A 288358-nucleotide genomic window follows, 5' to 3' on the forward strand; every position below is an offset into this window, starting at 1 on the left:
ACATTGAGTCATCTGGATTTTCGCTAGAAGAGGTTCCCTCTTTTCCTTCTTCCTCGGCAAGCAATCAGCGCAACACGGATCGTGAGTGATGTGCATGTGATTGACGTACTCGACGACGAAAAAATGCAAATTTTCGAATCGAATAAATCAATCTTAGCTGCAAGCAATCGAAATTCGCTCAATTTGCATTAGATGAAGCATGACCTCAAACCTCATGCATCGCTTCATTAGAATTCATTTTTCAAGGAAAAGAGGTGAACGTGCTGCTGTCTCAAGTGTTGCACTTCGCGTTTCTGTGAGCGCTTGGCACCTCCGATCGGTTGCGTCAGCTGCACACGATTTGAAATCGAGTACAGGCGGCTTGGAAAGAGAGGGCGGGGGTCGAAAGAGCAAACCGCTGCACTTCAGCGACGCATCGAACAGCTCCTCTGTGTTTGCACAAAATGAGTGACGGTTACTAGAAGTTCTAGTTTATCCGTTCGTTTGTTTGTTGATTGCTTACATGTTGCGCTCGCGGTTGCCATTTCCATCGCCGTTTTTCACTCATTCGAGGATTATTTTTTTTTGCTTTCTAGGTACGCTACACATTTTTTTTGCAGCGTTCGTGAGCTAACTCTTTCTACCACTTGCTTGCATCCCGAAATGTAATACACTGATTCTTTCTGTTCCAAAAAAAAAATCCGCTTAAAATTTCCTCTCCATCATGTGCGGCCTTTTCACATCCATCTGTATTTGTTCTATCTCTACCCGATCATTAGCTCAATATTTCTGTTCCACAAACGAATCTCAAATAAGTGTTTAATAGAACAAAGAATTAAACCTCTTATAAAAATTGATAAAATTTGATTCTAAAAAAAATTACGGGCAGGAGTTTTTAAAATACATAGAAATCAAACCAGTTACTGGACAGACGTAGCGGAAATTTACACCTAGAAAAATAATATTTCCAATTTGGCAACTTGCTGCTGCATTTCTTTTAATAGTGCTGAGCCGCCCAGAACAAGATTGAGAGTCGATAAAAATTCGAGCTTTTTAGATAAGTCTTTCATTTTTATTTAAAATTATACTATAGATACTATAGATGAACTATAGATGACTAGAAAAACTAGAACTATAGATGAAAGTTTGATCGAATGCTGTGATCACTCAGCCGAAAGACGCTATGCTTTCATGAAATATTATTCCAAAAAAGTATTATTCGCAACAGCTTATTTTAATACTTGATTGAGTGTTTTTCTAAGCAAACTCCTTAATCTAATAACATTTAATCTAAGAGGATCTCGTTTTGTTCCATTATCTTCGCCTTAGTTTTGAGCGATCCAAGCGAAGCGCTTAAAAGGAAGTGTACTCTGGATTTTGGAGTTCTTGTAGTAATTTTGCAGGACAGTTGCAATTAGCGAAAGCAACAGTTCTCCCGAGTAGAAGCGGATCAACAACTTCCAGCAATCATCTCCTTCCATCCTCAGAGACCTAAAACGAAGTTGATCCTCAAAATGTTCGGGGAGTGAATTTTGGGGCTGGTCAGTCGGGGGTCGTGAGAGAGCGCGTGTGCACGCGCCTGAAGCCCCGCCAACCACTCTGCTCGACATTTTATTTGCTTTCCATTCTGTACGGACCGACCCGAAAAAAATCCAAAGTCGATAGAGAACACAGGGCTAACTGGGCGGCAATGGCTATTTTTGGCGGCGGCGTGAAGTACCAGTTGAACAAGAATAACTTGAACACACATAGTGATCCCTGGACGGATCCCCGTCATCAAATAGGAAACGGTGGGGTGATGTGAGAGTGCCCGGTGAGTCATTCACTCAGCACTCGTCCCTCGGAATTTCAGACTCGCAGAGCGATAATAGTTTCGGTACATAAGGTGACCGAAACATATGTTGCGCTGACATGTTTATATACGCATCAAAACCGCTTGCAACTAGCCGACCACTAATGGATACGTTACGCCGCCAGCCGATCTTCGCACATAATCAAATCCAAACCATTGTACCAACACACGAAATCTATCGATAGGAAGTTCCGAGATCTTCGCTAGATCCCAACAAAGACAGTTCTTCCATGTAATATGAAAAAGTCGTTCCGAATAAGGCGAAAAAATGACAGCTGGAACTCACCTTTACTTTGTCTTTTCTGAATGAGTGAAAAGTTTAAATACTAGAATGGACTGATATCGAAACTACTGAAAAAGAATAAATTTACCAGTTGGGAAATATTTGCTAGTTCTTCCCACTAGGACCTATCTTGCCTGTTCTACGCTCTCATTGTTTCAAACCTCAATATTTCTTGGCTTCCATCGAAAAAAAATTCTTTTAATCGTTTAGTTCCAATGCTTACGAGTTTTTGGCCGTCGTAAATTTCATTCCTTAAATTGTATGCGTTCACAAATGGCAAGAAAGGAAAGAACTGTTTTTCGAAGTGCAGAACAAAGAGAGACACAAAAAAAACTCCAAGAGTTGCCTTCAAGGCTCCAAGAACTATACGATCGTGGGATAAAAGTGGGATTGAAAAGAAATATCTGAATAATGCTAAAAGACTTTTTTGAGTATGTATTCATATGTACCGTCCACAACGTTCCTTTTCGCTTTGAAATAAAGAAAAGCCATTTTTGTTCTCGCTAACTACTTTCCAACAGAGAATTTATAGTGAATTACACAGGTTGTTGCATTGCAATATTTTCACTTTTGAATACATATATGGAATAATTTTTTTATGGTTGTGTGAAATTAATTAGGAATAAAGATTCAGAGATGATTTTCTACCAGGATATTTTTATCTACGAATACAGTCTTAAAAGGGTTCTACACTGTTCGTACATACTTTGTCGATGCACCCCTCGCAATACTTGGATTTCAGAATTTCCTCCAGGTTGATTTCTCAATGATATCACTAAAAATGTATTTTTTCATTTTTGTCTTTCCCGAATATAAGGAGGAGTTTTTATGGTCAAGGAAGCAAAGAGTTCCATGTGTAAATCTCTTCTCTATTTTTTGCATTCGTAATTTTCTTCAGAATCCCTAGAACTGTAGAGAAAATAGGCAGTGATTAGATCTACATGCTGCTGTTCGTCCGTGTACTCGGGTCATCCTTGTCCTTTTACGTTTAATCAAAATCTTCTAATGATGTTGCTACGGCGCTATCCATTCGTTCTATCAGCACTTTCATGAGTAACGGCGCTATGTTCAATGGAACTGTGTCCGCCTATGGGAGGAGGCCACCCCGGTCCAGTTCGTTCCGCACCGATCGACCACCAGCACATCAAACACGCCGCCTGCTGTTAATGATCGTAAGATTCTCGTCGTGATAAGGTAGTTGCACAGACCCCCCATGGTGTCGTGCACCGACCGCTTCGACCGCGCATACCGCTGGGCGCGCGCGAGTTCCTGAAATGTTTTTTCGATGACGCCACTGTCGATGCAGATCGCTGATAGCTACACAGATACACAAGTTCGTATGGTGGACGAGTTTTCGGTTCGAGCTACGTGCTCGACGAGTACGTGGACAGAGATCGAACGCCAACGCACGGTTCATACTCTATTTATAATTATACCTTTCTGAAATTTATTCAAGTGTGGATTTAATAAACGAAAAACTAAGTTTAATGGATTTTATGCACGAAAAAAGCTAACCTAATTTCTCCAGTATTTAGGGAAAATTAATCCTCTCTTTCTCTTGTTTTCAGAGAGGAGCATGAATATGATTAGCTAAGAGAAAAATGGAACTCGTCAAAGTTTTCATATTCCCTTCTAGTTCCTGAATACGAACATTTGCATTTCTTTGCTTGTCACACCTTTTTAAAGAGGGGAAATCACCAGAAGTATTCCAAACTGGTTTTCGCAATTTACATTTGCCTTTGAAAAAATAATTGTAACTCAGGTAGTGGAAATAGAAAGGAAAAGAAAAAGGATATACGCTTACCTTCAGGGTAGTGTAGAGTTCGGCTGGGGAAATAATGTGTTGTCATCACTGTAATTACGCTCTTACGCTTGATTACTCCCTAATCCTCCACGTAACCTGATTATTTTTTTTAATTTCTGTGCCAAATTGTTATCCATATCCTTATGTAATCATTCTATGAACAGTTTAGGAGGACAGAAATCTATTCTGAGGCGGTTTTCGAGAGTCTCTTCCCTGATTGGTCAGTTGAAAAGCACGCGAAAAATTTCATATCCGCAACTACGGTGCTCGACGCGTAGCTTTCTTTCTCTTGCACTAAATGTGGTTTTCCGAGCAACGAAACCGTGGCCGCCGCTGCAGTCGCAGCCAAAGCAGTGGCCACAGCTGTCTGGCGTGGAGCCAGTGTAAATAATTGCGTCGCGAATCACACTTCAGAGCGATAATCGCATTCGCACAGAGACGTCGCTACCGTATCTAATCAGCTTATTACCATATCATACGAACGCTTATTTAGGCGCGTAATCGCGACGACTGACGACGAATTCGTTTACCGGACATGCTTTGTGAATACGGTGGCGCGGCGGTGATCAGTGCTCATCAGATTTTGCCCGCCGTAATTGCTTGGCAGTTTTTGAACACCTGTTTTTCTTACTGAACGGCTCTCGAATGAAATGAGGCTACAAAAATCTTCAAGTATTCCTGGAAACCCCCACTTCTTTGTAAGGAATTATCTAGACAACTGGCCTTTTCTAAAATAGTAGCCATAAGGAAAGGGGACAAAAACTCCTATTGAGTGGAAACAAGGATGTGTTCATGTTGTTAGTCAACAAAATCTATTCGATCATTTAAAAAAACTATGATTCCGAACTTGCACATGCGTTTGCCCTGAAAAATGCTCGCAAATAAAAATTTATCGTTTTGCACAGCAATTCATCTTTCCCCACAGCGATATTTAATTATTTACTCTCATATATCCAGAGATGAAGCGAAAAAGAAAAAGAACTACATTTTTTGAAACACATCAAAACGAATCAGAACAGGAATTTGTATAGAAGTGGAAATGTGTGATCATTCAAATCATACCTAAGACTTCACTCAAATTTACTCTAAATTTAATTTTCAAATATCAACTCATAGTTTTGTGAGAATTTCAAAATTATCATGGGCATTCAATCTAGCAGAAGGATTAAAAAAATGTTGTAAGGGCAGAAGTCAAAACTCAGTTTTCCTCTGATGAAATTTAAGTTCTAAAAAAATTTCAAACTCTAGCGACAACGCAGAAGACATTCCCCTGCTTGTCCTCGTGTTCGGCAAGTTCCGTACGTGTTTCTTAATGCGGCGCGAACACCCATTAAAAAGTGTTTTATGTGACTTTGCCGCCTAGGGTGGCCTATGCCATCACTTGATTTTCCCGTCGTGATCACTACCCTCAGCATTTTGTCGTGGCAATGACTTTCTCTTAACTTTTTTCTAGCTTCATTCCACTTCTTCTTCTAACTCAGCTCCTCAGCTGACTTTGAATGGGAGCGGAAGGTCGCAGTTTCCTCTCCCTCATCACCTCGCAGGCTGATGCTTGAAAGTACAAGTGCACTAATCAACGAGCATTAGTCGTTAGTCGCGTGTTGTACAGGGTGGGACTGCTCAAACCACATTTTTTTTATAGATTTAAAAAAAACAGAAACAGAAACATTTTTTGGACGATATATTTCAGCAAATCTCGAAAAAACATGTGGAAATTAGAAAAGTGGACAGAAAAAAATTCTTTTTTTAAATATTACTCCAGGCAAGGTGGCGATCATCATCTTGTAGACAATGCCCGAGTCTTAAACTGAAATTCTCACCGACACATCGCGGAGGCGCCGGCGTTGGTGAACCTCTTGATCTCTTTGTTACTCCACACTTTGAAGTTCTGTATTGTTGCTGGAGGAGTGTCAGAGATTTGTAATCGGATGTCGGATGTTCCTCTAAAAATCAAAAGACCAGATCGAAAACAGCTCGCCTGCTCACGAATACTTTGTTTCATTTTCACTTCGAATCCCGAAATCAAAATGTTCCTAATGAATGTGTGTAGCGGAAAGAAATGAATGACGGAGTGTTTTAAACGGTTCTAAAGATGTAGGCCAATTTTTTCTGGATTTTCTTAATACGCTGCAACAGCGAATCCTCTCTGATCGCCAATCCAACGCTACATGGTTATTAATTTCCAAATGTGTAGAATACGTAGGTCAAGTTAAGTCACTGCCTTCTATCCCATCATAGACGCCCTGCTATACAACTTCTTTTCAGTCGCTTAGGGTTTGCCTGTCTTACCCTTTTCCTTTTTTTGCATAAAAACATCGTGAAGGAGTGAATTATGCCCGAATTTTTCTTGATTTGCACTCAAAATCATCGGCAACAGGTTTAAGAAGAAGAATGCGGTGGTTACAATGCTCTCCAGGATTATTGCGATCCTTCTGTTTTATGCGAACAAAGTCGAAAACTCTGGAAATAGATGGAGAAGAATATGGGGTGCGTATAGATAAGGATATGTTGGTCTTCTGCTCCTGTTGTTCCTCCTTTCATTTTTTCCAACTTTTTTCCAATATTCTGCTTGTTGCTAAATCTTTTATTTTTCCTCCGCCGTGAACCTAGCACCATAGGTGCACTTCGTCAAACGAATATATAAATGAATAAGTAATACTGTTTGGTTTAGAATTTCTGGATAGATCAGATCTAATTCCATACATTCTCTTCCTCATTATCAAATTTTGTCAATTATTCGTGAACTTTGTCTATAAGAGAGCTATTCTGAAACTAGATGTTGTGGATAACTGATATAGCCTTACAGTACCTTCTAGAAGTTCCATGAATTGATATATAAACACAATTAAAAAAGACAGTTTCGTTTTTTCAGTTTTTAAAGATAATAATAATTGATTTGGAGCATTAGAGGATGGCAAGAAAAAGCTTGCAAACGGAAATATCAAATGTGACCGAATTTAGCTGCGAGAGTTTCGAGAAAATCGACTTTTTCCGAAGTAGATTTGATCTCTTGATTTGGAATATTTCCCTTCCTCTGAACTGTTTCGGGATGTCTAACTGACTTTTAACAAATTTAGCTACATATCTGTAAGTACAGTCGGCGCTACTGTACTTACAGTTGACTGCTAACGAATTACAAGAGTGTTTGCGTTTATTACAGGTGGATATAGAGAGGGAACAGATCAATGTCAGCAGTTCCCACACTTCTCTAATGCTACAAATCAATTATTATTATCTTTAAACAACCAAAAAAAAAACGAAAATGTCTTTTTTAGTTGTGGTTATATATGAATTCTTGGGATTTTTTGGTGGTCTGCTAGTCAATTTACAAAGCATTTTCCCTGAAAATCAGTCTCGACGATTGAAGAGGTCTTCTATAGTCTCAAAAGACTGCAAAACCGTGTTTGCTACGGAAAAGACATGATATTAGATTTGAATAAAAGCAAATTGTAAATAAACAAATAACTTTATTAGCGAAATTAGCGAATGAGTTTCAGATTCTGTTATTCATCAGAAAAGATCAAAAATACCCGTTGGATGTTTCAACAGTTAGTTCAGCTAAAATGAAGTGAAAAAGTCTCTAGCAATTTGTATTTTTCGCACTACTACGAGCTACAAGGCGATTCCAAATATTTTCCCGCTCAGGCCTCAGATATACTTTGTAGTATACTTATTAAAAAAAATCTGTCTGGTAACTGCCTGGATAAAGTCTAACGAGATTCAAAAAAGCAAAAATCATAATAAAAACAGAGAACTCATCCTGTTTTTATTTCATAGACAAAAATTTAACAAAATTAATTATATTTCGTTTATATTGGGTACTATTATTATTATTATTATATTTATATTAATTTGCCCTAAAAGTGTTGGAAACCCGAAGCAACGTACTTATAGCTTGACTACAGTACATTATGTATCAAAAAATCAACATTAATATGATTTCCTGACCTAGGATGTGCTCCAACTCGGTGTGTGAATGGGAAAATTCGGAAGTTTGTCACGTACATACCTATCTTGGTCAAATCAGTCGGTGCAGTTCAGTTCGGGAAAAAATCTCATCACTTCCGGTTTACAGTGGAAAACTCTTGAAACTTCAATCTTGTATAACCTAATCTGAAGAAATAAAAAACTAAAAACACTCATGTGAGCTTGTTTCCTTGAACGGCGGCCACAAACTGATTGAAACATGATTGAGGATGTGCGAGACTGAAAATGCACCTTTAGGATAAATTTGTAAACATCTAGTGCTCTGAAAACGTTAGATTGGCGGGAATGTCGGGGTTCTAGAGAAGTTTCTAGTTAAAAATATTGATCAATAATATTTTTTACTTCTGACGTTGAACGTTCACGCTATTTTTCACACGTAATTCCCACACATTTTTCGTTCGAAACCGAAACGTGCAACACACGACGAATTTGTGCCCCTTAAATATATCATCACCTGTGTCGGTCGCCGGGCGCCCTTTGAGGTGCGGACGTCACGGCGTGCGACTCTCATTCATTATCACCCGGAGGCTGTCCCCGATTTCGAAAACGGAAACCATCCACGAGTACAGTTCGACAGAACACGAATAAAAAAGTCTTCATTTACGGAATCGAGGTCTTAAATCTCTGAGAACATGATTGAGTGTCTAAAATTGGTTTTTTTTTTGTTTTTTGTTATATTGTCAGTCTATTTGTTGTTCTATGTGCATGATAATTCCAAGTTAAATTCCTTTGCTGAAAACACAGCTTTCATTAGAACGTTCATGTTAGATTCTATATTCAAAGCTATCTTTATTTGATTAGGACCTAAAAAGATGAAATAACCTTCCACAATCGACTATACAAAAAAAATTACACAGATCAGTAAAAAAAACCACATTTTCTAACGTTAGGTGAACGTTTGATGCCTGAAAACAATCCAGTAGGTAAATGGTGCATTCCAAAGGACTTTTTTCGCGTATTTTACGGTTTTGGTATATTTCTTTTGTGCATTTGCCATTTTCTGGGTATGGCTCAACTTTAGAAAAGCAGAGAGATGTGAAAATGAAAGTCCAGGATTCGTACGACTAAATTTCTGCATTCCTTGGAAGAGGGAATTTTTGTTTTTTTTTTAAACATACTAATTTAATTCAATGTTATTTGAATCAACTGGCCACGTAACGAACCTCATCAGACAAGGCTCATCGAGTTGACGATCATGTTTTCGATGTGCTTCACGACGAAACTCGATCGATTTCATCGTGATCGTTCATCACGGGCCGAGCGTGCACGCCATATGCTACCGTAGTACAGCGCGAGGGTGCAAATCGAAGCGGGCGCGTTCCCTGGGTCGGGAGGCGAACTTGTTTCTTTTTTCGAATTTTACTTGGAATAACTCCCGTCGAAAAGTGAGAACTTGCAAGTGGACATTAGCAGTTCAGTCCCTTTTGGGTGAAATGGTTGTTTCCACTCCTGATTCGGTGAGTTTACGGATCGGTCGCCATTCAACGCGAGTCTTCCCATCGCGGTGAGTTCGCGGCGATCACCTCAGCTATTCATGCTGGTATTGCGCCAGATCGCGTTCTCACACTTTCTCCTGTGTTCAAGTGTGTTCGTAAAGGGCGCAGTGCAGCGATCGGGCTTTTTTCGTTGTTTGCGGGAACGTTCTTGCGATGAACAGCATAAAGATGAAAAGATGAAATGGAAACTATTCTCCGGTATCATCACAACCAGGCAAAATAATCAGATATTCCACTTCTTCTTTTGATTGGAAACTAAACGAAAGGTTTCTAACAGAGCTGAAGATTAAAAAAATTGGAAAAAGATGCTGTTTGCGCTTGTATTTTTCCGCCATCTTGGTTTAGGATCTCCCCCGCCCTATATTTTCTATCGGGTCGTGATAATCGAAAAGAAGAAACACTCAGTCCCGCATCATTTAATTGCAGAGAAGTCCCTTTCCAATCGTCATCGTTGGAATAATTGAGTTATGGTTACAGTAGTCCTCATCGTTCGTCTAGTGCCATTCTCTCGTCTTCGTTAGCTGCTCGTTCGTTTCTTCGCTCATCCGAGGAAAAAATCGCCGCCTCGGGGATAGATTTGCATATAAGCCTCGGTAGGAGCTACCAGAGCCGCCGATGCTTCTCGTTTTTTGGAATATTGATCGTGGATCTCTGCGCTTTTTTTTCGCTGGTCATTCGGACGGCCATCGGGAAGCGCATAGCAAGAAAACAGCCGTCGAGCTGGCGGACCGCCACAGCCGGCCATTTTCCATTCGTGTGCTGAGATGACCGCTCCGCGACGCCCTTCACAACACCAACATATCCTAAAGTACACAAGTTACTCGGTTACTTTGTTGTTTTCCTCGCAACATTTGGTTCCAACATCTCCAGCAATTTTAATGGCATCGACTTTTGAGGTCATGCAACGAATATCTTCACATATCCATCGGGTTCCTACTAGTTGGAAAAATAGATTTTGGGTCGGGATGCGCTTATTTTCTGCTTCCTCCATGGATTTCCTCGTAACGTAGTAAAAAATCCTTTCCTCAACGTTACGCGAGTAGTTGGATTTTTCAATATTTTTGCAGGAACCATTGTAGGGTAGAAAAATCATATGCTAACTTGAGGGAAGGGACAAAAAATAGGTACTTTTGGCTCACGTAAGGTGGTTTAAACATAAATCTCCTTTTTTCTTTTTTCCCTAGTTTTGGTCAAATGATCAGACGTTAGGCTCTACGTTTCTTTTTGACGATAAGATCATCGAAAACACTTACTTGGCACTTATTCTGATTTTCTTAATTCCTCCACTCCAATCCCTGTCCTCTCTTTTGCGCCCTTCTTTCAAAAATATTTTCGAGCATGGAATGGACCTTCTAAAAACAACTACAGCTACTTGCTAAACCCATAATTCCACCATGTGAATTGGATGGTGATGCAAGCGGACACCATGCATTCATCTAGGCGTTGTCGACAATTACCGTAGTCGTAAGTGTGTGAGGATAAAGACGTGCCGACTAGGTCCGTTGAAACTTCATGATTCTCTCTCTAGTAATTAGCGGTCTATTACGTGCCACATTTACAGCTCCGGTTACAACTGCTGTGATTTTCAGCGATACAGACTCCGTTCTAAATGTCTTTCTGACCGCACCGGACTTCTTTCAACTAAACCAGTTCCTCAATTTCGCAGATCCAGCTCAAGACTTAGAAGGATAAGTGTGAGGAACGTGAATATGTGGTTAATGAGTAAATTGTATTTACTTCTATAAAGGCAAGAACGCGGACGATCGAAGGTTGCCGTGCTGCACCTGGTTCAGTAGCCAAGGTCGGCTATTCCGACCTATTATTTCTTCATTGCCTTTGCTGAAGCGTCATGCGTTCTTTCAATGCGTTCTTCTTTTGGGATTCCTATCGACATCTCTAGCGCCTTTCTTTTCTTTGTATTCACCCAAAAAAAATTTAAAAAAGAACTTATGAGATTTCTTCGGTATCACTCTACTCAACTACTTATCAGTGAATTAACTGAATTGAGTTGAACTGAGAAGTACCAGCCGGACTTCAGAAATTTCTACCATCCTTTTCTTCCAAAACATATCCTACTCTGATGTGAAAATTCCATGGATGATGCACAGTCAATCCCATCACCGTCTCGTTCACTGACTAACATTAAACCTCCCAGGTACATAAGTTGAAACCACAAAAAACAAAAAAGTTATAATAATTGATCTAAGCTACACTAAGGGAAGAGTATCGGTGTGTTCACAAGATACGGTACAAATTGAAACCACCGCCGAGGTATTTGTATTGTATTTGTATTTGTTATTATTATTGTTCTCATTATTACTTCATTCTTTCATGTTTTGCTTCTTTTAGAATTTCAATTACTTTGAAAGAGGGAAGCAGTATTAAACTCCCACGAAAACAACAAAATAGAGTGAAAGCTAAGTAAACAAAGGCGATGACAGCTTTTTGTAATATTTAACTATTCGGTCGTGTCATTTCTGTAATTTCCCTTAATTTTCTCTTCTGCCCACTGTGGATTCTATCCAACTCCCCTCACTCTAAACAATCTGCGGATTTTTTTCCGTCTTCTTCTACAATTTCGACAGAGACAAACGCAGTCGATTAAAAGGTAGGCGGATTTTTTTTCGTCAGGTGTCCAACATAACACCTCAGCGTATCTTTTGCGTTGTTCTCGCAACTCAGCACTCGTAGGTGGTCGTAAATTTTGCGTGCGTTATAGGTAGATTTATGAACTATAAATACGACATCGTAAGTCCTCGATGGGTGTGCCATAGGTCCAACGGAAACAATCGGTGCACAGTTGTACGGGTCAGTCTGGGTTACCAGGACAAATCGCAGTTTCACCTGCACAGGCACTGCATTTCCCTTTTCGTAGCTTCAGTTTTTTTTCATTCCTTGGAAGAAAACCATGTGTACTCGAAAACTATCGAAATGGAGGGGTGTTTCATTTTAGCAGAAAATCTATGTTTGTCAATCCAATCATGAGCAACAGCTTCTCTTTTCTCCAACTTGCTGGAAAGCAAGTTCTAGATCATTCTTTTTCTGCTCTTTTGAGTTGAGGCAAACTCCTGCAATGGTGCCGACAGCACATCTTCGATGAAAAACTAAGATAGAATCTTAACACTGAAAATCCCGCATTCGAACGGAATAACTGCAAGAAACACACGAAAATAAAATAGAATTTTCACCGGTTTCGCCGGAACCAGTCGGCTTTAATCCCTGTAATTTTCGCGTCAGAGTTTTATGTGAATTCGAGCACAAAACAGACATCCTTTCAAACATCGCTATTCGTCCTTCTGTTTGCTTTCTACTGTAATGGTTACTGGAAATCTCCAAATAAAGCAAATAAGGAGTTTATAGAAGAAATTCGCTGCTTATTGATGTGAAAGATGGGGCATATCGACATAAACATTACCGCTGCTTTACTCCTTATTTTTATAATTCCTTACTTCTTACTTCTTCTCATTACCGCTTCTGAATGACAAATTCCTTGTTATGGTTTTTTGTGAAGGTAGAAATTTCACACTTCAGAAACTATACCAGCTAAATTAAAGACCCCAACAATAGAACAATCAAACTTTTTCCGTAACGATAACATTTTTAATATATATTATATATTATTTCAATATTTATTACCTTAATACATATATATCATGCATTCAATATAATCTCTTTACATTTACATAAAAGTCTCAGAAAAAGCTTCCTACTTCTTTTAAAAGAAAATTAAATTGAAACAGAGGGGAAGATTTTTTATGTACACGTTAGTGAGTTGCTTCCCGCTCGATCGCTAATTTTTACTGATAGGTTCTTTCATTAAAAAAAAGTAGAAAAGTAGAAAAACGATGTCAATTCAGCACATGAGAAGGATAAATGTCAGGTAATTTCCTGAAATGTGCAATCTACTACAATTCCACTAATAATTAGATTACTAGGGTACAGTTCAAAATTTCAAATATTTCTGGTTAGGTCTTATTTCTTCTGTCCGTTTCTTCTTTTCGAACATTCTTCTTGGCGACTCTATTTCGGATTTTCGTGAAGATTCGCTCGTTAATTTTCCAAATCCATAATTTTTATCGGGTATTCTTAATGTAGCACAGATTTCGCGCTTTATTTCAGTCATTTCGTTGACGGAACCTCAGCGCAGAGGTTACTGTAACTGATGTGATTGTGCAGTTCGTCTGTAATCTACCTATCGATAACTGGACGTCACAGCTCATCTCATCTGTTTCGCTGATGGTTGTATAACAGCCGCTAATTGTTGAGGCGAGGTTGAGGGTTGAGGTTCGCGTCCACGCTCATTTTAGACCGCGCGACCTCTATCTTTGCTGACACGTCGGTTCATACACCCTGGAATCATATTCTTTTTTTTTCGAGGAAGTTCTCTTCCCTCTTTTCTTTCATTCCGTCTGTATTTTCACGCAGTCATACTCATTGAACCCTCTATAAGTTGACGGAGCTAATTTATCTTCAGCTTACTGATGCTCTAATTTCTTCTTGAGATTCATATACTAGCAACAAAACGGAATAGTAACTTGTGTAAAATACACTAAGCAAAACTCCTTTGTTGTAATTGTAAAGTATGATTGTAATTGTAAAGTAAACTGATTTGCTCAGTTTTTTTTTAAATTTTTTTCTCCTCCAAGTGCAACACTGTCAAGAATTTCAGGCAGATCGGAAAGCTTCTAGGTCTAACTCTATGGAGATTTGGGGCATGTGAACCCCTTCCAGAATGTTTGTGATGTTCTGGAAACTTCCCGCCGTCGGTGGCCAGACCCTTCCTAAAGTGCATGGTTCCAAAAACCAACCATATCCTTTTCGTCGACGGCAAAATTCAAAATCGCTTTGGTATACACGGATCATTAAGCAACGTAATCAGGTTGGAATTTGTCAACATCAGAGAGGAGGTTGATGACCTGACTCATGGAGGCACCGATCCATCCCACCTGACTACGGTATCCGCCGCCGCGACCACCAACATCGCAGGAACATCTCAAATGAGGCTCATTCAAGTGGTTAAGATGGAAATTCTCATGCGTGGTGTTCGTCAGGAAGCACAGAACCAGTCGATCAATCATCGCTCGTACCATTTGAGGCGCTTCGATGGGGCTTTAAGGTGATGAGGCGCCGAGCGAATCGTTACTTGCCTCCCATTAACCTTCATTTATTCGTCGCTAGGTGGCCAGAAGAGATGCTCAAGGACGGCAGCTTATGACATCTGGGAAACTTAGGCTTGCAAATCATGGACTGCTTTAGGATCTCCATGTAGGGCGTTCTGATCGTTCTGAAAAGTAAGCTCCGTGACGGATTGATTCCAAACTTGACACTGTACGCCGACGAGGCCTCGTGTATGCCGAATCTCGTAACTAGTAGAGAAATACTAGTAGAGAAAGTTCGCAAAATCTTAAGACAATGAGCGTTTTTTATTTCCAAGCTGACCGACCCTCTCGGCTTTTTTCCTCATTTTTCTGACAGAGGCAGCAAACTTCATCAATTACTCCGGCATAAAAAATTCTAGGAGTATTCTACGCCTAAACTCGAGCAAAACCAAAGGACTGGCAACGACTGGAGATTAATTCCAGTGGAATTTCCTGGGGTTTCACTGAGATACGACAGTGCCCAAACAGAACACAAAAATGAAACAGTTGAAATTTATGTGCACGTTGTGATGTATGTAAATAACTTAGAAACTGTTGAAAATTTGTAGAAGCTGAGACTCACGCTCAGTCAATCTCGTTCCGCTCGTGGCACCACACTGTCCGTTCATGTGCGTCGTGCTGTCCTATCTCTTGATCTACACTACCTCATTTCGCGCCATTTCGCATCTGGACTGACATTAATACCTTCGCATTTCGCGCAATTCATTACGCAACATCATATCATACGACGATATCTTGGCTGCTGTTGGCGTCATGCGGCGCCCGCCGCGCCGCCATTCGACCAGCCACGGAAACAGCTCCGAGATCACTCCGCCTAGGATTTCCGATATTGTGGTTTTCAGGAGCTGCATAGGGCTCGTTTGAATCTTACGCCTTTCAATGCCATTTCTACAATTAATTACTGCTATCCATCGTTTTTCCTGTATCTTTGCACTGGCACTTTCAGCTATGAAGACCTCTAAGAACATCTTGCAATCACGTCAGTAAACATTTCCTACTAATTCTTCGATGCATCATCGGAAGGTGGCGCTGAAGATGACTGACGCAATTTCTACCAATTATCACCGTGTTCCAGCGACAGGTAGCTGCAAGAAAATGCTTCCCTCACACTTTGCCTCCCTCGCGTGGTTTACGGTACGCAGAGGTGGATTATCTCAACATTGGATCACATTGGAAACTACATTGGATTTTTCAAGACCAACTTCTTGCTGCTATTTTGGAAGTCGTGGAAGTGGAAGCAATGAAGTCCAGAACCTTCCACCGAAGCTCTTATTCGTTACTGACGCCTTCTGATTCTATATCTGATATTACACCCAACTCAAATAAGAAAATTTTTCAGAGAGGATTATGATCGTTTCTGTTGAATCCTGAGTTGTCCTACTGTAACTGCCAATATGAGGATCGTAAAAGATTTTCTTAATTCAGCGCTACTTAACAATGAGTGATATTTATTTTCTATACTCCGTCCGGCACAGAAAAGGCGGTTATACCATTCCAACGAGGACCAATCAGTGTAAACAACCATCATGCATTGTTAAGCTGTTTCTTCTAGTTCCTATGACATTTTTTGAAGACACCTGTGTCATTTTTGAACACTTCCCTGATCGTTTTCGACCGCACCCTAAATTTCGTCTTCAGTCAGCGTCGAAGAGCAGAGCAGAAAAAAAAGAAAAGAAAGACAGGAACATAATGGTTATGTCGTTATCCTCTTTAGATCCTAGATTCATTGAAATTAGGAATTAAGTTAATCAGTTCAATTTTGCTGAAATTAGGAATTATCGTGTAGGAATGGCTTATTCAATGAACGAAGTAAAGGAATAGTGATCGTCATTTTTTCTTAAACAATTGGATCACATCCATAGTGAGGAGCGAAAAATATTCTGCGACCATTTGCTCCGTTTCCTTCCTCTGTTAGATAAACAAGTGGAGAGTCTTCAGTGTGTTGCAACACGTTACGGTAAGAGCACTATAAACGCGCGACCCGATGACTGTAACAAGTTCCGTGTTAACACCACTCAGCCTCCTCTTCCCGTTTATCTTCCCTTCATTAGGAATTTTGTTGGTGTGGTTGTTGAATTTGTTCGTAATATGTATTTAAAATCATATTGTAAATTAAAAGAACTTTGTTTTCACTAATTACCTCCGAGTCGAAATGCTGTCTATGGAGTGTAAAATTAGTTCACCTACAGATGTTCTTCAAGAACGAGGAACAGTAATTCACACAACACGGTCTCCCACAATGTTTGAGGAGTGGATGAGGCCTGATCCAAAATCGCGCATCGTACGAGGTTAACGCAATTATGTACGCGTTGGTATCTGCATCCTAAACAAACCACACTACATGCATTTTAGAGTTTTTGACTTGAAATTGAATGACCAACGTATTTTTTTCCCAACAACAATCCATAAACTCCCTTTTGATTTGCATTCTAATGCAAAGAATAAGGAGTTTTTATTTTTAGTTATTTTTTTTTAGTTTATTTCTGTCATGCGTAACAAGATTTACAGTTTAAAAGTGAGGAATTATGATAACATTGTAATAATAACAAAATTACAGTAACAATGAAATCACTACGAGTTCTTTGCTATAAATATCGCTATTAATCCTGACGTAACATTGCGATATCTGTTTTTCGGTTTTTTTTTTACTTTTTCCGTCACAGAGATTTTCATTTTAGAAGGAAAAAGGGCGATTTAAAGACAATTTGGTCTTTGGACGTCTTAATCGTTTTTTTTTACCTACAGAAACCTAGATGAACAGAAATATTCTTAAAAGGCTAGGCCAGCTGTATTCAGCTGGCACAATTGTCTACAGTCTGCTATCAGATCACAGCGATCGAATGTTTCTTGGATCACGCACATCGCCGATCTGTTAAGGTGTTGTTCTGCTCTCCTGGTGATCTGACTTCTGCTCGCATATCCGAAGGCGCCCCTTGGCGCGAACGCATTTTGTGTTTTCGGCGATTCCCACTCAGTTGCTTATCGCAGTCGCCAGCGACTGTTTCAACGTAGCTCGCCGCTATTTCTTGTCTTTATTTGCTCAGATAAGACGCTTTTTGAATCGTCCCACGGTGAGTTCTCGTCCGACTACTATACGACGATATATTTTCAGAACAACCACATACAATCAACGCAATCCCTACCCGAACAGCTTACGACGCCATACTTGTGATATGAGGTGCGTCCATTCACATACAGAGCTCATCTGAAGATTTCTCTCTCAGAAGATTCCACATAGAACTTAATTTCTGCGAGACCTTTTCTAATTTATCACGATGCAGTGGTAATTAAATCTCTGTTACTGTAATGAAGAATGTCACAACACAATTGTGGCTTATGTGCTACAAATATGGTGACAGTTATGCCATTTTTATACAGGGTTATATTTTTAGGGCCTTGATTTTGTTACTGCAAAAAAACAGCTACGATATGCTCTGCATATTCTGTCTGATATAAGATCTCCCATCATTAAAACTCGCCTGTAGACGACAGTACTTTGTTGTGTGATCCAAACCTTCGTAACTCCTCGAAATTCCCTGGATTCTGTTGCCTTCGTGAAATCAAATCGTTCAGTGAACATGTAATCTCCCTGCACTGGGGCACAACGTTTCCAGCATTTTAGGGCAAAGTGGCGGCCGATCCACCACGACCCAGGACCCAGGAGCGATGAGTATCTGCCTTTTCTGCTGCTTTCCAGATATGACACGCGAAAATCGGCCCAGATCGATTCATTCCACCTCTGACGGCCTTTGAAACGATTCAGTGCAACTGAAACGTTGCTGCGTTTCCTTGTTTGTAGTTAGGCAGTAGTTCTTACGAGCGCTTATCTCGCTTATGACGTGTACTTCACGGGCCACGTGATCTTCCTAAGTGATCTTTCTGATGTCGGCCTCCGTAGGCGCTTTCTCTCTATGGAAACTCTTCTAATCTTGATCATCTTGTTTACAATTTTTGGTCGAAATTAAAGGTTATGTCTGACAATTATTATTTGTTTAATTTTCTAGTCTTCGGAAGTTTTTCTTTTGTGAATTTTCCAACACTTAAATTCAACTTATTTGGGTCCAATTGCAATCAGTATCGTAGTCAGGATGTTAGGTATTTCTTGACCCATGGTTAATCTGGTCATACCCCTATCCTTGGGAGAAGCTACATATTCATAACTTGCTCCTGGCTTTTCTTCTTTTCTTTCTGGAGTGTTATTTTTGAACCAGGTAATTAATAGTTAAATAAATAACTAACGAAATTTGGAAAACAGAAATGCCAGATGCTTACCTTATGTTCCTCTCATTTTTCCGAAAAAAATCAATTTTTATAGCAGTCATAAACAATCTCTGGCTTTAATCTAGATCTCTCTCTCTGTCTCTTGCGCAAAAATGACTTCGAAAAGCAATGTTCTTTGGAAATCCATCTAAATATATAAATATATATATATAACATTGCACTTTCTATAAGGTAAAAGGAGTTGATCGCCATGAAATTTCCAACAAAGATATCAAAACCTACCCGTGTGCGCGTCGTTTCCAACAAATGTTCCGACGAGTTTTTTCGTTTGCACAACTACGGACCTGTTCTTTTGATTTTCTTTTTTGGATCTTATAGAGCTGCGCTTCTCATGGCTATGCCAGGCCGTTCACAAATTAAAGATCTCCTTTCCATTTTTTTCTTCCGAGAAAATAACGCTGTGAAACGCATTTTTTCCCGAACACTTTTAAGAACTACATTGCTTTTTTGATTCTTTTTTCTGCCTACTAATGAAGTACACGGATTCTCTAAGGCACATCTGTGGCGTAGCGATTCCTAGAATATAAGTGCTCTCGAGTTGATGGGCACCACTACCGCCGCCGTATCTCCTCTTGCGCTAAGGCTAAGATTATCGTAATGCAGAAAGCGGCTACCTCAAAAACTAATACCAGCCTCTTGACAGATTAGGAATAACGCTTGGATGTGCGGCACGCGTGTACCTGACGAGACTGAGTGCTAACGGTGCCATATTCCGAGGAATTGGAGCGGACCTTGGCAGTAGGAGTATCAAACCGTTGCTTAATTGGTATTGGTAAATAGAACTCGCGAAGTGAATTACTCACAAATAATTTCTTACATTTCTTTTTCTATGTCTAGGATAGCTGACCTACCTCCTCAAATCATTCCTCCATACTGTAGCTGCAATTGTTTTCCTATTCGCTAACTCCTTTCGTTTATGTTCTCCTTTGGCACAAGCATTTATTTCATGTATGCGTCTACAGCAAATCAAAGATTTTTACAAACTTATTAAGAAGCACGTTTATAAATGCATATAAATAGGAACATTTGAGACATATATTATTATTATTTTTATTTTTGTTTTCATTTTTTTATTATTTTTATTATTGAGTAATTAGTACTAATATATTCGTTTTCAAATAAGTCTCAAGGGCAACTAATGACTCTTAAAAAAAGTTCTCTCAAAAGTTAGTTAGGTTCAAATAAATAACCGAAAAGTTATGCTAAAATAAACAATACAATTTAAGTTCTTAAAGTTTTTTAAAGCTCGGAGTAGATTTTAAAATATTACCAAATTCTAAAACGGACACGTAAATTTTTTAAAACAAACTCTCATTTTTGTAAACATGAGAAAACAACTGTTTCCGTACAATTTGCTTCTCTTCTTTACCTACTGTTTCCTTAAAGGGAAATATTCAGGAAAAAAAAACTCAAGAGTGATTTTTGAATTAGTCAGCTCCTCCTCATTCTTCCGTAGTGTGTCGTTTTTCATCGCTTATTGCTTCTGCAGGCGTCTTATCATTCCGCTGAGATAAAGCTTGGTCTCCAGTCTGGGGCCATTGACTAGTTGTTCATCGATTATCGGTAAATTCGCCCAGAATCTAGGTAACTTCCATGTAAATATTTCTTGAGACATCGCAGTGGTGACACTGTTAATGAGCGCCTCCTATGTGCTCGAACACCTTATGCTGTAGAAGTTACATAACTCATATCTGCTATGTTTGTCTAGATTACCAGGTCCCGTGTCGAATCGTTGACGAAGGACGTCACGCAGTGACTTGACCTGACTACCGTATTTGCATCGTACAATGTTTGCCAGCTCCAGCTTCATCCACCTACGCTGCGTATCCTTAGACGAATAGTATTTCCAGAGAGCAGACGATTCCCGCCTCGTTCATTGTTCCGGTGTGCGATCGGCATCTGTGATGTTCGAATACTTGAAAATCACTTGTACCATGTGCTAAGGGGAAGCCGACGACCGACACCCTTTCTAGCGGGGGTTGGGTTACTGGAACGTTTGCTATGGAAGCTGGCCATAAACTTAGTCATCGAGTCTCTCCGAGGTTGGGAGGACAACGGTAGGAGAAAAAAGTGAAAGTTGAAGTCAAGAACTATCACGTGTTTTTCCTCACTGTGGGTTTTGCTCTATTTTTAATGAACTAGTCGTGTTGTAGATACTATAATAGCAGCGACCCACAGCTAGTGAAAAGAAAAACTGCAATAGCATGCAGCTAAAGCTAAGAAGCTGCATATCTGGTATGGTTAGGAAATTCTATAAAAACGCACTGGAAAAGCATAAAGAAATCAAAAAAGAAATGGTTAAAGCCTGTATGGATCAAGCAACATTCATAGTTTAAGGAAAGTAGCCATAAATGGGGAGACTGGTACTTTTTTTCCTCGTCCAGGTCACTTGTTTGAATAACCGATTAGTTCGAGGACTACTTGCCACCCTATGCATACTACTCTTGTTAATCTTCTCATGTTTCTTCTGAGAAGTTTACCATTCGGATTATTATAGTGACTGTCTGTAGAACAGTACTTTCACTCCGTAAATCTCCATAAAATACTCAGACACGCAGAATAGATCGGAAATAGCGGAGGAATTGGACCTAGCCAAGCTCATTTTGCACTTTTTAACGTCTAAATACCATAATTAGGAGCTAATCCTCATCCAGAACAACCAACTCAATTTTCTGTTTACCAACGGAAAGTAACGCTATTAATGCCCGTTCTCAGGTCATCACCGAGGTGTGAACACACTCCTTCCTGCTGTGCCCTCATTCTGTTCGTAATTAAACCTTGTTGACATTGACACCTCTACCTTGTACTCCCCAATCCCAGGCCACAAATTTCCGGTCATCTTAACACCGTAATCTGACATTTCAGCAAAAGTTGCAGGCCGATTTCGAATTGAACGACGAGGAAACTGTTGACTGACTTTCTCCATACGGGCCGGTTCTTCTGGATTCTCCATAATTCCAACGTACACTCGTTCATGATGTGATTGAGGCCCGTGTTCGTGACAGCGTTGCCAGATGTTTCATTCCGTTGGTCATCAGCGTTAGTGAGCGCGCTGCAACACGCGCTGAGCCGGAGAAACAGAAGAGAGACAAGGCGAGCGTGTGTCGTCCGGCACGAGCCGAGCGAGAGGCACACGAGAGGCGTGACAGTGGCGGAGGCGGTCCGCGGTCTACGGTAACCAGAACCCACATTTCGGCGGCAAAAACGCGCCGCACACCGGGTTCTTGCCGTCGTGAACGGGATTTTTTTCGCTTGCCGTTTCTCAGCCGACGAGGGAGGAGACGATGAGTGATATATCCTCGACCTAGATTCCAAACCTATATTTTTCTGTGCATTGTCGTTGTTCTCACTACCTCCCAGCAATTCTACACTGTGATTTTCTGTGCTTATAGTGCTGATCTTTCTCCAAGTGAACTGATTTGGAATAGAAATACGCGTGCCGCACTTTGGCGGTGCTTCGATTCTTAATCTCACCTCCCATCGCATGTCCGAAGTGTTCGTTTGATGCTAATCATCGAATTCTCTAAGAGAAATAACCTTCGCACTCGAAATATTTGAATAACTAGGTTTCTGGAGCGGATTTCAGAAAAAATTTGAATTGTGAGTTTTTTTTTCTAAGTGGGAAGAGCAACAAGCTTCAGATCTTTCATGTATTACACCACGAACACCTCAGCTGAAAAATACAACAATGACTAGCAAAGTGGACATTAAGGACAAGAATCCCTTTGCAAACTCTTCTTTTAAGTGTCACCCTCGTACTTAATTTTTATCAGCTAAGGAGAATATATGCTAAAAATAATTACATTTGGTTCAGTTTTAGACTGTTTAAAGCAAAATTCTACTTTGTTACTTCTACATACATACTTCCAGTGAAAATTAGTATTTTCCCAGTCCCGCGGTATTTTCAGGATCTTCAAGAAAAGTACTGTGGCCGTTCCAAAGTAGTTTTATAAAGGAATTATTTCGTGAATGAAAATTATTTGTTCTAGGGTGATAAGCAACGCTCATAGTCAAAAGTAGTTAAGAAAAATCTCTTGGTATTAGAATTACATATATAACTCACCAGAGGAATTTTTGGCTTTTCCTGTAGGTAATTTTATCTCTTATCAATTTTCAATTTTTCAATTCTCTCTTATCATAATACCAATTTGATCCTTTTCACTTTATCGAATTCCTTATTCTACTGCTTACTGGAACGAACTCGCCGCGAGTTTCGCTGTTCAAAAAGCTTATAGCTGTTCAAAAATATTTCTTACTAGTGCTGAGTTATTCTGACTAATGCAGGTTGACAACTTCTGAAACTAGCGCTATACATCGCTAGTTTGTACGCACTTTGGACAAACTGGTAACTATTTCAGGTCAAAATAGAAACACTAATCGAATACCAACGTGGAGATTCTTTTCGGCTGCACAGTGTTTTTTTTTCCATATCCCCTCATAAAATCCATGGCTTGTTCGCTTCTCACAAAAGCTGCCATATCGGAAAGGATTTCTGTCGCGTGTCTTCCTATGCGGTGATTTTCCCCGTTAATGCGCAATCACTGTGTACACTTTTATTGTTACTCGTAACAAAACTTGCAGCAGGTCGCATTGCGCCACCTTGTGGCGGCAACAAACGCATTAGTAGCGCGGTTTGGCCTTACAAGCGGCGCATCCTGGCGAATCCAAACTTCGTACGTCTTATCTACACCTGTATCTGTCGCCAATTAACTAATTCGCATATGTGACCGCCTTTTATCTGCCATTATTCGTACTGTGTGCTCCGTGTGCTTCGCTAATGCACTTTGGGGGCGTGTCCGCCAGCGGATACGGTAGATGTGGGCGCCGCACGCGATGGGCCAACCCCTTGCGGACGACACGCGCACAACACCCCCGCACACGCTCGAGACTAAGCTGTACTGGTCAGTAACAGCTTGTTCTACTTGTTATTACCATTGCTACGTTTTTTTGTACTGATCAATCAATCATAGTCTTTAAACTCGTCCGATGATCGACACATAACATACACACATGTTACTACGTTGGCAGCGTCTTATCTGTCCTACGTTGACGTCATGTCAATTACGTCGAGTGCGAACTTTGCGTCAGCCTCACTGCCGATCTCTTGCGCTCGTTGCGTTATTCACACTTCAGATTGCGATGTTTTCTTTCCAGGAAATTGTTTCTCTTCCATACCTTATGCAGAGCTTATTTACAAAATCGTCTTTCGAATTTTTTTCCGTTTTCATGGAAGAAGATGTCTCCCTTTTCTCCCTCAGCTGGATAGCAGTACCAACAGTGGATAGTAGATCATCTCTTTCTGATAGTTACTTCTATATGGTTTTCACGTTGTGCTTACCGCTTTCTCGGACCCCGAATCGGCTGGGTCAGGGTGCCGCGCGTTTGCGTATACTACGATGATGACGCTAAACGGATTATGCAATGCGTCCTACTGGTTTCTACGAATAAATCCCACGCATCGAATAGCGCCAATTTACGACCAAATTCAACGTTCATCTTATGAAAACCAATAATCTAGAAACGATTTCCAAAGAAAATAAGCTTTGGAAAACTATCGTACTCGTATTTTTTTAAATTGTGAATCCAAACAGAAAAAAGGAAAACGTTTCTCGAAAAAATTAGAACTATTCTCAAATTCTGCTTAGCATGATTTCTTTTCTACTTGCTAATTATTTTGAGCATTTCAGACTTTAACAGAAGTATATAAAAATGTTTTTTTGGTTGTTACAATTCATGTCGAACACGGAAAAAACATTCACAAAAACGTTCCGCGATCGAACACAGATGTTTTGAGAAGAACCTTGGGTCTTTAAGTTGTAAACGTTGATTCTTTTTATTTTTAAGAAATGTCATCCATGAACTCACCTCCCGAAAAAAAGAGATTCATGTGACTTCTCGTGCCATTGGCGATGCTTTAAAATCACAATGTCTGGACCCTTTAAGAAAACTGCTTTATCGTCAGTAAATAGATGTCGTCAAACTTTTATTTTTTAATTAAATCATTTAGAACACCTATGATCCGCGAAAAACAGCGATCGATGACAATAAATGAAGAACTACAATTTTTCATCTCACCATTGTAACTGAGAGATCACTCAAAGAGTAATTCTCGAAAAAGTTGCTAAAACTCCATTTCAACGTTCAGGATCGAAGATGATCAGAGTCACTGATGATCAGTGATCATCAGTGACTCTGATGTGAAGGTCTCTAGACTCTCTACTCACCTACACGCTTATTCCCACTTCTGTAGTGGTCCTCGTCGCATGTCTACCACGACTTTTGAGATTTCCACTGGTTTTCTTGGGAAAGACGAACACATCAGCGCTGGCTCGTTTCCAGCTTCTCTCGTTTTGTTTTCTCTTTTCCCGGTCATGCTCTTTTCAGTATTTTTTTCGGATGCGATCTATAGCCGCCGTGCTCTCGGCCCTGCTTCAACAAGACGTTCGCTCCCTGGTCTCGCACGTCTCTCGACAAGATAGCCTGCAGCAGCTAACGTACGGGTATGTGTACGTGTATGTGGAAGCGACATACACACGCACATATACACGCACAAAACTAGCTGCGGAACCGGTTCGAAGACGTTGTCGTTGGCGGTGTGTGTGCGTGTGTGTGGTGGTGGGCGGCGGCAGCGTCGATCTCGACGTACGGCGACGATGTTCACGAGACGACGGTGTGTAGCAGCACAGCGCAGATCGTTGTAATGCCCTTGGAAACGATACAAAATATGGGGTGCATTTGTGGTTGTAAAACCACATCACATCGAAAACTCGTGCTACGTACGCCGCTGTGTGGATGCGCCGCTCGTCGAGAGCTGATCGCTTAGTTCAAGATTTATCAACTTCGAATATGGGCTGTACTCGCTGTTTGAGTTTATCAGGTTATGAAGGTTTGTTTCTACTCTTTTGATCGAGATTCGGAAAACTGTTGCTGATTAGTGAAAGAAGGATTTTGTCCTGGAACACCAAGTGCAATGTTAAGAACAAATTCAGGATTTTACTTGTGGGTATGTCCGGAACGAGGTTTCGGAGGGCTGCTGCAGACTGCATTCGTGCCAAAACACACATCATATTTCTGTGATTGCTCACAATACCCGAAAATCCTCAACTGCGAGAACGAAAGAATGGTGAATACATACCTCCGCAAGCCTGAAGATGTCCTGTCGGCGGAAGTTAGACGTGCAGAATTCACTTTCGACTGTATTATTAATAAGCGCAAATATGATAGGTTCACTATGTTATTAGGAAGTGCGTGCTAAAAGAACTTAGCCAAGTGTACAACAAACCTATAATTTGACTTTGCGACTTTGAGAATCGACTTTTGAAATCCTTGCTAATCTATCATCACGCTTACCTCCGCTACTTTCGCTTACCGCACAATAAACTCCACTTTCTGTCGGAGTTGAGTTTGCGAAATGATTTCAATAATAACAAAGGAGATCAGTGAGATGTTTTTCTTGAAGAGTAACGTGAAACCTTTAGGGAAGTTTTAGCTGCACATTATGATTTTCATTAGAGTCAAAATCTTCAGTTCTCTAAAACCACTTGTACTAGTAGCTCTTTTTTCATCTTTTTTTGTGAAGGAAATGATAAGAGAATCTTTCTACGCTGCGAATTCGCAATAGTTCATCATTTGAGTAAGGTGTATAAACCGTCGGAGTCTACTTACTTTCATTCACAACACTACAGATAACTTTCCATTTTGGAAGGGAAATCAACGGATGCACCGAGGCGAATCGTCGCGCGGATTCACATGTGCGAGTATGATTCAATCTCGGGAGAAAATCGAAATTTACCTTCTTTTGAACGGGTTTATCCACCTCCCCCGCGCTGCCCGGTCCCTGACATCTCGGCCGCCAGCGTTCCGCGCATCCCCCTTCCAACAATTTCCAACTATGGGAAGTTTCGGACCAAATCACAATTTCTATGAAATCTGAAACGCGTGCAGTCCGCATATTTGCTTTCCCTATTTCTGACCCCTCGGTGTTTTTCATACGGTATCGCTCCTTTTTCATTCAAATGTCGTTACTAAAAACACTTCCGCTCTCGTTTCTCCACAAGGTTTTCAAAGCCCCGTAGCACTAGTAAATCCGACCTTCTTATCAGAACAGTCTTAGCATTCATTTTTAGGCAGCTTCTTGGGAACATATTTTAGAATTCGTCTTAATTTTGCAAGAAAAACTGGCCAATGGTTGTCTATTATGATCGCGCGATCGTCTCAACTTTAAACTCCCGACATGGACAATTTTTTCACAACGGGTGAAGGTTTCCTGTCGTCGGAGTTTTTCTCGATCATAACGCCTGCGGGTCGTCGTCCAGTTCTTTCGTCGTTTTCGTTCTCGACATCGTCGTTTATGCGCGAATCATCATCTTCTTAATCATCCTTGCTAAACACATGGAACCTATGTTAAGAAAGAAACCTGTAGAAGTATTACTGTGGGTTTTACTGATGTGTTCTGTCTTATTCTCACTGTTTCAAGGATTAACATACACTTTCTCTTAGTTGTTTTTTGACATGTATAAGGAGATATACAGTCACCCCTCCCCGCCGTTAGGCCATCATTTGTTGAGAACGCCACAGTAGTATCTCTCTAGAAATACTACTATCATTCCAAAAGAGTTTTATTTTTAGAGTTCACTTCGAGTTTTTTCTAAGTTATCCTCTTTTCGCCTTTAAACAATGTGGTTTTGTCTGGCGATCCTTGGTGTTTTTGGAATATATAAATATATTTACTGTGTACTGATAGAAAAATTGATCAATTTTTTTTGTTTGGGTAAGACTCTGACTAACCTAACTTATTCGGAAAGTTTTATAACATGTCTTCGTTGAGCATATGTTACTCTTCCTGCTTTTCCTCAATATTAGCCACAATTATTTCCTCGTACATATTTTCCATCGTTCACTATCTAGTCCTTATTTCTAATACTTTATTATACGAAAACAAATCCGAGAAAATCTAAGAAATAATGGCTGAAACGAATCAACAAAGTTGTGAGTGATTGTAGCACCAGGAAATGGCTTCTGCAAATCTTTGGCGCTGATCTTTACAATTTTCTCTCAGAAAAACCACAAAAGAGTTGTTATTATCCCGGACATGAACAACGTCCTAGCTTTTTAGATTAGGAACTTTCGCGTATTCGTCGCGTTCCAATATAAGCCGCAATATACTGGTAAAACTTTGTAAAAAAACTTTTCGTACTTTATTTCTCATCGTTATAAGGTGGGCGCTTTTTGGTTTGAAACAGATCTGTTTGCACTCCCATATATTGACAAACGGGAAAGTTTCACAGTAACTACAGTAGACTTAAATACCGTTTCCAAAAATTCTTTTACTCTACCGTTGCTGATTCGTCTTTCTTCAAACATAGGAAGAGATTCAAAGAGTAGACAAAATAAGGTTTCTTCCATAGGATTTCTAGCCTCATAAGGGGAAGCGCTTTCAGGAATCAGTCACTTTGACACGTAGACCTTTTTGTACTGGAAAAACCAGAATTAGACCTCGCCTGGATTTACAGTCGGATTCTGAGGAGAGGTTCGTAGTACTATTGGTCTGTTTGTTACTTTGTTCAGATTAAAAGAGTTACCCTACACATACCACCAGAATAAAAGCAGTTCTGATTTTAACCATGTTACCAGCGAATCTAACTAGAATTCCTTAATAATACAATTCGAATTCCAAAGATTTTCGTGCACCACAAATTCCCATTTGAACGGTGCAAGTTAATTCAACCTAAGATCCACACAAAATTATGTGAATGTTCTTAGTGTCGGTTTTGTCCCTAAGGACAGCACTTAAGACTCTGTGACCCCGGGGAATCGTTGTTATTCGACTGTGACACCCCTTAGCGGAAACGTCGACGATTTCTAACATCGTAGCGAGGGCTGAGTCGTGTCGAGAGCGTGTCTCGCAACGACGAATTAATGCAGTTCTTGATAGTTATGGGAATGGCAGAAGCTGCTGCTGCGGCGGTGGTGGCGGCGGCGGTGGCTGCGGGGTACGGCGCCCGGTCGGTCTCGCGTACGTATCCAGTCACCCGCAACGATCTCGTTTCACTCTCGACGAATGCCGCAGCTAGCTGTGACCTACCAGCGGGACTTGTTTCTTCGCTCCATCCAGCAGCAGACACCATAACGCTTTTTGACCATGATTGTCTTTGCCACGCGTACTACGAGTGCTAAGTCAGGTTCTCTCTCCGCCACTCATTATTCGTCATAGTCATCGCCGAGTATTTCTTGACAATTCTCTCTTATATTGTTTTGTTTTGGAACTTACTAAAAGCACCCGTCTTGATTTGTTACAGATTTTATTTTGCCTTTTTGCGGAATCTCTTTACAGACTTTAATAATGACAGTAACAATTCGACATTTTGGCAAGTATCTTACTTTTCAAGTCAAAAACTAAAACTTTTATGTACATTTTTAAACTTTTATATTCGTGATAAATATTGTCTCTAGAAAATAAATCATCTCATTATAACATAAAAACTTCTAAGATTTGATAGTGATTCCCTCTTATTTCTTTTACCGTTTATAGTTTAGGAACCTGAAAGTAAAATAAAATTCTTTTATAAATTCTCAAGAGGAAAAATGTTTAAATTGCCCTCTTGAGCTTCTTACACCTCGAGAAGTGCGTTCTCCGTTTGACCTTCACGTTCTAAATCGAAAGTCTTTTCTTTTTAAAGTAGATGAATAGGTAAGAATTAATATAGTTTTCTCTGAAATCTTCACTTTTTATTTCCATAAATCTCAACAACGACTGGAGACAACGGTTAAGAATTTTGTTGTTGATTTCAGTGAATGTGCATACAGTTGTTAAATGTGTGTACGCAAATTTAACGGCCTATAAAATTTCAGCCATCATCTCATGCTAGTAGTCGTAATTTCGTAGCCGAACTATCCGTCTCCAGCCGTGGTTGTTTAGTGATTTTTGCGAGTTCCCTTATCGGCCGTTATCAGTGACGAGGCACGAGTTCAAGCAACTAAATGCTTGTGTTTTGAAACTACTCGCCACACTTGGCAAAGCGCAAACGACGACGACGACGAGTTTGTATGCGTGTGTGTGTGTGTGTGTCGGCGCCTAAAACGACGACGATGATGAGGACGACGACGACGATTTACACAAACCGTCAAAGTTTCATCGCTGTTCCAATGTAATGTTCATTGTGTATGTTTGTATGATGTTCTACCGTATCAATGACATTACTGTCTGGGACTTGAGATTAATGACAGCTTGCTTGAGTGGTTCGATTCATATATCGAATCCACCAAGGTGAATGTGGTGTTCTTTTCGGAAAAGTACGACCGCACTCATTTTTGTGGACCTCTATTTGGTTACCACTGACCAAATCACCGAGGTTATATAGAACTCCAAAATCTTCCTAATCTTACCCTTAATCGTACCCAAAAAAAATCTTGGTAGCACCTAAGAAGAATTATCTACTAAATTAATTAACAACTACTAACTAGTAACTAATAACCACTTATTCTAAATTCTTATTTTCTTATAATTTGGAAGTTATCTAAGTCATTCCTTTACTGTACTGTTTCGTTCCACCTACGTGTTCCGTGCTCTTATCTATATGTTCTTCTGGAGTTGCCCGACCACTACAGGTTGGACCGAGAAAAAATCCTGCGAAGGAGCAAAAACTGTTTGAATCCCTTTTTTAGGTTTCACAGTCTGCTAAAAATTTTGTCAAATATCTGCTTTAGTTCAGTGAAGCCTTCTAATAGACCATGTTCTTACTGAATTTCAGAGTTTCGAAAATCTTATTGTTTCTGTCTTGTTTTTCTGGATTCTACTGTTTCAAAGTATTAGTCCTCTGCATCTCGTCAGGCCACAATTAAGTCGTATTTGTCTGGCATTCTCGCCAGTTGTTCCGAGTTTCTTTTTGCATAAGGTATGTTGCGCATTGCCGACTGTTCCTATCTTTACCTGGTTTTTGCCGGCATTCCACCACGACGGCACGGCTTCTGCATGCTGATTCTAGTCCCGACTTCACTGCGCTCTCCACACTTTCTCGCCGCTCACTGACTAACTGAGAGAGAAAGTCCTAATTGACCCGGTTCGGGTAGCGTGCGTTGTGCGTTCATCGCAGCATCTGCTGCAATACGCACCACGGTTCACTTTCTCGAGCGACATTTCTTCCCTGTCATACACACACGCTAATTAATCGATAAGGATCAATAACACCTTGAGGGGCAGTGAGAATAAGCGAAATTAATCAGCAGCAGCAGTGATTTCCGACCCGTAGAAGCGCATGAGCGGCACATGTGTGGTTATCTGGCTCTCTTCTCGTGGCTTAATTTATTGTCGAAATTTGATAAGCGTTTTCATCTCGGAGATGAGTCCACCTCGGCTATTTTTGCAGATCACTGGGATGAGTGCTATTATGGAGAGCAAACCGTTCAAGCCAGACGATTTTATCAAACAAGAACCGTATATTAAGGTGAATTTTGGTGATGATATTTGAAAAGAAAATCTTTTGAAAAATACTCCAATACAGGAAGAGTACGGTAGTGGTGGGGGAGACATACTGTCACAGCAGATCATGCATTGTCAGCCGAACACGCAGCAGACTCTCAGTTGGGACAATCTTCCGTTTGGATCGATGAAGGTATAGTTCCGAGATTTAAAAGATTAGAAATGGTGGAAGGAAAGAGAGAAGGAAAGGAATGAAATTCCTCTAAGTAATCGTTTTCTTTTTTGTGATTGATGTTTAATAACCCGATCTTCACCTGTCCATTATAGAAACATTGAAAACTTGAAAACGTACAAAAAAAAAGAAACCAAATTCGGCAGTTCATATAATTTTTGCTGTTATAAAACAAAATTTACAGCACTTCTAGGACAATTAACAAGACAAATACATCTATTTCGTCAATTTTTCAAATTTTGTTGTAAGTAGGTGCTCATCAGGGCGTTCAGTAGATGTATTGACGTACTGTACGTAAAGGAAGAAAAAACCTCTGCAAATAATCTTGAACTTAACATTCCTTCAAAAACCTTGCCTTTGCTCACCTCAGCTCTAATTTGAGTTTAAAAAATTGTCAAAGAGGGTGAGATGAAAGTGCGGATAAATTACAGGAATTGAAATGATCGATTAACGTATGATCACATGATGGATCATCTCAAAAAATTTTGCAATCACATCCGTTTCGAATTGAATAATGGTAGTACGTTCAATCGTTGCACGAAGAAACGTCTCACATATGCTTCCCGCCTTCAGCGCTCAAATTTCAAATTCTTTCCCAGTCGGAAATTTCCTCAAAAAAAAAGCGGACAATTTTTGAAGTTCCTCACAAATACGGATGCTGCTCAGTTACCTGAATTAATTAAGAGTTAGAAGATAAAATACAGAGAATACAATGAAATGAGTGAAAAATGAGATAAAATATTGATGTGATTGTATTCGTTTTTCCCGAAATTTTCCCATCAAAACAGAATACACTAATCGTATTTTAGTACCAGGTGTCGAAACAGAGTGCAACACCGTACACTGATGCGACAAATTGTAAGAAGTCGAGTAATCACATTAAACGACCGATGAACGCATTCATGGTGTGGTCACAGTTGGAGCGACGTAAAATCTGTGAACATCAACCAGATATGCATAATGCGGAGATCAGTAAGCAGGTGAGCATCTCCGATCAGCTCTTAGCTATTTTTTAAAATTCTGTCTGTATTTTACGTGGTTAACATGAATTACTATCCTCTAAATTCTGTACTTTACTGACTTCTGACTGTGACTTGACAATAAATATATTCCATAATATATTCCATAAATGTAATATTGAGGTCGACCTTGATGTCAGTGCTCTTCTGCAATGAAAACTTGTATGTATGCTATTTCATTGAGCACAATGTCCTTGCAACTTCATTTTGATACCCTCCAGAAGTCTCCAAAATAACCTTATCCTTCCTTTACAGCTTGGCTCACGTTGGAGACAGTTGACTGAGGAGGAGAAATCACCGTTCGTTGCCGAAGCCGAACGATTGCGCTTAATGCATATGCAGGTACTGTAATCTTTTGTTCATACTCAACTTACAACAACCAATCGCGGCAGGGCTGAATCCCAGTCCCATGATATCTCCATGAATCTTGTAGAAATGAAAATTGAACATGATTTTGGCATAGATAGAACCTATCCTACCAATTTTCTATGAATTTTAGAACACTGTCTAATAAAGAGCACTTTTTTTGAAGCTGCAGTGATCACTTCTTGAATGGAATCTATGTATTTTACATTTGCACCTTTATTTTGTACTGGAATGGAAAATTGTATTTTTCTGATCCACAGGTTTTTGTTCTTTTTTCAGTATTTTTCTACAATTAACCTGATTCAACATCACACCATTTGAGTTGAAAGCAATTTTATGTTCGGTTTTTGTAATTTTTGTTGTTAAATGTTGATACATAAAGGAATACAAAGTTAAATTTATATATACATATATTTTGTAAGTAAGAAAATCCTCTCATATTCATAGTGGACTAGTTTAATATCAGTAAATTCTTCAATAAGTGCGGAAAAACTCCAAAAATTCATTTTATTTGTTTTTAAGGAGTATCCAGACTACAAATACAAGCCTCGCAAGAAGCCGAAGAAGAATCCCGATGGCACACTACAGAATCCACCTCCCACCAACGGTCCAGCATCTCCAAGGAACAAACCACTAAAACGGTACGTCAGGGTTTCTATTCGCCTACCAACAGCACTCTTCATCCGACAAATACGTAACCGTCGAAGAATTATTCTTCAGATCGTTACCGCATGTTGCATCCATTGGAATGACCATATCCGACCAACAATATCCTTTGGGAAAATCGGTTAAAATTGATCATGATGGAGTACGAACGAACGCTGGAATGATGCCGTACATGACGATGATACAGGATGACATCAAAAGTCCGCAACACGTGAAGCAGGTCAGAATATCTGTTTCTTTTCCGACACGTTCCGCTGACCGTTGTCGGGGAACGTCTCAGTCATCGATCGTTCGTCGAGAGTCGGGCTTCATCCAGTTTCTCTGGTTTGCGCAACGGTGATCTTATCGACTAAGTGTTGGAGTGCATTGATCCTATGGATCCATTCTCTTCCACCTATATGTGTAGAGAATGGAGGTGTATGGAGGAAGAATATAGAAGAGCTGAGAGCAGTATAGAGGAGTAAGAATGAGAATATATAGAAAGCTCCTGATCATAGCTGGCATGAAAATATTTCCATTTTATCGGCACCATAGGTGAAATAACAACTGCTAACGGGGTATTTCTAGTCTTTTCTCCCTGCATAAAAATTCTACAATATTTTCCATCATTCTAGGAGACTCGGCTATTCCATCCCTCCTTCCCCTCACCATCTGATTTCGGTCAAGCACCTTTAACTCCGGAATCCGGCTTCTACGAGGATTATTACGGTTCAGGAGGTCCCTACGCTAACCCTACCACAGCAAGCCCACCGAATCAACTGCTGATGCCTGTGCACAGATTGGTATGAACACTGACCTATTTCTAAATCACAGTAAGACGAACAATTTTTAAGAAAAACCTTTTCAGCCAACAATGGAATCTGGAATGATGGCACAATTTCCCGGACCACAGCACTCTACACCTCAACAACAACAACAACAGCCTTTTTTCGTGCAAACATCACCTAGTGTACATAATCCTCAAGAACAGGTGAATTTTCAATCAAATTAGCATTCTCAAACAAGTTAAATGACCAGAAATTAAGGACGTCTGGGCCCCTGGAGACTTTCGATTTCCACCCCTCCCCCCACTGAGAGAGAATTTAATTTTTTTCTATTTTTCTTGAGAATAAAAAAATCCGATCCGTCTATTAGTGGGTAAAAAAGAATACCGCAAACCAAAGTTTACTTGATAGAGAAAAAACTAGTATCTCTTGTTTCTTGAACAAGGCTTATTCAAGATTTCCTAATTCCTGGAAATATGAATGTATTCGGATTGACACTGCAGTACCTACCACAGTACGTCCACATCTTTCGTCCTCTGCTGTCTAATTTGGAAATTATGACGTCCGAAGAACTACTAAAGTAAACGTATAACTGGTACTATTTGTGTCACTAGTAGTGTTCTACTTCTTTGTTAGTTAATGCTGTGTTCTATTTGATCTTCCCACAAATCTGCACTGTTTCCCAGAAGTTATGTTCAGTTGAGTTATTTCATATTTTGGAGCCTCATACCTACAGAACGCATGACTGCACCGGTGCTCATCCCTGAGCTGACAGTTACACGTGCGTTGAGTAATAATTAGCACCATCCCTGACATGTTGCTTAATCTGCCATGTCGCATCTAACGATTACCAAATTATTATTGGGTGAATGTTAATGTTTTGAACTGTGACCTCTTAAATCCTCGCAAATAACTCCATGTTTATGGAGGGATCAAATCAACAACACCTTTTGGGGGAAAATTCTAAACTTGGCCGGTTGCGCCGTCTCACACCCAAATTCAGATAAATTCCCTCATGCACCTGACAATTCATTTTCGTAACTTCATTTCAGAAATATTTTTTTGGGCTAAAAACGTGAAAAGTGTGACCAATCCTCATCAGGTCATCTTTGCATGGAAATACCGTTGCTCAAATTTCTAGTGTCCCGAACTTGCAACGCTAATGTTTTTATTTGTGCTTTTGTTGTAGAAGCGATAATTAAAATTATCCTAAGACCTTAAAAATTCTAGTCGGATCCAGACAGTGAAAAGAATCAATCATATCATAAGTGAAAAGAACCTTGCTTTCAAGATGATTTTTGACTCCACCGTGGTTATACTCTGCCTACATCAAGTTTGCTTTGACCGGCATTTCAAGTTTCTCAACTGGAAAAAATTCGAGAATAGTTACGTCCACAGTTTCAGGACGACATGCGCTCATTATCGTCAGGATCGTCCGGTTATGGATCAGTGCAAGCGGAATGCGAGCAACCAACCTTCCCAGCTCCTGCTCCACAACCACCCGTTTCCGTATCCTCGCAGTCCGCACAGTTCGCTGCTACCGAAGCCGAACTCTTACCGTCCATCTACGATTTCAACTTCACCGCGGCTGTGAATGCTTCGAACGGATGGAGTGAGATGTGGCAGAACCATCTGGCGAACGGTCACGCGTTCGATCACATCCCAATTTAGGTCCACAGTGATTGTCAGTTTAGAAATCATCACAGTGATATGTTGTCAAACTTTGACCACCTTTTCTGTACAAAGAGCCATACATCTCGTGTTTTTTCTTTCTGTGGTTACGTTGTCGATTTTTGTGTATTCATCTATTCATCCGGTCCAACTCACGCACTCGTTTTTTGGAGCAAGAGTAACCAGAACGAGCAGTAGACAACTCAGTATTCACCCTCATTTATCGGTATTATCGTCCACCCTAGTTGGAATAGTGACATCCTCACGTATCTATGCCATTGCGATTGTTTAGCGTTACAGCAGTATTCCAGTGTAGTAGTAGCCAACCCTCGTTCACTTTCAGGTCGGCATAATGTCCAGTCTTTGTTTTTCCACCCCAAACGATCACATCATCGCCACTTTCCGTGAAAAGAACCTCATTACGATAGATTCACACTATTCGGAGTCAAGCTTTATTTCTTTTTTTTTAAACTTTTGTTTGTTCCATCCAATTGTTTTGTGCGTCTTCGTTCGATGGTTTTGTGTGTCACTCCTTAAGTTACCATCAATCATATTAATAATTACGATATCAATAGAGAAAAATTCCGATTTTTGACTAACAATTAGGAGCTTTTTTGATTCCAAGGGAATTTTTCAGCTCCGTTTATTTGGATCGTGAAATCATATCTGGAATTCATACTGATTGTGTTGAAATAATTATAGATTATAAACAGATAAATGTTTTGTTTATAATAAATAAGAATAATCTACCCTTCGGACGCAGTAAAATAACACACGTGAACGTGTATCAAATAGGCCACAGAAATGAGTTGCTGACTAAAGAAGTCAAAATTGAACAAGAGAGAGGGCCTCCATAGAGGTTAAATTGAAAGATGGATAGTTTTGCCTCAACCTAGAGGAGACTTAAGTAATACTGTCGTCAAAAAAGAGAACAATTCATGATTTTTTTCCTCTGAATATGCATCATATGTGGATATGTGGTAGATTTGTTCATGACATAATAGTATCTCCATAATATCAAACATTTATTCAGCAGTCTTTATTCACTAGAGGCATAGTTAACTTAATTTTGTTCGGAAATAAAAAAATATCTGAATGAAGAAAGAGAGTGAAAGAAACTTCTCGATTATTGGAATTGTTATGCATGAATGCAACAAATCTGGACATATTTAAGGAAGGAAAAACCAGGTCTCACGAACGTTTTTCTGAGCTTTTTATGAAGTGTAAAAAATATTTTTGATAGACTCAGTGCGACAACAAGTCTTGCAAATACATGTAGCATCACTTCAAAAAGGAATGGCTTCCCGTGATGTGTCGTCTCTTTAACGAATTTGATTTTCGCGAATTCATCACTTACCAAGTCACCCGACCTTTATCATTAGTCTTGATGACATCGAGGCCAGATATACACCATAACTCTTTTTATCGAGTACGAGTAGGGAGTGTTCAATTTTATGGTGTACTGTGTGATGGCATCGCCGCCTGTATTATTTCCCCATATGTTTATGTGCTTCACAAAAGAAACTGGTTAGTCTACGGCTCATCAATGTGTGGATAACCTTGTACCACCAACTCAAGTCCTCTGTTCCACAAAAAACGTATGATAAAGGTCTCTAGAGAATTTATAGGCGTAAGAAAGTCCGGATTTAAGAGATACCCATTTCGCCTCTACCGTTAGACGTAGGACAAAAGTGGAAGCAAAAACATGAAAAGAAAAGTGAGAAGAAGTCAATCCAGAAGCTCTCCAGTGAGGAGAAGTGGCTGTGGAATAATGGCTATGCGGAAGAGATAACTTTATTTAGCTTAATACAGCTTTATATATAACTAGTGTAAGATGCAGCGATCCTCCTATGTGCGTTTCCTTGTATTCATACATAGTTGGCGCCGAACTTGTTCAACCGAGCGAGCGCGACGCATTCGCTGCAACTTTCGATCTCCTCTGTTTCAACCATCCTATCTCAGTCGAAGGTACAGCACGGTCACCTCTTAAACATTAACAACATTAAATTTGTGCTTGAACACTAGACTTCATTAATTTTTTACACATGGATGTAGAAGTTAACCGTTGCTTCGATCCAGCATCTTTTTTTGAAAACATTTCTACTTTCACATACAAACAATCTACTTGGAAAAAAATCAATTGGATAGGGTTTCAAATGGACTGCAACAAATTCAGGATGGCGACCTAGATGATATTTTTTGGTTGCACCCAACTACTGTTCACAGTATCGAATAATCGGTACCGGTAGCGCACGCGAAATATCCACGGGCCAAGGAATGAGCTGCGAGGATCCGGACTAAAACGACTCCGCTAACTGTCGGACAGTATCTACCAGAAAGGATCCTTATATTTATACTATATATACTAACAGTTTTCTGACAAACGTCACATTCTGGCATTTTGTTGTGGTTTTGAAATTTGAGTATGATTGTCACGAAGAGGGTACTATCCTTACAGCCAGACTGTAGGGAATTGTGCCAATTTTGTTACGGTTGAAGGATGGAGGAATTGAACTTGAAGCACGACTTTCCAGTACAAGCACTTTCCACACTGGAGATGTACCACCACCCAACCCAACCTTCTCCTACCCGTGATGCAAATCAATCAAAAAATTTTAATACCGGAAACGCACACCGCGACTATGGAGACGAGAGCTCAACCTTCGCGGCGATGGCGTCCCGCAGCGAATTCTACGTGATTACGGTCAACTCGAGAGACATCTGCGCGACCGCGACGATGAACTGGAATCGGCGGCAGCCGTGAAACACAATGATGGTAGGGAAGTAAACTTTTTGCATGCCTGAGAAGTATGTGTCATAGATGTGGTGTTTCCTAAAGCATTTGATGTTCAGTGCCTAGGAACAGATCAGCTCCAATGCGTTGCAGCTCCAATGCGAAAACTGGGTCTGAGGAATAACCCGTGTTTTAAGCTGACGATTAGAAATTCCTGGAAACTATTGAACAAGAGATATCTACATGCAAATTCAATTTACTTACTTACACTAAGGATTAGCTGTGGGGTCTAACCAATATCCTGAAGAACATCGATGAACAGGTGACTGCGACAGTTAGAAATCGGCTCAAATCCACGTAATGCGACTATTTTATCGACAAACAGAGTTCTAATCAAATGGACACAACGATTTCTAGCAGCTTGCACACAACGATTTCTAGCTGCTGCTTGTTTCCTTCATCCTAGGGATTTGCAATGAAATGACTATTTCAGTTATGAGACACTGAAAAACCGCATCACTAAATGTCCACCACGCTGGAATGTCCATGTCAATAAACGTGTATTCAGACGCTAATTCTTTAGAGTTGAAAGCCCGGGAAATTCGTGAGTTCCACCCAAATTTTTAGGGATTCTCGCAAAACAAAACAAGGAGATTCTCCACGTGAAGGCGACTCTTTCTTCGCCTTCACACAGAACTACGGAGGGTTTTCAGTCTTTTTTTTTTTTGGAATCCTTCCGTCTTTAAGCATCTTTCCAATCTATGTTTCGTACATGTTTACTTATCTTTATTGCAAACATTATTATTTGCTATTTAAACATTATTATGCTACATCTTTCACCTAGATCGTTCATGTTAGAAATCAAAATCGTCGTCGCTGCTGACTCCACGCGTTCGCTTGCTATCTTCAGCGAGAATCGAGTTCCACGCACCTCATTGATCAAAATGAAGTATGCCGTCGTCGTTTCGGTAAACTTTGTAATAGAATTTGAACTCCCGCCGTTCTCGCCGTGTCGGCGGCTCGGTTTTTGGCGGCCGATACGATCGACTATCCACCGGTGTTTTTTCAAGATGGCACGCGACAAGTAACATTTTAGAGAAAAACTGGGGAACGACACGCGGAAGGGGAAGAAACGTTACACGAACCTCAAGAACGCACTATTTTATCATGGTTCCAAATTGAAATATGTGCCTGTATGAAAAGACAGGGAAATAAAGCTCACTAAAAAAAGTAAAAGGTAAATGATGCTTCATATGATCAGACTTTACAGGTAAGGCCAGAGATTCATGATATATGTGTAGAGGTAGCAATGACTTTTCAAAAAAAAAAAGAATTTTGGACGAAAAAAACGATAAATTCATGCTGTTACATTGGGTTAAGATGCAGGATTTTAAAAAAATGTGTAAAACAACTTGGCAAAAAAAAAACTTGGCGAAATTGTTGTTTTAATCGCTAGGTCAAGACATTGATTATTTAAAAACAACTTTCCACGTGAATCTTGTATCGCATAAACGACAATTTCTTGCTCACATTGCGAGGCAAAAAGAACAACTTGAATTTATTTGGAAAGTTTAAGAAGCTTTGGTGTTTTTGAAAATGGAGCCAATATTGGATTGGTATTCGACTCGTAAGAAAGAAGAGCGGTGATTTCTTGTAACTGGTATCGACGGACGACTAGCAATTGATTAAGTAAATTCTAACATTTTTCCTTTATTTTTTCACGTGACTAGCATCTTTTTTGCACGGCTTTAAATAAATAAATAAATAAATAAATAAATAACTGTCATGTTTGTGTTGGTTTTTCAGAACACAGTCTTAATCAGCTTGAATATAATAAATTATCTATATTGGTAAAGAAACGGAAAAATATAATTTGACGGACATCAACGGATGCGATGTGTTTACCTGCATAATTATATCACACAGAATATCTAGCTGTTTTAGCATTAGAAGAAGAATAGTTGGTTCTTGTTTATGTAAAGGGTAATTTTATTTAAGTCCAAAAATTTCGACGGAGTTGAAGCATTAGTCCATGGTAATTTTGAGCGTCCGAGCCCTACTATCATGTACTTCCATGGAACTCGAACTCTGCGAAACATAGAATATAGGAATTTTTGCAAGGGATACTTACTGTATGGTCAGAAATTGCAAATCAATAACGGCTTTTTGCAGATTATGGTAAGCAGAATGCAAGGTGTGTATCCTACGACGTATCCTGTATATCCTCATACCTGATAACTTTTCTCATTTTGCAGGTTTTCTTGATCATCTGAGAATAAAAAGGATAAAATCGTTGGCGTATCAATCCACTCCGGATGCGCCAACGCGTTTTACTGGAATTCGTAATCGTTGAGGTTTTGGAACGCGTTTTGGCCTATACAATGACTTGCGGGGGCCAGCCGATCATCAAGTCAGTGTTTTTATCCTCCCAGACAAGTCTCGTACCAATTTATCGACCCCGCAGGGATGAAAGGCTTGGTGAGCACTAGGGCGGATTCGAACCCTCGACCGTGTGGCTACAACGGACCCCTAACCGACTGCGCCACACCCCTCTTCTTAGACGGCTAATGTTCTTGCAACTAAAATATTACTTCAGATTTACTTCTTATTTTACGCTGTCCTTTTTTATAGTCTTCTTCTCGTCGGAGTCGAAATTTCGAATCAAACAACGACCTGTGAAAACCTCTATGGATGTATAGGGACATCCACGATTTCAAAAAGAAATCCAAAACTTCTAGAAAAAGAAACCAGAAAAACCATCCTATTGTTATGACTGGTACTAGTATGTAGTAGGTAAGGTAATCAACAGCGGTTTCACGATGCATCTTTTCTTCCCCATCCACGTTAGAAAAATACTGAGATGTCGTGGACGCTTTCCAAACACGTCGTGAAGAAGATTTAGTCATTTTTGCACTAACTGAAGAGTGGTTGGTTTTTATTTATGGAGAAGTTTCACAAGGTACATACTTCGCTTTGACTGGTGATCGGAGATATCCTCAAATTTAGACATCCCACCCAAATCCAGAATATTTTAATATTAACTTTTTCTTACTTTCTTAACTGTTAACTTCTTACTTTCTTAACTGCTAACTTTAACGGAGGAAAAAATCAACACAAAGTAGCATTGCCGAATTTAATTTGAATTCTAAAAAAAAAGTCCTAAAGGACACCCATTCCAAACTAAGCAATTATGTAGAATGAAATTCATTTTGGTTCAAGTGGTGAACCCACCTGAACGAATACAATGTGAAAAAGATTGCAACTGAAGTCTAAGAATGACCTCCCTTACTTTCCCATACTACAAAATAAAGTGGACGAGGGGAATTTTTCAAACAATTCGCCAAATATATTAAACACCATTTCTTTCTCTCAATTTCCTCTTCTGCTCCTGAAGGGTTTGGATTTGAGAAAGTAAGTTCTCGGCTTGAATTAAATTAATTATCAACCATTAATAGTACTCCCATAGCAAAGAACTTCTCTTGCTCTTTGATCTACTAGGCAGTGTGTGTAGCGGGAGTTTCTTCGCACTCGTGTATTTCGCGCTACGTCAACTGTGCCAAATGATTTCCACAAGGTCGGTCGCAGGTGCGCGCGCGCGGATTTTGAAATAGGTGACGTGCGACGGAATCGTGTTGACATGTTGTTATTTAGATGACAATTGACACCGTAATTGCGTCTGAAGATCCATATCAGACGAAGAAAAAAACCTGTTCTAAGAAAATGTCAATTCTCGGGTTTGGAAGCGTGAATTAATTGTGGATCCCATTTCGATGGCAAGTTTTTGCGGTTAAAAAAACATTAATTGGGATCTTACCTTTAAATGATGGTGGAACTACCTTTCAACTCGTGGTTTCATTTAACCCAAGGTTTGAACCTGTCCTATTTGCAGGTTGCTAAGCTACAATTGTCCTCACCTCATTCCCTATTCGGTAGCTGACTAGGTCACCATTTAGGACGACACAGAGGTCGTACTAGCTGCGCACTTCACATGGTACTCTATCGTGGAAGCGTAAGTCCAGATCATGTGGAAAAAAATTGTTAGTAGTTACTTCAACGACTCCTTTCAGAGAGAGGTAATCTCCATACATGTCGGTCAGGCTGGCGTTCAAATGGGGAACGCATGTTGGGAACTGTATTGTCTGGAACATGCAATTCAACCTGGTAAGTGAGAACCATCAGTTTTTTCATAGGATTAGAAGATAGATTTCGTAGAATTTTTCATAGAATTCATAGAATTTCATAGAATTTCACATAGAATTTCCACACTTTTTCTTTCTTTCACGCAGAACTCCTATTTATTCTTATAGCGTTTTTGCTGATATTTTTACTGGATTTAACTCTCTTTTCAAATATTTCATTTCGGAAATAAAAGTTGGAAATGGTTTGTATTCACAAGGAAATATCGTAGAAAATACAACTTAGAAAATCAAGCAGTAATGTTGAGCTAGTAGATTAAAATAGAACGAAATAATGGTGTTTAATAACTGGTTTTTTCCCTTAAGATGGAAGAATGATCGACTTCAATGATGACGATCAAGATGCTTTCAATACGTTTTTTGCTGAAACAATAGGCGGAAAACACGTACCCCGGTGTCTACTCATTGACCTCGAGCCAACTGTCGTGGGTAAGTTCTTAGCATCCGACATTTAAGAGCACCCCACATTTGCGGTCAAGAGAACATGCTCCATCTTCAGGGAACACATCAATTAGAACAGAACTTCACTTATCATAATAATTGTGGGAATAAACCGTCTAGTCCTCCAAATGGGGGATAAAAAATGTGTGTATGTGTGTCACACTTTTTTTTATAAAGTGTGTGTCTGTCGTTAGTCACTCCGCTTGCGCCGCCACCACTTTCACTTCAATTCAGAATCGTTTGAGGTTTACGAATGTGTAACTGGCCTATCCGATATCAACAAGTTTTTTTTTCTCAGAGTTTTCCCTGAGCTTTCTAAATGAAGATGAGAAAATGTAATTTGGCGTACATGGAAAAGAAAATAATTTCATTTCTTAAAGGCATCACCCCACGAATCTGAGGTGGTACGGATTTCAGGTGAAGTGTTCATATACGGGATAGTAGATTATGGAGAGGGGTGTGATTCCGTCCATTCCTTCCTAACGGCCGTAAAAAACGGCTCGGAAGATGCGGCGCTGCACAGGGCTGGCGCGCTCCAATCGAACTCCTTGTGGAAAATAGTGCTCCAGAACACTCGAAGCCGTATCTTCCAGGCCGTTTTCAACGGGAATTAGGAAGAAATGACCGGGATCACCCTCCTCCCAATAATCTACGTCCCCGTATACGAATACTCCACCGGAAAACCGTACCACTCCAGATTCGTGGGGTGATGCCTTTAAATTTACTTTTTGATCAAAAATGAATTCATTTGATTGTTTTGACACAACTTTCGCAGCCGAGCTATTTTCCATGTGATTGCGACCCATATCATAGAATAAATGTTATTGTTATTGACTTATCCAGAATAAGCGTTGGAAGTCATTCTGTATGTAAGCTGAGGGCGGTTAAGGCGAAACAATAGCGATTACATAGAGTAGCGTTTCCAACACACAGACAGCTCTAACAGTGCAAAAAAAGTGAAGAGAGAATTATCTATCTTTACCCGTATTAGCAACAATGCGTTGCGTAACTAATAAATAGTAAAATATTACAGCATGACCGTCATGTCATTTCAGACAAAAACAAAACTGGTGTGTGTTCTTATCTGGAAAAAAAAGTTTTAAAATAGGTTCCGTAAAATGCTGGAAGCGATTATGAGTTCCTGAGCTTACGATTAGAAGAAAGTTCGCGCAAGATTCATATTCGAATTCGTATTCGCTACAAACTTAAAGGCAGCACAACACAAAGCTGACGTTGGTGTGATCTCTTCTCGAAAAGATAGGGTTAGAGTTGTAGATCACGAATGTGAGCGCTATACTCTCAATACTCCTAATCTTCGTGAAAAACGAAGATGAGAGGGAATTGAGCGTAAAACGGCATAAGCGATCGAATTTGCCTACGATGTGTTAAGAATGTGTCGCTTATGCGAGCGCAACCGTATCCTTGGGAGCCAGTGGGCGTTCTCTCCCCGGCAGATGCAGCGCGTACGCTTGCGCGCGCAGACGTGGCACGTAACCTGATGCGTCGTGGGGAAATTCGATCGCCGGCACCGTTTTTCAGGGCATTTGGGAGGAATGGAGCGTGAGTCGCACCTATACTCCTGATCCTCACCTTCAACCCTATCATTTCGTGAATAGATCGCATCGTAGATCATCAGTTCAATTCTGTGTTATGCTGTATTCAAATTAACACTCAATTATGTGAATTATGAACAACGCCAAGCGTTGAGGCGTAAAATGTACTTAATTATGTAGGACTGAGCTCATCTTCAATAATGAAAGCATATTCTTCAGATGAAGTGCGTACTGGCACGTATCGTGACTTGTTCCATCCAGAACAGCTACTTTCTGGAAAAGAAGACGCTGCGAATTGTTACGCTAGAGGTCGATACACGATCGGAAGGGAAATGATCGATGTAAGATGTTGATAGGAAAGATAGGAGAATCTCGCAGAATCTTGATTTCTCATTTTAGTGGTAAAATCCCTATGATTGCTTCCAATTTATAGGTTGTGATGGATCGTGTGCGACGCCTCACGGAAAACTGCAAAGGATTACAAGGTATAGTAATATCTAGCCATGCCTCCATTATTGGGACTAGATTCATCCTGCGATAGGCCACAAATAGACGCCTCAGGACTAAGGGAAATTCCAAATAGAAGGGAAATTGCTTCTATGCTCTTCTGTGCCTCGTAATCGTTTGTTCAAAGACGATGACCATAGTAAAAATGAGATGAAAAAAATGAAAGAACAGAATGAATGTTGTGTACCAATTGACGCTGTGCAACTGACTCCGTTATGGATTCGATTTATTATTTTATTCTAATATTTTATTTTATTTTCATTTGAAAGGGGGAGTAGTGGAATTGGTAAGAGATTACGCTGCCTGCACGATTGATCGGAGGTTCGAATCTGCCCTAGTGCTCACCAAGACTTTCATCTCTCCGAGGTCCATAAATTGGTACCAGACTTTTCCTGGAGGATAAAAATACATCCCTATGATGAAAATACATCCCTAGGATAAAAATACATCTCTATACAGTGACTTGCGGATAACCTCCGCAAGTAACTGCATAGGGATGCATAGGGCAGTTACCTTCTCGTGAACCTCAAACGATTCTGCATTGAATTCAACGTAGTCCCAAACCGAGTGATCAACGTCAGACAATCTGTGCTTTATCCTTCACTTTCATTTGATTGATCATTCCATTTGAGTACAACGAGTAGAATAACTTTCTGATCTTAATGCCAGTTTTCTGTTGTACTATTGCGGTACTGTTGCGTAAGCGGTTGCGCTCGAAGCGGCGCGCTAGCGGCAGAACCGGGGTGAGAACATCACGTACTGCAGCAATGAACGGTGGTAGCAGGGGTCTTCACTCAATCCTAACCGGCACATCCACCATTTCGAGCGCACGCATTAACGCAACTGCACTGGGCTTCATGCCGTTGTCACTCTACTATATGTACTCTTCTTAAATAGGGATATAATAATGATTTCGAGGATTGCTCCGGTTCACATGATGATACTAACCGAGGTTTTTCTTGTCTAAATACAATATGAAATCACTATATTGCATCTTTATATTCACTAGAATGAAAACAGGATCCACAATCACATATATGCTGTCATGAGATTTCACTATCAGTTTCATGACCTGTAAATGCCGGATTACGGAAGAATGCGGTTCTGGAGCACAAAAGTAATTAACGTGAACCGCTCTAACACAGTAGTTCTACTGCTTTAGTGCTGTACTGCCAATACTGTGCTTGTAGACTTGCCAGTGTGGTACCAGTTTAGCGTTATTTTTTATTTAGTTTATTTAGAGCGGTTTCGAACCATCGATCCTGCAGTCACAGTCGCACCTCTTACTGACTGCGCTAGACCAGCCTAACAAGCTATTAATTATTCACTATATAATTAATCTGTCTAAAGTTTCATGTCCTACATGAACAACACATAAAAAGTTAGGATTTTTGCTGGAAATAAACTAACAATTTGACATCCAACTGACAGTAGTCAAATCCTCTTCTAGGGTTCCTCGTGTTTCACTCCTTCGGCGGTGGGACTGGATCCGGCTTCTTATCCCTACTTATGGAGCGTCTGTCCACTGAATATGGGAAAAAACCAAAATTGGAATTTGCAATTTATCCAGCACCGCAGGCGAGTTTGCACCTAGAATCATGTAAGACGGACATCCTTATATGCAGTGTCGAATGTGCTACCGGGTGAGAGCGGTGCGTCTTCGATTAGGCAGAAGAAAGAGAACTGAGAGTACGTCAGTCAAAAAGAGGAAAAGCGTGCGTTTTCGCTGACGCGTCGCGGTCACCCAGTTGAACGCATTCCACTCCAAATAAAGATCGTAGAGAGCTTCGAAGTAATTATTCTCACTCCGCGATCATGGTCTAAAACAACGATGAACAGCTTTTTCAGGTGTCGACATCGATGGTAGAGCCGTATAATTCAATTCTTATGACCCATACTACACTTGAGCATTCCGACTGCTCATTTATGGCCGACAATGAAGCGATCTACGATATTTGCCGACGAAATTTGGATCTGGCAAGGTTGCTATCCTTTCTTTGCACCCACTGCCCTTTCTTTCGAAATAATCGTTCTCAAAATTCTTTTAAAAAGAAAACATAAGACAAAACCCTACATTTCCAACTCCTCTTCCTCCAAATTACGAGCTATGAGAATACAATTATTACGAGCTACCTTTTTTTAGCTCAATTAAATGTGAAATACAAGTATTGCAGTTCAATAGCTATATTTCACAGGCCAACATATACAAACCTAAACCGCCTCGTCGCTCAAATAATCTCCTCGATCACAGCATCTCTACGTTTTGATGGGGCATTGAACGTAGACTTGACGGAATTTCAAACCAACCTTGTGAGAGACAATAATTTTTGCAAATTGCAATACAATTTTCAATTACCCCTCTCAATTTTCCAACTACAGGTACCATATCCCCGAATACACTTTCCGCTCGTCACATACGCACCACTCGTCTCACCCGAGCGTGCTTACCACGAACAAAATACGGTAGCTGATATGACGAATACGTGTTTTGAGCCCGGAAGTCAAATGGTGAAATGTGATCCAAGAAGAGGAAAATATATGGTGAACTCGAGGGAATTTTATTTATTTTATTAGTAAACAAAACTATTTTGTATGCATCTTGATTAACTTTAACTTTAGGCGGTTTGTCTATTGTACCGAGGCGATGTTGTTCCAAAGGACATAAACTCTGCTATTTCTTCTGTGAAAACGAAGAGGACTGTCCAGTTTGTCGAATGGTACGTTGTAGCTTCCTTGCTACAGTAGATGAGTGCTTATATCTGTTCTTTCGTTCCTGTACTGAGTTTTCTCGCAGAGTTTAATCTGCCATAGAGTGAGTTTTTCCTAGGAATTCATGACTTTAGTAAGTTTTAGCGCCATGACAAATTAGAAGATCCCCCTCCCCGGACCATAGGAGGTATGAAGTTATTTTAAATGGTAGCGCATCATTAAATCTTCAATGTTTGAATCTCTCGTGTGCAATGAAGACTTCGGAGCGTAGGTTACGAACATGAACGTGGCCATGCTCAATTTTCTCTAATCGTCCTCGGAAATGGCGTAGAAACCTAGCAGTTATGAGATATGTTAGAACGAGCCACTATTGTGCACGCTCTGGTCTCCTCAGCAGCATTCCTAATTTCTACTTTTTTTTATTTCCTATTCCTTGATTTTATTCGCTGAATAGGCTGATGTGATGACCTCATTGATTCTCGTCCGCTCGCTGGTGAACGCGGTGCGTGTATCAAGGTATCTTAACGTACCTTGTAAAAATTAGAGAAGCACGCCATTTTTTGGGGGGATTAAGGAGAATTGACCTCATCTACGCCCGCACTCGTTATCTACACCCTGAACTCTGCACTGTCCAGGAGAGATACAAGCATCGGAAATTTCATGATACGCTGCCTGTAATCTGTTTACAGTAACTGCCTAGCATTGTGCTGAAACATTGCTTCTAAAGCACAGCAGATTACATTTATTTCTGGAACATGTTTGAATCATGTTCCAGAAATAAATGTTTGTTCTAAGAGTCGAAAATCTTTGAGATACATCAAACATTCACTTATTACTCGCCCTATTATTATTATTAATCGTTCCTCCTCGAAACATTGTAGTTTTTTTTCTTCCCGGCTGTAACCTTTACTAATTCCTTTCTTCTTTTTACTTTCAGGAGTCCAACTGGTTTCAAAGTAGGTATCAATTACCAACCTCCCACTGTTGTGCCTGGAGGCGACCTTGGAAAGCAGACTCGCTCAGTGTGCATGATCAGGTAGAATAACATTGTCGATTCTCACCTTAAGAAATATATTCTATTTTACAGTAATACGTCCGCAATCGCTGAAGCATGGGCTCGACTGGACCATAAATTTGATCTCATGTACGCTAAACGTGCTTTCGTTCACTGGTACGTCGGCGAAGGTTGGTTAGAAGATTGGTTTTTTACAAAAGAAGTAGCGGCTACAACGAAAACGGAACGTTTTCACACCCGAGCGGTTCTCAGTAGCATTTCTTACATGATGATTTCCAATCTTCAACAGCACACTCTGAATATATTAGGCTGGTGCATAAGATCCCCGATTTCCTTCCATACCGCTGAATTTTTGAATCCATGCCATCAAATTCCTTTTTGTAAATATTTCAAGAACTAATCGGCCTGGATATCAAATGTATGCAGCGTTCCCGTCTCTCACTCGACGCCAACACTAGGAAGCGTTGTCCTTTCCCTCCCCCCTCAAAAACGGCGGCTGGGAGTAGTCATCGAGTAAAGAAACATGCGGCGACCATTCATCAACTTAATTCATTTCAACGAAAATGAGACCAATCGGTATCTAGAGATCTTAACATCGAAGATTTTATGATGTGATGTGTTTTATCGCGTTCAGACTAGCCTTGCGAAACACTGGAGCCTTACTTTTTTTATTAGACCGAGTCACTGCACTTCTTTGCATGTTGCATTCCCTTAACGGCATTTACGTTAGTTACCATGTCGTTTGAAGAAAGAACGACTCCCTTGAATACCAGGTGGGGGATTCATAAAGGAGCGGTAGAAGGAATAGACCATAGCTTCTCTCTGTAGTCTCTTCTCCTGCTCATTTGGTCGGGTAAATAGGAACCTTCCAGCTCTCACAACGCAAAGGCCGCTAATGTTCCTGCTTGTTCTAGGAGTACCTTCAAGAACTCGTCCACTTTGTGGAAACGTTGAAACCTTCCTAATTACTTTTATGAAAGCGACCCATGAGGGTTTCCAGAACTATGTCATCAAATTTTTCAAACCAATCAATTTTCTACTTTTTCCTCAAAAATTGAAATGCTTCTGGTTGCTGGACTAGAAATAGTTCAGGGATGGAGGAAGGAGAGTTTTCCGAAGCTCGTGAGGATATGGCCGCACTGGAAAGGGACTATGAGGAGATAGGAGCTGACGAATATCCTGACGACGACGAAACCTACACTGCATCGCGCGCAAGCAGCGGGAGGCGTTACTAAAGGATTCGTAAAAAGGCAGCATCATGCATAAATATACAACTGTATCCTCATATGTTTATTATATTTGTCTTTGCCACCAATATCCATCAGTGGCATCTCCTCTCTTTACCTGTAAGTTTTCCTGTAACTAAAATAAACATTCTCCAGAAGTTTTAATGGTTTAAAATGTAAATATACCTGTTTTACTACTTAAAAAATGATTCTCTTGTTATTTTCGGAAAATATTTCTGTTCACTTCCTACAACATTCTTGCTCCATTGCCGTTTAACTTTAACTCACATAAGCGAGATGTTGGGTTCACAGTCGCCACCGTTCAATATCGCTACCGCGGCGGGCACGGGAGTGGTGCTCCGAAGGGCTTATCGGCACAGCGGAACTGAGCCATCGGCCGACGGGTGGGTCAAGGAGGATGCGACGGGAAAGAGGACCGCACCGGTCTGGCTTGACCATAGTCGCATCGCGTCGCACTCATCACCTCGCTAGAACGACCTAGGTGGCGACTGCTCGTTTATCGTAGTGTACTTACCGAAAAAGCGTGTGCTGCTCTTTGCTTTCTGTTGCTAAAGACGTCATTATTTTTACCCGGGGATGATTCGAAGAATTGGTTGTTTTATTCGAAGCAGGAATCTTGATGAACCGTACCTTGCCTCCTAACATCCACTTCAAAAGTTGCATGATTTTGAATAAGCATTTCAAACCATGAGTGATTTTTTTCTGGTAATGCGCTCCGTCGGCGCATTTACGTCAGTGCACATTTATATAGAGGTGAACGCTTGAACCTCATCGCATTTCCTATCGGTTTTGCTCAAACGACCACCAGTTACACTATTATGACAACTACTTTGACAATTTCAAATTTCGTATGCGTTAATCCCTTCAATGGTTCAGTCTCTCCGCCTCAACGATGGAGGAAAAAAAACGATTTTTGATCATTGTTATTGTTACATCATTGTTGTCATTCAACTGTGATTCATCTTCTTTAAATTCTTGGTAGTTCAGTCTCTCTTCCAGCTTTCGTAATCAAAAGAATGATGCTGAGTTTAGAGGTTCCTGAATTTTAATTTTAAAAAAACCAATTCGAACGTCTGATATTTGTAGTCGGGTGAAAACAGTATGAATCACGAGTGCAGTTGCGGTACATTCTCGTACGCGCTCTAAAAGGCGCGGTGAAGGCAGCACTTGGAACCGAGGTAGTACCGTCGCCAACTCCATCGATGGATGGTGCCAGGAAGGGTTTCAACACACTCCTAGCCGCTACGCTCCAAAGAAGCGCCTCGAGAGAAGCAGTGTCCGCAATTGCGTACGTGCTTCATGTCGTTTTGACCCTACTATAAACTGATATTGATATTATTCAGAAGTATATGATCTCATATGCTGATTAGTTTGCATTTCGAAGCCCCAACATCACAGATGAGCTGCTTCAATAATAGTACATATTGACAAAAACCAATTCTTTGTCCCTAGTTAGCCACCAAAGTACTCCAAAGGCTCCTGTTACTTTATTTAAAACTAATTTAATTTATTTCCTCCTGCTTCAACTTCGTTTTAATCATTTCATGAGATTTAAAACTACGAACTAGCTAATTTTACCCAACTTGCAAAGAAAAAATACTACTTACTAACTTAACACGGTGCTTCCATAACAGAAATGTGCGAACTCTCAGAGATGGTGAAGAAGGCGATGTTGTTGTCGTTATCGATGCGCTTAGGATCCATTGTAGAATATATTGAAGTCATTAATTAGGACAAATAAACTCATCTGCGAATAATCAGAAATTGTTAAAGTTTGTGGCGACTTGGGATTTTTTAGTTTGTGAAAAATCTGCACAGATTGATGCGCATCGCGCATCATAAATTAGGAGTTCGCAAGAATTTGCGATGTTCGGTTCCTTCCACAAGTGAATCTATAATGTTTGGGATGTAGTTTTCACAAATTCCAGTGGAAATGCAAAACACCCTTCTATATCCACGAATGGAAGATATCAATTTGTCCGACGACGCAATTCTTGACAACTGAATGAATATGTATGACATAATGAAGGAACACAGGTTATTCATTGCCCCTACAAGCGTAAAAAGTTGTCTTATCAGCTAATCACACTATTAAACCATTATACGCACATCCTTCTATGAGATTAAAGGCATCACTCCACGAATCTGAGGTGGTACGGATTTCAGGTGGAGTATTCGTATACGGGATAGTAAATCATGGAGAGGGGGGTTATTCTGTCCATTTCTTCCTAATTGTCAAGGCTGGCGCGCTCCTGTCGAACTCCCTGTAGAAAATAGCGCGCGAGAACGCTCGAAGCCGCATCTTCCGAGCCGTTTTTTTACGGCAATTAGGAAGAAATGGACGGAATCACCCTCCTCTCCCTAATCTACTATCCCTTATAAGAATCAGAATACTTCACCTGAAATCTGTACCACCTCAGATTCGTGGGGTGATGCCTTTAAGAGGATGTGCACTGTCGGGGTCCAGCCCTTTGCGTCTGAGACCTTAGATTCCTGGATCTGTAAGAGATGTTTTGTGTTTTTGCCATCCCTCTCAAAACTTATGCACATTCTGGAACCTACATACTACTTGTTGGGATTTAAAAACCTTCCACGTGCGGTCTTTGATGTATTTCGTCTCTCATCGCCAGAAAAGCTCCTCAGACAGGTCTAGATTACATACCTCAAAGTGCAAAATATCTTCTGATCACGGATCAAACGTAACGATTCGCTTGAAAAAATACATACTCGCTCAGGACCAGGAATCCGATTACTGCACGCATAACAATATTAATCTGGTCGAGTATTACCATAACATCTGATATCATTCGTGCTGCCAAAACTTCCCAAACTTCATCCACAGGTTCTCTTCCAAGGTAATGCAAAGATTTTGAAGTTTTCTCGCGACAGTATTGTGAACACGTTCTTGTTCTAAAAGGTGCGACATGGTCATTGTGGTGACAAAGACTTTAATCATGAATCCACAATTCGTTTAAATCAAAAGTGCTATATATGTACTTCAAGTGCACATCGACACTCACTTAAGGTGTTTTAGCAGCGCACGTACGCATTTTATAACCCGGTCACATCTTTCTTTGAAAAAAGAATCTCTGAATCTCTATAATACGATATTTGTTATCTGTACTGACTGCATTAAAAAAAAAGAATTGGAAAAGAAGGAAAAAAAGAACTTTGACTATCTTCTCTACATAAACGTCATAAAAAAATGACCTTTCCAGAAAAGATCTATCTGATCTTTTTCTAATTCTTAATGAACAACGCAGCACTCTTTCGTTCTAAAATTCAACGAGCAGATGACATACTAAAATTATCGGCCTTCGTGTGGCTTCTGTATTGTATAGTGATGGCCTGACGCGGCTTATCCGCATCTTCCTCGAGGTTGGTCATCTTTTAACTTATTTGGGCCCATCCTGCTGAACTTTCCACTACAGGCCGCAGAGAATCTATTCAATTGTCGCCGTTGTATATTCTGCAGAACTTTACGTCATGCTGAACTGCCTGTGGATGCCAAGTTTCTTCAAGTTTTCCTTCAACACTTCTGCCGAGAGCTTTTTTTAACGTCCCAACTAGAGGCGCAATCCGATGGTCTCCTTATAATGTGACCAAGAAAGCAAACACGGTTTTCTGCAACTATTTTAGAGGGCCGACCAATGTTAATGTTTTACTCGCGTCATTCGCAGCTACACCGCTTCTTCTTTTAAGTAAAGTTCTTTGGTACGCCAAATCACTAGCCACAAGTAGCCAAGCATCCGTCTAAACAACTTCTTTTCCATGTTATCAAACTTCTACATCATCGCCGGCAGTGCTGTCCAAGTCTCCGACCCGACCATCACGATAGGGCGAAATGCGGATAGGTAGACTCGCAGCTTGACTTTGTGGGCGATGCGGGTCGACCACAGGCATTTCGTTAGGGAGTGGAATGCAGAAGTGAAATCAACGCATCTTTGCAGAATACCTCTATCATAGCTGCTATCCTTTTTCAGCATACAGCCCATATATCCCTCGTTGATCTCGAGAACCACATCTGCTTGCAATTATCAGGGGAAGTCGCAGCCCTTAGGCTGCAGCCAATTTCGATACAAAGTCGACGATATGTTGCAACTTCACGCTGCTTGAAGCAAACACATACTGCATCGTTGCCGTACTTGAGTTCGACGAAGAGACGTCCAAAAGTTGCAAGAACCACATCAACGGGACATTTGCTCTACTGTTCCTCGCATGATGTCATCGATGGCGAAGTTGAACAGCAGCGGTCTTGCTACTGCTCCTTGACTTACTCCAGTTACCACAAACTACTATTTAAAACGGTTTTCTACAGCCAGCTGGTGCTCAACCGCAGCAGTTTTCCTCTTCATGTCGTTTCTTATGGTTGCAAATTTTCTTCTAGCTCCATCGACTCCACTTCGCGATGTTTGATATGCCGATCCAGGATGATCCACTTTAAGGTTTTATACCTTGCATGCAGCAAAGATATTCCTCGGTAGTTCCTGATTTCCGTGACGGATGTTTCCGTGATGGAGGGGATATCTGAAAGCGTGTGCCCATGAATCCGATATCCTTCCGTCAGTCCAAATTGAACGGATGATATTTTTAATCTCACGAATCCTAGACGTGGGAAGAGGTTCCAGCGTTTCTGCGCTAATCCCATAGTCTCCGCCAGATTCCCCGTTCTCCATTTTTGCATACAGACCAGAAACTCCTATTCGGTCGGTGCTTCCTCGCTGACCGCAGTGTATGTTTGCTGTAGTACGTGCTCGAGGTGAGGGTGGCGCTTGTCGGTTCAGCAAGATGTTGAAATGTTTCCTCCACACTCAGTTGGAAGTTTTGAGGACAGGTGAACATCTCTTCATTTTGCGGCTATACTGTCTTAGTAGAGCATAGTGTCTCTTCATGTTCTTGTTCTCCCACGCCCTTTCAAACTCCTTCGCCCTTGACGACCACTCGTTATCGCGGTTTTGTTGAAGTTGACGACGCAAGTTTCTACTCAGATGCTTTTCCTGTCTCAGAACGCTAGTATTTCGACACATAAAGAATTGTACGCTAATCTAGTCTTCGCAGATCCGAAGCAAACTTCTTCAGCGGCACTGGGAGCTTTTCCATTGCAGCGTCTTGAATAGAGTTTGGGAATCCGCAACGCTAAGCTTCTTACTTGTCCGTATTCCAACATGAATAGACACACGTTACCGGAATTTCGTTCTTTATTCTTCCTCATTCAGACCTACCATATCGATTTTTGATTGAGTAGGAAGGAACTGCTCGGTTTCTCTTGTGGAACCATATTCTGAGGCTACGAGAGCGTTTTCTTTGCAGCATCCCGAGAACAGCTGGTGAGAGAATCGGCGTTCTTAAGCTTGTTCCTGGTCCGTACTCCAGTATTTATTGACACCCTTTGGCGGAATTTTTCCTGCATTTCTCGTCTTGCCATGTTGATATTCAGTTGAGATTGAACTCCTCAGACTTCTCTTCTGGAATCCTAACTTCAGGATTAGAAGAACGGCGCGGTGTTCTGAATCGAATGCGACGTCCCACTATCCAATAGGGTAATGCCCCTCGTCAAAACGTAATTGAGCTGTAGTTTAAGAGTTGTCATTTTCCGTTGACGCTGCTCTTCTGGCGTTAGAGAGGTTGTCTCTTGCCACGTAAGCTGATGGCATCGATGAATCCTCTTATACATGGATGCAATGATGCAATTTGTATGTTGACAAAGATTTACCTTAAAAAGGCGAAGATTTACAAAGACGACTACCGCTGACGTGTGCTTCGCGGGATAATACCATTTTCCAGGCACATCGGACTGTTGAGACCCATCTTTGCATTCGTATCAATTCCGACGTCTGGCTGGGTATCTTGTATATGAAAGTGCTGGGTTTATCGTAAAAAAAAAACCTCTTTGTGATAGTCTTTGGCGCTCTCCGCGGGTTTGTGAGCACCTACGGGGGTTTGTGTCATCTGCCATCCTGCAGAACACACAAACAAAGGCGCTCTTCGACGACTATGAACAACCATATTCCCTCTAGGCAGCTGACCTATGAAAGTATGGACTCCTGCAATGTACTAGACGACAATATCTTTGCAATGTTTGGGAAACTTGCATCAACACGTCTCCTCCTATGCTTAATTGCGTTTATTAAAAACACAACGAACAGGTAACAATTAACAATCAACAATCAGATTTGTATCACTACCATTACTATATTACTATATTAGTATTATTACTATTTACTGATTATATTACTATTCACTCAATAAATTTGCAATGGTTTAGTTGGGACTTCACGGATCTCCCTCATTACCAGTTATTCCATGATTATTGCATGGTATATCATTATTGTCTAACAAAAACTCAAAATAAGAAAATGGAAAGCAACTCATGCGACAAGCTGCATAGTTGACAGGTTGACCTCTGTATTATTTCTCATTGTTCTGTTTGTAGCAAATGGTAAAATGTGAGATTTTACTGAAAATTCCCACCATGCGCTCTCAAATAATAGGATTACACGCCAGTAAATTTCGCGTTCACCATACATCTGCAGTTTTTGTTAACGCTCTTTACCGCACTTTCGAAATGCCGTTACTAATTTCTTTTTTTCTCAAATCCTTCTTCTTCTTCTTCTTGTTTTAATCCGTGATTACTTAGTCAACCTACGTTAAAGGCATCACCCCAAGAATCTGACATGGATTTTCGTTGGAGTACACCCACATCGGGTCGTAGATTATGAATTCAGGGATGGTCCCGCTCACCTCAGTGTAAACGGACAACCCCGGAACGCTGTTTCCTACGAAGTCCTCTTTCCGTCGAAAACCATTCGAATAAATGAATCGCAGGCTTTGGCGGGTGCAACGGTTGCACACTGCAACAGAAGCCATCGTAAGAAACAGCGTTCTGGGGTCGTCCGTTTACTGTGATACAGGGAAAGGTTAATAGAATCAGCCTCTTCCCCAACGACCCCGTATAGGCATTATCAGCCTGAAACCCGTACCACTCCAGATTCGTGGGGTGGTGCCTTTTAACAAACTCCTATGCAATCTCTCAGCATCTAATTTCCATCTAATTTTGAAGGTACTACCTCACGAGGATATCTTTTGTACCCAAAACTTTGTAAAGTATTTTTTCAAATGTACGTCTCCTCCAGACTATCTTAATATTATCAGCTGCCACTAGTGTTCACAGGATTGACAACCTCACTGCCAGTAAGGGATTATCGATCAAAAGCTCTGATGAGATGGTCGATAATCATCCGTTGATCACTTGAGGTTACCGTTATGGTGCAATATCGCGTAGGCGGTTACGTAGAAAGCGGCGCAGTTCTTAACAGGTCGCTAGTTCTCAACTCGTTTTAAGAATCTGTAAAGGGTAAAGGTGTGATGGGATTGTATTCGTTGGAAATGATGAGAAAACTAGAAAATACAGTTCATATTCACAATCAGCGACATTTCCATCTCCTACACTTACCATCTGCTATAGTCATCGCCAAAAGTGTTGCGTAACTCTGACGCGTCACGTCTACAACAAATGCGGGTACTGTTACCCTGTCCTTCTGCACTCTCGAGCAATCGAGTGTTAATACTCGATGGTGGCGATAAGCTTAGCGGAGCTCTTTTCCATGTTCTTTGATAGTTTTCGTTCTTTTCCTCATTTTAAAGGCAGAGCATTACGAAATTGACGTACTGCGGAAACCACAGGGAAACCGTAGAGTTGGAATTGTAGATTACGGAAATCAACGTGGCTCCGCTCAACCTCTCCTTATCGTCGTAGAAAACGGCGTGGGAACAACGCTTGTTCCTACACGTTACGTTAAAACGCATGACCTAGTACACACTCCGGTTCCCTCAGCAGCCTATTCATTAGTTTTCCTTAATAGGCTGATGTGGGGGCATCATCTATCTTCGACCCCTCTCTTGTGAATATACGAAAGTGGTGGGTTGCAACTGATTTCGTAGGAGGGAACGCTCCACGCCGTTTCTACGATTAGGAGGGGTTGAGCAGAACCACGCTGGTTTCAGTAATCTACATCTCAAAGTCTAGGGTTCCTCTGAGGTTTCCGCACCACGTCTACTTCATCATAGGTTCACTTTAAAGACATCACCCACGAATCTGGGGTTTTCATGTAGGTTATGTCTATACGAGGTCGTAGATTATGGGGAGGAGAGTGACCCCGTCAATTTATTCCTAACTGCCGCAAAAAAACGGCCCTGAAGATGCGGCTTCGAGCGTTCCGCGGCGCTATTTTCTACGAGTTCGATTGGAGCGCTCCAGCCTTGTGCACGTGAGGCATCTTGCGGAATGCCTAGCATAACACACCTCAAAACCCGTACCACCCCAAATTCGTGGGGTGATGCCTTTAACTGCGCAGGACTATGACAGTTTATTAGTCGTAATCGACACCATCCCTTTATCGATAATCGTGTCATCGTTTTGGAGGTACAGATACTGAAATGGAGTACATATCTCATCACTATTGTGTAAGGCTGACACAATATATCGGGGACTCTTGTTCTAAGCATGGGATCCTCTATTTGACACCAACAGCAAGTACTAAACTATGAACAGAGAAATATCCTAAGACTCCTCCTTGGCCAAGTTCATTTTGTTCGAGTTCCAGAACATTTGAAACAAAAAAACGGAACGTTACTTCAATTGTTTCGTAATGATTTCCGTATAAGATGATGTAAGAAAGCTCATACGAACAACACTGAATACTTTAATAAGAGTATAATTATGTTGTGGTTGCTTGATAAATTCAAGTTTTTCGAATGATCGCAAACATTTTCAGATGGACGACGACCTCGTTGATGTTCTCATAGTGCTTGGCGTTTTAGCGATCGGAGTGATAGGACTTCTAATCTTACTGGCAATGGTAGAAACATCAACATCTACACACTCTCTTTGGCTATACATTCACAGTCACCCCCGAATGCGTTCAGCCGCGCTGGCGCGACGCTTGCACGGCGAATGTGGGCGCTAGTGTTCACAGAAACCTTCAACTTTCCTACAACAAAACTGCACCATCGACCGGTGAGTTCGTCAGAGAAGCAGTGCTGGTCTCCTTTGCAGACGCGCCGCGTCAACCCGGTTGAACACGTCCGATGACGGCTGCGCTTCCACATCAAGGAAGAAAAACAAAATATTATATATGTATATGCAAATAAAAAGAAAGTCGGATGGAGCACCAACAAATCTGTTCCAGCACGCAAAACGATTTAAAGAGCTCCTCCGTTGTTGTCGAAAGGATGATGAAGTGCAGATTAAAGCTAAAAGAACTACTATAAAGGTAAGTTCCCAATAGAAACCAGAAAATGAAGAAAGGGAGAACTATGAGTGAAGGTCGTTGGTCAAGCTATTTCCTTTGGAAGTACGCAACCACAGTAGCAAAAATATCCAAGATTGTTCAGCATCTGGATAATGGAAAAAAGAACATTTTATTGTCGTTACTATTACATTGCTCGTTGCCATCACATGGCTTGAGAAGATAGAAAATATTAAACTAGAAAATAAATGGAAGAAAAGTAACAAACCACTCACTGTCTTCCAATAAATTTTTTGGAACAGCAATGACGAGCGGAACAGCCACCGTGAGCAGGTATAGTCCGGTCAAAAGGATAACAAGCACGGCGCATTTGCGTACGCCCTCGAAACGGCGTGGTGGAGGAAGCAGTTAGAACAGAGCCATCGCAACCTATAGTCGGGTCAAAACGACATGAAACACGGACATTTGCGCAAGCGACTGCGCTCAAAGCGGAGCGGTGGAGCGTAGCGGTTGGGATCGTGTAAGGATCCACGCTACCGCCACACGCCTCTGCAGTTTGCCATGCTCCCACCTCGATTCCAACCGACCAACTATACAGCTGACCCAACTATACAGCTATCGGTGGTGCCAGCAAGGGTTCCAGTACGCTCCTAACCACAACGCTCCACAGCACCGCCTCGAGAGGAGCCATGTACACAATTGTACCGTGATTTATGTCGTTTTGACTCTAATGATGATTTGAATTATTTGAATGATGGCAGCAAGAGGCTCTTCGATTCTAACCGCTGTGCTCCACGCGCCGCTTCAAGCGCAGCCTCTCTCGAAACTGCAAGAACCTTCGTGTTATTTTGATCCAAGTAAACCTGCCCACGGTAGCTCTGCTTATTATGTATGCAATAAGACATTTGAGCATACGCTCTGGGCACGTACGAGCTACATAATTTGCAAATTTACATGGCGGAAGCAACCCAGATATTGCAAAAGTTGTTGTTGTCCAGCACATTGTCAAAGACCAACTCAAATAGGTCAAAGACCTAGAGGGAGAATGAATCTTTGGTAACATTTAACTGTTTTTTTACGCTGAACTGCCGGACATTGTAGCCCTGAGGTACGATGGTCACTCGGTATCGACAGGCAAGTCACGCGGGGGGCAGAAAAGGTTGGGCACAGCTGTATTCAAGAACGACGCGCCTCGGCGAAGATGTGGGGAACAGCGTAAGCCAATAATACCACCACGCCGATCAAGTCAAATGAGTCAAAAGACAAGCGCCAACGAGCGTCAACCAATCACATAGTTGCTCATCGGGCTCATCCAGTAGATTACCTGGCAGTGACTTCCTTTTCTACATGTGCAACGTCATGAAGCATACTACAAGGGCACTCCGAACAGTTTTGAAGGTGAAAGAAGAATTAAAAATCACTTTTTACATCATACTAGTATAGGTCCCTCTTTGCATAGATAATCAGCTTCAAAGATGACAGTTGTCTTTTAGCATTTCTTAAAAACAAATTCAGGTTGTTCGCAAAGTCAATACTATAGGAGTTGAAGAAGGTAGAAGCGTTGCGTCAAAAACTCCAGTAAGCAGGTAAATTTAAATGACACCTTGAAAAAAGAGAATATAGAGCCAGACACCTTTGGTGCTGGTTCTAGTCTTACTTAGAACTTAAAAGAAAAAAGGTAAGGTCTCACCTCGATTCACACCGCATCGGGCGCAGTCGCACCATGTCTCCTGTCGGTCTGACCCAACTATAGGGATAAAGTATCACATTAGGTGTTAGAACTTTGTTGCACTGCATATTGACAGAACGGCTGCATCAATGTGTTTCTGTTCTATTTCTGTATTTCTGTATTTTGTAATATTTCTGTGCAGAATTGGGCAAACTGGAAACTGTAGTAAGGCCATAACGACATGAAGCACGATGCCGTTGCGTACGCGGCTGCGCTCTCACGTTACCTTTAAAGTCCCACGAATCTGAGGTTATACGGATTTTAGGTGGAGTATTCTTATACGAGATAGTAGATTATGGAGAGGTAGGTGATTCCATCCATTTCTTCCTGATTGGCGCAAAAAACGGCTCGGAAGATACGGCTTCGAGTGTTCCGGCGCGCTATTTTCTACGAGTTCGATTGGAGCGCGCCAGCCTTGTGCACGCGCCTCATCTTCCGGTCCGTTTTTTTACGGCAATTATGAAGAAATGGTCCCCCTCCACAACGGTTTACCGCCTCATAGTGGCGTGGAGGTGACAATGGGCGTCGAACTGCGATGCACAGCGGAGGTTCGTCCTCCGGCAGGGTCTCCCAAGCTGAGAAGGAGTTCGACACATCCGACATTCCGACTTCTCGGAATCGGAAGCCTAGCTAAGAATAAACCACTGCTAAGATTCACCACCGTCTTGGCAAAATGTCGCAAGGTGGTTCCCTGATCCATATAGGTTGGGCGACGACCTGTGGTGAAAGCTAAGCTCGCCGTGGCATGGCTGCTTAGTTTGGGGAAAAGTCTCTTTGCCACTCCAGCATATTCACTGCCTCAGTACCCTGCACACTGGGCCCTGCCGTCTCAGACGTCGGACGGTATGGCGACCGGTGAGAGGCGATCAAATCTCAGGTTGCTCAGGACGTCATTGATTCTGGAACAAGGACTACTACTCGCCATGGAGACTGTCTCAGAGTGTGTACTTATAACGCGAGAACAGTTTCCACAGACACTGACCTGGATGCCCTTCTCGGAGCTGCAGAGCGTATCAAATTTCACGTGATTGCTCTGCAGGAGACCAAGTGCAGAAGGAGCGACGTACGACAGATGAATGACGGTACACTCGTCATTCGTGGAGAGAAGGTTCCATCGCGAAATGTAGGCGGTGTTGGTTTTGTTGTGCACCCATCTGTCGTCCATCTCGTCGATTCTCACGAGATCCTGTCACCTCGTCTGGCCATTCTTCGCCTCCGCCCTCTGCGCCAAAAATCCATCAGTATCATCAACTGCTATTCACCAACATCAGCAGCTGATGATTCCGAATTGGACGCGTTTTACGAGGAGCTGGAGGAAGTAGTCCGCAACGAGAAGTCCTTCTACAAATTCGTTGTCGGGGACTTCAACGCAAAACTAGGAAAGGCCACAGAAGAGGAATACAGGATTGGAAGATTTGGACTAGGGGACCGGAATGAAAATGGCAATCGTCTCGCCGGGCTGTTGTCCGCCGCTCGCCTCTTTCATGGGAACTCTCTTTTCATGAAAAAAGATCATCGTCGGTGGACATGGGAATCGCCCAATGGCGCGAATCGTGCGGAGATCGACCACATACTCACCAACCGGAGGTGGTGTCTACTTGACGTCTCAGTAGTACCATCCTTTTGTAGTGGTTCTTCCTTCGTCCTCCGTCACCATCCTTCCTTCGTGCGAAAATACGACTCAGCCACACGATGGAAAAGAACATCTGCTATCGGCAACGAAGGAGAAAAGAAGTCGTCTACGACGATTGCGTACTCGAGGACTCCTTGTCCCAAGGTGACTGGCACATCGAGGAGGACCCAAACGTGGACTACGAGATGCTGCTCAGAGGATTACGAGCCTACGCTGAACGTGCCTCGAAGCCGCGCACGACAAACTTGGATCGAATTTCGAAGACCACCAAGGAATTGTTGGAAGGAAGAAGGGCTTTGAGGCTTGATCCGAATGCATCGCACATTGAGCGGTTAGTAGCAAACACTAGCTGCAGAAAAGCGTTGCAGGAGGATCTTTTGAAGTACAGGCAGAAGAAGATTCTAGAAGCAGCACAAAGAAGAACGAGTCTAAAGAAGTGCCGCAGGGATCTCCGCGAATATAATATTCCGCTAGCAACCTTGCTGAGCGAAGACGGGACTCGCACGTCTTCCCGTCGTGAGATGGAAATCATTACGGAGAGGTCCTACTCGAACCTTTTCCGTTCATCAGCTCCTGTGTCAAGCCCAATCATCCCCACTGGCGAAGCTCCACTACGGATTCTCCCTTCGGAAGTACGAGTCGCTATCAAGAGCATGAAGCCTGGCACAGCCCCCGGACCTGATTTTATATCAGCAGACTTTCTTCGAGCTGGCGGCCATCCGCTTCATGTAATCTTAGCAGCGCACATGACATCCTATCTTCAGAAAGAAAGGATCCCAGACCAGTGGAAGACCTCGCGAACCGTTCTTATCCATAAGAAAGGTGACCGAGAGGACCTTCGGAACTACCGTCCGATATGCTTGCTGAGCGTGTTGTACAAAATATTTACCAAGATCATCCTCACACGCATATCTAGGACGCTGGATGAAGCCCAGCCTCAAGAACAAGCTGGATTCCGCCAGAGGTTCAGCTGCTTGGACCACATCCAGACCGTGTCGAGGGTCATAGAGGTTTGCCGGGAATACCGCCTGCCCCTTGTTCTAACCTTCGTCGACTATGAGAAAGCCTTTGACAGCGTAGAAACGAATGCAATGCTGTCAGCGCTGGTCGACCAAGATGTGGACGCGTCGTATGTGAGGACATTAGCCAATTGCTACGAACGATACACGACTAGGATACAGCTTTTCCACCGCCCTCTCACCATACCCATTGGAAAGGGGGTACGACAAGGCGATACTATATCGCCGAAGCTGTTCACGGCTGCATTGCAATGGATAATGAAATCACTATCCTGGGAAGAAAGGGGCATACGTGTTGATGGAAGATTTCTCTCGAACCTTCGTTTCACGGACGACATCGTTCTCTTTTCGAGCAGTACCAATGAAGCAGAAACGATGCTCAACGAATTGAACGAAGCAGGGAAGAGAATAGGACTACGAATAAACAGAAAGAAGACACAGTTCATGAAGAACGCCCACTGCGAGGACGGAGGAGTACAACTTGAAGGCTCCCAAATCGTGGAAACTCCGTCATACGTATATCTCGGACGTTCTATGAACATGGAAAACGACTTGAAGGAAGAACTGAATAGAAGAATGAGAGCAGCATGGGCAGCATTCGCAGCCGTCAGGGAAGCTACGGACCAACTGACGGACCAAGATCTTCGTGCCCATCTGTTCGACTCGACAGTCCTTCCAGCGCTCTGTTACGCAGCGGAGACGTGGACAGACACCGCGGCCACGTCTAGGAAGCTACTTACTACCCACAGAGCCCTTGAGAGATGTCTCCTGAAGTTTAAACGGCGCACACAACACCTTGCCGGTCTTCGTAGCTCCGACTTAAGAGGAATGTCCCGTCTTCGCGACCCAGCGGAATATGTATCGAAAGCAAAACATAGATGGGCCGGTCACATCATGAGAAGAATCGACGATAGATGGACTAAAGGAACGCTAGAGTGGATCCCAAGGGACGCTAAACGCCCCCGAGGGAGACCGCCAACGAGATGGGGTGACGTGTTCGCTGCACGGATGGACCAGCTGAGAGCTCAGCTGGATACGGCTCAAGGACCTCGTCAACGTCGCTCACGAAGCTTGAGAACATCTTGGATGACAATGGCGAGGGAACGAAACAAGTGGAAGAGATGCTGGGGCCCGCACATACAGTGAAGACGGGCCATCTAAGTATTTAAGTAAGTATCTAAGTAAGTATGAAGAAATGGACGGAATCAACCCCTCTCCATAATCTACTATCCCGTATACGAATACTCCACTTGAAATCCGTACCGCCTTTTAAGGCATCACACCACGAATCTGAGGTGGTACGGATTTCAGGTGGAGTATTCGTATATGGCCTAGTAGATTATGGGGAGTAGAGTGATTCCGTCCATTTCTTCCTAATTGCCGTAAAAAACGGACCGGAAGATATGGGTTCGGACGTTCTGGCGCAATTTTTTCTACAGGGAGTTCGACTGGAGCGCGCCCGCCTTGTGCGGCGCCGCGTCTTCTGGGCTCTTCTTTACGGCAATTGGGAAGAAATGGACGGAATCACCCTCCTCTCCATATTCTATTATCCCTTATAAGAATACTCCACCTGAAATCTGCACCACCTCATATTCGTGGGGTGATGCCTTTAAAGGTACCGTGAGAAAGCAGCCGCGTACGCAACGGCATCGTGCTTCATGGCGTTATGGCCTTACTACAATTGCCAGTTTTCCCAATTTTGCACACGAATATTTTAAGCCAAAAGACACAAAAATAACGAAGATACACGAAACTAATCAATGAGAGGATAGCGTTATGAAATTATACCCCACGGCGAGTAAAATCTCGTTTGGTTTTTGTGTTGCCGTTTCCAAACACATTCCAAAAAGTGATCTTCCAAATGCACATTTTAGCCGGTCCTTTTCACAGCTCACTCGAAATGAGACCATGCACCTTCAGTCCATTTTTCTGTTTGTGAACACCGGAAAGGAAATCAACGAAATATTGCTGATGCTTCACAATTTTGTGAACGTACCCAAGATTGCCGAGGCTGTTATATCCCGGCCAACAGTTGCTGTGAATTGTGGTACCGGGCAACACGTGTCACGTATCCTATAATAATACTATCCAGAGTGGGAGAATCGGATGTCGAGACAATTTCCAAAAAAAACCTCCTTGGAATTGTTAATAATGCCTCCAACGAGCCAGTTTCCACGTGCTAGACGACCTCAATCGTATTTTCGCTTAACATCGAGTTGCGATAGGCGCGGAAATTCCCACATAAATTAAAATTAAAATTAAATTAAAACTAAAATTTAAGTAATAATAAAAGTTCGGAGTTTTCAGTCTTCCTTCAAGATTTTCACTAATTTATCTAGGCAAAAAGGGGTTCTGGGCACTCCAAGACTGCGCCAATCGAACCGCACTTAGAGCTCAAAAATCATTCTTAGCAGCGAAATGCGAGCTGCGAAGAAGGGACAATCTTAGAACTCGCGAAGCGCGAATGTAACCTTTAGAGACTTCTGGCGTCACATATGTTGTTGTGGACTTTCAAAGTACATAGTTTTCATTACGAAACATATCATATTTGGTGGGCTTTATGTGGATTTCTTTATTCTTTTCAATTAGTACGACCTACTTGCGTATGCCACGTTCAAGTTTGCTCTTTCATTCCTTTACCAGTTGGTGTGAACAGTTCCAAGAGTTGGATTTAGTTTCATGTTGTGTTTGTATTTATAGGGAGATAAAGCAGCGGTACAGCGCGCGGATTGCTGTTCGTTCTTTGCGCGCGTGCGAATTCCATACGCTTGTTCGAAGAAGCCCTCTCTCAGAAAATCTAAATCTGTCTTCCTTTTTCTCTTAGTAGCTTGAGCCTACAGAGCATATAGTCGTGTCAAAACGACATGAAGTGTATTTGCGTACGCGCTCGAAATGGTGCAATGGAGGCAGCAGTTGGAATCGAGGTGGGACCATCTCAAACCGCCGCGATGGGTGATGCCAGCAAAGGTCCCAGTACGCTCCTAACCACTATGCTCCAGCGCACCGCCTCGAGAGGAGCCATGTACACAATTGCACCGTACTTTATGTCGTTTTGACCTTAACATAGATCTTCTAAGACTAATGGTTTTAGAGCCCCGACTGGGTTAGCTACTCACACCCAGTCATGGACTTTTGGCAGATGAACCATTGCTTTCTCAAATAGGAAAGCCATACGGCAGTTTAAAGCGAATTTTCTGCCCTAAGAGCGATTTTTGTGATCTAAATGCATTTCGATTAGAGCAATTCTGGAGTCCCACCAACTTTTTTTCGTCATTTTTCTGTAGTTTTAACTTGTTTTTCGTAATTATCCATAGTTGTTCAGATAATGGCCAATTTTGCTATAAATTTGCCACCACTGCAAGATTTTTCTTTCTTTTTCTTGGTGGGATAAATTAGATAGAATGTTGTTTGATAAATTCGATGATTACCTCTCGGATAGAGGATTCCTGTGGAAAACACGAAAGTGCACCAACGGTCACTTCGGTGGTCGGTGTCTCGACAGCTCGGCGGTGACGATCTAGATGTTCGGGTTAAATTCGAAGGCAATCATAGAGAGTGTCGACAATCCGAAAATACACGAAAAGTTGGATATTTGAAGGACTTTTTTCAGACACCTACGGAATTTTCGAAAGAAGCTACTTCTGGGATCGCTACTATCCGCTGACGATATAGGAAGAATTAGAAGACCGAGCACGACACTGTGATGACAGCAATCACACGATGGGATCAGTGGTTTCGTGACGTAATCGTGGAATCATTCCTTGAAAACAGAATGATGCGTAAGATTGGAGGGCCTAACGTGATCTTGCATGTGTACAAGGTGCACATTTTTAAGCGAAAATACAATCGAGGTCGATCAGTGCACGATATCCAACCAGTTGGAGGAATTATCAACGATATCAAGGAAATTTCAGAGGAAAAAATAGCTCGACACACGATTCCCCTACTCTGAATAGCATTAGTGCATATCACGTGTTGTTCGGTACTACAATTCACACCACCTGTTGGCCAGGATGTAAGAACCTCGGCATTATTGGATATGTTCAAAAAACAGTGAACCATCGGCAAAATTTCGTTGACTCCTTTTCCGTTGCTCACATCAGAAGAAAGAGATTGAAGGTGCATGCTCCCATATCGAGCGAGTAAAGAAAAGGGGACCGGACTAAATGGACAACTGTATTTCTGTTATTTTTATGTCTTTTGGTTTAAAATATTCGTACAAAATTGTGTGAAGTTGCAAAACCTAAAAAAATTCAGACTGTCCCTCCCAGGATAGCGCTTACAGTAAGGTCGAAACGACCTACATAAAAGCTGGTGCAGCTGCGCAAGCGGCTGTGTTCGAGGAAACATTGCGGAGTTGAAGTGGGACCATCGCTAGCTCCACGCGTACTGCGAAGATGAGTGGAGCGGGTGAAGCCACCTCGATCGGAACCGCTAGTCGAAGATTCAAAATTTGAAGGGAAGCCGTGCAAATCAGAAGAAAAGCGGAGCTTGCAGCTATCTTCGAATCATGTTTTACAGAACATTTGAAACTTTAGATCCGAAGCATCTAGTCATCTTCTGAAAATTCAAAAGTATATGAATATCTAAGTATTTACAACTGCAACACTACGTTAAAAATGTTTGTAGGGTGTTCTCCTCGCCATTGCCCGAACAAGGACATATTCCAAGTCCCTCTTCTACTAAAGAACTTTTTTTCATAGTACCAAAGTCGCCAACTTACAAGGTAGGTTGCTCCGAATCTCATCACAGAACTTCTCTCAGAACTTATCTTTGTACTCCAAGCGTTACAGGCAGAGATGGCTTACAGTGTGGCTTCAGCATACACCAGCAGCACTAAAAGTTCGTACCTCCCAAGTCAAATCGCTCCGATAGGAAAACGCCGCTGTTCAACATGAGATTTCTTTGAAAAAGACATATTTGATGTAAATTAGTGCATTTGTTACTATTTAACAATGGTATAGTGTCAAAGGTTTGGACGATCACCTCCTTCTCCCCTATTTCTAATCTCAATCTCGGTCTGTTCCCTTTATTGTGCCTTTATAATTTGACTTAACGGTCAATTTCTTTGCTCGCTATTTACCGTGCTCAATTTGCAGATTATCTGTCTTGATCATAAAAGTAATGACCAAAAAAGCGTATATCAGCACGAAGGAGAGAAATATATTTGAAGTAAATTTAGGCGTTATTTATTTCCATATAATAACAGTACAGTTGAAAATCAAAATCGTGCTTTCATAAATCCAGAAGACGGAACACAAGAAGCCGATATGTCAGTTCAGTGTTTTTATCCTCTCAGACAAGTCTAGAACCAATTTATCGACCCTGTAGGGATAAAAGGCTCGGTGGGCACTAGGGCGCACTCGAACCCCGATCGATACTGTTGGTAACGGAACCTCTTGCCGACTTCGCTACACTCGTTACACCTTTAAAAATTGGCAACTAGTGACTTCTAATTGATTCAACCGCTAACACAGCAAATCAGGTCGTTTCAATCCAACTGTACTAGAAAGAGCATCAATCGTGTAAATATTATACAGAGAATAAATTGGAACACAATTTTAAGATCGTAAACGTCCACAAGACTGTTTCTTTTTCGTAGGAACATTTGCATAAGATGCTTCTCTGATTTCTGAGCTCTGCTTCCATATCTTCATACAACAATACTTTCGTCAGTCTTTTTTTTTCTACGACCGAATCTCCTGGAATATTTGCGTGTATGATTTCTAATCGTGATTTTTACGTGGAAGCGTACTTACTTTTTCTAGAAAACTTCTGTCCATAAAGTGACTTGCTTAATTTAATAATGGGTGGGCGGGGGTTATGCCTAAAACGTTTCTCCGCATCTTCGTCGGGGTTTTTCGCTGTATCGATCATTGTCCATCTACTCAGCTCGGAACTTCACCTTTCAGCCATTCAAAATCCTGCAGTTTGAATCTGGTAGTAGTCCAGCCTAACGAAACGACTGTTTGAGGTCAAAGACTATATTTCTCTTCACATTCTAAACCCATCTGATTGAAGGCTTGAGGACTGAACCGAACGACACCACCTTTTCTCTCAGGACATCACCCCACAAATCTAGGTTAGTGCGAGTTTCGGGTGGGTTATGCCTATACGGAGTCGTAGATTATGGGGAGGAAAATGATTCCATCCATTTCTACCTAATTGCCGTAAAAAACGGCCCGGAAGATGCGGGGCGTCATTTTCTACGAGTTCGATTGGAGCGCGCCAGCCTTGTGCACGCGCCGTATCTTCCGGGCCATTTTTTACGGCAATTAGGTAGAAATGGACAGAATCACCCTCATAATCTACGACTCCGTGTAGGCATAACCCATCTGAAACCAGCAACCCCAGATTTGTGGGGTGATCCCTTTTACATGCGTGAAAGTTCCGTAACAGAATGGTGTTCACAATGCTCCCAATGTGTACATTCGAGTGTCAGATTACATTCAGTAGAAGCACAGTCACCAGTTACAAAAAACATTAAGACTTGCATGCGCGGCTTCTCTATGCCTCAAGATCACTGCTTCCTGTGGTCGATTTTAAATACACATATATTAAGGGATGCGAAATGTTAGAGAATGTCTTCCGGACCGCTTTCTACGGCAATTAGGGAGAAATTCACGGAATCACCCTCCTTCTCATAATCTACGACTCCGCATAAATCATCTGAAGAAGAAAGACATTGAAATTAGGATTAATACGAGGGGCCGTGAGTGCGAAGACAAAAGAAAGAGCGTAAATTATAAAATGCGTTCTGAACAAATCCTTGCGATCTTCCTTTGAAGTGAGTTGGTTAAGAAAATTTTGCCAAAAAATGAAAAATATTGAGTATGACAGAAGGAATCAAAACGAGTGAATATCTGGTATCCACAATCAGTTGTCAGTTTGAGGACAAACCATCAAATAGCGAGTTAAATATAGCACATTATCATGATATATAATAACGCGCTTAGTCTGTCACGTGTGTGTATGTCTGCTTGTGTGTATGTATGTATATATGTGTGTGTCTGTCTGGGTGTGAAATGAAATCCAAAAAGCAAAAAGGGGGTGCGACGGGTCCACTGGCGTCGAATTGGCGCGCCGCCCTCGTAGAGCGGTAAATGGGGAAGATAAGGGTACAACGGCGTCGGATTGGTGCGCCGGGGTTACAGACTTGTAAGATGGGGCGCGACGGATCCAATGGCGTCGAATTGGTGCGCCAACGCCAGAAAGCTATAAAGAGGAGTCCGACGGCGTCAAATTGGTGCCGCTAAGCCAGAGAGCTATAAAATGGGGTGCGACGGATCCCTCTGGGTCGAAATTGTGCGCCGGCGTAAGACAGTTATAAGAAGGGGTGCGTCGGGTACAACGTCGTGGAATTGTTCCGGCATAATGCAGTATTATCGCGCAGTAGCTTCGTGTGGATGTCGCAATTGGCAAGTGGGACGTTGCGATTGCGCGCACGGTGCTTTTCACCTCTATGACTCCTTCGTGCGTCTTTCTCCTTGCACGTTTGCCTCAAGTTGCTGAAATTTGAATGATCTCCAAATGTGGGGTGACGCGTTAGGAAATAAAACTATGAGATGTTATGCCTAATTTTTTACAAAAAAGAAGAAAGTATTATTAGAAAGGCACCAATCTAACTTCACAGAAAATGTGGCTACTGTTAATTTTTTATTGATCAGTTGGAAAGCGACCGAAGCGAACCCCACAGAAAATCTGAAGTCCGGCTTTAGCCGGACGTTCAGACTGGTGAATAATATTATAGAAGTTGTTAAGATAATGAAATAGAAAACAATGTGTTTTAATTGCACGTGACTAAATAAAAATCTTGATCTTTTAAGAATTTAACATGCTGTTATGACCATCAAATCTAAGTATTACAAATTTCTGTGTTGTTGTTTTATTTACAAGAAATAAAACTGGCCAGAGGTAACTTCGCATTGAGTAGTAAAAGGCCGTGAAAGACAAGCTTCATTTCTTTCATTGCTCGATTGTTGCTTCGCAACTCCTTCATTACAACCAATAAAGTGTATTGCGTACTCTACCGAAAAACACTTTGCGCATCATCAGTAATTGAAGGCGCAATGTAATGAGTTGCTGTTTTTATTGCAGCGATCAGTGATCAATCCCCGACAAAGGACATTTCTCATCCGACAGTGACGAATTTATTACTATTACTTGAAAAAGCGATTCCGATGTTGTTACTGAGCGAAAAAAAAGACATTTACAGATGCAATTAGGGATACAATTAGCACAAAGTAGGCTCCACCAGTTTCTGAATATGGAGGCTCAAATTAATGTTCATGCAATAAAACTGATTTGTAGAGAAGGATTTCTTCTATATTTCTACAAAGTTTTGTGCTTCTAGCTTTTCCAGTTCTTTTTTTTTTTGAAACTTAGTTGAGAAAAATTCTAAATTTTGCCTCAAATCTTCGAGTTTTTCTCAACTAGCTTTTGAAAGAACCATAACACCTACAGACACCACAATTTGCAGTCAAGGGTTTTCCTTGATGCTCTATCAAAATACGGCATCGAATTTTTCAACCGCGCTACCGTATTTCTGCAACGGAAAAAAAGTGCGAAATCTCAGATTTTCGGCGACGCGTCAAAATATGTATGACATCAGACAAACACTGTTAACTTTCCAACAACTCAGCTCGTAGTTATACAAGATGAAGCGTATTTGAAGTATGTTGCAGAGGAGAATTTTGCAATCACCTCATTATTACTTTCCTCCAGGTACTTTTCGTTCTCTCAAAAGAAAATTGAGAAAAAGTTGACAGGAATGCTGAATTTCTTAACTTTTTCTCAACTAGCTTCCAAAAAAGCCAGAGAGTCGCTGTAAACGATGTTTTGACCATTTTATGGCGCAAATCTTCCTTTACAAAAAGCAGCCACCGCTGCCTTCCTCCGCCTCTTCTGTAGTCCTTTATTCACATTTATTTCAAGCTACTAAAGTCCGACCAGCCCAGAAGTAATTTCCAATCAGGACCTGGTTCTAATCGCTAAAATGACCTCTAAATAACACATGTATGCGCATTCCTGCGCGATCAATCTATTCATTATCTGTAATCAATGTCAATGGGTAAAATTGTGTGTATGAAGTAGAAAAAAGTGAAAAATTTTTAGAATTTTTTAGAATAGCTTTTAGAATGCTGTCTCAGTAATAGTAGTTGTAATAATATTAGTTGTTTTTCCATTTTGAAAAAATGGAAAAAATCTCCGGCGGGGTCAAACTCTCAACCGTTCTTTTCCTTTTTTGTCGAGGAGTAAAATTGAGAGGAAATAGTAAGAAGTGGTGTGAAAATGGCTTTACAATTCTTTTGTGTTGTTATTTTATTTACAAGAAATAAAACTAGCCAGAGGTAACTTCGCATTGAGTAGTAAAAGGCATTGAAAGACAAGCTTCATTTCTTTCATTGCTCGATTATTGCTTCGCAACTCCTTCATTACAATCAATAAAATGTATTGTTAAACTAAACTACAATGTTTTCTCTGTCGTTTTCACTCGCAGCACCCTGTATTAATATCCATTATACTCTTCTTAGTCTTCAATAACATTTGCCATATTATATAATTTTTGAATTATTATTAAGCGTCTAATTTGTTTCTTTAATTCTGCTTATTTTAACTAACTTTTCATTGCTATGAGCGGTTATATTAGAAAGAACGATATGAGGGGATTGGCCTTCTGGAGGTCTTCTATTAGGGATCGCTTTCAGGAGGTTTTTTTTCCCAACTACACGCTTGACCCTGGTTGGAACCGAGGTTGGACCACCGCGAACTACAGCAATGAACGGTGGTAGAAGGGATCTCACTCGATCCTAACCGCTACGCCCCACCGCACCGCTTCGAGCGCAACCGCTTGCACAACTCAACTTCATGTCGTTTTGACTCTACTATACTTGTAAGGAAGCAGAAGAGAAAACTGCTGTGGATTTTTACTGTCAGATCAACGGAGGACTACAAGCTTAACTTCAAAGGTGATATGAAGCGGAATAAAAACCGCTCATTATAGAACAAAATATCACAGAGGAGATTTGTATAATTCTGAGAAAACTGGCAGTGCAAAATAAGTAAGAAGACAAAATCAAAAGATTTCTAGAAGTGAAGTGATCACTGAAATGTGAAACCATCAAGATGAGACAACAGTAATCCATCAGTTCCTAGCAAGGAAAACCAAATCCATCACGTAATGTGCTTTCTAGCAAAATTTGTGAGGATACTAAGCGATGGGAAACCAACAGCAAATGTCTGTGCGAACCATTTGATGGAGCAAAAAGTACTGAAATTATTGTCATGAAAAAGCCATCCCAGCTCCTATCACTTGGGAAAATTACCTGAACTTCAAGTTCCTGGATAAATAGAAGGCGTATAGTCCTTCTCCTACGTGAGCAATGAGGGCAAAAAGATTCGTTATCACTGTGATCCAATGGTAACTAGTTCCAATATGGGCCACGATTGGCCCAATGATAGGTAGGAAACCATTAAGAGCCAATGGTGAATAATAAGCCAACTGCAACAAAGAAAATATAGTTCTTTTCATCAGATTACCGAGTCTTTACCACATCCTGCAGAGTTCCGAAGTTGTCTAAGCTTTGTTACATCTGCGGATGGTTCAAGTAGCGCAGTAACATTTCTCATACAGCTTCACGGTAATTGCTTTTGAGTCTGTGTCGACCTAAGCGCCAAATTTCACAACAGAACAAAAGGCTGTCGCCTGTATCGAAATAGTGCAGTTGACGCTATAAAACGATGAACACAAGTTTTTCTCGCGCTGTTCAAACATTAAAAACAGCACTGACGGATTATTAATATTAGTACAAACCCGATGTTGAGCACGAAGAACCTCCTTAAGACCTACGGCAGCTCAAAACGACGCTTGAATCGTTTACGTTCATGACCACAGTTCTTTCTTTTTCGGGCTTCAGAATTTCGGTTTTTAACAAAACGAGGAAAGAAGAAACAGATGCCGACAAATTGCGAACTGCTGCTAAAGAACTTATCTGATCCAACTTTACGAATGTGTTGGAGCCGTTGCGTAAACAAACCGTAAATGACGGATGGGTGCATTCGTCATGTTCAACTGACGAATGCACCTCTCCGTTATTTACGGTCAAATCTCATTAGTAACAGCTTACGAACACAAAATAGGGCAGCAGCACGCTTCAACCGGTAGCCTGTTAATATCGCCGAAATGGAAATACTGGGACTCTTGAAGTGCTTAGTGGGTCTGTTTTACTATTGAATGCTTTAAAAACCTTCATTCTTAATTGTGGAACAAGTCTTCATTCATTGCTTTAACGGGAACCATTCAACGGAAGTTTTTAGGCGACAATCATTGGGAATAAAACGCTGCATTCCCTCCAGAACCCATGAAGCTACGATTTCTGAGCGAATCCACAAAATTCCCTAATCAGATTCAACGAAATACTTACGAAATTGATCCCGAGCGCTGGCAGTATGATTATCCACCAGAACAACGGTGGCGAACGAAAATAGTCAGGCATCGTTGTAAAATCCACTTCTACAAATAATGTTGTACTCGCAACAATCTCTGCTATATAGCTCACGTGCATTGACTACAAACACTGAGAATTGGTAGGAATAACAAGAATGAGAGTAGAAGTGAATGCAATGTACTGCATACGAAGACTAAAACTTGAGACACGAATACTTGTACCATATCATAAGTAAAAGATAAAGTTTCTGGCGTTAATCAATCCGCTTGGGATGCGCCCCCACGTTCACTTCAATTTAGAATTCGTTTGAGGTTTACGAACGTGAAACTGGTCTATGCAATGACTTGCGGTGGCTAGCCGATGTGTCAAGTCAGTGTTTTTATCCTCCCAGACAAGTCTGGTACCAATTTATCGACCCTGGAGGGGTGAGAGGCTTGGTGGGCACTAGGCCGGATTCGAACCTGCGATCGATCGTGCAGGAAGCGGAGCCTCTAACCGCTACACTACACCCGCCCATATCATAGTTGAAAGTAATGAGTACAGAACTTGCATTGTGGGAATTTGAACAAGCAACATCACACATGTGTGAAAAAATAACATTGAGGTTACTGTTTGTTTAAGGTTTCTGGACATGTTGCAAGGGCATTCGGGGACAAAAGATGGGAAGAAAATTGGTCCATTGTTCTTAATAAAATGTTGTTTCATACAAACGAGGTTGAATACAATAGCAATGTAATCGATACGCAAAGTTGTAGATCACGAGCTCAGTTATTAGACTATTTTTCCAGATATTTTAATGCAGTCTTCGCAGTAATTTTACTTGAAGTATTGGCGAATAACTAACCTATCATATGTGATTCCATTATATTTGTACACACTACCATGCAACAATCGCTCAAACCTCTATTCGACCATACGAGAGATACAAATAGAAAAATAAAGAAAGAAAAGTAGCGAAAAACCTGGATGCAATGTTAAAGGCAGCATAAAACGAATCTGTGATGGTACGGATTTCACGTGGAGCATTCGTATACGAGATAGTAGATTGTGGAGAGGTGGGTGATTCCGTCCATTTCTTCCTAATTGCCGTAAAAAAAACGGCACGGAAGATGTGGCGCGTGCACAAGGCTGGCGCGGTCCATCCGAACTCCTTGTAGAAGATAGCGCGCCAGAACGCTGGAAGCCGTATCGTCCGGGCCGTTTTTTACGGCAATTAGGAAGAAATGGACCACCCTTCTCTCCATAATCTGCGATCCCGTATACGAATACTCCACCTGAAATCCGTACCACCTCAGATTCGTGTGGTGATGCCTTTAAACATAGAGTAAAATCTAAGTCTAAATGAATCTGAACCTTCACCCAGTACCTCAACATTTGACCAGTTCTATCCCCTAACAGTTATTTCCTATGTTCCTAATGGATTTCTTCTGTTTTGTAAATTTACAAAAGCGTAAAACAAAACAGCGAGCCAACAAAACGAACGTGACTTGCAGAGCTGTGAGTTAGTAGAACTCCAATTTTCAAATTAGTTCATCCACCACACTAAGAGTATGCGTTAATTCATTAAGCCATTAATACATCACTCACATAAATGATATTAAGCATAATTTTATCACTGCATCGACCAAGTGTGAACACGTAACTAACTCTTATAAAGCCAGCAAGAACACCGTTGCATGCAAATTATCGGCAATGTTATTTACTTCTTCAGTATGAGAGAAAACTGCAAGGTAACTTTCTATGCATTTCAAAAGAACAACATCCAATTTTCCACAGCAAATAAAACTAAAAATCTATGCAGTGAGTTGGATACAGAATCTGTGGGAGAGGCAAGCGCAATATAAAATCTTATTTCGGTTAGATGACATATTAGCCGAAAAAGATCTCTGAACTGTTTAAGAGGACTTAGAGCTTCCGTTTCCACTTTCGGAGATTTGGTCTCCAAAATCTTAGCAATACCATCCCAGGACCCGAAATATGTAGAAGAAAAAAGTTCCTCAAATGTGTCATCATCATCCTTGAGTTTGTCACCATCAACAAAACGAAAACGAAAAGATGCTTACTCACCATGGTTATTTCTTCCAAAAATGTTAGGCAGTAGAGGAATATCTCGCGGTTCTCAACCGTAGCTTCACATGATCACATCTCAACCAAAGCAAAGCTTTATCAATCGAAGTATGCATCAATCTTCACCAGTCAACAAAAATTTGACAACGAGAAACAACTTCACTCACAACTGTCGTATAAAATGTTGGAGTTCTGAAGTTGACAAGATCATTACGAGTGGCTTCATCGGATTTTCAAACAATTCTTCGTCATGAGGATATCGAGATGTTTGAAAAGAAAGGGTAATCGATCGAGCTCTAGTACGAATTTCTGGTGCTATATGAAAGACGTTGTCGAAGATGTACCTGATCCAGAAGCAACCTCTCAAACATTTGTGCATGGATCTGCTTCAATTCGCCTCCAGTTTGATGTCAACCGCTATGCTTATCATCTTCAAAGCTCCTGCCCTTGTTACCTATTACATTTTACCAGAATTGTCACGTCAATGCAACTATTTTCCAATTATTTCTCATTTCCACATTCCTACTTTTCTTTTCATGTTCTGAAGCCTCTATTTCATGTGCGGATGAGCATCTTGTGTGGCACATAAAACGAAAATGCAACAAAATGTTACAGATTTAAGTAAGCTTTCAAACTGTTGCAAGAGTTGTGCACGTTAGGAGTCACTCACTGGTTGGGGGATTTAGAACGTGCCAATACGTTTTATTCGTAATATAAATATCCAACAAACGAAGATTTTGCAAGTTAACAAACTAAGATAAATATGTGATGTTATGCAGTGGTCCCATAAAAATTCTAAAAAAAAACAACTCTACACCGAAATTTCATGCAAAATTCAGCATCGCAGTTCAACCAAAATGTATACTAGATCTTCGAAACCGCATACAAATCAAACTTGTAATACTGCCCGTCAACAACGAGATTAGCACATGGGGATTTAACAGACTCACACAATTTGATCTTCTTTAAAACAATGAAGGTAGCTAAACAGCTCCGATTTGTAAGAAGATGTGTGAAAGACAAGAAAATCCTTTCTACATTACGAAAAGCAGAGCAAATTCTTTTCCCCATCAAGTGAATTTTCTCACTGCTGCTGATTCTGTTGGTAGCCAGCTCTATTGAACCCTCGCCCACGATGGTTCGCGTTACCGTTACCATATCCGCCACGGTAATTGTTGTAGCCTCGGTTGAAGTTGTTTACGTAACGGCCATCACCTGGTCCTAATAACACCAAAGCTAAGAAGTCCAGTTTAGAGAAATGAAAGAGAGAAAAAAGCTACAACATACTTCCATAACCACGTCCGCCACGCCCACGCTGGCCAAACCCACGGCGATAGTTCAAGGAACGTACGGCTGAATGACCAAATGTCTCTTGATTTGTTTCTCTTTCCTTCTTCCAGTCCGGACGTCCGCTCTTCCCCTCAGCCTTCTCCAGAGCTTCGCAACTAATACGGTCAAAGAAGGAACTTTTCTTATCATAGTAAGTGTCCTCAGGAGTCTTTTCACCCTGTTCTTCTTCACTTTTTTCACCGTCAACCTAAAGGTTAAAAGTGGAGAAATGAAAGACATTCATAGCCGTGACTAAAGATACCTTGAGTTTGTCCTTGAACATATCAGAGAATTGCTCCTGGAATTGCTCATTGGCCTTCTCGAAGTCATAATCCCCATCAAACTTCAGCTTTTCACGGGGGCGAGGCACCCCTACACTTTGATTGTTGCGAGGACGCTGTCCACCGTAGTTATTATATCCACCACGTAGATATCCGTTGTTGTACTGACGGTTTCCTGAGCCAACTGGCTGTCCTAAAATGAGATGGGTGTTGCAAGGAAAAATTGAAGAAATCTAACCTAAGTATAAAGCGATTGCAAAACCACTGCTTCTATTAACTATTTCAACCAAACCAAAACAAGTGAAAAAGAAAAAAACTGATGAGAAACTGAAGAGGCCACGGAAAACATCTCTTCCATTCCATCTCAATTTCTCGCTTGTTATAACATATCATGGCAAACTATACTTTCCCACTTTATGACCGAGCAACACGGCACAGTATATTCGACATGACGGCACGTGAAACTCTAGTATATCTTGGTGAATTCCCTTTTGTAATCAACGCATAGCCCTCCTAAGTATACTAGAATGCAGTGTCAAATTCAGAGTTGACATTGTAGTCTTTTTTAAAAGATAAGTCCGAAGGATCACTATCCTTTAAAAGCTTCGAAGCCTCCTTTGTAGTTCATTAGGGAACAAATCTCATGGCGCCTCTCAAGCTCTTCAATGAAAATCTCATTCAATTAAACTAGCACAACAAATAATATTGCCGACATTGGAGTAGGAGAAGTGGCGTAGATAGGTAGCATTTAGTTTTCAGCGCATTATACGAAACCATTACAGTGGAATGAAGTTAAATTGAGAATCGCTGAGTGAAAAGAAAAGCACACGAAGCTATTCTAATTGTAAGCACTAGACACTTTATTAAACTAAAAAAATTCTTCCGCAACCCACGAAGTTAGTTTCACGAAAAGATTCATATGTACCTGTAGAAAAATCAAAAACTTCAACATCAGTAGAAGTTAATACTAGCACAAAACAATCCACTTTGGCCCCTCTTTACTGAACGCATGATTAGTAGTACGAACCGCACTATCCACCCCAGCTACTATTCAGCACAAAAGGATATGACGTGCTCTGCGAATTGAACTAAAATTTAAAAATGCGTCATTGATGGAACCACTACAATTTTTATTGCATCAATCAAGGACAGCTACAAATTCTTATGGGAGTCCCCACAAACAATAATAAATGTTAAAAAATGAGCGAAATAAAGTCGAAATACCATTGGTAAATTTTAGTTCTTACAAAACTGAATTCCCATAGTCCTTATTAGCGTAATAACGTTTTGAAAGTAAAGATATTCCAATTTGTCTATCGTCTTCAGCCCCGACTAGGAATTGCTTAACATTCTTTCTACAAACGACAACATCTCTATTACGTTCCATTATCGGATAGATAGAAGGTGCAAGCATTCGCATGCTTCTGTTTCTCATGACGAAACACTGGCGATGTGATCGTTTCCACTCTTAAGATGTTTTATTCTCGTCTTTTCCTGCAACCCCGGATAAGTTCAAGAAATATCGTGAAAACAATCTCCAAAAGTAAAAATACCCGTAAATACCATGAACATAAAAACTATACAGGAAAGCTCGATCGTTCTCGATCTCAAAGTTCATCAGGCTTCAACTAAAAAACCAGCGTCCAAGAATAACCTTAATGACTCTTATACGGTAAGCTATTTGAACATGTTTTTCGACCAGAACTGCTGCACCAACAATCGAAAATGTGATGAGCATGAAAACAAAACTTAATTAATGATATAACATTTCCCAAATAAATTATGCAGCATCAAAACTGTTCAACAAGGAAATTGCTATAGTTGAGTTGCAACTGTACATCTATCTGCCCATCGAGCTCAGTACAGATGCACCACTGCAAACTGCAATGTGCAACTTCATGTTATAAGAACTAGAAGAAGAACGACATTCTATCTTCGAACTAAAGCACACCTCATGGCCAAAGAAGGAAACACGGCTGAAACACACCTGGTGGAGCAAAATTTCCACGATTCCCGCGACCTCCCGAGCTGCGACCAGCACCAGGAGCTCGATTGCCCTGAGCCAAATTTGGACTTCCTCGATGATGGGGTGTATCAGAGCGTGATGAACCGGCAGAAGCTTGCTGTTCATTTGCTGTTGCAGAACCCGTACGTGCAGAAACAGAAATTATTGCCGGATCATAGGGCAGCCCTCCAGCCAAAGTAGCGACCTGAAAAACTTCTCTGTTTTTAACTTCAACTTCTCTGAAAAGAGAGAAAGGAACGACTATAACCTAAAATATACTACTCACTTTTGGTGTCTCGCAAACAATGAGGTCCTTAATGTCGTTCGCCTTGAAAATAATGTACTCGTAAACATCATCGCGAGCCTCAACAGGATTTGGAGTAGGACGATCTTCAGTACCAAACGAGCGCACTGAAGCACAAGAAGTTGTTGAAGGTAGAAATTAAAAAAAAAAGATGGGTCTGCCCAATTCCTACCTTTTGCTAAGGCAATAGTGGAGTCGTTCGTGTCAACAGTGTATAAGATACCCTCATAGCGGATATCGAGCTTCGAAATGAGGCTAATTTTACTCCCAATGTAGGGAGTCTGATTAGACATATTGAGACTTGGTCAAACACCCTGAAGAAGCAAAATGATAATGACAAAAGAAAACTGGGACACCCGTAAAGGAACGGTCTCAACGTCTTTAACAACACTAAACACCCCAATGGGAAATACAAACTAGCGGAAAGCGCCACCGGCGACGTACACACCACTATCGGCAAGTGCAAAGACCCCAAATAGGGAAGTTTAGAGAAAGTACGAACATCTTCGATGTTTTCATGCGTCCACTTGCAGCCGCTGCGCGCGAAATTGCAGCCGTGTTATAGGAGTGCGGTCCTAAAGCGAAAGTCAACCAATCGGGGCGCGGAATCCTCCCGCGAAGAGCGGTGCAAGTTCGCGCTGTGTTGTTGTTCTGAGTTTAAATTGCTAGATGAGGAAACTAAGAACAGACCGTGAGAGGAGTTAGCTGCAAGATGTAGTGAGAGTCATGTTGTCCACAAAATAAAGTCAAAGACTTCTGACTTAGGCGGGAAAACACTGGGATATCGAAAGTTCCAGAAGTTGAGGATGTGTGCTACTGTTCTTAGCATAGTGTGCCCAGTCCATATGTCATGTTGTGTGATTCGTTGTATGTCGTTACACCCATGGCGCTAGTACCACATGTTTCGCTCTTACCTGTTACCCATGCATAGATTTCTTACTAGATGATCAAAGAGACTAATTTCAAGAGGAAGAGGATTTTATAAACAAGTGAGCATTATTTTTGAAGTCTTCTAATCCCACGGGAACTGGGAATTATCCATAAATTCGCTTGTCGGTGTTGATCACATCACTCATTTTGATCCATTAATGCAAGCTGTGAAATTTTATCTAACCTCTTTCATCAAAAAATGTGGTTGAAAGTGAGATAGCCAAACTTCCACTGATAAAAATCCTTCAACTTACTGATTACTGATTGTTGTCCAGTTCCCACAGACCTTGGGCGCAGATGTAAAGTTTGCGCTGGAAAAGACTACTGATGCAATAAACAATGATTTTATCCTTTCCAACGCTTCTTCGGTATTTTCGCTGGTTTTTTCGTGATCCATTGGCCGCGTCAATGGACGACTGAAAACTCGTCCCTCCGCCGTCTTTTTCGACGGCGACGTGCCCTGTCGTGAGTCCCGTAGTGTCTCTACGCATACGAATTCGCAGATCTCCAAGAACGCGACGTCATCGCATCTGAAAACTCACTAAACATCTCCGCCGGACTTTGTTGAAAGCTGTGCAGTTAATTGGTACGTGGAAGCATTTTTTTCTTTCTTTCAGCATTTACGGAGGAGAATTGATTATGAAGGCCGCAAAGAGACAACTCTTTAGTGCGTAACTCGAAAGGATGCCGGCCCTTCCTCGGGTAGATCGTATAAAGACAGTCTACTCAGCTGCAAAAGCTCTTAATTATGGTTGGACATTTTCTGGTTTTCTGGAAGCGCCTCTATACAATGGAGTTTCAAGATGTATCCCTCAAATACACAGGTATGATTTCATTCGTGACGAATTAGTTATTTTCCTCCTCTTTTTTAATGCTTCGAATTATTCAAATATTACTTCGTAACTCAAACGATAATGGAGATGTAGGTTTAGGTTTTTGTTTTAGCGAACAACCTCTAAAATTCTAGTTTTCAATCCTAGCGATCATGAAAAGTAGTAGGGAAAGTGTTCCTAAGGGTTTTGAGATGTCTCATCGAACAAGAATTAAATAATTAAACAAATTACAGGAACTAATTTTGTCTAGCATGGTAATCAATTACTTTGTGTAGGTTAATGCATTCAATCAATCCTAAAAATCAATTAGAACAGTCGACACTTCACAGAAAGGTGAAGGTCCTCGTGACACCTGAAGGCTCCCGCCCGAGCTTTTTTCTGATGCTTTCTCTACATGTTTAGACGTAAACATAGCTAGAGCTAAAAGGTAATGTACATTTGGATTATTTGCTGTTTTTTGCAAAGTTGAATTCCTAGCTACTCAAAAGGCATGAATAAAACCACCTTTGCACTGGTTTTAATGTAAGCATACCCGAACCTTCTTTTTCCATGGAAACGGCGTTCACTTCCGAATAAGAGGGTTCTTTGTCTGTTTCAGAATATATTGTAGTACATGTTTGAACGTTTGAACGTTCAGACTGTTTATGGTGCTCGCTTCGCTCGCCTTCACCGATCAATAAAAATTAACAGTAGTGACACGTATAAAATTAGAATTGTTCTTTTTAAATCAATGCTTCCTTCAATTTTTTCCTCATAAAAATAGGGTAGATTTCATAGATGGAAGATTTCATAGTTTTCTCTCTAAATGTGTCAGTTCTACACTTGGAGAACACTCAAACTTGATCGTACATCTATATTTCTTTAGAGTCTCCACATTTTGGGAACATTATTTGAAGGGTTTTCTTTTTTCACACCAATTAGCAATGATGGGAAATATGTTAACATGAAATGACGTGCATATCATTTTCGTACTGATAAAGATAACGTTCTACGTCAGATTACGTTAACTGTTGGCTACTATTTAGACAGCCGTTAAATGCTTGCTTCCAACATCTGAAGAAAAGACGTTACCAAAGTGAGGCGCACGTGCAAGTAAATAGAGCTGAGGAGTCAAAGAGGTGAAACGCAACGTGCAGTGGCCATGGGTATGAACCACCACAACGTCGCATTTACTCTTAGCCAAATACACATGAACTAATTGCGCGACACTACTGCACAACGGCACACAACCTACATGCAACTGGATCCATCCCAACCCAATGTGCTTTGTGGCGCTGGTGCATCAGTTCGACGTCATAGGACCTGTCTCGCCCTATTTTATAGCTTTCCGGCGCTAGCGCATCAATTCCATGCCGTTTTGGAGTTTCGTGACTGACACACAAACGTGACAGAATAACCCTGCTATTATACAGCATGATGGTTTGTAAATTTGGAAGCAGACAGTCAGACACACGCACACACACACGCGCTCACGCGCACGCACGCGCACACGCACGCACGCACACGCACACACACAAACGGACTAAGCGCGCGTTATTATATAGCGTTATTATATAGCATGATAATGAAACTCCGGGGTCGCGTTCAAGTTGGATTGCAATCTGCTCGTGGTGGTCCTGCTTTAAAAGCATCATCCCACGAATCTGGGGAGGTGCGGATTTCAGGTGGAGAGTTCCTATACGGGGTCGTAGATTATGGAGAGGAGTTTGATTCGGGTGATTCCGTCCATTTCTTCCTAATTGCCGTAAGAAACGGTCCGGAGTTTTTTTTTTAACGGCAATTAGAAAGAAACAGACGGAATCACCCTTCTCTCCATAATCTACGACACCCTATAGAGATAACCCACCTGAAATCCGCACCACCCCAGCTTCGTGGGATGATGCCTTTAACTAAACGCAACCAGGCCTTCGAGTGTACGCATTGGGAATGCGCGAACTATATAACCTGCACAGTTTTATGGCGAAAGATTCCCATACATTTCAAAAGGGTGCTGTCGTCCAGTAAATCGCCAAATCCTATAACCTAAAAGGTCAACTGCCTGAAGGTAGCATGAAGTCTTTGACTACAACTACTCAAACTCTTCATATGTTGTAATGGTGCATATCCCTGTTTTCTTTTCATTCACATCCTTCATTATTTTAATAAACATTCGTTAACGTTTTTTAGTCGAATCAAGGAATCTGAAGAGATTATTGAATGAATGGTTACTTGAAGATAGTATGCCACGAACCTAACGTAAGGAGGGAATTCGCGGGATCACGCGATCCATGCGATCGGTCGAAGACCTGTGATGTCTTTTCACCAGCCTATTCAAGTAAAACCACTGAATAGGCTGCAAAACGGACTTGAACGTGTACATATGGTAGCGTTCTAACGTAACTCGTAATAACCAAAGTGGTTCTCACACCGTTTTTTACGACGATCAGGGAGGATGAGCGGAACCACCCTAACCCTTGAATCTACTACCCTAACTCTAGGTTTTCCCGCGGATTCCTTCACCACGTCATATTCGTGGTATGCTGCCTTTAAGTAAGTGTGACCACTTTCGGTAAATAGCGCAGCACTCCAGAATAAGCTTCCTCTCTTAGCCCGTCTACGCAACTCTCATAAACATTGAAATAGATATACGATGAATTATGCAAAGCGCTTCGTAGGCATACGTGCATAGTTTCTGACTCGCAAAGAAAGAAAGTAATAGCATTGCTACGAAATGGTAAGGAATGAAATGAAGTGTGCTTTCAAAAACTTGTGACAAGGTCTTGACAATAGCGATTTCTCTTATGTATCTGCGTTGGAGGAACGGGTAAATCTTTTGTCTGGGCTATTGAGAAGCAAGCACTTCCAGCAATTCTTACGGTCTAAATATTAGAAAAAAAAAAAGACAAGAAATGAATGGAAACGTGGTAATCATTTTCTCTGAACATGCGACATTACATCTCTGCAGTCACTTTACCAAGCGATTATCATGGATTTTTTTTTTCCCAGGAATCTCTCATGAACAGAAATAAATAGAGAAGAAGGAGTAAACAGTTAGCAGTAGGCAGGTAGCTTACTATCACTGTGAGTTTATGCGGCCATAGAGTAGCTGTGTACTGGCTTATTCATAGCATCTGATGATTCCGCTTCTTAACATTTTGTATCATTCAAAGTTTTATTTCTGTTTCGGCAACAGCACTAAGCTTCATGTCGTTTTGACCCGTCTGTACTTCCCTCATGTAACAGTGGGGTCATTTCCTTAGAACCAAGCTCACGCAACATTCAGTTGTATCAATTGGCATTTTTGCACAATCTATACAATTTTTCCCCGCTACACTGCACAACAACATCAGCAACGCTCGAGTCTCACGAAACAAGTAACCAACCAATGTCGAAAATGTTTTCAGTAGAAATTGTTGTTTTTTCTTCAATGAAACGTTGGACTTATCTCGCATTCTCTCCTATTACATATATAGATCATGTGTGCGTTCCATGTTTGCGATTTACTCCATACACCACCATCACTTGCATGAGAATTTCGTTTCTGTTACATGTTGTTGTGGGAATTTCTGTCTAGACCTGGGCGCGAAATATCGTTCTAGGAACGCTTAAATGTTGACAAATACAGATTTGCTGACTCCTTTATTTCTTCTGATATGAAGTCTACGGTGCGAACTTTGCACTGAATGCTTTTGCTGCGATTAATGTTAATTGTTTAAGAATCACATTCCGCTTTTGCAAGCAGAGTGAGGATAGTGTGGGAGTTCGGAATTTCATCGAAAATAAGCTACTAGATCTCGGTTGGTTTTTATCTCTTGTCTTCAATCCATTTATGCATATCCTTAGTGCTCAGTTTTTTCTTCACTCAGGGGAACAGTGGCCATCCGTTGTATTGTACACACAGCCTGTTCGCAACTCGATTCCTATTATTCGTGCAGAATATGGTAATGGAAGGATTGTGCAGTTGAATGCTAAGAATATGAGCATGTCTGACATTGAAAGAGATGTAATGCTGTTGTTTTCTCGAAGCGGTCAAGCACTAATGAAGTTGGAATCCCGCCAGAGTTCACCTACACCCTCTGTACAGGTCAGTTTATCTCTTCTTTTTTTACTATCATTATCGTGGTATTTGGCGAATATGGGATAAATGTACTTGGGGGGAGGGGGCACCCAGTGGCGCCCTTATTTCTCGAGGTAAATAATCAAATCCATCGAGGCCTTAAGGCCTAAGCTTAGAGGATCCATGACATGCAAACTAAAATTACTAAGAGAAAAAAAGTAAGTTAAAGGTATCACCCCATGAATCTGAGGTGGTGCAGATTTGAGTATTCTTATAAGGGATAGTAGATTATGGAGAGAAGGGTGATTCCGTCCATTTCTTTCTAATTGCCGTAAAAAAACGGCTCGGAAGATGCGGCGCCGCACAAGACTGAAGCGCTCCAGTCCAACTCCTTGTAGAACGCCAGAACGCCCGAAGCCCTATCTACCGGGCCGTTTTTTTTAACGGCAATTAGGAAGAAATGGACAGAATCACCCCCTCTCCATAATCTACTATCCCGTATACGAATACTCCACCTGAAATCCTTACCACCTGAGATTCGTGGAGTGATGCCTCTAAAGCCTCTGGAAATAAGAGAGCTACCGAGTGCACCCCTCCCCAACTACATTTTCCCCACGAATACTAAGCCCCACACTATGATACATACTATGCCTTGCTAGGGTGACAGCTATGAAGTGTGTAATTTGAGTTGGACATTTGACCCGTTTTTACTCCTTTCTCTATAACATGATGATTTTGTTCACCTCTGCTGCTTGCACCATTCCTATAAGACTGTGAGTTCAGTCTTCTTTACCTGGTCAGTCATGGTTTTTAATGTCTCAAATTCTTCTCATAGATGTGATGCACGTGTTTGCAAACTTTAAAGCTTCCCCCTTATTCAAAGATACACTGCACAGCCTCGTGTACAATTTTGCGTATTTCTGATAGAATGGCTCCACTACTTTTCTGCTATTCACCTACAGTAGACATACACTGCTTGCTTGTTTTCAGCAGGGTAACCATTTCGATTTTTTTTTTTCAAAACCAACACAGCTAAGACAGTGAAGACAACTCTTATGCCCGACAAATGTTCTAGAAAAGAAGATTCTATATTCATCAATGTTTGCATTTTACAAGAGAGGCCACATCCCTTTTCGCTAGAAATTTCAAGCGCAACATTTTGATTACTAATAGATACTAATATTTCTTTTAATCAACGTAGTGAATGCAGCAGCCCTATGGGATTATCTGCCTTGCGCCTGTTTTCGTTTTGAAAGAGTTCTGGTGGCGGTTTACTCTGCCAATGGTAATCCAACAACATGGAGAAACCGTTCTTCTATGTTGGTGTCCGAAATATTTTAATATTCTGATATCTGTTATATTTTGCTCAACTGAAAACAGTACCCAGGCCTAAAGTACTTAATAATCTGTATGCTGGGGGATTGTATAAAGTTCGTTTATTTTTTACTGCGTGTTCTCCCCTGCCTCACTCTTCAGCTACTTGCTACTTTATCGGGATTATTTTAAGCTTCTCCAGTTTTTCTTACGTCTGCGAATTTCCTACCATGAACGTTGTTTCGACAGGACAACTTATTCTGAGGACCATTGTGTTTTTGCAGTATTAGTGACATTTTTTATGAGTACCTTCTAATGTATCTATATATAATTCAAGGGCGAATGGACACCGATGACATGGTTGCCACCGGACATGAACGCAGCATCACTGCCAAATCCAGAGTTTTCGAAACATAAAACATGTAAGATGACAGCTACGGATTTCTTACTTGAAGAACAGAAACGACATGAAAGTTAGTAGTGCTGAATTGTTTGTTGTTGTTATATGTTTTGTTGATAGATTTATTTTCGTTTTTTCATCGTGCTTTCTTAGAAGATCATAGGATGAAGTAACGTTGGTCACTGCAATGAATAAAAGTGATCAGTTTCCATAGTATCATTAAATTCGTCCACCTGATTTGTCAACAGTGCACCATATGACGTTGCATTCGCTAGGACATCCTATAACTTAGGAAAAACTCAGTGTCGTATCTCTCATAAATTCCCAGCTAGTGGTATTTCAGCGTTTTCTTCTTCTGTTTCATTTATAGAATTTTGTAACATCTTCATAGCTATTTATTATATGCTGTCGATGTACAAACCACCGAAGCGACTACGCCTTGTTGTTTTCTTACAGCATGCACAACTGATATTCATTTTCTAGACCTGACAGGTTCACCTTGTTGGGTTGTAGTGCACCAGTCCGCATTCACATCTTGAGTATTCCTGGATGTGTGTTGTTATTTTCGAGACTGTTATAGTTTTCAAATTCCCCAATTTTCATCGAAGCAGGGACTTTCTCTAAGCTAAGCCATTAATTGGAAGTTAAAGGGATTACGACAATGATTGTAGATATAAGAAACTATTCAGTCCCCCACTCCAAATTTGTATAAATTATTTTCTGTTGTTTTTCGTGAATGTGATAGTGGTAGTAATACCTGATATTATGTTTTGGTTTGTTTGCTACTTCGTATGCGGTGGGCTAGTGCGCTGAGACTATCATCTTGATAGTTTAATGGCAAGAGTTCTGAAGGCTGTTATCTGATTAGAAGTGGTAAAGTCTGAGCGCTGGAAGCCTGTGGATTGTTTTTTTTTCTTTTTCAATTGTTTTAAGGAATTCGGGATGCCGATGTATCACGTGTCTCGCACAACAAGGATTATCAGATTCTGGAAAGCGCTTCCGCACATGTTGATAAAGGAGTATCCCGAACAGACCATCATGTTTGCAACATTCGGTGTAGCAGGGGTTATGATCGGTGCGTACAAACTCAACAAGTATGGAACTGAGGGAGTGAAGCCGTGGTACCGCGGTTACTACGACGTTGTTCGACCAAATGATCCTATTGCATTGAACTGGAGAAAGCCAGAGGAATATCCAGCTCCTTATCTTTCTGATGGGATCGAAACAGCATGCTAATTCTTCTTTATTGTAACAGTTCTATTAGATAGAATAAATAGTTCGAAGTGCGAATTTTGATGTATCAGATGGAGAGCCTTTTTCATTTTAAATATTGTCGTAGTGATCATCCCTTTAACCGCATTAGATCAGGCGGAGTGGTACTCACTGTATTATTACGAACAAAGAGGGAGACTTTGGCATATGTCCTCGAATGTTCGTCGCATGAGAAGGATGTAACGAATGTCACTGCACTGGACGTGAGTAAGCGGATTTTACATTGTCAAGTTTGGTTCTCGGTCATCGTGCTTAAAAATGGTCAAACAGAGCTTGCCTGGACTCTTTTTTCCAAAGATGTCTACAAATCAATTCTAAAGTTTGCGGAATCAACATGTCAGATTGTTTTCATTTTTATGTACTTCTTCCTTTCAATACTGCGTTCAGGTTATTGTAATATCTACATGTATTGTGTATACATCAATATAGGTAGCCACAGTTACTTATTAAATTGTCGCCGATTATCAAAGCTGATGAGCTACGCAGACAAATCAGATGTTAATGGTGTGTCAAATTCAGGATATGAAGAAGTAATTACTGTGTATGATAGTTGCCCATAACAACTTCTAGTCATTTTAAAACGAAATGAAGCCTGAGGCAGTTTGTGTAGGCGGTACCGCTCGAAGCAACGCAGTAGAGAGCTAGGTATGGTTCAACCTTCACTGCTGCAATCCGAGCGCAGCCGCTTACTTAACTGGACTGGGTGGTGCTACGCCCTCGGTGGAGAATCGTTTAATATGAAAGCAGGGCTGATAAGCTTCTTCTGGTTTTCCTCTTGTTCTTGGGTAGTTTCTCGTGTAATTTTGCGTCGGTGCACGAATTTATGGGGAAGTCCTTTTTTCATTAGTTGTCTTTTTTGGTGCTAATGTGCTTTTAAAGACATCACTCCACGAATCTGGAGTGGTACGAGCTTCAGGTGGGCTTTGGTAAAACGGGTCAAATGTCCAACTCAAATTACACACTTCATAGCTGTCACCCTAGCAAGGCATAGTATTTATCATAGTGTGGGGCTTAGTATTCGTGGGGAAAATGTAGTTGGGGAGGGGTGCACTCGGTAGCTCTCTTATTTCCAGAGGCTTTAAAGGCATCACTCCACGGATCTCAGGTGGTAAGGATTTCAGGTGGAGTATTCGTATACGAGATCGTAGATTATGGAGAGGGGGTGATTCCGTCCATTTCTTCCTAATTGCCGTAAAAAAAGCCCGGAAGATACGGTTTTGAGTGTTCCGGCGCGCTGTTGTCTACGAGGAGTTGTGTTGGAGCCTTGCGCACGCGCTGCATCTTCCGGGCCATTTTTTACGGCGATTAGGAAGAGATGAACGGATTTACTCCCTTCCCCACAAGCTACGACCTCGTATAGACATAACTCACCTGAAACCCGTACCACTCCAGATTCGTGGCGTGATGCCTTTAAGATTTTAATTTGCACGAGTTAGATGACATTTTCTTCTCATGCTATTGTGTTTGATTATATTTGCTTTATAGTATAGAAATCCGTTTCTGCCAGGGTAATGCTCCGTATTGCTGTCTCCTTTATGGTTTCGGTTTGTTGTGTTGGCACTACTGCCTCACTTTGTTCAAAATCGTCCAAAATGTACATCAAGCTCCGACCGGCCTACTGTGAAGAATTTCTAGATGATGGAAGCTCCTAGTTCCATCATTTAAAAATTCTTACCAGTGTTCTGCCTTGAAAGTGTTAGAGAAACAGCGACTACAGGACAATGCTGAATTAAATGCAGGCGTAGGCTGAAAACACCTGCCCGGTTACCTTGCTCCTTCATTAGTGGAATATCTATTCGATTTGCTTTCATGTCAGATAAACTACGCGCAAAAGTGTCAACTCCAAACTACGCTTTCTACACTATAAACCTGGATAGGAACCGAAACGAACTGCAGCGAGGATTGGTGCTACCAAGGGTTCAGTCATGATCCTACCCTCCACCGCGCCGTTTACCGTTAACACAACGGCACCGTGCTTCATTTCGTTTTAACCCTACTATATGTCAGGGTCGGAGTGAAATTTAGTATCTATGACGTCGCTACACTTGTCTGAGTCCACATTGTATAATCGTTTGTAGGAGAAGCGAGACTCGCTGTTATGTATTGGAACTAAAAGATGTCTGGTGATGATTCTTCGAATTTTGCACGGAACTAGTGCACCTTACTTTGGAAGTTAATGGTGTTAATATTATCCTTCACTGAATACTAAGAAAGAATGATTAAGAATTCAAGCGGATTTCAACTTTGTTAGTACTGTTTGTTTGTTTATAGAAAGCGTTCCGAAACCAGTGCAGCCTGCTGTCCACATTAGTCCTCCTGCGCTCGAACTAGTCCGCACTCTGTTCTCAGCCTCCCTATATGATGATGACGATGAGATGAGACTCTGCAGCGTCTGAACTCCTCCGCTGCCACATTTAAAAATCGCATCAAAATGCTCAATCATGTTCCCCTAAATGGATTGGCTTCTGCATAAAGCAACTGCATTGAATTATTTCAAATAATGTAAAACGCTTTTCAATGTTTACATTCCAAACAACGATGTCCGGCTTCTCTCTTCAAAGCAGCACCACTATTTCTTGCCCCAACAAAAATTTGACTAGCATATGTTTATCGCTTAGATACATTCCACATACTCATATGTAGAGAAGGATAGACGAAGAAAGCTCAGAAATATCAACATGAGAGAGACGGGACAGAAACGGAACGATAATGTAATCAATAGTGATCTTATATTACGAGTGTTGTGGATATGCCTGCGCATCCCATGTCGTCCAGCTAGAACTGTCTCTAGCAGGATCTTGTGCCCTCCAGTCTTGCTGCGAGGAATAGTCACCACTAGGAGGTACGTAACCAGGACCTGGTTCTGTGGTTGTGGGAATCCATGTTTCCTCATCGCCCGACAATATGTGATGAGTCGCAACAACAAATTCAAACTGATCATTGAACGGGTTCAAGAATTTGTAGGCGGAAATTGTACATGGCCGATAATCGGATGCAGAGCGAATTCGACAGTTTAACCGCATCTGTTGATCACGGCTGAAAGGTCACATTTGAAGTTAGCGTGAAATTACAAAAGTAAATTATGACTTACGTCATCATTGTTATGAAGGCGTCATGCAGCGACTGTTCATCTGAAGGGTGCACGATTTGCCACCAAAACCTTCCGATCAATTGGTCAGGGGTGAGTCCTAGCAGTTGGGAAAGTCGTGCATCAACAAACGTCATCTTACCATCTTCAGCGATACGCATGGATATCCTTGTCATTTCGGCCGGATCGCAAAGCGGCATTGATGCCACCTTAAAATTTTATTCCTAGTTACACGATCCCCTAATTCTATGGCGAACGCAAATTTCACCCACTTGAAGTCGGGCGATTGCAACGAGACACGACGACTGAGGTGCATCTATTCCAGAGGGAGGAGTATTTTTTATATATCCAGTGCAATGCATAACTACATAGTTGTGACCTGCAAAAATCGATACAAATGATACGAGCATTGTAGTTTTAATAAAGTCTAATGTCGGAATGGGTTTTCGACGCAACAGAAGCCGTCGTAAGAAAGAGCGTTCCGGGGTCGTCCGTTTACACTGATACAGGGAGAGATGAACAAAATCATCCTCTTCCCCACAATCTATGACTCCGTATAGGCATTACCAGCCTGAAACCCGTACCACCCCAGATTCGTGGGGTGATGCGTTTAATCAATGAATAAATTCATATTTGTTAATTCGGCTTCATGTAAGGGAAGTACGCCACATGGACCAATCTACTTAAATACGTCAAGAAAAGTTGCACGAACGTATTAATCACTAAGAGTTTATTGCACAGACCTTGGATGGTTGCTACTGTACCTAATGGCGGGTCGTTGGTGGGGCACCCTTACTTCTCGAAGCTCTTACTTTTTCTCTTAGTCACTCAAGTTTACATGTCATAGATTCTCTAAGACTGATGCTTAGGCCTTAGAGCCCCGATTGATTTGATTATCTACTTCGAGAAATAAGAGCGCCACTGAGTGCCGGCTTTACTAAAACTTCGGCGTCGAACAGTTTCACTGTATATGATGAGAACTTGTCATGGAGGAGAGGAGTGAATATGTCAATTAGCGTACATTAATTGTATAAATAGTAAGTATTGTAATCGACTTATTAGATCCTGCACCAGATATATAATGAAGTGCTCCGCAAAAATTAGCATAGGATCGAACAACAAGCTCAAGAACTTTCAAAACGCCTTAAACATCAAAATATTTATAATTAAATATCAAATTTAAAAATTAGCAATAGATAGAGACCGGTTTTGGCGTGCATAAATGCGACATTAGGAGACTAATCCCTTTCCAATTATGCGATTACCTCATCGACAATGAATGATATATGCATCTACAATAGCTTTCGTACTTCTATTCTTGAGATAAAATACTTGTTCTTTTTTCGCTAGGATGGTGACAATGTTCCATTTCTGAAGGTGTGTATGAGAAAGATAAGAGATCACGTCTACCGGTTACTCTCAAAATCAGATTCCTAATTATAGCATCGAGACTATGGAAAAGGACAAAAAAGACTAGAGTTCCTACTTCACAACTGGATAGATCCTTCTTTTAACGGTACCCTTTTCGTAAAGAGTGGTATATAGTACTACAATGTAATGGAGACGCAATAGTAAATGAAAATAAATGAATAAGTAGAGAAATAAATTATAAAGAAAGGTACGGAAATAATTAATAAAATGATAGATAACAATACACAAACAGGTAAAGGAACGACCTCCATGTTGAAATAGCGGCCTCCGATTCCTTAGTCGATGTAATGGCTCCAGAGGTCCAAGTCGCATACGGCATATAAACCCTCGTCTACACGTCATGTGAACACGCGAAGCAGCACCTTCGCGCTTAACAGTACCTTGAAAAAAGTATATTTTTACTGCACCTATTTGCCAAAATACAACTTTGTCTGTGAGAAACGGCTTCGCATTTTCTTAAATAACGACTCGGCGAAGAGTTGGGGATTCTTGACTATCAATGCGCGCAGCGATTGCTTCGCTCAGCGATAATGGCAGAGATGTTCGGCATACCTACCTGTTTTCAAGTCCAACACTTTGTTTATGGCAACTTCGCTTCCACATAGTTGGTCTCTAATCTTGTCCTGATCATCTGGGTGAATTAGTTCGTTTATAGTGTGATTCATCCAGTCCTCCTTAATTTGAATTTCTTAAATGAAAAGCAAAACTGAGGAAAAAGTTGAGGAAGTGGAAAAAAAGAACCTCCAGTTTGACCACATTACCTAAGAACCATCTGCTCTCTAAACAACATCTCTCCCGATCACTAACGTATACTTCGAACCTCCTCTACTTTTGCTAGAGTAGCGGTTACATTGCACAGACAAATATCTATTAGTGATATGATTACAACAAACAACCTTTACCTAGCAATGTCTTCCATTTTATGGAGGTTTATGGTAGGAATAATGAAGCAACAATACATCTAATGCCTTAGGCGAAGTTTTGGAAGGTAGAACATTTCGTTACGAACGTTTCTTGTCGATGATTATAGCCGCTGTTAGCAGAGATAAGGTCTGGTTAAAAATTTGCAATATTCGCACTGCTATCCATTGTATTTGCGACAAATCTACAACACACGTCTGTGCTGTAAGACACTCGGTTAAATTACAACTCAAGTTGACGCCAGCCAATAGATGCGCTTCAGTAAGACGTTTGAAGTCATACGTGAGTAGTTGAGAACCGCACCGCCTTCTATGCATAGCAGAACGTTTTCTTCGGACAAAATGTGCTTGAAATAGTGTTATCAAAATACCCAAACGAATCTACAGCTACCATAGAAGTAAAAACTTTCCTTAACATTTTGGGAATTAGCGATCAATTGGGAACGTTACACTGACAAGTCGTATGATCACGAAATTTTCTAATGAAGATAGCAAATTAAGTTTGATATATCTAGGAAAAGCGAAGAAGACATTAGAAAACCGAAGGGAAGCAAGAAATGCGACTAATGGCAGACTGCTATTACCAATCGGAACGTTTACCAAAAAGCAAAAGTACCAAAAAGCATCCACTACGTATGTATTTGATCAAATAAGAGATCCTTGGAAAGAAATGGAAGTGTAATCACCTGTTTCAAGTTCAACACAGGAGTTATGGAGTCCGCAACATAAAGAACTCGACCCGTGTTGCAACAAACAACGAACAGGAATCCATTAGCAGCCTCCAGAATGAGATGTTTCAGTTCTTGATCCGATAAAAAAGATGGTTTGTAGCCACTTTCATCCTGAATAATATCGAACATTAGCTTGAAAAACTGACTATGAACTCAAAAAGGGTAGCATCACTACCGCATTAATAATTACGTAATGAAAAAAAGCTAGTTCAAACGGAATAAAATTGATATTGTTGCACATACTTGGTTATTGTGTCCACGAATGGCCTTCATGTGAGAAACAGCCATTCGTAAAATTGTCAGTTTATCCGGTTTCCGCCCAAGCGCTGCACACTGGGGGACCATCTCAGCTAATTCATTGATGTAGTGTGTCATTTTGTTCCTTCGACGCCTCTCGATCTGAATTATTTAAAAGATGTGGGTGATTTGAAGACTACAGTACGAATACAAAAGCGTAGTTTGGATAGTTGCCCCTAAACTATAGCTAACGCTCATAAAAATGCAATACAACTAGAGATCTCGAACGCGCATCTTTGTACTAAGTCCAAGGAAAATATTTTATATTCTGGAACTGAAGAATAAGCAAACCTAAAGAAAAGCTTTTCTTTCAGAAAACTGAACAACTATGGAACAATAAGTTCAGCTGCTGCAAAGCCGGACCTATTTCTGCAACGCAAAGAATAAGAATCAATTTGATGCCAATTTTCACCCAATTTATTCCCGTTCTAACGGAACGATGGTTCACGTGAAGAGCTCAACTCCATCACAGGATTACATTTTTATTTCGTGATTAGCAGACTTCTTAGATTACTTGAATCATCCGTGAACTCAAATTTGGTAGTAATTATATATCTAGGAAACACAAACTGGAATAAGTATTGATCGAAGCATACTTCCGTTTAATGACATATGGAAAAGAAGTCTCCCGAATAAAATTCAATGTTTCCTAAACAAGGACAACCACTTCTCATTTCACAAGAACATTAAATCAAAGTCTTCACATCAAAGTGAAACATGGATAATCCATCTACGGTAGTTTTAAAGGGAAAATGACATTTAGGTTCCGTGTAGTTTCAACCGAAGGATGTTTTTAATATCAGTGAATTTCTCTGTGAGATGTAACAGTAACGTCAAGAAAGTAAACCATATGTGCGTGGAAGATAATAATCACCTCGCTGTGGTTTTCTCTAGCGTATCGCTCTTTGTTCTCGTTCAAGTCGTCCCCTCCATCTAATCGTGCATATTTACCAGCTGACATACCCATATCGTCATCGTCCATGCTGAAACTTGTTGATATATGATAAAATATGAGTTTCAAGTTTCAAAACAAAAAAAAAATTCAAAGTACGCCTTTTTACTGGTTTATTCCATGTTTACAGATGGCTGATAAGTGTTTAGTATATCTCGGTGAATGCACTAACGGGGCTGTGTCTTCAACTTTCATATGCAGAATGAGTGTGGTATAGTCAAAACGACATGAAGCAGGTTGCGCAATTGCGTACGCGGCTTCTCTCGAAGCGCTTTGGTGGGGCGTAGCTTCTAAGGCCGCGGTGAAATCGTTGTGGCACCACGAATCGCTGCAGTTTGCGACGGTCCCAACTCGGTTAAAACTACTGCCTCCACTCCGCCGTTTCGAGCGTATACGCAAATTCCCCCCACCTACACTCGTCATTCATGTCGTTTTGACCGGATTATAAAACTGTAGATAACCGCTTATTTACAAACGATATGAGGAATTATGTAGTTGACACAGCGATCAAAAAAAATATGGAAAGATTTTAAGGGTGCAGGTAGAGCACAGTTGAGTCTTTCTACAAATAACTCTGAAAGACTCGCAATCTTTGATGTTTTTGCGTGAAAGGAAATCACTGACAATGAAGATTTCGAAAGACCATTACTACATTAAGAAGGGGTATGCTTGGCTTGTAGGGAAGAAATAGGGGGCAAAAGACTCAATGATTCAATTTAGAAAGAAAAATATAGGAAAACCGCTACAAAGCTGAGCTCTTGAAAGATACATCAGGTTACAAAAAAGTCAGTTCTTTTCTTACGCATATGATGAACGAAACATGAACGAAAAACAAATCAAAAAGCGAACATTGACCAGGAAACCGTGCGAATAAGAAATGAGAGCGATACATGTAAACCTTTGAAATACAGAAATGGAACTGAACAAGTTACTAGAAATATGCAAGGCAAGGAAATATGCAAGGATATGAAACATATTTGTGCATGGTTTCTTCCACTTTAATATGGACGTCAAACAATGAATAGAAGTGGGTCCCTTCATTTGACGAGAAAGTTCTCTTTCGAGAGGATTACTCTCTCCTATTTCGGTTCCACAAGACCGCTTTTCCCTGAAGGATGAGAGTCCCCAAGTAAAAGGAATAAAAGGATGATTGAGCGAGATGGTAAAACACGATTTTCCAATTTTCTACATTTCGTTTCCTCGAGAGCTCGATGGTAGGGAACTGCTACTCTAAGTATATTTGAAACTTCAGTTCTTCGTTGTCTAACTTCACGTTGTACTAATTCAGAATGATATGAACATCACCACCAAATGATAAAGGTATTTTACATCAAATCGCGTAGAAAGTTAGCTAACTTTCACTTCGTTTACCGAGTTTCCGATGCCGTATCATTCTCCTGCACTAAATTATTGTTACCAGAAAGACTGCAAAAGAGATTTCCGAACATTACTGATATATACCAGCCAGCAATTTTAAACCGTACCCATGTAACGTAGCAGCAGTAACCTTCTCACTCATTCTTGTTTTACAAAGGAAAGACAGAAAATGAATGCCGTCCAAAATATGTTTGGTTTGAAAAACTCCTCAAAGAGAATAGGAAATCTGATGACTTCAGAAAAACCCGATTGGTTTCACACCGCAGTAGTATGTCTTCACTCAGTAATGCATTTTAAAAACGAAAGATAATGATTTTTTTTTGCCCACAATTGTAAATTAATGTTGCAGCTGTTTCTATTTTTTTTTCGAGATAGTGGAGAAATTACAGCAGGTTTCTTATTAGTTGCTACAAGTGTGAAGAGAAGAGACAGAACGACATCGAAATCAAAAGTGAGCATTAATCTGCATCCACGTAATCTGGCTGTACAAATTGAAGAGTTGAACATGGATGCGTTCGATACACAGCATACAGCTTTTCAAAAATTTTCCCCTTTGGGCATCATTCAGTTGCCTTCTGTTAATGTATGCCGTATAATTCATAAGCTGGTGATTCCGCTTATTACGAGAATATTTGTCTTTATTATTCTAGCATTAGATATTACGTGTGGTGTTGCAACTGTTCTGACGTCACAACACCTTTTTCGCTTTCTTATACAGTAACTTACTCCATTTTCAAACATACTCTTGTTTTCTTTACGTAGCTGCCCAGTGTCAACACATCAACCATCCAACTTCACTTCTAATCATTCCCTAATTATTTCTTACGTGCATGGTGGTGGATGTAGCGCAGTGGTAACAGGTTCCGTTGCCGTCGGGAGATGGTTAGAAACCCTACCCCCAAGACTAACCAAGACTTTCGGCTGACTCCTGCTAAGTCGTTATATAGGCCCAAAAGTTTTACTTTTTTTAAAGTTTTAGTCAACCCCAAAAGTTTTATCCTTTATCTTTACGTGCACAAGAAAAACAAGTGCTTGCATCGTCAACTTGGAGAGGGTTACAAAAACATGAAAAATCCACATTCTTAACAAGTGCTACAAAACATCTTCCTAACCACTCCACTTAATCATTTCCTTATCTTATTTTTTTTTCAGTGGAAAAACATTTTTTCAAAGAAGGGTTTCAAAGAAGAGTATCGTGAATGAGGTCGGAACCACAACTCCAACTACTTCATCTACGGTCGCGCGCCTTCGCAGTGTATGCAAACACAGCAAAAGGGGCCTTGTGGACAGTGACATTGATCTTACTTCTTGCGCTCGCCTTTGTCTCCACGATTCCCTTCTATTTTTCGCATGAACTGTAACAACCAGTTGATGGATATGGATGAATGTTTGGTAGGAATAAATAGAAGGGAAGAACAAAAAAAAAAATGGAACGAGTAACAATTACCCAACTAGTGTACAGTGAAAATGACAATAAAATGTAGAGAGAAATATTGGTTTTTGTAGTTCGAGGCTTATCATTTCACTTCGGACTATTTTATTTTTAGTAGGATTTTAAAAAAAAAAAAAAAAAAAAAAAAAAAAAAAAAAAAAAAAAAAAAAAGAAAAAATGCTACCAGTTTTTTTTCTGAACTTTAAGTTAACGCCTCACTTACTTTCTTTTCAAAGAAAATCACAAGAACAGGGGTTCTTTATTCGAACACATGACTACAGCTGACCGGTTGTCAAATCGTGGCAAGACACAGGATTAGATCATATTATTGAAGAAAAGAAAGGGGTTTTGATGTATTCAACAAGCTCAGAGAGAGAGAGCAAGCTGCTAAAAAAAAGTATGGTGTAGCAAAACTCAATACTGCAAACCAACATTATCCTGATCAAACGCAATCACAAAGTGTTCGTAAAAATACATAATCACGTCTCAACGAATCTTTTGAATAAGAATTACAGTGCCAACCTCGTCATGCAAATTACTTGCTCCATTCTGGGTGTAGAAAAAGCATAAATGCACAAATCAGTTATTAGGCAGAACCCTTCTCGTAGGAAAGAAAAACTGTCACTTATCTCTTGATGCATTTTTCAAGGCATTCTTTGGTTCTGATGATGCTATGTGAAGACTCATTGTTTTTTTCGCTCCTATTTTGGCATGCCTGCCCTATGCCTATCTAATCGTAAGCAATTTGTCATGAATGTAGATAAAAACAAATAAATATGATGTATTTGTTAACTTATAGGTCGTCACAGCACAACTGACGTAATGTTTGCATCTAGCAGCCGACAAAGAACCCAGAAAAGCATGCTCACCGGCCTCGAGATGCAGTGACCATCTCAGCTGGTGTTTCCTTAATCCTACGGATAAGTGGTGACACTCAAAAGGCACTTCATTACAAGAACAGAAATCACGTGGTGTCAGTTAGTTAATCCCACCCAAGCATGTTAGATAATATAGCTGGGAAGAAAATAAGGAGGACACCGCTCACCGTACAGTTATTACATTTTTATGAAGAAATGAAACAAGAAGCCGTCGTGAAACATACGAATAAAGCGACTAAGAGTTGTCAGAACTATTCGCGAGTAAAAAAATTTACGAGAGCAACAAACAATCTGAAGAAAAAATCAAAGAGAAACTGATTAGATCGATTACCTTCCTGGATGCCAAGGATCGATGAAAGCGGCGTCTTGCGCCATGGCAAGTTGGGGGTGGTACGGGTCCAGTTCGAACGAATTAAGTGGATGACGTCACTTCCGGATGAGGTAGAGGAGAAAGTGAACGACTGCTTGAGGGCGAGAAGCAGCCGCCGCGTTTGCGGACTGCGGCGGTCGTGTGTACTGTGTGGTGTACGCTGGTCGTCCGGCCGCCCTCCTCCCCTCACGCACTCTCTCGCCATCGATCGCCACAGCCTGTCGGGTGGACACACGCGGCGACGAGATGGCGACGACGCCATGTGTTCCTTCGGTCGACGAGCATGACCTCACCACCTCAGCCCAGACCCATCGGTGTGACGTCATGGACCAGTTGGCTACCGCTCAGTGTCCTTGCGGAACGACCCCGTTTCTCCCGGATGGCCAGTGTTTGTTCCCGATTTTTCACCAGAATTCTCCCGGCCCATGCATGGCTGCGGTGTTTTCGTCGACTCCCAATTTGCATAATTACTGGTCCTATTGTATATACGGCACTTAGCAATGAGAAAAGCGAAAACAGCGGAGCTTCGATCTGTGCTTGCAAATTTTTATTGGGAAATACATCGAAAATAAGTGACTGTGGCTATACGATCAAGGGGGTCGCTCCATTTCGAATTTCATTCAATCTGCTCGAATCACACCGTCGAGTGGGACGTCTGTATTGCATAGTGGGACATTGTCGACCATCTGTTGTACGAGAGCCAACGCATAGCGATTTGGCATTTGGCCGAAGCGTTTCTGATGGTCGTTCAGCATTCGGTCGTAGTAACCCTGGAAAAAGATGCGAAGAGACAAGAAGTCCGCAAAAAGGAGCAAAACTCACCATTCCATGACCAAGTCTCGCACCATTTTTTGTGAATGCAACTCCAGGCATTAGAATCAAATCGAGTGGTCCTGCATGAATTAAGATTTCTACATTTTCAAGATTTCATTTTACCATGCTACTGCTTGTGAAAAAAAATCTTAAGATATCTGGTTCAGCGAGGGTTCAGCTAAACTTGGAAATGCCGTTACAATGTGAAAATTCGAAATTTACAAACGTTACTGCTCTAAATCAAGAAAAGTTCGAAGGACATTTCTCATTTTTTGGTTCTTAAAGTAATAGCGTTTCATAGAAGTTAACGTGAACCGACACAGAAATTGATTTCATGCCTTATTAAAGGCATCCCCCACGAATCTGAGGTGGTACGGATTTCAGGTGGAGTATTCGTATACGGGATAGTAGATTATGGAGAGGAGGATGATTCCGTCCATTTCTTGCTAATTGGCGTAAAAAACAGCCCGGAAGATGCGACGGTTGCAGAAGGCTGGCGCGCTCCAATCGAACTCGTTGTAGAAAATAGCGCGCCGGGTAGCTCGAAGCCGTATCGTTCAGGCCGTTTTTTACGACAATTAGGAAGAAATGGACGGAATCACCTTCCTCTCCTTAATCTACGATCCCGTATACGAGTACTCCACCTAAAATCCGTACCATCTCAGATTCGTGGGGTGATGCCTTTAAAGCTTTTGAACTCGGAATAAACATTTCCAGTCCATTAGTCCATTAGCGTTTAGTACTAACAGTATGTGGTTAGTGAAGAATTCTTGATCAACTCACAGAGCAATTTGGGGTCTACTCTCCATACTATCTGTCCACTTTTAACATTTTGATGTTTCATTAATTAATTAATTAATTAATTTGATTATTCATCCACTCATGCGCTTAATAACATCGGATAGAACAAGTAAGAAGAAACAAAACAAAGCAGGTAGAAAATATACTAGTGTTTTGAACAGAAATTCAATTTGACAGACGATAAGCAATAAGTGCTTCACATCCCGGCGAAAGTTGCACCAGTTTTGTTTGCAGCAGATGCTTACGCCGCTCGCATCACTCAGGCAGGAGGGAACAAAAAGCGTGGATACGACTGTGAACAAAGCAAGAACAAATGGGTGATAGAAAGTTAGATGAAAGAAAAGAAACATGACGAAACACAGCTGTAGTTTGCATTGAATTTTGTTCAACCCCGCGGGTCGACACATATTTATCAAGGCAGAGGGAAGAGAGAGCGTCAAGAGCATTCGTGGCACACGCATCGCGCACACCAAGGTGAATATCTACATTTTATTTCATTTTCAGTTTCATTTTTACTCTCAAACGTTTGATTTCGCAGAATACAGGGAAGCCGTTTTTGAGTTTGATGCTTGCAAATACATAAATCTGTTAATAGTTCGGAGAAAATACCTCCAAGCTCGTGCAAATCAAAATTTTTCAAGTTATGGAATCAATTTAAAATTAGAAACATTCATTACAATCGAGATAAATGCTCTTTTGAAAGAAATTGGAACTAAAACTAAAAAAAAGAAAACTGAGAATCAATGAGAAAATGGGAACGACGGCACGAAAGACGCTACAACTTTTCTCCACAACGCTCAGAGTGAGGAAGATGTGCTGAGAAAGTGGTTCAAAGCTAGTGTAATGAAGTCATAAAGCTCTAGGCGTCGATAGCTAACGCTTTCACCTCTACATTAATCTTTTTTCCTGAATCGACAACATCACATTTGTTTGCGGCACATGAAATCACCGATAAACTATGATTATTTTCTTTGCATTCATTGCTCCTGCTAATAATATATATTACAGATCATCATACCTGAATCTTCGTATGGTTCCCAGTGATCGTCCAAGCTCGGTTGTCGGATGCCCCAGAGATAGGGTTTCATTCCGGCGAAAGCATCATAGGAGGGAAGTTTGAGCATTCGCATATGGATATTTCCACGTTGGAACTGCAAAAATTCTGTGGAAAATGGATTGTGGAATATTTCACGCAGTTTTTCATTAGCTGGAAGCGGACGAATGAGAGAGTGATTTAGTCAATCGCCTTAGCAAAGAGAAAAAAGAACAGAGTGACTTCTTAGATATGATTTCTCTGTAAATCACAGAACACCAACTCACTGCTCAGTTTCAGCATAAAAGAACCCGAAATAAGAAAGAGTTCACCGAACTGCTGGCTTCTTTCAACGTTTAATACTGAAATTTGAAGGGTGAGCTGGTGTTCTATTTTTAAAGGGGAAAACCTGGACTGTAGTCTCAGCACAATGTAACAGTTAACACTGTACAGTGAAAATAATCAAGTTAAGCGGAATATAGTGGTTTAGCGGTTAGTTTAGTAGCGGCATACAACGCCTTCACACTTTTTTGCTGCGGTAACGTTAGCGGGAAGCCATCGGAGCACCTTGAAATGTTATTATTTTACTTTCTATGCATCAGTCACAGTTTTTTTTTTGTGAGGATTCCGATAATTCCAATCTTTCCAATGTTCTGAGTTCTCAATGCGCACTTTGTACTACAGTCCTAATTTAATTAATTAATCGCATTTAATTAATTGAATTGCATAATTATTGGTGAATGCTATCACGTAATTATTGTAATTACCAGCCGTAGTAATCATGCAAATTGCCTGCGCCGCATATCAGATCTTCAGCTTGATTTCATAATTAATTAATACGAGAAAAATTAGGTGGGAAACGAGGTCTTTCCTATTTTTAGAGAACATCTACAGATCTCGTAGCGTATATACTACCGAGGGGGGTGAAGCGTGCTGTGTCAGCGTGGCGCCTTTTGCCCTCTTTGGGCCAGTCCGCCGATGAGAAGACTAAATAGATCCGAACCGAGCCGTCAAGGACGTTGCGCATCATGTCGACTGTAAATAGTTGTGTTTCCTAATTTTTTTTTACATACACATCTAGTGCATTCAGCAATTGAAGTGGAAACTTTTAACAGTAACCTTTCTCATAATCTCATACCTAGCTGTTATCAATGGAGTTTTTAAAGTGCAGAAGTGAATTCTTCAAACCACTCAGAAAAAAGGACTTGTTTCATTTTTGAAATCTTGTTCTAAGTTTGAGAACGCGATTTCTCCTTCATGCCGCATCCCTACCTCAGGCAAGTCTCTTCCAGCAACAAAAAAAAGGAACGAGTGGCATTTAGAGGTACAACCTAACCTCACAACGAAGGCAATAGTGATTATTTTGAATTAGTCTTCTGTGGGTGCCGTAGGTCTCCACTGAAACTACGCAGCGAGATGAAGCCACGCAAAAGAAATATCCACCACAACCACCTAATTCCTTTCTACAAAGCCACTAACCATTTCTAAAACTCCCATTTGATTTCCCCGGTTAAGAGAAAGCAACCGGATCTTGCATAAGAATATGCAGACGAAGATATATAACTTCGAGGATTTCTACCTGCGGTAAGAACACTTCTTTTCCTTGTTTCAGTGATTCTTCAACGATTTTGTCTGTTTGGATTTCACCAGGTGCATGGGTGTAAATAGAAATTCTTTTTGCATTCTTGAACCATAAGGAAGACAGAACCTGAATGGAATCACAAGGGATTTCAATGCAAAAGCATGCAACACTGCATTGCTGCAACAAATTTCCTTGAAAAAAAAATCACCTTTGCAGTAACAACGGCGCTTTGATTCTCGATATCAGTCGGTGTCACCTGAGCTACAAGATCAGCAATTTCTTTCCGAAGTTTTTTCTTTTCCAGCGAAATTGGATCAGTATTCCATGGTTTTGAAGAAGCCATCTAAAGGAGAAAAAAGTAACGAACGTAGCAGAACTTGAAGAAGGATAGTATAGCAATTCACCAATGAAGAAGCAACAATCTTTGAGGGAAGAAGCCAAGTGCGATTCGGAAGAAGTGAATGCCGAAGAGCAACTTCCATCCTTTCTTAGATAACTCTAGTCATGAGAACTACAAAATAGGAAGTAGATCTTTCAGAGCTAGAACTCCAATCGATATCAAATCTCTAATAGATAATAGTATATTAACGGTTTATAGAATTACAATTTAATATTTAAAAGATGAATTCAAGCCCCAGTGAGTGGGTTATTTTTTTAACGTTGCATTTGCAGGCAGACGATGTTATATACTAATAATAATAACAATAATAATAATAATAATAAATTAATTAACAATTACTTTCTTGAAGCGTACAGTATCTTTCTTTCCATTGAAGTCCATTTCAAGATTAAACTTTTTTCGTCAACAAATTTGAGTCTTTCATGTGTCATACGACTTCAAACCTCGATCCCATCATAATCATTTCTATGTATTTACACACTATAGGGGTTACGCTAATAGTCTGAAACATTAGTGCAGTTTAGTAGGAGAGAAGTGCCAATAAAAGTCCAGTTTAGCGTTTGGAAAAGGGAATTCCGTGGTGGTGATTTGAGTTTTGGACATAAGTAAGCTCGGAAGCATCATATCGTCCTTGACGACGCTGATCTGATAATCGAAACTAATCAACTCAGTTCTCCTCGAATCATTGAAAATGTCGACGTACATCAAATCATCGTCCCAGGTCCTTTGTAGCAGTTAGAAGTGAAAAAGGTGGATCAACGATTGCCACGTGAGTTGAACAGCAACCACAGAGATTTCGATGATTTCGGGAGCATTTTGCGTAATAAAGAATCTTCTTTATTACACAAAATGCTCCTTACTGGGTACAGTTAAACTGCGATTTGAGGAAAAGTGTATAATTTACGATGGTTGTTGCGAATCAGCTCAGTGCCTGAATTCATTGAATACTTTCCAAACAGAGTTCAAACCAGGACAAGTTTATATTGACTGCTTCATGGTTTCTGTCCGCAGATACCCACTTCAGCTTCTGAAAACATTGCGAAAACAGTATCGTAAACAGGTATTGTCAAGGAATTACCGAGCGGACCAAGATTCCGAGTAGTATTCACGAACAGAGAAGGTCCAATCTTCATATACAAACAACGTCCAAGTTTACGTCTAGCAGAAGCTCCAGAACTTTAGCCCGCAAAACTTTGCTTCATCGATTATACCCGATGAAAAATGTACCACTTTTTTCCAACAGCTCAACAACCTCTTGCAGTCCCACTTCTCCAAATACCATAAGGATTCTCAAAAAGCATCCGAAGAATTCTCTAAATTCACAAATTCACATTTCTTTTCTACTGAACTACAAGCCTCTTGTCTCAAAAAAGCGGTGATACCTTTGCTTCTTATTTCGATTAATGGAGTAAAGTTTAAGTAGAGATACGTCAGTTGAAATTTCAAGGTCGAAAACCCACAGCTCTTCCGCGTCAACGTAACACCATCAAACCGCGGTGATCACAAGGAAAATCAAGAATACAAGGTAGTATTCAGAATGTATTTCGATTTTGCTTGTCAACCGATCGTATTTTAGGGACATTCTAGACAACAGTGAATCATCTATATTTCCGACTAATAGTGAGTGTAACAAAGCACAAATCCTGACTATACATTTATACAATATAACTCCATGAGTGAAAAAACGTGTACTTGCACAAAGTAGTCTTTGTTTCAACATTTCACGTCATAGGAGAGATGAATAACAGAAAAGATCGTTGTTAATAGCATATTCATTTTTAATGGTTCATGATTACCGGTGGATAGCGGGAAATGTTGTTGAAGAATATGAAGCAAAAACTATTAAACAACAACACATCGCATGATATTACACAGTCTGTAAACGCTGCAGTTCGTTACTTGACCTGACCATATATAAATAAACACATTACAAAGGCATTCGTCAAGGTTGCTGTTGTGAAGGCGAATCTATCACATCGATCTTATTTCTCAAGCATTCCTTTCTTATTACTCTCTGGATTCCGTTGCGGACGTCGAATTAAATTACAGTTAGTCTAGGAATCACAGTTGAAATATGTAGCCGAAATGACAGTGAAAATATAGTAGTGAAAATCGAAAATTGAGTTCCTGACAGTTTGTGGTTACCTCTTAAAATTAATATGCTTGATGGAACGTTAGCTTATGCATTGAGCACGAAGCAAATCATATCACTAGTAAGGTGAAAAAACTTTGGTGCTCCCCGAAACTTGGCACTACGATTTCAAAGCACTATATGTACTAGCTTGGAACTATTGCTGCTTCAGGTAACATGAAGTGAAGGATAAAATGCGCGGAGTTGATCAATCCCTGTAGGGATGCGCTTACGCGTCCGACATCAATATGGAATTGTTTAAAATTCATTAACGCGGGTGCAGCCTTATGCTGACTTGCGAGAGAGCCAATGGGTCAAATCATTGCCCCCCTTTCCAGTCTCAAACCATTGCAGCCGAACCTCTAACGCGACTATTTAGGTAACATGTACAGTAAAACAGGAACGCTTCCTGATCGTTTCTGTCTCGCTCTCCATCCACAGGAAATCTGAAACGAATTTAAGACCATACGCATGAGTTTCTAACGGTGGAGATTTTGTTTATTGATTCTTAGGGTTGTGTTTCCAAGCGCGACTTTTGTTCTTTGAAAGAACAATTACAGTGAATCACGATGATGAAAACGAAGAACCGAGAAAAGAATACATAAATTATCATGAACCGGTGATATGATGTGCAGAAAAGATCAAAGATCGCAGCAGACAACTAACAAAGGAGAAAATGAGAAGATACCCAGTAGCACCTGTCAAGAAACGTTCTTTCACTTAGAGGGAGTACCGGTGTCACGCACTCAAATCTTGCGTAAAGAGCGGCTTCACCCAATTAAAATCTGCGGGCAGCGGAGGAATTTCCGTAGCTGTTTGTGGATTTGGGACATCCATCAGCCTTAGCCGTAGTTCAATGTTGAGTAAACGATCTGCCGTTGACATCGCGTCGTGACTGCAACGAATAAAACAGGTAGAAAGTAAAGATCTAAAGAATATTGAAAAAAAGAAAGTGAAGGAGCAGATAAGCCGAATGAATCATGAAGTGTACCTCAATGATGTGCTACCAGTGAGATCCATGAGTCCATCCAACCAAGCAGAAAGAACTCTATCGGAAAATGTTGCTCCACTTATAGAACTTCCGTCGTGAAGCACAATTCGAATACATCGCATCGAATGCGCTCCACTTTTCCGCCCCGTCATATCCTCGATGCGTTCCACCGATGCAATGTCTTTGACCGCAACTGAAATAATTCGAAGAATTTTGATGGTGTGATTGATTTCTGACTGACTGATGACTAGCTAAACTTACTTTTACGAACGTTTCCAACGTGAGACACTCCTTCAACATATGGATCAACATCGGTGTCGGTCAGACAGAGCAAATCAGATGCATCCAACTTCCAAAAACAGTACTGATCTGACACAATAAAGGGTGTAGTTACGAAGCAATTTATTGAAAATTGAATCACCTTCGCCTTTATGGGGAGTTTTACCCTTCACCTGACGTCTAAACGTGAATCCTTGCCTTAACGCATTTTTTCTATTGGTTCTAACCAACTGCTCAATGGATGGCTTGAGAAGGTTCCGAAGTTCACTGGAAAAAATTTAGAATGAGACCAGGATTTCTCCAGAAATTGTTTTATGAGACCCATATTTCAAGCAATTTGAAAAAAGTGAAGTAGAAAAACGAAGCGAAGAACTGGATTTCAAAATGGATTTTTTTGTTTTACTACCTGAACTCGCATTACTACAGATAACATTCCGTTTTTGGATTTCAGTCGTTTGTTATTTATTCAGTAACGCTACGCCGGAAGGTAACCAACTGTCGATTTTAAGAAATGGTTATTTGTTCGTATGGTAAATGGTTTTTCTAATCGTTGCAAAATAACGAAGACCAGCGAGGAATTCGTTGAATAGTGATACATAAGAAAACAACATAAGAAAAGCCCAAGAAAAAGAAACGAGGAAGTTGTAGGAAGGAAAAATACTAATGGAAGAACTCGAACAATCGCAATGTTCGCATCCGTCCTGATTCTAATGATAACAAGTGCATGCCCCGATTAAGAGAGTGTCTCAAAGAGAATCGACCAGTCCCAAGGGTAGCCTTTTTGAAACAAAAAAGAAATAAATAAATAATGGCTATAGAATCTTGCAGTTATATTTTAAATAAATCTTTGCATATAAAGCTAAGATGTCACCTTCGTTCTTTGGTGTGGCTTTCTCCTCATCTTCTTTTTCAAGAACTGTGAATAAGCTACGAAACTGGATAAGACTGTAGCAACGAATGGCGTGTTAGTTCAGATAAGTGATGAGATTGACTTCTGTTACGGATGTTTCTAATACGTTAAAAGGTGAAAGTGAACATTTGTGAACCATACTTAAGATTCAAACAATAAATAGTGTGTTTCAAGAAAAAGTAATTTACGACTAGAAAAGAATAAATATTCTTGCAGAATAAATTAAATGTTTGTTAATCCGAATTCTCCAAATCCCATTTCTAAAAAAATAATCTTTCATGAGAATTCTATGAAATTCGACCTGTTTTTCCTCACAGTTACGTTATACACTTCATGTCTGGTGATAATCGTTTTCAGTAAAACAATTCTTATACTGCAACATACCACAAGTGAAGTATCTTGTTTCATAAAGGTTCTAAAATTTAAAAAAAAACGCTCAAAGCTTAAGGTACAGTTAAAGGCCTAAAGGTATGAACTGCAGATACTTTGTTCCTTGGAGGTTGTTTAACGAACATCAGAAGTTTTGCTACTTCTCGCAACAAACGGGGGCTTAAAAAAACACACACATCATATGGGCACTTTCAGTCAGAATGGTGTAAAGTCACGCGATCCGAGCGACTGTTTCGATGCAGTCCAGATCATAAGTGCGACATTGAGGAGCCAGACACTCCTCAGGTGAAGTGGTATAGCTCATGGGATGCAGCTGAAGAGAAAAGGGTCCCTTCGCCAACCGTCCAAAAGTGGGAAGGATCCTTTCGCCAACCGTTCAAAAGTGAAGGAGATCAGAGCATTAGATCCGACTAACGCATCCACGGTCCAGATGTCTATTATCGGGTTGTTCATTTCAGAACACCAAACAATTTTAAGTTAGGATGGTACAGTGTCATGCTTTTTTCTTTCAACTGGTCACTCAGAGGTGTTATCCTGCAGAGACTAATTGTAGGAAAAATGTCAGTGACACCGAAAATATGAAAAGGAGACCTGTAGAGGTGAATGGGAGACTCTAAAAATTTTTCGATCTCAGGAAATGAAAGAATGAAAATCTAGCAATAGAAGAGGTAATTTCTAAGAGGGCACAATGCGCAAAAGAGTTGTGAACACTCCTGACTTTAGACAGTTCAGGAAAATATCAAAACGCACCCAACCACTTCGCTGCTCAGCTGATTATTTTCTTTCTCTATTAGCTCCCGTTTCCACAGCTCCTTCATTTTCCAATAAGGAAGGGAAAGCAGAAGTTCCTCAAGTGTAGTCAGGTTGGCTGGTCGATTGTTAGCAGCACGTCGTAGTTGTTCATGAACAACGTTGGCAACCTGAGGGAAAGTGATGCAAATGAATTTATAAAGGAAAAAACGAAAAAAAAAACACCTTTTCATGCTCATCCTGCGATGCGTGCATCTCCCGCCAGGTACGATGGAAAAGCTGTACTGTGACAGCAAAAAGGGAGTTGAAAGATGAGTCGCAGCGAAATAATAGCTCGATCAACTTTTCCACACATTCTTCTTCTACAAAAACGTAAGTTCTTGCTAATCCCACCTAATACGTTTGTAGTGTATTTTCAAAGCCATTAAATTAACCCAGTAGAAGTTATGCAAAAAACTGACACAGAGGTAGATCTTACCGGTAGGAATAACTCCGAGAACGGCAGCGACGATGGAGATACAGTGCATCCAGACGGGGACCAACTGCCAAGCGGCTGTGCTGGTGCGCATCGAATTTTCTGATACCAGCTGAAAAGACCCTTTAATTGTAACGGTACCCTTTCATTCGCGGTAGCGAAAACACAAATCTTCTCATTCGCCTTATCCTTGCATTTTTTTTTCCTCGCGTTCACGTTTACTTCTTCCGCTGAACTTCACAGCTTTCCTGTCCTTTACTAAAAAATTTTCGAGCCGCTTACGTAACTACACCCGACTTCAGGACGTTTTGACGGTAGATATAAAGAGCTAGAGCGAAAACAAGAACATATAGAACGACTTGAAGAGAAGAAGAGTAATTGTCACTTTTTTGATTTCGAAATGAATAAACCGTCACTCAGCTGACCGTTCATTGAAAATGGTAGTGGTTTGTGGGTGATGATAATGACTAGGTAAGCATAAACAGTTACAGATAGCGTAGTTCATTTCCTAAATTCTACCCAACCACGCTGTCTTAGAATGGATGTTCTTCAGAAAACAGTAAAAAAAGTTTCAGTGGCATCATTCCATCCAAAACCTTGCAAAACAAACGATGTTATGGACTATGCGAGAAAAAACAATTACCTTTCATTGCATAGGTACAAGAATTCTCGTGCGGCAGCAGGTTATCCCTAATTGCTTCCGATCAGCAAAATTAAAACGTTTGAATGCAAAACGCTATTAATTTAGGCAACTGATATGGCCGCGGTCCGCGACGACATTCCTAAAGAAGATCAAGCAGATAAGAAGCCTCAAGATGACGAGAAACCCAAAATTGACCCGGCAAAGGATGAAAACCGCGTTGAAGCCAATGCTGACAAAAATGGGACAGGTGAAAAAGCGGAAGCAAAAAGGACGCCAGTAGAAGGTGAAAACGAGGAGAAAAAGAAAGTAAAGGATAAACCAAAGGAGAAGGACGTACATGTACTTGGCAAGAATGCGTACGTTTTCTGCCGTAAATCGTTAGAACTGTGGCAATTAATTTAATCACAGTAATAAAAGAATGAATTAAGTGATGGTAGAGAAAAACAAAGAACCATAGTCTTCAAAGTTCCATCAGAGAGAAAACCCGTCTGGAGTGACATTAAAATACAAAATCCCACCAGCGATCGTAAAACATTCAAAGTAAGCGAAGTTTTTTCTATAATTTATTTCATAAATGATAACAACGATCACTTGAGATATTGTTAGGACTAAAGGGATTACAAAAACCGGTCAATTTTGTAGCTCAGCATTCTTCTTGAGAATAGTGCTTAAGCGATCCAAAGCGCTTGTCCTAGCAAACCTAAGATGAAGAAGTATTTTAAGGTAAAATGCACTTCAGCCGAATATTTCCGCGTACAGCCTCCGTTTGGCTTCATCAAACCTATGGACACGGCGAGGATTCGAGTCTGGTTCCAGGTGAACTCAAATGCACTTAAAGCTACGCAAGACAGCGACAGCGTACTCCGAGATTGACGGTGTTAGGGTCCCGTAAGGAATGGATGGGTTTAGGGGTATAGCTTACGATAGTTTACGAGCAAGAGAGGTCGTACTCAATGCCCACTAATAACAAACAAAAAAGCGTGTGAAAAGGCCTTACTTGCACCTGCGTCCCCAACGATGCAGCTTAGAACGATGGAAATCCGGCACAACGTGTCTGCGGATGTGCAGGTTGGGGAGCTTCCTCAACAAAGTGTCAATGGAAATGTTTTTAGAACAGGAACGGAGTTCCAACAGATGGAAGAAGACACTATTTTGCCGTGTATTTTATGTCAGCGCCAGACGGAAAGAAAACGATCAAAGATTTATGGCACAAAAACGCAAGGCAGGAGGGTCAGCTATGATATGCTCATTTTCTGCATAACTAACAAATTGGGAATTGAACATTCTTGCTATTTTTCAGGTATCTGTCGCATAAATGCTGTCTTCGAAAGAATTGGAGACCACTCTCCAGAAGCTAGATCTGCTGATTGCAAAACTTCAAAAGAACCAGATAAATAGAAGTATAGATACATGATAGTTTGAACGTAAAAAGTCGCTAACTTTATTTCTTCAACACATCGGTTTATTCACATTACCATTGTAAATGCTGTCTGCGTTCTAAGGAATAAATGCAAAGATTATTTGCGCAAGCAATTCCTACCATTCCAATTCGAATCACGAACTCAGTTTGAACATTTTCATACTAGACCCTCGTATTTCTCAGTATGGCACTACGAGGTTGGTGCAAAATTTTTGTTTGAATTTGAATTTTAAATTTTCGGATCTCCGTACCCTGCGGACCGACCGCAGCATGCACGTTATCTTTACTACAGAAGTCACAAGAAGATCGCTCAAGAATCTTATGGCTTACGAGATTCCTTAAGACAAAAATAGCGCAGAAGTAGTGGAAACAAAATCTGCTCTAAAAAGTTTTCTAAAAAGAAATTGTTCTGCTTAGGAAACTTCTAATGCATTCAGGAACATAAGCCAAGCAAATATTAGTAGGGAGTTTCCAGAAAGAAAAAGTATACGGCACTAGCAGAAAGGGAGAGGTGTAATTTTCAAAGACAAAAATGATCTAAAGTTAAACACGAGTTGTTCTATGCAGTCTAAAAATCCAAAAATCTAATCTGTGTCTTCTCATAACTAGAACGCTCTCAACCCATGTACATATTTTATACAGCAGTTCAGTTATTTCCGGTAAAATGCTATAATCTCATAAGTTTTTGAATGTGCATAGGAGGAGCAAAATATTCCACAAAAATCCCCAAACGGGGCTGAAAAGAAGATCAAATTCAAAATACGGTCATTGCAGTAGGCTTAAAGACCATGTATGTCATACTTATGTCTTTCAATTTTGATCCCCGACGAACACACAGATGATAACTTCCTGTACAATGAGCGTTGCGTAGGAATAAAACCGAATACGAGATCTCTGCTGGCTACAATATACTGCAATAAATACATATACAGTACATACACAAATGTTAATGTGTCAGAAAAATTCAAAATCGGAGAAGAAGCTAAAGAACAAAAGAAAAAAACGAGATGACCACTGCTCCGGCCAAAACTAACCTGCTGATCATTTTCATTTCTCTGGAAAATGCAGCGTTTACCCCCTAACACTCTCCTCTTTCAAGCGCTATTGAGTTTCAACAACTTCAAGCGCTATTGATTTTGAAACGCACATAATCGCCATCTATAATACAGGAATAAAAAGTAACAATGATTCACTTACAATTCTTAAGTCTTCACAATTTTGTTCAGCATATGTGGAGAACGTGTCGATAGCAAGCTTCCCCAGTGGTGACGCCAGCAATTGTTCTGCCCAGCTTTTCAGTCGCTCTTCGCCTGTTGCAGAAGCACGAACAACTTCTCGAGCCTAAGAAATCAAAAACGAAGTAAGCAACAGAATTTTGTGGGCAAAATGTAGAAAAGTTGACTAAGCACTTACGAGAAGTGCATCCACATCGGTCTCCGTTGTAGGGATTCCCAGTACCTTAGTGCTCTCAGCAATCAATAAGCGTTGTAGTGGAACGAGTTGATTCAAAAGTGAAGCATTTCGTCCACGACCCTCTCTTAGAACACTTCCACTGATTGCAGCACGAAAAGGCATAGAGGCAAAGTGCTGGAGAACACATTCTTGAGAACGAAACTTCAGTATGAGAACTTCTGTTGTGAGTTTTGCTCTGTATAGTAAGGATCTTAATTAAAAAGCTTTTGCAGATAAAGAGGAGGAGGAACAAGGTTTTTCTCAAGTCGGTGGTGGTAAAGACAAGAAACTCAATGGACGTGCACTTACTCAGTGTACAGTAATGTTACTGAAGTTGCTATGATGCCCACTTGCTTCGTCAGCCAAGTTTTCCACGCATTCTTTTTGTAACAGCACCTATCTTGAATATACCTTTACAATTTGCTCACGAGCAGAAGGATCGCTCTTGTCGTGCAACGCATTCATGAGAGACAAGGCAGCTAGAGCTACGCGTTCGTCCGATTTCTCGAGATGACGGATGAGAGACTGTGCAGGCACCTCTTCAAGAACGGCGAAGCGGATGCTGGCGCTGCAGTTATTACTAGTAAATAGGCGATTTGCACGACAATTTCAAGATTATCGACCGACAATCATGTCGCAAATAAAGACACACCTATCACTATTCAGAAGGTTCTCAATCATACGCAGAGCAATCAGTACCACGTTCGAATCCTCTCGCTTTGCTCTTCCTAAAAAAAATCCAAAACTGAGATATCCGCACAAACATTATGTGGGTGTCTAGATTTCATGGAAAAATACTTTCCAGTAACAAGTGTGGCCAGTTTGCTAACAAGAGTTGCGGAAGCAGAGCTCCAGCCGACTCCTTGGACTGAGAGGTCTAGCATAGAACAGATTGAACGAAGGCAAAGATTAAGAGAAGATTGGCTGCTGAATTTTCAGACGTCAACGCTAAAAAGAAACCGAACGACAAATTGTAGTATTTTCAACAACATACCTCTCAATTCTTTCATCAGCCAAAAGATCATATAACAGTTGAATCTTTGAAAGAGAGTAAAAATAAGCAACGAAGCAGGGATCCTGCAACAAATTTGTCAAAAACTGCAGTATTCCTAGTATTCTTACTGTTCTAATCAGAGAAGAACTTGAAAGCCGAACATCAGATCCAAGAATGAAGTATAGCTAGTTCAGGTGATATTAGTTAAAATGTTACCGAAGAAAAAGCATCAAGTGTGATTAAGGCCGATTCGACATTCTCAAAATCATGTCGATTCATTATAGCAGTACTGAGTTGTTCCACGTAGTGATTCTAAATTCTCGCTAATTCTTCTCATATCCAAGATGGAAAACACACTATGATCTACTTACAGGAGCAGCAGTGACAGTAAGCATGAATCCATGACTAATTCGATGGAGATTACTCGAAGTAAGGAATGCTTTCGGTTCTTCGAATATTAACCCATAGCTTTCGCTAGAAGGAAGCTTTAGTTCGTGCACAACATGCTTTATCACCTCATTCACGTCACCCGACTAAAATTCATATACAACTTGGTAGCTAGAATTAAGAAACAGCAGGTAATAGCTGCTCCTGTAAAAATGAAACAGAATAGTACTGAAATTTGCAATAAATCACCTTCTTGTCAATAACGATGAATGCAGACATTGGTCCATTGGCTTCGAGCACAACGTTAGAGTTCCACCTGTTGATAAGCTCATCCACTATAACCGCACCCTAAAAAAGGTTAAAAAAAATACCGAAATCATTGTTTTTCAGCAACATGACCCTTTTCCGTGAATTCTCACACATTTTTGTAAGTGAGACCGCCAGAATGCATGAACACACTCAAATAACTCAGCGATTTCAATCAACAGAAGCAGTTTAGCCTACTCACAAAGAATTTCTTCAGCCCACTTCTTACTTCTATTCATATTGGTCATATTCTGCTTGCATCATCTAGAAAGAAAAAAGTCACTGTGAAATTCGCGTTTCACGGTGAGACTGCATATCAGCAATATCTTTAAAAGTTGGGCACTCACATGTAACTTCGTTGTTACAACAAATCTTATTGGTGCTTGGAAATTTAACGGCATCCTCCCACGAATCTGGGGTGGTACGGGTTTCATGTGGGTTATGCCTATAAGGGGTTGTAAATTATGGGGAGGAGGGTGATTCCGTCCATTTCTTCTTAATTGCCGTAAAAAACGGCTCGGTAGATGCGGCGCCGCACAAGGCTGACGCGCTCCAATCGAACTCGTTGTGGAAAGTAGCGACCCGGAACGCTCGAAGCGTCCGGGGTCACGAGAACATCTATTAACAATAATTCTAGAAGTAAATGGCATGCAAAAATACTACCAGTCATAAATATACTCAGTTATTTTTGTCGAGATATGTCGCAGTCTCTCGTACTCTAGATACAAGTGATTTACGATTGATTTGTGCACGAATTAGAAAAACTGTTCGCTGTCTATGTGTAGCAAACGTCCACAAATTCTTCGCTGAAAGAGATACAGGCCTATAGGAACGAAACGGAAGTTTCCACAGTAGGTTCAAAAACTCAGGAGCTCTGCGCTTCGTTCCGCTATCGAGTCCAGCCGAAAGGTGAACCTGAGCTTTTGATAGGCCGTAAATGAAGTTTTATGCAGTGGAAAAATCCAAAAAAAACCAAGGAATCTTGTTTCTAAAAAGCGCTTAACAAAAAGATGGAAATAAGAACTGTGCGTGCTCTGCGCACAAAAAACTCCCCCACCCCACAAACAATTCACGTGTTGAGAGAAGTAGGTCTCACTAACAGCTATTAGCAGTAGTACTATCAGTAGCCTACTCGGAAACCCTTTACAAACCTCAATAGAGTAACAGAAAAGTAGTGACAGCTCTTAATACCTTCTAAAGCGAATTCTGTGTTAAAAAATCACAACAAAGGGTAGATCAACCCTAAATTTGAGCGCAAAATGTGAACGTGAACGCATACAGATGCGGGGACAATGCAAATACGAAGATTTGTGTTTTCGTAACTTTCAGTGAGAGGGTACCGCCAGAATCGCAGGGTTCAGGGATTTGAACCAAAACAATTTTCACGTCTCTGCGAGCTATCAGCTTACCAAACCATCGAAGCGTCAATATTCAGCAAATTTTCCATTCACGTACTTACATAAAAACATGCTATAAGAAAAAACGACAGAGCAGGAAAGTAAAAAAAAAGAAGTCTTTGAACTTCCCACGTTTACCTTTGTCTTTACTTGAATAAAGTAAAAACTGACGAACTAATGTTTCGTTAGTGATGCTTAAGTATTTCCTAACAAATAGATAGCCATCTGTCTGTGCAAGCAGACAGAAATTACAGAATAGGAAATCCGAAAGCAACTGCACAGATGCTAGGAATTACAACAAAGAAGTGGCTCGCCTCTCATGAGAATGAATAAGATTAATGCTTGAAGAGGAACTAACTCCGAAATTGGGAAAAAAACAACTATAAAACGAGGAAGAAAGAGAACTGAAGAGAGGTCAGTGAGACATGATGATTGTGCACCAGATTATCTAAAACAAAAGTAAAAAAAAAAAACTGGTAAGAACACGACCACGCACCTACCTTGACAACATGATCAGGCAATTTCGTATCCACAGGATTTAGTGCCTTTACCGGTGTATGGAAGGACATCTAAACTTATTCAGATAGTAACCTACGAAGCACTCCTATGCCTTGACAACGTAATTGTTTTGAGCACAAACACACGTATTCACAAACAGTTATGAAGAGTAATTCAATACTTTATTGCCCATCTCTGAAAATGCGATGAACTAATCTCAATATACAAACGCATCATTCCAATTTCGAAAACTTAAAAAGAAAAATGAAAACAAAATCACATTTGCGCTCAATGGAGCAGGTGCAAACAATCCATACAAATTAGCAGAATATGAAACCGAAGCTGTACCGCAATTACAGGGATGTATTATTTATTGCTGAGATGTGCGGAACGCGTGAAAACAAATTTTTGCACATCTCAATGAATCAAGTAGAGCATGAAACAGCTTTAAAAATAAATCTTCGAAGCTAGAAAGGATAAGGCGGAAGAAGGAACACGCGGTGTAGGGGGTTCGGTGCAGAGAAAAAAGACACACAACCTATGGTAATCGCAAAGTTAATGAGGGACCGAAGTGACACTCGTAAAGAGCGCGATCTTTCATAACCCAAACAATAAAGAATGCAGATGGGAATAGTTATACATTTAGGCAACATAGATAAAATATAGCATTATTTAAAATGAACAAATATGCTACCGAGAAAAAAAAAACACATACAGGGAACAATGGCTGATAACCTAAATTCGCCAATTTAGGACAGAAAAAGAGGAGCAATCGCAAATACACGCAGTTCTCCGTATATACAACAGGTGGTCTGTCACGCACGGAGCAACAAATCAAATCACGTTTACATGAAAGGAAGAATAAAGGAACCGCGACAGACTTTCGAGGTTCGAAGTGAGCGTATGGACAAGAGTCGGGAAGTACAGATAGACGGAAAGCAGAGAAGACCCAGAACAATTTAGGCAGGTGCCGCGTTGCGTGCTACTTTTGGGCTAGCTGTCCTGTAGGGGGTTGCTTTCTTCTGCGCCTGCGGAAGCAGCAACATTTCACCTCGCCAGACTGCTCATCTTGGCGATGCATATCTCCGCCTCGACCACCTCCTGCGTCGTCGCCCACTTCACCAGTATTCGAATTGATCACCTGTAAAAGTTTTTCACTTAAATTTGTCAGTTGCATAAAACATAAAACGAATCGCAACAGAATAACACAAGACACGACTTCAAAGAAGTTGTCTAGTAATATCGTTAAATAGCTTCTCTACGAGCAAACTTCTAAATCTATTCTACGGCTGATTAAGAGACTCAAAGACCAGAACGATATGGTCTAAACGGACACGAGGTAACGTTCCGATGGATGGTCTCTACAGACTTTATTTATAGATGTTAAATGCCAAAAACTGCATTGCAGAAAAGTATCCACTGAGGGGGGTGTGGACCGCATTGAGCTAATGTGGGTCCGAAATAGCAGCCTAGTGACTTACTGAGATCACAAGCGACAGCGTTTATTTCCAATTAAAATGTTACAAATTATTCGAATATCAATCCTACTTTTTCTCAGAGGTAGAATGATATTTCCAACTCACGTAAAAAGCCCAACATCAGATGGACTAGCGCATTCAATACTGGCGCCGGTCTCCTCCCAAAGATTCTTATGATTCTATGAAAGATGCTTTAAGATGCTACAAGAAAGCGCAGCCCAGCTTCTCTCTTTCTTACTCCCTTTGCGCTAGCCTTTCGATCAACTGTATGGTGCAACCTCAAAACACATCTTCTTGAAAGTACGTTCAGCTACTGAAGTACTAACAGGCCAAATTGCGGTCTGTCGCACCAACGACTGCATCCAGGCAAGATAAGCCTCTATCAGACTGGCTTTTGATATATTGTTCTGTGCAAATTTTTAGTTTTGAAGTGCATATAAGGACTTTAAGGAGCTTTTCCTATCAAAAATGTCAGACGAACATAGCAGAGTTGTTACCTATTTGGATCTGAAAGTCAGCGTTGTCGTATTTGAGCAGTATTTCTCGTTGCGTTATAAGCGGAATGGATACATGTTATTAATGCCTCCTTTCGACGGTACCAGGAGCAAAAGCGTTCGTCAACTTTTTCTGGTGAGGCAATGGACACATCCTAACCATACTCTTCAAAGATGGCACATTTTATAGGGTAAACATGGTTTCCAATTCGGTAACAACAGTCAAGACGAAAAGCCATTCTGGAGATAAAAGGAACCAATTTGAATCAATTTATAAGTTATTTTCACATATTTTGATCATTTATTTAATACTCTGAAAAAACGAATCGGTCCAAACCTTAGCCTGATCTACCATAATCCAACTTATGAACAAATCAATAAAATCAAAACGTGATTTCTTTTTTATTTATTGAATACTACACATTACTGAATAACACAATTAGTCGAAATTTTCACATAAGCAACTTTGAATAGACCGTAAAGAAGGCATTTCTTCAACGAGGTAAAAATTGCAAAAACGACACTTAGGACCAGTTGCTAATAAAAGGAATCCTTCCTAAAATGGAATCAGCAGTATTGCCGATCATATCGAGATTAACGATCATGGGAGATTTTTGGCTCTTATGCTTATAGGAAAATCGGAGCTTTAAGCTTTAGCGGGCGCTACTATGATGATCATGTCGTAAGAGAATAGAACTCGCATCAACTCACTATCTTCCTTTTTCCAGTCGCATTAAGCATTCAAACTGACTAGAAAGGAAGAAGATAGTCCCTCCGCTATGCTAACCATGAATATGGTAATGATGTACGAAAACAAAAACATGTGCAACATTTAATGCGAAGATTAAAATCTTCTGTTGCACATGTTTTTGTTTCCGTACATCATTACATCGTAACGACAAACGGTTCCTTCAAAAAAAACAAAATAAAATATACAGCCATATTCGTGTCCATCGATGAACAATACTACAAAGTAATCGTTAGAAGAAAAAAGAAAACATACCTGCGTAGATCCAAAGGGATGTGTGGAGGCGTGATTAGGTTTGAGAGCATCCGTTCGCTCTGAAAGTACTGCACCAATGGAAGATGCTTTCGTAAGCACAAAAGTATGGTCGATAAGCACAGAAAGAACAAACCTCTTTTACTATCCTTGGTTTCACCAGTGTGTAACGACCCGGAAGGTGTAGACTACAACACAGCAGAGAAATTCAAGACTGATGAGGGAAAAATCGCATAAAAACAGTACCACATTGTTCAATTTGGGTGTCCAGTCAAACTCGTAATCATAACTAGCTCCTAATCGATCAAGAACAGCTTTAAATAAATTGTAGCAGTAGTCGTAGTCGGGAGTTTCAAAGAAATCAAGACGACGGGCGTAACGGAGATATTGAGCAAATTCTTCTGGAATATACACAGAAGCGAATGGAAGGAACAAGGTTGAAAAAGTAGCAAATCACACCTGGAAACCCTTCACACAGGACTTCAACAGCAGTCTGCCGTTTTGTGTCTCCAATTTTCTGATATCTTTCTTTTAAAGTGTCAGCCTGCAAAAGAAAACTCGTGGATACAAGCAAAGATTTTCAATCCAAACTATTTTTTTTTTAGAATTTTGACCACTATTTACTCGGAAAATTTAATCTCTCGTTGGAAAATCGTGTACGTGTCAATCTTATGAGGTTGCTTTTTTGCAAGTTAGCTTAAGATTTGTATTTGATAACCTTGAGTTAAGCACTAAAATCTTGATACAACAACAGTGATGCGAACATAGCAAAAATGACTGTTTGAACTACTGACCCAAATCAACGAAAAACTTCAAAACAGAAAGCAAAGAGAAATTTTCTGTCAAAAAGTGGAGAAGGTATGAAAATTGTGAGCCATTAAGTTCTGCACTAAATCCTACCTTGAGTCCTTGCCACGGCAAGCTACCTCTCAAGAAGTACATGAACATATGTCCAAGAGCTTCCAAGTCGTCTCTTCGCGACTGCTCCTTCCCAAGATGGGTATTTATTGACATATACCGTGCTGTACCGGTCAGTGACTTGTGTTCTCGGTAAGGAATGTGCTTACCTAAACGTATTTGGAAAATAAAAGCATCATAACGTTAAAATCATGCAAAATGACAGCAAAATTCATGAAACAGCGAAGTGAATAAAGTAAGACTGGGAGAACCACAAAATCTTTACGACACATTAAAACAAGAGCAAAGTGAACTGCGAAGATTAACCATGTCAGAAATCAGGTGGTCACACTCTTCCAACAGTATGCCAACGGTGCAAAAAGAAAGAGAAATGCTCATTTCAAAGAAATTCTTGGAAAAAGTCAAATGTAGGAGGAAGGATCTTTGAAAAATTATGTATTCGATGACGAATACCTGCCCATTAAAAGATCCTCCTAAAGACTTCTCACGTCATCATAATTTGGAATGAAATTTTCGGAGAAGCTGTGTCGAAATTCACTTTAAGTCAAACGATGGGTTTGCAAAAGATTAGAATTCCTTAGATTATTAGATTAGATTATTTTGCAATACAAAAAACTACAAATTTTTAAGCATTTCCGATATCTGACAAATCCTGATACAAAAGTTTTCAAGACCACCAGTGGTAAAAAGGGATGCATGCATGAAGAGTTCCAATATTTGCTATTTTTTGTTTCCGGTCACGTTTGAACACTGCGAACATCTCCAAAATCCTTTTCGAATATCTAGGGAGAAAACGTTTCACGTAGCTGTACAATGTACAGCTCAAAATTGTTCACAATTGATAATAATAACGGTATTGTTATTCAGGCCATAAACTAGTGGATTACATACCTTAAGTAGCACATGAACTACAACTAGATCCCAAACATGCACTGCAGAAAGATGTTCAAAATCCAATAAATGACTCCTTTTATTTCGAATGAATGAAAATAACAAAAAGCGGAAAGAGATGCAGTGTGCGAGAACATCATCAGAGAATTAAAAAGGACACGGAAAAAAGAAACGAGAAGCAAAAACGTACCCGTATCACAGTCGATGTATTCCTTAGCAAGACCAAAATCGATAATGTGAAGTACATGCTGTTTTCTAGTTGAATATCGTCCTATTAGGAAATTTTCCGGCTTGACGTCGCGATAAATGAGATGCTTAGTATGGACGTACTCTATCCGCCGGATCTGAATTTATAATTGCAGAAGCACTTTTTACGCGATCAAATAGTGTTAATTCGTACTTAGTCGAATGATTATTGTCAATGAAAAGGTTGGTTTCGTTCATAATCTGATAAAATATCGCAAGACAGTGCACTCAACCAAGAATTTGGCGGCACCACTGTGGATCCACTTTGAAATAAAGGAGAAGAGATGGGAAGACCAAGTTTTTGAATTTATTTCAAAGTAAAACATGTACATGTTTCCTTGAACACAGGAATTTTACAATTTTTTTCGTGGTAAACATCAATAACAAACAACCCTCTATAAGGAAGGAATAGACGACCTCCCAAGAAAATGGAGAAATAGCACACAAAAACGGAACTAGGAGAGGGAAAATAAGGGTTGCGTGTGATACTGAACTTCGTTTATAGAGTGGTATCAACACGTGCTCATACTCGCATATGTGTGTGAATCTAGTAAATTCCTAATAGCAATAAGCGAATTACTAGGCGAATAATTCGACTATACTCTCTAGTTTCCATGTTGAGAAATGTTTGTTAAAATATACTTCCTGAAGCACTCATTAGAAAATATTCATCGAAAATGGTATATATTTAATATATTTATAATTGGGAGAACCAAATAGATTTATTTGGTTCTCCCAACCATACATAGATGCTAATTACGTCTAAAAATGATAGCGACAACAAAACGATAGGTTCAAAAGAAGATCATCTATTTTCCTCAACAATCTAACAAAAATGGAACGAAAATAATGTTGAAAAACTCTCAAGAAGTGCGAAAGTGCCTCACCAATTGCATTGCCACCATAGCCACAGTTTTGAGTGAGAAATGGCGGTCACAGAGATCGAACAGGTCCTCTAAGGAATGTCCGAGTAATTCCATAACCAGTGCGTTGTACTTCCCACATGGTCCGAAATAATGAACCTGTGGAAGTCCTTCTAAAAATATTCCCGATCATTTTAAAAACTAGTATTACCGCTCAGGTGACGGAATCATCGAGGGCCCACTAAAGGCAAGTGAAGATAAAAGACTAAACTAGTACTAACTATTGAGTAGGGGCATCCCAGGAATTCATTAGTGGTGTACACTTTATCCTTTACTCAATAGCAAGAAAAGAATTATTCTTCTTTTAAGGATTAAAAACAGGCGTAGAAACTTTCCACTTACCCGACTGCCCCAGGAGCTTGTAAAATCTATATTCCAGATGAAGTTGCGGAGCTTTGCTTTTCATCGGTTCCAATTTGATAGCTACGTGTTCGTTATTGTAGAGGTTTTTTCCAAGTCGTAGTTCTCCAAAGTTTCCGCAGCCAATCTTCTTCCCAACCTGGAAAAAAGAAGCAGTAAGAACGCTATAAGTAAAGAAACCTTGCTTTAACTGGTATTCTGCGAATGAAACTTTTAAAAAGACGTGAATCTACTTTAAAAAAACATACCTTGAAATTTGGGCCGACCATTAGCACTCCTTGCGAGTTGGTAGTGCTCGCCGAAGCGGAGGCCGATCCAGGTGCCCGGTTCGTCATCGCAGCGGGAGCCCAGTGTGAGAGGCCAGAAAGAAGTGCCTGACGCGGCCGAACTCCACTGCTAGTAGCTCGCCTGAATTATTCGATACTGTTACAGGAGAACAAACTTACGAACACAATTCTCGTTACTGGACTATTCACGACGACATTCTACGAAGTACGTGAAAAATCCGGAGACTCGATTATTTCCTTTACTTTTATAGATAAAACGGAAAACCTCGGATAGTATGTAACGAAATATCTTATATTCTTTCCATGCATAACTTTGATGACAACCACTCGATAAAAGTGGGATTGAATCCTAAGCAGGTCTTCTAGATGTCACTCATTATTTATCTCATCAGATTTCTACTCAAGAAATTTCAGATTTGCATAATTTTTGTGTTCTACATTCAAACAAACAAAGTCAACAGGTTAAAATGAGAAAAGCAAATGAGCAACACTGTAGGGTTCGCAGACACGGGAAACTGGGTCGACAAAAAAGAAGAGCTTTCGCTAGCTCAAATATTTCACGGTGTGATACTTTCACGGTATAATTAGTAACACTTGATAACACCTCTAACAATTCACACGTGCTTTAAAAGCAAGGCAGAACTTGAGCGCCAGGTAAACAGGGCATATAACGGAAAAGTTTCTAATAGTTTAATTTTGCTAGGGGTGACGGTGCCCTACTTCCGAGGACCTGAAGCCTACTGCAGGCGTCTATGCTCGAAGTGGCACGAAAGGGGTAGCGGTTGCAGTGGAAGTGGGACCTTTACTCATCTCTACAATCAGGCTGCAGCAAGTGTTGCCGCTTGCGCAATTGCACCGGGCTTCGGGTCGTTTTGGCCCGCCTGTATAATTTGCTTTGTCGTAAGAAAATGATTTCTAGTCTCCGAACTTTTAAGGCGCAGTGTATTGTAAACTCTGAACAAGTGGTGCTCATGTATAGAAACTACTAACGGTTATGAAGTTTTTCGCAATGAATGCAGCCGCTACTAACTCCAAAGGGTGAAAAATGAGCAAAAATAAGACAACCGCTGCAGCTTCTTCGTATGTTTTTCAATAGATTCTCAGCAAAACTGCAAAACGATACGAATCTAATTCAAATAGAATTATAAGCAGGGTGACAAACGTAATGAGTTCTCTGGAAAACTAGCTACGAGCGTTTCTATCGACCACCACATGCTTAGGAGTTCATCTTCACCAGAATTGTTGTTCAATGTCACGATTTTCTTCTTCACGAAACAGAAACTGTAGCATAGATACAGACAAACACAAACGCAAAAATAACCAGCTTTCCCATACATGCATATATCCGAACGTAATGACAATTGAAAGAAAAATCTGGATTCGAAAGAACGCAAAATTATTCGAAAAATAAGAACATACTTATCTTGATCTCGACAAACTATGTAAACATAGAAGACGAGTTTAATATCGTATCCATCAGCTTCCGTATGACATTTGAATATGGAGCGTTAAAAAAGAAACGATTCTTAGTTGTTCCGAGAAAAGGAATGGTGTCACAATCACAACTATATGAGCGCCTTATAAAGTCAAATTCGGTACATTTGGAATTGAAAACAAGGAAGAGTCTAGGAGAGCTCCGTCGGTCAGTGACGATGCACAGATTCATAAATGTATCGTGAAGCAGCACACATGGTTGCTAAAAAAAAATTCGGAATGGCTTCACGTACTTCCGTCGAATAAGAACAACAGATATTGACTTATCCTCGCCACAAGAGAAGGACCATCAAGGAGTTTTAATCATAGTTCACTTAAAAGTATCACCCCACGAATCGGGTGGTGCGGGTTTACGGTGGGTTATGCCTATACGGGGTCGTAGATTATAGGGAGGAGGGTGGTTCCGTCCATTTCTTCTCAATCGCCGTAAAAAAACGGCCCAGAAGATGCGGCTTCGAGCTTTCCGGGGCGCTATTTTCTATAATGAGTTCTATTGGAGCGCGCTAGCCTTGTGCACGCACCGCATTTTCCAGTGGGTTTTGCCACCGGAAGATCTTCCGCGCCGTTTTTTTTACGGCGATTGGGAAGAAATGGATGGAATCACCCTCCCCATAATCTATGACCCCGTATAGGCATAACCCACCCAAAACCCGCACCATCCTAGATTCGTGGGGTGACGCCTTTGAATCTCCAAGTACCAATAAGATTTTTTCAACTCTAACAGATGAAAATCAGTGCGACGATAACACAATAATTTTTAATGCCAGAGCGATGGGATGTTACTGTAACGTGCGTATGTCAGAAATGGGTGAAAACGCGCAGCTCAACGGCAATTATAGTGGTGGCCCTCTGAAACTGTTGTGAAAAGAAGTACAACCAAAAACTCTGGGCTGTACCGCAAAATGGCACGATTGTGAAATGACACGGCTTCGAACTTCTAAAACGAGTGTGCTTAAAAGCGTGCTACCTAAAGCGGCTATAGTCGAGTGCAAACGACATGAAGCACGTGCAGCTGCGTAAGCGGCGACGCTCAATGTTTCCTTACAGAAGTACCGTTCAAAATATTGCATCGACATTTCGTTAGGACTGTTATCATATTCACAATCAGTTTATGCGAGTAAAGAACAAAAAGAATAGATTGTTTGGCATTGACAAGTCCCATAGAGATACCCAACGCATGCGGCAAGTCGATGAGCCAAGTCAACACCTTTGTCCTCCCTGGCTTAACAGATCCCAAGGACCCAGGTGAGATGAACAGGTCATTTTTAAATTCAATATTTCTTCAAGTAAGTGAAATTGATCAAATCAGTTGAGCTGATATAAAAATGGATACATAGTAATTCAAGGCAGTCTTTGTGGCGCCAAGCGTTCATATACAAAATTTGTCCAAAATCAATTGGTGCGCTCAGAATTGCTAGAGAATTCTTTCCATACAGGGTTTACCGTTTATCCTTCTGCAGACTTCCGCATCACCGTAACTGCGACATCCGCCCCCTAGTCTACAGGACCAACTGGAAGCGTAGTGAATACCGAACCATCAGCACTCCCATATGCAAAACAACCCAGGTATAAAATCTTGGAATGGACTGTACATACAAATCATCCATAGTGTTTAGGTATGCAAGATACGTTGACGAGGAGAGAAACTTGTTAAACGCAGCACACCACGAATCTGAAGAAATCCGTGGGAAAAGCTAGAGGTCGTGTTATAGATAATGGAAGAATTACTGGCGCACGCTCGACCAGTTCGAAGATCAGCGGGAGACAAGGTGATCAAGGTGTTGTATACTGTTGCAGATTCCGGGATCTGGGATGGTTCTGCCCATCTCTCCTTAATCGTCGTAAAAAAAACGGCGTGAGAAACGCTTTAGTTCCTATGAGATTCGTTGGAACGCGCCTCTATATGTATACGTTCAGGTCCCACCAGCAGGCTAACCATTGGTTTTACTTGAATAGGCTGGTGAGGAGACCTCATCAGCCTTCGTTCGCTAACATGAGAATACGGTGCGTCCACAAGAGTGGCCCGGCCCATTGCAACTGAAATCATCGCGAAAGAAAACCGGTATGGAATATAATAGAGGAAAGAAGAGCGGAACCCCCCAGATCCCGCAATCTAAAACCCATTCTTTAGCTTTTCCTGTAGATTCTTCCACCACGTCAGATTCGTGGTATGGTGTCTTTAAATTCGAGAGGGTGATGTTAAAAAAATAATCCGAAATGACTAGAAAGAAGATCGAGTTTCGGAAAAAGGGGAACAAAGCACTTCTGGTAAAACTTTTGAAAATCGAGGAGAGAATAGGTCAAAGGAAAAGACAAAGATGGAAATCAATTCCATTTATATACGAAAACGTCAACAAAGCACTATTTGTAATATCGGATTCCATTTTGCAGTTGATGGTGTTCTTGAAGTGAATAATGTGAGTAAATATCGATACTATGTGCAAAGGGATACCGTTTCTTAACATTGGTTCAGCAGACAAAACGGGTGCGTGAAGAAGCACAACGCACGTTCTACCAGAAAACCTGTTTGAAGAATTCTTCATTAGTATGCTGCAAAGCCTTTCAAGATTTCACCAATCAAATCAATGAAACAGTAATCAGAAATTTCAGTTTTTGTGAAGATTCATACGATAATCAGGAACCAAACGAGAAAATGAAGTGGAACACTACTTTCAAGAATAACGCAATCAGAAGAGTTGGTCTCAGAATTTTCTTTACGCTAGAATGAGTGCATTTTAACGTAGGTAACTAATACTACAAGGGTTCCAGAATTTGCACATAAAAAATCGAGTCGTAGTGGCACTCACACTTTTAGGAACTTAGTTATGTCTCGACTTAATTGGATTTCCATCTGGTTGGTAATACCAACATATGAACATGAGAGAGAAATGCTTGAAAGATGGCTAAGTATCAAATAAATGCATTATTACTCGCTAAAATACCAACGTTTTCTACACCTGCAAAGCTGTACGGTACAAGTACACTTTTCACCATTATAACATGAAGAAATTTCAGCCGGAATGACTTATTCAACTTGCAATCAAAGAGAATCCCCGAAAATAAAGAGCACACCTAAAAAATACGATATGCTCAAGGATAGAAAGATATAGTATATTGAATTCGATGATGCTTAAACAACTTTACAAAAATCATAGTAAATTTAGCCATAAAGTATGCGAAATAAGAGCCAAGATTGTTGAGATTTTTTCATTAGAGTAAAATTTCGGCGTCGTCGCTTTTATCATGACGATGCGCTATTATCATGGCTACTCGGCAACAGTCTCTGACAAAATCGGCAGCGTCGAGACGTTAGTCGTAATAAATATCTAAATACCAATCTTGTTTCTTACTTTATCTACAATATCGATAAGTGAAAAGTTAATCCAAAATTTAGAGAGGATCAAACTTCACCCACACTATATGCGTTCTCGAGGGTGTTGTATGTACGAGTTTCGCTAGTGTACCCGTATTGTCAATACTTTGCCACCCCTACGTATTACGATGATGAGAAATGTTGGGAAGCAGAGCACATATGGTGCTCATCCTGTCGAGAGGAATCCCACCTGTCTCCTTGAGTGCCTAAAAACAGCAGTTTCCTAGTTTCTTATGATTTCCAACATAATCCACTATGCTTCTATACATATACACAGGTGCGATAGGGAGTAGCCGGACCCTCCTCAAGTGAAGAGGGTCTAATTCATGGGGTGCAGCTCAAGTGATGAAGGTCCCTTCGCTATTCGTTCAAAAGTGAAGGGGGTGATTTCGTCAACCGTTTAAAAGTTAAAGGCATCACTCCACGAATCTGATGTGATATAGATTTCAGGTGGAGTATTCGTATACGGGATCGTAGATTAAGGAGAGGAAGGTAATTCCGTCCATTTCTTCCTAATTGCCGTAAAAAACGGCCCAGAAAATACGGCTTCGAACGTTCCGGCGCACTGTTTTCTACAAGGAGTTCGATTGGAGCGCGCCAGAAAATGCTGCGCGTGCACACGCAGCATTTTCTGGCCGTTTTTTACGCCAATTAGCAAGAAATGGACGGAATCACCCACCTCTCCATAATCTACGATCCCGTATACGAATAGTCCACCTGAAATCCGTACTACCTCAGATTCGTGGGATTATCCCTTTAAGCCAACTGTCCAAAAGTGAAGGGGATCGGAGCACCGACTCCAACTATTGCATCTTCTATAGACAATGAGATCAACACCACTCTGAAGAACTACGCAAATCTGGACCTGCCAATTTTCTGTCACTTGCTGCACTACGTCAGCTTAAACATCTAATACCTATGCTGAGGCACTACAACATGAAAATATGCTTTCTTTCTATTCTTGTTCGCGCTTGAAGATTCCCGTTACTATCCATATTTCCCCAATTACCTATTGTTTCAAAGAACTTTTTCTTCATTGAAAAAATGTATTGGTGAAAAGATGCTTCTCCACTAAAGTGCCGAAGACAGCTCACTCTAAAAATGAGGGTGGTGAATGAAGAGCAGAAGTTACTCTATGTGCGCAATAAACTTTCCTATCCACAGCGTTAAATTTGAAATGCGCACAAACGAATGCATTTGAAAAAAAAAATCCTTGACAAGGAGGCCATTACATCAGCGCAACCTTTGTCGCGTTTGCACTTCGAACATTAGTACCTTGTTTTTAACGCTCAAGAGATTGAATAAATCTCTTATTTAACGCTTAGCAGAACTCAAAGATGTCAGAATGTTTTATTTCTAATTACACATACTATAAATTGATTCGTCATGTGTTTCGCACGATGATTATATTTACAGTATGTGTGGCCAAAAAACTGTGTAAGTTCATTAGTCATCTGTTGCACATTACTAGCAATATCAAGAATTCTTAATTTCCGCACTACGCCTTCGATAGCGTCATGCTTACGCCAGCAAAAGATTTTAAATTCGCCTTGACCACGAACAGAACCTATGCTCTAGAACCCGATGACGTCTGGACGGCAAAAAAAGGAGACTGCAATATTGGTGATGGAGAGTGAGAAGAGGAATGAGGCCAATTTCGCTCTCACTCACCATTAGACCTTCTAATTTTGCCTTACTTTTTGGGGAGTTAAGCATCTGTTGTCAAATCTCAACGATAAAAGAAACTAACTACAGTAAAATAGAATAAAAAGAACTGAAAACATTTTGATATAAACCAATGAAATAATACAGTAGAAAAATAGAAATCTGGAAAAAAAACCCGAGATGGACGTCTCTAAAACGCACATTCATTCATCTCCTTCATAATTTGATGGAATTATAGACCTTAACAATATGGTCAAGTTAGCTTAATTTGTAGGAAAATTAATCGATGTCACCATGCGAGAATATGACTGCAACTGAAGAGGCGTATTTAACATTAAAACTGACTCACTGCATGTTGCCCATCATACAGAGAGACAACTCGTAGAATGAAATAAATGTAAGAATATCGGTGAAGTTCAAGCAAAAGAAAAAAAAAGAAACGCTAGCATTGATGACGACCTCTGTTCTCAACTGTGTCTGCCTTAAAGCCTTTGCTGGCTCCGAAGCAAACAAGGGTAAAATCCAAACCACCCGGTAAAATAAATGACCAGAAACTAGAGAGAACTACCATGGAAAGCAGTTCCAATTGGAACCTCTTCAGAATGAGTCCGATCATTCTATAGAAACTTTGTAGATATCGCTCTAATATATATGGGTAAAGAAAATTTTAGAATTAAAGCGACAAGGTCTGAACTGAATTCAACGGTAATTCAATACCCCTCCTTTCATAATGTTCTCGATATTGAAAAACTTGAAAAATATTTCGGATGTGGCATGAAACCGCCAGAACTTGTTTACTGTTTCTGTCATGTCGATTTCGAGAATATACCACGATGTTAACAACAACATCTCAAATGCAAGCCAAATGCACTACAAAGCACATCAAAACATGTCCATGCACATGCACAACTAATGAGGCGTAAGCAGTAAGACATATTCATCCTGACTCGAAGATATCTGAGGCAGCGACAAATCACTGCAAGCGAACTACGCTGCGAAGCATCTACAACCCGCGCGGGCGACCAAGAAGTACCTATCGCGGTCGGATGTGTCTCGTGTACTATCGCGTTTTTCCATACGAAGAAGCAACATTGCTATATTGCAGTGTCTCTCTACCGTAACATCGTCCTATAACACGAGCAAACTGCTTTGCAAACCGTGTCTGGAAAGAGAAAAAAATATCTAGACACAACGGCAATGTCGGTGAGGCACGCAAACGAGCACATGGGTGAGTGGGTGAGCATGAAATGACGACAGATCTAACGAAAATTGGGAGAAAACATTGAAAAAGACAAAACACGAGACAAAGAGAAAGAGCATGCGATAGGGCAAACTGGAAAGAACAACATATTCGCTCTAACTAATACCTTATACAACAGGAAAAGTAGTCAGTGTGAGGAAGTAGCCCGCAAACTGAAAACGCGAACTTCTGAAAATGAAAATAAACGGTAATAAAGTTAAAAGTCACAGAAGCATCTATGACAAAAACAAGTCGATAAAATATCGCTAAGGTATTAACAACAACACAATACTGAGGAGTTTAAAACAGATGTGGCGCTTATTAACAAAATTGTGAAAATTGTGACTAAACAAACACTACTCTTTTCAATACGACTTTTTCGGAATGTCTCATCACATTCTTGGAAAAGATGAGCACACCAAAAATACAGGGAACTCACACCGTCATTCAGATCATCTTTTTCAGTAAGACTTGTTGAAACATCCTAATTTAAAAAAATAGCAAGCATCCACTGGACACATATCGTATTCATATAAATGCTGGACCGGCCAAGCTCATTTTGTAGTAAAAGACTTGTTCCAATATGATGAAATCCAAACAAATTCTCATTTCGTATCAAAAAGAAACCTTTAGAAAGCAGAAACTAGTTTGTGCACGTATAAATTCAGACGGCTTCGAAAAGAACCACAAAAAAAAATCACATTTCGCTCATCGTAGACGATAATGCACACAAACATATATAAGGAAATGCACAAACATATATAAGGAAATTGAAATGAAAAAGAAAATAACAAGATAGCGGTGCTTTACCAGCTCCAGTCCTAAACCTACAGCAGAAACCACATTTGCCACCCTATAACTAACAGTAATGAAAAATAATAATATCAAAGAGCAGTAAATGCTCTTCTAAGAGGTTCTGGAAGTCAAAGTGAGGTCAAACACCTTCGCGAAGCAGAAGAAAATAAACAACATTTCCACAATCAAGGATGATAGAGCTACTATGCTTGCCACATTTGAAAAAAATAACAGAACACGGCGGTTCCCTATTTTGTAATTTAAGAATAAATGTAAACTATCAACGACTAAACGAAGCAAGATCTAATCCATAACCCACCTTTTTATTCTCTTTGTTAATACCCAAACAATTTCGAGTAGCTGGAAATCATTGGAATGAAAAATCTTTCTAGAAAAAAAAAAACACGACATCAATAAAACTCGCACATTTCAACACAGAAAAATCTTTAAACTCTTTAACCCGACTCCCCCACCCCCAAATAGTCGCCGTCGGCAGTTCTGAGTGTAGAACCTCCTCTTTGTTCTCTAATAAATACGAGCTGTTTTTGTAAATGATCGCTCCCACTTCTCGAAGTACTCGAAAATTGAAAATATTCAGAGAATATCCAGAGATGAAATGAAGGTAGAACTGTTACAACTCTTTGCATTTTTAGGCGATTAAAAACTTCGACCACAGACGCAGAAACAAAGGAAAATCAATTCAAATGCCTCTCTATTCCCCACTCTATTTTTGTTTTCCACTGAATGGCCAACTCATACTCAACGATTCGTAATGATATGAAACCTGCATGAAAAATAAATTTTCTTAAGAAAGAAAACAGTCCAGCTCACGAAAAACCATAATAGTTTGGAGTTCCGCAGAAATAAGACCAAATATGGTCTATGGATGGTTACAAATACTGCAAAGGATAATCACGACTCCCATCCAAATAATTACCTTGAATCTGAATAAGACTTCGTAGTCAGCTACGATAAGTTAAAACACTATACGAGCTGAAACAAAGGAGAAAGAGACAGGAGCAAAAACGACGAAAAACACTATAAACTCGAGACAAGGAACGAAACCACTACAACTTCACATACACGCGCAAGAACAGATCATCCCACCAAATGACACAGTCCAATAATTTGAAGTGAGCCTAAGAACAGCTTTGTGCACCAAGACTTCACGTCAGTAACCCCAACACCTCTATGGAGAACAGCAACTGTGAGTGTGGCCCGGCAGAGGGAATGCAGGCATCGAGCGCACGCGCCGCGAAACGCACGCACCGAAATCCACTCGCGACCCATTTCACTCGATCCGGATGGCTCTCCTCGACTTCGGGTCGGTGCGGTCATCTACGCGAGTGCGTCACTCACTTAATGAGCGCCACCAGGGGACGTTTTAGAGGACTTGCGTTGAGGTTTGGTTGGTTTTAGCGGACTTTTGTCCTCGCCGTCGCAAGTATTGGGCGCTTCCAGTTTCCTGCTCTGGAAAGGAACCACCGTCTCGGATAGGTGTACAACTGCGTGGTTGGTTTACTAGTGTCAAGGGCTAAAATGGAATTATTGACGTTGGTTGGAGGATATCATCCTCGAGTCCATATGAGGAAGTGTTCGTCTTCGAAATGTGAAAGTGAAACCCAAGTTTTTTTTTTCTTTGTGGGCTGAGAAGTTTTGGCTTCAGCACTCTTCCGTCAGGTCCCTAAAAGCAACTATGAGATGTAGGGCTTAGGTCCAAAAAAAAAACAATCTGAAACGGAAAGTTGGTGACCGATATCCTAATATAGTGGTCACTTGATAAATATTTTGAAACGTGGTGTTCACCGTTACTTAAAGGCGTCACCCCACGAATCTGAGGTGGTACGGATTTAAGGTGGAGTATTCGTATACGGGATTGGAGACTATGGAGAGGGGGGTGATTCCGTCCATTTCTTCCTAATTGCCGTAAAAGACGGCCCGGAAGATAAGGCTTCATTCGTTTTGGCGCACCATTTTGTACAAGAGGTTCGATTGGAGCGCGCCAGTCTTGTGCGGCGCCGCATCTTCCGGGCCGTTTTTTACGGCAATTAGGAAGAAATGGACGGAATCACCCCCCTCTCCGTAATCTCCCATCCCGTATACGAATACTCCACCTGAAATCTGCACCACCTCAGATTCGTGGGGTGATGCCTTTTAACCAATGAATAGGCTCCTGAGGGAACTGGCGCACTTACGAAGGTGATGTTATACGGCGCCTTGTAGGAAAATGCGTACAGGAAAGCGGCTTCTCGGACGTTTTTAGGTACGACTAGGGGGAATTGAACATGAACCCACTCATAATCTTTATCTACAGTCCTAACCTTACTTTTTTTTTGCGGAGAGATCTCAACATAGTCAGTTTTGTGGTGTTCTGCTTTTAACTTTGTAACGTCCCCAAGCAAGACGTGACAGGCCTTCGGCAGCGGAATGCAGCACAGTTACCAAGTGTTTTTTGCCTTTGCTGTGTCTTTATTACTCATTTTGGATACGAATACATATATTCTGCGTAGGAATAATAGTAAATATTTCCATAGTCTATTAATGTACGGGACACCAGATCTTTTCTTGGCTGGGAAAAATTGCATTAGTATGTTCATTGCGCGAAATATGTTCCCCAAGAGGAATCTGAGTGCTGCGTGGTGGCTGCGTTCGTGGACCCCCAGGCGATGACGAAACAGCGCTAATTACGGCTGGTGCGTCGCGGCTGTTTCTGGTCGAAACAGGACCACAGTATTGTATAAACTGATAGTAAATCATGCTCTAGGGTACTAACTTGAATGTTAACAAAAGTATTACAAAAACGAAGCCGCACAACGAAAGAAGTAAGTCGAAACCACGTGATCAAGAAACCGTGACTATTTTCTTCACATGTACATTCTAAATATATGGCAAATATGGAGGACGAAACCTAAGCTTCGTGTTTTGCCAACGGGATACGCTAAAAAATCAATCAATAGTTATGGTAGGAGAAAGAAATGGAAAAATGACATACGAAAGAAAGTTGGAACTAATGAATCCGCATCCGGGAATAACTTTAAGGAAAATTCCGACTTTTTTGAGGAGAAATATGTGACATCGTTATAGCATGGTGAGTAATACTTTATGATAGCGAGAGAAATCAATCAATAAACGTTCCACTTGCAATGGAACAAAAAAGAGCGAAACTGGAGGTCTTTTTGGAAGTCACGTCGTAAATTGTGTTTAGAAGAACCCACAAGTCAATCGATGAAAAAATTTAGTGAACTGGTCAATTTCATCTGATACGAAAGTCATAGAATGAGACATCCCTCATCTGTTGCTGAAAAGTCGTTACGTTTTAATGTGAGGTATTAACGGTAGCTATCTCTGGACATATAAGAAATGATAAATGAAGTTTAATAGAATATCTAATAGGATAGGGAAATTCTCGGCTAGATATCTTTTAAAGCTATCCGAGGATTTCCTCGGATCGCTTAAAAAATATCTAGCCGAGAATCAAAGCTCAAACCAATCGAAGCTAAATCCTTCGATAGAATAGGAGGCCATTTCTTGAATGCTTTTTAATCCTCCTTCTATCAGTGATGTAAATTGTAGTTGGGGTTCCTTCTTTCGAAACTATTAGGATGAAAATTTATTTTTGAACTAAACCCGAGGTCTAATGGTATTATACTGTTGTTTCCTTTCTTCCTCAAAAGACCATCATAGTCTCATAACCACAAGAAACTATTCTGAATAGCAGGTGCAGTTCAGTTTTACAGTGGGACCACGTTAACTGGCCGTCTATTCAGTACTGGCTGAAATAACAGATCGTAATGCTAACAGCAATATTCTATGGATACCGTTGAATTATTGATGGAATGAAATTCACCACACGATGTGAATCTACTAACTCATGACCAAAATGGGTCAGATACATAGCTTCCAACGAAAATTTGTACATACCAATGGGTATTTGCACTATCACAAAAAACACGCAAATACATGCTATGTAGGGTCGAAACGAAATGAAGCACGGGGCAGTTGCGTATGCGGCTGCGCTGGAAGCGGCGCGGTGGAGCGTAGCGGTTGAAATCGAGGTGGGATCATCGCGAACTGCAGCAATGAACGGTGGTAGAAAGGGTCCTCACCCGATCCTAAGCGCTACGTTCTACCGCAACGCTTCGAGTGCATCCGCGTGCGCAACTGCACCGGGCTTCATTTCGTTTTAACCTGACTAGTAGAAAATGTGGAACAGTCTTCTGCTAACTGGTCTGGAGGAATGTAGCTCTGATTTGGATTTTATTCTGTAGCTACAGAATCAGATCCAGAGGAACCTTTTGGTGAAAGTAAAATCGATAAGCACGAGAACGTAGTGGAAGAAGGAACATGTCAATAGTTATTGAGAGAATCAAAGAAGCGTTTCTCCGTTTGTTTTCAAAACTTTCTTCTGTGATTTCAATGTTTTGTCTTTCCATTGCCACTCCCTCTTACAACAATTTGAGTGGTCGTTTAGCACTTAGCTCTAGAAAAAGTGCACTAGGACAACCGTAACAGTAGCGGTCACGTTCGATAGTGCCAGGAATTAAGATAAATTGGAGTTTACAGTGTCACGTCTACAGGTGGCAAAAAATAACTATGATATCAGACACCTTCCTGTCACATCTGTCATAAATACTTCGGGAAACGGTGGACGTGTTGTATGAAAGGCAGAAAAAAATTAAAGACAGCGTATATTGAAAATCTTGCGGCTATACCAGCTGTGTCTCGTGGGGCTCTCAAAAATTCCTTGACACACCGCTTTTAAATTTAACAAAGGTAGCTTTTTTTTACCTGAGACTACGAGGAAGCTTCATAGGAAATTTGAGAGACCATTATCTTCATGAAAACATAGTTATAGTTATTTTGATACGGGTACAATAAAAAAAATGGTTGAAATTCAGAGAGTTCTTGAACGTGCTACAGAAAGAATTTCACTCAGAAGTTGGAGCAATTTCTAGTCCTAATTTTTACCATGTGAAACTTCCTTCCGTGAAATTTGGTTAACGTTCAGAGTGAAAAAGTTGTAGTTCTGTTGCCATCGTATGTACTTGCTCTGTACCATCATAATGCATCAACTAGATAACCTAGCAATTATTTGTTTATTTATTTATTTATTTATTTATTTATTTATTACGCGCAAAGGCGTGCCCAGAGTAAGATGCAAGGAATGAATACAAATAAACAATAGAAAATCCAGCAACGAGAAAAGAGTAGAATGAGAATAAACAGGGATAAGTCACGCTAATAATTTCAAAAAGCACTTTAACTCGACAGGCTGGGAATTAAGACTGTCGGAAAATAAGGAAGTATAGTTAGGCTATAAAATTAATGGATGTTTCTTGCTCAACATTGATCACAAATAGAAAAAAAAATTCTTCAGACCATGCCGAAAGTTCGTTGAGGTGATTGCTTATGATTTAGTTCCGGAAGAAGCTTGTAAATTGCTATTACGGAATTTTTGAATTACTCGTGCATTTCTCTCGCAAAGGTAATATTAAATAATCGAAAAATGTGAAATGTCAGAAAAAAATAGAGGGAAAAGCAGCAAAAGGAGGGAAATTCTGTCTGTAACATTGTAAACATTGAAAAAAGCAGGAACACTTATGTTATTTCTAAATACGCTAGCGTACCCTCAGCTTAATTAAAGCAGCAACCTACAATCAAGCGATCTGTGGCGCCAACCACTACCAAATGCATTTAAAGGAAGAGTATTGATTAATGCATAACCGAAAATGGGTGTTATTGTTTCACCAAAGCAGTTCTCACGAATTTTCACACGAATCACGGAAAGCGCATCAATTGAGCAAATATTCACACGTTTGATCGTTTATACTCCTTCTTGTAAGCCTATTCATACAACCACTTTCTTAAATTGACTAGATGGCTTGAAAGTTTTGACAAAATTGAACATCATAGAAAGAAATTTGGTATCAATGGAAATGATGACAGTGAACGACTCCCTCTTGGTCCTTGTGAAGACTGGTGAATTTAAATAGAAAGAGAAAATGTGAGGATTTCGGTAATTCAACGGATTGCATCATATCTTCGTGTTAGTTTGAGCACTAACTTTTAAGATATACCTATTATGCTGAAAGCAAAGCTTTGTTGATCGGGCATTTTATATTGATAGGTAACAGAAGACCTCCGTAGTTTAAAGCAAGCGTAATTCGAACAGAGTCCATCCCAACCATCCTTTTTTTTCCACTGAAGCCATCCATTTGCAAATAAAAATCCCCCGCCAGCTCGTTTTGCTACAGTCTCGCACAAAACTTTTTCGCTTTTAAAAATAAAAGTATGCAAGGTCGACATTCCGCTCCTTTTGCCTTTTACGAATTCGGAACAGTTAAAGACATAGGTGCAATGAAAGTGAAACAAAAATATTCGAAAATGAGAGTTGTTGCAGATGTTTATAGACTTTAGAGTCGACAATGCTAAGTTAGCAGGGTGAAATGAATTTGAAAAATGAGATGAAAACCAAAATGTGAAGATGGAGGGAAAATCTACCCAAGAATTTCTTAAGTATTTCCAGAAACTCACACATAAAATGATTCAAGAAAATTACGCTGTAGAATTGGAATTTAAAATATAAGTACAAAGACCGACGCTAATCATGAACGAAATGAAACTCGATTCATCTAATTATATTTTGCGATGCCACATGCTTATGCCATTCAATAGAAATGCATGAAATCAGAAAAAAACGTTTAGGAGGGCGAGTGTGCCCTATAAGAAGTATCAAGGGAATTTCCACCGAATGAAAAAGTTGAGAACGTTGGATGTTACGGAAGAGCCTCATTCAAATGAATAATTATTGGATGCACATCTTTTTTTTAACTTGTGATAGTCTTTGATCTCCAACAGATCTATGAAGAGGCAAGGAAAAAGAAGTAGCCGAGAGGACCCTACTGGGCAGTAAAAATATAACTTTTTGAATTTGTTTGGATGTTAGAGACTTGAAAAATAAAAAATAATAAAAAATGAAATTAAAAAAAATAAAAAATGGCATAAAATGGATGTTGTTTTGGCAGCTGAAGAAGTATTCTCAGACAATTCAGGAAAAATTCGCATGATATTCTCTTCATTGACATGGAATGAAAAGTGAAATCGCAAATATTCTCTTTAGATCCTCCCAACATGTGGCGAAGTATGTGAAATGGGCAGTTTTTCACGTATCATTACTATTTCGACTCGGAAATTATACGATCACGATTATTTGGATGTAGCTTTGACGTATTTCACGCTGCTAAGCCGCTTACGCAAACATACGAATTTCGATGGAAACAACATTCTAGGGACATTTCCACATGAGGACGAAGGCAAGTATCTTGTTAGCAGTGTTGATGGATAACAGACACGAGTAAAAACAGCAAATATGTCAAATTATCAAGCGGAAAGAACAGTTGCACGTAGAAGTGGCTAATATAGCAGCGAGGTGGTGCAGCTAGAATTAGTAGAGAGCATAGAAATACGTCGAAAACAAGTGGTGTTTGGCGGAACAATATGGACGAGGTTATCGGGGGAGTGTGGCGCGGATCCCCGGGGAGAAGCGCCGAGAATCGACAAGTGAATCTAGTTGTCAACGTCTAAATATTTGGAAACGCTCTAGGCAACAAATGCCGACGAAACTCCTCGACATCGACTTGCTAACGAAGGAAGTTCGATTCGAAAAGAGTACGGAATTGAAGCTGTCATGGATAGCTGACAGACAATGTTTTTTTCCTCGTTCTGTGCGATACAAAGGACTTTTTTGGAATCTGCAAGTAACACGAAAAAATGAAAAAAGAGACAAGAACAGAAGTTATGACCACTTAGATTCTACGAGAATAAATTTGTTCACATTCAAAAGCAGAAATTGAAAGCGAACGGGATGATTTAACCGAATGACGCCATAAAAAATGATTGGACGGAGGATATTTATAGGAAATTGAACTCTGCGCTAAGCTAATAATGTTTCTCTTTTGTGGAACGAATGTCTGGCTACTGACGAATCAAAATTGTGAGTCATGCGTAGGTAAGAAGTATACATCGATCTAGAATTGAGACGAGAAAGAGCAGGAAAAAAACTAGACAAACAAAAAAGAACACGTCTGGATATGATGAGAGGACACGCCTTGTTGTTCATACAAAAACCACGGCAACGATGATATCATCAACGTGCACGAGCAGTAAGCCTGGTAATTTTCTTGAATTCAATTGAATCGTAGGTAATTTCAATTCCGAATAAATATCTAATCATTCACAAGCTTTTAATTCGAAGGCGAATAGAGCAAAGAGGTTTGAAAAGTGCAACGAATTGAGTCTTTCATGCGTTTGTTCCCCTTCCTCCTGCCCGATCTCGGGATTTTACTTTTCATTACTACTCCTTTTTGAAATTATGACGTCTTAGGAAGTTCCGGGCCTTGACTTGTTAGTCATCCCATAACACATAAAAACAAGGCGCAACAGACATCGTAGAGGAATGTGCCGACGAGAAAATGACGAGGAAGACATGCAGGAAGAACGGAAACCAGAGGATTAGCTTGATTTTTTTTATTAGAAGGCAGGATTTCATTGATTAATAATATTAGTTCTGTTTTGACCATGACAACGTCAAATACAGTATGTTTTTGCCTTGCTTACGTGCGAAAAAAATATGCCGAAACAAAATTACTTTCAATTTCAAGGCAAAAACGAATACAACGGTCGGTAAACCTATGGCGGAAAAATTGTGAGTGCTGCTGCTTTTACGCTTCGATTTTTTTGACGCAGAAATTTCGAAAAAAAAAACAGCATTTTAAATCCCTTTGATGTGAAATAAAAATGTATTATCCTTCAGTTTAACCTTATTTCCAAAAAGCAATGGTTTAATAACAAAGCAACGAAAAAGAGTTGATCTAATTTATTTTCTTTGAATCAATTGTAGCATAGAAAATCGCAAATTCGCTTCTTCAGCACTCGGTTCCATTTTTTCCATCCCAAAAAATTCCTAATTTGTGTTTTCAATGATAAAGACGAAGAAGAAGAGTTTTAAGGAATTTTAGTTGAGCAGTAATTTAGAAAAACCAGCTAGATCCACCTTCAAGCTTTTGATGAGAAAAAAGAAGAAAATCGCAAGACGATGCCGCATAGTAATTTTGAGGACAAAACAATGTTTATTGCGCCTAATCCTTCTGACGAAGTGGCAGAAGAAAAAACGAAAGGAAGAAAGGCGTTAAGGAAATGGATGTCTAAACCTCTCGAGGCACAAGTGTTAGTGAAGTAAAATTCTATTGTGTGATACCGATCGAGGATGGAAAAGTGGCACAACTGAGGATATAGCATGATTTTGTGTTGAGGAAAGCGAGAAGAGACTTTCCTTTTTGTGATACAACTGCTTCCACAATGGGAGAATAAAAGATAAAAGTAAAGGTGGGATGTTGAAAATTACTGTTTATTCTTTTTTAAAACTCTGAAGAAATTCCTCTCTGAGTATACGACAGGAGAAGGATATTTCGGCTCCAGGGCAGGTTCTGAATCCCTTGTCATATCTACACCTTCCCCCTGTATTAAACAGTTTTGCTCGAAAATCTTTTTACGATTCCACCAGCGGAGTGAAACGTTCGCGTTATCTCAGCACGAAACTAAGAGTAAACTACAAGTATTTAGCTATTGTTCATTCTACGGATATCGAGATCGGAAACGGAAAATAACGCTTCTTTTTCCACTGCAATTTTTTTACACCTGTAAAAATCTCATTCTATGGTCGAGAGCTTGAAATAAGCGCTTCTTACAAAAGGGCGCTTTGTCGTGTGAAGTCGTTAAACGCCGAAGCTGCTAAACTGCAATTTCCGGATTTCCATGGACTAGCCTATTGGATTTCTATTCTTCCTTGAATAAGAAGGATTGCTCGTAATTAAAACAGAAATGGAACCAAGAAAAAAGCGAAAGCTTCAAAAATAAAACTGCAATGGTTGTGGCATTTTCTACGCTACTATTGCAAACCCTTCGCCTTCAACCCCACAACGAATCCCTATCCCGGAAACTGGTCTTTTTTGAAGAGAAAAAAGAACTGTGGAAAAAGTTTGAAGGCAGTACCCCACGAATCTGAGATGGTGCAGATTTTAGGTGGAGTATTCGTATACGGGATCATAGATTATTGAGAGAAGGGTGATTCCGTCCATGTCTTCCTAATTGCCGTAAAAAGCGGCCCGAAAGATGCGGCACCGCACTAGGCTGGCGCGCTCCAGTCGAAATTCTTGTAGAAAATAGTGCGCCAGAACGCCTGAAGCCGTATCTTTCGGGCCGTTTTTTACGGCAATTAGGAAGAAATGGACGGAATCACCCCCTCCCCCCCTCTCCATGGTCTCCCATCCTGTTAACGAATACTCCACCTGAAATCCGTACCACCTCAGATTCGTGGAGTGATGCCTTTAAGTGGAAATGGATATTTCATTGACCGCTCCACTTATCGATTACCTAGTTTATCTGACAGTAATGAAATCTCGTTTTTTCGGAGAAGAAAATTTTACTTTGGCTTCGCATCCAGTCAACAATCCATCTGAATGAATTCTGATCTTTTACTAATCAGATCATAGATCTGAACAAAAAAGGGCTTTCTCTGAGCACTTTTAATTGGTGGAACATCATTTTAGAGAACTTAATATAGATTTAAAGAATGACGAGTAATGAACGAAAGAAGAAGGAAAAGAAAGATAGGAAGAATGAGAAAATTTGCAATATAGCAGAGATTTTGGAAGCTGCGATGAGCAACGTTGTACTCTTTATTGTCGCAAATAACCTAACAATGATATCATTTCATCATTTTTTTTTGTCATTTTTTGTATTTTTTCTGGAGTGGACGTTGATGGTTTACCACGGCACGGCAAACGTTTAGATGTAAAGAGTTTCTGGAGGTCGATCTTTCCTTCGCCTTAGCTTGAGAGAAACGATCCTCTCGATTCTCATCTGTACTCAACTCAACTCCCATCATGCCTTTGTTGAAGTTTGCACTACCTCAGGAACTCTACTGTGTGTGGCGACGAAACAGGTCATGTAAATTTTGGAACATGAATTATGCAGACTGATAACTGCAATGGAAGAAGGAATTTCGCGGTGTGTCCTAAAGGAGTAAGCGATCAGGTTTTTTGTGTGGATGAAATTAGAGGGTATTTTGACATATATTTTAACAACTTCCAATGTGATCCTTCACTGAGAAGGCAGTACAAGAAAAACAATTATTTATAGGGTGAGTAGGATATTAAGTAAAATTAACAACAGTATGCTAATACAAATTGTAAAAAACAGTTATTTACTTTTAAAACGCAAATTAGCTGCTCAATAATGTAAATTTCAAACATTTGCCAGAGATCAGAGCCACGGAATTTGCAAATAGCAGCACTTTTTTAGCTAGTTAGCTACTTTGCAGTACGTTTATATCGGAGAATTCGGGAGTTCAGAATTTCACTATTTATGAACTGTAGTAAAGCAATTTTATTGGACAGCGTTTTAGATTGTAATTCTAATTCTTTTTTTTTCAGTACTTCACTATTTACGGGCTACAGTGGTTAAAAAGATGACACAAAAACAGGAATTAAAATCACACCCCAAGACGCAGTCAGTAAAATCACTTTGGTAATGGGTTAGAAGGAGAAATTGAGAAAAAAAGTTTATTTTGTTAGATTAAACGAAAGATCGACGAACTGACGTAGTCTATGTACTTGCACTGAGCGGGTCAGCGGTATGGAGTGAATCGATCGGAATAACACTGACTTATCAACGAATCACGGGAATGATTCACACGAGCATGGATAGATTGGCGACGGACGGACGGACGCACGGACACACGGACGCATGGCGCATGGAATCGGAGAATATGTGCGAAAGGAATGTGTTCGGTTGCTCGTAGCAACGCATATTACGCTAATTCCGAAAGGACTTCAGCAAGAATCCGCATGTTTGCTTGTGTATGTGGGTGTGAGCAAGCTGATTCTACGCTTATCACATTGAAAATGATGTTCTTCTATCCCACTCGTGCTCCACTTAGATCTCTCCACGGCTGTAAAACAAACATGGACCTCTGCAAGTCTTTCCGGCACGCCTCATCAATGTGTCTCTCAGGTGAGATTTTCGCCGCCATGAGCAAATCCATGAGCTACAATCGCTGCCAAACGATGTTTTCATGGAGGCTTGGGAATTGTCAGCCACGCGTTCAAAGTGAGACTTCTTTTCGAGATATTACGTGGCGTATTACGAAGCATTTCAAAGTCAATACATCTCTGGAAAAGGGAAAATACGCGGAATCCACGGTAGAATTTGATATAATTCGTCTATCCACGTGCAATGAGATCAGAGAAATCACCTACGCTTACACGTACTCAATTCACAGGAGAAAGAAGAAATTGGTGGATTCCCATCCAGAGATATGGAGATGTTTCCAAATCTTTCTTATAGGTATTAGCTGAGCTGTTATCTAAATTGCTGGCACGCCGTATTCGGTGAACGCTTCAGCCTACTCGCCTTCTTCGAGACCAAAGATCGGTAAACGAGGCGATCTTAGTTAGTTATGACGACACGCTCGGCTTTTCTTTTAATTTCTGAATTTTCTGAATTTTTAACATGTCTAAAGGTAATTCAAAAGTTTACAGATGGAAATTCCGCATTCGTGAGATAGAGTCAATTTTTTTTCTACAAGAAACTCTAAATATTGTGGTATAACGAGAGCATTTTCGATGGGTGTTTGGCTGAAGCAAGACCTTTTATTCCTGCAAAACTGTGAACAAGATCCTGAGACAGAGTGGCATCTGGATTTCACCTATGCATTGATCTGTGAACAATTTATGGGCTGTTAGACAAATGACCTCGTAGATCATTCAGTCAGTCAGCTTGCCGGATGACTGGATACGCGCTCTTTCGTATCACGTAGAGGATCAGCGACAAGTTTTATCCGAGCCACTGGATGGTATCCTTTTTGCCATCAAAAGGTTTTCTTGGCTTACCTTACACACTAACATTCCTGTAAATTTTGACACCTGAATTATTTAGGTGGATAACTGCACTGGAAAAAAAGAATTTTGAAATGAAAGGAGAAGGTGAGGAAGCGTCGCTGTCAACGTTTTCTCTCAATTTGCAAGATTTTGCAACATTCTTCCTAACTTGTTGTAAAATCCCAGGTGGATGTCGTTTAACTTCCACTAAGTGACGCGTACTATCTACTGAGATGCTGTCAAGCAGAAATAGTCTAAGGAAAATATTTCGAAACCTCTTCGGAGCTTATTTCAAGCTTATCTTTTTATCATATCAAATACGAACTCACTGTAGATTTCAATGCAAGTGTTGCAGACGAAACTGCTACGCTAATCTGATCCTGAGAGAAGGAGAAGTTTTCAGTGAATTTTCGTAAAAAATGTTCCTCACATTTTTTGTAACAAGATAACCAGATGGCTTATGGTGACGGATTGAAACGGGCGGAAATCTTGGATACATGAGGTACGCGAGCCGGAATCCTGAGAGAACTCCAAGATAGGCCGTTATTGGAATGAAGTGGAAGGTAGCGAAGACTGGTTTAATTTTTCCTCATTAAGAAGTTGAAACATCATAAGCGGTTACTGCAGAAACTGTGTGCAATGCCACTTTTGCAGGAGAGCACAATTAAAACGGTTTTGTATGAAAATTAGAATTTTACGACGAAATAATCCACCAATCCAGTGGTCAACTCTATGGAATTGGTTCTTGTGGACGTAAAAAGGTGACGATTGCACATCAAGATGCAATCCAATTTCCTTTAGCATACGCATGCGAGCTCTTGAGGGCATTAAGCGAGGAGTTGGTCAATTTTCCCCGGCAGAGAATTAATATAAATTCCCCAAAAAGAAACGGTCTGTAACTTTACTAACAGCATTATTCGTTATTCTTTCGGAAAAATGTGTTACAACTTCTTAAGCCGAAAAAAAAACTAGAGAAATAAATCAGTCCATGAGATCTTCATTGTTATTTGACATTTGAAACGAAGTAGGAAGGAAAGCAGGGGCATAATTTTATTTTGTAGTGGGAACCTAGCTGAAGAGGATTCGTTTTTATATTTCTAAAGCGCTAACTAAGTTAAATCGAAACCGCCCTAGTGCAAACCAAGCCTTTCATCCCTCCGGGGTCGATAAATTGGTACCAAACTTGTCTGGGAGGATAAAAACACTGACTTGATCATCGGCTGGCCTCCACAAGTCATTGTATAGGTACACGTTCGTAAACCTCAATCGATTCTGAATTGAAGTGAACGTGGGGGCGCATCCCAAGCTGATTGATTGACGACAGAAACTTTATCCTGTATCCTTTTTAACTAAATTAAATTAGATTTCACAGCTGAATGGAATAAGATGAGGCGAAGAAAACCGCTGAAATACATGGCATTTCAAAAGTAGACATTAAAAAGTTCAGCAGTGTTATAATTTTAGGGAAAGTCGAAGGAAACAAATGTCTATTATTTTCACATGTATCAGATTTTCTTTGCCCTTATTATAGTATTAATGCTGATATTACTATCATAATACTATCTTATTTAAAATTTGTTATTTTTCAATATTTCAATGAACATTCCGATAAGTCATCTACAAGCTCTAGTGTTTGCAAGCAAAGATGCCGTACACATCTAATCTGCTAAGGCTTCATCTTTGCGCTGTAAATCCACTGAGATTTCAGGATAAGACCGATGTGGGAGGATTAGGCGGATCAGAATACACTAAGATAATCAAATAATAAGTCCTAAATCTGTTCGGTCTCTGAAATCTGAGCAAGCCGTTGAGCGGCCCTAAGTTGAATGTTACGTCGGACACGAATCGCAATTAGGTAGAAGCACTTAAACTCGAAAACTGTTCGAGTAACTGTACAGATACCGAGGAGAGTAGGGGTTTCACATATTGTTTTCGGAGATGAAGTGACAGCATGAGAATTTAAGGCCGAATTCCTGTTTTCGACGGCTTGTTGGTGCTGTCGCATTCTTAATTGCGGGTAATGTGGCAGAGATTACGTCAGTTGTTTCCATCTTCCTCGTTCTCACCCTCACACCTCACACCTCACTCGGACACCATTCACTCGCTGGTAACTTTCGAGCAAACCACTTGAGGGAATTGATTAATGACATTTTGAAATGGTAAGTATCATTCAGCGGGAAAAAGGAAAAAGGGATCACCGGAAATTTTATTTTCTTGATGCTTCGTTTGAATAATCGAGAAGCGATTGCAATGAGAAGAAAAGAGGAAAAGTGCCGTGAGTGAGTAATGAGGTAAACTATCTATTGCCATTTATCTCTATTCAGTAAAAAACCAACTTGGCTAAGAAACCGGCACTTAATCATCAGGCTCGAGCAATGACAGAAAGGAGAAGTTCAAGGAAATTTGATTTCAAAAAAACAAAATCCCAAGTTTCAGCACAATAAATGTATGACGCAGGTAACCAGTGCCAATGTGGGCAAGTGGGCATACGTTTGTGGGTAATAAAAATTATGTGTAGATATAACCACATGATAGTGCACAACCACAACAATCCACAGTTCAAACCAGTTTCCCGGTTTCATGGAACTTTTTCAAATAATCGTACTCTGAATGATTCACATACCGAATATTCTCGCAAAATGATTAATTTTCAAGGGTTTGTAGTTTTTTTTTTCAAATATTTGTTTGACAAAAACATTGTTTTTATATAAGTGAAAGGGAATGCATGTATGCTTCAGAAAAAAATCTGAGTGTGGGATAATTTGTTTATTCAGAAATAATGTTGGATATGTTTTTCGAATTTCCCAGAAAGAAAAAAAGAAAAAAAATCAACAAGGTGTTCTAAAGTATTTTTCTTGAAATATATACAGAAAAAAAAACCACTGCTCATTATTTGTGAGAAAGTTCTCCAGCTGCACCGTACGATTTTTCAGCTGGCAGCTGCTTGAGGACAGCCGAATTTTGTTTCCGATTTGTCAAATGTATGGGATGTATTGTGTAAGGGAATGTTGAGAGAAATATTTTTATTTTTATTTTATTCACACACATCAATGGTGCTCCAGAAAAGAAAGATAAGAAATGGAACACACTTTGTCTGAGTCAGAGAATCTTACGAGTAAAAAAATCACAAACTTTACTAAAATCGGAATTCAGTTTATTGTCAGAGAAAACTAGCGCTGTCTTATAAGAATGAAAGAAATAAAATGTGGCATTCTCGTTCTTTATTTCTAAAATGAGAGAGATTTCGTTATATGTGACTAATATATGTATAACTGCAATTGCAAAGTCTCATTAATTTTCCTCGATACTTAGAGAAATTAGTCCTTTAATTTTTCATACATGGATTTTTTAACTGAAAAATATTAAAAGAAAAACTTACATTACTAAAGAGTGCATCAACTCAATGGGACCAACTTGAACCTTTCGACTTTTGCTTGCGTATACATGTGACAGGCAGGGCGTGTTCTCGCCAACTACAGTTCGCTCAAAACGTTCTGATTTGTGGTGCAATTGTGCGTGATCGATTACGTAGAAAGATGGAGCTGAGTTGGTTTTCTTCGTGTCTATACGTGTCCATCTCACCTGCCCGGACACGTACAAAACAGGTTCATTGTTGCGTAACATGGCAGCTGACAAGTTGACAGCAACGTTTGAAGAAAGTTCCGGCATCCGATTCTTTTCGTTGGATTCAGGGCGTACGCTGCAAGCACTGTGGTGAAAACGTTGAATAGTGCCTATAAATCTAGAAATCAGGAGCACCACGAGCATTCGAAGACTCGGGAATTTGTATTTTCTCGTTTTGCCAACGAGGTTTCGGTAAAACTTCATTTTTGGCCCGAGCTTACGACAATCTCGTCTTCATTAAAGGCCTCGCAGTTTTTGATCCTATGAATATCTCATCAAACTCCTCTTCTCTCCTTGCCAAGACACGATATCATACTCCTATCGAATAGGAAATATGAATCCAGATTCCTCGGAATCAATAAAACTAACGAGACACCTTTTTGCTTTCACAATATTATGGGAAAGCAGAAAAATCCACTCTACGAGCTTTCAATAAGCTGATGCCCTCCTGAGGCCTCTTATTCCTACATTTGTAGACGTTTTCGCAGTGGTAAAGTAGTAGACATGACGGTCGGAAAGAGGTCGCACGGTCGATAGTTCAAAAACCCCCCAGTGTCTAACAACCCCTTTATCCCTCCGGGTTTGACAAAATAGTATCAGACTTGTTGGGGAGGATAAAAACTGACTTGATACATCGGCCGGCTCCCGCAAATCATTCTTGGGCCAAAATCCCAACAATCACAGATTGCAGTAGTAAAAGTAAAGTGTAGTAAAAAGCGTTGGCGCATCCCAAGTGGAGTGATACGCCAGACACTTTATCCCTTTATCCTCTTGGTGCAGTAGACTATCTTCCAAATCTTATCTTATCTGTTTTTGAAGAGAACCTGACCTCGGTAAATTCGATAAACAGCTCTTTAAAGGCAGCATGTGGCAAAATTGACGATGTTTAGATGTTTCCATAAGAAAATAGGTTTAAGGGTGTAGACGGAGAGTACGAGAGTGTTCATAGCGCTCAAATTCCCCCTCCTCGTCCTGAAAATGGCGAGGAAAATGCTCGCCCTGTACATATTTTCCTACGAGACGTCTTCTTACGCCCCATTCCTGTACACGGGCCGCGTATGGCAGTTAGAAGCTGCAAGACTATCTCGGTGCAGTGGAGGCAGCCGTTGGGACCCAACTGAGACCATCGCAAACTACAGTGATGGGTGGTGCCAGCAAGAGTTTCGCAACGCTCCTAGCAGCTACGCTCCACCGAAGCGCCTCGAGAGAAGCCGCGTACGCAATTGCGTAGGTACTTCATTTCGTTTTGACCCTAGCGTAGACTCTTAAATGTACCTGAAGTGGAACAGAGGCGATTGATCACTAGGCAGTGCTTTTCCATCAAAGCGGACTTCACAATCAGGCCTTGCATCATTGTTTTGTAATTTCCCTTCAGATTAGTAGCCTGTTTGCCTGATCACACCTAGTGAGCCATAGAACTGTGGGCAAAAGAATTACACATGCTCTCGCAACTGTACAGTTTGTATATTCACGCCTTCTGGTTTCGTGTCGAGCTTTGAGTCTGAAAGGTAATAAATTGATTTAATGTCTCAAGTTCTTATATTTTATTTTTTGAGATCCACTATTTGAATGGTTATCTGGGTTCTACAGGCAAAGAATATGGCTGATTGCGAAAGTTCGACTTTCCTTGAATCTTGGCATAGAGATTGCAACGCCGAAACGTTAGCCGTAATAAATTTTGTTAACAATCTTGGCTGTTGCTTAAATTCGACTATCAACAATATGGCTGAGTGTTCGGTGTCATTGTATTGTCTGCGGAAATTAGGGTATTTGACGAATAAATTGACCGCTCAAATTTCCCTTGCTATGGTTTTTTCGAAGAACGCTAGAACAATACTAGGAAGATGCAGAATTGACGCAGAATTTCTGCAGCACCTCTGTCGTTGTCTGTCGTTTTCTTGTATTTTTCTGAAAACTTAAACTTACTACGGGCACCGCGGATACGAGTCTGATTTATACCTGTTCAAGGTGGCCCTCCTTTGTACCTAATGCAACCACTTATTTGAGTGTAAGCTCGTGGCAAGTAAGAGCCGTAACTTGCGCGGTTATATGGTGGAATTTACGCGGGTATTGCTAAAAGGTGCTGTTGTCCAGTACACCGCCAAACCTTGACATAAATCGATCAGATACTCTAAGAGGAGCTTAGAATCTCTTCCAACAACTCTCCGTTTGGTTATGCTTGCCGGACACTGCCGACTTGAGGTACTCGAGTCACTCGGTGTCGATAGGCAGTTCACGCAAAACGCCAACTGTCGCAGGATGTGGAAATGAATGGATGGATTCTGCACGGGCTGTTGCTGTGGATGGAGAAGGTTGGGCCTAGCTGTATTCAAGGTCGACATGTTCCGGCGAAAACGCGTACAACTGCTTCAGTCGATGATATCGACCCGTCGATTAGGTCGAGTAAGCCAAAGTTACTGCGCATTGTGGTGTTTGGAAGCTAAATCATACAGGATAAGGGACAAAGTGTCTCACCCTCCATACCTCTACCCATCCACTACAAACTGAATCATAATCAATGGATTTGAAATTCAACTTAGTAATTTGGAATTAATTACGTACTCGTTTTTTAAGCAGTACACTAAACGATGGCTTCTAACCACCGGCAAGTGCAACTCTGAATTCCGTTTGGTTCTTGTAGAGATCTGAAAAGGTGAATTCAAGGTTCCTTGAGATCTTAAACTATTGAATGTATTTTGTTATCCAATAACTCGCGCAAACAGTGACAAGCTGTAGTTGGGGCGGCTGGATAACTGGTGCTGAGCTATTCGTTCCACTTCGTTTGGACGTAGAGAGGAAGGAGTCCACGTCGGCGCCCACGTGAATAGATCGAGGCAAAGAATCAAAGAATCCATGGGAACTCGAATGCTACAAAAAGCGGTGCGAACTGTGAGGGAAGCTGACAAGAGTACCTATCACCATATAAAGCGTTCGTCTGCTCGTACTTGCGAAGCAAACTCCACCGGAGACTGAAAGACCCTGAGCGGCCTTAAAATCAGGCAGTTGAACCGACCCGCACAGTCTGCTAAGGTGATGCTCACGGCTGCAAACTTGCACTGTGCATTGAACAGGGTAAGTTTCCAGTTAGAATGTAGATAAAATAAGGTAAGTAGAAATTGCGAACATTGGAACAAGGAGAAGAGTAGTATGCTGAGCAGTGCTGCAGTGAATGGTAAGTCGGGGTAAGACAAGGTGAGAAAGGCGGCAAATGCCCTCCACCATTGCCCTAGGCAATTATTGGGAGTCCTCTTCCTGTATCGCATAGGGCAGGGGTGCATTCGGTTGGATGTTGGTTTCCATCGCTCAATTGTCTGTAATAGGTTGCTATGCGGTTGAAAGCGGGTGCAGTCAGATTTATTTCATCCCTTTTTCTGTACAAGTAGGGAGCACTGGTCGTGATCACACTTGTATTCGTGAACTAAAAAAAACAAAACAAAAAAAAAACATCAGAAACTACCCCATCAGCTCCTATTAATGGTGTGAGATCCCAACTGGTCAATTTTGTGAAACGTTACCTTTAAGTTCCCCCATCGCTTCCGTTCTGCCATATTTAGTAATAATAATATATGTAGTAATACAGTTCAAACAGTTAATCTAATACTTTATCGCTATAGTAGGGTCAAAACGACATGAAGTACGTACGCAATTGCGTACGCTGCTTCTCTCGAGGCACTTCAGTGGAGCGTAGCGGCTGCAAGGGTGCTGGAACACTTGCTGGCACCACCCAGCGCTGCAGTTTCCTATGGTCGCACCTCGCTTCCAACTGCTGCCTCCACTGCGCCGTTTCGAGCGCGTTCGCAAATACACCGAAACTACACTCGTGATTCAAGTCGTTTAATACCCGACTACATTTGCGTAAGAAGCTGCGCTTGAAGCGGCGCGGTGCAGATGACGGTTGGGATCGACGTGGGACCATCGCAAACATCACCAATGGTGCAAGCGAAGGTCGTGCCTCGATCCTAACCACCACGCAACACCTCAGTTTTGAGCGCAGCCGCTTGCGCAACTGCACCGCGCTTCACATCGTTTTGACTATTGTACATTTCAGCGCTGCTCTCTCTCTTTCACCATAAAAATAAGTTATACATTTCTTAGATATGGGCTGCTCGAAATGCAACATACTTTTGTATTATTGCGACTATTGTATCATTATTGCGAATCAACATTTCTTTTTGATGTTATCATTTACATATTAGTGTTGTCAGGACCACATAGTTAAGTTCTTGTTATTTATTTTCCGCAAGATATGACAGTGTTTACTGTTATAAAGAACCTGAAGCTACAAAGCTACAGAAACGACAGCTTCTAGAAAACTGAGGAACTCGTAGTTGATAAGCTAATCCCCTGGGCGTTGTAGCGCACCTGATAAGAAATTTCGCTATGACTGCATGATCGATAGTTTGAAACCGTCTCAGGGCTAACCAGACGTTTCACCGTTACGGGGCCAATAAATCGCTACCAGACTTCTCTGGGAAGATGAAGACGCTGGCACATCGGCTCGCCCCCGCAAGTCATTGTAAGCTGTGCATGCGTTCATGAACCTCAACCGATTCTAAATTGACTCCGTCCCATAGGGATTGATCAACACCATGCACTTTATCTTCGCCTTCTAATCTGTTCCCCAGCAATCCGCGAAATTCGAGCAACACATAATTCTCAGCAGGTGCAATCGAATTCATAACATAGGTTTTCTTTCTTTAAGCTTTTTTGTAGCGTTTTCTAAGGAAAAATTCCAAATATTGCCCACTGAAAGGGAAAGAAGATTAGCTTCTGGCTGTGGCAAATTTTATCTACTTTTAATTCTACAGAACATGACTTATCAATGGACAAAAAAATCCTTTGTGTTTAATTACAATTAGAATTAGAAGAATTAGAGAAAAGAATTCAAGAATTTAATTCATTCAGGAAACAAATCACTCGATAATATGTGTGTCTTTCCTTAACAAGGCATAAACAGAAACGATATGTTACAGAATACAGTCACTGAGAATTTTTTTCTTCCTCCTCCGCTGGATCCATTACAGACACCCAGATGGCTCACAAACCAACACAGTTTGGATGAACCGGGTAGTTGAACACCTAAACTCTTTTCTTTTCAATCCACTGATCGTTCACGATTTATAATGATGTGAATACTACAGAAATCGACTTTTCCTCTCATGGAGGCTATCTTCATTGGAATGGATCAGTTTGATTCACTGAATATCAGTGTTGGTATTCACGAGAAATTCTATATCAAAGTAAATCCCTTGGGTATAATGATAGTGGATCAGGGATATTATAGCGGATCTAAAAGAAATTCATTGTAGCAAAAAAAGGTCCATCATGCTGCCAAAGAAGGTCGCTGCACTGTTAAAGCTCAAAATAAAACCAGCTGGATACTAAGGTAATAAGTAGGAGGTGGTCGCTAGGCGGGACTCGAGGGGAAGTACAGGTGTAGCTCAGGAGTTAAAGAAGAAGAGAAGAAGTTAGGTGTAGCTTTAAAAGCCGCATATCACGAAACTGACTATGTCGGGATCTCTGTGGGCACATACAACGTTCAGTGTGTAGGTTACGAGCATAGTTATAACACCGCTTGATTCCGCATAATCGTCCTTAGGAACTGCGTGGAAATAGCCTCAGTTTCTACGAGGTACGTCAGAATGCGCCACCATTCTAAACGTGCCGGGTCTCTCAGCAACCTGTTCATTGATTCTACTTGAGTAGGCTGCTGAGGACGTCTCATTGATTCTCGACCGCACCACAAGCGGATGCGGAGCGTGTACAAGAGTGGCGCATTTTTACACCCTTCGAGGGATCAATACAGTTTTTCAGAACAATTAGGAGAAGGAGAGACGCGCCACGCTCATGCTCATAATCTACATTTTAAACTCTATATTTGCCCACCTCGTTAGTTTCGTGATATGCTTCCTTTAAAGAAGGCTGTTGCATTTGGATGCACCCATCAATGGACAACGCAGGGTCAAAACGACATGAAGCGTACGTAGCTTCTCTCGAGGCGGTGCGATGGAGCGTACTGGAACCCTTGCCGGCACTGTGCATCGCTGCAGTTTGCGATGGTCCCGACTCGATTCCAATTGCTGCCCCCACCGCACCGTTTCGAGCGCGTACGCAAATGCACCGCGCTTCATGTCGTTTTGACCCGGCTATAATTTACCGAAATCAGTAGACACAGTTTATACAAGAGATTCTCGCTGTTGTATTGCCATTTCGAAAATTGTTCGAATTCATTTTTTAAAGCGAAAACTGCGCTCAGATTCAAATTTTACGATATATATGTTCCATGATCCGAGCTCCTGCGGCCTTCCCATTTGAGAAGGCTTAGATCAGCCACTTGTGGCAGTATCAGTTAAATTCGATTTGTTATTTTCGGAAATCGTCCACCGATTTAATTTATATGCTGGACGGACGACATACTCGTTCTCAGCGCGTGTACTAGAGTAGTCCCAGACGGCTCTAAAATTTAGAAAAAAAAACCTTGAAAAGCCGTGCTGAAGCCGTATAGCTAGTTGAACAAAGATGAGGACTGACCCCCTCCGACTACCTTTGTACAAGTGACTATGGGCTCCAAGGCTGGACAGTTGTGTCGTATAATGTGTTTACCTCGAAAGTGGTTAAAAACTACATATTCTTACTAATCTATTCCTTTCTAATTACGATGCAAACAAACAAAAAATGAAGTGCGAAAATAAGTTGCAATTTTTGTATTTCACGTGCGTATGTGATAGTTGTCATGGAATCGATAATCACAAATGTTACTTAGTTGTCATTTCTCACCTCAAAATCCAGGTTGAGCCTTTCTCGTCGTTCAGTTCGAAGATATCCTACGCTTATGCTCGTGTTGAACGCCTTCATAGCTTCGGGACCACAAGTCTCGAGGATTTGACGCAAGACACAAACTCTCATCTGGAAGGCGCCACTAATTTACTTTGCACAACAACAACGACTAGGAAAGAGTGGGACCGACCATCGAAAATAAGAAGAAAGTGAGACTAAGAGAATATAAGTTTGTATTTGCAAGAAAAACGAATGGATATAAGGTGGAATGATGTCGAACGACAATCACTGTGCTCCCCTTCCCCGGTGTTTATTAAAGCATTCAAAAAAGGCTAGTTTAGGCTCTTTCCAGTAGTGTCTAGATAAGGTTCGGGACGTAGTAAGCGCAGAAAAAAAGGGAAAAGAAGAACGCCCGCAACAACCTCCAAATTCAAAAATTACATGCGTAAAGATACCTGTTTGAACAGTCCACACTTTGATCCTTCTAGCCAAGCTATTGAGCTCATCGCCCGCTCGAATACTTTAAGATGTTCATGCGTGTCAGCGCTGCAATACAAGTTAGTATAATTTAAAAGAGATTCAGTAATGCTTTGGTACTATACGAGTGGGAGAGACCTTTCTGCATTTTTGATTTTCTGAACAGCAGTATCGTAGGTTGTGGAGATCCGCTGGTTCACACTATCTCGTACTGCGGAGTAGTTGTTCACTTGCTTAACACTTTTCACGATTTGATACAAAAAGAACTCAGAAATTGACGAAAATTATGACAAGAACAGTCTCAGGAAGAAAGTTGAAGTGGGACAGCAGCAGGAGCTCGGAAGCGGTCACAGACTCAACTATTTCGGATTTTTGATTGCCTTCGTAAAAGCTGAAAACATCTGCAAATGGGTGACTACTGAAGACTGCACCCGGATTGTGACATTCAGAGGTGCACTGTTACTCATTCTAAGTCTGAAAATTTGTAATTTTGTTCGATTTTCGGTTCACTCCAGTAGCAGATAGGACTCCTGATGTAGTTTGCAAGCGTCGCAGTGATTTCTGGATTTGTGGGAGGTTGTTCACATTCAGTCATCTACTACTGGAGAGATCCTAAGATCGACAACATCCGCCACCGCTTCTGCTGAGATTCCCGCAATTTAAAGGCATCACCCCACGAATGTGGTGTTGCGGGTTTCAGGTAGGTTATGCCTATATGAGGTCGTAGATTGTGGGGAGGATGATTCCGTCATTGCTCCCTAATTGCCGTAAAAAAATGCCCGGAAGGTGCGGCGCGTGTACAAAGCCGACTAGCCCCAATAGAACTTGTTGTAGAAAATAGGGCCTAGGAATACTCGAAGCCGTCTCGTCCGGGCCGTTTTTACGAATGCGGTGTGGCGGTTACGAAGAAATGAGCGGGATCCCACCCGTTTCTACAATATACGATCTTGTATAGTCTTTGACCACCGGAAATCCATATCACATCAGATTCGTGTGGTGATGCCTTTAAAAAGGTAATTCCATGAGTTTTGCGAAAGGTTGAGTCTTCCTTAGTAACACTAAGTGGCAGGGGTCTCCAAGTTTACAGTCATCTACAGTCATCCGTTATTTTTCATCGCGGAAAAGTCGCAAATAGTGCTAAACATTCAGAAATCGCTGAGAAGCAAGGCATTCAGAGGTGCATCATTCATTCAAAGTCTGAAACTTCGTCTTTGCGGTCAATTGGTTATAATGGAGGGAATACGATGTGAAGCTTGGCGCGGTCGTCACAGTTCCTATTTCAAGTTGCAAATAAGGAAGCAAAGCAAGCATAGTCCGGTCAAAACGGCATTAAGTATGGTGCAGTTGCGAAAGCGACTGCGCTCGAAGCGGTGCGGTGAGGGAAGACCCGTGTTAACTCCATTCTTCGTTGCAGTTCGCGATGGTCCTGTCACGGTTCCAACCGCTTTCACTATCGCGCCGCTGCGAGAGCAGCAGCTTATGCAGCTGCACCATAGTTCATGTCGTTTTGATCGGACTACATGTAGCAAATAGTGCATGCCAGAGCATCTACACCAGAATTTGCGCGCTTGAGGTAAAGTTTAAGAGCGACTCGGATTACAAAGACGAGTAGAGCCGGTGAGGGTCCCAGCCTGATCACAACCGCCAGTTTCACCGCGCCTCAGCAGCTGCTCAGGCAAGTGCTCCGAGCTTCTGATGGTTTCGACTTGACTACAGTGCCACTTAAAGTAGCGGTGCAAAGTTGTGAAACGCTAAACTGTCGCACAACTACTTGAGATTCGTCCACCTACCTCTGAACATGGCTGGATCCAACCGTTCACATCGTTGCCTACACACTGATAGACAGTAGTGACAAATCCCAGATCTCGGCACTCTTTCTCGAACATCATCCTGATTTTTATTTATTCATCGTAACAGGAACAAATAGACCGATAGTGCAGTACAGTGGGATCAAAATGACCTAACCTGTGGCGTAAACGGCTTTTTTTTCCGAAGCGACGTGTGTCTCACTCAAGTCCCCACTCCTAGTTGACCGCCAAATTTATAGTTGTAACGCAGACAGTGTTTGGCTTCTAGCCAGAGGTTGCGCGTGGGTCCTATCGCGGAGGCGTAAGACGCAAGCGACCACGCCATACTACACCACAACTCAGGCTGTTTTGATCCGATTGCAAATGTTTAGTTCCGACTATACTTTACCTACTTATGGTTTCCTATCTTCTTCAAGTCCTCAATTCGTTTGCGGGTTGTTTCGACTCCTTCGTACTCAGCTCCACATGTGAGTTGCTTCTCGTGCTTCGAGCATGCCTAAAATAATTTTGAAGTAAAGGTGATGGATCCTGAGTCAATAGTACTTACAGCTTTAGCTATTCGATCCATGTGATAAGGTGGAAGCGTCATAAATAGCGCAGTAAACTCTTTCATTCCAGCTTTTTCGAGCCAAACTGCACTTTCGACGTGGCCATACCTCAAAGGAAGAGTGATGGGATACAATTTAATTTTTCGAGAAATAGAGTGGACAAAATATAGCAGGGGAAGGCTTAGTCTGTACTGTCGTCCGTGTTAAAGGCATCACTCCACGAATCTGAGGTGGTACGGATTTCAGGTGGAGTATTCGTATACGAGATGGGAGACTATGGAGAGGGGGGTGATTCCGTCCATTTCTTCCTAATTGCCGTAAAAGACGGCACGGAAGATACGGCTTCAGGCGTTCTAGCGCACTATTTTCTACAAGTTTGACTGGAGCGCGCCAGCCTTGCGGTGCGGCGCCGCATCTTCGGGGCCGTTTTTACGGCAATTAGGAAGAAATGGACGGAATCACCCCCTCTCCATAGTCTCCCATCCCGTATACGAATACTCCACCTGAAATCTGCACCACCTCAGATTTGTGGGGTGATGCCTTTAACGTCAAGGTTCACAAGAACTTTCTATGCTGTAAAGAGTTGCTTCGTTGCACAAACTGATGCATTGAGTGCTCCTAGTCCCATGATATCTACGGAGTGTTTCGAATTACCAGTGGAACAATTGCAATAACGCTTGGAGCTCTATTTACTACTTAATAAATCAAACATAGAAAATTCATCCGAATGATGTCGCTGACGTGGAAGTCTGAGAGCTGAGTAACGGAACTCTGAACGGAAAAGAAGTCTGACCGTAGCGCCTCTTCTTGAATGTGATCTGTCCATTCTCGATCAATATTATTGCACTGTTCAAGACCATCAAGGTAATAGGAGTTCCTAAAATAGATCACGCATTCGTCTTCATCTATTCTCAATCGCAGCGGGTCCGGTTTTAGTTGTTGTAATTCAACCGCCACGACTTCCGCTGACCAACCGTTGGGACTTCATGTGATTGCGACCTGTTCATCGAATGATGAGGATTGATTGAAATAGAGAGAGAAACTCTGGCAATTGGTGTTACTTTTTGGAAAATCATTAGTTTTTAGTTAGACTAAAACAATATGTATAAAAATATGTAAGACAGGATGTTTTATATGACAAAGAGGAAAAAAATGTATTCCGTTCAGGAATAAAGAGCATCTCTTCGACACAAATGTTCCTAATTTGTCAATTTGTCTTAATCTGTTAACTGTTCACTGCAATGAGGTTTGATGAGATGGGACAAAAAGTGAAAACCAACAATGAAGTGCCACTTGCGAGAAATTTTGAGCTCTGATTCCGACGCATTTTCCTTGGATAAAACCGTTTTCGCAAGATAGAAATTAGTTTTTGTCACAAATGCAAAGAGAGAAACAGACACAGAGAGGGCAGAAAACTGAACGAGTGAGTTTGAGGACCAAATGAAATGAGGTTGAGATTCGTAGATCAAAAAGGTCCAATTCTCAACATTAGCCACTCGATTGTCGTTGTTCATGGTGTTCTCAGCTGCGTGGATGGTGCTTTTAAAATATATGTGTTGAAATGTGATGTCCAGACTATTTGTAATCCAGTTCTTTGCCTGAACTGTGAAGGAAAAAAGTTAGAGTCTTGGCTCTGATACACTGAAGTCTCACAAAGGATGTAATAAAAATCGTCAGCAGAATCTGAAAAAAAATTCATCCCAATGATTATAATCTGCACGGATGTAACCTTAAATATGATTTCGATCACTATTGCCACCGACATGCTGTTTTATGCAAAGCAGAGAGAAAGCACATACACAGCTTTTTTTAACTATGCGACATTCAGAATTTTTATAAAACGTAAAATTTCGATCAAGCTGGCAGTACTGAGGCATCCGATTACGTTGTCGTTAGCGTCTGATTAAAGGCAGCATATCTCGAATCTTCGGTGGTACGGATTTAAGGTGGAGTATCCGTGTAGGGGGTCGTAGATTATGGAGACCGGGGTGGTTCCGCTCGTCTCTCCCTGCATCACTGCAAACAGCGTAGTGTCCCTAACTGCCTATTGGGGCAGTCCGAATTGATTTTCGACGAACCGCAGAGCGGAGGCGGCGCAAGGGGTGGAGCGTTGCAATAGATGGCGTCGTACAAAACAGCATTCTGGAAGCGGCTGTTTACAGTGATGCACAGAGAGATGAGCGGAACTACCGCCGTCTCCATAATCTACGACCCCGTATGCGGATGCTCCACCTGAAATCCACCTCAGATTCGTATAATGCTGCCTTTGACTATAATCGCCAAATGTCCTCAGCCAGATAAGCGCGAAGCGCCTGCCGCAACGCACACGTGCGCTTGAAACACACTCCCTCTTCCCTCTGCCCTCCCAATCAAAAGGAAAGGAAATCAAAGGGAAAACAGTTATTTAGCTGTACATATTTGGTGCTCGCTATGTCTTTGTGTTAATGACCAGATGCACATTTTTTTCGGTCTTTATTCGTAGTTAGGGCTAAGTGTAGCAAGGTTGGCAAGAGGCTCCGCTGCTTCTGCACGGTCGATGGTTTGAATTCGTCATAATGAAGCCGCTCAATCTCTGAGGTCGATTAGTTGGTACCAGACTTGCCTGAGAGCATAGAAATACTGATTTGACATTTCGGCTCGCCGTCGAAAGTCATTATATAGGCTAGACACACGTTTATAAACCTTAATTGAACGTGTTGGCGCCTCATTAGCGGATTGATTAGTGCAAGGCATTTTATTCTTTACTTCACACTTTGTTCTGACTTTGTTCGAAGTTCGACAGGGAAGTTTCGGAATTAGGCGATTTGGCTGTTGTAGTCGCTGGTGAGATGTTCAGTTAGTTGGTGGTCTACTACAATGAGGCGTTAAAACTGTTCACATAGTTCACTTTACAGGACCTAGTACAGTGGCGTTGCTGTTACGTAACCGGAACCAGGGGAAGATGAGTTCAGCGTCGTTTAATACGTAACTCAATGATGCGGATGAGATCAGTTAAGAACGTTACCATTTTATGCTCGAGTGATAGAAATCTCGGATCTCTTTTCAGATTTATAATCAACAAATTATGATGGGAATTGTTGCATAAATAATTCCAAGCAGCTCATGCTACAATCGATGACGTGCTTGAAGTCATTCCAGATCATTCACGTATTTTGTAATGGAAACCGGCTAGGGATTGTGTCGTGAAAGTGTCGGTATAGCTCCTGTTACGAGGTCACAGTAGTAAACAGCTGTTCATTTCCCTTTTACGACACTTCCGATCGCGACACGCAAAACTTGAAAATACGACAGGGGAAAGATCGACTGTCAATCTCGCAATATTATCGATTTGTTTGCGTCGATACCTAGTATTGAACGTGAAAAAAAAATGAAATGTAACGCAAAATAAGGGAAATCTCACAATGTTTCTCACTGTACATATCTGTGAGCTCATACTGTAAAACTACGGTAGCACAAAGTGTTGTTAAAAAAGAGTTGAAAACGTAGGGAAATGAAGAGAAAAGGAGGACGTGACTATGATTATATAGAAAATGACTGTGAATCTTTTGCACAAGAACTTCTTCGAGAGATTGTACATTCTCGAATACTTATAAATGCACCGACAATAGTTCCAGAATCTTAGGACTCATTTACACGGTGCTAGAAATTCTTCGATTTTCGATTAAAGCAGAATAGTTGGCTTAACAAGATAGTGGACTAATTGGAATGCTCCGCAGAAGAGAAGAAAATCATTCAGTATTTAAAAAAAATAACGGAAGAGATTAACTAAGAAAACAAAACTTCATAGCGTTTGTAGAAAAAACTTCTTCTAGGCCCAGCTCAAAAACAAACCAATATAGGAGGAAAAAGATGGAAAAAAACCACATGACTGTAGCTGTATTGAGGGTTTTCTGTGAAACTGCAATACACACTATGAAACATCGAAAAAACAAAGGGGAAAAGTGATCTACCTCTTCAGATGATCCGCTTGACCAACAATTTTGTTCAAGAATTCGACCTTGGCTGAAATAGCATGAGTTATTGAGTATGAGTTATCAATATGGGGCAGACGCACATGCACGTTTTCACATAGACATATTCTCCATGCTTAAGCGGAGGAGGTGGTGCCAAGTGAGTGAGAGGGATTAGCTGCCCCACTTCCCACGGTCGATGTAAGCCGCTATCATCGCAGTCAAATGCATCCTCTGTAGCCTAAGCAACCCAACCAGCTGTTGCTTTTCTATTCCTAGTGATATCTGCTCAAATTTTCTTCCTTCACACATACACCATTATTTTCACTTCATCCCTCTCGCTAAAAATGACATAGGCACCCTCTCCATGTGGCGACGGTTCTTCTACAGAAGTACCGTCAAACTTTACGTACCTTTTCTTCCGATGTCGCGAGCCTCATCCAATTCTCGTAAGGGAATTCCGGAAAAGATCCAACTGCAACCTGCAGTTCGAAGCCATAGAAGGAGGAATCCAACGACGACACGCATCGTTCGACTACCCACACTCGTCGCCCCACCCCCGGACGGCAGCCTTCAGTTGGTAGTAGTGACCACGCCCAGCCAGGTGTCGCCCTTGTCTGCGGTAGATGTTGCTAACAGCATCACGCCCTCGTGCGACACAACTATGGATCCACGAGTATCCGGGAAAGAAGTTCTACTCTTGCGCAGGCAACCACCTAAAAGGGTTTAGTATTTGCAGAAAGAGTGCTGTGCTTTTGTAAACTTCTTTGACGGTGCTATAGTTTAGACTTTTGCAACAAGGCCCAAAGAAGCAATAGGACAGCGGACCACACATTGTCGCAGGTGTGAGGTACTTCCTCAGGTAGCCATTCTAATGTTCTAAAATTTTTCCAGCTATGAACAAACGCTGCAGTTTCAGGTAATAAGCGATGCCGCCGCACGATCCACGGCAAAACAACTCGAAAAAGAGTTCGCTCGCTACCGTTTCCCTGTGGGATGCCGAACATTACCACCGGTGCAGAGCAATTCTATAGATAAAACAGTACGGCATGTTAGAATTTCACCGCTACAATTTGCGCCCTCAACAGGTAAGTAGGGTTAGAGGATTTTTTCTTTAAATAGCTCCAAAATAGAACATTTTGTCTAACCATTTCTAGAAACAACATCTCTCAACATTTCGATAAGATTTTCTAGCAATTTTGTCTCTTCTTCATGAACTCATGGTTACTTTCGCCGTTTCTTCGGCTTGTAGCATCAATTTTGAATACTTCTTTCCTCAAATCAGCAGAGAAAGAACAACAAAAGCAAAACAAAGGAATTTTCGATGACGCCTAAACATCTTTGGCCATTCTCCCTCTGGTTTTTTTTCTCTCGAAGTTTCAAGAACTTCTTACAAAAACATACGCATTAAGATAAAATGCGTAAAAAATCAAAAACTATGAAAAATATGCCAATGCTTGTTAGCATCATGATCAAGTCCAGGTTTTCTTCCGAGGACCGTAATTTCGATCACGATATTTCGATTGCAAGTTTGTTTCTTATCGTTAGAACATTCTTAGACGCCTCTTTCACTTTTGGTTTCTCTTCCAGTTTTTCGGAAGTTATTTCTTCTCCGCGCTTAATTACAATTGAAAAAGAATGTTGACAATAGACCATAAAGTGTACTGCTGTTAATTTTGGAAATGAAATATTTTATTCCCAATCAGAGTCATCCATTTTTTTCTGGTCACAGTCAAAGCTAACTAATTACAAGGATAAAGCTTCTGCCGTTAATCAATCCGCTAGGGATGCGCCCCCACGTTCACTTCAATTCAGAATCGTTAGAGGTTTTACGAACGTGTAACTGGCCTTTACAGTGACTTGCGGGGGCAGCCGATGTGCCAAGTCAGTGTTTTTATCCTCCCAGAGAAGACGGGTACCAATTTATCGACCCCGGAGGGATGAAAGGCTTGGTGAACACTAGGGCGATCGTGCAGGAAGCGGAACCTCTAACCGCTTCACTACACCCGCCCTGCTCGCTTCTTGCTACCTAATTATTGTAGCTAAAACAACTAAAAAAAGTCTGAATATAAGAATCCCAGCTTCTCCCACACCTTTCTAAATGCAATAATCATGAGTATGCGTGCAGTTGCTGCCTCTGGGTGCCTCTGCACTAACAGAGGATCCACGAACATGAGAACACGTCGGAATAAGACACTTCTTACAGATGCCCAACCCGTTATTCCCCATAACGTCGATCTTCATCAGCCAAACTCTACTGCTCCTGAACTGGGTCAACTGTCACCCACAGATCGTCGTGGATTTGTGAATGTTGAATCAGGGATGCAGACCGAAGAGGTAGACTTCTTCAAACCCCTTTTCTGTTTTGTTATGAGGAAAAACACTAAAAAGTTATGCTTCGGAAAGACTATCTTCTGCGTCATACTGTATTTTTTTTCTAGAATTGCAGTCAATGGCTTTCTCCCTGATTAAAGTCGAAATCCTACAGACAGTCTCCAAATCCAGCAAAAAGCAATTTCGTTGATGGTGTTTTTCAGAACGGCTTAAGAAAACATCTCCTTCATTTGATAAAAAATACCAAGTAATAAAAACCAGAGTTTGGATCCTAAATTCTCTTGGGTTTAAGAGCTTAGTTAACAATGTTTTCAAAAAAGAAATCCCTTTACCTTCTTCGCTTCATCCCATCGGACTGTCGAGTGTGTTCAACCTGCTGAGCTTCGAGCGCTATCGATCAGGGTAACGCAGAAGGAGGCGGGAGTGCGCGCTAAACAGAGAAGGAGTGTGCGTTGCGGCAGGTGTGAAGCGTTCGCCCGTTCTAAAAAAATTCAAGTCACTGAAACTGATGCTTCAATTAAGAAAAGCTTTGCACATTTCACAAGCACTCATAAAAATTTCTTTCTTTCAAGAATACTTTTACTTCGAAATATGAGCAGAGTCGCAGCAACTAAGCATTGGTCACTTTTGCCTGGTAAATAAAAAATAATAATATGATTTTTTTTGTCATATATGTGATGTCTATGTCAACGACATCTTGGAAGATTTGCTTGGTTTTGAGAAAATGGCTATGAACCACCTTCTGAGTATTTGTATAACACTGAACTAATCATTTTCTTATTATCTACTGCTATATGCTCCTAATGATCCCATATGTAGCTGTTTATTACCACAAGTAATCTCAAAATTGATTTCAATTTCAGAATTTAATTTCAACTTCAATTACGCTATACAAAACACAAACAATTTCCATCCAAATTCCTCGCATTTAAATATTGTGCTGTCATCCAAACGGGTGATTGACGCACATCTCTTTGTTTTCTTCGGAAAAGGAGGTAACTTGGGTGACGGAAACTGTGAATACTCCAGTAAACTATGAGCACCTTCACGTATGAATGTACTCCACCAAAATACTGGATCAAATATGTGGAGAAGGAAATCGGACATCTGGAGGTGATGTACCAAGAATCCCTATCATGGGAGTACCGATAATTGAGAGACCGCTACCGCTGAATAATTCCGGTCCCAACCTTAATGCATTCCATTTCCGAAATCTTCTGGCAACATGAGGAGTCAAAAAGTTATCGGTATCCTTGGGAAATTGGACGCTGCGCTCCAACTAAAACATACGATATAGGTAGTAATAATTAGATTTGAGTAGGATTTCTGTGATCTATGAGGCTCCAAAAGTTCTGTCCCAGCGATCGAAGCTCTGTTTTTCCACTGCTTACAAGCAGTAAGCAGCTTTTTCTGACTTTCACGCTTCTTTTCTTAGTTTTCTTTTCCAAATAGGCATGTTCCGAATGCTCAAAACACGGTATTCTCAGGTTTGAACAGTGTAATCTTACATTTTGCTTCTATCCATCATAATAACGAGGATATTTGAAGAGCGAGGTAACTACGGCTGGCGGACTTTGAGCGTAACACAGCGCCGGAAGTACGCACATCGTGTTTCCGTGCGCCACTATTCGTTAATGGAGCATAGCGGCTGATGATTAGATGTTGTCAGAGAATTTACGAATTAATTTAATTTGAATTAATTTGAGAATTATTTTAAGAATTTTGATGCGGATACCGCTCAGTTGGTAGAGCAACTCGTTAGCGCTGCCATTTCAAAAGCGACGATCACATTGGAAAAAGAGCTCGAGATCGAGGGTGTACGACTACAGGCCGCCAAAGATCAACAAATTCAGCAGGAACTGCTAATGAGCAGACTGCTAGCCATGCAAACATGTAACGAGGTATGTTTTGACTTGATATTCTTTTCGAAAAATAGTTATACTCGTTATAGGTTTTGATTAAGTCGATTGCACACTTGAACGATCAGCGAAAGATTCCTCCGAATATGAAGAGCGTAGGGTCAGACACGAGATCTCTAGTTCAAGTGAAAAATACGGATCTTATGAAAACTGGTGAGGTGCATTTTATCTTTAACTATTATTTTTAGAAAAAGCTGGCGAAAAAGAGAAGATTTAAGGGAATATTAAAAGTGAGAGAGGCAGGAAGAAAAACCAAATCTTGTCAGTTATATCAGAAAGGTGGATGCCTACTTTTTGTACATAGCTGCTCCATGTATCTCTACAACTATCACCCATATAGCGCGACCATTTTTCTGGAAAATATCCCAATATGCAGGGAATCTGTAGGATATGTTATGATTGGTTGGTTCCCTCTATTCTTTGCCTTCTCGACGCACAGAACTCTAGCCAAAGTAATGTTTGGCTATGAAAATGGTTATTATCGATTCGAAGTGGTTACTACGACCGCAAGGATTTATTACAAAAACACACTTCTCTTAATTTTCCCATTTTTTAAAATATTGGACACCGAAAATAAATGTTGCATAAAAGATGAGGATCCGCCTTTGGATACAGTTATGGAACAGAGAATGGTGTCTCAATTTTCTCCCTAATTTTTAAATTTTACTTGTTAGTTTTTGAAACCTGACGCTTAGCCCTAAAACTTGGAACATTCGACGATTATACAGCTAACAGTGCGATAGTTCCCAAAACATCTCTTTATCTAAATCACAGAAAGATATCAGCGTAAAAAAGAGGAAAGCAGTAAAAAAAAATAAGCAAGAAACACTTGAAAGTACTTTTTCAGGACGTAATTGAAAATGATCCGAATGCCAATTTCCATCAGTTCCATAAGAATTTTAAGGAATTACAGTAAAGGATAAAGGATAAAGGATAAAGTTTCTGGCGTTAATCAATCCGCTTAGGATGCACCCCCACGTTCACTTCAATTCAGAATCGTTTGAGGTTTACGAACGTGTAACTGGCAATGACTTGCAGTGGCTAGCCGATGGGTCAAGCCAGTGGTTTTATCTTCCCAGACAAGTCTGGTGCCAATTTATCGACCCCGGAGAGATGAAAGGCTTGACGAGCACTAGGGCGGATTCGAACCTACCATGGATCGTGCAGGAAACGGAACCTCTAACCGCTACACTACACCCACCCTAAGGATTACAGTAACATTTAATAATCCACTCAGTATTTTCAGTCACTTCTTTATTCCATATTCAAAAACTATGGGATTTACACCGTAAATAATCTCTTATATTGGAAATTAAATGCGTTAAATTTGATATGGGAGTCAGTTATGCATCCCATCTTTTACTGATTGAAAAAGAAAAATGGAAACCAATCCATGAACTATTTAGAGCTAGAGATGGACTTCTTTCCGTGGATGTTTGCAAAAGCCGACAGACTGTTTCGCCGAAAAATGTCTACGATTCAACTTGAAGATGGTAGAACACGTGAATTTTTGCTGAGTGTCTCTTTCGATCATAATTTTGCATGGTTTTTAGTGATGGTCCGAAAAAGCGCGATTCGAAGAAGCCTCAAGTTCGCCAAAGTTTAGATGGCTGAACTTTTAGGCGCTGAGCGGATGCTGATGAGCCTCGTGCCACGTTTCTCACCTCGGATATGATCTATCCATAAATACATAGATAGCCTGTATGCTCTCAGCACGATGCTCTCTAGTCATTTGCTTTGTAAATATCGTTTTGAATGTTTTTTTTTGTGTTCATAGAAACAACCGCTTTTCTGAAATGTTGCTCATGTAATAAATACCAGAATTATGTAACAATTGCAGTTTCTGTCATCCTGTAACCAGTAGAAAAGGAAGTTACTGAACAAGTAACAAGTTTCCTCGTACATTATTTCTGTGACGGTGGTTTAGCAGTAAGCTAGGATCCAAGTTAAAGAAATCGCTTCATTCTTTGTGATTTTTTAAAAGAATTACTGATGATTTAACTATGTATATCGCTAGTCGTGTAACCATTTTAATCTAACCACTTCGCTTTTCCCTTGTAAATGCGTCTCGGGTAGGAATTGTGTTAGAAATGCAAATAAAGAATTGCTAATGGTCTGCGTTTCACTGAAAACATTTTGCCAGAATGATCCACAATGATAAATTCTGCAGAAGAAGCTACAAATTTGGTTCAAAATGGACAGAACCTATTCTTTTCCCTTGCAAACAATCTAAGTTTCCATAACCGTGGGAAGGAAGAGCAAATGCCTATTTCCCTCTCTCTCTCTCTTTTTCTCTCTTTCTCTTTCTCACCATCTCTCCCAAAGTTACGAGATCGTCTAAGGTCAGGCAGTGCTAAAACGGAAGCTATCGATATCCTCCGAAACGCGCAGTGACAGACGGTGGGAGGTCGTAAACTTCCTGCTATCATGGGATTCCTTTTCCGATCCACCGGATCTCTCGGCGCCTCCCTCTTTTGTTCGCTTATCCAGCGTTCCGTTCGTTTTCACCTTCACGATGCGGTTGATGTCGCCTATTTTGGCGGCCGCTTTAATTCTGAGTACGTTCAATTTCTTCGTTTTTTGCTTGATTCAGAGAGTTCCGCTGATACATTTGTAGTATCCACCGTATCTGGCCGACGCCATCATGACTCGGAAGAAGAGTCACCCATGCGATCTCTTATACCCCTCCCAAGCAGACACGCTATTGAAGAGATTGGCGCCAGATTTTTAGGCTTGTTACATTCTCAATAGAAAATATACAGAGTAATTTATGCCTAACGCTTTCATTGTTTTCTCTTTAGACGCCCTAATCAAGCGTGGACAGATGGAAATGGCAAAGGGAGCGTTTAAAACACAGCTTGAAGTTTTAGAAAAAGTACATCCTGAACAGGTTCGTGTATCAATAAGTTACAGCCATATTTGATCAGTTCAATCAAGCAGTCACTGCTTTTCACTTGTAACCGTAGCTGTACTGATATTTGTAGTACAATAAATTAGCGAAAGGATTTCTGAACAAGGTCAGTGAACTTTCAGTACGAAAAATACAAAAAACTGAAAGTGGAAGATCTCGCGGCCGACGCGGTTATGCAGCAAGCCGAAATGGCGAAACTCCAGCCGAAAACAGGCAAGTACCGACCTTTCCGAATTTTCTGCACGAAAACCTCTCATCGCGAAATACGTCAGCACAGAACAACCTCAGTGTATCCCTTCTTTGAAATAATTTCCCCAAAAAGGAGCTGACTTTATAGTCCCCAGTGAACGCACTGTGTGAACCTAGCTTGTCAAGCCATCGGCGAAAACCAACGTTTTTTTGAAAAGGGTTCCATTCTTTTTTGTTTAACAGTACATGATTAAGATTAGTTCATAATCACAGTCGTAGGAAAATCCGATCTTATTAGCATAGCATCACACTACTATCGCGACGACGGCGATAGGCAAAAGTGCCCACTTCTGGTGAGGACCCAACAAGTAGAAAACACGTTAGGTTCAGACTAGGTTTAGGTCCAAACTACCTTTTCAGGCAACCCCTTGATAGACATGCTGAACGAGAACGGAATCCCAATTTCAAGCAGTTTGAAAGGTCTTGAACAAGCGATTAAAACCCAGAAAGAAATGGAAACACAAGATCCATCTGAGCAGGTTTCGAGGAATTTTCCTGTATTTTGCAAGAGAAATGAGTTCCTGCAAGCAATATTCGGAGAGTGTTTAGATTGCAAAAGCAATACTGGAGAAGTTCCAGCAGCAGATTCTTCCGGGACTCGTCGCAAACATGATTGCCGGTAGAAACCCATTCAAAATCCCTCAACCAATGAGAGGACCGCAGCCGGAACCAGCTGAAATTAGAAGGATGGCTCTGGTAGGTGAGCTTGCACAGAATAAAAAATGGCGTGAACATTGCCACCTTGACATTTTTTATATTGGAAGCATACTGATGTTTTAGATAAAGTAAATGTGAATTATCTTTCATTGTATCAAGAGAGGTATAGGTGGGTCACAACGACCTAAAGTGCGTAAGCAGCTGCATTCAATGTTTTCGAGCTAACGGATGGAATCGAGATGGGACCTTCGCTAGATCCACCCGGACTTAAGAAATGAGCGTAGTTAGTGAAGGTCCAACCTCGACTATAACCATTGGCTTAAGAGGACGCAGCAAATTATACAAAAAAACTTTGATCCACCACACCCGGTGATGTAAATGTTATTCCAACAAAAACAACAGAGAAACACAACAAAAAACAGACTTCACGTCTCTATTTTGGCTTGATTTTTTTAAAGCTGAAATTTCTTTAGCTGTAACACTTTTGATAGTAACGACCAGCAGCAATGCCTGTTCTATTAAATGCATCACCCCACGAATCTGAGGTGGTGCAGATTTCAGGTGGTACTGTACATGTAGGAAAAATGCAGTGACATTTTCTTTTCGTTTAGTTTCCCTTTTCCCTGGATCTTTCATCGCATACCTTTATAAAAGTATACGGTAAGATTTGAAATGGGGTTGGACTCGTAGATTAAAGATTTTTGGTTGTTTTGCAAAGTTTTCATGACGAAAAAATGCGAATTAAATGGAGGTGTCCTAAGCAGCTAATGAACAACTCTCCCAATAGTAACCAATGGTTTAACCCGTTTTGCACAGTTTTGCGCCATACGATGAAGAATAGATGGTTCGACAACACAAACTAGAACATTTTTTTGTATGTATTTGGTCGGATAACCTAATTTTTGTCGCTTTTTCAGCAATCGGCGGACCAAAGCGTACCGTACAACTATGAGATGTTGTCACGAGCTGCACTCCAGGGCAGCGGTTACGCCGGCAATGTTGCTCGAGGTTTTGTCGAAGAAGATGGAGAGCGAGGACTTGTGAACAGGTTGCATAGCAGTCCTCGACTCCGTTCCCTGCTTGAAGTGAGAAGACTAAAATAACTTTTCTGTTAAATAAAAACACTACTTTTATGCTAATTTTCAATACTATTTATCATACCAACCAAATTATCGCTTTATTTGGGTAAAAGAGACATGAAGCATGCTGCGGTTGCGTAAGCGGCTGCGCTCGAAGCGAAGCTAGCGATGGTCCCATTTCGACCGCGCTAGCTCCACTACGAAGACTCGAGGGTGCGCCCACGCAGCTGTAGCAAACCTCAGATCGTTTTGACCCGACTATAATTGATGGACGAAACACTCCGAGCACAGCGCATACCATAATTAGCATGTATGGTATTCAGGATCTATTGATGTTAATTATAATCAATACAACGTGTGAATCATAGGTGCTAATTATGAAATGTATTGCCACTTTGTTGACTATATTGCAGACCCATAGGTACCGTTGTGACCCATTGTGAGTCAAATGACACTAACGAAAATAGAAAATCAAGAAAATCTGCATTCTCTTACGGTCCCAAAATTTTTGCATAAATTCCACACAGGAGCTTTGCCGAAAACTCCCGAGTTTTTACATAATTGATCTACGACAAAGACTTTTCATTAGTCCGTCAATTTTGACTATTTCTACCGTGCTTTCCTGTTGACAACTAATTCAGCAAATATCTGCGCGCTTTTCCATGCATAATATAGTGCGTAGATAATTAATGCTTAATGATATGTATGGAGCGGCCGTAGTGTAGCGGTTAGAGGTTCCGCTCCCCGCACGATTGATCGGAGGTTCGAATCCGCCCTAGTCCTCCCCAACCTTTTCATCCATCCGGGGTAGATAAATTGGTACCAGACTTGTCTGGGAGGATAAAAACACTGACTTGACTGGTCAGTCAGCCTCCGCAAGTCATTGTATAGGCCAGTTACACGTTCGTGAACCTCAAACGATTCTAAATTGGAGTGAACGTGGGGGCGCATCCCAAGCGGATTGATTAACGCCAGACGCTTTATCCCTCATCTTTCAATGTAATGAGTAGATAATTAATGCAACATCTATTTTAAGCGTCAAAACAAATTCTGCACTTTTTAGTCCAGTCAAATACCTGCTCTATTGTATAGGAGTGGCGGATAAGTTCAAAAAAACTAAGAAGCAGATCAGAATCAGTTCAAAAATTGCGTTGCGACGGTGAAATAATTGTTGTTTTGGAATCAGCTTATAAAAATGCAAGCGATATTGATATACAGCTGGAAAAACAATAGAAATTTGGGCGGTCCTATGGAGACAAATCTGAAATACTGTGCTGTCAACATTGCAGTTGTTAGCCATGCACAAAGTGAATATTCCTAAATTATTTTCAAAAATTGGCCACGTTCGGCTAACAACCCTAAAACAAAGTGCTGTTGAAAATGTAATGACACCTCGTTTCTACGATTCAGAACCCGGAAATTGCATCTGCGCTCAGCTACAGGCGAATGCGAGATGAACCATTGCACGGAAGGCCTCTTGGAGATGAAAATGATATAGAAGATACTCGAAAAAAGGTACGTACGTCGTCTCATTCCCCTTTACAACTGTGTATTCCTTTGCCTGATTCCGAACGCTCGTAAAAATGAATAATCAAAAAACGCGTAGTTGTCCTCCCTTTCTCAGAATGCTATCCACATCTTTGACAGACTTTTTAAGAAGAATAGGAGTTATTTCAGTAGGGCGGGGATGGTTCAGCTCCCAACAGAAACCTCCTTAACCAGCCTCATCGTGTAAACATTGTTATGGAGTGCAGTAAAAAATGAGGGAAGTATGGGTATTCCTGCTCTTCGTGCATAACGGTGCATCTTAGGAGCTTTACATTCACAGAAAGTTGTAAAGTGCTGCATCAAGGAATCCCGCGCTTTTTCGCATGTGAATATCTCGTACCCGAATTATTTTATACATCCTGGGATCATCCATAGTCAGTGCTGAACGCGCTCGACCGACTGAGTGAGTTCGGTTGGAGCCGCGCATCGCGAACAGTGAGTGTTCGACAGTCACAGGAAGACCGTGCGCAGCGGCTGACGCTTCGCGCTCACCTCGTTTAGGACCACTGGCGGGGACTACATTGTACCTACTTCTTATGAATAAAATCTAAATAGTCATATTTTCAGATAAAACTTGACACGAAATCAGCTCTAGTACTAGGTCTTCATGAAACGTTCGAAGAACAGGACAAAGATGACGAAGAGCGGGTGAGGGTAACTCGGAAAACTCAATGTTTGACTGAAAACCTAATATTTGAAGGAAATGAACGAAATACGGCGATCGCCGTTCTCTTTATCACCGGAATTCGTCAATTCTTTGAGTGGGAATCCTGAACTAAAAAATGCACTCAAGGAGATCAAGTACAGGTAAGAAGCTAGGTCAGTCAACATGTGAAGGTCCGTGCTTCCATGAACTATTTTAGAGTCAACGACGTCGAAAAGTACTTGGAACCAAAGCCGTTGATGCGGAATCCTAAACCGCAGCCAGGCTATTTTATACCAAGAAAACTTCCTACAAGGTGGTCAGCAGCAAATACAACTCAAACAATCTACATTCTAACCCTTTTCCTCTTCTGTCTCTATTGTCCTGATTTTTCTTGATTTTTTCCTTTCCCTGTTTTATTCCGCAAATTATCTGCTTTTATCCACTTAATCTTCTTATGGGACAATTCTTTTCCTTTTCAGACCCCGCAAAATGCTTCCCCTTATAGTTGGAGTTGATCCTGAGGAGGAGAACAACGCTGAGATTCGCCGAATGGCCATAGGAAACCCGGATGGGTTTATCCAGAAGAAGTCCAGGGTATTTATACGAGTAGAACTGACAAGGACTGAACATGGAAGATACTTATTTTTAGGTGCTGACCAATTTGCAAAACAACCCCAACATTGCTCCTCTGTTTATGGACGGAAATCTTGAAGGGATCCTTAGCGGCAGGTGGATTTTTGTACTCTTCATAAATTACCCTAAAAAGAGATCTGCCTCTGGAGATGAGTCTTTTACTTCATTTCATTCCATTAGTCCACTTGTAAAAAAAAATAGTATTTTGAGAGGGACGTAAGAGTTCGAAAGTCAAACCATCTCCGAGTTAATCCTAGTGAATTCATTTCAAATCCCCAGAAATGAGATTAATATATTCGAATTATAGAACAGAGTACCTTTACTCGTCTTGAGAGCTTTGAACTGGTTTAAAACAGCTGCTTGAAAAGAACCATTGTCGGTTTCCACGTCATCTTGAATCAGAGGAGTTGGATTTGGCTACCTGAACTTAACCCACCTTTCTATGTGTAGATGAGCGACTTCGGTTATCCAATCATAAGTTACAAGTAGTGGTTACAACATAGTTCATTCACAAAGAAATTTCCAGAGAAATCCTGACTCCAGAACAAAAAGGCAAACGACCAGCGAAACAAATCAAAGCTTATCCGCGCTTATTTGGAAGCAAAACTTACAACCCATTGGATGCTAAAGTGTCACAGGTTAGACATTTGCTTACGAGAAACACAAGAAGAGCAGTTGCGCTCAAAAGCGTTCAACTGACGCAGCGCATCGGCGTCGAACAGGGGTACTGGTGTTCTGCTTGAGCACTGAGAAACCACACTGGCGGTAGCTGCTTTAGAAAGAAGAGTATCCGTGTTTGATGTCGCTGCAGACGTTCGCGACAGACCCGAACGCTTTCGGTGCCGTCTGTATGTGCAGCATAGTCAAAACGACATGAATCACGGTGTAGTTGCGTAAGCAGTTGCGCTCGAAGCGGTGCGGTAGAGCGTAGCGGTTGGGGTCGAATGGGGACCCTTGCTACCACCACTCATTGCTGCAGTAAGCGATGGTCTCACCTTGATTCCACTGTGTATCTTCACCGTGCTGCTTCGAACACAGCCGTTTGTGCAGCTGCACCGTGCTCCATGATTTTGATCCGACTATATAAGAGGGTCTAAACAGGCTAAAGCTCGGCGTAGTTGCGTAAGCGGCTGCGCTCAAGGCGATGCAGTTGAGCTGTTGGTTGTGAGCAAATCGGACTGCAGAGGTGAGCGGAGCTAGCGAGAGTCCCATTTCGATCCTTAACACTAGCTTCACCGTGCCATTTCGAGGGAGTCCGCTTACCCAACTCAACCAAACTTCATAATAAAACGCGTATCATGACGTTTAGATAATTGAAGAAAGGCCCATTCCACCATTAGTGTGGGTCCCAAAAGGAAGACACACTCGGCTTCGATGGGTCGGAGCAACAGAGAAGGAGATTCCAGGTATTGGAGGGCGATTCATATTACCTTCCCTGGATCCCACTGTGCCAGCAGTGAACACCGCATATTCGACACAAGGCCGAGCAAGGTTCTGCGCTCTTTCATTTGAGTGAAACAAGAAGAAAACAAGTTTCTTTTCATTCCAGAGATGAATGGGACACAATTTTTAAAATTCCCAACGCCTGGAATGCCGGCGACGATGTAGGATTTTCCGTGAAATCAAAAAGTCAGCGATTTGTGGGAGGAAATGGAGGATTCGATATGCCTGCTGCTCATCTCAGGAAGTAGTAATTTGCAAATATCGAGAGGATATACGAGGAACACAACCGCTGATCCTGAAGTTTATGCTCCAGTCATAGTTTTGCGGCTAAGCTTTTTAGCGGTCACCTAATAATCTTAATAATATTGTGTGTTCATATTTATAAGACTCGAAAGCGCTTTCATATTTTCCTGTACATGTGCAAATAATTAAAAAGAATAAAGTCACTGGCGTAGCAATCCACGCGGGCTGCGCCAACGCGTTTTACTGGAATTCGTAATCGTTGAGGTTTTTGGAACGCGTGTTGGCCTATACAATGACTTGCGGGGGCCAGCCGATAATCAAATCAGTGTTTTTATTGCAAATGCAAATGAGCAAATAATTAATAGCATTAATAATACGGAAATGCTACAACAAGATTTATTACATCTATAAACTACATGAGAACTTTACATAATTAACTGTACAAAACCTCGTACTATGTAAGTGTTGTTAGCATTTAAGCTCTGTAGTCAGTGTCAATAAGAGAAATTTGAACGAAAAAAAAAATCCAGAAAAAAAGGTACAGCTGTGAGAGTTCAACAGCCAGTTCAACGGTCATTAAGGAAATGACAAAAAAAGAGCCAAAAACCACGAGAGAAAAAAATCCTGTGGAAACCATAAAGCTAGAGTGATGCTGTTAATGGTACTATATGGCAAGGGATGTCAGCGGAAACTCCTACTGGGTAGAGAATGACTAGCGAGAGCGGTTACATGAAAGAAAAAAGTAAAAGGAAACAATAGAAAAAACAATATTCATTCAGATATCCGTTAAACATCTATTTTAATAATTCGACATTGAGTCAAAGGAATCGTTCATGTCTTTCGAAATTAGTAATTTCTGTCACATTCAAATATAAGATTAACTACTTTTGCGTTTACACTGCGCTAGATTTCAATAAAAGAGAGATGCGCAAATGAATGGACGAGATGTTCTCACAATTATTACATGTCAAGCAGATCCAATTAACGGTGCATGAGGAGCGCATTCGTCCACCTTGAAGAGAAGCACCGATTGAATAATGCAAAAATGGAAGGAAATTTAGCAGAAGGATTAAGTAAATTCACCTCACTGTCGGAGTCATCATTTCGTAGCACTCTTCTTGTCAAAGCAGCTAGTTTCTCGCGGTTTTCTTGCTTTTCAGAGGCAGTGAATTTGCGGACAAAAAGCTGCCTCATAATTCTTCCTGCCGCTGTAGAGCTTCTATCGGACTGATCACTTTTTCGAGGAGTCCACTCGTCGCTCCCAAACATTGCCTTCAAAACAATACTCGTTCGGAAGGAAAAAATGCCCAGCTGAAAACGTCTATATACCATTTCTTGCGTTTTGCTCATCATCACAGCATCCTTCTGCTTCCGGAGACTTCGTCTTCTACGACGAGGTCTTTCGTCAGGATAGCATCTATTGATGAAAGAAATAAATGGCATGACAGTGCCTCCGAGGAAAAGAGTAGTGAAAAGGATGAGAAAAAGTGTTGTGGTCAAGATCACAGACTTTTTCTCCTTCTCAACTTCCATGTACAAAACTAAGGCGAAACACACAGCACCACGCATTCCTGAAAAGTTCAAGATCTTCCAAATAAAACACTGCTACAACACAAGACACTAGGAGAGAGTAACCGAAGGTGCCAAAATCTCAAATCGATTAATTGCCAACACATATTCAAACGTAACTGTATCCAAAGATGAGTGTATTTAGTCACTCTTGAACAAGCCCCATGAACTTTTTTGAAATGAATCACAGTATAAGATATTTGTTCATACAAATATGTTGCATTGTTGGAATACATTACAAAAAGTTAACTAGAAGGAGAGAGTTACGAGGGAAGAAATGACCACGCAGTTGGAAGGTACAAATTGTTCTCAGGTATTCATCAACTATATAGCGCATGATTAGAAGATTTGTTAACTAGGATGATCTGTTCAAAATCAAGAGAGAATGGAAACAGCTATTCTAATCGGTAGTATGGTCTAAACTAACCACTGAACCAGAGAATAATTTGGTTCTTTGTAGAAATTTGCACTTCTCGTCGGCATTTGTTGACAGCGTAAGAGATCGGGAAGATGTTGAGCGCTCTGCTGACGAGACACAGCACCTGCATGTTTCAGCGCTAACTTTATATGATAACAAAAGGAAAATGATATCACTCACAATACACCAGAAAATTAGTGATGGTTGGAAATTCAGTTTAATGGTGAAGAATGCCATTCCTATGTAAGCGAACGTAGAGGTCTCTGCACAAAACACAGAATAAGTCTTTAACTGATTAGGAAATACCAGACTGCACATTATACTACAACTAAATTATAGAGACAGTGATACTGTTCTCTTCTTCTATATTGTTTGTGACTGAAGAACAGAAAGTAATAACTTAAACTGATATTTCTACGCAACGAGAAAGAATTAACTTTTGGGTGCACTGTGCTTATTATCGATATGAGAAAATATTTTAAATGAAAAACAATGAACATTCTCTCTAACAAATTATTCAAATCTCTTGAGAAGAATTTTTCCAACTCTTACAAAAAATGAACTAAATTTGGAAATAACAAATACGGACATAAGATCATGTTGACCTTTTAATATTAACGCACCTGCTACGAAAGAGATTGTTCTAAATGTTTGGCGAAAGGTGATTTGTGTCACGGGGCTGATGTTCTGTTGAGTGTACTGAGACATGGTTATGCCACAGAATAAAATAGCCATGATTCCTGAAAACTGATAAAGAAATGAACTGCTTAAAAATGAAAAGAAATTATGCATAAGCGAACCTGAAAGAGACATTGCTTCAGCAAATCCATATGGAATATAAGCAAAAACCAGCAGGAGTGCGAATTCTAGCGAAGGTGTTTTTCTGAGATCGACATGTTTGAAAAGCTGCAAGTTTAATGGATATTAAAGTGACAAACAAAGAGAAGCGTAAGCGAAATTTCGATGAACTTGCCAGGGCGCTGAGGAGACCAATTGCTGATCCAAGCACTGCTGACAGAGAAAACATAGCAAAGAATGTTGTGGAAACACTCCATAAAATTTCGGAAGGTCCAAGGCTGTGAAGAAAAAACTGACATTAGGGGTAAGCCCCAATGAATGAAGTAATAAGTCATGTCATTTGTGACGCAACTAAACGCTGAGTATGTGCGCGTTGGAAAGAAAGAAAGTAGAAATAGAGGCAAAGAATTCTTTGAGAGCTGACCATTTGGAGTGATCTACAACTAAAATCTCTAAATTCTAATATCTCTAAACTAACTAATGCAAGCCTAAAGATAAGCCACCCACATACTGTGTAAAAAAAAAAAGTTTACAAAGAGTTTTGCAGATAAAGAACCATCCGTTCGCAAGTTTATCGAAATGGTTAATACCTGTTAAGCGGTGGATGAGAATGTCTGATAGCTGTGGCTGCGAATACAATTGAGACCGCGTCGTTCAGCATACTTTCACCAAATACAAGCATATACAGCAAACCTTCTACCTACAACGAAAGAGAGTTCTTTATACGTGTGGATTTAGTTTAAAAGAAAGAAATGCGAAGGAGGAAGTCATAGTAGCAATGAAGACGTTGTCGTTAGTTCGTTGTATCGCCATGAGCTTTATAGAAATTATCCTCGAGAGGAAAATTCTGTTAAATAAGATAATGCTTCTTCTTTGTCATCATTTAAAGAGATTTTCAAACTGTAATGCGCATAACTAATATTTTCGGTAACTGTATAATTGAAATAATGAGCAGTATTTTTTAGTAGCATTGTTAGTGTATATGATCAAACAGAGGCGACTACGAGAAATACTTTCAAAAAAAAAAAAAAAAAAACTCGGAGAATCGACATTGGCGTGGAATGAAACTGAGTCGTGATATGAAGACTAAGACATTTTCTCATGAATTCACGTTCCTTCATACAACGTGGATTGTATGAGAAAATTTTCACCCAAGAAACTAACTTTGACGGCTTGGAAGATAGCTAGAGTCGCAACAGGGTCCACAGCAGATATCATAGATGCAAAAGCAAAGCATTCGAACACAGAGAGCTCGAAAACGAGGTCAGCCTGAAAGAATGATTGACAACGCATAAGTGGGAAAAGATAAGTATTACGCATCTCTGATGTAATAACCATGATCACTGCGACTGATGGGAATCTGGTGGCAGAAAGATGAGACTTATTCGTTGATCTTTTTCTGTTACCATAATGGAAGAACGTGCTTTCATATCTCATGCTCTGCGTAAATCAAATTTGTATTTACAGAGAAAGGAACTCTTCATTCATACAGAGCGTCTTTGAGTATATCCACTCGAAATCAGGAAGAGAGCAAGTATGGCCGTTCATAAATCTGCTTGACTGCAAAACTTAGAGGAGTAAAAACTACCCTACAAGAAGAGAAAGTCGAAGTAAGACATTATTACGCGATATCCTAATATATTTGCTTTCTGTTGATAGTGAATCCTACAGTGCAGCAGATAATTCAGGAATGAACAAATATAGTGATGTATGCATACTGAAGCGTTTTAATGAAAAAAGAATAAATATAATGCACGAATGCAAGGAAAAACCAATAAAATTCACCTGACCAAGAATGTATATGCAGAAACCTATCACCAAAGCAGAAATTGCAGTGCCCACTATCGCGAAGGAGAGAATAGGACCAATGTTAGAGAAAAAGTAGCCTTTGTTGAGATTGTAGGCATTTTCAAAAATTATTGGAGGCAACAAAACCAAGAAGAATATATCTGAAGTTAAAAAAAAATCCAAAACCAAAGCATTCGAAGCAAGAAACATACCGGGGCTTAGTGCTTCTATTTCGCTATAATCGTGTTCTGAATAAGATAGTATCGAACCAACAGCTGCTCCTAAATTGTAATTTTACAGTTACTGTTCCACCACACTTAGACTACAAAAAGCAGTTACCTAAAATCACAATAGCTAAGCTTTCTGGTATGAAATGGATCTTCGAAATGATTAAAATATGTACAATAAGTATAGCCAAAACCAGAACAAACAAGATAAAGAAGATTGCCTGAAAAAAAGAAAACATGAGATAAAGGATTCTGAACCGAAAAGAAAAACCTTGAAACTGATAATGAGGATTGGTCCCATTTATTTAGAAATTAAAAACAAAAAAGCCGAACAAACAGCGCTAGAACAGCTTCAAAAGTACAATCCTATCTGGTCCGACTTTATTACGAATAAGACGGTGTGAGTGTAGAAACAAAAAAAAAATGCGAAAAAGAAAAGCAGTTATTTTGACGTCGGGAGAAATTTGTGGTCCACTTTTTTCAATCTCGATATAGTAAGATGGACTATAGTGTACCCTTGCAGTTTAACGACGAACGACGAAACAAGTACGAACCTCTACTTAAGCTTACATACATGAGTTTATAAATAATTATAATCCACCATTCGTGAAGGATTAAGCCATCCAAAAACCCTTCCCTTAAAATAGATGAGACTTTTTCTGAGAGCTATCCGGACCACGCAAAAAAGATCATAACGTGCGTTCATATTACAAGGAGATAGATAAGTGTTTTTGTGCCAACCATGGATCCCTGGAACTGGGAGAACAAGGATTTCAGCATTGTGAATCTTCTTACCAAAGAACGTCGTTTCTCTTCGGCCTCGTTTCCCACAATTGCTGCTCCGTGTTGTTCAATACTTGATGTGTTAGCGTCAATGACAACACTGCAAATAAAAACGTTGTGGGAACAATGAGTACACGTCAATCAACATCAGCACAAACACTTTTTAAATAGATAAAAGGAATATAATAATGATAGGAAAACGACAACTAACCCAAAAGCGTCAGTCTTGTTCGGAACGACTCCCATTTCGGACTCCACATAGCTCCCCGAAGAAGACTGTATGATTAAGAAGAAAACAACGATTGAAACGCCAGCAGCAAGTAACACTTTCATTTCTCTTGGTGATAATTTCATAAAGTGCTAGCGTTGTGAAAGTGCTGTATCGGCACAGACTAAACGTTATCCTTATATCTCCGTGTCATCTTCCTGGAAAATCGGAGACTAGTTCGTATTAAAGGAAACGAAAATTTTTCGATATATCGCCGATCACAATCTGACGGGTGAAAGAGAATACAACGACACAAGAAACACTGACGGTTTCAAGACGGCTAGTACGAGTTGCAGTTCTCGCTAAAGAAAGTTGCACGAGTTGTTTGTGTTAATTGTTTCTTGTTAGGAGAACATTTTAAGGAAAACGAGTATGGTAAGTAATTATGAAGCAACCAAGTACGAGTAAAAAAAATGCGATTTTCTATGGAGAAACCAGCCACTGAGTAATGAGGTCCAGCCGTTTTCAATCGATGCCGACGCATTTAAACACAAACAACATCGCAAGTTTGTGCAAATGCATCAAACGTAGCAAATTTTCGACTCACCTTAACTACAAAACCAATACATTCCAGTCAATGCAAGATAAAAGATGAATTTTGAAGATGGTGGATAGCTGTGCAATGCTGGAATGCGGCGCCATGTTTGTTTGTAATGCAAATCCATGAGCCTATTTATACACGCCAATCTTTGTTCGGATGGTCGTGATTGACGTTCGATTGAGGGTTGGCAGAGGGAAGAGAGAATGTGCGCAAAGCAGAGAAACAGCAGCAGATGCGTCGCGGTTCCCGAGACAAAGATACGGATAAGATAGATAGATATAACACAACACATCAAAATTACAACATGTCCTCAAATAGATGGTACTACTTCAAAAATTCGAGTAGATATTGAAATAGTAATTGCGAGATAGTAAGCAGCGAGGTTGTTTTGATGACGAAAATTGTGAGACTCGTCTCCAAAAACATGAATCCTCGTTCCACAGAAAGAACGCACTGCGTTGCGACAAAGAACCATTTTTGCAGGAAGATTGATGGAATCGTTTATGATTTTCTGTTCTGTTTGCAGATAGCTGCATCTCCATTTGAAACTGGAAACATCAAAGAAGCAAGCACAAAAAAATCTATCCATCAACTGAAATGTGAATGCTTTACTTATCACTGAAAACGAAGCATACAAACAAGAACAGCTAAATGTTCTTTAAGGCTGGGAAGAAGATGCAACGAGTTGAAGTGTTAAGGCATAAAAAAACAAATCTAATACCACCGTGACTTCCAAATATACAGAAAACAATAGTAATCTGTACGTCGTATTTGTAATAGTATGAGACATAATTACCATAAGTCGGAGACAGCAAACAAGCAAGAGCATAATATGTCCTACTGTGTCGATAAATGTCTGAAGCTGGCCTTTTGACACCTGTTCAAGAAACAAATGAGAGGTTACGGATTGAGATGCATGGGTGGTGGAGCTCCTATGGACACGTAAGGAACGTCGTGCTTAAATTTCAGATCGAGAATGCATCTGAGACTTGAGCATTGCAGGAGAGAGGTGCTCGGATTCAACGAGTGGTAGCGGGTGGGATTCTTTTCACATTTCCACACTTGTTTGCTTTTGTTTGTTTTCTGTCTGTTTCTCAGGTATTTTGAAAACTTTTAGTTCTGTGCTGCGATTTTCTTTTACATTTATTTCATATACTTTGTGTATGCGTAACATGGATGAATGAATGAATAAACGAGTGAATGAATGAATAACGAACGAATGGATGAATAGACATTATGAATCAAAGTGTAGAAAAGATATGAACATGAGCAAAACCTCCGGAGCAGAAGTTTCTACGTAGATTCGGAAGTAAGATTCTGAATTCTGAAGCAGCGTCAAAGCTATTTGGCTGAGATTGCTGGTTGTGCACGTGTCATGCACTCGCCCTTTCCTTGCTTTCCTCTGTCTGACGTCTCCGCGTCAAGGCCGACAGTAAATTGAATTGTGAGTTGGACACGATGCGGTATGCATAGCGGAACAGCTCTCCTTGAAAAATGCAGCATACAACTGAGGTTCGAAATGCGAGCGTTAGCGGTACGGTCACGGTGATCGCTGCATGCCAATGTCATCGATATCTGCTTTGAATCTTCCTCGAAGCATCTGGAACCATGTTTATGGTTCTCCCGGTCCATAACAAATAGTCTGACTGAGTGCTAGGAGTGTTTGGATGCATCGAGCCAACACTTTATATTGGCTATTTCCTAAATAGATTTATGTTTGCTGGACCATCTTTAATTTGTTCTTGCATTTACAACGCTATCAACGCGAAGCGAAAGTAGATTTGCCGCCGCCTCGCTAACTTCTGAAGAGTGATGTTAAATGAATTCTGTCTCTAACTAGAGAAACCTACAAGAAAAAAAAAACCAGTGGAATCCCGGCAATCACTACTTCGCAATATAAAATTCTGTGTCCTGACTACCCCCGCCCCTTCCTTCCAAGAATGTTGCCGAAAAATACGTACAGAGATTCTTTGCAGGCGTTCCAGGAATTGGGAATGAAAGAAAAAAAAACGAAGGAACCCTCAGTTGTCATTTTGAGGTGGGTAGAAATAAGATCTTGCTAACCTTTATTGTGATGACCGAAAATCCAACAACACAAAATAAAGACGCAATGTTTTGACAGAGCCACCTTGAATGTAGCGAGGATTTGCAGTTAGAGCGCGTTTTTTTGGACCTGTAAAAGTGCGCTGAGCTACTCAGCGAATATCTTCGTTCAGAGGAGAAATTACCAGAAAGTGAAGCATATCCGAGGATACGTCAGGGTGCGGATCATTACATAGCCAATAACAAATTCGATAAGAGACCGTTGCAGCTGAGAACGTGTAGTCCGGATTTCGGTATGTTGCCATTTCAGAGCCTTTTCTTATAACTTTTTTATAAGAAAAGAAAACAGAAAAGGGATAGCACAGAGAAATGCAGAAGAAAAACAATCACAAAAACAAAACTCTACTGGGAAGAATTTTATCCTTCTTCGTCTACGGTGAAAGAAATCGACCTGAAAGAGAATGTCGATAGCGTTGAAATTCACCGTATTTTTTTTGTTCCTTCTTTATCAATCCTTTTGCAACAAGCAGTTATGTACCACATACAAGAAAACTGCAGGTGCTCAGTCTGTGCCTATCAGAAAATGTGTGGCTTGTGGACGAACTTTCGAGAATATAGACAGAAGTATGCCGAGGTTCCAAGGCACGAGAACTTTTGAATTACTAAGAACAGGGTTATTTAAGAAAGAACTTGCAATTATAGGCGGTAATAAAAAACAGTGATATTCTCTAATTTAAAAACATGTTTTGGTCCCGAATTCTTGCGTGCACTTGCAGGAAGTGCTTCTTTTGTGCTCTAATAAGTGTATACACCTCGGATTGGCTTTTGTAACATCTGAAATAGTAATGTATGTGCAAGTATCCCTTTTGATTACTCCGGAAGCTGAGCACGCTATCTATTTGATGATCCATCATCTGGGACCCTTCAAAGGGATATACCACGAACGTACGATGTTATAAGCTGTTCCTGAAAAGATAGGGTCACGGGTGCAGATCACGTGTGTGGACGGGATCACTTTCAATCCCATCAACTGTCCAGAGAAACGGTGTGAAGAATTTGGCTTTTTGGAAATTGGAAATCTTGGAAATTTGGAAATTTTCCTACAATCTTTCAGAAACAGAGGCGGGACCTTCGCTAGCTTTACTCGGACAGCACAAAAAGATGACAAAACTATAGCAAACGAGCAAGTTGAAATTTCTACTTCGCATGTAACCACATGCATTGAGGGTGAAGCACACACTTAAAAATAAAAACAACGTATAATAGACGTAAACGTACACCATGTATTCGTGAGAGGCTGACATACAAACGCACAGGCCAGAAAAATTATGGGAACCACCGCCAACACGTTTGCGTCAGCATTATCCCTTTGTACCTTGATTTGTGAGCGTTTGATAAGTTGCGATTCTTTTTGTCCCCCGCTTGACACGCTCGACGATTCTAGTTCCTATGCTCTGATGGAGTCCTCAGAGCACAGCCGCATCTCTTTGAGCTGGTTGGAAAAATTCAGCGTTGATTGAAGCCTCACATATTTCCCTCTCAGCGTCCGATCTCATCGTATGGTTGGAATTTTGATGAGTGATACTTTAACGGTAGCCTATCACGAAATTGACGATGGTGGGTCTCTGCACGCAAATATAGAGTTCGGGGAGTAGATGTTCAGTATTGGCACGGCCAATTCCCTTAGTAGTCCTGAAAGATGGCGTGGGAAACAGTGTCTGTTCCTACGAAGTACATCAGAACATGTCATACACGCCCCAACCTCATGCACCTGCCGCATCCAAGTGCGAGCGGTCGGAAACACCGAGGGATCTCCTTAGCAGACTTTACAAATAAACCGATGATTAAGCTGCTGAGGGAACTGGAGCGTCTTCCGTTCCAACGTACCTAGCAGTAACAAAGGTTTCCTATGCCGTTGTTCAGGACGATAAAGGGGAATTGAGCAAGGCCACGCTCATACTCGCAATCTATACCCCTAACTCTATATTGACCCACAAGGACCTCAACATCGTCAGTTTTGTGATATACTGCCTTTAAGCAACTACCGGCCGATCACAAATAATTTCAAAACTTTATACTACAGTAACAAACTCTCAATTCACCTTACAGGACGAAGACGGAGCCTCATAATTTTGAGCACAATTTTTCCTCCTCTTTCGAATGCACTTAAGTTTTGGATTTTTTCCTTGTCTCATGCCTTTGATAGAGCATTGCAGAACTCCGTCGTGGTTAGAGAAGCTGGATTTTTCCAATTTTCGTGAATTTTTTCAGTTTCCAGTACGATGTGCCTTTCCAAGGATTATTGTGTAAAAAGTGGCGTAACCACTTTTAGTCGCTTCTCATCTAAGAGAGTCTTTTCTGAGCGTAGAGTACGAAAAGGTTACGAAGAAACTTCCTGAGGTAAATCTGCGCGTGATAAACTGTTTTGTTTCCTTACTCTTTTCTCTATTTCTTTTTTTTACATGCAGTTCTCATGTGACAGGCTTCTCTCGGGTCAGTTTCAAAAACACATCGGCACTTGTCGTAGATGTGGAGAGGCATCGCTAACGAGAATAATTTATGACTGTACAATCTTTAGAGGATTAAGTGATTTTAAGTTCTCTTTTAAGAACCAAGAGTTTGTTAAAAAAAAATACTCTTCGCTGTACCAGTTTTTCCAGCAAGAAGCGGGAGCAAAATCTGATGCCCAGGATTCTTTTTTTTTCATGTTTCCAGTCATTTTTTTAACACTTAAGATGAAATATACATTTATTGAGACGAATCTTCCAAGCTATCATGAAATGTTTGCAGCAGAAGCGAAAGACGGTGGTTCGTACAGCTCATTTATTGGTGATATTCTCTCAAAATGTATGCTTACACATAAATCATTGTATTTTTACATGACTTCAAAGGATCACAGCAAGATCAGAACGATATGCTTCCCGATCGATCCGATTCCAGGAGTTGATCGATCCCCGTAATCGAATCTATTTCGCTGAGTTCCCCCGCTGAAAACGAGAGATGACACGGAGTCTCTTGGTTATCTCTTCCGCATTCCATGTTTTTATTGATCGTATTCGATTTTACGTAAGTAATTTGATTGGAAAATCGTCCTCAACCCACCTTCTTCTGGAGAGTTCTTGAGTTCTTCTCCCTTTTTAGGCTGTTGAGTAGCATCTTCACCAAAACTGGGCGAGGCTCTCGGTGTGTCGATTGATTGCATGGAGGGGCTCTTCTCGAGCTCTTAAAATAAACTATGGAACTAATATCGGCGTTGAAGATTGGACATTATCCGGACTTACGCGGTATATCAAAGTCAATGGAGCTAATCGATGTTAGTTGTGCTTTTGGACGTGTTCCACTCAGTGGAGGTAAGTATGAAGGTCTGCAAATTTCTCGATTAATCTGTTAATGTCCGTGACAAATTAGAATACAGCTCGGTCAAACATTTTCTACTATTTATGCGTCCAACAAATCTACATATGAAATAATCGGTGTAGGACCCCTTCTCTAACTCCTCGCTGGGCTGACATTCAGCCCCCAGCTACAGTGACACGCTAACGACCACCGTGGTTAGGAAGGGGTCTAAAGATGTCCAGCACTGTATCCATGAATGAGATTGCACCAGGGAAGCTTTTGGTCGGACTGCTAAGCGACAATATTTTGTTAGCAACACTTTACTTTCTATATAGACTGAGATCAAGCAAAAGATTTCTAAGATCATCGTGAGCTTAGTGTGGAAAACCGTTGCTTCCAAAAAGTACATTCCGGATTATCCAAAAAGAAGATTCGTACCTGCTAGGCTGAGAAGGAGTCGCTATGATCGTGTCAGTAGATAGCTGATGAGAGTTCGGTCCCCACAGTCGTTTTGCCCAAGTCGGTGCGACCTCCTCCCTATATCCGTAAGTAGAGTGAAGATTGGATGTTGATCGGACTTAACTTACGGCTCTGATTCTGCGGTCGTTGACGAGGGTGACGAGTTAATTTCGGTTTCATCTTCCTCTTCCTCCTCTTCGTCATCCACTTCCTCTTCGGTTATTTCCTCATCCTTCTATAACAATAATTATAACAACTTTTCATCAGTTTATTCATAGCCATTTCATCAACAGTTTTCATTTTTTATTTAAAAAAATTGGAAAACGCTTCTTTCTATTGTTCAGAGAAAGATGAGGAAAGAAGCTGAACGTGACTAACCTGCTATAGGAATATCCTTAAATATATGAATTCATAGAAGTAAAACAAATAAGACACATGCCTTCCAATAAAATAATGGTTATGAGTCTATTGTTTGCTTATGTTTGTCAATTTTTTGTTTTTGTTGTTTTACCCAGTCAAAGTTAGGTATCTGAGTGGGCTTTGCTGACAATAGAAACATTTTTTTCCAGTGCAGAACAGTGAAAGAAGAGAGAAAAAAGGGAAGATGGCCACAAACATTTTTGCCTTTACAAAAATTGAAGATAGTGAATCTACAAACGAGATTATAAAGGATAAAAGTTAGTGCCTATGGCGTATCAATCCGCTTGGGATGCGCCACCACGTTCACTTCAATTCAGAATTTCGTTTGAGGTTTACGAACGTGTAACTGGCCTATACAATGACTTTCGGGGGCTAGCCGATGTGCCAGGTCAGTGTTTTTGTCCTCCCAGACAAGTCCGGTACCAATTTATCGACTCGGAGGGATGAGGGACTTGATGACCACCAGGCCGGATTCGAACCTCCGATCGATCGTGCAGGAAACGGAACCTCTAGTTGACTGCGCTACACTCGCCTCATAAACGGAACCTAATTTTAAAAAATGTTTAGAAGAACCCGAAATGTTGATTTATTCACTGCTGAACTATCATATTATTTCCTATAAAGGTGGTTTTGGTGAAAAAAGTGGTTAGTAATATACTATTCGCGAACATTTAAACTCTGGGCTCTCAGGATTGCATCCAGATTGTGGTCTCATTTGAACAAACTAACCATCATCAGTTCTTCTTTCCTCTTCACAGATTCCTCTGCTGACTTCTCGATATGACTTCTCAATGTTTCTTTCGTTTCGTTGAACGTTTCGTCTGGTTTTGGTGCAAATTTCGTATCTGGCTTTGTTTCCTTTCCAGCGCCGACTTCTCTCTTTGGGAGCACACCTGGTTTCAGCTTATGCTTCGAAAGTTGGTTCCACACAGATCCGTCATCGTACAGTTCAACGTTCTGTTTCAGATAATCGTTTGATAGGAAATGCTGAAATTCCGTTTTAATAAATCAAATATCCGGAACGACGAGGATTTAATAGGAGATCGTTACCTCGTAACATTCTGACTGCATAATTTCTGCAGCTGCTCTGTACCCATTGCTTTTCAGAAAGTGATAAATCATGGAATGGCAAACCAGTTCTGCAATAAGTTTGCCACATTTCCCTCGGGATTTCTATGGATGTGTTTTTATTGTGTAATATAATAACAAAATTTACCTTGATCGCTGAGTTTTACTACACGTATTGCTGTTTCCGGTCGAACTATCCTTAACACTGCTTCCCTCAGTAGACTCTGTAAAATGGAAAATACAACGGTCTAAAGGTCTGATTTAAAACAAATTCTACAGAAATTGTAGTTCGTGCACTTATATTAGTTTGTAACTAATTGATTGATTCATTAATCCTAAATGCTGAGTTTTCTTGCAAAATCTGTGTTAGTTTTTCTTTAAAGGCATCACCCCACATAACCTGAGGTGGTGTAGATTTCAGGTGGAGTATTCGTATACGGGATGGGAGACTACGGATAGGGGGATGATTCCGTCCATTTCTTCCTAATTGCCGTAAAAAATGGCCCGGAAGATACGGCTTCAGGCGTTCTGGCGCACTATTTTCTACAGGGAGTTCGACTGGACCGCGCCAACGTTGTGCGGTGCCGCATCTTCCGGGCCTTTATCATCTTTTTACGGCAATTAGGAAGAAATGGGCGGAATCACCCTCCTCTTCATAATCTACTATCCCTTACAAGAATACTCCACCTGAAATCTGCACCACCTCAGATTCGTGGGGTGATGCCTTTAAATCTCTAATACCTCAGAGATGATCACCATGTATGTAGATTTTTTTGGCTGATGGTGATAGTAAATCAACAATTAGTGGTTCAGAGTACTTCTTTTATAGCGCACTTCGCTTTTGCTGCCCGACTCTTGAAAGAGAAATTGAACATTTCAGAAAGTTATATGCCTTCGTATCGTAATCGAGGAATGCATTTACATAAAATGATAGTAATTCTTTTGTTTTTTTTTCCAAATAGATTTTTCGACTAGTGCTTTAAACAGATTTCACAAGAAACGATTATGTTATCTTCTAAACGGGAACACAGTAAGGTGCTACTAATTATAATATCCTCCCAGAAATTTTGGTTGGATTAGAATCGAGGCAGACAAGCTTTCTTAAGGGATACATTTTAAAAATAACACCAACTTCGAGTTTGCAGCCGAAACAACCTCATGAGTTACCTCCTGCAGCAATACTTGTATAGCGCTGTATGCCCAAAAGTTCCGGCTCCAGGAGGGAATCGGAAATGAGTGCAGAATCACGAATCATTTCCGCTTTGAGGAACCTGATCACTTTCCTGAGTTCTGTATAAGAATGCTTGTCTCACTAACGAGAGTGCGATTTTTCAAGTAGAGATCTGTAAGCTCTCAGATATCTATCATGTTCCTCTGAGCGTTCGTGTACACTATCCCAGGAGTGGGCTAGAGTAGTCCCAAGAACTGTATAAAACTACTTCAATGGTCGAGCCTTATATACACCTTCCAAAAATATCCCTTTATTTTTTAGGCTATGTACAGTGAAGAGTTTGGGCTACTTTCATCTATTTGTTCATTCATTTTTAATTTTTTTAAAATGAAAATTCATGATTTTCGATGGGGTGAGATACTTAGTCTTGACTTTCTCAAGAAAATGTGTAAATACGAATGTGTTTTAAAAATGAATTTGCTACTACACACTGCTCGACAAAAGCGTAGACTATTTCCAGCTAAGAGTGTATGTATTCCAAGAAAAACTTCGGAAAACCAGGAAAAGGGAGTAATAAGCAACGAATTCCAGAAACAATTCCAAAAAACGTTTTGAATACACCAATTGAAGTCTTGGCAAATAAAGGATCAGAAATGATCAGAAACAGGTTTTAAAAAAGAAAAAATTTAATGATTTTCAACAAACCTGAAGAAACTTGTAGATTTCTGTATCTTGAAGCCTTTTGATGATATGATCTGCCGCTTCCTTTTTAAATTCGGCGCTCATCGCAATACGAGAAGTTTTGATCCTGATCGATCGAACGTCGCAGTTGATCTGGTCGCATACGACGGAAGCAGCTGAAAGGTTACGACAACTTCAACGAGTTTTAAATCAATGCCTCATCTGAGTTACTATGGAAACGTACCAGTCGTTGTCATCGCAATAAAGCGACGCCACCTGATGATGTTAGCAGTAGGTTTGCCCAAAAATACTTCAACGTATGTTTACATTTATACTCGATCTGCATTTTCTTGAGCACTGCAATTCGCATTGAAAATCAAGAAAAAATCCAAATGGAAAACACATCAACGGTTACAACAGTTAGTACGTAGATAATTGGGTGAGGAAGATTCTGTTTTGAGTGCTTACGTTGACTGCACAGATGAACTCTCAAAATCCTTCGAGTCATGTGGGCTCTCATTGACTACTGAATTTTTTTTGGGTAACTTTACCATTTTCCAGACAGAACTCAATGAAGATTATCCAGCTCGAACACGGGTGAGCTTCGAAAAGTTGATTTATGAGACTGGTCTGACGAATTACCATAATTAGTAAGTATAAATCTAGCAATGCGTTTATTTTACCAGTTAGAAAAACAAATCACTGGTAACTGATGGGTGGTCACTGCCCAGTATTAACTGCAGGAGTACTAACTAGACGATAGTGATTCTGAAGAAAAGAGAAATCAATTCCCCACCCACGGATCCAATCATGAGGATAACTCCATTACACCGTTCTTGCTATTGCTATCAAGATTTGATAGGGATCATATAGAGATTTGATAGATCAAGAAAGAGATTTGTACCTGTAAGATACAAATGCGGCACCTGCCACCTATTTCTTAACCAGCCTGAACGTCCGGCTAAAGCCGGACAACAGGCTTATTTTGGTGTTCGCTTCGCTCGCCTTCACCGACCAGTAAGAAATAACAGTAGCGAAATTTGTTGGGAAATTAAAATTGCTATATTCTGTCATCGCTTTTTTCAATTTTTTTTTACCCGAAAATTTAAGCATAAAATTTAAGATTTTATGGTTTTTCCCTAAACGCATCGGTTCTATATTTGGAGAACAATAGAACTTGATTTAACATCTATGTTTCTCTCAAATCGCTACATTTTGGGACCATTATTCGAAGTATGAGTTTCCTCCGTTAACAGCTATTAGCAAAACTAACTTGCCTTATCAAAGCCAAAATACATGATCACATAGATTTAGACAATGGTGAAAAGGTAGAGTGCTCGCCTATCAAGTGCATGGCGATGGTTCGGCACCTCACCGGCGCAGAATTTTGCGTCATTATGGAGTATTTTCGTGACACACAAACAAACACACACACACGGACTAAGCGCGTTATTATATGTTGACGGAAGCAGTCTTCAGATCAGATTTGAGTATTATGTCAATTATTATAACCTTATATTTCGGTACTCATTCTCTAAATAGATGATATCAGAATACGGAGTGTCCTGAACGGAATTTAGTCGCTCATCTAATCGTCACAAACTACTTTTGTCCTGAACGCATGACAAACCGCATCGGATGTAGACCTATACATAATATGTAATTCCCGGTAACTTTGAAGGAATTCTCAACAGCTTTGCTCTCATTAAACAAAACCTAATCTCTGATTTTCGTATTTGAAAGCTACACAGCTGTGCTTCTCCTCCTTTAAAGCACATTCGCTTACTTTTCACTGATTTCCTTGAATTTCTCAGTTCTCAGACTTCCGGAAGTTTTCTGTGTTGTTTGAGAGCTACGTCTCTGATGCGTAGTGTATCCTTACTTTGACGTGTTGAAGGAGACACTATTTAAAAAGGTCGTACCAATGGGTCATCGAATTGGTCAGAATTAAAGTCGGATTACGAACTCTTGAAGCTTGGCATGGAAAGTAAATCATGCATAAATTGCCAGTGGAACAACGAAAACCAAACAAAGAATCATCCAACGAACTAAACTTATAAAAACCTTAAATCAGTAGTTTTGAGCATTCTTTACAACTGCCTCCTACACTGTAAATCCGTATAGTGGATCTTTGCTGTTGACCAGCTAGTTCTCGCCCATAAGTTCGCTGCATATGTTCACCTTAGTTGCCTACACGAAGTCCTTTCTCATTTTAAACAACAATATTAGTTTTTGTATTATTTTTTTTTAGTTTCTATGCAACATCATGTCATCGGTATAGTTCTTATTTTATATGTAGTTGACTGCAAAAAAAAAACAAAACAAAACAGTTCGATGTTCTTTTAATTGATTTTCTTGAGCTGTAGCCAAGATTGGGTATTGATCGCCTTTATTAAACAACGGCTAACGTTTCGGCGTTATCGCCTTCGTCAGAGCCTGGAAAGTCAAAGTCATTAGTGATTTATCCTCTCAAGCAAATCATCACTCTACAGAAAGCATCCAAACGGTAGGCAAACTCAAACAGCAACACATTGGCTACTGCTTACCTCATTAGCTAGACTTGATAACGCAACAGACCACCACGTACCACAACTATGAGTCACAAGGGTTTTATATAGGGACCTCATGGCCCGCATAGATCAAAACCCGCATAGGTCTTGATATGGGGATAACTCGTTTGTGATAGCAATGCACTCATCCTTCTTGTTCATTTTTGGATTTTTGGCGGTTATAACCGCTATAACGGCTTTGAATTTCCCAGGCTCTGACGAAGGCGATAACGCCGAAACGTTAGCTGTTGTTTAATAAAGGCGATCAATACCCAATCTTGGCTACAGCTCAAGAAAATCAATTAAAAACTACGCTTCAACATGCCGAGATCCAAAGACAGTCGAACATAGGCAATAGTCCGATGTTCATTGAAGAGCGATTCCGAATACGATCACCATTGATCGGAGGTTCATTCTGCCGGTTACGTAGTGAAACCAGCGGCAGACTACTGAGTAGCGGTTTGAGGTGAATTCCAATAAAAGGATACCATACATCCCGGACAATTCCACTTCGGCTCCAGGTAATCCGCAACTATTTCTTTCTTTTCCCTCCCAGAGAGGATTTCCTTAATCTTAGGGAAATCCGAACAGATTTTTTTGTCACACATAATGAATAAAATTTTTTTTTCTCTTTCTGAACAGGGAGTGAAGATCTACCAACACTACCAAAGCAGCGAATACAGTTAGAATTTGAGACCACATTTTATCAGTGTAGTGTAAATGATTCACAAATCTAAAAAATAAATGTTTCTTCAAATAGAATTAACAGACTGATATCCTATTTTCTCGCTTCGGTAGAACCAGTTATGGTTGAAGCCAGATCTAATTCTTTCGACTTTTCCTTTTCTCCATAGAATAAGAATGGCTGAAAAAGATTATTTGTCCAAAGAAGGATAAAGGAATGAGTATGGCACCGTTCTGGCTGTTCCTTTATAGATCAAGAAGTGTCGAACGATGGTGATGCAGAAAAGATAACACAACGCAAGAAACCACAAGAAACAGATGGGTGCTGCAATGACATCCCACCACGCTAGTTCCTGAAATGAAAAGATTTTGGAAAAATTCAGATGTATTCAAATGAAGCAAGTCACCAGAAACTAAAAACTGTCTAAAATTCACTTTACTCTTCGAAAGAGATCTAATATACCTGGTAGTAAGCCATAACTAATTACTGGTTTGCCCGAAAATGAACTATAAATGAGAAACACTAGTTTACGGTTCTGATGTAACCTTTATCGTTTTATTTATAAAGATGCAAGGAGATCAGATGAGCACTTTTGTATAAACGCCTTTTCAGTTCCTAAGTTATTCATTTACTTACGAATTAGAATTTTAAAAAATAATTAAAATAAAACAAATAAAATAACCTTTAATTTTTTTTAAATATGTGAATCAATGTCAGTTTGGATAGTCTTAATGATCTATGCCAACAGTGAGCTATGGGGTTAAGTTGAAAATCCTAAGCACTGGGCTGAGGAAATGACTCATAAGCGTTTTTTCACATATTTATTTGTAATAAAAAAAACCCACGACAAACTAGTCTACGTTGCATTCTTCGTGTTTGTTCGCGATCGAACCTTTCAACTTTCAATAGATTTCCTGAAATCCCGTATTTTTTGCATTTTTCCGTTTTTTCTTTTTTTGGAAAGTTTTTGTGTCTTATTCCATGCCGTTCACACACATACTTCATATCCCACAAGCAGTTTTTTGAGCTGTTAAATCTTGATTGAATGCAAAAAAGCGAATAGAGTTGAACAGAAAAAAAAGAGAAAGTAGATGGAATAAAAAAGGACATCGTATCTCCTAAGGCATAATTTTCTTTCTATACAACTTTAAAAGATTTTCCCATAAGAAGAAAGAACTTCTTTCAGTGCATTCCAAAAAAGCATACCTTTCCTTTGAAAAAATTTTATTACTCGTTCACGACCCAAAATAATTAAAATCACGTCGTCTCTCGGCAACTTGAATCTATATGTTTTATATGTTCATCTATATGTTCTTTAGTACAAACACAAATAGCCACTAACATCCCGGCAACGCGGCATAAGTTAGCACCTAGGTAAGCACGACGATTTGGGCTCTTTTGGTTTCGGTTTTAGATGTTTTATCTTAAGGAAGACTGTGATGAAGGCGATGATGCCGAAACGTTAGCCGTTGTAGAATGAAGTTTGTTAACAATGTCGGCTCTTGCTTCCAGTTGATAATCGACACGTTGCAATTTTTATGCCAGGATTCAAGGAAGATCGAACTTTTACGCCACTACTTTCAATTTTATTGATCACTGAACGGGAGCGACGCGAACAACACAAAAAGTCTGAAGTTTGGCTCCAGCCAGATGTTGGGACCCTCACTAGTTATAAATGACTGAATGCTGAATAGTGAATACTAATACTGAACATGTGATTGTGTTAACGTTAGTGTTGACGTTAACGTTAACGTTAAACAAAAATGTTTCTAAATAAACACTCAAACAGCTCATTTCACCTAGTGCCCCTTATTCGTTAGGTAGTATCGAGGTGAGTGGTTGCTTCAACATTTCATTTGTCGTAGCTGTTCAAAGTGTGACACGGTATCCGAGAACGTCTGTTGGGTGTATTGTCGACGACACAATGATGATGAGTGTTAAATTCAATTTAAAAAACTTCACTTTCAGATCATCAGTATGGATAATAATTACGAAAATATGCTCAAAGAAATGGAATTAGAGATCGACAAACTTCAAGCTCATTTTAAAAGCGAGGAGAAACGGGTAAGACATGATGACTTTTCACCAAGGTAACTCTATGGCATTTCGCTAGGTCCTAAAGGTAGAGCAGCACGGCTATCGCTAAACTCTAAGTTACGAAACATTAGAATACTTAACAATATTCGGAACATTTTGGTTTATGGTTTAATGCAGTTGCAGCTATGTACATAACGTGAAGTAGAACCGCAACAATTAGGCGATCTCTGTTCGGAAATTTCCATTCATCACCACTTCAGATTACAGTAGCAAAATATTTATGTTTTCTTGTTGTGCCAACGAGGTTTGGGTGAAACTTTTTTATTGGCCTGACGTTTCGACAAACTCGTCTTTTTCAAAGGCCTGAAAATGGTTCGAGGTCTTTGATACCATGCATATCCCACCAACTCCTCCTCTCTCCTCGCCAACCCTCGATATTGTTCCAAGTACACCACGCAAGACCTTAAAAGGAAAACAACTGACCAGTTTCACCGACTAGCGGGGTTGGTAAACCACCGCGCTCTTAAAGACTGTCACTAAGGCGAATGAGATCTACGCACTGTGCAGTATCCTTAAGTACTGGTGTCTGTATAACGTTAAGGAACTGCATGTGGGGCAATCTTATAGAAAGAAATATCTGCTAGGAAGGCATTAGAAGCATTCTGGATTTCCGTGAGGAATCCGTCCATGAATAACAAAAATGAGTGCTTATCAATTACCAATGACTTCTTGCCGTTCGTAACACTCTGTGAGCTATAAGATTCCCCCATATGCAGTTCCTTAACGTTATACAGACACCAGTACTTAAGGATGCTGCACAGTGCGCAGATCTCATTCGCCTTGGTGACAATCTTTAAGAACGCGGTGGTTTACCAACCCTGCTAGTCGCTGAAACTGGTCAGTTGTTTTCCTTTTAAGGTTTTGCTTGGTGTACTTGGAACAATATCGAGGGTTGGCGAGGAGAGAAGAGGAGTTGGTGGGATATGCATGGTATCAAAGACCTCGAACCATTTTCAGGCCTTTGAAAAAGACGAGTTTGTCGAAACGTCAGGCCAATAAAAAAGTTTCACCTAAACCTCGCTGGCACAACAAGAAAACATAATTACACTATCAAATGCCGAGGTTTCAAGAAGAGAGGACTTGGAGGTTGTTAGTAGCAAAATGCATTTCGAAGTTAGCCGGATTAGGATGAGAGAGATCCATGCTATCAAACTGGGGCAAAATTTTTGTCGTCTTCTGTCGTACTACAAACTCGAATCCAGACTACCTCAAACATATCCCCACTAATAAAGCTGGAAAATTCCAATTAATCATTTTTTGTCGGTTAGAAGTAAGTTTATTCCCGTATTGTAAAAGTTCGTGCTTCTGGAGTCGACGACTTCTTGGATGATTATTGATGTATTTATAAAGCATTCTTCGTCATGCTGTTGGTGGAAGTGTTTTTCTTGCACAACGTTCATCTCAATGATTGAAGAAGTGATAGCCAGTTGGGGACACCTCAGATGAGCATAGAAGATGAGACAGTACTGCTTACCACAATTTTTTCGATTTTTGAAAACGTTCATTGTGCGGAGAGTGGTCAGGCGTTGTCGTGGAGAAAACAAATGCCGTAGACTGATCAAAGTTGGGTTCTTCTGCTGGAGGCTCACTAAGGCCTTCATATTCAAGATTTTTGTCTCCAACTTTCCGGAACTTCCTGAACCTTCACTGCACTGAACGAAGGTTTGAAGCTCTCGGACCAAGTTGGTGTAGGCATTGTCAGTTGCATCCGTTACAACCAAACCCAATTTGAGCTCATATAAAACTCTAGGGGCGGGTGTGGTGTAGCGGTTAGAGGTTCCGTTTCCTGCACGGTCGATCCTCCCTAGTGCTCACCAAGCCTTTCATCCCTCCGGAGTCGATAAACTGGTATCAGACTTCCCTGGGAGGATAAAAACACTGACATGACACATCGGCTAGCCACCGCAAGTCATTGTATAGGTCAGGTACACGTCCGTGAACCTCAAACGATTCTGAATTGAAATGAACGTGGGGGGCGCATCCCAAGCGATTGATTGACGCCAGGAACTTTATCCTTTATCCTTTATAAAACTCTAGCTAGAAATTGATCCTCTGTCCTTCGCATCACTTGCATTGTTTACGGTAGAGCTGATATGAACAAGAACGATACAATCGGTTCAAAATGACCTGAAGCCTGGTGCGATTGCACAAGTGACGGACTAAATTTTTTTGTGACTTCAGATCCTCACCGAAATCACCAATCTGAGAGACCCTCAGAGTAAACCTACGCATTTGGTGGGTTTGAAAATGATTTGAGGAGATTTGATCAAACAATTGGTTCATTACAGACTCTTACAACGGCTAAAGCTTCGCAAACTGCTCCTACAGAAAAGAAGGATGACGTGAGCAGCGCTGTCGTAAATCCTGCTTCTTATTGATTTCTAACTAAGGTATAACTTCAGATACTCGTTGATGATATCGACAAGCAGCTTGGTGGCTTCTACGGTAGCACGGAACTTCGAGATGCACTTAAAGAAGTGAGCGGATTCACATTGATGCTATAATACTGAACTCTCGTTGGGGATTTCAACTTCATTTTTGGGACTAAGGTCGTGCAAATCAATAACTATTAGATCCACTGACAATTTCCATCACCACCGTCTGCAGTGTCTGAATTGTCTGTATTTTTGCACCGCTCTATCAACGTTTATGTCTTCAGGCACAGAAACGTATGGATGCAGTCGTGGCTGTATTAAACCGGGTAAAAGAGTACGTACGGTCGCCGTTCGTTCGTCTAGAGATCGCACATCTTCTTCTAAACATCGAAACCTTACGAAAAGTGTTTTTACGCATGGTGAGAGCGATCGCTGTTAAGCCAATTCGTCTTTTTTTCGATTTTAAATATATCATATTTGAAATAATGTTTGAAATGTCATTCTTTCTACGTAACGGATAAGACGGCGTTACGGAATTCTCTAGAATCCATGGAACATTCAAGGTTACTTCAGAGTTACTAATTATTAGATACCCTTAATATTAGTCTTTCCGTCCTTTATTGGCTAAATTCTTCGTCACTAACGTCTCGACGGTTTCCTCTCACGTGCCCGAGTTGCTCAGTGACTTCAGATCGCCCCAGCGCATCCTTTTTCTTTGAACCGTAGGGCGTATGAACATTGGACCGAAGACGTCTTCATTGCGGATTCTGTATTTAGGAGGAGCCAGCAGCTTATAACTTTTGTCTAAAGGCTCTCGTTCTAATGTATCACGTGCGCTCATAACAGAAATGAAATCTTTCGAAGTGGACTCCTGTGCAAATTACGAAGATGATGCAACCACGTGTGAACCTTGAAAATTCCGAAGATAGGAAGGAAGTCTTCTTCAGACTTTTTTGAAACTCGTTCATGTTCATTATGCAAATTCGACCTTTTTTCATGTGATTTTCTATGATGCTGTAAGAATTTTCGTTGTTGCTCTAGCGTTGACGCATTCAGCTTGATCGCATGGAAATCCCAGACAGCGACGACTTCTTCGCCGATTCGATAAGCGAATCAGCTACGGCAATATCGATGAAAGGCAGCGATGAAAAGGTTGGCGGTCAGCAGACCGAAGAACAGAAGGCGACATCAAAACCAGAAACCACTCCCACGAAATGAACCATTTCTTTTAGTCAAGTTACAATAAATCTTTGCATAAACCTTGTAGTTTTTTATTTTACATTGAGTAAATCATATTCTTGGGAGAAAGGGAGTTCGCGCTGTTCCATTTACATCTAAAAAAAAGTTTTTTTTTTCGCAATAATTATTGCGCATAGGCTCTTATTTGAGCGATTTTGTCTTCTGCTTGAGCACTGAATGCAAATCCACCGCTGTTCGACACACTCATAGTAATCAAAACGCTTTGGTGTCTGTTGCGGTAATGAGTGCGCTCGAAGTGGGACCATACTGACCTCTGCACTCTGACTGCAACATATGAGGGTCCCACCGCTAACTTCGCCGTGGAGCGCAGTCGACTGTATCAGGTTTTAGGTCGCTTTCACCCCGCTATAACGATAAGTCGAACACGCTGGAGCATGCCCGTGGGGGTTAATCAACTCTGTAACTTTTGCATTTTACCCATGGTTAGAAAAACATACTTGGCTCACTTATTTTTGAACTTGTGAAGTGGGTCTGCTTTGAAATCGATGAGAACACTTTTCAATTACTAGTTACATTGACTAAATGAGTCTTCACCAGCTTTGCTTTTCATTTCTCCACAGGGTACGAGTTTGCTTGGTTCCTCCGAGAAATCTCCAACCCTTGGCTGAAGAGCCACTTGGTCACACGGAGAAACCGCAGGAGAGCTCATCTCAGGAAACCCCAAATATATCTGAAATTATTCCGTAGGTTGTTTTCATCCTGTAAAGACGCACTTCACTTTCTGAACTAATAAATTAAGGGGGAGAGGGGGGACTCACTGGACTCGTTCTACAAAGAGGTTCGCTCACTTTTTAACCATTTATATCCTATAAATAAGAACAGAAAACCTTATAGCTTGTTTACTGAGAATATATAAGAGTAGTGTCCTTCGATATTTATTTATTTATTTATTTATTTATTTATTTATTTATTTATTTATTTATTTATTCAACGTAGCTCAAGGCGGAAGGAGCACGTTCGGATCCAGAGAGAATCTGACGGCAGACCTTGAACAAGAGGGTTCACCAGATTTTGTGACCCTCAAAACCACCAGACCTCACCAGCTGAAAGATGCGGAAGCCAATAAGAGGAGGTTATTCGGAGATAGTTGGGAGAAGAGGCAACATGGCGTAACAAATCAAAAGGAGATACATGCAACGGCGGATATTAGTATCAAAATATGTCGAATAAACCAAAGTAATACCATAGGTAATGCAAATTTTCCTTGTAAATCTAATAGAAACTACAAGTGAATCGAGCACAAATAACTTTGATCCTGATTTTTTTTCGCATCTGAGAGTGAGAATATCCCAAGAAATTGTTTTCTTTTCCAGGCTCTCAGTGGAGGAATGCCAATTTTTCGGATCGTTTATTATAAATCACATTCATCAACAGTAGTCCAGTGAATTAAAATGATTAAAACTCCGAGCTCATTATTGTGAACTGTCAGAGTTGAAAATGAACACTGACTCCTACTGTACCTTAACAAGCCTCCCTTAGTTGCCGGTGTATAAAAATATTTTAAAAAATAAGTTATACGGATATTCTTCTAGACTCAAGATTATTCCAATACGTATAAAAATGGAGGCAAAAATGACACCATTTAAGTGTATTAATTAGACAAGCATGTAAGAAGGCGTCAGTTTTTCTCAGATTTAGACCTACCAGAAATGGAAGGATACCCGAGAAAAAACGTTCTTTGAGAGGTATTTCTAGGTTTATTTCATTCGTGCTCCTTCCGGATCATAGTCATTTAGCAAGGATGGAGCGGCTGGAGACGTACGGTGGACAGACGAAATCCGACACCAGTCCGATGTGTGCCAATACACGACTTGACGACGCAAAGCACTTGCAAAAGCTCGGCAGCTCAAATTACGCGCTCTACATACCGTACATCCGCTCGTTTTCCTTATGAAAGACAAGCTTCGGTCAATAATCCGCTTTTCACATCACACAATTCAAGGTTTTTCGGCGATTCTGCAGAGGCGATGAGAGGAGAAATGTTCTCGACACTTTTGTTCACCACACCAGCTTCTGTAAATCACAGGATCTTGGTAACGTCTTCTTCTTTGCACTAAGCTGTGGAGTTCTTGTATCTTTTCCTCAGAAACCAACTTTAGCGCAGTTGGTTAATGTTTAACAGTCCACCAATTTAAACAATAAATGTCTGTTTACGCACTCGCTATACATTATACAGGAGGCAATGACCGGAACAAGCCATTAATATTATTATTGAGAAAGTAAACATCAAAATATTGTGCAGGGAAATCTATTCTATGTATGCAACCACAAAAAACCTTCAAAAATATCGTGAAAACAAAAAGAGACACTTGAGTAACATAGAAAGAGGCTGAAAAGCATTGTAAAAAACTTCGCCTACCAGCAACTTTTAAATCGCAGTATTTTCATAAGATTTAGTTTCATTGTCTGGATGTTTTTATGTTTTATACATGTACTCTAACCTTTTTAAAGAGTCAAAGAGTCAAAAATGATGCTTGAATGCGCTACTTACCTATTTTTAAGAAAATATTGCACGATGAGAACAAGATAGTTGAAAAACTAGAGGAACTTGTACGTTATGTTGCCGCCATGGACGTTGGTTACTGTTAACTCTTGTCTTCTTTGGCTCTTTACAAAGCTGTTTTCAGAGCGAACTCGCGAAAATTAATCCTATCCAGATTGCTATTGATTGGTTGGACTTCTTGTATTCAAACGAGCCACCCTAGAATATATCCAGGAGATTTTTATGTGGTAGTCACACAAACAGCTACGATCAGTGAGGCATAATTCTGTTTTGGTGAATTAACTTCCAGTGCTTTTATCAGTTTTCACAATTCTTCTACTTCTTTGCTTGTTTTGACCGTGTTTTTTTCCCGAACATTTTTACCTTACGCATTATTGTTATGGTTCTGCTTTTCTTAATGCGTGTGTTTGACTTCCAGCATCCAGTTCTTTTGCGAATAACAATGCCAGACTTGTCACGCAAGAGCTCATATTTCACAAGGCGGTCCGGTAGTTAAGTGACTACCTATCTCTCATATAACTTTCGAGTCGAATGTTAGGACACATAGGATTCTTAAGATTACTGAAGGTGGCTTAACTAACTACTAAAGGTGATAAGCACAGGTGCTGGGTTCAACACTGACGGAAAAAGCCGTACACCTTGGCTACAGTACCAGATAAACCTCTGAGCTGTGAACACCGCTCCCTGCTTGGAAGAGATCAGAAATGGTAGAGTGAGGAACAATTTCAGAAATTCGATCCTTGCTGAGGGTCGGGACAACTTCCTTTTTTTGAAACTGTTCAATAAATATTATTCTCGCTATTCTTAGTAGTCAGCACAGTGACAGCTTACCTGAAATTAATGATAAAAATTAAAAATAGGGAGCTTTCTAGTTTACCATGAAAGATTTCTTTCCATTTTTTGAAAGGTTTTCAGATCGCGCCGACATTTTTGCCGTGGTAACCAGTTACTTACGGAATAATAGAATAGAATAATAGATCTAACAACCTCACTGCCTAGTGAGCTCGCATCACTAGTATTCATATCTATGGATTGACGCGATCAACGACACAGCTTGATCCACAGTTTGATTTCAAGAGGATCAGATAGTTAAGAAACGCCAGAGGTTAAGTAGCTCTGATGCACTGCAGAAATCCATAGATAATCACGAGAAAAAACTGAGCAAAAAGTAAAAAAAGCAACTTTTTTTTATTTGACTAAAATACTAATCGCATTTAAAGAACTACTTAACATTCTTGCTGCCATTTTCGAGCATACGTGGGAATTTGCAAGGTTTTTAAGGAATAATCAACGATAAAATACTGAGTCATGTATTTCATGGAGTAGGATTCGATTGATTCTGGATTTGCTGGACCGCTACGCTTTTCGCATCACCATCCCTGTAATGCCTCGATCACTGCTTTGCACAGGGTCACGCCCGGTGATCCGCGCGTATTTGAAGTGGATTAGACGGTCACCTTGTCGAACCAACACCACTGCACACGTCTATTAATCATTAACACCTCCCGTACACAACACCCGTACATACATTGTTTGCACAACGTACGAGCAGATTTTGTGGCCTGATGGATGACGAGCGCAGAGGACGAATATTGGAGTTAGCGAGAGATCCTCAGGATGGAGTCTTACGAGGTTTCAGTTGGTTCAAACTTCGTTAGAACGCCTCTGATTGGTCGTAGAGTCGCAAAATAAGAGAACGTAATAAACAACTACATCAATCGAACAAGTTGAAGAAAAAACAATTCTTTTCCGGAAAAAAACAGGAGAGGTTAGGGCACAATTTTCTTCTCGAAGATTTATGGACATTCAAAACAAAACGAAGTTAAAAATACTGTTCATGAACTGCCGAACTGACAAATTGCTATCAAACGACTAAACCACAATTTCGCAGCGAAAGTTGTTTGATTTCTGCCGTTTTAGCATGATTCGTCGTAGATCAGTGATCAATACTGATTGATCATCAAGCTATACTGCACATATCCATGCAATCTCCACAATAATTGATCCTTTTATTCACTGCTACAGTTTCTTTGGAAATTATACGACTAGCTCCAAATGCAATCCATTTCCAGTTTTATCGAAAGTAATTAAAATTTTTGCAAGAGAATTTATACCGAAAATATAATAAGGCAACTTTGAGAAAAGTGCAGAGTTCAGGTTTAAAAAATACTGACTCAGATGAGTTGGCATGCAATGAAATCAATTCCCATTAACTGGGGAATTAAATTAATTTGTACGGTTATATGCATAGAAAAGTTTTCATCACAGTTTAATTACATTTTCTTAGCTCCCAAAAATCTATCAGTACAATTGTTTTTTGGTTTAGTTTTGATATTCATGGAAATTAATTTTATTTTTTTGCTACAATAGAAATAGTCACACATCTTAGATCAATCTAATGAACGGACAATTCGATCACATCCATGAATTTTTAGCTGTATTTTTCTTTTTTCGCTTAAAATTAAACTCATACATAGGCATGAGCCCCGTTACTAGGTGTAATGCTAATTCAACAGTAATGCTAACCGCTAAATTACCACATTTCCATAAAATCCACGTTACTGTTATCCACGGGCAGGTTTTCTCCTCCAGAACTAGAAACATAAACGTGCGACCGCCGCTTTGATTTGCTCTCGACGTTACAAATCAACTCGCAGTTTAGTTTACGACAAAATCGATCCACCAAATTCGGAGCAACCATCGGAGGTGATAGGAATCGGGATGTGCACCGTCAACATATGCTTTCCTTAGAATTATGTACATAGAAGCTCTGTGTTATGGCGTCAACTATTGCGTCAGATCATCTACTTGACACCCATTGTTGACTGGCGCATTTCGAGTGCTCGAAGCACGTTTGGCACATACTGCTTCCACGAAGTGCTAAGGAGACAATAATTCAATGAGCGTAAGAGGCGTTAAGTGAGTTGTTGGATACTGTTATGTGACACTTAACTTGTGGCAACCAATTAAGACCCGCAACAATGTCTGATGCAATGGAAATATTTGAGTTTGATTCGATTGTTTACAGACACAAAATAAACGTAGAGAAGGAACTTTTGAAGAACTCAATGTCCTATCCATTATTACCTCGGGTTCGTCATTATTTCATTGTTTCATTGTTTCATCTTAATGTTTCTCGGAGTCGCTTCGGTTATAAAAAGCTCAAACACTTCAAGATCTAGTTATATTCATTTCTCCAGCATCTACTTCGAGTTATTCCATTTGCATTGTTTTTTAAAGTAGTTATGTATTATTTGTTTAAAAAACAGAAAAAATGTGAGATATACAACTGTAGAGTGATCGGCTTCTCAGATCTTCACGAAAGAAGTCTGATTTTCTCCCAAACTTGTGAAACAGCAATGAAAATTATAAAGAAAGAATGAAATTCTAAATATTTATCCGATGTCACTGCGTCGAGGACCTATCAGCCTTGCGATTATCTTGTTGGAACAGCAAATTCACAGCACAGAAAGTATGGGCCTGCGTCAGTTCGACATTAATCTGGTAAAGAGATGTGTACGTGAGTATAAATCATCGAGAGGTTGCTTACTTTTCAGAGAAAGAACGACTCAAAAACTGTGACTATCGCATTCATAATCGTAGAAAAGCAGAAAAAAGTTTAGAATTATATGATTAATTTATAATTTTCGATTGTATTCCCATGAATCTCGGCTTTTCTGTGGCGTTTAACCTCCGCTTATGGAGATGATCATTTTTCGCACGATGATCGAAGGAACGCTCTGTTCCACGGGTTCCACTTCAAGGTCTAGCGTGAGAAAAGCATGAAATTTGATCTGCTGCCACCACACATAAGCAGCACCAGGCTCAAGGTGCGAATACTAATTACGAGGATCACCTGTCAAGTACAGTAGCCCGACCGTTGGCGATTCATAATAGATCGTTCTCTATCTCCATCGTCTTGGAAGCTAACACAATACCGTAGAGAAATGAAATGGGCAGAATTACTTCGCATCCCTCGTATGCGGTGATGTTTTTATCGAAACTTGCGGCACACTGATCGTATTAGAAGAGAAATTAAGTGATGGGATGGCACTCGAACTGATTCGATCATCGGTGGAGTCTAATTGATTGATTCACCCCGCTAAGCCGATAATCATTCAACTCAACCGGTCCCCACTGCGCTGCAGCGGCGGCGACTCCGCCATGTACTGTAACTTTCGGCGTTTCTCGAATTGGATTACGATGATTTAATGCCTATTCGAGTTTGAACATGTCATCGACCTTGTACTGGAGACAAAAGTTAGCAGAGGAATGTAGTGAGATGATAAGGGATGATTTTCCGTCCTGGAGTAGAAATACTGTAGAAAATCACTTGATTTGTGGAATGAACCTATGTGAGTGCTGAACGTACAACCGCTGCGGCACACTGTCTTCAAGACTCCTTTTTTGCTTTCAAAACAAAAACGTCTAAGTTACATCAGGTGAATGGGCGCTGAATACGAATTATTAGTTAAAGAAAAAGGTCAATTTTCTCCTCGTTCCATTAGATCACTACGAGACCACGTTTTCACAACTCTTTGATTATGTAGAAGTCAAAGATGAGCAGCAATTGCTCGCAAAAAAAGCGTCCTCCTACATGTTGGAGAATTTTTTTCTGGAATACTGGTTGACAATTTAATCGATTTGCTACTCGTTATTTTAGGTGGGTCTTACTACATGAAATAATTCACGAACTATTTCTACATGAAATGTAGAAACACTCTGAAGCATACGGTTCTCTGTCACTGACCCGTTAATTGCTCTTTTTTTTCGAAACAATAGATGTGGATCAAAAAAGAGTTCAACGTATCGTAATTTCTATTTACAAATAGGTCCATTTTCGGGTACGATCTCTATAATTATGATTCTGAATTTTATGACGATCGTAATCTGAGATAATTGAGTAGTTTTCTAGTTATTCGGCCGATACGGTGAACAGATTCGTTCAAGCGTGCATCGATGCCAAGAAGATCTGGCGCAAATCCGCCTGTCTATAATCGACTGAAGGACACATTAATATACAAATAGAGAGCAATAGCCTTCTTTGAGGCCGCTTTTCGAAGATTCCCCTTGGATAATCATAAGCCACCTAACGGAATTTATTCCGTACTTCATGAGAACGTTTTAAGCCTGATTGCCTTAGGCAAGATTACTTAGGTGAAAATCGTCGAGTATTCGTGAAGTAACTGTGGGAAGAAATAGATTAGCGAACACAAACAGCCTTAACCTCGTCGTATTTCTTATGGCTGCGGTTCTATGATGAAGAACTATCGCTAATCACTGGAACTGCTATATATCACGTGAAGAGTGCAATGCAAGATGGATCCTGATTAGTGCTAGTCATCCACAGAATCCACGAAACATCGTAATTCATATCTGCTTTTCTTAATGGTCGTCAGTCAACAGAGATGTTTCAAAGAAATTCCCATAAATTTGCGGTTCTGGATAGAATTGAAAAGGAGAGTTCCACCCAGGTGTCCTACAACTTTGAAGTAGTCAGATCAAAATACGTTATGCAGGTAAAAACAGAGCTTGGTTATGGACGATCTCATGACAGAAGGTGACTGGAGTTTCTTTTTTTTCAGGACGTAATACGTTACCATATATAACAGATGGCTCGTATAGTTTTGAGAAAAATGGTTCATTGGAAAGAAAAATTAAGCTTGAAAAATATGCATTTCAACGAGGAAAAAAGCTCAATACATGACGTCGTGATATTTTTCAACAAGGATATGTTTTTTAGCCAGACTGTGCTCAAATCAAACAAAAAAGCCTTCGGACACTCATATCAATTTCAATCAAGCCTCACAACAATAGACCTTACAAGCCGCTCAAGAGCCCTACGACTACGGTAGCCAAGGGACCAGTGACGTTATTTTTTTTGCCAGCAACTGATCAGCCGAACAAAGCCGCTTCGAGAGTCGGCTTTGAGTTTCGTTATTTTGTGATTGCAGTGCGGCTCTATGCACGGTTGTATTGAACTTCTCTGGTAAACAATCGAACAATCGAAGCTAGTTTCGCCTGATGCTAATCCAACGGTTACACAGCGACCGAAACGGACTACCGTAGTCCCCAGTCCATGGCGTCTTGAGGGACCGGCTTTTGACACGATTTGCGTGCTGGTGCCACTTAATCACATAGGATTATCATCAATGGGGATTCATCAGCCACGTCCGACTTTAGATTTTGAGGGGGAAACCGGAAGAGATTGTAGTTGTTTGATGCTTCTGCGCTACAAAATTTTTTGACTAAAACTCTGTTTATTACATATGCGATTGACATGGATATGAATATACACGACTATCAGGGAAGCGATGCCTTCTTAGATGGCGGTGGCGACGCTTGCGATTGATTCGCCTCTGCAAGGGGCTCGATCTTCGCCCTCTTTGATCGCGACGAATCGTCCTCATCGCTGAGGTCGCAGTCGCTCTCGTCAGATGCAACGATTTTCGTTACACCTTCCTTTCCTGTCTCTCGTTTTTGTTTACGTTCCTTAGCGCGGCGATTCTTGAACCATACCTACAAGAGAAGATGCCAGTGGAGACTTTCAAAAGAGGAAATAATTGGAGTCATGGGTGGAAGAAAACAATCCCAAGATCAATAAAAAGACGGTACTGAGAGTCAGAAACCTTTAAAGGCATCACCCCACGATCGGGGGTGGATTGGTGGGTATTCGTTACGGGATGGGGACTCGGGGGGGGTTCCGTTTTTTCTATTGCCGTAAAAACGGCTCGGAGATCGACATTGTTTTGTTTTGTAAAGAGGTTTTGGCGCCTCTTGGGGGGCCCCCTTTCCGTTTACGGAAGGAATGGGGTCTTACTTCCCTTTAATTAACAGTGCTCTTTTCTGCATCGCTTGAAAAAAACTCCAAAATAACATAACGTTAGAAGCTAGGAACGAGGAGTTGAGACGATCTTGAGTGCTCCGCTCCCGCAACTCAGCGAAAGGAGCGATTTTTCGAAACCACTGAAGGATATTTCTTCGGAAAAACCTGTTATACAATTCTATCGTTTCGCTTCCCACTATTTACACACAAAAAACCAACTAAAGTTCAGTGGGGACCAGAAACTAAGGATTTTCTGCATTTCTAGAATAAAGACATTCTCAATAGTTTTCGTACAAATCTCTAAGTACTTTGCCTATGGTCTTGAGACTGTACTAGTTTTTTTTTTTAAATCACTAAACCTTAGAGACACATGTAACCTTATAACCTTAAAAATTTTTCCAAAATAAGATACTAATAGTTTTTGGCTCTAATTTGACTTCCTACAACTTACTGGTACTTTACTCTTCTCAACTACTGGGAGCACTAATTTTCAGAGCTCAAAAAGATGTGGTCACCGGAGCAAAAAAATGTAGTCAACCCAATTGTTTTGCATTTTCAAGCCACTTCTTCTGAGAACAGCATACAATAAAGTAGTATACAAGCAAATTTGAATATTTGCAAAGCATAAAGTAAGGAAAAAGGTAAAATCCTAACCTCAACCCGTTCTTCTTTCAGATCACACTGAACAGCTAATTTTTCACGTAGAGAGACATCGGGATAGTGGGTTTCCGTAAATGTTGCCTCCAAGACCTACAGCAGGGATTATTTGGTGGTTTGCAGAAGGAAGAACAGCTAGAACTGTCTTACTTGCAACTGTTCCTCTGAAAAAATTGTACGATGCCTACGTTTCCGTTTGCCACCAAAATGGAACGAAGGCAAAAAGGATGTCATGATTGGAGTGGGCATAAGTCCATGATCTAAAGTATCATGGATCAGTAACTGAGCCGAAGAGCTATTTTTAGACCAGAAGGGTTTTTCGATCGGGTAACCTTCGATTTGCCCCTCTCATCGCCTCTTAGACAGAGGAAATGGAGTACACCGAATGTAGTGGAGGTGTATCGCCCGCTGTGCGCTTTGGCAAACAACGACTATTGTGAAGAGGCGATGCCAGTGAGCATCGCGTATCATACTGTATTGCGGTGTGGAGGATTAGAAGCAAACATCTTGTTCACATATACGCCAATGCTTCATAATCCGATAGTTATGCAAGGAGAAAAAATCCAGCTCTTTTCTTTATTTGACTAAAGATCAACTTTCTGTGGAATAAGAAACACAGAGGAGAATTAAATGTAAGTAAAGAAATTTCTTTGATAATTTGCGACCACTAATACATTTCTCATGCTCTAAAAAAAGATCTATACCCGTAACTATGCTCTCAGTGTAAAAAAACACCGTCTCGTTCCTGCTAAATCTAATCGAATTAGGGATTCGGGGACAGTACACCAAAAATACAAAGCAATAGGAAGCGAAATAGTAAGACTCACGGAGAAACGGGTATGCCGCAATAGGCCAGTGGGGGCCGGGGTGGAACATTTCAGGAGGCATCGAGACGTGTGGCAAAGGAAAGGGCAAACGAGCGGATAGGATATTTTCGATGGAAAAGTTATTGTTGAGACCAGAACTGAAAGGACATCGCCATGTGGTGCACGAAATACAAAGGACAAACATGTTTCTATAATTGTGAGTACAAAAGTGATCCTTAAGTAAAGTGATCCTCAACAAGAGTAAGAAAAATTAAGATGAGTACAAAAGCTGAGCTATACGAGAGCGCCTCACATCAAATATACTAAGATGTACCTGCTCGGTGTCGCCATAGCTGACATGCAGGATCGAATTTGTTCTTGATTGGCTAAATAGTAAGGATAGGGCAACGACATTTTGGAAGAGTGGACTACCGTCTTCCCAGTCCCGCCGGCTGACCGCGCCCACCGCGTCTGCTGATTGGTCAGCACCGCCCCTTTCTTATAGTGAATGGACGGATCATCGACGCCCGGCTCCACCTCGTCCTCGTTATTCCTCAAATCGCCTTTCAGAGTACAATGAAAAACGTCGGACTGAGTATTGGCAAATATTGCGCTATTCTATGGCCTTTTGAGGAAAAAAGAGAATCTTGAAGGGAGCAAAGTGCTGAGGAGGACTAGTAGTGGGATAAAAAAGGGAGCAAAAAAGAGGAAAATGTAAAGAACGAAGAAAAGTGGAGGATAAAAGTAGGCAAACGGGAACGCAAAAACATAATCGTCTTTCTGAAGCAGAAGAATGCGTTCTTTTGCAACAGAGCGGTCGCGTGGTATGTTGGCGCAGAGGTGCGGTTCGAGCAAAGGTGTGGACGCGTCCTTGCGCGAGTGCAGTGAGGCGGACATCACGGAGATGGTGATGAACTCCCGCTTGTCGTCGAGATCCCTATGATAACTGCATATAATCACATCAAAGGCGCAGATGGCACCGCATAAGGCCAACGTGTCGACTTGTTCCGTACTGCAGTAGACGATCTGGAGATACGAAGCAATGCAAAAAAACTGAAGGTCGTGGAATTTTTTGCCTCTGTCAGAAAAGGAACGTGTTTCAAGAGTAAAGAAGCATTTTGAAACGTTGTCCAACAAAATCAAAAGTTATAAGTCTCAGCTAAGTGGGACTCTATGATAAAATTAGTTGACAGACAATTTGTTCAGTACAGAACGAAATTTGTCATTATCTGATACAGATCGACACCACACGGAATTTTGGCTCGGTTGGCTTGCATATTTTTATTTCTTCAGCAGTTTAAAAATCAACAACTCTCAAATTAATGTACTGTTCATCCGAATGTGGCTGCTTTCGACCAACAAAGTGGGCATCCTCAAGTTTAGTGCGGCTGTTCTCTCTTCAACAACTTTTAGAGAGGAAAGTGGAAAAGAGAAAAGTTGAGGAACTCCGTTACAACTACTTTGTTTTCTTCCATTTTAGGTTCTTGTTGAGTTAGTTCGTTCCGTTTAGTTCCATGCTTAGATTCCACTGTCGGTCACTATTTAATTGTTTCAGTTAAGATATTATATTGGCGATCTGTAAAAAGAATCTGATGAGGAATGACATCAGTATTCTTAAGAATGGCAAAAATCCTTCTTCCCGCTATCCTATGCAAATAGCTTAATAAAGGATCAATCCAAAAGGTATGGACTGTGTAATGAGACCACGGAAGTGCGACGGGAACGACAACTCTTATTGGAGCATAGCGATTAATCCAAAATATTCATGGCGAGAACTCGAAAAAACGGCTTGCAGAACAAGAAAAAGCCTGTCAGTTTTTAAAGGCCTCACCCCACGAATGAGGGGTGGTGCGGTTTTCAAGTGGAGAGTTCCTATAAGGGGTCGTAGATTATGGAAAGGAGGGTGATTCCGTCCATTTCTTCCTAGTTGCCGTAAAAAAGTGGTCTGGAAGATGCGGCGACGCACAAGGCTGGCGCGCTCCAATTGAACTCCCTGTAGAAAATAGTGCGCCAGAACGCCCGAAGCCGTATCTTCCGGGCCTTTTTTACGGCAATTAGGAAGAAATGGACAGAATCACCCCCTCTCCATAATCTTCTATCTCGTACACGAATACTCCATCTGAAACCCGTACCACCTCAGATTCGTAAAGTGATGCCTCTAAGGATTTCGAAGAAACATGATAAGAAATTTATGACAGCTTTTTCACCAACAACGTATCTGTTAAAAACTATAAACGTGTTTTGGAAATTACGAATAAAACCAAACGTTGCAATTATTTCGACATACTGCGATGTCGCAGGAATGACCACTGAAACAAAAAATTCTGCAACAAAATCATACCGAAATATGATGCAAAAATTTGACTATTTTATTCCACTGGATTAAAAGTGAGCACGGTGGCATCATTTAGTCCATTCCTTTCGTTTCGAAAAAATTTTTCTTCTTTCTTCATTCGAGAGCAAATCATTAAGGCATTATAATTTTAAAACGGTGTTATGTGTGGTCATAACACCGTTTTGAAATCATTAATAGTTTTGAATGCGTTTTTGGAGATGTTTTCACGTTTTGATTATGTTTGTCTAGAGTTTTCACCAACTTACAACTTTTTCTTCTGCAGTTCTTCCACTAGTCTTTTTCCCTCATTTTCGCCGCTACGAGTCCACAATCACTTAGGATCAGTATAAGGATCGAGATCAGCTGAACCTTGTAGACCGCAACAAATGGAGAATGGTGGCGTGAAAATGTATTTTCTATCTTGGAATTTCTCGAAGTCTTTGCAGTTAACATGAAAGTTGTGCAGTTCTTGTGCAACCAGTAAGATCACTTGTGGGAAGACCAGCTCTTCAATTCTCCTGAGCCTTTGTGGAGATGAGCTAGAACCATCCTGTCTTAGATGCTAGGAGCAATTTCAACCGGATTCTAAAGCTGCTTGCTCAAGTCAACCTGTCCTGTTCACACCAAATTTCGCAGCCCCGCTTACATAGGTGTTGATCCGTAGGTAGCTATAGGCGTCTCATCCCGTACCACAATGGAGTTAAGTCGTTGTTTTGCTAATGCTATCGCAAACAAACGAGGTCGGAAGTGGGGGCGCAGTGGGACGGTGCTGATCGCGCCGCTGAATGACACACTTCCTCACCTCCGATGTTACTAGAAGGACACCGACCTCACGCAAGCCATGTTCTGAGGTTATGCCGAAAGTATCACCGGAAGAGCTGTCAGCGCGGTTCCTAGTCAGGTCATCGGCTCAGTTCAAACTTCGCTATATCTCACTCCATCAAAAGCTATTTATGATATGAAAGTCGGGAGTTCGGCTAAAAAATGCTCAGCATCAAATGACGAAAAAAGGAGTCTTTTCCAAGAAATGAGTTGCACAGTTCAAAGCTTTTTCACGGTATCGATTGGAAGGGAGATCAAAAATAGAATAGACCTGTAGAAAAATTTACAAATTATAGCACAATTAGAATGGGATAAAGTTGAATAAAAGTAACACGCAGCGTAGTGGATGTGTAAGCATCTAAATGAGCACATTCATAAGAAGTAAAAACTTTCTTTTTTCTTTTCGATTTTTGAAACCAGCAAAATAGACGCTTTTCATTGCGCTAACCGTCATTGCCTCGAATGGGGAATTGGAAAAATATTCGCATAAATTCATTCATAGAAGTTTTGTTTGATAAGATTCTTCACAAAAACTCATCTTCTGAAATAAAACACGAATCTGAAAGTCGCCAATAACAACAATAAGTCACCCAATAAAACACAAATGTGAAAATCTGAAAGTCTGAAAGTCAATCAACTTTCGAAAAAGTTTCATTGCGTTTTTAGCTTTAACTTGCTTTTCCGCAGTAAATCCTCCGAAAGATAGATTATGTGGCTATACATTTAGTTCTGCCTTGGTTCTTTAAAGGCATCACCCCACGAATCTGAGGTGGTACGGATTTCAGGTGGAGCATTCTTATACAGGATAGTAGATTATGGAGAGGGAGGCGATTCCGTCCATTTCTTGCTAATTGGGGTAAAAATGGCCCGTAAGATCAGGCGTGTGCACACGGCTGGTGTGCTCCAATTGAACTCCTTGTAGAAAATAGCGCGCTGGAACGCTCGGAAACGTATCTTCCAGGCCGTTTTTTACTGCAATTAGGAAGAAATGGACAGAATCGCCCCCCCCCCCCCCCCTCTCCTCTCCTTAATCTACGATCCCGTATACGAATACTCCACTGGAAAACCGTACCACCCCAGATATTCGTGGGGTGCTTTTAAATAGCCACGTCATCTCACCGCTGTACAGTTCCAGCAGCGACAGCTACAAGCTTGATTGAGAAGCGTTATTTAAGAGCCATGTTCTAATCAACGGAAAATATGCTTCGATATTTTCAGAGCACGCTTAGAGGTCTAATCTCACCAGTTCTGCGTCCGGTATTTAAAAACAATCACTTTTGATTTGACAGTGATATCAGAATGATGATCAGATGAAAACTAAGGCTTGAAGTGATGCTATTCTTCGTCAATTTCGAGAATTTCGTCCAATTCAAACACAGGCTGATGACAAAAATTCATCGTAGTTCGCCCTGGAGCGCCGATGCAAAAGCATGAATAAAAGCTAGAAGCAGTGCTCCAAAAAAGAGCACTATTTCCCTGGCCGTGACCTTTTTTTTGAAGTTGAGATCTAACACTGAGGGGCTTTTACGGGCCTATATTTCAATTTGTGCCTTGTTCAGACTCACAAAAAGAATACGATTTGTTGTCAAAATAAAATATAGCGCTCGCTAGCTTATTAATTCCTAATATAATTACCTATACTTTCTCTTACTGCCCCATTAACTGTTTGCAGCTCAACGAGATTTAATTTTACTAAACATTGAAATAAAATAAATCAAAACTAAAGTAAAATAGGTGATAAAATAATCAAAACAATCGGGCAAAACAGAAGCACAAATTGACGGAAGAACAAAACGTTTGGAAGTTAATCTCAGATTTTTCGTTTTCAAAGCACAAAAGCAAACACATTGGACTCCTCCAAATCTTAATATGCTCTTGATAAGGGGGACGGCTAGAGAGGCTCCCAAAGATTTTCGGTCACGCCTTGCCAGAGCAGTTGTGTCCTAAGGAGGTTCGTCGCCGTACTTGCCAAGAAGCTGATTCTGCTCATCAATCATCGATCATCACAATACAGCCCCGGAGGTGTGTTGGTAGAGATCCTCATTTCCATCAGTGACAATGTAACTTCTTTTAAAACACAGTAGGATATAACTCAAGGGCTAGCAACTGTTTTTGGAGTCCAGAAACATTTGGTGCATGCTAACCATGCTGGAATGCTTACAATTTCCAAAGGGATATAAATACTTGTGGTCCTATTCCCAAAACAATAGAAAAATCTGTTTATCAAAGTGTAGCCGAGAGTTTAGCGGGTAAAAATTATGCCTGGTATAAGAATAACGGGTTTAATGAGGTGCTTAAGATGTTCCAGGATTAGAAGAAACACACATACGTTGGTCAAATTGTGCAAATTTACCGTACACCTTGAATTTTAGACTTGACCTTGCGTTTCTGAAATACAAAGGTTAGCACCTGATTATTTTCTCTCTTTTTTTCTTTTCGCGGTTTATCCCGACCGAAAACCCCCTACAGTGATGCACATCCACGGCTGCTAGCTGACACCTCCACTTGACACATGAGTGCTTGACCAGACCAGTGAAGGAAGTGGGTAAACTATGAGCAGCTGACCAGCCGACGTTATCGTAATCCGCCGTTTTCACACCTGGTCCTTTTATAAAAGGGCGGACGACAAAAACCATATGCCGACCAGTTAATCACATAATTGTTTGGATACTCAAATATTATATCCACTAAAACGTAATCGTATTTGAGGTGAAGAAATGATGCGAACCGGAACGAAGAGGAAAGTCGACACTGGCGACAATTTATGCTCTCTGAACCATTGTTTGTGGAGCTTTTTGTTTTCTGAACATATTTCCACTTTCGAAAAGAAACGTTGAATGGCCAATTTTGACAAATGGATTGGATCGCAAAAATACGTACTGCAGCAGTTTTGCGCCGTATTTAAAAAATAACGAAATGTGGAAGATAACAAAAGAAATACACAAGGAATGTCCCAAAAAAGCTGGAGATAGATCATATTGAAGAAATTTCAGAAGCGATCTGTGCAAATTGAAAAAACCACGCAGGAATCCGCATGGTTTTCCCCCAGGCTTTCATCAGTGTACAGGAACAGGAAATAAGCTGTAAGAGTTAGTGAAATTTAACATTGGCCTATGAAAGGGCAAATCATTATATGAAAACCAACTTCGGACGTCAGTGATTTACTTATTAACTTCTTACTCCTTTTTATCTAAGAATAGAAGTGTTTTTTTTTTCAAGGAAAAGCATGGCTTTATTACCTATTTATTTGTATATTTATTCATTTGTATATTTATTTATTTATTTATTCATTTATTTATTCACATACATGAATGGTGTACCAAAAAGAAGTCACAGAGTTGTCAGAGAACATTTTAAAAAAAATCGAATAATTTACTGTCAATGGAGCCGTGGGCAGTACTTTTCGTGTCGGATAACATGTCGAAAACGTCGCTCTCCTACTACAGGAAACGAAAAATCCTCTCATGACATCTACCCCCCTCCCCCCCCCAAGCCAGAATGCTTAACATCGGTCTATTTATCTACATGTCAGGGTTTGGACGACCTATAGTTATCATTTTACTCAATTTTTCTAGTTTTTTTTTAATTTTAATAAGGTTACTTACCGTTGACTTTCAGTCCTACTCCAGGAAGCTACGTTTCGCTCTGAGAAATCATGTTCTGGTATAACCGCTCTTGTTAATGCTCGGTTTAAACAAAAAGATCTTCGTTTTCACCCAAAGAAGGTAAAAAAAAACGTTGAGGGTTCAGGATTTTTGTGACGTACATATCATTACCATTATTCGACAAGGTCTCAAAAAGATGGAGGGAGAGTCTACTATCAAATGGACTTAATAACCGTTGTAAAATGTTTTATTTGTGGATCAGTGTGCGAAATGCTGGAGGCATCATTTTTGGGCAAACAAACAAGGATGATTGATCCTTCATGTAATTTATTCCACTTTTCTTTTTGCAAAACAGCATTGCACAAAGAGAAGAAATTATTCTTAGGTGCCAACACCGGGAACCGCTCAGTCCTCTGAGGCATTTTTCAACATATATGCAGATGACCTAATCTACTATATATCAGACGTTCCATCGACTACCTTGAACAGTTTCCTTGATTTCTTTCGCACAACAAACATAGGTACCGGACCCGCAACAGCACGACTTCGAACAGCTAAGAACGATGAACGCATTCCGTAGATGAGAGCAACTCTTCTAGAGCGGCCGCTGATCCTTTGATGGTTGTTTCTCGACCGGCATACTATAATTATTAGTTCATGCAACCAATTAAAGCTTTTCGGGGATTTTTGGATCAGTCAGCTGGAAAGGCTGTCGATCATTTCGACTACATTTATCTATAACCGTTTTATTTCGAAGAAATTTTGAATATTTGGACGAAAAACGGCCGCTAACCGTTGTATTTCAGCTGCAAGCTCTACTAGACACTTTTCGAACCAGAAAAATGTTAATGGAACCCTTAAACACGAAAGAGTTTCGCATGAAAAGATATGCGATAAATTGAGCAGTAAATCCTCTCACGCTATATAATTTATTTACAAATAGCCAGTAAGAAGCAACCAGAACAAAGTGATCTCATGATCACCGACATTTGACTAGTCTAAAATATTTACAACATCACAGGACACTACTTCACTTAGCTTTAACTTCGCAACGTTTTCGCAAATAGTGGCTTAGTCTCTGATATACAGTCTTCTAATATGAGCAGTTTAATACCGGTAGCTGAATGATGACACGTAACGACACGGACGTGAATAAGATCACAGACGAGCAAGTGACACAGCAATAAGACTCTATGATGAACGCTCAATGAATAGGAGCAGTTCTTGCGAGCGGACGCGTGATTCCCGGCGGGTGGTCGCGTTCGTGCTCCAAACGAATGTGTGCCACTAATGGTTCCATATCCAAGAACTTTCGTCCACACAGTTTACATGTGAAATCGGTCTTTTCTTCCTTCCTGAATCATAGAACATAGATATAAAAAGTTCTCCCAATCAGAAACCCCCTAGCAACCAAAACAGTACCTTTGAAGCGGAACAGCAGTAGCTGGCAGCATAGAATGATCGATAGCATCATGTACTGCAGATGGCAAAGGCTGTGTGATCTAAAATCCACATATCAGGGAATAACTAAAATGATAAATCCTTGGTGAAAAAAGGGCACATGGGAACTAAACTGAGTTTACTGAAACATACTAAAATTCAAATCCACTTATACCGTTTATAATGACGTAAAAATACATGTCTCTATGTATTACCGTCAAATAAACGGAATAGTAGATTAGAAACGTAAATGAGTAAGCACTTGGAAGTGAACTCATGATAGAATGGATACGACTAAAGATTGACACGACATCACATAAACCCGTGATGTATCGAAGGTATAATAGTTATAGTCCGAAAAAAAAAACCAGAGATAAAAAGCAGAAAAAACACAGGGGAAAAAACAGAAGAAAAATACCTGGGCTGTTTCATGGTCCTCCGATGCAAAATGAGCATCACTCGCTTCCTTTGAAGGAAGATCAACCTCACAAACATCACATCTAAAAATAAAAGAATATCTACATACAAGAGACAACACTAAACATATCTACCTTCTAACGAATTCTATAACTTCAGGAGGAGGAAGCAATTCGACGGCACTTGGACACAACGGATCGGCCGGACGAGCTCTCATCACCACTAAACATCCCAACATAGTTTAAACAAAATACACAGTTCTGCATTGTTACCTATGTTCAGGAAAAATTAAAATCACAAATTTAACAAATTTATTCACAAACCCCTACCAGAATCACAACTTTGCATCGCCTTCACAACACCAACGCATGAGACACTCAAGATCTGGGAGTCACTTAGAGTGAGGTGGATGGATGCGTTTTTTGAAGCAGAATCAAGCAGAAGGCTTGCACTAAGACTGACCATTGTATCCACCTAAATGCACTTGAAAATGACAACTATTATTATACTACGAATTAATCAAGAATACTTGCCTTGGAACGTATCGACTTAGGTTTAATCTTTGAGAAATTTACTGAATATTCGTTGTGCGATATTCTTCTGGCTGTAATATAGAATTCCACCTCAGGATTCTGCTGGACTGTTTTTACCTAAAATTAGAAATAAAACACTTGACTCGAATTATCAATTAGGCAATCAAGGGCAGAAATCTACCGTGATTTACCGGTGCGATAATTACATTATCATCTGTATACCTAATCCCCACTTATTTTGAGATGTAGAAGTTTTGGGAATCAGAACAGCAGTTGATGTCAAGGGGTGAATTTTCCAGTTATAATAAAAAGAATGAAGAGGGTGTAGCGCAGTCGGTTAGACGTCCGCTGGAGCGGCACTGTCGAGGGTTCGAAACCGCCCAGTAGTGTACCCAGCCCTCCATCCTCCAGGGTCGACGAATTGGTATCAGACTTTTCTGGGAGGATAAAAACACTGACACAGGTCATCGACTGGCCCACACAGGTTACTGTATAGGCCAACACGCCTTCCGAAACCTCAACGATGACGAATTCCAGTAAAACGCATTTGCGCTTCCCAGGTGGATTAATACGCCGACCTTATCTTTTTAATAAAAAGAATAACAATGAGTAAGTTTAGTTCTGATGGGCAATTCTCCTTCAATGCAAGAATCTTCTAGCTGACAAAAGTCGATAAGAAGCCATAAACGGAGCGGGATAAACTATGAAATTCCAAGGCAAATAATCAGCCAAAAAATTATGGTAGCGATAGTTCGGCCATGATATTCCAGCGGTTACCGAAATATGGAATTCAGCAGTTGCACAACATTTTTGTTCCAATAATCCATAATAATATTGTTCAGTGCGCCAATATTCAAGAAAACTCAAATGCAGCATACCACGAATCTATCGTGGTGACGAAACTCGCTGGAAAAACTGGAGATGGAGTTTTACATTGCGGGATCCGGCGTGGTTCCGCTCATCTTTCCGTAATCGTCGTACGAAACGGCGTGGAAGACGCGGTTTTTTTCACGACGATTTCAGTTGCGAAGCGCCACCTTTGTGACCGCACTGCATTCAAGTGCAAACATTATCGACGTTTCCTCATCGGTCTATTCAAGAACCAATGAAAATGAACCAAAGCTAATGAGTAGGGTGCTCGGGGGCCGAAACGTGAACTTATAGGAGCGTTCTAACGCACCTCGTAGTAACCAAAGCAGTTCACACGGCGTTTTTCGCGATTATAAGGGATAGTTGAGTGGAACCACTCCGGATCCCAGAATCTACAACTGCGTCTCTAGCTCTCCTCGTGGATTCCTTCACCACGTCAGATTTCTGGTATGCTGCCTTTAAACTTGGACACTAATAAACAAAAACATAAAGTTAGAGCAGCGGCAGTACTAAAATCGATGAGCGGGAGCTAAACTAAAACCACAATCATAACCAATCCAATCTAATATAACTGGTCTACGGAAATAGACTAATACACTGAATATAGATTACTAGCTGCTATCAGTAATTAAAGTTCTATCATCCCATCCCCAGATTTTGACCAATTCTAGCATGTTCTTTTTGTTGCAGTAGAGACAACTGTCACTTACCACTTTTCTTGAATTTATTGTAGAAATGTGAGGTCAACTAAGAAGAACAACTGCATTACCAAAAGAAATTGATGCAATTTCTGTCTAAACCAATCACTGCTCATCTACTACAACGAATCTACCGTTTCAAGTTCCCTGTTCGAATCTTTCAGACATCATGCACAGATCAAAATGCAGCGCTGCAAGTATAGAGCCAGAAAAAGAAAACACCGATATACTTAAGCGTACTGACCACAGTTCCGAAAGCTGATCCTTCCGAATGTTTAATCCCAGTAGCTGGAAGTTTGCTAATTTGCGCCACAGTCTCCTCGAACTGCTTGGAATGAGTGACACCCATATTTTCTTTCTGGAATTCCTCTTTAAAAGTTCCTACACCTTAAAGGAAGGTCTCTTCAGAAAGTACCAAAACGGCAGCTGTCGACAGTCGTTTCACCGGAAGCAGAGCTTTATTAGTGGGTGCTACACTTTTCGGCTCTCCTTGCAAATCCGGAACAGACTGGGACAAAGGCACTTGCTAAAATTGAAGTTGAATTACAGAAGCAAGAACGAAAGAACAGGAACGGAGAGTACGTTTGCTCGCATTTCCTCTAGCATCCGACGTCTCTTGCAAGCGTTACAAATAGGGCAGGGAGATCTCTTGCAAATGTGACCTCCAGGAGCTCCATGCCATGTGATTTCATGTTGGCGTCGCATCGCACTTGTCCTGAAAATACTTCTGCGTATTCCAAAAAGAAAAGTTTCAGATAAAATTCAAGGTTGTATTCAACCAGAATTACGATGTTTGAAGTAAGAAATAAGGAAGAGCCTAGTTACCGGAATGTGAGATTACACCGACGGCACTGAAGAGGTTTCTCACCACTATGGATCCTCAGGTGAAGGACAAGCGAACTTCTAGAGAAGAACTCCTAAATAAGTGATTTTATGATAGAAAAATATTAAAAAAAATTAAAAAATATAAAAAATTTCGCTCAAAATGATGACACTAACAGTTCCACAGACAGTGCAGAGATGTTCAGCCTGCGATCTTGTGTGAGTACGAACATGAGCGTACAACGTACTCGCAACACGGAAAGCTCTCTGACAAATATCGCAGCTATAAGGCCTTTCTCCTTAATATGAAAAAAATAAGGTAGTAAGCTTAAATAGACCTTTAAAGAAGTTAACCTGTGTGCACACGAATATGACGGACGAGGTCACTCGGTTTCGCGAATGAAGCACTGCATGTCTTGCATTTATGCTTCTTCCTGGCACATCGTGTCCTCTCAAGCGAGTCATCTGAAGAGCATTCACCTTCGCTATTGCCACCTCCGTTATCTGCACTGAAACACATAAAATGTTCAGAACCCATCATTTCGAAAGAAACATGAACAGACCTTGAGGTCATCTCGTTCTTATTTTGCGCAGTTATAAGGATACGCGGATGACACTCCTTCATGTGTTCGACTCCTGCACGAACACCATTTGCAGAAAAACTACATAATGGGCATGGCATCACACAGAATGAGTGGTCCCGATCCAAACCAGAACTGTTAAGAAATTGCAAAAAATATATATTCAAAGGTAAACAAATAATCCTTCAAGGGGAACGGTCAAGAGGTACCCGTATGATGTGCCGCCGTGTATCCAGGAGGCTAATGAGCGTCGTTATTTGCACCGCGCGTCTCCTGATACCGCCATAATCGCTACAGTAGCCTGATTGCTCCTCTTGTGCTACGTCTTCAAGACGCCCCGCCCACGCCACCCTCCCCTCCCATTTCGCCGCGTCTACCGCTCTTACGACGATTTTTTTTTCGCCGCGCCCACAGCTCTTATGATGCGCTTTTAAAATCGAACGGAAAGGAAAGTACCTGGTATTAGATGTTGTTCGAAGGTCTACATAAAGTGTGCTTGTAAGTTAATATAAAAGAAGGAAATAATGAAATAGGTCTGAATAAGTGATATGCCATTTAGAAATGCGAGTGAAAATGAAATTATCCTGTCTCGACTTGTTAGGTGGAAAACACTCATCCATCTCTGGGAATGCAAGAGATGTTTCAAAAAATGTCCCACTGATCGGTGTTATGCTATCTTCTTTGCTTTTTTTTCTCTTTCTAAGGATTTCTTTTTGTTTATCTAGCTGGGTAAAACTGGCATCCAACGATTAACGAGGCGCGAATAATGCCTCGCAGACATACACTGTACCTAAAGGTATATCTCGAAGATACAAAGGTCTCTGTTCGCCACTAATACACCTAACCTGTCATATTGATTTTATGCAGAGAATAGATAGAAATGCTGTTGAAAGAAATTTGAAGAACTATACAAAGTCCTATTATATAAAACTGTATAAAACGTACAAGCAAGTATTGAAATATTTGACATGCGCTCTATATAAACATTATACCTAAGTAAAAATTTTGAAAAGGCAAAATGTAGAGAGGAGTTTAAAGAATGTATACAAAGTAATAAGCGCACAAAGTTCCTGTTATTACAGCTGCTGCAGTTGAAAGTTGAACACGAATTCGTTGAATGGCATTATAGAAAACTTAGGGCATGCAATGTGTTAAATTATGAGATCTGTGAAAATATATGCATGTTATTCCTTTTCATGGAGCATCTTTTTGAAATAATTTTTACTTATGTAAAGTTACATTGGATAGAAGGATCTGCTTCTTCTCCTTTATTTCCAATAATATGCGCTTTGTTTACTATATCCGTACATCAGAATTCGCTACGGCAGTTCGTTTTTCACTCCCCTCCCTTCAAAATTCGCACTATCCCCGCTTCGTCGCGGCACGATCGTCGCGAGCGGCATTGATCAGAGAGCAATAGGGGGCGGGGTGAATGTGATCTCAGGCGGTCGTGGAGGATATCTAGCTGGTGGAGCGGCGGCCGTAATTACGCGGAGGAGCGCGGTGCTGAAGGGAGGACAGGAGCGGTCAGCCGGTTTTCACGGGTACCTCTTGTCCCGCACCCATCCTTCAAGGACAGGAGTGAGGAGATACTCACTTCATCCAATGCTCTACCAAGTGAGGCACTGAGTAATAAAGATGACGGCAAACTTCGCAACGAACTGGGCGATCAGCAGCGCCAGTAGGTCCTTCTGAAAGTTCAGGAAATTGGATGGTAAACTTTTCAGCCAAGAATTACCACAATAAGTCAAAAAACCTACCCATTGCAAAACCTCTTGATTTTCCAATCATTGGATCGTGGCCACTGTTATCGGCGGACTGCGCTCTCGTTCGGAAAAGATTCTCAGCTAACTCATGTCCGGTCAATTCTGGGAAAGACTGCGAAGATGCAACTTCTGCCTGAGCATAACAAGTGATAAAAGTCTAGATTTCTATAAGCGACATTGAAAATCTTCAATGAAACAAAACAACAATAAATTCTTCAACCACACACCCTATCAATAAAATTAACTCCGGCTGCCCTTGTGCTTCCGGACTCCGTCTGATGCTGCGCATTAACATGCTGCGTATACTGACTTCGACCTTGAAGGACGGCCGGACAGAATTCGCAGTATATAGGACCACGGTTGTGAACTTCTCTATGCAACTCGAGTAACTCTGTTGAAATAATAAAACAGATAATACTTAATAAACGGCAAAAATGATTCTAGGGAGAGTACACTTACCACTAGTTCGGAAAGACTTATGGCAGGTCCAGCATAAATGGGGGCGAAGTCCCTGGTGCTGCGAGCAGTGCTCCTTGTAACCGCGGAAGGAGTAGAAGGAGGTGCCACAAATTTGACAGTGATATTTCCTACATAAACAACTTTGGACTAGAGATAGGATAAATAGACTAAAACTGAAACGGCTGTGTTGTAGCGATGACAACGTGCAATAAAAAAAGTCAGTCGGCAAAAGACTAAGCTCACTTTGTAGGCCGACGGGTCTTCATTTGAGAATTCGTTTGGGTGTTGGAAGAAAGTTCGATGAGCCGACCGTCTGGTCCACTTTGTAGCACAGTTTGAGGTACGCAGCGGTGCTTGTCAAGCCGATGTAAGGTAGAGAATTTCTTAATAAACAAGATTTTGTAACTCTCTGTGAGACAGAAATCAATAACTAACCTGAAAGCAAACAGAACATTCAAAATTACATTGATGGATAGTCATATGTTTCCTCAAGGCATTCCGCGAAGATAACTGCAACAGTTCGATTTATTTAACAGGGAATAACAATTAATAATAGTGATAATACAAGTGGAAAAGGAGATCATGTAAATTTTTGGAACCCAATCTCCCCTCCAAGTCTACCTAGTCTCATCTAGTATTTTCTAAGCCAGAAGAACCGTTCGATCGATGGAATTGGTGAGTGCTAAGAAGCGCTGTATCGTTCTCGCGCTACAGTCAACACTATCTACCTGTTCTCTAATCCCAAGGGTCGTTTTGGCGCCAGAATCACCCGTCATCACTTGCAACGATTGGCGCATCATAAAACCTCTTTCGTCATAACCCAACACAGGACGCACCGGATTTGAAAGATTTGACGACAACACTGGGAAGCAAGTAGCACAACACAAGAGTTAGCAGCATAACTAGTATGAACGGCAGAATTTTTTGTAGCGCAAAGGATGTTGTCTGACTGCAGCTTCTCTGCCTGTATCTAGAAGAGATTGAGAAAAAACTAACGTGTTTCATACATATCGGACATTTCGGATTCGTCAGAACAGGATCGTCCACATCTTTGCGAGAGTGTATGTCCATATGCAGCTTCAACGTAGATTTCAAGTTGAACCTAAGACTTCGAGAGCTTCTTTGATATGGAGACAATAAAGAAGAGGAAACTAACCTTTTAAAGCATCGATTACACTGATACGGCTTAGAGTTCTCATTTGGGTCATGTACAAGATTGTGGCGCCTCAAGAGTGAGATTTTCGGGAAACAGCGATTACAAAATTGACAGTAGTACGCCGAATAAAGGTCTAAAAAAGACAAGATACAGTGAAAAGAATGCTAATAAATAGAAAAGGAAAGCGTTGTCCAGTACTATATACATAGCTTTTCTAGATGGTAAACGGAAACAAACATCGAATCGGCTCTTATATCTTTTCAAAATGTCAGGAGCAAAGAGCATCACTTATACATGCTGTTCCAGGCTAGAGTAAACAAATAATAAGTTAATTTCCTGGAATTTCATACCTGTCCCATGTACTTCTCTGCGATGCCTCGTAAGTGTTCTACGATTTGCAAATACACAAGTACATTCCGGGCAATCGAGAACAGCTTTAGAAACTCCAAGTGGGTGCTGCATTTTTATGTGACGATTGAGGTTCGAGGACTGAAAAAATATCTCTGTAACATATTGTGCGAAGATAGTAAGAAAAAACATATTGTTAAAGAACATGCCTTGGCAAAAACCTGGGAACAGATCTTACAAGGAACCATCCCTTTTAACGGATCCTTGTGCACAGTTCTGACATGAGCATCCAGGCCGGTTTTATGAGAGTATTTTTTATCGCATAATGTGCAGTTCCATTTCGAAGAAGACTCTAGATGGAAACAAATGAGAAAATTAATTTGGAGCGAGCTCAAATTGTTCTTAAATTAACTATACTCTTCGTTATCCCTTGCACCCTGACAACACTAGTCAATGTCTTACTCTAACATAATTTCGACTACTAATCTGATAGCTTATTGTAGTGCTTCTATCTGATTGTATAGCATATGCCCTAGCCTCAAAAAATTAAACATTAAACTGGAGTATATTAATTAGAATGACTACTGAAATCATAAGCATCAGTGAATACAAAAAAAAAAGCCTTTTGCGGGGTGGCAAAGATACAGCACATAATATACAATATAAAAGCCGAATTGATTTGACAACTGACCGTGCACACCAGAATGCCTTTGAAAATCAGAAGCACGCAAAAAGGTCTTATCGCACTGCTCACACGTGAAACATTTCCTCTTCCTTCCTGATGTGGATTTGGAGGCCGCTTTAATTGCCTCTATAGTTTTCCGTGCCTTCTCTTTTTTCGCTTCCATACGTTTCTTTCTATTGTCCAGGTGTCTAGAAACGAATAGGAGAAATACGATTTACCGAATAGCTGAATCGTGTGTACTCACACGTGAATGGAATGAAGAAGGCGATGAGCTTCAACTTGTTCGAGAGCAACCATGGAGCAGCAGTGAGGACAGTAGCCCAACTCTGCTGAGTAGTTCTCTATTCCCACTTCTTCCTCCATTACACCATGAGCCAATCTGCGATGACGTCGCAACATACTCTGGAAAAGTACGAGGCGGTGGTATACGTAGCAGAAAACTTGATGAGACAGAGCTTATCCATGTTCATTAGAGTAAAAAACAGCGGAAGCGTATTTCTGAGCAGGCAAAAATTTTTGGACGAAAGCACAGTTTTGAATTTGATCTGATTACAATCCAAGCTGGGTTTTTTTTTGTAAGCAATAGATCATCAAAGAAAACCACATTTTCTCCAATGATGAATTTGCAAAACAAACTCATAAAATACACGGGTCAAATGACGTGTATACCAAGCCCTACGGCAAGAACAATACTCTGAGAAAAAAAAAACAAGAATTTCCATCAGCAGAGCATGCAGTACTCCTCAAATCTGGTATTCTAAGTCCCATTCATGAAAGTCAAGAAAGACCATTATCATTAATCAACTTAATTATTGGTTCCGTAAAAAGCACCACGCATAGCTCGAAAGGAAATCGCAGTGTTGTGTATGTATACATATCGTTGTTCCTAAATAGGCTTGATGCGTAATTACATTTCTGCCACCGAAAAAAAGAAGTACCATTTATCAGTTGAAAGGAGTCGGAGCGAGAAGCATTGCTAATGAAAACAAGAAAGATGTGCCAATTAAATGTGCAAAGCTTCCGCAAAAATTTAAAACAATGGAGGAATACAAACTCACTGGATACAGGAACTCTTCTGGACAAGAGGAGCAGAAAAAATGATCGGGTTTCATGTGCTGCTTTACATGAGCCAGGAAAGCATGATAACGTCGGAAAGTTTTCTTCCGCCTACCATCACAGAAAGTACATTCAGAACCGGCAATATAGTCAGCCTAAGTAGAAAGCGCTTACTCGTTCTAACGGACATTCGGAGCAGATTCGGCCAGGGAACTGACCTGAACAGAATGCTCGACCACTAAATGTACATCAAGATTCCTTTCGAAGTTGAAAGACTCACTGCATTTTGGGCAGCTGAAATGACTCAACATAAACCACACACGAGAAAAACACAACAAAGAAAAAAATAACCTGAAGTATTTCTTGAGCACACATAAAGACCTGTCGTGTGTAGCACCTCGTGAATCAATTATTTGATCGCAATCAATGCAGCGAGCATGCGTTATTTCCTCCTACAAAACAAAAGTGTTGTCTAAAGAAGAAACAAGGAATAATGCATAAAATAACACCTCGCGGATTTGTTTTCACCAAAGGGTCGCAAAAAATCTCGCAAAAGTGATTACTCTCTATCCAGTAAAACTACTCTGAAATTCTAGGCGAAGAGTCCGAATCTGGATTCAGAATTTAGTAGTAATTCGCACTAAGTGGAAAAAACTTTGGACGCTGGTCATTTTTATGTTTGGCTCCAAATTACAGCATAGTAAAACAGTGTACGATCGAATGAATAGTGTCTTTTTCAAAGCTTCCGAAGTAGTATTTGTACCGTCGGATTCAGAGAAACTGCAAGAAATTTAAAGCCAACTGGGAAAATTCGTGTGTCCATAGTCATAGGGTCAGAATGACATGAAGCTCAGTGCAATTGCGTAACGACTAGCGACAACCCTCGATGTGGTGCGGTTGAGCGTAGCGGCTAGGGTCGAGGGGGACCCTTGCTAGCATCGTCCATCGCTGCAGTTCGCGATGGTCCCATTCTGACTCCGGGCTGACTCCGCCGCGTCGCGTCGTGCGCAGCCGCGCACCCAACTGCGTCGAGCTTCCTGCTGTTTTGATCCGAGTATGACTTATGTTCGGTAGAAGCCGCAAACCCACAAAAATATGGACGTCCTGCTGAATATTTTCGACTGGTGGTTCCACAAACGCATTCGCAGTCAATTCCGATGAAGGATCCAACGGAGCAGGTGGCACTTGTGGTTGTGAAAATGTCATCTCTTCATTTACGTAAACAGGATTCTCCAGAGGAATGTATTGCAGATCTAAAAATATCCTTTTACATAATTTAGTTATGGTTGAGCTCAGTTGAATTGTAAGTGCGAAAAATGCAGGGATGATGAAGCTCAAACTGAAGATGAAGCTCGAGCACAATGTTCTCCAAACACTATTCATGCACACTAATCGTAAATTTCCTGATCAAAATGAAAGATCACTACTGGTCTGCTTGCGGGTGCTCTGTCGCAGTTTGAAGTTTGCACAATGCGCGTCAAAAATTCGCACTAGGCCTGTACGTGTTAAAAGCTATTCATCCCTTTCTAAGAAACATATTCACCACTATTTTCAGCGTGCTGAGAAACGTTATCATTGCTACGACAAGAAAATAATTTGTATCTAATTTCATTTAGAGCAAATTCTTGAGGAACAAAAGAGGTAATCAAATGAAGATAAAATCGGCATTACTTAAGACATAAGGAAGTGCAGTGTTTAGAATAATGACTACACCCATACGTCTCAAAGCCAGATCCACGTCTTCTCCGTCATGGCTTCAGCAACAGAACACTCTCAAAGGTCTGTTGTCGATTTGTGAACAACACGAATGTAGATGAGTCAAAACGACATGAAGCACGATGCAGTTGCGTAAACGGTTGCGTTCGAAGTGGTGCGATGGAGATAGCGGTTCTAATCGAGAAGGACCCATCGCGAACTGCAGCCATGAACGATGGTAGAGGGGGTCACTCGGTCCTAACTGCTACGCTCCACCGCACCGCTTCGAGCGCAACGGCTTACTCGACTGTACCGTGCTTCATGTAGTTCCGATCCGTCTATACTTTATAATTAGAAATGTCAAGTGCGAAAAGTTGGTATGTTGATAACGCCTAGATCCCCGATCAACATAGTGTCTTACTCTCTCGGTCATACAGCTCCATTACAAATCAGCATCGTGAAACTCCAAATAAACTACTCGGAAAAAAAGCCTCAGCGGAACATGCTATTGCGTCGAGAAAAGTCTTGTCCTGTTTCCACTATAAACACTGCGTTGTGACGAGTGGCCTAATGTGTACGATGCAATGGTGTCGCACAACATGTGGTTTGTATAATTATAATCAATGATACAATAATTACAGCATCCTCATAATCAAAGCTAAGCAACAAAATTCATTAATGTTGAGCTGTGCTGGTAATAGTGGGCAATGGTCAACAAAAGCTACTAGAACCAATTTTTGTCCAAGGCAAAAAAGAGCTGGTTTATTGTAGACAGGGAAAAGTCACACGAATACCTTGGCTGATATCATTCAAAGCGATTTCTGTGGTTTCGCATTGCTGTGCAAGATCATCAAATCCGCTTCCCTGTTCGATGAACTGAAAGATAAAAATAGGAGCCTGCGGCAAGAAATCACAAGCGAGAGGTCACTTTCACTCCTTCGTTTTGCTGAGAAAACCAAAATAAAAAAGCTATTTTAAAAAAGATAAATGTGTTTTTAAAAAAATGTTTTTTAAAGGCAAGCTAAAGCCTCACACTCGAGAATGGGGTTGTTTCCGAAAAGAAAGGAACTCCTGCATCCCAGTATCTAAGGTCCGGATGAGAAAAGCGACCGGTATGCACCACAGGCGAAATAACACCGTAATTCCTTTCTAAATATTCTGCATGTTATAATACGTATTACTTTTGAATCAACAAACTGTCTGGAAACATTACAATCAGATGTCTTGAGAGGAGCTTACCGGAACGAGGTGAGCCGAGTGATTCAAAAACGCCCATCGCGCTTGGGCACGAGTTAAGGGGAGTGGTCATCGTTCTTTATCGCTCCATAAGCTCCTAAAAAGTCTTTATTATCTCCACCCAATATGCACATACATCTATCACAAACGTGGGCATACCACTGCACGAAATAAAGAGACAAAAGAAAAATTCCATACTTCACAATGTAAGAATGAGATCAAAACTATCTAACATAGTCACAACATATCAAAAAGCGTTTTTAAGGTGAGAAAGTGAAGGGAGGTCTGGCAGCTTGATGTCCTTCAGTTGTTGTGGAAGATTCATACTCTTCACCGCCGATACAGCTCGAGCGGGTGCAGCAGCTATTCCTGCTTCGGCTTTCTGCAGTTTCTCCTGCTCTTGAATACGCAGCAGTATTTCATTCATATTCGTCTCGAGAACCATTCCACCCATCACAATCTCCCCGAGAATGTGATGCACTTTATCGACGTGGAATATCAAATCCAGCTCGCACACATTCTCAAAACATCTGTCCAATGTCTCAACGAAAACCTGGATCAGGTCCAGGATTCCAAGCTCACTTTCTGACGAGTCAACACAAAAAATGAAGTAGAGCGTAGCATAGTGACGATAGATGAGTCGGTAGTCGTTACCATCGATGAGTGTACCTCCTTCCAAAAAATTGCAGACGTTGTCGTCTCGCTTTGAAACCAGCTGGAACGTCTCACGGACTATTTGTTGTTGCATTTCTTCCGTATAATACTGGTAGAACTTGAGCAAACGCGGCTTTCCATGGTTGTTTATTACCAATATAGCCTTGATCATCTGTAATAGTAAAATATTATGTTTTCCTGCAATAAGGCCAGATTTTCGAACTGCTCCCAGTGATAATCCTTAGGAGAAACATTTGCAAAATGGGCTTAAACCATGAAATTCAACGAAAAATCAACATGCTGATATTGATACCCAAACAACCAGCGCCACATCATAAACAGCAGCGTCAAACGTAGTTCTACGAAGTTCTACAAGCAACGCACAGTATTTGCTCATGCTTTGGTTCAAGTCGACCATTCAAAACTAATCTTAACAGCTCGAAAGCAGCGAAAATGTGTGGGGTTAGCACATTCAGTAAGAGAAAAGAGCGAATTTATCAACATAAGTGCGAAACATAATTGAGCCTTCCAACTCGGATCTCCAGAGCTGGGATCCGAACCAGCAGTCATGAATGAAATAGCGATGCTCGCTTTCGAAAACTGTGAAAGAACTGGGCCAACAAACATGAAAAGTACGAAATCAAAAGGGTTGACTGGCCAGAAATGACACTCTGAGAACAGAGAATCCAAAGAAAAGAGGCAACAGTAGGCGCGCGTGACGATGTACGGCCATCTTAGTCGACCATGAGTTATTCCAACACAGATATCCAAATTATCTCGATTTATTGATGGCCGTAGGAGAAGGTGGCAAATTGCCAAAGCTGGTCTTCAGCGGCTTTCGTTGTGGGACCGGCGGCGCCGAACGATCGGTGGGAGCAACTTCCGTGAAAATTTTAGGCCATGGAAGAAAGCTCCTTTATGTTTGCTTCGATAACTTGTGACTATTATTTCGATCTTTGTTGTGATTTACTGTTAGTGACGTTGAGTGGTGATGGTGTCTGGGTAGCTATGCGTTCGGTACAGTGTTATTCCCAATCAGGAGCTAGTTTGGATTGGATGGTATTTTCCAGCTCATTCCTGTGTCTTATCGCTAGTACCTTTTGCTGTGAGCGTTTTTTTTTTCTGCTAGGACCTGTGTTCTATCTTCGAGACATGTAGAAGCGATATTCTTTTTTTTGAACATTTTCATCCTATCTTAAGATGCCCTCTGGCATTTTTTGTTCTTTTTCGAAGTGCTTTATGTAGACATTTATTTTTTGTTCGGGATTGTCACACATATTCACCATAATTTCCATAATTTTGATCTTCTGTAACTTTGTTAGGGTGATTTGTTCTAGGTAATCCTCATCGGGTGCCATGACGAAGATCCATTATACCAAGAATCCCGATAACAGCACGAAGTCGTGCAAAGCCCGTGGGTCCGATCTCCGTGTTCACTTCAAGAACACCCATGAGGCAGCGATGGCTCTCCGTAACATGCCCTTGAGACGTGCTCAACGTTTTCTCGAGAATGTGAAAGAACAAAAGGAAATCGTTCCTTTCCTTCGTTACAACGGAGGAGTTGGTCGTAAGGCTCAGTGCAAACAGTGGAACACAACTCAAGGTCGTTGGCCCAAGAAATCGGCTGAGTTCCTGCTGGATCTGCTTAAGTGAGTGATTTCATCGTTGTCTTTCGTTCGACGCTCAATTTCTATGTTCGCACTTTTGTTTTTACTTTCTATTTCTTTACGGTTCTTATACGGTCTCAATGCTTTGATAGTGGCTTTGATTGACTTTACTTTCTTCCCATCACTATTTCAATGTGCCTTGCTTGTGGTTATTTGTATTCGCAAGCTGATCCAGTAGAATTCAGAAGAAAAATAATTTTGGTGGCAGTACTACGCGAAGATGATTACTTTTGTGGTGTGTCATGATTCAGGAACTCTAGTCATTATCACAATTGGTTGTTTGGTTCTTTTTTCTTTCCCCCCTTTTTTCGCGCTCCTGCAGTGCTTAATTTATTGGCTAGCTTAGAAATAAACTGCACCAATTTCCCGTATACTATAATTTTTGCAAATAACGTATTGAATTAATATCGTCTGTCTTTTTCAAAGCACTCTCGGTTTCCTATTTCGAAATAAGAGGTCCAATTCACAGTTTTGCGAGGTAGAGGTTATAATTATTATTATATTACTTCACTTTTTACCATCAACACTTATGTTTTGACGCAGGGAAGTTCGTGCATTTCTTGGCGGTGGAATCTTTTACGTTGATTATATTTTGTTTATATGGAAGCTTAAACATAGGCTTTGTCCTGTAGTCTACTCTATAGAGTCTTGACCCTCCAAAAAATCAAGTTTGGCAAAATCCAAATCAAACACTCGTGTTTTTTTAAATTGTAGTTTCCATCAAATTCAGATCAGAATCTTAAAAAAAACAGTCACCAATTGTTAAAAGAAATGTGAATGACTGGTTTCCTACAAGTGTTTACTATTGTTAGACTGGAAGTTACCGCTTCAGTACATCTGGTTTTACATGTAGCACGATATTCATGAGTCGTGTGGTCGTTTGAAAGTGAAGCCCCTTCATTGTGGTTTGAGAGTGTGAATTGAAACTCGCCAACAGAACACAACCTCAGACGCGAAAACTAGCACTTATTCTAATCACGGCGGTTTCACATTGAACCAGCAGCGAGGCTTAGGAACTGTCTGTGCAGCTGCTTCATTTTACTTCTATTAATTTATCACGTGTGCTTGCAGTGCTAATGTACGATTTCCATTGTAATTATACATGCGTAATAAACGTCCAACTATTTTGATTTTTGTAGAAATGCTGAGAGCAATGCCGAATACAAAGGTCTGGATGTTGACCATCTCGTTGTTGACCACATCGTTGTTCAGCGCGCAGCCAAAATGCGTCGACGAACTTACCGTGCTCATGGACGTATCAACCGTAAGTTTTTTGTGCACTAATCCTATTATTCTTCTTTCTTCTTTACTAGTCTTACTTTTCTTTCGAAATCTTTCGATTTTACGTAAACTGCTGCCATTTCTTGCTGTGTTTGTGGAGAACTAGTAATTGAATAGTTTGTGGGCTACGTAGAAATGTCGAAGCCGTGGGAACCAAGTGATCTTGCAATGGTTGAAAGATGTGCAGGATTAACGGGTTTTTGCAGATTTTTTCATAGCAGTTCGTTCGTTGTTGCTTTAGAAAAGTTTTCTTATTCTTCTCATTTTCAATCAACTTTTTTTTACCTTGACAGACACGACAGTGACATGTCCCATGCATTTGTTGCCGAGTCCCTATGTCGTATACTTCACCTGCCTTCGTAGAAATATTGAAGTACGAAATATATTACGTAAATGTGGTCGGCATTTTGTTAAAAGGCAGCTGATCATGAAAATGACGTAGTTGAGAAACCTGTTGGCAAAGAGTTGAGGGTGCGGATTACGACTATGAGCCTGATCCGGTACAAATACACCTAATCATCCTGAAACACGACGTGAAAAATGGCGTTCGTTCCTACGTTGAATATTCTGAGGCGTTTCCCATGAAAACGCCTCAGAATATTCAAATAAGACTATGAAAAGATTTTGAAGTAACCGGGACCTGTTCGAGTGGACGCGTTCTAACGTACAACATAAAGAAAAACGCTATTTTCGGGATGATTAGGGGGAATTGAGTGAGGCCTTGCCCATACCCATAATCTATACCCCGAGCTCTATATTTTCACACACATTTCCTAGATACGTCAGTGTCGTAACACTTTGCCTTTGAGTCTCGTTTGTCGTCAGTATCATTTTCGTGGACAGGCGTTCCGCTCATTTTCATGAGTCCGTCATTAATTGCGCCTAATAAGTTTGACGCACTATTCACCATTATTCGCATTATTCACCTTCATTCTTTCGTTTTCCTTCTCTCGAGACATGATATCGTCTTATGTTTTTCTGCGCCTTCACTGCATAGAGATGCTAAACTTCTCCGCTATTGATAATCCTGTCGGGGTTTCAGAATCATTCTTTTGAATCCATCACGCTAACACACCTATTTCCTTGAGTCAAGCGGCTTTCGTTTGCATCTTGCGGCATTAGTTGCAGTGTCATATATTTTTTTGTTTGAAATGAACATTTCATGCCGTGTAGTCTTTTACCTTCTCGCTCTCTTTTATTATCTTTTTGTGACTTCTTACTACCACTTTATAGTACCCATTATCACTTTATAGTGCCCATTACAGATCAATTTTTTGTTGCTGACACTTTGATGACTATACTCTTTTTGATTTTTTTATGAGATCTAGAAGTAGAGGTTTATTTTTGATCTCTCGCATATAACCTATGGGTTGTGTTGTCATGTGATGCGATATAATTGCACTGAGTTTTCTCCTGTTTTGGTCGCCCTTCATCCTTTTTTTCGTATAGTAGTGCACGAGAAGGATTACGTACATGCATTGTTGTATACTTCTGAAGGAATACGACGCAGGTGGCCGTGGGTTTCACTATCCTCGATCGGTTAAAAAGTCTTTGTTTTTACTGATATGAACCATTTTTCTTTTTTTTTCTCCTTTCAATAGCGCCTTTTTGTTTCCTGCAGCAGTTTCAAAATGACACTCATTTTAGCTTACATGTCGTCACCCTGCCACATTGAAGTGATTCTCACTGAAAAGGAAGATGTTGTTGCTAAGCCGTCAGACGACATCCCAAGAGCTAAGAAGGAGTCGAAGAGGAAGCAGAGACGCCAGTTGGCTCGTGGAGACTATTAAACTGCTGTTTTGTTGTTGTTCAGTAAATAATTGTTATGGATTTTGTGCAGGATGTCGACATTGCTTGCCCTATCAGTTTTTTCCTTCAATAATTCCTCATTTGTGTCTGGTCACAAGAAAGACTCAATATGAGTTCATAATAAGCGAGAAAATCTGCTTCTGATCGGTAAATATAGACAGAATGTTGCAACTTGGGAGAAGGATGTCGGTAACTTACGTGAGAGGCGCAACTTCTGCGTCTCTGGTGCCAGGCGGAACAAACGAGGTGGTAAAAGTGAGTGGAAAACTTGCTAGGAGTTCAAAAGAACAATGCAGGGAGTGCGAACTAGCAGCTGCGTTTTATAAAGAGGTGAAGGATATCAACAACACTGGCTGTATCCTACGTTCATCTGTGAATTGCAGGGAAAACGTAGTGGTCTCCGAAAATTGATGAAAATCGTGACGAAGAAGAAGGAAGTTAGCGAGGCCACAAGTCGTTGTGCTGCTTTCGCTGCAGCTTTGGCATTGAAACTTGTATGTTTCTGAGTAGTGCTTTTTTCATCATTGAATCTTTGTCACCTTTACGCATCTGAAAACGAAAAGCGAGTGAACATCTCACGGAGGGTGGTGTTCGTTCATTTCGCTCTTTCATCCCCCTTGATTTTCAATATCGAAAGATAAATTGTGCATATCATGCGTCTTGGCGGCTTATGCTTACAGCCGTTCACCGTGGCCCAGAAACTGCTTCTCGTAGAGGTGTGGAGCTCGAGATGGTCATGCGCGGGGTTCTCATCTGATATTGATATTAGGTTTGCAAAAAAAACTTTGAGCAACTCATGGGAGCAGTTATTAGGCCATTTTTTCAAATCTTTTCGGACCAAGAACTTTTGCTGAGTAACTAAGAAATGTAAGTTAAGTATTTAAACACAATCTTGATTTGTTCTGCTTGAACAACCTACGTAGGGACACCATTGGTTGTAGCTAACTAGGAAGTTGTCGGAGATCACATCTAACACTCAACGATTCTCCCTGTGTTCCAAATGTCGAGTGTTTAAAATGAAGAGTTGTATTTTGTTCTTTCCCATTGTTCTCTCAGTAACTTCAAGGAATTCCGCCTACCAAAGCATCTACAGTCTTCTTTTGGACGAGAAATCTCATCAATCAAGTTTTCATTCGGAGTACATAAACTTGGAATCTATTTATTTGTCACTGTAAGGATTACAAATGCAACTCAAACAAAACTTTTTGATTTCTTGCAGACTTTCTATCCAAATGAGAACTTATATTTAATTGAAATCTAGTCTATAAGTAGAATATTTCATGTTAGTCATGTCCTTACATTATCTTACTATGAACTCAACTGTATTCTGAAAAGATTGAAGAACGCTAGGACAACAATAAGAGGAAAAAAACTCTGGATGATGGCCAACTTCGTCCTCTTTTATGATCATAACACATTTTGCTCCAAGATTGAAAGTCCCATGAGTTGTTCTTTTACACAATATTCTGTTGGATAAGACTAATTTCAGCCCTGTTCATCTCGAGTCTCATACTTCTTCGTTTCAGTTCATTTCAGAGGCTTTGAATATCCATTGAATTCCCTGATTCTATATTTACTCTTTCTGACCTAATTGTTTCTAACTGTTAAATTCATGTTGCTCTTAAAAGCATCACTCCACGAATCTGAGGTGGTACGGATTTCAGGTGGAGTATTCGTATAGGGGATGGGAGACTATGGAGAGGAGAGTGATTCCGTTCACTTCTAAATTATTCAAATGATATCTTAAGCTCTACAAAATTTTTTTTCCACGAATCCGTAAGTGAGCGCTGGTGAATCATTGGCGATCGCTTCTAATTGGTCAGTTCCGATTAAGAGCCTTTATTTATGCATGTTATGCCTATGCAGTTAATATCCAGAAGTAATAAAAAAAAATCCAGAATTGGTGGAAATTTGCGGCAAAACTATGTCTCTTGCAATACAGCGTTGTGAGTGAATCCGAGCGTTCAGAAAAAAAAACGTTTGACAACCGTGATGCTAGCCTAATTAAATCATGTATTTTTATTTATTTTTTTATTCACATGCAACGGAATTGCACTGGGCTAGGAAGAGAACGATGCTACGTCAGAAACAAAGAAAAAAAGCATTTTTGCGACTCGCTTTTTCTAAATTTAATGAGCTGTTCCGACATATCGCCCTCATTCTGAGTCTACTCAAAAAGGAGGTGAAGGATACTCTCGCAAGATCCATCTCTGATCCAGAACATTTTGTCTGTGGGATATTTTTCAAATTTAAAGGCATCCCACGAATCTGGGTGGTGCGATTTCAGGTGGAGTATTAGTATACAGGATGGGAGACTACGGAGAGGGGAGTGATTCCGTCCACTTCTTCCTAATTGCCGCAAAAAACGGCCCGGAAGATACGGCTTCGGGCGTTCTGGCGCACTATTTTCCACAGGGACTTCGACTGGAGCGCGCCAGCCTTGTGCGGCGCCGCATCTTCCGGGCCGTTTTTTACGGCAATTGGGAAGAAATGGACGGAATCACCCCCCTCTCCATAGTCTCCCATCCCGTATACGAAACCTGAAATCTGCACCACCTCAGATTGGTGGGGTGGTGCCTTTAAATGAACAAAGCAACATCATTTATCGTTATTTTGCATTAAATCGTATTTTATGCGTAGAGATGCTGGAAGAAGTTTTAACATCTAGTGTAGACGAGTCAAAACAGCCGGTTCAGCCAGCGGCTGCAATCGAGTTGGGACCCTCGCTGGCTCCTCTCATCTCAACAGGCCGATTCGCTCTCAAATGTGCCGCTTGAAGAGCAACCGGTTACGGAACGGCACCGACTATAATTAAATAATATTTATTGTGATCAGCCGTTTCCAGGGCAAGGTTCCGGAAGCAAGTGAGATGATTTCGCATGTCACAATGTCTCCTCCAGTTATTCGACGTAGTTTACTTGTAAACATTCTTGTCAAGGAAGGTTACTGTCGCTTGATTCCTTCCTTCTTGAGCGTGGTTTTGAAAATGATTTGAAACACACTTCCAGGCCGTTTGGATGACGCCTTAGACGAAATGGAACGATGCCTTCAAGAGGAGGATCTCATTTTCAACTCCGAGAACAGCTCCATAAGTGAGGAGTCGGTAAGGTTTTGCCTTTCTTTCCTTCTCGCTTGCGCTAGAACTGGATTTCTAGTACTTGGTTTGTTGCATCATTTTTCAATTATTAGAGATGTTCACATTTGCAAGGCCCTTAGTTATGGTGTCTCCTCTAAGTAATACACATGGTTTATAGCAAAGTGAACGCTCAACATCTACTAAGAGTTCAAAAGATTTTACCTAAAGAATTTTTTCTTTTCCATCGAACGGTGGAAGCAGCATCAGCTATCTGCAACAATAGTCTTCAAAGAAGAAGATAGCTGATGCTGCTGTTGCTGTATTGCTGTGGAATCTCGACTCTTTATGATCGGGTCAAAACGTCCTGAATTTCGGCGCAGTTTCGTAAGCGGCTGCGCTCGAAGCAACGCGGTGTAGCTAGCTAGCGGTTGGAATTGGGATCTTTGAGTGCTTCACACGAACTACAGCGATGATTATAGCTTGAATAAAATGGAATGATTTCTGCTCGTTTTGACACCTTCACGAGAGATCCGTGAAATTTTGGTTGAAATCACTTCTGACAGCGGTGATACGTGCAGTGGCTTAATATCATAAATACCAAGTATAGGATAAGATGGATCTTCGTGACAAATATTTCCGATGGAGAACGGATCTTCGGGGAGATGTTGCGTCCAAATAAAGAGGCCTGCAGAGAAATTTGCTTCGAAAATTGATCCTTTCTTATGACAAAATACACCTCTGTCAGCGATGAAGCGATAATAATACCAATTTTTCACCATCGTTCACAGTTTCTTTGATCGTTCTTTTGCTGATGGTAAGGTACCTTTAGTCGATTTAGGGAAAGATAGAGAGTCAAACTTTCAATTTTCTTCGTAAAGCTTGCCAATAGGACAGTGTTTGTCATCCTCTGTGTTTAAGACGTCTTTTTTTCTTGATCATTAGTTTTCCTACACCAGGAGTCGAGAGTTTTTAGTGTGAAGATATGATCTCGACATCTCATAGACGTTTTAGATTTTTTCAGGAAACTATTGTCTTGTTGTCATGTAATTACGCGGTTTCCACCTTCAGCGGAACGGATTCGGTTTCAACCTTTAGTGATGGTAGCCGAACAGAGTTCGTTGTGGTAGTTCTTCTCTCATCAGTAGTTCATAGCGGATATATATCTAGATGTTCCAGTTGTTCTGTTCTGTTTGGTCATGCTTGTCGTAATATAGTACGTTTAGAAGGAGGAGAGGGGGACTTTCAAAGACAAATGCACTAGGTCCGCGTTCTGGCAACGGATTCTGTCCCGCTTTGCTCAAGAATTTTTCTGATTTTGTGTTTGCATCCTTTATGCGCGTGGTCTTGCGTTACTATCCACTCGTGTGGTTCATAAACCGCACCAATCAATGCTATTTTCATGATCATTCTTATTCTTGTTCCTGTGGAAAAAAGTATTGCAGATTCAATTATCTGCACTACCCATCGTAGGAGTCACAACGTGATTTCTAAGTGTTATTCGTGGATATCCCTCACAACTTGCCCCTAGAGTCCTTTTGTCGTTTCTCGAAAGAACGAGTTCTGTGAGTTCTTCGGCAAACAGAAACAGAACAACAAACAAGAATGGTGAGCTTGTCTCGGGGTACTTACCATTTCATCTCGGAGGAAGTCAAAGAAAGTATTAGCAAGGTATATTGGAGTCACGCGGCAGCTGTGTGTAAGCTTAACGCAGTGCTAATCGCAGAAACTGAAGGGAATTCGGACCCTTTAGACTCCTCGTTTTTGGTCTTCGCGTCACTCTGATGATGTCGACTCGCTAATCTTAATAACCGTTCTCTATTATTCTTTTCATCCAGAGCTTTCCACTAGCTTTTGCCCATTTTAGGAAGATTTATTAGGGACGCAATCGGTAGAGGTTCTGTTGTGACTGCGCGGTTTGTGATTCGAAGCCACACCAAGGCCAACCAAATCTTCCATCCCTCTGGGGTCGATAAATTGGTACCAGATTTGTCCGAGAGGATGAAAACACTGACTTGACACATCGGCTAGCCCAGTAAGTCATTGTATAGGCCAGTTACACGTCCGCAAACACCAAACGTTTCTGAATTGGAGTAAACGTGGTGGCGCATCCCAAGCGGAGTGATTAACGTGAGAAACTTTATCCTTTATTATCCACGTTAGAAACGTGGAAAATTTCATGTCATAACTAAATCATCTGAGATGTTCACTCTGTGAATCATGGCCGCTTGACTCTGCTCATTTCTTCACCTCCACGATTTTCCTCCAACTCCCTGAGTTTTGACACTCCATACGAATTTCAACTACGATCAACAAGCTCTATGTTTATTGCAAATCGACCTGAAGCCTGAGATCCCTAAGTCTGAAGCAGCCTTTGAGAATAATCGTATCGACTGTACATAGCAGCCATTCATCGGCTACCACTGCTAACTAGTCGTCATTTAGAGGCACCATATTTGAATGTTTGGAATTTAAGGATTTTTTGATGTTGCTTTCTGCTCAACAGTAGATAAAGTTCATTTGCAACAATTAAAGCGAACCTCAGGGACTCGGAGGGAGCACCTAGAGAATGGGAGGTTCAATTCACCTAAAGAATATATATCATGATTCGTTGTTGTTGATCCATCCGGCTTCTTAATTTTGAGATGTTTTGAATTTTTATCGTCATACTTGTAAACTGCTTTAAAACCTTATTCGCCAATAAAGTGAACCTGATGTCGAAAGGTCCCTCAGCGCTGCAGTTGAAATTATCTTAAAGTGTGGGCTAACCGCTTAGTTTGAATCAGAGTAATTTATTAGTTTGTGAAGCGTTCCTTAATTTCAACATGCGGATTCTCGACCAAAAGTTTCGGTTAATGGTCCTTTCAAGATGCGAAAGAAATCTTAGAGGTGCCACTAAGCGTTCGTCGATCATATTTCATTACACTGGTTGTCAATCAAGATTGACATCTTGTCACTGTTTACTGACATCCAACGTCTAAAATTTTAAAAACGACAGTATCCATGTATTTAACTGTTAAATCCATGACATTCCAACTGAAAACTGGAAGCAACAAAAGATGAGAAAGAGGGAAAGTTTTTTTTTCTCGTAGAAGCGGATCGTCCTCTTTATAACAAGTCATAAAAAGCGACTCCTTTATTTGGTTGCAATGTTCAGAGTCCTAGAACTCAAAAGAAAATGTTTTTATGTCATGGAATTTCGATTCATCTTTAGTGAAAGTATATTATGATATTTGTAGCAATCGGAAATAGTTAAAGAAGTTAATTTATTAAGGACTAGCTGAACATTAAATATATATATATATATTTACTTCTTCCAAATTTAGAACGACACTTTCGGCTAAAATATTATTGGAATCGCTGAAGGACAAAAAAGAGTGGCAAAGATGGCACTTTCTTCAGTGGCCTCCTAGTTCTTATGTAGATTTCATAAGAAACACTTTTAACCATTATAGCCTTCTTAGAGTTGAAAAACGATAAAGGACAAAGGGCACAGTGCTGATCAATTCCCACAAGGATGCGCCCTAGTTGACACTAGAGCGGATTCGAACCTCCGATCGATCGTGCAACCACAGCAGAACCTCTTACCAACTGGACCACACCACACCTTGAGAAATGATACCTAAGTCAAATTTTGAACATCCCCAAAGCTTCAAAGCATCAAACCACAAGTGGTGAAGTCATAGCATCAAAATTAAACCAGTAATCCATAATTTTACGACTTCGCTCACACGTGAAACATTGCATAGACGCAAGCGTTGCGCTTCCAAATCAAGGATTGTGTGAAAAAAATACTCGATCATTCTTGAGTGGAAACAATTAGGAACCCAAAAAATCCATAAGTACTCTAAACGACCAGTTTTGTGACATTATCAATGAGCTAGATTCTTCTTTCGGATTGTGTTGCCTTTTTTTGAAGGACAGCAATAGGAGAATCAAAAATAAATTAGAAAAAAATCATGGTATAAACTACCAGCAGAAATGGGTAACTTTTCTTTCATTGTACTTCAGTGCTAGCGTCGATAAACCCATGGATTCGTGAAAATGAATTGTACAGCTGCTACTCGTTATTATAAATTCTTGAAATGATTTATTCAATATAAATATTAAATTTATTCAGTTGGACACACTTTGCAATTCTATCAAGGAACGGACCGACACCCAAAAACAGGTGAGCGCATAAAATTATGTTCCCCAGTTTTTCTTCTTCTCATTAGTTTTTTTCTTCCAAATTTTTCCTTGCATTCAGATGCAACGATTCCGAGCGCTACAACGTGTGATCACCTCATATAACAGGAGGAGCTCCAAGTCAGTTGAAGAGCTGTTGCACACACCCCTGCAGGTCGGATTATCAGACGACGAACCTGCCAAGAAGACCGAAATTCACCTCAGCGACAAGGTTATCGCGCAGGTCCCTCATTTTTTGTCTGAAGAGAAATAAAAGATGTGCATATTTCAAATAAAACCTTCATTAAAGGTAACCCAACAACATATCTTTGATATATTTTGACATATCACGTAAATACATACAACGTAGATGAATCTCTGCTGTAACAACGCGAACGAACGAACGAATGAACTGACTGGGGATACTGGTATCACATAGGGTATCAAGATTACATGTATCACAGCTGGTTGTTGGTGATGCGCTTGAAACTGATCGAGCAAACACAGCGCAGCAACTAACTCGAATCGTTACAAAAAGCAATGTAATTCACTTCGAATTATGCATACACCCGCTAATGGTCACAATTGGATTCGGTTCAAGCGATCGATAACTATCGTTTCCCATAATCCTACTATATATGTATGTATGAGCAATGTAGATGACCGACTTAAAAGCAGTCATCCACGCTTTGGAGCATTTCTACCCTTTGGCTATAGAGCTGAATTTGAAACGCGGCGTCGTATGACACTATAAACCACAAGAAGCGCATGCATACGGCAACGCTAATATCGCGGAAAGACAGCAGTTATAAAAGAGAGCGACAGAGAAGCAGAAGAAAACGGGGGGAGAGAGAGTAGAGAAGCGGTATGTACTACCCGTGGCGGCATGGTTACACCTAGAAGTGCGCACCTAGCGTCATGAAATCGAACTTGTTCTGGGATCACCGGTGGAATGACAAGAAGACACGACACCGGAATCACCGCAGTCGGCCGGATGAACTGTATCGTCCAGTGGTGCGAACAGATACAACGGAACTGTACGGTACAATGTGTCTCTTGCGTCCGATCTGCCCAATTCGGCCAGAATTTCGCACAGTTTGCCTACTGTGGCGTGTTCAGGTTGCTGGATAGCCCATTCCGCTAGGAGTTGATCTGTTCGGGATAGGGACTGTCCAGTAGAGTCCACCTGGAAATTGGTCATTGTGACCGTAACCGCAGCAAGAAGGGAGGATGAGATGAGCTTACCTCTGGGACTTGATCGGTCAAGTTCAACTTGACTGCCAGTATAGACCAGTCTCTTCCCATTGCGTCCGGGGGATCAAGAAGTGCAGCCAGTTCACATCGTGTTGTGATCGACAGGTCTGCCACACCCACATCGATGCCCAAAGTCAAAAGACGAGCCACCTCACGTGAACCGAAGCATACCACATCTGTAATGATTGTAGTAATTCAGCTAATCTCGTGGAATCATCCATAAAAATCAGCAGCAAGCGGCTAGATTTGGGTACGACTACGTCGAACTGAGATAAATAATGCGATATTCCATACTTCCTTTCCTTTTTTCACGGACAATTGAATCTTGGGAAAGCAGCATTCGAAGTCTACCAGAACGATGGAAGGGGATTGCAGAAAGTGAAGAAGCGTATGATTTAGATAAAAAAGGTTTCCTTTGATTTTTTAAAAATGAATGGAGGTATAGAATACTGCACTACTTATGGGCTCGCTCACTGTATCGATAAACGTTAGGAAAAACGACTCTTGTACTTGATCATCAGGTCGTCAGGTCAAAAAGGTATGTGGTACTTAGGCTGGGAGAAACCAGCATTGATGACTGTGTCACTCAAATAATTTATGCCCTGAAATGGCCATGGATCCGCAGTGAAGTTGACAGATCCGTAGGGACTATCAAAAAGCGCTACTAAGGAAGAAAATGGAGTGGTACGGAGAGACCCGCTTGAAATTCCCCGCAAAAAAAATTTCTGCGTTTAGCTCTGCTTGAGTCGTCCCAGAGGAGGAAAGAGGCTTATATCACGCGTCGTTAGTTTGTTTTTCTATTCGAAAATCTGATTATGGGTTACTGTAGCGATCAGTCTACCGGTTAGTAACTGTTGTGATGTTTCTACCACTTCTAAGAATATCGATGTTAGCAAAAACTACGGAAATTTACCGGTGAACATCTCCTCTTCATCGTGAGTTCCCTTTACAGAAAGGGATTCTTGTTGCTGCATTGCCATCATTGCCTCAGGAGGGAACGAGGCTGGATTTTTGTGATGTTCCTGAACAGATGTGGATTTTTTTTGAAAAGATTCAGCTCCACCGAAGAATCTGGGGCTTATACCTGCAAGCATTTCGGGCTCAGGAAGTGCCTTTCGAGTCCTATGCCTGGTGCAACTTCGCTCGCCGTTTGCTCCACCAAATTAACGACGTCTTCGAGGAAGTAGAAACATGATGTGGCTCTTTCTGCTGGACCTCGTACTTGAACCTGTAGAGGAAGGGATTTTTTTCTGGACTGGAGGATCTATTATTGATCGAATCGTACCTCAACTGCATCTCCACGAATTCTTACAAGCGCTTCCATTTGACCCGATGACATCTTGCTGCAACCGGCCCATTGCATTAGATCCGCATCCATCGGATCCTCGAAGCATGTAGTTTTTTCTGTGCTCTGACAGCGGTTAGACATCATTCTAACCTGGAAGTCGTGCATACTCCGGCGAAGTGCTACTTGGATTCGTGGGAAGGTACTCTGCAGTGATCGTTCCATACCTCTCATAGGATGAACGCGCACACCTGAAACGACGGTAAAATTCCATCAAATATGAGGAAAAATCTCCCGCTAATGTAAGAAAAAGTAGGGAGCGTCATCGATTAATCCAGGATTAAACAACTGGACTGCGATAATGGAAATAATCCTTTCATCGCACATCTGCTGGGAAAAACTTATTGGCTATTTAGCAGATTCCTCCATTTTTTTTCCTGGATTTGACGGATTCATAACGAGCCCAAGGGTGGGTATTGCGAGAAGTATAACATTCACACGAACCTCCGTAGACGTACGTCGACTTGTTTCTGACCCAAACGTCATGAGGCTCGTTGAGCAGTATGAAAGCTGGGAATTCGAAAGTCTCCTCGGAGTCGGGTTCAGCTGGAGCGCATAGTTGAAGCACGTCCAACATGCGTAACAGATCTGTAGGCTCGGGAATTTCGGGGAAAATCGGCGAAAAGTGCTCCAATGAGTACGTGCCGTTGATCCTAGAACGAAAAAAAATCTCCATACTATCGTTGCACTTGCTTCGTAAATCCCTGGCAAATAAGTTCAGTATCATTCTAGAAATTTGATTAGATATTTTGATCTTGATTTTGATAATAGATATTTGATAATAGAATTTTGATCTGCATGTTGGGAAAAAAGTTTTAAAGACAGAGATTTGGTTTCCTCCCATTTCTAACACTTACATACTCTATTTATTCAATGAATGAGTTATGAATTTCGCTAATTTGTGCTTGTTTGTAGGATTTTTCCTGAAAAGGGTTCAGTTTGTTGCTTTGATGCACATGTCGACTATAGTCCCCATCTAACTGGGCCGATGCGAAGCTTTTGCGGCGAAAGCGGGCGTTGGTGCCGCTGGTGTTCCGAGGAGTCTATCAACGCTGCGGAATTGCAAAGCAATTGTGATTTTTTTCTGCTCAGAGAGACTAGGCCGACCAGACTGACGACGGTGCGCAGTAATTTCGTGTTACTCGAAACCAGCAGTGTACAAGCTGAGGAATTCCAATGCAGTATCTGTCCCGCTTCAACAGTCAGCTTAATGGACAATAGTAGAAAGAACATAGTTGAGGTCTTTTCCTTTTTGCTACCAAAAATGTTCGAGCTCCATGCGGTTGGCTTATAAAAAATGTGCAAAATTTCCAACACAAAGAAATGTGGTTTTCACGGATTTAGCAACTATCTAAAGGTACGGTCTGGTGAAAATGACCTAATTTCCCGTGCAATATTCCGCAAGCGGTTATGTTCGCAGTGCCGTCACTCCTTGATCTCTTATCTTGAGGGCTGGAGGCCACCCACTAGCTGCACAGGTAAATCATCTTCTACTGACTAGACTCAAAGCTTTCTCCATTTTTTAAAATCTTTTATGCCAAGATTGCACTTTATTTCATTTTTACATTCGGTGAGTGCTCGAATTCCAGACTTTCGACCTCAAAGCTATTCGAAAATTGGAAAAGAAAACATAGCAAACTAATTTTCAGCTTAGTTGTATGTGAGCTGAGCTTAAATACACGATCTCGTACCTGCACCTAGAGAGGAACTCGGCGCTCAGCAACTGTCCAATGATATGAGTGCCAAGCCATTCCGGATTCAACACCACATAGTCCATTTCGGCCGTTTCATCTCGTAGATACACGACCTGTAACCAGAGCAACCTGAACAGCAATAGGACAGGGCTACGAAGATGTAGTACCTCTCCGATTAACTGCAGTTGCTGGATGAGTTGTCTACAATGGGCGTCTCCTGTCAGTGGATTCACATCCGTTCGTACGATCGATGCAAACGTTGGCCACGAGACAACCGGGAAATTTGCGTGCTGTTTACGCAAGGACTGCAGGAATGGCATGGTGGCGTCGAGTAACCCGATTGGTTTTTGTAACCTCTAGAAAGAAGATATATTAGAAGCATTTCAAGGATGAGGTAGTCGGAATTCGTTCACCGACCGCTATTATAGTTCCTCTCGTCTCTTTCAGATAATTTTTCAGCGCTTTCATTCCAGCACACGATGGATTGGTGGAGTCGAGAAGAAGCAACTTTTCACAGATGTCAAAATGGGTCTCGAATCGAAGACGGACCGTTTTCAGCATAGCCTCCGTATCTGATGATTCGTATTCTCCTGAAAAATATCGGATCAGAGCGATGCGAAAAAAGGGTTGGAGTGGCTGAAAACTCCGGAGAGACTTACCTTCTGCATTTTTTGAAGGGAAGAGAGCGGGACTGGCATGAGTGCCAACAATCACAACCTTTGATCTCCTTGAGATGATTCCGCAATGACCTAAATTTTTGAAAATGAAATCCCGTCGTCCCATACTTCCTGCAAAGAAAATCCTGGAATTCCACTCACCAATTGGCTCGGTGGGAGTGACGCGGCCCTTGAGGAAGTTCATCCAGTAAAGGACCTGTTTGTACTGTTCCTCTGTACTGTCACAAGCTCTGAACAGTACAACGTGGATGCAATCGGTGTTCCCCACGAAGTGATCATATGCCATGTGATACGGCTCATAACCACCAAACTCCCACACGGAAAACTCGCCACATCCTGGAAATGAAAAATTCGAAAATCCTCGAGGAAACTATTATGAAAGCAATCAGAGAGGTCCGAAAAGGAGTTCGCTTCTCTGACTGCCTGCATTAGCTCAATCCGTGATGTATCCTCACCCGAACAGTTAATATTCTGAACGTCAATGCCACGGGTGTATGCCAAATGGGCTGGACAGTGGACGAGATTCGCGCATTGATCGGACGAGTTGTTGTTCGATTCTGATGAGAACGATGATCCTTGGCCGGAGTGGATTCCATCATCTACGAATCGTTTGGTTCTCATCACAAGAAAGTCACTATCATTTTATCGTTGGTCGCAGATTTCCGGAATGTACGCTTTACGAACGCTTTTTCGTGCATGGTCATTACGAGCAAAAAAAGAGATCTTCCAGAATTTTCGATGGAGGATTTCGAAGATTATTATCCTGGGAACGCTCACCTTTGTTCATGGTATTGCTAGGACTGTAGTGGTCGGAGATCCGTCGAGAGACAGCGTCTACAAACAGGAGAAATTCCTTTCTGTTTCTTTTTTTGTAAACAATTCCATAGTACGTACCGATGATACTAGAAGTGATACCACGAGTGGAATGGAGCGACTGAATGAGACGTGATTTCCCTGTCTGAGAATGACCGAATAATTTCAGTTTTATCCTCCTTAGTGGGACATTCATGGGACACAACTGATCGATATACGCTTCTCGAACACTATCCTAAAACGGACTCTAATAATCCTCCAATTAACTGAAGAATCAGGAGAAAAGTCACCGTTTTCATTTTGGAGAGTAACGATGCTACGTGTGTATTTTCCGAAGCCAGCGCGAGGATCTCTGCTGTCAGCCCATCCTAAAATTGAGAACATTCCTTTGCGTACGTTATTCTACGATGTTTACAGAAGTATTCGTCGAATCCCCAGATTTGTTTACCTTAGTTTTCTTGCCAACATTCGATCTGGCCAAACACAACACCCGGACGATATCGAGAAATCCTTCCCTGGCGGCAAGGTGTAATGGTGTGAAGGAGTCCTAAAGAAACTACTACTCACTCATTTGTTTTCATATTTATTTGTTTGCCAGCTTTTTGCAGCAAAAACGTTGACACTCATTTTTTTCTGCAGCATAGGGCCGAACAAAGTCCTTATGGTTAGAACTACGGTAACCTTGGTAACAGAAATTATTGTTATATTATATGAATATCTCGTAGTCAAGATTCTTTGTAACGACAGAATATTACAAAATCTTCTGGGACCCTTTTATCTATATAAAAATAATACACTTTAATTAAGTCTACAACGGTTTCAAAGTGTCTAACGCAAAGAAAAAAAAATAAGATAGCAGGACATTGGTTTGGGGATCATAAAAAACATGGAAGAGTTCTAACTTGATTTTCTTCATATTCACATTGCTGTTTTTGAAGGATACTTCAAAATATATCACTAGAAACGAAAGAAATTCCAAAATCACCATAAGTTCTTCGACGGAAACAAGTTTGAATGGCGCAGTTATGCTGCATTCGAGCCTTGTTCAAGCCCACAAGGAGAAAATTCTTGGTATTTTTCTTTTCATCGGGGCTCTTTGAAACATTAACATGAATGGTCCTAGAACGACCGGTGACCGTTGACCTAGTGGCTGTGCTTACTGTATTCAAAAAGAGGAACGTACTATTTCAAGTGATCCTTCAAGAGGGTTGAGAGATTCCAAAAATTGCAACGATTTTCGAATGGTTGCACATTGTACGACGAGTGCAAAGACGTTTTTGTATTTTTTGTTTACACAGCAACGATGTTGATTCGATATGAGAGAAAATAACGCGAATATTAATGGCCAATGGATGCAATGTACACTGTTCTCGCTATCACCATCACCGAAACAGCAGCTAGAGACATATTCATGAATTTTTTCACTTTTTTAAATGCAAAGTACGGAGTCTCCAATCGAATCAACGTGTACTGTACTCAAATTTATATGCATAAGTAAACATGATATTAGCTCAGTACACATGCCTACTTATCCTAATTGCGTTTCTCTGCGTTCGTGAAAATTGTCCGTAAGTTGGAGGTTCGTAAGTAGAAATGCGCACACACAGCAATTTTTAATGGATTAAAAGAAGAGAGCATAGATTTGCAAGTCTTCTAGAAGCGAGTTTCTTCCACTGATCAAAATGAAATTATTCAGAACTGCAAAATATCTCTTTTTGCCAAAAATTTGTTTGGACTAACGCCACCAGAGCTTCTAAAATCGTCGAAATACCGGAGAGGAACCGCAGAAGCAAGAAGAATTCGTCGTGTGACGATTGCAGCGATGGAACTGAACGCCGAATCGAACGCACCTGATTAGTCATGTCGACGTCAGCACCACAGTGACATAAAGTCTGTACAGCGGTGAGTAGACCGAGTTTTGATGCGACATGCAGCGGAGTGTTTCCCTTCTGGAAAAATCCTACTCGTACAGTATCGGAAGCCTCGAAACTCGGTCACCAATACCTCATCTGGTTCGTTGATTTTGCTGCCTTTGTGGATTAGAAGAAGTGCTATGTCAAGGTGACCGTTTTCCAGGGCGCACAAGAGGGCGGTGCGTTGATGCTGGAACAAAGGTGATGGGAATCGATCACTTTTCATTTATTTTTTTATTTTCTTCCGAAAAGACCAGAAAATTTCTTTTAGTTAGAAGAAGGAGAGGAAATGCTATTCCACCTATGATTTTTAGTGTAAGGGTTGATGTGATGATTTGTCACGCGTTCTCTTGGCGTGTTTGTGAAAAGAAATTCTCTCTAGTTCTCAAATCTAGCTCCAAAGAAGTTTTTGAAGAATTTTTCTACAAAATATGAAGCCATGAACTTTGCGAGAAGTAGCATCAGTCTTCAAGCGAAGAAATACTACCTTTTTTTCTGAAATTCACGCGTAATTGCTGTCTACCGTAACAAGTAAATCCTGGGAAAAATATCGGATGAATATGGGTATCGGATGCCTTTCGCAATATTCCTCATCGCTTGCTACATCGAGAGAACCATAACAATGTTTCACAATGTAAATAAATCGCTGTCTATCTCGGATTTTTTCCACATCGATATTTTGGGAAAGGTTATGTTACCAGCAGCAAATGTATATTCCCTCAAAATTTCCAAATAAATGGGAAAACTATTTACTTTCTTTAGAAGAACGATAAAAATGCTTACGTTGTCCAATTCGTCGACAGGTGATCCTCCATCGAGCAAAGTCTGTACGCATTCCATATGTCCACGAGCTGCAGCACAGTGTAGGGCGGTCTCCTCATCCTGAATCGATGGCTTTGGATTATCAGCTGGGATTTTCCAATCGATTCCCACCATTCTACTTTCACAGCAACAGGGGATGTAGCATAGAGACATGAATGGCACATAGAAGCACCGCGTTGAGTTGACATTACACGAGCGACCGCATATTTGAACAAATGTTTCGCGCTGAGCTCACCACAGGTCTACGGGAGTAAAACTGCGCTTTTACTAGACCATAGCGCAATGGATTCGGGCAGAACTAAGCGAGTTCGCAGCAATTTGGTTCGAGTTCGTTCGTGAACTGCATTTTCAACTTTGTAACCTTGCAGGACTTCCGTATTTTTCGCATAAAAAGAAGTCTGGGAAACGAAATGTGTCCGTTGTTTCCGAGGACACATGTATCATGTGACTGACATGGGAAACGTCGGAGCGGTTGCTGGGAACCGGACGCGCTGGGCACAGACAGCGATGGCGGTGGTTCTCGTTTGACATGCCGACGCAAGTCATCGCAAACCCCGTCGGATGTGAATTATGAACGCCGTTCGCCCGAAATTCCTCCACAATTAGAATGAGCTGCGCGACCTTGGTCATTCAGAGGGCACGAGATCAGAAGTGAACCCTAACGCCCGACCCAACATTGAAAAAACGCTAATTTTTTATCTAACTCACTAATAAAAGTCGTAAAAAAGGAAACGTCATAAATCAGTTGATTCAATTATCGTACATCCGAAAGATTTCGATGTGTCAAATGCTTAAGACTTTAAAACTCTGATCTGAATGCTCAATCCCCGGTCATTCATAAAATTGCAGTCCAGATAAGCGAACACATGAAACAGTAGAAAAGTGTTTGTCCTTTTCCCAGGAATATGTATTGATCGTTCAGCGTTGTATCGCTGGAAAATCATCTGCTATTGTGTTTCCCGGTGGAAAAAATTCGACGGCAGAAAACAATAGATTCGCAAATCTGTTGTTGAATCGCTAACGACACGCCGATTATTCACTGAACAACGACTCGAACACGACGACCATAAACATGGAGTTCGACGTTGGGGACGGTTTATGAATGTCCTAATTATTATTCATCAAATGTTTCTGATTACGGTAGCAACCTGTCGAACGGTTCGTGTTAAAATAAGCAATAATTATTGAGGGGAAGCGATTCCTATAGTAGTTGCGCTCAGCATAAGAACTTGTTCAGAGATTAGATAAGCTTTTTGTCTACCATTCTCCGGTGTTTCAATTAATCTCACAGAACTTTCCCAGACACCCAGTCTCCATAAGCGCAAAGACACATAGAACAAATAAAAGAGCGAACATCAGTTCGACAAACACTACTCGTTAAATCACCTCATTTCCCTCATTTACTTCAATAACATAACCGAAGCGAATTGCATCTAATCCTTCATAACTATCACAAGAAGCAAACGTTATCGCTGCAGGCCTTTCGAAAAGGTCCCCGGAGACATGGAAAACTACAATTTCATTGAAGAAATTTGCAATAAATCTTAAGCTGGCCTTCTCCTATCAAATCCTACAGTGAGCATGCTTATTTTAGCTTTAACTAATATGAGTATGGGATGAGAAAAGATGGAGGAGTCATGCGATTCTATAGGACCACGGAATAGAGTTTCAGAAAAATTAGGAGCATTATTTTTACGAGAAAAAAGAAAACAAACTGCAGTGCGCTTGTCAAAAATGCATAACCCTTTTAGGGCTCCTGTCGTCGGAGAGTAACCGTAGTTTTTTTCCAACCCCAACTACCGTATCCGTTCGTCCGTCCGTCCGTTTCAGTCGTTCTCGCACATCATTTGATTACGAAATTCCCAGTAACTGTTTGCCGGCGAACACGAATGGCGCAAGCATGAAACAGCGATGATGAGACCGCTGGTGGTAGTGTCGCTGTCGTGATCGTGCACGAACGTTGACCTCGATTGACGGTTTGAAATTGGCCACTCTACGACCCCGCAAAACTGCGAATGTACGTAAACTGGTAATGGGTACCGCGCGCTCGCGTAAAGAATGCACTGCTACGAGAGCCGAGGAACGAGGCTGAACGAGGGAAGCTGAAGTCGAACTGGTCGGAACGACACTCAAACACCACGAAATCGTCGCAAATTTGCTTAAAGTTCAGTAAATTGGTGCACTTAGGCGCAGTTAGAGGAAATTCCTGTCCTTGAACCTAACCGCTGCGCTTGACCCTTCAATTATACTCGGAGGAGAGTGGAACATTTCGCAGTATTGACTAGACTAGAGAATTCTCTCACACAGTCTACGTTGTTTCCATAGCACGAAGTCAGAAATTCGTCCTAAACTGATATCCAAGTTCTTAAAGAACACTAGCGGGACCAAAATGGGAGCCGATATTGGTTCGTTATTTACTAGTATTAGTAGTGCCGAAATTTACTGGATCCCGCAAAATATATGATTCGCCGAGCGTGCTTAGTATGGACGAAAAACCACAGAAAATTCTTTTCCTCATGTGCTGCAGCGAGGAACAAGGTAATTGCGACACGAAAAAGATGCGACCAGTGAAAGAAAAGTGAGGAAAAGAAAAGAAATCAACTAGTTCCTTAATGGGAACAGGTAGGCTGAAGTAAAAAGTGTTTGCGAATAAATGTCGAAAACACCCCTCGCATTCAACAAAACGGCAGCGCCTACAGTAATAGCATGGAAAGTGCTACACATGGGCAAAAGTTGAAAAAAAACAACAACAAAGAAATGAAGTAGTCACCATGCAACAAGATGGATGAGCCAGAGTCGCCTCGAAATCGGTGACGAGTGAGATGAAATTACTGGTGGATGGAGTGGATGAGTAGTTACAGCTGCGTGATTTTTCATCGACGAGATGTGGTGGTTGTCTGAGGGTCGGCACTTGGTCGGCGGCTCGTGGACGAGGACTGTCGAACTCATTCGTGTAGATAGAGTGAGCACGGGCCGCATTCATGGTGTAGAGGGCTTGAGCGGCTGGATTTGCAACCGGATCGGTTAAGTATGCAGCCATAACCGAACCGGGCAGAACTCCATGAAACGAAATTGTCTGAATGCTGTCGTCTTCATCTTCAGACGTCGAGCCATCCTCTCCATCAGACTCGTGCACGTGTTCCGCTGACTTCTGGGAGCTCCTGGTCTGCTTCTGTCCTTCTTCGGAACTGCTGCCCTTCGCCTTGTCGAGGTCCGTCGATTTCAGTGTCGGCACATCCTCGGCTCCGGGGGTAGGATCCTCCGCGTGGCCGTCGGAAGTGACCATGGCGGCGCGGTAGGAGCTGTAAATTTTGACGGCGGGTAAGGTAGGCGGGTTCCACTGAAGCAGTCGGACAGGTTATGAAATCGCGTCCGTAGTGCGATCAATAATTAAGGGAGCGCAGGTGAGAACGAGGGACTTGGCAGCACTCCAATTGGTTGCACACACCTCGGCGAGGAACGCGCGGCCGGGCGGGCGGGGTTAGCACGGGGGGCGGGGCCGACGGGGTGGCGCAGCTCTACAGAAGCGGATAATCGACCATGGTTACGCGGCCGTTGTCCATGTGCGGAGGGGATTCGTATCGATCCCACGTCCCACGGGAGCAGAGCAGAAGTCAACGAGTTCCGAAGAGTCAACTCGTTGGTAGATGACGCGTGTTAAGTGCATCTCGCGAGGAAATAACTTGTCGCCATGCTACCATTTCCACTTGCTGTTCGCCAAGGTTAACGTGCAGGAGATACGTTGCATAGAAAAAAATCTCACATCTCAAGAAATTAACGTGATTTCGTATTTCGATTCTGTACGGAACGATTAACTGTAGGAAAATTACTAGTGCTTATCCACTGAATTTCAACAACGGCTTTGCTCTACCATTCAGTGGACGTTTTCGAGTCGAGTTAGCCTTTGATTCCTCGGAGGCGAAATGAAAAGAGCTCTCTAAGAGCAACTTCCAACAAAGTTCATCTGACTCCTGATTTCTACGAATACGAAAGCTTGGATCCTCGATCGAAAACACTGTTCACAAAGAAAAAAAACACTGGAATAAAAATGGTAAATATTTGCAGAATGCTGCATTCGGAGCTGTGTTCGTGATAAACTTTTTTTAATGTAAACGGTTCTGGGAAGAGTTGGAGAAAGGAGCAAAAATGAATAAAATCGATTCCTATCTTGATTCAGCCTAAAAACTGAAAGAAAGCGATGGCAGAATTTAAATGCGTGCAAAAAACATCAAAATTTGGCTAAAACGTTGATGGATTTGCGACTTTGACATCCGAATAACCCACTTAAATTTCTCTCTCTCTCTCTGTCTGTCTGTCTGAGGCAAATCCAGGATTCTGAAAACATTTCAGTGTGGAAGGGAGAGAAGAAAATACTCCATAAATCGTTTCGCCAACCTTGCTGTTATACCTACATACGCGAATAATTTTTTCAAAAAAGATATTGCAAATTTCTTAACCTGCATGGGTTAGCTTTCATTGTGAAGTTTTGACTAGCAGATGTATCGGTTAATCGAGTAATAAGCTTTCGAGTTCTAAGCAAATTAGCTGCTGTGATCCATGAAATACTGGAACTCTCGAAAAATCCTCTAAATTGCTTTGATAGTGAAACCTCTTTTCAAAAGATCCGCATCAAAAATGGCAGAATAAATACGAGATTCACCCCATTGGCCACTCTTTAGTAGTTTAGTAGTCTTTTCTGGTTTTTATTGACACGCTAGGCCGGATAAAATTACGTGACACGCAATCAGTTGAAAAGAGAACAGTCATGGGTTTTTATTTTTATTCAAAATTTCAGCAACTACATTTACTTAGTCGTTTTTGTACAAGTAAATACGATCGATAGAATATCAGATTTCTCTGAAATTTCACTACATTTCGAAATGTACGGGTATTTTGGTGGTTTGCTGAGTGAGCATTCGCACAAATTATTCATTTACAAAGCTTAAATTATTCAAATGATATCTTAAGCTCTACAAAAATTTTTTTCCACGAATCCGTAAGTGAGCGCTGGTGAATCATTGGCGATCGCTTCTAATTGGTCAGTTCCGATTAAGAGCCTTTATTTATGCATGTTATGCCTATGCAGTTAATATCCATAAGTAATAAACAAACAATCCAGAATTGGTGGAAATGTGCGGCAAAACTATGTCTCTTGCAATACAGCGTTGTGAGTGAATCCAAGCGTTCAGAAAAAAAAACGTTTGACAACCTTGATGCTAGTCTAATTAAATCATGTATTTTTATTTGTTTTTTTTTTATTCTCATGCAACGGAATTGCACCAGGCTAGGAAGAGAACGATGCTACGTCAGAAACAAAGAAAAAAAGCGTTTTTGCGACTCTTTTTCTAAATTTAATGAGCTGTTCCGACATATCGCCCTCATTCTGAGTCTACTCAAAAAGGAGGTGAAGGATACTCTCGCAAGATCCATCTCTGATCCAGAACATTTTGTCTGTGGGATATTTTTCAAATTTAAAGGCATCACCCCACGAATCTGAGGTGGTGCAGATTTCAGGTGGAGTATTAGTATACAGGATGGGAGACTACGGAGAGAGGAGTGATTCCGTCCACTTCTTCCTAATTGCCGCAAAAAACGGCCCGGAAGATACGGCTTCGGGCGTTCTGGCGCACCATTTTGTACAAGAGGTTCGATTGGAGCGCGCCAGTCTTGAGCGGCGCCGCATATTCCGGGCCGTTTTTTTACTCCAATTAGCAAGAAATGGACGGAATCACCTCCCTCTCCATAGTCTCCCATCTCGTATACGAATACTCCACCTGAAATCTGCACCACCTCAGATTCGTGGGGTGATGCCTTTAAATACTGGCGTTCATGGATGACCAAGACCAGTGAAGATCTGTGGGAAACGAAGAGTTATAATAGTATGAGGTGACGAATAATTACATATTCGCAATGAAATCCTCTGGATGAAACCCTCTGTGGTACGTTATCGAGTCAATATGAGCAGTTACCTTGGATTAAGTATGAGGCGGTGCTTCCGACAGCTCACGGAGAACCCCTTGAAGAATTTCCTGCATCGTATGCAGAAGGAAATCTGTCATCATATATCCCCAGAAGAAATATGGACGTTATCCGTAGCCCACGTCGGTAATCTAGCGCCAATTGTAGATTGAAATGCATAAAAAGCGCACCCGGGTGCCTATTAAAAATGCATGGAAGGCGAAATGACAAGTGAGGGGCGAAAATTAGCATGTAGATAGGTGAAGACAAACGGCCGCAAACCCTGGAGATGCAGAAGGCGGGGAACCGCGGATGTAGGTGATTTTTACGGTAAAACTTTTGAGCTATAATGGATCATGTGCGCGATGAACCACGTGAAAAGCTATGCGCGGCAGAACGATGCAGTTCAGGTAGAGGTTCGGTGGCAGCGCAGACCTCCGCCCATCCACTCACCTTATTCTGGATCGTGACATCCGCTCCTCGTTCCAGAAGCGCTTGAACTACGTCCACATGACCGTATCGGGAAGCGATCAGCAATGCGGACTCACCATTCTGAAACACGACCGACAAGCACTGACTGAAGGATTTCTTCAGGATAAGCGTAATAAAAATACGGACGCACCTTGTTCACTGCGTTAATGTCGACGCGTTCGTTCGACAACAGTGTGACCACGTTGGCGTGTCCACTGCGTGCTGCCCAGTGCAATGGAATTTCACCTGAATTTTCTTCGAATATAAATGCTGCCAGGTTTCTTAGTTGTTTAAGGATTTTCTAATACTCCTGTTTTACAGAACCTTCACATTTCTATTTGTTATTTGTTTCCTTACTTCGCGGATAAGCTACAGAGTTAGGGAACAGATGAGGGATGGTTTGAAAACTTTCTTGTCCACGAAAATATTTATAAACTCTGAAACTCGAAGAAAATTTTTTACTGATGAATCTAAGCCAAAATTCTTATGTTACTTCTGAGGATTCAAAATAATGTTTTCTATTCTTCATCTCTGCGCCACAAAAAAAGAAAGGCTTCATCTTTCTAAAATGTATAATATTATCAGCTTCATCTTCTAATGCTGAGTGCTGACTCAGTGAATTATTGCTTGATTGCTATGCCTCTGTGTTATCAAATTCATAACTAATATTAGCTAGTGATGTTGCTATTCCTCTATTTATCTAGCCATTTATCTTTTTTCATTTCTCTTTTCTTTCTTTTTTTTCATTTGTAGTTATAATCTTAAATAATACTTTTAAGAGAACATTTGTTCAGCACATATTATTTTTAAAAAGGGACGTTTGGTAACGACATTTATCATTTATCATAATTACTTGCAAATACTATGTATAATTATATAATATTTATTCTACTACATACTATTATACTTATTATATTTACATACAATATTCTATCCTTCATTCATTATTTACATTAGTACTTTTCATATAGAATTATTTTCATAAAATCTTCTTTTAGTGTTCAGGATTTTGTCTCTCGGTATTCAAAACACTGATAGTAGAAGAAAAACCGCGAAAATCAATAATCGGTCCGAGAATTGAAAAAGTGGAAAGATAAATACACAGTGGCTAGCATTTTCTTCGTTTTTCCGATCATTTCCTAAAGTCATCGCTGCTTTCTCGGACAAAGTCCGATCAGTGCTAGTACTCTGAGGTTGTTTGGTTTTTTTAAATTGAATTTTGTAAACAACACTTCAAATCCTATTCACTATTCAACAATGCAAAAGCAAAAATCTCTCCATACAATCTTCAAGCACAAAAATATGGTTTTCAATAAGAAATCAGGTGGAATTCTTATTGATTGGCAGAATATTCTGATCAGCTCCTTTTCTACTATGTATGGATCGATCAGTATTGGGAATAAAATGACAACCATCCTCTTGAATGAAGGTTGTATTGAGAGCTAAGGGGGAGCTGAATCCTCAAAAGCAGCTACAGCTGAAGAGGTGCTCAAGAACCGGTATGTGAAGCAGAAGAGAAGAATAACGAGGATGCGGCGACGGTGACCGTCTGGATTGAAGTTAAGTGTTCCGACAAAAAAAAACGAAGAAGAAGAAAATCCACACACACCATCGTCACTCATTCGCCCAACTGGAAACTCGTAGGCAGAAGTCGAGCGATTAGCACAACTGGGATGACAAGCGTTATCATAGAATAATATCACTTCCGTTTTTTCTTTCTTCAACGTTTTTCTCTTACGGCCGTTCCTCGACTCGAGGCGAAATATGGTGAATTTGTGTGAAAAGCAAGAAAGAGGGATGTAAAAAGAGAAGCTTCATCAATACGAGGATTCAAGTGAATTCAGCAGCTAAAAAGCACCAAAAGGATTCAACAGAAAATCCTTAGGAAGGGGATAATTTGACACTGTACAATAAAGCACTAGAAAAAAGAACTAACTTATGAGTAAATACATCCCCAGAAATTTTTTCATATCCTTGAAGACATTTAGAAAAACCTTTCCAAGTCCAAACATTTTCAGCACAGCAATCTCAGAACAGAGCGATATTTTGTTAGGAGAGCAAACTCCTCGTTATTTTTAAAAGAAGCTCAAGTCTTTATCGTAATATTTTAATTATTTTCAGACGAAAATGTAGTGTGGACCAACTTGAGAGCCATTTCAAAAGTTCTGGAACATGGTGAATTTAGCTCCAGAAATGAATTGTATGTAATTGCTCTAGAGTGCACGCTGCTAGAAGAAAGATCTGTGCTAAGCGGCTTGAAAGCAAAGTTGCGGAAGATCGAACGTTCCTGAATATTGGGTGTTTTTTTTAGGATTCACACCGATGATGTTCTCAATTCGTTCTCTTTCAGACAAATTGGAAACATGAAATTTAGCCGTGCAAAGTTTTTAGTTTCAGTTCCTTTGTATTAACTTTTTCAGGTTGCATTTTTTCTGTGCCAGGCATTGCCGGCACCATGTTCTTTTTTGAAATGTCCTTCCTCTGGAATTTTAAAACCTTTTCCATATATTTGACCAGCAAACTGGTCATCTGTTCTAGGGATAACTTCCAATTTTGGTACCTTGTTGTTGTTTGTTATTTTTGATCTACTTCCCTCTAAGTCAAAGTAACAGAGCTAGCTGTTCAGAGATAGCGTATCAGAAAATTCCTCCGCATTGCATCCTCCAACCCCTACTTTGCTGAGTTAGTCCACCTAAGGTCACTTGAGGTCAAAATCGTCAAGCCTACAACCATGGTCTTCAGAAAGTGGGACCTTGTAGTCTATTCGAATGAAATATGCTTGTTTTATAGAATAAACGAATAGTCGTTTTATTTTTAGTTGCGCTTTCGTCTTCGCTTCTTTAAAGGAATTCAAATGTATAAATAAGTATCTGGATGCAAATCCACGTATAGATTGCAGTGAATTATTCTCCGTCGAAAACCAGCGTGCTTTTAGAGAATACGACCGCAGCGAAATGTACAATTTTGACGGAGGGGTCACATTGAAATATCACTATTGACGGAAAAAAACTGCAGATGTTTACAAGAGCTGGGGTGGATAATTGTCTGTGTTTATTCGTCGATGTGTGTTGGCCTCATATCGCTCTCATATGCTATATCTGCACTCCACAAATTGCCCATTTACTTTATTGCTATGCATGGACGAGATTTAGTACGAGTTTTTCAGCAGCAATTTACTTCCATTGAGAGATTTTATGAGCAGTTACCGCCTTCCAAATCGCCTCGAAAAAGCTATATCGCCGGAGGTTTTAGAGCATAGCGCTGTGCACGGAATATTCGATCGGTTGTTTGTGAGAAGGGTTCACAAAGCATGTCCAGATGCAAAACAGTAAAATAAGTACTTATTTTTTCTTCAAATACTTAGCAGATGGGAAGGGGGTGAAGCCCCTGGGGCTATGAGACCTGGAAGTATCCAACTGGGAAGGGTCGTTGCGGAAGCTGGCTCGTTGCTAGGATAGATGGAGCACGCTTAGGAAGACTGGTTTGAACTTCTAGTCTGTGGTTACGTACCTAGCCACAATATTGGCGTCTATCTCGTCAATCTAAATGTCAGAATTAATCACTTGATCGGATTTTTATTTGTAGTCTTACATTTAAAACCAGCATTCGAATAAGTTTTCGATCTACGGTTTTTTTTAGCAATAGATAAAATTAGTCGGAACATCACAACAGAAACGTGCAACGTTCGCTATAAATCCGGAAGTCAGACGAATCAGCTGCATCAGCTTGATTAGCTTATTCGACGAAGCAGCTTTTTAAATCATTAGGAATGAAATCTATTTTAAGTGCTTTCATTTTATCATTTTGACGGGTGTAATGAGTTGTCTCGTTCGATAAACTGATGTTTCGCGTTTTTCTGATTCATCTGATTTCTGGATTGACAAGGGGGATTCCGGATTTTTGGTCTAATAATTGCAAAACACAGTGTCAGACTCATACTATCACTGGAAAAAAACTGTCTCTAGAAATCTTTCAGAACAACACCTTTAAGTAAAGTTACTTAAACAATTCACGGTCTTGCTCATAAGCGTAAAATCATCTTCGGAACCATAAAAAGTGAAAGAAAAGGATAGATCAAAAATTGCCGCCATCAGCGATAGGAGAGTCGCTTCCTTCGGATCCCATGTGCCACTCGATCCCCCATCCGTCCACTATATGTCATAGCTTTCGAGCCTCGTATACCTCACTCAGTATTCGTGCACGCAAATCGAGTTCAATTAGACCCAACAAGTTTGTGATTTTTCGAATAAATGCTAACAGTTAATGCTGCTTAGAAGTAGTTGACGATTTCTCCACATCATTCCTTGTTAGGGATTCTTAAGCTTTATGTTTTGTGTTGAGATCACTATAAAAAAACTCAGGATCGAGTGAATATGGCACCTAGGTGAGATATAGTTGCTCTAGAGTGCGCTACTTTAGAAGAACAATATATCGTGCTCAGGAATTCTGAACGTTGGTTCAGTTTAACAGGAAATAACGTTGAAAGGATTTGAAATTTTCGAAATGTTGGATGTTTTGTGGAATTTACATCATTACGATGACATTTGAGCGTTCTCAATGTCTTTCTGCGTAGCGCAATAATGATCGAAAGCGCAACAGAATGATGATCGATCTGATCCGATGCTATCGATCTGAACTGATGACTAATACGTAGTTAGGCTGACAACATCCGCACTTCCCCTGAACTCGTTCTTTGCTTTCCGCGGGCGGTGATGTTTGATTCGCTGTGGGAAAAACCTTACAATGGGCAGAAGGGAGGATAAAAGAAAGAGAAAGGATGGAAAGAGATACGTGATTGCATTCCTCTCACCCTCGTAGAATATCCGCAGCAGTAATGTAGTACGAAATATGAATAATAAGTTAGGGATAACAGGTAAACTTAGCAGACGCAATATCGATACGAACAGATCAATCAATCAATCAGAAGACAAGTGGGAAGAAACTCAGAGCATGGAGGCGCTGAGCTCCGCTTATCACTCCTTTTCTCAGATAAAATCCACTTTTCGCTCTGTATCCATCGTTGTTAGACAGCAAAAAAGTAATGTATAATCAATAATTTTGTAGTTAACACATTAAATTCCCGGTAAGACGGAGAGTTTTTTTTTCTGTGGCAAATGTGTTGAATTAAAAATTTCAGAATTAAAGAAACCTCGTTGATCCTCGGCCGATAACTGAGCTCCTTTCATGTTTAGGAAGCTGAGCGCTTCAATATGACCTGCTCCCGCAGCCACATGAGCTGCCGTTTCTTTTTGCTAGAATGAATTTTTTGTTTATTTCAAATGAAATGAAAATCGTAGAAAAATTGTTACCTTGTTGCTCAGATTTGGGAATCCACGAACCATGCTTAGCTCACTTAACTCTCGTACACCTCCCATTTCAGCGGCAATAAGAACCGAGGAAGTAACCATGTCGTTCTGGAAGATTTAGGGAGCGCTCTACGTTGCGGAAATCACTTGAGAACAATACTCGAACAATTCACAGTGGTTCGCACTAAACAAGAGCAAATCACCGGACGAACAGCTGATTCCGGAGAGGAACGTGTGGGGGCAGCAAGAGGATGGGGCGTCAGAGGAAAATGTTTCTTATTTAGACTTTACAAAAGAGTCGGAAAAGGAGAAATAATTCAAAAAGGGTTTTTAAATGGAAAGCCATAAAATTTTGTCGTTACGGTGACTTGTGACTGTCGCATGTGAATCATTGTGGATGTGTCACTTCCGGTTTCTTTTTCTGTAGGATTGTTGAAAGGACCAAAAAAACAAGCAAAAAGCAGTTATTTTTCGAACATACGAAAAAGTTTCTTTAAATACAAGAAAAAGGCAGGACCGAATCCTATTTCGCATATCTTTTTTTTTTAGTAAGAATGACGTCATTATTACATATTTTTTGTGGTTTTTTCCCAAATCATTTTCCTGTTACGGAAAGAAAGAAATCTCCAAACGAATTACTTCTTCTATTTTTGAAACTCTACAATAAGAATACCACTATTTGCAAAAAGCTACCGTTACCCATCCCTTCAAGACGCGCCAACGCATTCAAATTCAATCCCAAGTCTGATAACACTAATTTATCGACTTTAGAGGTACAAAAATTCTGGTCGGCTTTGAACGGCATCGATCCATCGGTAGTGGAGACCGATGGTTATATGGGACCTTCTACCAGTGCCCCTCACCCACCGTCTAAACAGATGATTTTCCTTAAAATTATCGTAGTTGTGAGTTACAACCTCTGACAAGGGGGTCGATAGTCGCTGTAATTTTGATGGAGGATAAATCTCCCAAAAGTGATCAACTATTGAGTGATCGATTTGCTCAAACCTTCTTAAAATGAATAATGAATATGTTTCATTGTCGAGGACACGGCGACAATAGTGTTTTGACTTTCAAATCCATAAAAACGAAGATGAGCCAGTGAGAATTAAACAAAAAAAGAATATTTTCGGTTTTTGAGTGGAATAAATCCATGCATAATACAAGAAAAGGTAAACCTGAATGACGTTTCTATACATTTCGCAAACCTGCATACTTCCAGATCTTTTTGATAGCGCTATGTTGCCTTTGGCGACAGTGGTTTTTCACATTTTTTATTGTTATCTTATTAATACAACGGAAAAATAGTAGAAGTCAGGATCTAGTGACATAACTAGGTAGTAAAATGAAGTATTAAAATTCTAAATTGCAAGCAAAGCTGCTCGTGCACCAAAAAAGATTGATCAACGGTCAGCCTTTGTTCCTTTCATTTTTCTTGGTCAAAGAAATTAACCACTGCTTCCGATAAAATCTGCATACCTAGGATATTCTGGAAAAACTCGTACTCACCGGATCGTATCGTGTCTCGATCGTACGCTTCATTTTCGTCGCTTGGCTAATTGCCAAACGTACCGATCGCGTCACTCGATTACAAACCAGCACCAATTCGACTGCTCTCTGGAAAAATTTTTCGGAGTCTTGTTGAATAGTACGTGTAGTGTCGTTAGAAACCTGCTCCAACTGACTGACCCGCCATCGTTGACGTTGCTTGAACGAATGGATATGCGAGATAGAGATACATGATGATTTGCGCAGATCTACGTCGTCACCATCGGGCTGAAGTGAAAATATTTACGTATCTCTGCGTTGCGACGGCGCCGCTAACTCTTACGTACTCCTCTGATCCAAGGATGTCGCAGACAATCGTCCACCGTGGCTCTGCGGGTAACGTCACGCACGAACAGCCGCGAGATAAAGTCCTTTGCGCAAGCGGAGGTGTTTTTGAAGTACCTGGAATGTGTACGCCGCTGAGTCAGTGATGAAATGGATTCGATTCCCGAACAATAACGTCGTTTTGAGAGCGACGATGCGAATGCACACGTTTCTTTTCATGAACGAGCATCACTGCTCTTAAATGGAACCCGTGAATGTTTCACGAGTGGAATCGGGGCTTTTCTGGGAATTGTCGGCTCAACGAGAAGCAGCCTTAGTGCTACTGCTAGGGGTACCAGGAAGTAATGTCGTTTTCTCTCTTCAGATTAAAGCGGAATATTTCCTTAGTGGTAATTATGGATTAATCATTATCTATTTAATCGTACCATAATTCCATGTGTTTAAGGCACCTCATGTATGGGGTCGCCTGGTCACGGCAAAAAGATCTTTGATGTCCTTGATGTGAAGTTAATAAATGTTTCATGGATTTAGTTGTCTTTTTTGGTTGTAAAGTTGCTCTCATGCTCATAATCATGTTTGTTGTTTGTAAATATGTTTGTAAATGTCTGTGCGAGCATGTAAAATAAACATAATTTCGCCGTGTATAAGACCGCCCGCGTAAAAAATCCGTCTTATTCACGGAAAATTAGGCTAAGAATGATCCTCTGATCCTCTACTGAGAAGATTTCAAATTCGAATCCATAAAGAAAAAAGGAAGATTTTTATCGAAGAGTTCAGGTTGACATCAGTGAAAAAACATCACTTTCCGACATTCCTAACAAATCATACGAGCCTCGATCAAGATCGTATCGACCGTTGTTTCGTTGCTGCTGTTGTATCCTAAGCGCTCTTGGATCCTCGATGAAGAGGTTTCGCGAAGTCAACGCAAGCCAGTTCCGCGAACATTGAGAGCTACATGTAATGAGGTGTCCAAGGCAAACATAATACGCACACAGGCGACAGGTCTTTCAGCGTAGATACATTTTTTCGCATATACTCCTATCATAATACATTATTATACACTATCCTAGTCCTAGTTACTGTACTCGCTTCCTGATTGTGTTCGTAGAGAAAGAAGAGGACATAGTTCCAAAAAAAAACACGGTTTAATGTGCAGTGATGCAGTCAGATTGAGATCGCGCAGCAATAGCGAGCGCAGCGAACAAAGCTATTAATGAAAAGAAAATGCCTCTGCTTTAAAAATGCATGAGAAGGTATTTCTAGTAACAGAATTATTTAAGATTTGCGTTCGGAGAAATCTTTGATCTTCGGTTTTGTGGACAGAAAATAGAAGATACGTTTCGGATAGCGGTTTAGGTGTAAAAGCTAAGATGCGAAACGCCTTCTTCGACTTCCGAAATCAGAACACTTCGAAAGAAGACCCTTAAGAAAATGTCTCCCCTTTAAAAATACATGAGAAGGTTTTTCTAGTAACAGAATCATTTAAGGTCTCCACTAGAGGTATCGACTCTCAGTTTATCGCAACGAGCTAACTCCTTGAATTCTCGGAATTGATAAAATGAAACCTCACAATGCAAGAACCAATTTTGTAGATGACGCTAGGTAGTGTAGGCATAAATAGTCACCTTCACTCAGGAAGGTACTATACTGGTAGGTACCACAGCAGTAAAAGTGAAAGAACTGCGACAGGAAAATACGAGTAGCTACCAATCAACAGGAGAGTTCCACGGAAATACCGTAGAAAATTGATAAGTGCCGGAAAAGGAACGCAAGTGCAATTCTGCCGAAGTGCAGTAATTATGTATGAGAATTTCCTTCTTTTTCTATCCGACAAACATGGATCGATTTTCACATCCCACAAGTCGTTAGCTCTGTAAAGCAAGAAATCGTATGCTGCTCTGTCATTAAATAAACGAGTTCCAGTACTTGAACGGAAAAAGGAAAGTTTCAAAATATAAGTAGAATATGGAGAATACATGAAATGAAAACGAATGGAAATGAATGAACAGATAATGAAACAATAATTCCGAAAAAATGCACTGAGAACGTGAAGAGGAAAAGAAGAGAAAGAACTGGAATCCTAGTTATACTCTGCGCCAAGTTTGTTTAATCGGGTGGACGCGACGCGTCCGCTGCAATATTCGCTCCTTCTTACGCAAACATTCTCCTCTATAAACGCTATTTAAATTAAAGTGTGCATCCCTCAGAACCTCTGTTTAACGCCTTCGATGCCAACTATAAACATAGAGTTAAACCAGAGGTGATGTAATTTTGAAAGTATGCTGAATGCATTGTTGCTCAAAGCGAATATGGTCAAAAATGTGGCGTAGGAAACGGTAACACGAAAAAAGTGTAAGGGAACAATAACATACCTATCAGTGAAGTGGTAGTTCACCCCGGTTATGTTACAGAACGTCTCGTCACGAGTATCGCCAAGGAATGGGCTTCCACCGGATAACCTGTGAACTCAATGCCCCAATCAATACGCATGGTCAAAACACGTCCGATAAACCTACAGGATATAGGTGACCACACCAAGAGCCCACATATCCGTGGCCGGACTCAGCGCTTCGTAGTTGACCACCTCTGGGGCTAAAAATGAGAAATAGCTGGGTGACAAGGTTTGTGGTGTGGGCTTCCACGGTCACATACCTACAAATTCCGGTGTACCAACCATATCCTTGACGACATGACCAGGTGGAATCAATCGTGATAGGCCAAAATCGATCAGTTTCACCTGAGAGTCTCCTCGTCGTTTCAGCATCACATTTTCGGGCTGAAATCCGACTCGAATCATCGAGAACTGAGGAAATAAGGGGTTAATATTCAGATCACCTTTATATCAAGATGTACGATGTGTAGACTGTGCAAGTGTTTAATACCCAAAAGTATTTGACGAACGAATGCGGCTGCTTCCACTTCATCCAGACATTCCCTGGCGCAAACATGATCGAAGAGTTCACCACCAGACACCCTTGAAGTACAGGCTACACACTCAACTTATAGATCAGATATTTCTACCAGACACTTAAATTCAATTTCAAAATATCAAGACTACATCATAGGAAATGAACGTATTTCCTACGCTTCTGTTATTTTTGTTTACAACTTCGTTAGTTTTATTTGTTATGTTCATGAGATATGTGTATGGAAATGAAAATGCTATGTTTATGAGATGGTATGGAAACGAGTTGTTGATCGAGTTTTCTAACGTAAAATTTGTCACAAGCTGTGTTGAATATTTTAGGAGAAGCGGAAAGTTAATAATATTAGAGTTAAAAAAAAACTATGTTGGCCCGGAATAAACGGGTGCAAGATAGATCTCAAGAATCCTCCTCCAACAGTTTCTCTGTGGAGGATTTTTTGGGTCCAGAATCTCGCAAAAATTCGTAATTAATCCGAGCAGCCGATACGCGGGATTTCAGGAAAGATACTCGGTGAATGGCTGGTGGACCAGTGAAGGATAAGTCATAAAAAAAACAACAACAACAAACAAACTTTTCGATGAACTCTTGCTTATTCCACATTTACTACAGTCAGAATTCTGAGTATCGTATATGATAAACAAAGAATGTGTCGATAAACAATGATTTTGTCGATCGATATTATATTTTATACTATCGATCATCCTTGCTAGCATCCATCAGCACAAGATTGTTAAGCGTTTCTTTTTTAGTGACGTTTCGACGAAACAAGCAACGCACGATTGGAAATTCCTTTAGAGCGTTTGTGTCTGCATTTCTTTTTTGTTGTGCAGTCGAGGGAACACCAATCTCTCGAATATTCTACAGACCGTCACGACCTTCTCAGGCTCCATTGAGTATGAAATCATCGAAACGTTGAACTCGGCTTGAATAACGATCTCTTTGAAAGATGAGTTACGTAGTTGTAAGGTGAAGTTTTCTTAGAGGATGAAAAAAATTGGGTACTTACAAAGCCACAGCACAAGATAGTCACCTCACAAAATCAAAAGAAAAGCTTGTACGGGTAAACGCGACCACGCTGACGTATTTGGTCATTTATATTTATTCTCACTATTGATGTAATCAGCTTTTAAGTTATTTATAGTAATTTGCATTCATCTGTGGTAAGAAATGATGTCAGCTGATCTCAGCAACTTGTGCTTCTTATCTCATATCAATTAGTGGGTGATAACTTCCTTAAGCTCGATTTCCATCCATTAGGAAAGTTGGAGCATTTTAAATGCATTTAAAAATTTTTGAAAGGCTTTGTTACGACTATTCTACAGAATTAAATTTTAAACGGAACCTTTGCTTCTTCTTAATTTTACAAAAAGGAGTAAACCATGGCATGAGAGCTTATTCTCGATGAGTTATGGATTTGCGAATGAGTGTAAGTTCTAGAAACTTTTTTATGCTTACTTCCAGCCAGAAAAAAAACAACTTCAGTTTCCTGCTTTCTATGAACAGTAATAGATCCGAATCGAGGGTAACTGAATCATTTCTGCTCCTCTAACACATTATGAGCCGTCCCTTTCGGTGCTCGATTTCCCTACCTGCGATTTTTCACGGTTCTCATCGCAGGAAACTACTTAAAACCAATCCATTAACAAGCGGTTTTCGTGCATTCACGACACCAATCCCTTCATAAAGTACCCTTGAAATAATTGCAATGACCCGATTTTGTACGAATTATCGTAATGGAGAGTGTGGATTGCACATCGATGGAGTTCTTTGGTTGTCATGCCCCATTTGCTGTTGTGTGATGCTCGTAAAGACGACAATGAGTGATTATTATCGGAGAATGGAGAGGGACGTAGGCGGCGATCAGCTGAGATGCTGGAGGGAGTCTTTAGGAACTTTCGTTCACCTTTATTTTGAATGAGTATGAAATCCTCTCAAAATTTGCTTCGAATATATTCAAATTCGCTCAGAATCGATTAAAGCATCCAAAATTTACCATTTCATCCAACTTTCTTTCTTTTCTTTTTTTTCTTCAAACTTCACATCTCAGTGGATATGTACTTGATGCAAATGCCATTCATATGAAATAACTGCTTCGTCCAGCTGAAATTCATTGGTTCCCAGGGAACGAAAAGAGTCCTTTAGGATTAATGGCGCTTTTTCCTAGCGTCGCCTACCGAACTTTCGTGTAAGTCCAAGTGGAATTACTGGATTGACAGCAGGTCCCTCTTCGGGGGCGATAACACTTTCCCTGCTGTAATCGCATGCATTTATCAATAATAAGTGTCTGTGAAGTGGTTTATCTTAGCGGAAAGAAGTTTGGAAATGATCAGTGCAATCTTTTTTCTCATGAGAAAGAACGAGGATGAAAAAAACCACGCAGTAAGAATGAAGAAAAAGTTTAAGATGACTAACACCTCCTTTTCAAGGCTTGAACTACTTTTCTTCTATCTTTTCTAAGACATTGTTTATTAGATTCTGTTTCATTTGTTTTTCGAAAAACGTCTCCTCCTACTAATCAGTTGTGGTCCGTCTCTCCTATTGTAAATAAGTAGACAAAAAAGAGAATAAATAAATAAATATGTATATGAATAATGAATCCCAGTAGTCCTGCGAGTTGAATAACAATACCTTAGCGTTAAAATTCCTGATCTCCCGAAAGTGATTATGAAAATTTACTTAATAAATTCAAAAAAACGCTTCCTTTCGTGCCTATGGACTCAATTCGACGCATCGTTTTTTTAAAATCAATCTCTTTTTCATCAAATCATATCTTTTCAACAACGAGTCGAATAGTGAGGGACTCTGTCGAGGATCTCTCGTGTATTTTTATTCACCATTGTCCCAGAATCACAGAGCTGTGTTTATTGGATCAATTGAAATTCTTTTAATTCCTGTGCATACACATGGCGGAATGGATATAGTGAGGGTTTTTTGTTTTCAGAATGAAAGTCAAGCAGAGCTCTCGGGATAACGCCAAACTCTTTTGTAATCTTCAGTACGAGAAATGCTAACGACGACCAGCGCGATTACGGGCACTTTTCAGGATCTCAAGCATGTGACGTTAACGTGGTGCCATAGAAACCGCGCACACACACACACCTGAACAGCTAGCCGTCCACACTTATACAGCCGCTCATAACTCATTCGGTTATGTAGCTGGTGACTCCAGAATGGCTGCGAGGGCTATACAGCTTGTGCGGCAACGCATACTAAGAAAATTACGGATCCCAGTCTAGACTCTTTCTAGCATTTCCGATTTTCTTCTGGGAGAGGGGGATCTGCTTTTTTTGTAAATCTTACGCTTAGGATTCTTTTTTCTTTAGATTCCTTGGATTCCTCCGAAAATGTGATAGATTTCAATACTTACTGCTAGCGTCTAGCTTTCGGAAATACCAGTAGCAGCTTCCAAAACAACAAGAAGGATTTTTGCGTACAATACCTTACAGTACATCGAAGGGAATTCAGCAGAACCTTGTGGGAAAAAAATTGTTTTTTTTTTAGTTTAGTGGTTAGTTTAGCGTTACTTCCGTTCAGTTTGCAATAGTTTCTTAGTTGAGATCTAAAAGAAGTACGTAGAATCCACAAAGATGTAATCCGAACAAATAAAAATAGAGGCTAACAATTAGAACAATAGACCACTCCAATTTTTGATTCTTTCAAAAAAATCCTACATAAGATAAGTGCAACGATGTTATCCACAGATAGGAGGTTATCAAACGTAGGGAAAACAGTTAGTTATAGTAAACAGTATGGTTTAAGCGTTCGAAAACCACAGTTTTTCGAACGTTGCTTTTTTTTAGCTGCTAAATTTAATATCTGCTATATTCCGTAGCTTTCATGAGATTGTATAACTATTTAAAACATGTTTATGTTTCAAATTAATAGCGCTTTTTGCTACAGTCTTTTCTATTTTTATCATTTTGATGGGTAATATTTATTTTATATCTATATTGAAATCTTGTTGTCGACGTGCTTCTTTCTTAATGGAATGAAACTTAGGGAATAGTAGCCTTCTTTCAAAGAACTATATGGACTATGATAAAAAGTCCTAAACTTGAAAAAAAAGACTTGCTATCACTGACATGATATCATATCAGATCACAATTTTTAAATCCATAGAAATCATCATCGGTGCTGGAAGCATGAAGTTTCTCGAACTTAGTTTTTCTATCTAACAATTGTTGCACCCCAGAAGCATGTTGGTGTCCTTAGACTCACTCCATTCCAAGAACGGTTCTTCGCAAATAAACTCACAGTTCCAACACCAAAATGACGTCACTGGGAGTCTCGTACACTTCGTGCAATTCGATCACATTGCTGTGTCCTCCGACAGTTCGAAGGACGGACACCTGAATGAACCCCTTGAGAGCAACATCTCGTGCGAAAAAAGCGGGCCGACAAGGTCGACGCAGACCTCTCTTTCGATGTTGGCCCTCGTTACGCCTCGTCGCGAGGTCGCATACCGTCGCTTCTTGATGAACTTCGCCGCGAACTCCTCTCCAGTCGCCTTTTTCACCACCTTTCTCACAACGGCAAATTGACCGCTGCAAAAAAAAATCCATACAAATGCATGAATGGCAGGCGTGATGTCTTTCGATGCATTAAAATGGAGAACACCTCTATTGAGCAGGAATAACAAATTCTCCTGATCGTTATCGAATATTCATGAGCCGCCGAATGCTCAGCGAAATGCGCTGGAGTCAGCCACTCGCACTCACTCACCTCCCAAGTTCATCGCCTACTTCGAATACGGTATCAAACGGTGTCTCGTTGAATTTGATCTGCGGTTCCTCTTGTCCGAGGCTTTGATGCCGCCGTAGCTCGTCCCGCATCGGTCATCAATTTCCTGAGGATGCAAGAAATCCGTCTCCTAGTCACAACAAAATTGAGCTTTTCCTGAAAAAAGGAGTTGCAGTGACATGGCCAGCAATAAATCAACGTTTCGGACTCGAGACAAAACAAAAATAATCGAAAAAGAATATAAGGGACACATGGGGACAGCGGAATGCTTCAGGAACAAGTGGAAGGGATGTGCTGTAGGAAGATGGATAGGATATTGGTGAAATCGAAAGAAAATTAGTTAAGATAAATGAAGCCGTACAATCATGCTAACAAAAACTAAAACGATTCACAAGAAAAAAAAACTTGAGAGGCTAAACAAGAGAAAAAAAGAAAAAGGAAGAAAAACGGTAAAAAATAATTCTTTTTGCTTGTTGTGGAGCCGATTGAAATATATTGTTCAAACTGTCTTTGGTGTATTCGGCAGAAAGCAGCATTGGGGACAGGTGAACAACAACATTAATGGAAAAAAACGAGAGCCTATAAAAATCGATCCGAAAATCCAGGTACAAAAACTGGATTTGTAGCTTGTAGGGATGTTTTTGCAGTGAGAATGAGAGGCGGAAATGTGCTCGAGAGAAAGTTTGAGTCAATAAGAAACGGTTGCTTTGCAGTAATTAATAATTGCCAGTAAAAGTGGAGCAATAAAGAATTATTTGCCTGTGCCATTATGCTTCTTCTAGCGAGACTATTACAATGCACAAATGGTTCCATGCCCAGAGAAAACACAGATATTTTACGGGGAGAAGAAAATAAAAATACAAGGAAAATTGCGGGAGTTAGAAGTAAGACTTAGGGAATTTTCTTTTGTCAATCCCTCCAGCATTTGCTTCCAGAAAATAGTGGAAAGACTCAATTTAGTAGTGAAACATAATTTCTACTCTGAGAAGTGGAGGAATAGACAATTTATAAAACATTTCACATATTTAGTTGAGGCACCTGAACTGTCTTTAAAATAAAACGCGAAAAAAGGAAAATACAGGAAAAATATAGTTCAACGATAAAGGTGAGTAAACGGTGAGAGGAAGGAGTCAGAAGCTGGAACATTGCAGTGAGTTGCAGGTGAAAATCAAGAAAAACACATATATGGAAAATTTTCAGAGATTCTCTTGCAGTTCGAATAAAAATAATATTTTCCTTTTGTAAAAATACTTCACCACTGTATATTACTTGTAGCACACCTTACAGTATACCTTTTGATGCTGCTGCAATGCAAAAACAAAATTATAAAAGATTTACAACGTTAAATACAAATTTAGGAGTTACGCTGAACTGAAAGAAACGAACAATCAATAGCTAATAATCAAGCAAAGGAAATGGAGGACCTGTATGGGGAAAATTTACCAAAATATACTTTTAAATGCTTTTCATCACGAAGATATCCCTCTAACTGAGCGGAAATCCTGGCGTGAGATGGGCGGTAGAAATCTGAGGACGATCTCAAGAACATCCAGTCACAATTGCGACGTGCTGAAGAAGTCGGCAAACTTGACTAGCGGAAAAACGAGATAGACTGAGTTGTTGAGTTTGGACTGTATGTTACTGGATTTCGTCAGCTCACCTCTGTGAAAGTACAGTAACACGAGGGATGAACTGCACAAAAGGACACGCAAGATGACTGGATAACCGAGGTGGCGGTGGCGGCTGTACTGACGAGTTATGAGAGGAGGCGATAAAGGTGGTGATAGTTGTTTTGTGGCTGTGTTGTAGTGACTGCAGCGGATAGCGGCAGTCAGCTCACATGTGCTGCTGCAGCTTTATGCAGATAAACACTTCGTGTGTGGATGGCATCTCCCTCACACGATATATGCTGTGCTATTAGTGACGGCGATGAACATCACACACACTACAGCGCCACAAAGAGAAAAACTTCTGGGATATACTTCCTGAACACGACGAGGTAATAGAACATACAGTACGACGAGAAGCGATGAGAATATTATTGGCCAGGTAATTTTGGTATTGGCCAGGGAATTTTTCACTTCTACTCCATCAGAATTGAATATTTTGCCGAAAAATTGGAAATTCACGGGTTCTCCAATTCGGTACAATACTACAATACAATTTGTCCGGAAGTTTAAAAAAGACACAGAGAAGATCGACCCATAATGAACCAAAAATGCTGTAATGATTTTTAAATTTCTTTCATTCTTTCGATCCAGTACCGTTTCCTCCTTTTAAACCCAAATTTTGGTCTATTTGTATAAATTAATATATGGCTAAGTGAATAAATTCAAGAAAATGGAAATTACTTAACCAGCTTGTGCGCCTGAAAGGTACTCGGGAGCCAAAGTTAAATAAAAATTAGAAAATCGTAGAAAAATCTAGAGGTTAGGTCAATTGTATAAGAAGTTACATGAAGGAAAATAGTGTTCCATTGCCCTTTGGTAATCAAATCAACTAATTTAGGACAACGATCTCGTATCCGCTCCGAAAAATTTTCTCAGTTGATAAGTTTGCCTATTTGTTTTCCATTAGGTAAAATAAGCGAGGAAAAAAATTAGCAGCACTAGCAATCACTCCACGCTAAACCGTAACAATCCAGTTCCGGCGACGGCGAACAACTAATGTCTTCTGGAACGACTACATCGTTCCCTTTTTTCCATGAAACATAACTCGATAGAAAATGTTTATTTGGTACGCGCTGATATCAAACACTCATATCGATTCCGTTCGTATCGAATATGATGAGGAGGGGAAATTTCTGGAGCACAGCAGTACGACAGGACTAAAAGTGCTCAGAAACTACACGAGAAATGAAATTTCATATGCACTTTCACGCAAAATTTCATCCGAAAAGACAGTAGAAAATCTTATCGCAAAAATTAAGAGGTTTTTTTGTGTGCCGAACATTTCGAATTCGACGAGCGTTGATAAATATGTAATCTGAATTGGAAAACCGAAAAACAATGAGTCATCTCCAACGTGGGCCTTTTCTCGTTTACATATTCGAAAACATAGAAAAACTAATAAAAATAAAAATAATATTGATCATAATAGAATATAAAAACAAGAAGAATAGGATAGCATTAATAATAGAACATAATTTGTCTGTTTTTAGAAGCGCACTTTCAAAATTTATACAATGCGGGAGAATTATTGCAAAATAATGGTTACCGGGGTCTCTTGCATGCATCGCCGCAATTCATTCCCAATCGCTGTGCTCATGTACCAGTTGCTGGTGATTTTTTCCGCAGAAACACTGCAGAACATAGCTATCTGAGTGAATCGGGTTAGCAGAAAACCTAATGTGATAGATCGAAGATGAAATGGGCACTGACATATCGGTTACGAAATGATTTTTAGCGAGACATCACGGGAAAATAAAAAGTTACGCTGATGATCTGCGCGAGAATAAAGGGTAGAACATCAAGTTCAAGCTATAAATTCAAAAACTTAGAGTCAAAATCCCCTTCAATTTTTATTTGTCTCTGATTCTTAGAAAACAAGTGTAGATTTCAAAAAACAGCAATTAGAGAACAAATGTGTTGGTTGGAAAAATAAAAACATAAAATATAGACATAACAGAAAAAATGTGCATAAAATGATGATTGTTATATTAGAAAAATCCTCATAAATCCAGCTATGGGTCCTTCACTAATTCGATCATCGAGCAAAGTAGTTAGAAATTTTGCCAGCCGAAAACTAGTTTAATAAAAGAAAAAAAAACATCGAATTAAAAAACTTCGACTGAAAAGGGTTAGTGATGAGAACGTCATAGTAAACTCTCCAGACAGAAAATAAATAATTTTCAAATTTGTGCTGCTATCAATTCCGAGAATTCCGAGAATTTGAAGATTAAATATGTAGAATCATCATGGAATTACAGATAGCGCCAAAAAAAATTCAAGATTATGGGGATAAGTTAGATTTGTGGCAACTATTATTTAGGTACCCATGATAAATTCCAATTTTTTCACGTTTTTCTTCTTTTTTTTTCTGTATTGGATTTTATACGTTCAAACGTTATACACGTTCAAATTCTATAGTCAACTATTTTTCGATAGAAAAAACCTATGCTTGATAGTTTTGTTAACAGATCTTTGGAAAAAATCCGTAACATTAACAGCCATCGACGATATCCTGGAACTGAGCAGAGCCACGGAAGTGTCCTACAGAATTGGTAAACGTGACCATGCTCACCTTTACGTGTGCCATTCAGTAAAAAATGTCGGTTGTGTGGACGCGCTGGAATCCGAAATGGATCATAATTTTGGAGAAATAAGTCTTTATGAGCCATGAAGGTGGTGGAAATCAACGAATGTACACGACTCAAAAAACTCAACGACTATGGACACGATCCGAGAGGACTTAGGAAAAGGGATCGAAGAATGAAGAGAAGAGAGATGAGAGAGGAGAGGATGAGTGCAGGGAGAATGAAATGATTGGTTCTTTGGTGATTTGTTTGATGGTTCTATCTATGTATATAGTGGAAAAGGGCAGTAAAAGAGAGACATCCCAAGCCATTAAAGTATAGCACTCTAAAAATAGGAACAGTCAAAATAATACGGCAGTTCAAATATTTTCAGCGGTTAAATCAATTGATCGGGAATAAATCACGGCACATATAGGAGAAGCAGCAAAATTGCGAAATAGTTGGCTCGGGTGCAAATTTTAGAAATTCCAGGAGTGGAAGGATATCATGGGACTCGAAGTGTTTTCATGTTTACTGTAAAGATGAAAACTGTCACATGGGGAAATCTTTGGGAAAGGTAATAAAAGCGGAAAATAGTGGCGTGTAATGCAGATGAAAACGCCAAAAACACAAATTTTAATGATATCGATAGTGTAAGCGATATAATAAGTAAACAAGTAAGTAAGTAAGTAAGTAAGTAAGTAAGTAATAATAATAATAATAATAATAATAATAACAGCAATAATAATCAGAATGAAAAAACGACTGAACAACTGATTTATAATATGTTATGGTTTTATTTTTATTCATTTTAATTCATTACAATTTAGTGAAGATAATTTACAATTTTATTTTATTTATATTTTTTATTCATATTATTATGATTATTATGTTATATTATATTATGCTACATGGTATTATATCGAACTATATTGTAGTATATTATATTATATTATTAGAGATTATTCAAAATTCCAGGGATCCTTTGGAATAAAGGCATCTTATTAGGTGATGATATATCAAAGAAAAACAAAAAATAAAGATGAATACAAACAAATGAGAGGAGCACAATGTGTGCAAAGAAAGAAAAGAAACTGTCCGAAGGTTGACGAAGAAACTTTGCACGGAGTCCGTTACGATAGGCGAGGCAATGTTTGCATTTTGAATGACTCTCGCCATCATAAGTAGACTTACGTGAGTAACGTTCGCCAAACCGACACTCACGGCGCCGTCGCCGCGCCGCGTCTCTCACCTCCAGCAATATTCAACTCATATTCGACCCATAAACTAAGTGAAATGTGCATCTCGAAAGAGAATGGACTTTGCGTCGTTTTAAAGGGCCCTTTAAGGGTTTCCTGGTTCGGGAAGAAAGAGCTGGATGCGGGTGAAGGGGGAATTTACGATGAGAATAGAAATTAGCTGATCACCTCATGGGACCTTATGACTCTCGTGTGATTACTGTAGGAACATTAGACTTCGATAAATATCCGTTTTCGAACATTAGGATCTACACAGCTGTCGTACTGTTGAATAGAATTTGTTCTGCAGTTATTTGTTACTCAAGGAATGTCTAGGCACACTCTTCCCTCACACGGAACAAGGTGAAGGAAAGAAAAAATAGGGGAAAAACACATTACGAGGAATTTAACCTTCACGGAATGTCTCCCCATTAAGTGAAACGGTAACAGAGTGCGTAACGAGCCTAATACGGATGTCAAGGATGGTTTTTTATCTCGAGGAAAAAACTTAGCAAACAAACCAATTTTTTTCTCGAACTGGCGACTAGAACAACTTGTCCGGGCAAATAGGAATCACAAGAATTCTCACTTGAAGCGAATTTTACAGTATAAATATAAGGTTTTCTTCTCTTTTTTTTGGGAGGGGTGGGGGTGCGGAGAGGGGAAGTAAAAATAAAAACAGTGGGCTGCAACTATCCGTCCGTCTATGGTTCCAACACCGATTGCCGAAACTGTGCGGTCGTGCGCCATCCTCGAAATTCATGGATAATTACGAATTACGAATACAAATTACGAGATTCACGAAATTAGCTTTGCAGAGAAAACGTACAAGATCTCACTCAGTTATTCGCATTCCAGGTGTGCTACAGCAGACTTGGAAATCTCATTTTCTGTACTTGCATGTAACAAAACTACAGATAAAATATTCCGAAAAAATAACTGCTAGAGCCAGACTATACCAGTGTGGGTGAAATATATAGTGTTTATGAAAAATACTGAAAACAAGATGCATGGGCAAAGCTTGAACTGGTATAGATCCTCGAGACAATTCTCTGATTCTTCCGGCTCACTCTCTTAAAATTTTCTTAGTTCCTGTTCGTCACTCTGTCGCGTCACTGAAATATTCTGTAAAACGAAACGAAATGAACGAAAATTAAGAGAGGTTGGAGGAGAAAAAATATGATTTAGTGAAAATCACGTCTTGAATCAACCGGACCTGCAGTAACAAATGGAAGAAGAGAAACGCCATGGTTGACGAGCTGAATTCCATATTCAGGATATTTCCATGTAACAATATCGATAAAGAAGGTCGTATGCAGAATTCAAAATGAATTCAGTGTGTTTTTGTGGGGTGTGCAAATCGAAGTACAGTACATGGACGTATCCTGAATAAAACATGACGTTAAAGGGCAACAACGGAGCGGAGTTGAGCTCATGTGGAAATAACATTCATAGAATTCCATCAAGTAGTTATTTGTGTCTATCAAAAGTTCTGACGGGTTGACGTTGCTGAGCGGTGGCCACCATTCAGCAGCAACCAGAGGCTCTGAGCCGAAAAAATAGAAATGAAAGTATTTTAAAAAGAAATTAACAAATAACTTAAAAGTGCAATATATAATGAATAGAAATGTAAAGGACAAAGTGTCTGGCGTTAATCGATCCGCTTGAGATGCGCCACCACGTTGTCGTCAATTCAGAATCGTTTACGGACGTGTAGCTAGCCTGGACAAGGGGTTGCAGACGTGTCAAGTCAGTGTTTTTGACCTCTCAATCAGGTCTGGCACCAATTTATCGGAGGACGCTGGAGGACTGAAAAGCTTAGTCGGCACTACGGCGGTTTCGAACCATCGACTGTGTGGCTACAGCAGACTTATACCCTAGTGCGCCCACCCTCCCTTAGCACAATGAATAAATAGGACTAAAAAAGGCGACGACGGAATGTTCAAAGGGAGCAATTTTGCAAGATCGAGTAAAGGAGATAGCGACATAAAGGATAAATTGTTCAGGACTTTCACTGTTCCGAACCAACGGCTACACAAACGAGCTTGTAACATCTTACCACTGAGCTACATCCACCTTCTGCAAAACTGTCAATGCTATCAATGTATTTCTGTGAATAACACATTTCCTTTGTGGTTTAAAAACGGTTGGTGGCAGAAAAAAGACAAAACAGTATTAAGTAAACACAGGCACACGGATCCGCACTTACTTCCGGCAAGAACTCGAACTAAACACGGAGCTACACGGAACAAGACGAGGGCTAAACGACGGTAGGAAAGAAACCCGGAATGACGGTTTTGTTTGAGCGCGGGCTGTAGCGGACGCTTCCAAATGAACGGTTAGCGTTGCATTGTGCCCACCAGCTTGTCTTAAATAAATTTTTACGTTTTTCAAAATATCCACATAAACGAAGAGTCGCGTAATGTTCAAAAAGAAAAACTCCATTCAAATATTAGATTATTTATGTTACTGAATCGTTACTGAAGTTAATAAAAGTATACAAAAATAACTTTGGGCATGAAAATTATACCTATGCAATGAGGAAAATCTGGATAATTGAGCAACATCTGGATAATGCCACCAAACGGTCACGTGGTCTCCATGCGATCGTTTCCTGATATCAACGCAGCTCGAATGGCTGGTGTAAACCAGAATTACACGAAGAATATTCGCCCTTCAACGCAGGTAACCTTAATATCTTACTCTGAAGGAACGAAAGCGGGATTTCGTATCCTGGAACGAGGAAAGCTTGAGAAGAGGACACATGGTGCAATTTACTGTAATATAATGAACAAAACTGAATTCATTCCAGGACTATTTGCAAGAGGTGCGAGTAAAAAATTAGTTGAACGCTATTTCTAATGAGATGATCGAATCAGAAGGTCACACTGAATTGAACAACCAATTCGCTTCCAAATGAACGGATATGAATCATCAAATAGAAAGAAATTAAGAGAAAAAGGAGAGAGATGGTAGAGACGGATGAGAAAACGATGGTGGGGAATATTTCTCAATTCAATTTCTCTGCCTTCAATTCGAAAATTCCAGGAACCCTACGGGAAAACACTAAATTTTGTATTTTTCCTCCAAATTACAATTGATATAACCAAAACTTCACTGGTTGTAAATAGCGTAGCTTTAGCGGGTACTCTCAGGTCAGTGATTCTCGAAAGCTGTATAGTTTTATATTTTTATTTATTTATTCTTTCACATAAACTAAAGGTGCAGTACAAAAAGTAGCAAACTGTTTTATGTTCGAGTGAAAACACCCCCACCGCCACCGCACTTGGTTTTTTTTTTTCGCAACGGAACCTGACGCAGTTCTTCTCATAAAAGGAAAAGAGAGATATTCCCCCAATACGTGCTTTTTGAATATTTCTAACATTTTTCAACATTGTTATTGAAAAATGCGGTTATTACCATAAGACAATTAACAACAAAAAAGAAAAGAGTAGCGAGGTATGACCGTCACAAAAAAGTGATGGGTCAGTTGTTTAAGCTGGATGTACTTTGAGAAGAGTGTGGGTAAATATGAGATTTCTCCACTGCCTTCGACTCGATCAGCTGGGAGTTCAGTTGAGAGGGTTGCCGCCTCAAGGACCTCGTACCAGTGTCACTCACGAAACTTCAGAATTTCTTGGATGATGATTGCGACGAAAAGGAACGAATGGAAAAACTGTGCTCGATGCCGAAGTGAAGATGAGACATCTAAGCACCTCATAAGCGACTGGTATTGAAAGGTTTAATGGGGGAGGGTGATCGATTGTGATTACGGTTGCTTTTACAGTTGAGTTTGGTGACACGGTAGCATTTTTGGTAGCGAAAAAAACACAGCGACTGTTCCGAAGAGAACACCACACCTGTTGCTGTTTTCATTGTTTTTTGTGCAGATGTTTTCCAACATTTCGCCGAAAATCAAGCAGATAAAATCGAATTCTTTCCGGATCACTGAGAAAAAAGCTTGAGAATCTTAATAGAGCGTTGGTACTGCTTGGTAAGGGCTCTGACGATTACCGTTCTCATAAAAAAAAGTCGAAATGAACAAGACGTCCTAATGTTTTCTTTTTGAACATAAATGGAGCATAATTACACCGGAAAATGTTTCCTGATCTTCAAAAAGAAGTCTCATGCTATCCACAGAAAAAATCATGCAAGTTTTTGTTTGTCGATAATTCCTGTGAAGCCTTGGAAATGTAAATATTTTTCAAAACAACTTGTACAGATGAGCAAAGCCATCTCTGCAATACAAATCTCAGAAAAACATCTCTCGAGGCTTTATCTTCGGATCACATGACGGCAATTCCACCCGATACCCACGCGCGCTAATCAGAAATAGTTGCTGAAGATGGTGTAATATTGCGTCGAAAAATATTACAGTATGCTTGTTTCCCTAAGAAAAGCTGAATAGCAGAATAGAATGAGATTTAGCAGAAAGAGAGCTTGGGTTGGGACGGTAACTAAAATAAAAGCAAAGTGATTAAAAAAACAACAAAAGGTCTAGAAGACAAGTTTTCGGAGGATTTCCTCCACCAACAGCTGGAGCGAAATTCGGGTTTAGTTGATGTAAATTCTGCGATGAGCTCAAAAACATTCTAAGGATTTAGAGGAAGTCAATTGAAAAAATAGGCAGGATAGCGACATTAGAAATAAGAATGAATGATAATAATGAACGAACGTAAAATGATATACGTGGTGTACAATCACATGAATTTTTCCAGAAAAAGACGTAAGAATTTGCTTTGAGTTGAAGAAAAAAGTCACAGAAGAATTAATTCACTAAAGCAACTCCTTGAAAAAGAAAATAATCTTCTAACCATTCTTTCCTTCAAGATACGCAAAAAAAAACTTGTTCTTGAAACAAATGGTTAGAGCTTGGGGAAAAGTAGCTGTGATCAAATCAGATGGGTTTTATGGCGCAGCTTTGTGTCGTCGGAGGATAGCAGGTTTCTACCGATGACGCGATATCCATACGCGAAGCATTGAATGGATAAGCGTGTTCCCCACTCGCACACAAAAATCCTCCAGAATGGCTCTTGAAATTCTTCCTTGAGGCCACTTCGTCCTCGCCGTGTATGTCCGGGAAAAGAACATACTAGCAACTGGTTTCTGTTGCATAAGAAACCGCTAGCGACTTCTACAAACACTTCAGCGGTTCAATGATGCTCAGGCTGCTGTCGGTTCCTAACGTGAATTCATTATTTCGTGTTTTTTGAGGATGTAATTTCCCACCGAAAGGGTGATTTTTCAACAATTCAATGCATTCCAGATCAATTTTTCTCTCAGAAAATGGTGGTCATGAAAAAATCCAGTAGGTCTTTCCAGGAATGATCAAAACATGGGGTGCTACGCTTCTCGAAAGTCCTAAAGACCGACTGCGAATCGATATTCTGGACCAGAATCAATGATGAAGTGCTCTCACAATGTTACTGTATTTCAAACAGTAACACTGTTTATGGTTTCTGCGACCGATGTTTGGATTAAACAATGAAATATTTACTCATTTATTCATATACACCATTGGTGCACCAAAAAAAATGAATGAAAATATTTTGTCGATAAAAATATATACACTATAATTAATTACATAAAACTGCTGAATAAAAGTCAAGGACTTTTTGGCAGCTACCGCTATGCCAACTGCTTTGCTTCGTCCGAGCTCTTGGAGCAGTAAACCTAGATTCTCTAGGATTTTGAGTAAAGGTTTCTAGTATCTCACAGAGTGTCTGGAGCCTCTGAAGTGGTATCAGAATGTACTATTGACTGGTGGGAGCCGATTTCTCAGTCAAACGAGAGGAATTTCGCAGAATGTGGTCAAGGATAACGCTTAAACTTTCTTTTTTCTCGTGCAGATGAGGCTGTTTGGGATCCGGAACAAAACGGATATCCTCAGAAGATATTAATGATGTGAGCGCGTCGTAATCGCGTGGGAAAAACGTCGCAGAAAATTAGTGTAAGATTGAAGCAAATCAAATAATGCATGTACTATGAATGCCCTTCAGCTAACATCGGTAAAAAAATGAAAAAATGAAAAATTAGGAAAAGGAAATGATAATATGGTAGTAATAACCTGTCATCCGGATGAAATTATGGAATTCTAGATGCAACTTTGACGCTCCTTCTCATAACTCTTCGTCAGCTGACGCTGTGTCATGGTGATTATTGATGGGGAAGTTTGAGTTGGGAAAAAAGATAGCAGCCGTCACATAAGGAGCAGCCACTTGACGATTCCTACATGCACTCGAAGAACTCTTACAGGAAGCCTGCAAAACTCCCTTCAACTTCAAGAACTCAAATACTGAACTCAAAACAAAATGTTTAAAAGGCATTA

The 288358-nt window shown here is 40.6% G+C and overlaps 27 protein-coding genes across 43 annotated transcripts in view; 9 read left to right on the plus strand and 18 right to left on the minus strand.

Moving 5' to 3' along the window:
• Positions 1 to 28680: 28680 nt before the first annotated feature.
• Positions 28681 to 28968, minus strand: RB195_006567 (uncharacterized protein; the record flags this gene model as incomplete). The annotated part of the gene is made up of 1 exon (XM_064179727.1): positions 28681 to 28968. The coding sequence occupies one exon, from the start codon at positions 28966 to 28968 to the stop codon at positions 28681 to 28683; it is 288 nt and encodes a 95-aa protein (XP_064036662.1).
• Positions 28969 to 31179: 2211 nt separating this feature from the next.
• On the plus strand, positions 31180 to 35977 carry RB195_006568 (uncharacterized protein; the record flags this gene model as incomplete). Its single annotated transcript, XM_013452313.2, has 9 exons — positions 31180 to 31284; positions 31342 to 31452; positions 32301 to 32471; positions 32766 to 32852; positions 33399 to 33517; positions 33597 to 33762; positions 34157 to 34324; positions 34390 to 34512; positions 35711 to 35977. 9 exons carry the CDS (start codon positions 31180 to 31182, stop codon positions 35975 to 35977), a joined length of 1317 nt encoding a protein of 438 aa, XP_013307767.2.
• A 6722-nt stretch (positions 35978 to 42699) lies between these two features.
• RB195_006569 (uncharacterized protein) lies at positions 42700 to 50367 on the plus strand (the record flags this gene model as incomplete). The annotated part of the gene is made up of 11 exons (XM_013452312.2): positions 42700 to 42720; positions 42779 to 42872; positions 43214 to 43336; positions 45121 to 45242; positions 47257 to 47390; positions 47604 to 47718; positions 47788 to 47949; positions 48028 to 48125; positions 49055 to 49153; positions 49205 to 49302; positions 50225 to 50367. The coding sequence occupies 11 exons, from the start codon at positions 42700 to 42702 to the stop codon at positions 50365 to 50367; spliced, it is 1209 nt and encodes a 402-aa protein (XP_013307766.1).
• An 8786-nt stretch (positions 50368 to 59153) lies between these two features.
• On the plus strand, positions 59154 to 68906 carry RB195_006570 (uncharacterized protein; the record flags this gene model as incomplete). Of its 2 annotated transcripts, none has more annotated exons than XM_064179728.1 (8): positions 59154 to 59237; positions 59568 to 59651; positions 61143 to 61205; positions 62061 to 62211; positions 62331 to 62943; positions 63042 to 65150; positions 68638 to 68734; positions 68802 to 68906. In XM_064179728.1, the coding sequence occupies 8 exons, from the start codon at positions 59154 to 59156 to the stop codon at positions 68904 to 68906; spliced, it is 3306 nt and encodes a 1101-aa protein (XP_064036663.1). The 2 variants fall into 2 exon arrangements, with proteins under 2 accessions (XP_064036663.1, XP_064036664.1); XM_064179729.1 differs by having other exon boundaries at positions 63042 to 65120.
• A 5275-nt stretch (positions 68907 to 74181) lies between these two features.
• RB195_006571 (uncharacterized protein) lies at positions 74182 to 75503 on the minus strand (the record flags this gene model as incomplete). Its single annotated transcript, XM_064179730.1, has 3 exons — positions 74182 to 74278; positions 74334 to 74509; positions 75432 to 75503. The coding sequence occupies 3 exons, from the start codon at positions 75501 to 75503 to the stop codon at positions 74182 to 74184; spliced, it is 345 nt and encodes a 114-aa protein (XP_064036665.1).
• Positions 75504 to 78606: 3103 nt separating this feature from the next.
• Positions 78607 to 81734, minus strand: RB195_006572 (uncharacterized protein; the record flags this gene model as incomplete). The annotated part of the gene is made up of 6 exons (XM_013452311.2): positions 78607 to 78743; positions 78810 to 79059; positions 79114 to 79325; positions 81120 to 81342; positions 81424 to 81548; positions 81614 to 81734. The coding sequence occupies 6 exons, from the start codon at positions 81732 to 81734 to the stop codon at positions 78607 to 78609; spliced, it is 1068 nt and encodes a 355-aa protein (XP_013307765.1).
• A 1321-nt stretch (positions 81735 to 83055) lies between these two features.
• RB195_006573 (uncharacterized protein) lies at positions 83056 to 92622 on the plus strand (the record flags this gene model as incomplete). Of its 3 annotated transcripts, XM_064179734.1 has the most annotated exons (7): positions 83056 to 83195; positions 86901 to 86980; positions 87050 to 87267; positions 88892 to 89027; positions 89888 to 90029; positions 90318 to 90433; positions 92498 to 92622. In XM_064179734.1, 7 exons carry the CDS (start codon positions 83056 to 83058, stop codon positions 92620 to 92622), a joined length of 957 nt encoding a protein of 318 aa, XP_064036666.1. The 3 variants fall into 3 exon arrangements, with proteins under 3 accessions (XP_064036666.1, XP_013307764.2, XP_064036667.1); XM_013452310.2 differs by lacking the exons at positions 89888 to 90029; positions 90318 to 90433; positions 92498 to 92622 and having other exon boundaries at positions 88892 to 89032; XM_064179733.1 differs by lacking the exons at positions 83056 to 83195; positions 86901 to 86980; positions 87050 to 87267; ... (1 more) ...; positions 90318 to 90433; positions 92498 to 92622 and having other exon boundaries at positions 89897 to 90190.
• A 336-nt stretch (positions 92623 to 92958) lies between these two features.
• RB195_006574 (uncharacterized protein) lies at positions 92959 to 101707 on the minus strand (the record flags this gene model as incomplete). The annotated part of the gene is made up of 9 exons (XM_064179735.1): positions 92959 to 93262; positions 93318 to 93523; positions 93587 to 93693; positions 94991 to 95125; positions 95302 to 95419; positions 96352 to 96507; positions 96640 to 96795; positions 97568 to 97676; positions 101664 to 101707. The coding sequence occupies 9 exons, from the start codon at positions 101705 to 101707 to the stop codon at positions 92959 to 92961; spliced, it is 1335 nt and encodes a 444-aa protein (XP_064036668.1).
• Positions 101708 to 101758: 51 nt separating this feature from the next.
• RB195_006575 (uncharacterized protein) lies at positions 101759 to 102028 on the minus strand (the record flags this gene model as incomplete). Its single annotated transcript, XM_064179736.1, has 1 exon — positions 101759 to 102028. The coding sequence occupies one exon, from the start codon at positions 102026 to 102028 to the stop codon at positions 101759 to 101761; it is 270 nt and encodes an 89-aa protein (XP_064036669.1).
• A 294-nt stretch (positions 102029 to 102322) lies between these two features.
• On the minus strand, positions 102323 to 106413 carry RB195_006576 (uncharacterized protein; the record flags this gene model as incomplete). The annotated part of the gene is made up of 6 exons (XM_064179737.1): positions 102323 to 102472; positions 102525 to 102595; positions 104335 to 104467; positions 105929 to 106057; positions 106140 to 106274; positions 106336 to 106413. 6 exons carry the CDS (start codon positions 106411 to 106413, stop codon positions 102323 to 102325), a joined length of 696 nt encoding a protein of 231 aa, XP_064036670.1.
• Positions 106414 to 107323: 910 nt separating this feature from the next.
• On the minus strand, positions 107324 to 135856 carry RB195_006577 (uncharacterized protein; the record flags this gene model as incomplete). 7 transcript variants are annotated; one of them, XM_064179741.1, is made up of 33 exons in its annotated part: positions 107324 to 107358; positions 107559 to 107644; positions 107714 to 107795; positions 109209 to 109357; positions 109454 to 109646; positions 109715 to 109822; positions 109875 to 109999; positions 111783 to 111952; positions 112008 to 112144; positions 112261 to 112369; positions 115518 to 115661; positions 115734 to 115907; positions 116184 to 116340; positions 116425 to 116496; positions 116571 to 116699; positions 116767 to 116849; positions 116983 to 117078; positions 117138 to 117299; positions 117403 to 117501; positions 119357 to 119425; positions 120406 to 120495; positions 122330 to 122388; positions 122463 to 122514; positions 122573 to 122727; positions 122786 to 122870; positions 123227 to 123393; positions 124326 to 124479; positions 125269 to 125417; positions 125647 to 125803; positions 125913 to 126072; positions 133851 to 133912; positions 134838 to 134878; positions 135784 to 135856. In XM_064179741.1, 33 exons carry the CDS (start codon positions 135854 to 135856, stop codon positions 107324 to 107326), a joined length of 3783 nt encoding a protein of 1260 aa, XP_064036671.1. The 7 variants fall into 7 exon arrangements, with proteins under 7 accessions (XP_064036671.1, XP_064036673.1, XP_064036672.1 ...); XM_064179744.1 differs by lacking the exons at positions 107324 to 107358; positions 107559 to 107644; positions 107714 to 107795; ... (5 more) ...; positions 112008 to 112144; positions 112261 to 112369 and adding an exon at positions 114988 to 115056; XM_064179740.1 differs by lacking the exons at positions 107324 to 107358; positions 107559 to 107644; positions 107714 to 107795; ... (17 more) ...; positions 133851 to 133912; positions 134838 to 134878 and adding an exon at positions 133517 to 133611 and having other exon boundaries at positions 120337 to 120495; positions 135788 to 135856.
• On the plus strand, positions 112869 to 114298 carry RB195_006578 (uncharacterized protein; the record flags this gene model as incomplete). Of its 2 annotated transcripts, none has more annotated exons than XM_064179745.1 (6): positions 112869 to 112940; positions 113006 to 113256; positions 113329 to 113440; positions 113624 to 113716; positions 114013 to 114130; positions 114201 to 114298. In XM_064179745.1, 6 exons carry the CDS (start codon positions 112869 to 112871, stop codon positions 114296 to 114298), a joined length of 744 nt encoding a protein of 247 aa, XP_064036675.1. The 2 variants fall into 2 exon arrangements, with proteins under 2 accessions (XP_064036675.1, XP_064036676.1); XM_064179746.1 differs by having other exon boundaries at positions 112881 to 112940.
• A 20261-nt stretch (positions 135857 to 156117) lies between the features above and the next one.
• On the minus strand, positions 156118 to 165168 carry RB195_006579 (uncharacterized protein; the record flags this gene model as incomplete). Of its 3 annotated transcripts, XM_064179749.1 has the most annotated exons (12): positions 156118 to 156159; positions 157858 to 157986; positions 158313 to 158403; positions 158473 to 158567; positions 160125 to 160224; positions 160535 to 160638; positions 160690 to 160798; positions 161484 to 161567; positions 162732 to 162832; positions 164522 to 164588; positions 164641 to 164692; positions 165054 to 165168. In XM_064179749.1, 12 exons carry the CDS (start codon positions 165166 to 165168, stop codon positions 156118 to 156120), a joined length of 1089 nt encoding a protein of 362 aa, XP_064036680.1. The 3 variants fall into 3 exon arrangements, with proteins under 3 accessions (XP_064036680.1, XP_064036681.1, XP_064036682.1); XM_064179747.1 differs by lacking the exons at positions 162732 to 162832; positions 164522 to 164588; positions 164641 to 164692; positions 165054 to 165168 and adding an exon at positions 161665 to 161678; XM_064179748.1 differs by lacking the exons at positions 156118 to 156159; positions 157858 to 157986; positions 158313 to 158403; ... (4 more) ...; positions 161484 to 161567; positions 162732 to 162832 and having other exon boundaries at positions 164510 to 164588.
• A 1644-nt stretch (positions 165169 to 166812) lies between these two features.
• Positions 166813 to 178307, plus strand: RB195_006580 (uncharacterized protein; the record flags this gene model as incomplete). Its single annotated transcript, XM_064179750.1, has 17 exons — positions 166813 to 166977; positions 168693 to 168875; positions 168926 to 169046; positions 171695 to 171783; positions 171927 to 172071; positions 172414 to 172532; positions 172603 to 172749; positions 173628 to 173795; positions 175200 to 175304; positions 175905 to 175985; positions 176038 to 176144; positions 176201 to 176296; positions 176463 to 176577; positions 176633 to 176712; positions 177143 to 177254; positions 177926 to 178107; positions 178166 to 178307. 17 exons carry the CDS (start codon positions 166813 to 166815, stop codon positions 178305 to 178307), a joined length of 2157 nt encoding a protein of 718 aa, XP_064036683.1.
• Positions 178308 to 179269: 962 nt separating this feature from the next.
• Positions 179270 to 184239, minus strand: RB195_006581 (uncharacterized protein; the record flags this gene model as incomplete). 2 transcript variants are annotated; one of them, XM_064179752.1, is made up of 16 exons in its annotated part: positions 179270 to 179314; positions 179386 to 179574; positions 179632 to 179719; positions 179813 to 179873; positions 180299 to 180413; positions 180470 to 180552; positions 180913 to 181029; positions 181090 to 181195; positions 181263 to 181365; positions 181678 to 181787; positions 182252 to 182356; positions 182873 to 183036; positions 183088 to 183156; positions 183215 to 183323; positions 183898 to 183985; positions 184097 to 184131. In XM_064179752.1, the coding sequence occupies 16 exons, from the start codon at positions 184129 to 184131 to the stop codon at positions 179270 to 179272; spliced, it is 1587 nt and encodes a 528-aa protein (XP_064036685.1). The 2 variants fall into 2 exon arrangements, with proteins under 2 accessions (XP_064036685.1, XP_064036684.1); XM_064179751.1 differs by having other exon boundaries at positions 179632 to 179873; positions 184097 to 184239.
• A 1796-nt stretch (positions 184240 to 186035) lies between these two features.
• Positions 186036 to 186326, minus strand: RB195_006582 (uncharacterized protein; the record flags this gene model as incomplete). Its single annotated transcript, XM_064179754.1, has 1 exon — positions 186036 to 186326. One exon carries the CDS (start codon positions 186324 to 186326, stop codon positions 186036 to 186038), a length of 291 nt encoding a protein of 96 aa, XP_064036686.1.
• Positions 186307 to 187042, minus strand: RB195_006583 (uncharacterized protein; the record flags this gene model as incomplete). Its single annotated transcript, XM_064179755.1, has 3 exons — positions 186307 to 186395; positions 186759 to 186822; positions 186923 to 187042. The coding sequence occupies 3 exons, from the start codon at positions 187040 to 187042 to the stop codon at positions 186307 to 186309; spliced, it is 273 nt and encodes a 90-aa protein (XP_064036687.1).
• Positions 187043 to 189641: 2599 nt separating this feature from the next.
• Positions 189642 to 194129, minus strand: RB195_006584 (uncharacterized protein; the record flags this gene model as incomplete). Its single annotated transcript, XM_064179756.1, has 10 exons — positions 189642 to 189724; positions 189840 to 189959; positions 190019 to 190101; positions 190512 to 190610; positions 190661 to 190767; positions 191682 to 191939; positions 192003 to 192091; positions 192169 to 192244; positions 193897 to 194048; positions 194117 to 194129. 10 exons carry the CDS (start codon positions 194127 to 194129, stop codon positions 189642 to 189644), a joined length of 1080 nt encoding a protein of 359 aa, XP_064036688.1.
• A 3070-nt stretch (positions 194130 to 197199) lies between these two features.
• Positions 197200 to 197583, minus strand: RB195_006585 (uncharacterized protein; the record flags this gene model as incomplete). Its single annotated transcript, XM_064179757.1, has 3 exons — positions 197200 to 197286; positions 197336 to 197458; positions 197569 to 197583. 3 exons carry the CDS (start codon positions 197581 to 197583, stop codon positions 197200 to 197202), a joined length of 225 nt encoding a protein of 74 aa, XP_064036689.1.
• A 937-nt stretch (positions 197584 to 198520) lies between these two features.
• Positions 198521 to 204653, plus strand: RB195_006586 (uncharacterized protein; the record flags this gene model as incomplete). 2 transcript variants are annotated; one of them, XM_064179759.1, is made up of 10 exons in its annotated part: positions 198521 to 198567; positions 198910 to 198937; positions 199075 to 199170; positions 201385 to 201438; positions 201492 to 201545; positions 201606 to 201680; positions 201863 to 201997; positions 202635 to 202730; positions 204477 to 204523; positions 204575 to 204653. In XM_064179759.1, 10 exons carry the CDS (start codon positions 198521 to 198523, stop codon positions 204651 to 204653), a joined length of 711 nt encoding a protein of 236 aa, XP_064036690.1. The 2 variants fall into 2 exon arrangements, with proteins under 2 accessions (XP_064036690.1, XP_064036691.1); XM_064179758.1 differs by lacking the exons at positions 198521 to 198567; positions 198910 to 198937; positions 204477 to 204523; positions 204575 to 204653 and having other exon boundaries at positions 199084 to 199170; positions 202635 to 202796.
• A 6991-nt stretch (positions 204654 to 211644) lies between these two features.
• Positions 211645 to 214044, minus strand: RB195_006587 (uncharacterized protein; the record flags this gene model as incomplete). The annotated part of the gene is made up of 5 exons (XM_013452302.2): positions 211645 to 211860; positions 212822 to 212917; positions 212975 to 213084; positions 213652 to 213788; positions 213965 to 214044. The coding sequence occupies 5 exons, from the start codon at positions 214042 to 214044 to the stop codon at positions 211645 to 211647; spliced, it is 639 nt and encodes a 212-aa protein (XP_013307756.2).
• Positions 214045 to 221596: 7552 nt separating this feature from the next.
• On the minus strand, positions 221597 to 234227 carry RB195_006588 (uncharacterized protein; the record flags this gene model as incomplete). Its single annotated transcript, XM_064179760.1, has 32 exons — positions 221597 to 221747; positions 221815 to 221894; positions 222251 to 222332; positions 222384 to 222471; positions 222579 to 222723; positions 222783 to 222899; positions 224595 to 224708; positions 224766 to 224876; positions 224933 to 225065; positions 225176 to 225267; positions 225350 to 225471; positions 225527 to 225681; positions 225736 to 225888; positions 227351 to 227444; positions 227514 to 227652; positions 227747 to 227910; positions 227979 to 228106; positions 228222 to 228361; positions 228414 to 228488; positions 228975 to 229080; positions 229135 to 229267; positions 229485 to 229623; positions 229692 to 229834; positions 230174 to 230355; positions 230412 to 230569; positions 231226 to 231378; positions 231442 to 231517; positions 231575 to 231675; positions 232313 to 232476; positions 233713 to 233794; positions 233952 to 234067; positions 234158 to 234227. 32 exons carry the CDS (start codon positions 234225 to 234227, stop codon positions 221597 to 221599), a joined length of 3906 nt encoding a protein of 1301 aa, XP_064036692.1.
• Positions 234228 to 234401: 174 nt separating this feature from the next.
• On the minus strand, positions 234402 to 234980 carry RB195_006589 (uncharacterized protein; the record flags this gene model as incomplete). Its single annotated transcript, XM_064179761.1, has 1 exon — positions 234402 to 234980. The coding sequence occupies one exon, from the start codon at positions 234978 to 234980 to the stop codon at positions 234402 to 234404; it is 579 nt and encodes a 192-aa protein (XP_064036693.1).
• Positions 234981 to 236164: 1184 nt separating this feature from the next.
• RB195_006590 (uncharacterized protein) lies at positions 236165 to 239546 on the plus strand (the record flags this gene model as incomplete). The annotated part of the gene is made up of 3 exons (XM_064179762.1): positions 236165 to 236457; positions 237615 to 237739; positions 239404 to 239546. The coding sequence occupies 3 exons, from the start codon at positions 236165 to 236167 to the stop codon at positions 239544 to 239546; spliced, it is 561 nt and encodes a 186-aa protein (XP_064036694.1).
• Positions 239547 to 239727: 181 nt separating this feature from the next.
• Positions 239728 to 247416, plus strand: RB195_006591 (uncharacterized protein; the record flags this gene model as incomplete). 2 transcript variants are annotated; one of them, XM_064179763.1, is made up of 7 exons in its annotated part: positions 239728 to 239895; positions 239949 to 240059; positions 242411 to 242507; positions 242574 to 242668; positions 246759 to 246809; positions 246888 to 247037; positions 247270 to 247416. In XM_064179763.1, the coding sequence occupies 7 exons, from the start codon at positions 239728 to 239730 to the stop codon at positions 247414 to 247416; spliced, it is 819 nt and encodes a 272-aa protein (XP_064036695.1). The 2 variants fall into 2 exon arrangements, with proteins under 2 accessions (XP_064036695.1, XP_013307750.2); XM_013452296.2 differs by lacking the exon at positions 247270 to 247416 and having other exon boundaries at positions 246888 to 247079.
• A 305-nt stretch (positions 247417 to 247721) lies between these two features.
• RB195_006592 (uncharacterized protein) lies at positions 247722 to 276650 on the minus strand (the record flags this gene model as incomplete). 2 transcript variants are annotated; one of them, XM_064179765.1, is made up of 35 exons in its annotated part: positions 247722 to 247991; positions 248051 to 248235; positions 248973 to 249081; positions 249144 to 249287; positions 249345 to 249443; positions 249498 to 249595; positions 249849 to 250057; positions 251096 to 251211; positions 251266 to 251454; positions 251516 to 251688; positions 251758 to 251847; positions 251917 to 252111; positions 252231 to 252374; positions 252553 to 252609; positions 252670 to 252823; positions 252879 to 252956; positions 253037 to 253135; positions 254439 to 254537; positions 254593 to 254691; positions 255285 to 255383; positions 258094 to 258663; positions 261735 to 261833; positions 261904 to 261998; positions 266902 to 267004; positions 267062 to 267166; positions 268568 to 268675; positions 268748 to 268834; positions 268894 to 269008; positions 271264 to 271350; positions 271408 to 271483; positions 271544 to 271667; positions 271727 to 271865; positions 276073 to 276167; positions 276233 to 276362; positions 276541 to 276650. In XM_064179765.1, the coding sequence occupies 35 exons, from the start codon at positions 276648 to 276650 to the stop codon at positions 247722 to 247724; spliced, it is 4749 nt and encodes a 1582-aa protein (XP_064036697.1). The 2 variants fall into 2 exon arrangements, with proteins under 2 accessions (XP_064036697.1, XP_064036696.1); XM_064179766.1 differs by lacking the exon at positions 258094 to 258663.
• A 6713-nt stretch (positions 276651 to 283363) lies between these two features.
• The window catches only part of RB195_006593 (uncharacterized protein), a gene marked incomplete at both ends in the record, with an annotated part of 5134 nt that continues 139 nt past the window's right edge, over positions 283364 to 288358 (minus strand). The window contains 2 exons of the mRNA XM_064179767.1: positions 283364 to 283415; positions 284561 to 284704. Of these exons, the coding sequence (XP_064036698.1) occupies positions 283364 to 283415; positions 284561 to 284704 (196 nt within the window). The remainder of the gene's footprint in view (positions 283416 to 284560; positions 284705 to 288358) is intronic.

Source organism: Necator americanus, chromosome I (genome assembly GCF_031761385.1).
Source record: "Necator americanus strain Aroian chromosome I, whole genome shotgun sequence".
NCBI classification, from domain to species: Eukaryota; Metazoa; Nematoda; class Chromadorea; order Rhabditida; family Ancylostomatidae; genus Necator; species Necator americanus.